The sequence below is a fragment of the Rhinopithecus roxellana genome, chromosome 2 (genome assembly GCF_007565055.1).
Source record: "Rhinopithecus roxellana isolate Shanxi Qingling chromosome 2, ASM756505v1, whole genome shotgun sequence".
Lineage (NCBI taxonomy): Eukaryota > Metazoa > Chordata > Mammalia > Primates > Cercopithecidae > Rhinopithecus > Rhinopithecus roxellana.
The window spans coordinates 62,594,947-62,883,304 of record NC_044550.1 but is presented as its reverse complement, the minus strand read 5'-3'; the positions used below and the strand labels follow the sequence as shown (position 1 = coordinate 62,883,304).

The window sequence follows — 288,358 nt, the reverse complement described above, 5'->3', positions numbered from 1 at the left end:
CTCACTTCTCCTTACAAACCTAAAAATCTCACCATTTCTATTAGCTTGAAAATAACATCCCTCTGTTTTTCTCTTCCTCCTTCTGCACTAAATCTCACTTACACTGGGTTTTATTTAATGATTCTCCTCCTTACACTTTCTGTCTCACCAGTTTCCTCTCACACTGATTTACCTGCTACACAATATTATTCTTATTGGGCTTATGTGCCTTTTCCTCCACTTATTCGACCTCTCACCTGGATGTATGCTCCTGCGTAAATCTACACTAACAATAGTGTGTGGATGCCTGGAGCTACAGATGACCATTGCCCTGCTCAACTAGGAGAAGAAGGCACTGCATTTAATGTTACCATGGGTTATAAATACCCCTCTCTGTGCCTCGGACATGCACCTGGCTGTATCCATCTAGAAACTAAAGTCAGGGCTGCTTATCTTCTGGAGAGATCAGCTACAGAGGAACTGGGGCATTTAGTCTCCGGCCTCTCCCTTTCTCCTTTAAAACAAATGAAAGGGGGAGTAATGGGAGATACCCCATACTGTCAATATAAACCTGCAGGAAAACCATGCCCTAAAAATGTTGAGGGCCCATCTAAAACTTTAATTTGGGAAGACTGCATTAACTCACATGCAGTAATATTAAAAAACGACTCATATGGTTTAGTTATAGACTGAGCACCAAAGAGCTACTTAAAAACAATTGCTCCTCTGACAGAAGGGAATGCCTGGAGTCTACTTATTTTATTTCTTACCTGTAGAACGAGAATCATCATTCTACTTTGCATAGGAGGTTCAGTTCATTCTTTCCCTTAAAATGGGAAGATAAAAGCATTACCCCCCATCCCCGAGGCCTTGCATGATCAATGCCTTGTTGAGAATTCCACATTTGGGTGGAATTGGCTTGCCAATCATTAACAAAATGAACTGTTTGAATAGATTGGTGTAACGCCATTCCGGCAGTGGTGGCCATTGCAGTGAATATAATCAGGCCCATGATCACAGAGATTAAAGTGAAAACAAATCTCTTAGATCCTTTTGGAATTCACTGTAACACTTCATTAATGAAATGTATCAAGGGGGAGAATTCCCAAGGTCTGGACAAAGTTACCAGAATCCAGATTCCTTCTCGAGCTCAAACCAACATAGCACTTTTCTTGGAGTCAAAATGGAAGTTAATGCAAGTGTATAAATGACGATTAATGCATTGGATAGTTTGATTGTTCATCATCACTCCCCATTCTGAGCCCAGAACACCCAGAACTTTGGAAATTGGCTATTGCCATGTCTGGACTGCAAGTATGGGAAGGGAAACTATTCTGTCTGCTGTCTCCCCCTACCATCCCCCTCTCTCAGTATCAGCGTACATCCGGACGTTCTGCTTTGCTTACCTCCAACCTGACTGTTCCCATACAGGGTTGCATTAAGCCTCCTTACATGCTGTTAGTGGGAAATATCAAAATTTGGATGAACAATCAAACTATCCAATGCATTAATCGTCATTTATACACTTGCATTAACTCCCATTTTGACTCCAGGAAAAGTGCTATGTTGGTTTGAGCTCGAGAAGGAATCTGGATTCTGGTAACTTTGTCCAGACCTTGGGAATTCTCCCCCTTGATACATTTCATTAATGAAGTGCTACAGTGAATTCCAAAAGGATCTAAGAGATTTGTTTTCACTTTAATTTCTGTGATCATGGGCCTAATTATATTCACTGCAATGGCCACCACTGCCGGAATGGCGTTACACCAATCTATTCAAACAGTTCATTTTGTTAGTGATTGGCAAGCCAATTCCACCCAAATGTGGAATTCTCAACAAGGCATTGATCAAAAATTGGCTAATCAAATTAATGATTTAAGACAGTCTGTTATTTGGCTTGGAGATCGGGTAGTGAGTCTTGAACATCTCGTGCAAATGCAGTGTGATTGGAATACATTGGATTTCCATATCACCCCGTATTCCTATAATGAGACTGATCATTCATGGGAAATGGTCAAAGGACACCTTCTGGGTGGGGAAGATAATTTATCCTTGGACATAACTAAATTAAAGAAACAAATTTTTGAAGCCTCTCAAGCTCATTTATCCATTGTGCCTGGAGCTGAGGCATTAGATCAGGTGACAGAAAATCTTTCTGAATTAAACCCCACGACTTGGATTAAGTCTATTGAGGGCTCCACTGTAGTAAATTTTGGAATTATGTTTCTCTGTTTAATTGGCTTGTCTTTAGTGTGCTGGACCAGTCAAAGAATCCTGCGTCAAAATCGAGACAATGAACAAGTCCTCATCGCCATTGGCACATTTATATAAAAAGAACGGGAGAGATGTTGCGGGAAGTCAGGGACCCTGAACGGAGGGACCAGCTGAAGCCATGGCAGAAGAACATAAATTGTGAAGATTTCATGGACATTTATTAGTTCCCCAAATTAATACTTTTATAATTTCTTATACCTGTCTATACTGCAATCTCTGAACATAAATCGAGAAGATTTCATGGACATTGATCACTTCCCAATCAATACTCTTGTGATTTCCTATGCCTGTCTTTACTTTAATCTCTTAATCCCATCATCTTCATAAGCTGAGAATGTATGTGACGTCAGGACCCTATGATGATTGCATTAACTGCACACATTAGTTTAAACAATATGAAATCTAGGCACCTTGAAAAAAGAACAGGATAACAGCGATGTTCAGGGAACAAGGGAGATAACCATTAGATCTGGCTGCCTGAGAGCCGGGTGGAACAGAGCCATATTTCTCTTCTTTCAAAAGCAAATAGGAGAAATATCGCCAAATTCTTTTTCTCAGCAAGGAACAGCCCTGAGAAAGAGAATGTGTTCCTAGGGGGAGGTCTCTGAAATGGCCGCTCTGGGAATGTCTGTCTTTTACGGTTATAACTAAGGGATGAAATAAGCCCTGGTCTCCCTTAGCATTTCCAGGCTTATTAGGATGAGGAAATTCCCACCTATTAAATTTTGGTCAGACTGGTTGTCTCCTCTCAAGCCCTGTCTCCTGATAAGATGTTATCAATGACAATGCATGCCCAAAACTTCATCAGCAATTTTAATTTCACCCTGGTCCTGTGATCTCGCCCTGCCTCCATTTGCCTTGTGATATTTTATTACCTTGTGAAGCATGTGATCTCTGTGACCCACACCCTATTTGTACACTCTCTCCCCTTTGAAAATCACTAATAAAAACTTTCTGGTTTTGCGGCTTGTGGGGCATCACGGAACCTGCAGACATTTGATGTCTGCCCCAGATACCCAGCTTTAAAATTTCTCTCTTTTGTACTCTTTCCCTTTATTTCTCAGACCAGCCAACACTTAGGGAAATAGAAAAGAACCTACGTGAAGTAACCTTGAATTATCAGGGGCAGGTTCCCCCGATAATATAGTGATATTCTTTTTTTAAAAAAAAATCCAGGCTAGCAGTAGCCTCAAGTAATCCAATTTATTCAGAGACTACTGACTTATGTTCTTTATTCTAGGACTGTAGTCATACCAAACTTCTTTTTGAGCCAGGTATCTGTCACTAGACTTAATTACAAGTACTTCTTGCTTATCAACGCTCTCAGGGACCAAGTCCTTTGCCACTTTTCCTCAGCCATTTTTTTTTCCAACTGAAAGGAATTACTGGAGGCCACAACCTGAAGTTTTAAAGAAATGTGTGATTGGCACGCACCTTGATTTGTTTTTGCTCTGAGGTTGTGTCTTGAATAGTAATCAATATTTATGGCTCAAGGGATTTCTCAATTTTGTCTTTTATTAACAGAAATGAGAGACTACTTCATTCTTCAGTCCTCCAGGATTGCTTAGACTCTCTATATAACCCTCCATTCTCACAAACAGTATAGTTCATATCTGAGCTTGTCCTTTGTGTATTAGCTTTAGAAATAGAGCAAATGGGCCGGGCGCGGTGGCTCAAGCCTGTAATCCCAGCACTTTGGGAGGCCGAGACGGGTGGATCGCGAGGTCAGGAGATCGAGACCAACCTAGCTAACACGGCGAAACCCCGTCTCTACTAAAAAATACAAAAAACTAGCCAGGCGAGTTGGCGGGCGCCTGTAGTCCCAGCTACTTGGGAGGCTGAGACAGGAGAATGGCGTAAACCCGGGAGGCGGAGCTTGCAGTGAGCTGAGATCCGGCCACTGCACTCCAGCCTGGGTGATAGAGCGAGACTCCGTCTCAAAAAAAAAAAATAAATAAATAAAAAAGAAAAAAGAAAAAAAAGAAAAAAAGAAATACAGCAAATGGCAACAAACGTCAAACACCAAACACATTAACTGCATGCTTAGTCTCTCATATATTCAAAAGCACTTAAAAGTTTAGCCAAATATTTCCTGATCACCTACCATAGGTTGTCATTTTTCCAGATTCCTGTGAGTTTCCTTACTGCACAAACCAGCCCCAATCTAGTACTGGAACATTCAATTTCTTTGTTGTCATTGTGAAAAACATTTCATTTCTAGGTATTGATATTTCTAGTTGTAAATTAGTCTCCATAACAAAAGAAAAATAAGCAATCTCAAAATTTCAGTGGCTTATATTACAATTACTTATGTCTTCTTCATATTGATCATTATTGGCTCTAGCTGTGAGCTGCAGCTGTGCTCTGGCCATGAATTGAATTGGAATCAGATGTGCTCCACAAGATGGTGGGACCTGGTAATGCCTTTTAAAGTTCAGAATTGTCAACGTGCTAGTTCTACCTACATTCTGTTAGCCAAAGCAAGTCATATGATAAAGCCCAACATTGATAGAATAAGAAAGTCCATTGATCTCAGTAGCAAGAGAAGATGGAATATTTGTTGACAGGTGATACAGTTTACCACAGCTGCTAAACGTTTTGGTCTAGCTATGATGTCAATGAAAGGAAATGAAGATATAGACGTATCCATACTATGTCACTAATGATTAGATGCTAAAGTATCTTTTATGTTTCTAGCATTTACATAATATTTGTAATAATAGTTTAAATAACTAGTTATTATTTTGAAATAAAGCTGAAGCCTATCTACTCCTTGCTCTTCAGAAATTTTTTTATTAAAGTACTATCCCGATTTTCTTACTGCTAGCACATATCCTGAAGTAAGTGAGCATACAGTAAGACATTTAGGTCTATATAACACAAGTTATATGTAACTCAGGATAGCAGTGGGAAGTGATAATAATTTCTTTACCTGCAATATCAAAACATATAAAACGGAATCTATCTCACCTTTGAACAAACTTCACCCTTGTCCAGTCTGTACAGTGCTACACTGAAGTATATTTGCCAAATATGTTGCCTTTTAGTACTACTGTAATATTGTCAATCTGCCTATCAGCCAGATTTATCCTGGCTTTTCACTTAAGAAATAAGTTTTTCTATAACATGAACCAGGTATAAAGTAAAATCTCTTCAACTATCAAACCTGCATCCTTTCTTCCCAGTATCATTAGAGGGAAGTTTGGAATTCTTTCGAATTATATAAATTTTTAGCTTTTATCCTTCAGATAATATTTACATACAACAGTCAGACTTAGAGCAGTCATCCCGAAGCCTACTGCTGAAAGGAAAGTGTGAACAAAGGCAGAATGTGCTTCTCTGATGAGGAATTTGGCTTATCCAGTCTCAGCACCTTTAAAAATATCACTCAGCACCTGATAGTCATTTCAGAATGTTAACAGATCTTTGGCACTCTGCAATAAGCAACTATATCAGTGCCATTAGCCTTATACATGTGTCCTATAATTGAGCCATTCTATGACTATTATGCTATCTGTCTGTCAGATTTCATAACTGTAGGGAGAAGGGTAAAAGATTCAATGCTTCTAAAGAAATTTTATACCAGCTGCTCATGTCAGTTTTCTGCCTGTTCATTTTATAACAAGCTTCAATTCATAAGGAGGGGTATAACTACTTTGAAGACAAAAACGGGGGCCATTACAAGGGTTGGGACCATCTCTCATTTCTTCAGAGGCACCACGTCATTTCATTCACTCATCACAGCAGTTGGACTTGCCCTGGGATGTCAGCCAGAAAATGCTACAGAGAGGGAAGATGAAGTAAATTGTACAGAATTCTGATTCTTAGAGGCATATTCTTCATCTGAAATCTCCTCTTGGTGCATAAATCAAAGTGAAGTCTAAGATTCAAGGGTGATCTAAGACTGAAATATATTAGTCTCAGATTCTCCAATGTAAACCTCAATTCTCTACTATTTTCTCCCACTTTTCATAAGTAAGAAGGAGGACCTTTGCCAAAAAAAAAAAAAAAAAAAAATGACAGAATAGAGTACCATGAGATAAATATTTAAGAAAGAGTACCACACATCCCAACAATAAAATGGCTAAAATTGAAAGCACTGACAACACCAAGTGCTGATGTGGAGCAATAGGAACTCTCATTCATTGCTATTGGAAATGCAAAATGAACTCTCGTTCATTGCTATTGGAAACGCAAAATGGACTCTCATTCATTGCTATTGGAAATGCAAAATGGTACAGCCACTTTTGAAATTGGTTTGGGAGTTTCTTCTAAAAGTAAACATATGTATGATCCAAAAATTGCACTCTTTGGTATTTACCCAAATGAATTGATAACTATGTCTATACAAAATCCTGCAATGAATATTTTTAGCAGCTTTAGTCATAAGTACTAAAACACGGAAGCAACCAAGATGTCCTTCAACAGGGGAGTGGATAAATAAATGGTGATGCACCAATTCAATGGACTATTATTCAGCGATAAAAAGAAATGAGCTACTAAGCCGTGAAAAAGCCTGAAAGAACCTGAAATGTATATTGCTAATGAAAGAAGCCAATCTGAAAAGGCTACATATTGTATAAGTCCAACATATGGCATGATAGAAAATGCAAAACTATGGAGACTGTGGTCACCAGAGCTTCACGGAAAAGGAGGGAGGAGTTAATAAATAGGTAGAGCAGTGAGACTATTCTGCATAATTCTGTAATGATGGAAACACGTCATTATACAGTTATGATACAACACATTGAACAACACAAAGAGTGAACCCTAATGTACACTGTGGCCTTTATTTAGTAACAATGGATCAAAAATTGTTCATTAACTGTAACAAATGTCCCACACTAGCAGTACCCAATCTTGCTGACACCAGGGACCAGTTTCATGGAAGACAATCTTTCCATGGACCTGGGGTGGGGTGGGGAGGGAGAGGGTTTTAGGATAAAACTGTTCCACCTCAGATCATCATACATTAGTTAGATTTTCATAAGAAGAAAGTTTACAGAAAGCTTTAAGTTTACTTTCTGCAAACTTAAAACTCAAAAAATTAAAGTCTATTGATGTAAGAAAAAGAATTTAAGACAATAGAGCTGTGAAGTGAATTAATTAGGTTACAACAAATGGCATCATAATTTAAAATTAATTCAACTAATTGCAGAAGTTATGCATGAAAAAAAATTTCATGACACATTACTTTTTATTTCATAACAATTCTGGATTTATTCAAGAAAAAAGTTAAGAAGAAGTTGTGTGAAAACTGACACTATATTTACTATGTATTTAAAAGTCTTGTATTTAAAAATATATAGTTTGTTCTCTAAAAAATATTATCTTAAATACATTTTAAAAGCATTTTATAATTTTAAAAATTGTAAAAAGTAAATATTCTCTTTTAAAATAATTTTTAAGTTGAAGACATCTTTAGTTACCCTTATACTGCCTTCTGATATTGCATTAGTTATAGGTGCTAATTATCTCTTGCCTAGAATACTCATTCATTCATTTGTTCTTCATACACTAAGTACGTACTAAATGCTAAGCATTGTCCTATATTTAATGAAGAAAATGTGATAGAGTTAAATAAAGCAGTACCTCTGACCTGAGGGAGCACACAGAATCTAATGAGACAGAGTGGTAGACTTTTAATCAAAGTAGGTTTAACTCTGTAACAATCAAAATCTCAGCAACTGAACAATATTGAAGTCAACTTCCAATTCATATCACATGCTAATGTGGATTGATTTATATGTGGTAGGGGGTGAAATTTGTTGAAGAGAAGCTTGCCTCCATGTGGTGACTCAGAAATTCAGGTTCTTTCTAGCTAGTATCTCCAGCTTCAGCTTCAACATGTGGTCCTTTGGGAAAAAAAAAAAAAGTCGTGGGGAGAAGGGAGAAAACGAAGATAAAATGTAGAACACGGTATATTGTGTTTTACTTATAGGTACAAGCCTAGTAGCTGTGTATGTTACATGGCCCCAACCTAACCAGAAAGGAGGGTGAGAAATAGAATCTCTCTACATTGCCAGAAGAAAATTAAATGGGTTAGTAAAGAACACAGTGTTTTCCTGTCACACAGACATATAAGAAAATATTTACAATATAATAAAATAGAATTATGCATAGGCAGTCATTTTCTTCAAGGACTGAGTTTCGAAAAACTTCTATATTAAAACGCACGTAATTCACTAATTTTTCTATAAAGATGAATGTATGTTGGAGGATGTTGTTATAACTTTCCACTAATTTTAACACATTTTTGCTTAAAAGTTTCTTTTTATTTTCTCAATCTTTGTCTAATATCTTAAAGTTTGCTCTTCTAAATAAATTCATTCTGGCATTTCTTCACATTTAACCTCCATTTCAAAGTTTAAGGTCCATTTTTCATGTACTGCAGTAATGCCACCACTACAAATGGCCTCCAGGTGACAGTGCTAAAGGATATTTGAAAATCCTGAATTGTAATAACACTGTGTGGTAAAATACAGCCCAATATCTCAAAGTCACCCAAAGACATAAACCCATAAACAAACTCACACGATACTGACTAAACATGGGTGGAAGACATGTCTGTTTGCTAGCCAAATTGGTGCCACTGCGTGACGATAATGCCAACACAGTTTACAATTTCCTCTGCTCATAGCTTTAAACGTATGTAAACTTGATGAATATTTTAAAATTTTATCAGATTCTTAGTATTACCAAGTGAGATATTAATGTTTTCAGTTACTCTTTTTAAAATCACATAATAAACTTAGCATAAAATGTGACCAAATTAGTAAACTGCTTTTTCGCAGCATGATAAGCTACAGAACAATCTGTGATAGATTCTCTGTCTTTAGCCACTTCTACCTCCTTCCCGTTTTCTGTGGGTAACCCATACAGAATTGTAAATAAGAAGCACAAGTCTCATCGTGTTACTTCTTTAAGTAACATGTTCAATACTTCTTCACCCCACCGACTCAATTACCTAAAGGAAAAAGGCCAAACTCTAAAGATTTTAAACACAATTCCATACAACAAACATCCAGTGAAAATCTGCCAGATGCCAAGTGTTTGCAAGAAACAGAACTGAAAAACTCTTTAGTCTTTGCAAACCTTATTCTTCCATACATTTTTTCTACCACTGTCCACCTTTGGCTCTAACATACTTAGCAGTGAGTCATTCCCTGACCACAAGATGTTTTTTATATCTCCTTGCCTTTGAGCATGCCGTATCAGCCAGAGTTTAGCCTAGTAAACAGGCACTGCAAGCAGAAAGGGATCTATCGCAGGAAATGAAATGCTTATAAGATGATTAGAAGGGCGGGTACAGAGGGAGTCACGGGACTGCTATTGGACCAATGAGCTCCGAGACACAACTGATGCTGACAGCTAGAGCCAGATATGCTGACTCTGTCTCCTGCAATTACTATGACTGCCTTTAGCTACAATAGACGCTGGAATATTAAGTCTAGCTACTACTTTAAACTCTAACATCTCTTCAAACTCTAAAATCTCTGTCGCATTATTTGCTAGCTAAAAAACATCCACAACAAGGCTCCTACCACACAGGCCCATTCCAAATTTCACAGGAATGCATCTAGTTAGCATTGCCTACTCTGCATCCAGACTTTGGCTACCAGAAAGTGTAGGAAACATAGTTTTTGACCTCTCTACCTCCCATAGTTCCCGAATGCACACGGAAGTAAGAATGAGTGCCGAGCCATATCCAGAATGCCTTGATTGCTTTCCTTCCTGATACGATACCAGCTTCAACATCCAGCTCTAGTATTGCCTTCTGTGTGATGATTTTCCTGGCTTTAAATCAGGATCACAACATTGCTCAATTCCTAGTAGTACTGTTCTCATAGAAGATATTGCATAAAAGAAATATATAGAATGTCTTGGGTTCTGAGTGAATGGTGCCCCCTAAAATTACTCACCATAACAACCCTGCTGTAGGTTCGACTCCGCTCTACTTCCACAAATTTACTGTGCTGTGATATTTTGTTCTTTTTGACCCCAAATAAAGACTGTGACCTTTCAGAAAGCAAAGCCTATATCTTATTCTTATTTATATATTTATCTTTTCTTTCTGCTATGCCCTAGTGTACAAAAGGCATCTTAAGAAGTGTTTGTTAAATTAGTTAATGAATGTATGTATAAACGAATGAATGAATCAGCCAAGCCCTTAAAATACCTTTTAATTATAGATTTTAAATGTCATTTTTGTTTTGGTATCAAGAGAACAAAAAGACAACTTCTGGAAACTTTTATGTATGTGGAGGAAAAGTTTTGCGGAATTTTAGGTATATAGAAGGTTCTTTTTAATCACTTATTTTAAATGTCTAAGATGATCGTCTGGAACAAAAGCAAAAATACATAATAATTTATATTTGAGAATTACCAGTTGTAAGTCATGTATATTATATTTAGTATTGTTAAAGCAAACTAAATGTGGCCTGAGAAGGACTCTGTACTTCTATATTTGAGTCCTCGTGGACAAACTGTAACCTAGCTTAATAGGTAGACAAGATTGGAAACCTAACTTAGGAGTATGCGCCTGTGACAATAGCTGAGTCTTGGCCAATCCCAGTGGCCATACTTCAACCACTCATAGACTGCTAAGTGTTCAAACGGTATTCAAATAAGGCAAACGCCAACCTGAAACCAATCCAGCTATTTCTGTACCTCACTGCCAATTTCTGTATGCCACTTTCCCTTTTTTTGTCTATAAATTTCTTCTGACCACAAGGCATCCCTGGAGTCTCTGTGTATCTGCTGTGATTCTGGTGGCTGCCTAATTCATGAATCATTCATTGCTCAATTACACTCCTTTAAATTTAACTGGGCTGCAGTTTTTCTTTTAAAAATATATATGTATGATACTTCATAGCCATGTCCATTTTTTTTTTTTTTTTTTTTTTTTTTTTTTTTTCTGTTTAGGATTTAGAATTAAGCTGGGAACAAAGAGTAGCACCTTAGCACGACTGAAAAAGGTATGATCTCTTTAGAGCTTTGTTGTTGCTGAAACTCACTGGGGCCATACAACGAGAAATGGGTTTCACTGTGGGAATTCACACAGACAAGAGCATAAATGGAAGCTGAAAATCAGTCAGTTCAAGCACCTCCAAGGATAGTCATGTCCTGTCTCTCTACCATGGCTTCATCATCTCTCTCTTGCTTTCTGTCCATTTGCACCTTTCTCCTCTTGCCAACTTTTAGACTTTAAAAGATTATAGAGAAGCTCTATTTTTGGCCTATTTACTCACATTCTTCTTCCTCAAAAGTTTGACTTGCCTAAGATCTTCATGGTTCTGACTAGATTTTCATGACACCTCTCTCTTAATCCTTTCAGCTGCTGCTATCTGATTCTGGTTCGCATTCAAAATCTTGAGAGAAAGACTGTGATTGGTCCAGCTTATCTTTTCACACTAGATTACAGCATAGGAAGTTTTCATATCAGAACTGTGTTCTCAGCCACTACGAGTTGGCTTTTCTTTGAGTTGCTGCTGGCAACATTCTAAGGATTCCATGAATGTTGGCCTATCCCAAACCAATGGGAAGATGATTTCTCGTAATTCCTTATGCAGTCAGAAATTCCTTACCACATACCTGTTTACCACAATTATTTGTTCCCAGTTATTTCAGGTGCATAAAAGTGCTTCGTTGTTATGTAGCAGACAGTTTCTAGGTCCTTAAGCAATATGTAATAGAGTCAAAAATTGTGAAAATTTTGAGATTTTATCCTGCTTGCAAGCTACGTTAGGTTGCCATAGTTTCATGGATGTACAGAAGACATAGTCCTTCTTGGTCAGAGAAAAGGAAAGTTTATTACTCACAGCAATAGCAATAGCCTGAGTATCCTCATTTTCCTGCCTCAGTTCCATGAGCCCCAGTTGCCACAGGTCAGTGTGACTAAAGCCAATGGTGACTGCACACATGGTGGGTGGTAGTATAAGAAAAGATTCTCTGGTTTAAGACATTCTAATTACTTGTGAGACTGAAAGCACACCTGCACACAACCTTTGCTTGGGAGAGAGACATTATCTTTACTATTACAGTGGACAACAAACAAACCTGCTCTCCATCCCAGAGGGAGATGCTATCTCTATTTTCCAAGGCCTTTTGCTGTATAAACATCTGTGAAAAAATAATCCAACATAGAAGCTGTCAGAGCCTCAGCTTGGGAGATACTCATGAGACACCAGGAGAGAATTTTCTTACATCAGAGGCTTACTCTTTCGCAGCCAAAGAGGAATGATCATTTATCTTCATAATTTACGTAACCGAATGACAAGTTTAGTTAAGTTTTCTTTTCTTTTTTTTTTTTTTGGTAATAGCAGGCCTTGCTCTCTTTTTCTTTTTAAATTGTTAATCAATTATAATCATAGGCTGACTCTCTTGACATCAAATATTATTTTGTTCACCAATAGAAAACAAATTTGCATCAAAATCTTTATTTGGATAATCTTACAATATTCTTTTCATGAATATCTGCTAAACAATGTATTATATGAATTTTTCTTTTTATTCTAGGATTTTGCTAGACTTCTAGCAATTTATTAAAATAAATGATACTAATATTTAATACTGCTTTAGATGGCTTGTAAAAATAAATTAGCATTCCTAATTTTCTCTAGACTTCTTAGAAATTTATTAAAACACGTGAGACTAATATTTAATACTGATATAAATGGTTCATAAAAGTAAATTTGCATTACTAATTTGTTGCAATGAAGTTTACTCTTTTTATGCAAAAATATCTTATTTTGTAAAATGGCAATAAGTAATAGTTTTATTGGCATCTACTAACAGTTTGTCTATGTAGCTATTTTTCTGTGATTTGCAGTAACATTTTTTTTTTTTTTAAAGAAAACATTTTTGTAGATGGGAGCTTCCTAAAATTAGACTTCTAACTAAAACTATACATTTTTTTCTTCATGTAAAAATGCCTATTTGAAGCAGTGATACAAAAGCTTATATTCTCATTCATGGAATGGAATGAACTAATAAAAATTAATAAATAAAGATCTTTATACTGGGCATTTTTTAGTTAGAGGATAATATTATTCCACAGGCATCATGGCCACTGAAAAGTCACATAGTTTTGGTTTTGGTGGAACACAAAAAAGCAACAAGTCTTGCATTAACGAGTAGAAAAGATCTACACATCAAATTACTAACTCTTAAAAGAGAAATAAGCTATTCATATTTCTGTGAAAATCACATAGGAAAAATTCTATATTAATATACTCCCAATGCTTGAACAAGTTATTTTCTATTACACAGTGCTTTCCTCATCACCTCAATATGAAAAATTATTTATCAAAAGAGATCCAATCTATTAATATTCAGAATAAAAATATTGCATCATTTAAAGAAATAGAAATTTAGAAATAAACAAGTATGCATCTTTATATTATCTTAGGAAAGTGATGTTAGCCAATTTCCTGGTAAAGAGGGAAAGAAAAGTAAAATATATTGAGCCCATATAATAGATACACTAGACCTTTTCATATACATCATCTTAACACAAATACAACCTGTAAAATAAATACTATTATCAGTAGTTTTAAAAACAAGGAATTAATATCCCACTGCAGTTCTCATGGCTTAACTAACACAGCCAAAATTCACACTCAGGCCGTGTCTGCCTCCAAAGCTTGTGAATTCACACAGTGTGCTGAGATTTGTATTTAGGGAAGAGAAAGACAAAACTAATTCACATAGAGAATATCATAATCCTCCCTGCTTCATTTAATTTGTGATGCATGTCCCTGTAATAGAGCAGATCAGTAGAGTAGATCTTATCGTGAGCACATGATAATTCAGAATTTCTCTGCATTAAGAATGTATTCCTGCTGGGTTTCTCTATCTTCTTGCAAGTAATGTGTAGGTAATACAGGCTCCAGAGTAAAGCTAAATTTGAATACTTGCCGCACTGTTTAACAGCTGCGTGCTGCTGGGCACATTAGGAAAACTCTTTATCTCAATTTCTTATTTGTAAAATGGTGGTAATAAGAGTAATTTTTTAATTTTGGCAGTGGCTGTGAGAGTGAAATGAGATGATACATGTGCAGCAATTTTAACGTGCCTGCACGAGGTAAGCATACACACTAGTCTTGTCTTTATTCCACTCTTCTCATATGCATGTGAAATTTGAATGTCACTGGGCCAAACTTGACTGTGCTATGATATTAATAAATAAACAAATATAAGTATATCAAATTCCAAAAGTTCTAATAATTAGATCTTGCTGAAGGGGTGGCCACACGCCATGTAACAAAGCTTCTTAAAAGCAATCTTTCAGCTTCTCTCTTCCCAGGTTCTAAGTAGGCCTTTATCACCCAATTAACTCGGAAAGTCCCCCCTTCTTGATATTGATACATTGCAGATAAAGTTTCAACATGAGTTTCAGAGGGGACAACCATTCACATCATAGCAAGAAGTCTCTAATTTGTCACATATACTGCATCCCAGAGGGTGAAACACCTTCCTTGGAGACTATTGCCTGTAAGCTGACACTTCAGATACACATTCAAAAAGCCATTCCAGTAGTTTATGAGGCCAGCTGCTTCTGGTTGTATGCTATGTGATACAATCAGTGGATTCCATAAAAAATGGGCCTAGTATCAAACTTCCTTTCATTGGTTGGATGATATGTGTTGTGAGATTTACTACCTGTGGATCAAATACTCTGTAAGCCTCCAAATAGTGGTGTTGGCTAAGACTCTGAGGGCAGGAAAGAAAATCTCTACCCAAAATAGGTAGCTATTTCCACAAGGATGAATTCTGGCCCTTCAAAGATGATGGGGCCTTCCACCTATGGTGGAAAATCATCTGCATGTTCTACTTGAGAAATGGTGTCGTATTGGGGGTTCAGCATCAGTCTCCATTGCTGGCAAGTTAGATATTCAGAGGCAGCAGTAGGTTAGTTTTGGTAAGTGAGAATCCGTACAGTTGGGCACATGCATATTTTCCATTTCTGCCGTGATGCTCATCTTATCTATGAGTCCATTGTGCCAGTTCTTGAATGGCTGATGACAAAGTCTGGTCAAGTCACTTGGCTCACATGATTGTTCAATGCCTTTTCTATGGCGGAAGCTTTCTGGTGGGCATAAATGTGTGTTTTTCAAAAATCTCCACACTTCATGCCCATTCCTATATATTCACCTACATGCCTCCATCTCCCATCTCTCTTATCTCTAATTTTTTTAGTACTTTTCTTTCCAGCAGTTTTCTGGCCAGGACATTAGCCACTGCCTGAAAGTTTTCATGCCTTGTTTCTCTAGGGTGCTTCTCTTTCCACAAAAGTGGAGGCCCAGCTTCACCACTCACAGTGCCACACATTGGGAATATTTTCCACATCCGTGTTTACATATACACTACTCCCCCAAATCTTTTAAATGTCAGAATCACCACAATGGCCAGAACATGTCCCATGTCACCTCTGGTGAAATATTCAGATGTTGGGCCACCAACCTGTGCCAATGATTATCTGTAACCCTCATATCACTTGGGGCAGTATCCTTTATGCCAATTAAGCAATGATTGATCAGTCCACAGACCCTCATCCTTCTTCCTGCTCTCTCAGTCCATGTTCAATACTAACTGCATCAGATTAGGTCCTTCAGAAAGCAGACAACAAGTTAGAATTAGAAGTGTAAGAAATTTATTAAAAGAAACATCATGAAAAATAAAGAAAAGAGGAAGCAGGAGTGGGCAGTGAGAGCCTACAGACTACTCTGTTGATCTGACCTCTGTGAAAGGAGATTGGCCAGGAGGATTGGGTAGAAAGAACTTCTGACTGCAGTGCTGCTATGAGAACATCTTGGCCAGGCCAGTGTGGAAACTGCATTGTCTATTAGAAGAGCTTCACGTCAACCAGAAAGTTCTCAACTCCAGTGCCTCTGCCACATTCAGTCACTGACTGAGGGTATCCCAGGGAAAATGTGGTTTTGGTGTGAACACTGCGATAGATCCTAGGTATCTTAATACTTTTTATCCAGAAGGCAGAAGAATTAAAGCAGAGATACAATTGCCTTTGTAAAGAAGCAGCAATCTCTCATGTTAATCAGAAAAGGGGGGTGTTTAGTCCCTTTTATAGTGGCAGAGTGAACTTTTCTTGTCTGAGTATTGTTTATGTGAGTTAGGAACACCATCGATGGTCTGCCAGATCAGCCAGTTTTTCACTTTCTCATGGTCTTAACAGTGCGTTATATTACCTTTTGTTATCTTTGTGATCTACTACCAGGCCATTAGTTACTTAACTTACAGGCAATACAGTCTGTCTACAACTATTTACCATCATTTGATGCTTTGTTCCACCTCTCAATTTGGCTTCAACGCACTTTTCTGATCGAATCACCCAGCGGCACCCGACTCTACACATGTTCTCTTCTAACTGGGTGCCTTACGATTGCCAGACCGTGACTTTGCTAATGCTCTTTCCTTGGCCTAAAATAAGTTTACCCATGTCATAGTCTTATTGCCATGGTCTTATTAATTTCTTGTTGACTTAACATGAAACTCTAAAATTAGTAAAAAAAATATACAACTCACATCATGCAACTACAATAAAAGCGTTGACACTTCGATAAATGACGTTGACATTCTGGTGAAAATAAGTCATGGCCCAAGAAAATTTGAAATGTCCTAAAATCATACAGTTCACATTTGAAATAAACAAGATGGAGGTTTCCTTCAATATTATCACAATCCTAAAAATTTACAACATATTGACAACAACAAGTTGAAAACCTGAAACAATCATTTCTAACCCACCAATAATAAGTAAACTTTGACCCACCATGCTATAGAAAAAATTGAACAATTTCTCTTTTCTCTGTACTATTCTAGCAGGTGTTATCACAAAATTGAGTCACAGAAAGAGGTGAATTCGGCTATACATCAAATTAATGTAGGAGAAATTTAATAGAGGGATGTATCAGATGGTCAATTTATTAAAAGTGTATTATTTTTCTCAATTGTATAATGTTTGTGGAATTTGTCACTTTTTAAAAGTTTATATTTCATGTGATTTCTTTTCTCTTTCTATACAAAAATGGAGTTTATTATCTAGTTTCATTTTTGTAATTTTGTTTTCTTTTAAAGAGAATGCCTCCAAACTATATAAATCCAGGTCTGCACAAAATCTGAATCCACTTCTGATTTCTGCATATATGCTAGAATCATCTAGATGCTCTCTACACTAGCAGAAAAACTTTTAAACATGTTAATATGCAGTGTTATTTGTGTTTTAAGGTCAGTATGAAAGTATAGTTCTGGTGGGAATGTAGATTTATATAAACTTCCAAAAATAGCTGGGTTTGGTGGCTCACGCCTATAATCCCAGCACTTTGGGAGGCTGAGGCAGGCGGATCACCTGAGATCAGGAGTTCAAGACCAACCTGAACAACATGGAGAAACTCTGTCTCTACTAAAAATACAATAATTAGCTGAGTATGATGGTGCATGCCTATAATCCCAGCTACTCAGGAGGCTGAGGCAGGAGAATCACTTGAACCTGGGAGGCAAAGGCTGAGGTGAGCAGAGATCGTACCATTGCACTCCAGTCTGGGCAACAAGAGCCAAAGCCTATCCCCTCCAAAATAATAATAATAACAATAATAATAATAATAATAAATTTTTAAAAATAAACTTCCCAGAATAAAAATTCAAAAATTTTAAATTACTCTGTGTGTTTTTCAAAGGAGAACTGTTTAGGCCTTCAAAATACATACCAGAACAGTATGTGCGGTCAATAAGAGCACTTATACAATTACATTTTGACAAAAGCGAAGACAATTTTGTCCCTTTTGATATACTGGCATTGTAGTAGAATAAAAAGATAATATACCGAAAATCACTACACCTAGTTGCTAGTTTCATTTCTACTATAAATTGGATTTTTATCTTCCTTTGGTCAAGATTTTAATCAGTCTCTTTATCTGAAAAACTAGAGGGTTGGCCAAAACTGCTAACTATCTAAGTCATAGGATGATTATCATCAATTCATCACAATATATTAAAAACTACTCTTACAAAATACACTTTGCTTTGCACTGTGACACAAAACCTAATTAAAAATTTCAAGTATTGTAGCACCTTAGTGAGTGCTTAGCATTGTGAGTCACTATCAGTGTTTGTCAAGCTCCCGCTTAGATGTGTTCCAAAAATTTTTTATTATATTCAAGACAACTTCATTTTTAGAGAGAAAATGAGAAATAACTGTAACTGTCCAGGCCAGTCAGACTCTGTATTTCCTGTAACATAGACTCAAATAACAGGAACTTGAATAAGATGTATATATATTTAAGTAAAATAGATCCAGAGATAAGCAACTCAGAGTTAGCAATGGAAACTTCATGAAGTCCTTGCAGACCTAAGTTCGTTTTACTTTCTTTCTTTTTTTTTTTTTTTTTTTGAGACGGAGTCTTGCTCTGTCGCCCAGGCTGGAGTGCAGTGGCGGATCTCAGCTCACTGCAAGCTCCACCCCCCGGGTTTACGCCATTCTCCTGCCTCAGCCTCCCAAGTAGCTGGGACTAAAGGCGCCCGCCACCTCGCCTGGCTAGTTTTTTGTATTTTTTTTTTTAGTAGAGACGGGGTTTAACCGTATTAGCCAGGATGATCTCGATCTCCTGACCTTGTGATCCGCCCGTCCGGCCTCCCAAAGTGCTGGGATTACAGGCTTGAGCCACCGCGCCCGGCCCGTTTTACTTTCTACTCTGCCTTCTCCAGACCCATGATCTAAAATGGTTGCCGGAGCTTGTCATAGCTATTGTATGTTTTTTTTTTTTTTTGTATTTTTTAAATATTTAAATAATAACCATTTAAATATGAAATTAAAATAAAATTTAAATAAATAAAAATTTAAAATATTTGTTTTATTTTTTCTATTTATTTTGTATTATATTTTGTATTTTATTTTTATTTTGTATTTTGTATTGTAAGGGAATATGTGTGTTTGTGTATGTGCATGTGTGCATATGTGTGTATTGTGTGTACACTGTGTATGTGTTTTTAAAGTCTATTGTCTTCGAAGTTTATATTTTTAAGTATATTTTCTCTAAGTGTCACATAACCATTTTTACTACAGTTTATTGGGCAAAATTTAGTCACTCGGCCTTAACTAGCTACAAGAGAGGATGGGGCATGTCCTCAATTTTTCCTGAACTGCAATATGTTCATCAAGCAGTAAGGTTGTTAATACTAAGGAAGTAAGGATAGTGCTAGCAGTCTCTGCCACAGCACACTTACTTTATCTTCTAAGAAATGATTGCAATTATTACTCTTCATTTACAAGAATTTGTTTGGGACCCAGCATTCATCCTCTCCCTTATGTTTTTCCTGTTTTTTGCTCCATTGCCTTAACCTGATTTCTTTTCGTTTTCAGAGGAGAATGTCTGGTGATTCCTTTAGACATCTGCGTTATTTCTACTTTGGCTTCTTCCCAAGACTGTCATTCAAATCATAGTCCCAACTTGGCTCAGCCACTTAAGCCAACTGTCACCATTCATGTGACCCACATCCCTATTCCCAAATCCAGCTCAGTTATTTACAATGTGAACCTTAACCTAACACTCTCTCTTCAGGGGAGATTATCCACTAACAGCCCAAGCTTTTACAATGAAGACAAGAATTCTAGAGGAAAGCCTTTTCTAAATGTTACTAAAAGACAGATTTTCATTTTCTAGACCTATTTCTCAGTGACTATATTATTTCATCTTTACTTCCTTTATTACCAACAACGTATTGAATACTTACCATGCACTGGGCTTTGAATAGCAGAGGATTCTTTTTCTTTCATATTGACACATTTTTACAAAACACATTCTCAGGACTTAGCAGTAAAAGTGGGTTAGTTGTAGATAACTTTTTTCCTCAACAGAACACTTTGCCACATGAAACAAGGGATCACTGTGTACTTTCACAATGCTCTCCCAGTCTAATATTTCAATATTTCAGGCAGTTATAGCACATTTCCTTATTTATCTCCTTAATTCTTTCAACTCCTAGGCTTCAGTTGTTGGCAGGTATACTTTGGCACTTTCCAGTGGATATTCTTATACACCTTCCAGCAGGAATGGCTTCAAAGAATTAGCCTATTTACTGTTACTGATTATGCAACACATCATTTTTGACAGCCGTAACACTACTTCCTGGAATTATGAGAACACATTGTATTTAACTGGCGATTGACAGAAAAAGTATAAAAACAATTTCTCAAGGAAATAGTCTATGATAAATTAAAAATAATTTAAACTATTTCTTATGTTAAATACTATCAAAATATATTTCAATAATCTAGAGGATAGAGGGGCAGAGAACATTTTTTCAAAGGGTGAAGTGATGTAATGTAGGCTTTTAGTTTCAATGAGATCAAACTCCTGGCTCTAAGGTCAAATTCCTGACAAATCACCAAACATATGAATTTTAATATGAGTCCTGGGAATCAGAAGGTAAAGAGTGACATTATCTGATGAAAAAGGCTTAATTTTATGATCCTAAAAATCTCAAAAGTTAATTCTGAGTGTCTTAGTGCTCTGTCATCCAATTTTTTAAAATTAGATAAAATATGAAAAATGTACTTTTTCTTCTAGAACCTTGAAAACATCTCTCCTTCCCCTCTTTTTCTTTATCATCAAAGTCCTTCAAACAATTGTTTATGATTTTTTTCACCCAGTTTGTTATCATTTCTTCATTTCACTTACAATTTTCTGTATAGTATTACCACAAGTATTAGATAGGATAGGATACAATACAGGAATAAATAAATCCAAAACTCTATTGGATACACACACACACACACACACACACACACACACACACACGAAGGAGTGTATTTCTTGCTTACAGAATGTCAGTTGCAAGTCCACTGGCTCTCCAGGGCAGCTCCCTTCCACATGAGTCAGAGATCTAGACTGGTTTTATCTTGTGGCTCCAGAATCTCCATATATAGCCACCACAGTCTAAGTGGTTGAAAAAGAATGAGGAGGTTCATGCAAAAGATTTTCATTGCCTCTGTCCAGAAGTGACACATGGAAGTTATTTCCACTCACAAGCTATTGTCATAACTAATCACATGGCTTTGCCTGTTTGAAAGAGGACTGGTAAGTATAGTGTTTCACAAATCCACAAAGAAGAGAATTGGCTATCAGGAAGCTTTAGTAATGTCTAGCATAACCCTTCATGGAAACCACCCAGTTTATTTTTAAATAAAACAATATAGTATTTCCTAAAGCCTTATATTTCTTAATTTTATTACCATTTCCTTCTTGGATTTATTATTACTGTTTCAAAATTTGTATACACTTGTAACTCCTTTTTAACCCTTGGCCAAGGTTGCAGACATCTTTTCAATAAAATGAAAGCACAACAAAAATTTATCTTAGGCTCTATGGTCTGCACCTCGAAGAATTCATCTAGATTTTTTTTCTGGCTCCTCATTGCACACCTACCAGCTGTGACTTTGTGTCTCTCTTTCCCATGAGGCCCTGAAGTTGTCTACCTTCACACTCAGAAAGGGCAAAGAGAACAGAAATCACACTTTACTGTTCACAGTAACAGGAGTTTGCTATTACACTGTCTCATTAGCATAATTTTACTTTCCCTGGAGACTGTTGCACAGGTAAATGATCTGCCTGTTAATTCCAAGAACTTTCTGAAAGACCCATCAACTTTTCAATGGAAAATTCAAAATCAATAATTTGAGCCCTAAGATTCTTTAATTTCCTCTCCTCAAAATCCTCAGGTTGATGTTTCCAGCAGTCTTTGACCATTATACGTGATCATTATGCAATCCTAATCAAGTCCTTGCCTTGGAAGATCCAACCAAACTTTTCATTTTCAGTAAATTCCGACCTCACCTTCTCCTGCTTTGAGATACTGCCAAAGCTTTGTGGAGGTGGCATTCCTCCTTACAGAGTAAGCAATCAACTCAGCTTTGCTTTAGCAATGGACTGAGTTGGTAATATCTGGGGATCCAAGATACTTTGTTTCTTACCTGGTATCTGTCTTTTTGCTTCACTAATTCACACCAAAACTTTGTGTAGAATGTCTTCTTTTTCATAATTTAAATTTTACTACTGACTCCGTCTTTTATTATTATTATTATTATTATTATTATTATCTTTGGCTCTGCTTTTAATAGCCAAGAGTTGGTCTACTCCAGCCTTTCTCATTCACAAATCTGGCTCCTTGAACCTTAACCCGAATTTACCTTATCAAATAACTGCTTTTCTAAGAGAACAGAGCAGAACATTTATTAGACGTCATGAAACCATGTTTGTCCAAATTACCCATAGTGGATTGAATTAGTGTCTACCAAAAATTGATGTATACCAAGAACCACAGAAGGTGACATTATTTGGAGACAGTTTTTGCAGATAGTGAAGGATCAAGAGGAACTCAGACTGGATTAGGGCGAGTCTTAAAAATCCAATGACTGGTGTCCTTATAAGAAGTGGATGCACAGAGATACAGAAGAGAAACACAAAGAAGAAGGCCTTGTGAAGATAGAGACAGAGATTGATGTGATGCTGCTACAAACCAAGGGAGCCAAAGATTGCAGGAGTCACCAAGAGCTAGGAAGAGGCTAGTAAATGTTCTTCCCTAGAACTTTCAGAGGAAGCATGTACCTGCTGACACCAGGATTTGGGATTTCTAGACTTCAGATCAGTTAGAGAATAAATTTATGTTGTTTTAGGCTACCAGTTATAGTAATTGGTTATAGCAACCCTAGGAAGCTCATAGAGATTTTTATCTACACTGGAAAAATTGGAATAATCTTTCATTTTTTTCTCTCCCTTCTCTACTCCTATCCCCTCTTGCTCCATAGCCAAAAGAAAAAAACATCTTGTTAAGTTACATAAAGTTTAGTTTCTGGTGGCCTTCTTATCTCAGTCTCTGTGTTTTCCAATCTAACTTTCATAGCTATGTTAAATTGAATCACAAAATTGTTCTTACTATGTAAATAGCATTTTAAAAAAATTTTCTAATAGTTCTGTTTTAAGAATTAAATACAAATTCATTAACTTGACAATTAAGACCCTTGAATTATTCAGGAATATTTCCAATTATTCTAATCTAGGATCAATTTTTTTGTTTCCTTTTCCTTGAGTATTCTGTATCTTGTTATAATTTGTGGAAATTCAATCTTCTCATTAAGTCATTTCTGATTATTCCAACCTAACATATTAACTCATTTAAAAAAATCCAGTAGCTTATCTTTTGCCTTTAAATGAATTATACTTGGCCTTTAATATATTTATATGTATATTCTCCTTGTTCTGTTCAACCAAAATATAATTTATCTACAAAAAACTGTATTTTTACTTATTTTATGTGTTATGCATATAGCAGACTTATGAATTAAGTTGGTATTTTTTTCAATGAACTTGAATTTGCTAGCTAATTTGAAACTGGTAAATCCAGAAACCATGATTGAAAACTTGAGAGAGAAGATACAATTAGCAAACTATTGATCATTTAAGATATGCCACAGAGGGGCGAACTTTCAACACCTACTCTTTTTTACTTAAGACTAACCTCAGTGTTTATTGCCATATTATATTAAACCTTATAATACAAAGAAACGTTTTAAAGCTGTATGACAATTTTACAACTAGCGGGTATTGGGTTCTATATTTATCACTATCCTGTGAATTTTAAAGAATAGTATCTAGAGCAAGGAAGTGTAGGAAAGATATCTGTGCTTCAGTGGAGAACTTTGCATTATCTAGACTCCAGGCACTCTCCTGGTTATCTGACTCCTCCCACCATCATGAAAAACAAAAACAAAACAGCAGTTTTGTCTATACCTGTACCTTCTTTTCAATATTTCTGTTCTATAAATCTATCTCTTCTTTAGATTTTTTTTTGAAACAGTTAAAATGTCTGCCTGATTTCCTTATTGATTATATGAAATCTTTAACATGTATTTATTTTTATATCTACATGAGAGTCATGATTTTACTCTTGTTTTAAAGTTAACTTTTAACAGAAGTGGTTTCCTGTTTCATTCATTCTGGCATTGTTAGGAATCCTGTCTACCATACATACCATACGTAGGACATTGGAAAAACTGGAAAATAATAACAGAGGAGTCACCAAAATAGTAAGAAAACTTCAAAACTGTCATACATTGAAAAATTGAAAAATTTGGGGGAAATTTAGTTTAAAGAAGATTAGTCTAAATGGGAAATGACCATCATTCTCAAAAAACCTACAGGGCTACCATATGGATAACTGAATTTTCTGATTCAATCTTTTATCTGATTTTCAAGAAACTCCAATACTAGACTCTGACACTTCCATGGAAGAGACAATCACCAGTGACTCCACTCATCCCTAAACCCTAAGGAACACAAACTCCCAAGTACTTGGTCCCTGTATTCAGAGAGAAGGTCTGTGTTTCTGCAGCTTAACAAACTCAGGAAAAGCTTTATGACTGCAACTGTTGCTCTGATTTCCAAGCAACTCCGATCCTAGACCCTGACTCTTCTGGAAAGTCAAACCAAGCTCAGGTTAAGTTTTATGAGTTTTTAGATGATAAATTTGAAAACTTTGGTGATATTTACATATGGGTAAATTCTGACTCGATGTAAATTCAAACTTTCCAGCACTTAGAACTATACAGAAATGGTTTGGTCGGCTTTGTGATATAAGGATTTATTTGTCTCGAAGGGGTATTCAAGCCAAGTTGGAAAAAATCTTATTAAAGTTCTTTTACTATTGATTACATTATTGCCTGTAGAATAGGACCGGATGCCCTATGGAGAATTTTAACCCAGAGTTACTAATTTCATGATTAAAGAACACCTTGGTTTTTGTATGTGCATTTAAGCTCTGGGAGCACCAACACCATCCTAAATATGCTCTCCTAAAGTTACTGTAACTCACCTATTGTAAAGTACATGTTAAGGTGAGACTTTTCCCATAGTCTAGGAGTTTTGCCTCAGAATCCAAAGCTGATGACAAGGCATGTTAAGAACCTTTGTGGCACATATACACCATGGAATACTATGCAGCCATAAAAAAGGATGAGTTTGCGTCCTTTGTAGGGACATGGATGCAGCTGGAAACCATCATTCTTAGCAAACTATCACAAGAAGAGAAAACCAAACACCGCATGTTCTCACTCATAGGTGGGAACTGAACAATGAGATCACTTGGACTCCGGAAGGGGAACATCACACACTGGGGCCTATCATGGGGAGGGGGGAGGGGGGAGGGATTGCATTGGGGAGTTATACATGATATAAATGATGAATTGATGGGTGCTGACGAGTTGATGGGTGCAGCAAACCAACATGGCACAAATATACATATGTAACAAACCTGCACGTTATGCACATGTACCCTAGAACTTAAAGTATAATAATAAAAAAAAAAGATAGTCACTTGTAGAAAATGGGATGCTTCTCAGTTTTCCAGAAACATAAAAATGTATCCCCTCATCCAACTGGGTATTTGTTAAGCTGCAGAAATTTAGGTATTTCTGAACACAGGACTAAGTACTTAGTAGTTTCTGATCCTCTGGGTTCATATGGGAGTGATTGGTTGAGACATTCATAATTGATTCTTTCCTAGAAGAGTCTAGGATTGGAGTTACTCAAAATTCAGAGCAAAGATTGCAGCTGCCCAGAGAGAGGCCAGGCCTTAAAGAATTCTGTGAGCAAAAGAAGTGTAATGTTTCCCAAAGCCAGAAGCAATAGTTTGGAAAGTAGCCAGGTGTGAGTCATCAGAAAAGAACGCTACGCTAACGCCTGCTCCTCCGTGAATACCACTGGGGCAAGAGTTGAGTGAAAATTGTAAGGAAAATGTTAGCCAAATACAAATGCATCGCCTGGTTAGGAAACAGTACTGTGTTAGAGAAGGGGGCGGGTGAAGATGGTAATGTGGAATTCTCAACTCCAATGTGAGAAAACTTTATCTGGGCATTTGCCATGGCAGAAGGCCCATATTCCATATTGCAAGAGCACCAGTCCCTTAAGAACTTGTCCTTTCACTCTCATTCCTCCACCCTTTCCTCATCCTAGGGCAGCCAACTGCAGCATGGTGCGATGAGAAGGGGTTGTGGAGGGACAAATTGGGGAAACAGTGAGGCAACCTACTTACTCCCAGGCTCAACTGCAGAATTCATGGCTGCATCAGAGCTGGGACACATTGAGAGACTGGAATTATGACATTCAACTGGAGCAATGTTTAAATAACTAAAAATGAGATTGCGCCAATATTCAAAAGGCACTGGAAGGCTGTGGCCTCTGTCTAATACATTGGTCAGGCACAGGGGATAAGAGCCCAAAACATGGGTTTACAGAGCTGAGGTGAGGGAAAAAAGAAGTGTTCAGCTGTCACTCCACCAAGTACAGCTAATTTGGTAAACCTGCTTCATTTGTCACAGCAAACTTCCCTGTCCAAACATAAGCTAACCTTTGCTGGTGACTCTTCACAGTGAGATGTGGATCTGGTGATAAAATGCCCAATTTCAGAATTTTAATTTCATATTATTCAGTGAACAAAGTTCACAGATTTATACTGCTGGGAAAATTCTTATTTGCATAACGTGGTAAGATATTGAAGTTTTCTTCGTTTTCCACCTTTGGCTTTGAAATAGAAAATGCAACAATAGTACATTTTAGACATTAGTTATTTAAGAGCATTAGTTTAATTCATATGTTGTTGTGTGTCTGGAGGATTTTTTTTCTCCTCAGCTTCACAAATGACATCACACTCTCTATCCATTCTTAGTGTGGACACATGAAGGGGTGGGAAGGAATATTCATTTCATAAAAGGGATATTTTTAAAAAAATTAATTGGAGGTTGATACAGTTTGAATATTTGTCCCTACAAAAACTCATGTTAAATTGTAATCCTCAATGTTGGAGGTGGGGCCTGGTGGAGGTGTTTGTGTCATGGGGGTCATGGAGATCCCTCATAGCTGGGTGCTATGCTCACAATACTAAGTGAGTTCTCACAAGATCTGGTTGCTTAAGTGTGTAGCACCCCCCACGTCACTCTCTCTTGCTCCTGCTTTCATCATGTGACGTGCCTGCTCCTACTTTGCCTTCCACCATGAGTAAAAGTTCAGTAAGACCTCCCCAAAAACCAAGTAGATGCCAGCACCATGATTGTACAGACTGCAGAAGCATGAGCCAATTAAGCCTCTTATATTTATAAATTACCCAGCCTCAGGTATTTAGAGCAAGGCAAAAATGGCCTAACACAGAAAACTGGTACAGAAGAGTTGGTATAAAGAAAACTGAAAATGTAGAAGCAGCTTTGGAACTGGATAAAAGACAGAGGTTGGAAGAGTTTAAAAGGCTCAGAAAAGAGAGAAAGATGAGGGAAAGTTTGGAACTTCTTAGAGGTTCGTTAAATGGTTGTGACCAAAATGCTAATAGTGATAAGGACAGTGAAGGCCAGGCTGATAAGGTCTCGAATGGAAATGAGGAACTTATTGGTAACTACAGCAAAAGTAATGCATATACATTTATATATATATACCTTTAAATATATATATAAAACTCTTAAGTTATAAACCACAGTTCAGCAAAACATTTAAGTGAGAACTAAATTTTGGTTTGTCAATCTTATTATGTGATATTAGCAATAAAAAACTGTCTTTTTATACCTTTATATTGATGGGAAGGGAAAGATGCAAAAAATGTGTTATTAATACCTTTAAAATATTAATTCACTCTTCTAATACTTTTGATCTCTTAATGTATGACTTATAAGAAATAATAATCCCTTAATTAACACCTAAAAGGAAAGCATTTTCAGGTTTTTGTGGGTATATTAGCATATGTTTTTATCAAAAAGTAAATATTGTTTTTCTTACAATGTCATGCAACTGGTAACAGGGAACTTAATGGCTCACTGATACACATTTCTTATTTGAAATTTATTAGATTCTGAATGTACTCACTTGACTGAATGCCATGAGCTTTCAAGAAAACATTTGTTAATCCTCTCCCATTCATCTGAGTAGAGCCTAACTTGTTGAAAAATACTTGTTATTTGATCAAAAACATTCTTAGCAATTTTTACATTGGCTTCATGGGACAAAGGGAATAATGAAACATGAGTGATTTTAATTTGCATAATTGTTACATGTTGTACTTTCAAGAATTGTTTTTCTAATAGTTTCAAGATATAGCAATAATTTATTGGGTTTTTTGTTTGTTTATTTTGTTTTGTTTTTGTTGTTGTTTTACATTTTTTGAGATGCCTTGCTCTGCCACCCAGGTTAGAGTGCAGTGACATAACTCACTGCAACCCCTGCCTCTCAGGTTCAAGCAATTCTCTTGCCTCGACTTCCTGACCAGCTGGGATTATAGGTGTGAAAGCCACCACGCCCGGCTAGTTTTTATATTTTAGTAGAGATGGAGTTTCACCATGTTGGCCAAGCTGGTCTCAAACTCCTGACCTCCCAAAGTGATCCTCCCACCTCGGCCTCCCAAAGTGCTGGGATTACAGGTGTGAGCCATTGTACCCAGCCAATAATTTATGTTTTAATCTATGCTTTCACCACAACTATGTCCACAAATTAATATAGCTAATTCTGTTTTTAACAAACATCTATTCAAAAGTACTTTGGTATGCTCAAAAGGGCCTTTTGGATATCAGTCCTTATACCAACAGGGCTGACATTACTCAAAATACATTTGGGGGCTTCTATATTTTAAAGTATATTGTTTCTTGTGTATTATGGTCACATGTATATGCATTTATTCATTTAGCAAATATTTAATGAATATCTGTCATATGCCTAACTTGGGGATAGAACTTCTATCTCAGGTACCTAGGGAGTGGGGTGGGTGGTAAAGACATGTAAACGGATATTTATACCACAGTGTGGTCAGTGAAATGATGGATATGTTCACAAACTCTTCTGGGATCACATAGGAAGAGTCATCTAACTCAGTATGGGGATTTCCAGCAAGTTTCCAGAGAGAGATGATGGCTAAGTCATGACACTAGCCAGGGAGGAGAAATATGTACATGGACATTAGCCAGGGAGGAGAAAAGGGAGGAGAAAATTATAAATAAAAGTATGAAGACAAGAAAGTACATGATATATGGCAGGAAACATATGCAGTTTGATATTACTGAACCTAAAGACAAAGCGGCAATGTGGAGAGATGAAGGAAAAGAGATAGTCAAATAGATTGTTAAATCATGGCCACATTATTTCGTAGTGATGGAGGGCAGTTGAATAATTTTAACAAGGGGAATTACATGGTCAAATTTGGATAGAAGAAGTGTGAATTTGAGAAAGATAAGACTAGAAACAGCAAGACCAATTAAGAGGCAGCTAAAATAACTCAGGCAAAGATACTGAAAGTCTTAAAGAGTGCAGTATTAGTAGGACCAGTGAATTGAAGAAACATTTAAAAGATAAAATTGACAGCATCTGGGCTATGGGTGAGAGAGATGGAATTGAGGATGAGTTCTTAGACTCTACCTGGGGTGGCTAATCAGCTACAATAATTTATTTTATAAGAGACAGAAAGCTCATTTCAAACTGGCTTTGAAGAAATTCGACTAAAAATCCGGAGGTAGTTCTTGCTTTGGACATACAGGCTCAAGTGCTCTTAGAGTGTCTGCCTCCACCCACTTCTTGCTTCTTTTGCTTTCCCCTCAAGTGCTCTGCTGCTGCCCTGCCTACCTCACTGCTGCCCCAGGAGCCCTGGGCCTGCTCATGATCCACAAAGAAAGATTTACATGTGACCAGCCATGGGAACTCCAAGAATCTTCTCCAGCACTACAGCCAATATGTAGGGGCTGTACAAGTTGTTAAATACCTGAATAGTCCCCACCTAAAATGGGATTCATGGCATGCCCTCAGTTTATGTTAGATGTAGTTAATAAAGAGTACTTTTTTATATTAGATGATGGGGCTGATTACTCATATTTTATGAGCGGGAATTGGAAAGTATTCTGAATACCCCAGTAAGGCGCATGTGTGCCAGTACATAAAACCTAAAAATGTTCAGAGGCCTGGCACATGTGTGAAGTTTTAGGGGTCCAATTATCCAAGGAACACTATGATGGGTTTTCCATTTTGAAAGACATATTGTCATTATTTATATTTTCCTAGAGGCAAGCCTTGAGACAAGGCATAAAATGCAACAAGTTCAACTGGAAAGTGATCGCCAAAAAGCACCAGTAGGGAAATAGGAAACTGAATAAAGATATTTTATCAGCAAATTACCACGGTGTGTAAGTGGAGATTCGTCCTGTGGAAACTCTAGAAGCCAATGATGCTTGATCCACTTGAGGGGCAAGGGAGCTTAAACGTTTATGTGCCAACTCCCACTCGTAATTGGTTAAGAACTGCTCTCGAGCGGAGTCAGTTCCCCGGCACTTCTGGGCTGTCACACAGTTCTGACTACCAAGCAAGTCAAAAAGTTGCATGTGCCGAAAGTTGGAGGTTAATCCTGGAAAGGCGGGATTTTCAACTTGCCGTAGGTTTTTTGGGATATAACCCCATCATCAGTCCAGGGAGGGGTTACAGAGGAGAATAAGTTTAGAATCCAGGAAACAAATAATTCAGAAATAGAACTACATATGTAGGTTCATTTGATTGTCAGTGGAGATGCCAAGGCAATTCAATGGGGAAAGTAAAATCTTTTCTTACGTGGTTTCAGAACAAATAGGTATTCATATAGCAAACAAATAATTTTTAAAACTTTGAACGTATTTAAATGTTAACTTGAAATGGATCATTGACTTAAATATAAAAGCTCATCTATAAAACATTTAGAAGAAAACAGAAGAAAATCTTAACATAAAAACAAAAACTCTGAAATAAAAGCATGATAAATAGAACTTTGTCAAAATGAAAAACATTTTCATTTTGAAAGATACCATTAAGCAACTAAACAGGCTAACCACAGAATGGGAGAAAATATTCTCAACTAAAATTTCTGTCAAGAACTTATATCTAGAATACTTAGAAAACTCTCACAATTTAATAAGACAATGAAGCCCTAAGAGTCAGGGCTGAACCCAAACTGAAAACTACTAAAAAAACAAACAAACAAACAAAAAACTTGTATTAGTTTTCTGTGGCTGGCATAACAAAATAACACAGAGGTTCATTTTCTCAGAGTCTGAAAGGTGAAGCCCGAGGTCAAAGTGTCAGTAGACTTGGTTTCTTCTGTGGTCTCCATCCTTGGATTGCAGATGGCTTCCTTCTCACTGTCTTCCCATGGTCATTCCTCTGTCTGTGTATGTTTCTAGCTTTATCTTCCAGTGTGTCTGTAAGTGTCTTATAAAGGACACCAGATAGACTGGTTTAGGGCACACCCTAAAGACCTTATGTTAACTTAATTACCTTTTGAAGACTTTATCTCCAAATACAGTTATATTCTCAAGTATTGGATTGGGGTTAGGACTTCAATTTATGAATTCTGGCGGGGCACAATTCAGCCCATAATATTTGTACAGACACTTCATGGAAGAGTTATAAATAGTTAATAAGAGCATGAAAAACAAAATTGGGCAGAGCGAAACTCATTACAGAGTCATGGGGCCATGAGTATGTCATGTCACTCCAGCCCCATGTCCCTTGGGAAGATCAGAGACTAGGGTCAGAAGCAGCCTTAACAAGGCTCTCCCTGAGTTCCCAGAAAAAGGAGCTGCTTGAGGGCAGACGGGGCAGGAGATACTGTAGACCCTACCACTGGGGAGGAATTCAGGGGAAGTCTCCTAAGTGCGAGCTTGGAACAGATTCAGTGAAATGAGCTCAACGGCTAAGGTTAGGTACCCCACATGGGGTCCTCATAACCCAGTTCAGACTGCCATCCTCCATCCTCCTTAGAAAGAGACAAGAACAAAGAAAAATGAAAAGACGATCAACACCATCAGTCATTAAAGAGATGCAAATTAAAACCACAATAAAACATCACTATACATTCATATGAATGACTAAAATTAAACTATTGAGAATACCAATTATAAAGCAACTGTAGTTCTCATACATTGCTAATATAATTATAAAATGGTAAATCACTTTGAAAAACGGGCAATTTCTTAAAGTTAAATATACATTTACCAATGAACCTACTAATTCCATTCAAAGCTATTTACCCATTGGAAATGAACATATATGTCCTCCTGAAGATTTTTACATAGCAACTTTATTTATAATAGCAAAAAAACTGAAAACTACTAAAATGTTCATTAATAGATACATGAATAAACATGATGTAATTACATAATATAAAGATAAAACAAAATACCTATTAGTAAAGAAAAATTATTAATAAATTGCTATGCACAGGAACAACGATGAATCATTATGCAGAGTGAAAAAAGCCATAATCAAAAGAATACATATGGTGTGATTCTACTTATATAAAATTCTAGAAAATGTAAACTAATCTATATTGGTAAAAAGCAAATCAGTGGTTGCCTGGGGGTCGGATAAAAGGAGGTAAGGACTACAAAATGACAGAAAGAAATGTTGGGGTGATAGAAATGTTCTGTCATCACTGTATACATCTGACAAAACTCATACAATTATACACTTAAAATGTGTGCATTTAGCTATATATAAATTATAATTCAGGTCTGGTGTGGTGGTTCATGCCTATAATCCCAACACTTTGGAAGGCCAAGGCGGGTGGGTCACCTGAGGTCAGGACTTTGAGACCAGCCTGCCCAACCTGAAGAAACCCCGTCTCTACTAAAAATACAAAAATTAGCCAGGCGTGGTGGCACAGACCTGTAATTCCAGCTACTCGGTAGGCTGAGGCAGAAGAATAGCTTGAACCTGGGAGGCAGAGGTTGCAGTGAGCTGACATCACGCCATCGCATTCCACCCTGGGTGACAAGAGGGAAACTCTATCTCCAAAAAAAATAAAAATTAAAAAATCTCATTGAATTTTATATATATATTTGTTTGTTTGTTTGTTTGAGACAGAGTTTCGCTCTTGTCATCCAGGCTGGAGTGCAATGGCATCATCTTGGCTCACCGCAACCTCCGCCTCCCAGGTTCAAATGATTCTCCTGCCTCAGCCTCCTGAGTAGCTGGATTACAGGCCTGAGCCACCACGCCTGACTAATTTTTGTATTTTTAGTAGAGATGGGGTTTCTCCATGCTGGCCAGACTGGTCTTGAACTCCTGACCTCAGATGATCCACCAGCTTTGGCCTCCCAAAGTGCTGGGATTACAGGCGTGAGCCACCGTGCCCAGCCAAGTCGCTCTTCATTCTCATTTCATTTTAGCTACAATTATTACTTTACCACTAAAACATCTTTTGTCAAGGTCACTAATAACTTCTATGTTTCCAAATCCACTGTATTATTTTTCTGTTTTCACTATTCTCTATTAGATACATTCTACATCTCTGGCTACGGAAAATGCACTTTTTTCTCGCCTTTCACTGTCCTGTTTTTATTATGACAACATATTTCTGTGTTCATTTTACCTCGCAGAGTTGGCTTTTCCTAGTCTCTTCTACTTAATCATTCTTCTTGACCCAAGGTTTGCATATTAGATATTCTCAAGACTATTCCTGGGTCCTTTTTTTTCTCCATCTACTCTTTCTCCATTGTCTCCCAGAACCTAGAACAATGCCTGATACTCATAGTTAATATTTGTTGAAGAAAAGGAGTAAATAAAATAGTAAAAATGCAAGCTCAGAATACATAAGTATCAATACGCTATTGTGATTCATGATGTGAAACGAAATATCCAAGAAGTTAATAATTCTTTAATTCAAGTAGATGCTCCAAAGTAAACTTATTTATCTATCTCTTCATTCTAAAAATAATTTTGGTTAGCATACTCAAACCAAATATATCTCTTATTTAGTCAAATTTCTGTTTATGATTCCTTTTATGTTACAGATTACAATACACATCAAATAAGTGGCAAAGTTAATGATATGAGACAGATGTGGTTATCTCCAGAGCCTACATACAAAATAATAATTTGAATATTTTTAGAGAAAAACAGAGGATGTGATTTACTATCCATAAAAATTCAGTTTATTTGTCTGCATTATTGAAATTAGCTATGTTTTCTTTGAGAAGAAAACAGAAGGAAACAGAAAACATACGACTTCAAAATATATTTTTAATATGATGTCTAATTCTCAACAATTCTAAAGAAGTTGGACAATATTATTTTAAATTTATGCATACACGATGGTTGCACTTCTTTTAAAATTTGCCTAACAGTCACCATAGTAACAGATGCAGAGTCTTCTCTATGTGCCTCCTGGTGTTATCAATGTGAATAACAGCACAATGTTAGAAAGGCAAACAACAAATTCATAGCAGCACATCATGAGATCAGTTTTAATAACTGCAGTGTGTTTAATTTACACTTAAATATAGAAACTATTAATATTTATTATCATATAATGATACAGAAAATATTTTCTTTTATATCTAGAAAATATCAATATTAATGCAAGTATAATTTGCATATGTATAGAAGAATAGACAGATCCATCAATCAATATCCTTTTACACTGCTCCGTGGAGTTCAAACAACATAGTCTTGTTCCTGCAGGACCACCAGAACAGGCCAGAACAAAAATTGGCCACTGACATGACTCATATTTTTGTGAAAAGATAATGACTAGAGACAACATAAAAATCCTAAATTGTTATCCTTGAAGAATAATTGGGATAATAGATTTTTCTTAAAAAGGGCATATTTTGACTAGAAAATCTTTCTTCCTTGAGAGTCTCCTTCTATACTTCTTTCTTAGATTCCACATTATTTTCTCTGTTCCTATATAAGTTTTTGTTCATTTCCTTGTTTTAAATAATTTTTAATATTTTTAGAGTTATCTGTACTCTTTGGCCAGAAATGTCTTCAAGGCTCAACATATGACAATTATCTTTAGCAATTATCTTTCTGCAAAAAAGAATATGAGAGAATATTTTTGTAGAAAACAAATAATTGTACATTGCAGTAGAAGATGCTGGAAATGGAAGGCATCTTGAAATCAACCAGGGTGAATTACATGTTTGCAGTGATAGAAACCAAGGACCAGAAAAATTGTTGCTGTTCTTCTTCTTTGTCTCTTTTCTTCTTTTTGTTAAAGTCACATGTCTAATTGGGATAGAACTCAGAATTTCTGCTTGTGAGCACTTTCCAGGGTACCATGGTGTCCATTGTTTTGAACCAACAATTGATATGTTTTGAAACATTTTTTGAACTTTCAAAATTAAATTACTAATGAAAACTCACTCCCACTTAAAAAATATGTGCTAGCTTTTCCCTATGAAGCTTTTTGTCTGATCAATTCATGAGGGACATTTAAATGGAGTAGTGATGAAAACTCCATACCATATCAGCCTCATATGTGTCATTTCTGCATATAAAATGTATCTGATGAAACTCACTAAGGGATAAGAAAGATATCATCATAAGCAGTATTTTATATCACACTAAATAGAATAAATGTTTATGAGCTTGAAAAATCATTAAGTAGTTATATTTTATCTGAGCTCATTAATGCAGTTTTTACTACTCTGCAATGAATTTATTCATTTATTCAGTAGAATAAAATATCAATATATTAAAGTAATAAATTATTGCCAGATAGGAAAAAAAAAGTGGTGTGTTTGGTTCATCTCATAGCAGTTTTTCTATTTTTTTGACATTAATTCATATCTGAAGTCTAATTTCATAGTAAAAGTAATTTCGTAAAGAACATGAAATGTAAAATAAGCTGTCATTTAACTAATTTACTTTAGATATGAATAGTCATAAAACCGCAACACTTCATATCCCATGTGAGCTTGGTGGCTCTTAAAATTTCTTCTGTCCAGGCAGCCATAGTCAGCAATTATTTAGAGACCATATTCACACACAAATATACATTTTAAACTGTAACATGTAAACTTCAAAAATAATAAAAAAAGAATTATATTTGACATCATATTTTCAAAACATGAAGAAGATACTTTCATAGAAGTTATTCTCCAAAATGATGACATCTTGGATATGACAGATTGCTTACTAAATAGACAGAGACTTGTGAACCATCTGCTATGTAAGATTTCTCTATCAAAAAGAATTAACTCTATTTAAACCAGTCAGACAATATGAGTATGGGCTGTTTGCCAGTCCTGAGAAATAATCTTGTAATATTGGAATGAATGTTAACACAGTATTTATGAAAAGACAAATACAGGATTACTACCATTTTGGAAAGTACCTACTTGTTCCTCTTCCCAATTCACCCCAAAAATAGAGTTATATGCATAATTTTCACTTAGGTGTGAGCTTACAGGTTCAGTACAGCCTGACTGCTGTTTCCTATAATTTAGAGCTTCCTTTTACAAGATCTCCAACTTTGACTGACAGCCAAGCAAGAAAATGAACTCCACATGGCTCCAGTCACCCTAATTATGTCAGATGTAACTGCTCTTCCTTCTATTTTTCTTTCATGAAGATTTAGCATGGGTATATCTGCATTTTGCTGACTTCATATTTTTGTTAATTTCACTCAACAAATAATTAAAGTGCATGTTAAACTTGGAGAACCACATGTACAGTGTTTGACACTGGAGTGAGGTGGAGGAGGAGAGATGGTTAGATTAAAACAAAAAGAGGAAAACAAAATTTCTGCTGTCAAAGATTTTATAATCAATTGCAAGGAGGTATATCAGCAAAACTATGAAATATAACCATAATGTTGGGCAGTGAGGTTAAGGATTGACATACAAAGCTTTAGAAGACTAAGAGGGACTCATCCTGGTATTGTAGTTAGTAATGGCAAAAAATAGGATGGATTATAGAAAAAGGCTTCTTTATTTAGTAAAATTAATTATTTAGTATTATACTGATTTTAAGATATCATTGCTTATAAAATTCCCTATTTAATTAAAATAGCCTTTTGGGATGAAAAAAAGAAATAGTTGTTAAGTTTCTTCTTACATTGAATGTAAGCTATCTGAATTTCAGAAATGTTAAAACAGAAAAAAGTTTATCTCCTAATTAAAAAAATTACAATTACACAATCCATTACATGGTCTTCATGTTTAAAACGTACAGGTCATTGTGTCAAAGGCTTCACACACTTTATCTCATTTGATTCTTGTGATATCTGAAGTGGATTCTGTTATTATCAGTTTATAGTGATGGTGGGTCTCATGCTGGGAGGGTGACTGCCAGTATATGTTTCCTCAGTTTAGGTAAGGGGCTAAGATATTAGCTTATATGTCTGACTGCAGTGCTTGGATCTTGACTGGGAGTTTACACTGCCTCCAAATACTAGTTGAACACCCTCTGTTACATGAGGCAGACTAATGTAATGGTCAAGTGCATGAACTACACAAGCTGAAAACCCAGCTCTGCCACTTACCACTTGCATGGTCTTAAATGAAAGGTTTAGCCCTCAGTATCTCTCTTTCCTCCTCTATAAAACAATTATGATTTTATAATATCTATCTCATGTTTTTTGTGAGAAAAAAGCAGTGAATATACACGAAGTCCTTAGGACAGTACCTGGCACATGGGGAGACTTAGCAATTATTATTTGATAAGTGCAATATGTTAAGTGCTGAGAAAAAGAAGATGAATAAAAAACAAAATAGGGCCAGGTGCAGTGAATCGCGCCTGTAATCCCAGCTCTTAGGGAGGCCAAGGCAGGCGGATCACTTGAAGCCAGAAGTTTGAGACCAGCCTGTCCAACGTAGTGAAACCTCATCTCTGCTAAAAACACAAAAACTGGCCGGGTGTAGTGGCACAGGCCTGTAATCCCAGCTACTCCAGTGACTGAGGCATGAGAAACGCTTGAACCCAGAGGCAGAGGTTGCAGTCTGCAAGCCCAGATCATACCACTGCACTCCAGCTTAGGAAACAGAGTGAAACTCAAAAAAATAAAATAAAAAAAAAGCAAAATAGAATAGACTCATATAATACATTGGGTTATGCATCATTGCGGAAGGAGCATAAGAAAAGATGCAAAAACTAAGTAGGAGCATGTAAGTTGTAGTGTGTCAGGAAACTACAAGACACTCAGAGAGTGTGAGATTTGGGCACTTAAGGAAGAGCAGATCTTTGCTAGGAGTATGGAAAAGGAAGACTGAAAACTTTGGAGCAGGGGATCCTGATCAGGTTTTTGTTTTAACTAGATCAAGCTGATAATCTGATGACAGTTTGGAGAAACATAAAAGTAACCTAGGTAGAAAGCAGTTGAGAGGCCTTTGTGCAAGGAATAGATACATTATGGGAGAAGACAGGGTTTATACTTAACATGGGAAAAAGCAAATGCAGATTGATTGGATGTGCAAAAATAAGCGGGGGAAATGGTGAGGGCAACAATAATGCATTTTTACTTCCATTGTAACTTCCTGGGCTCAAGAGCTTGCATTAATGTTTCTGACAAATAGCTATTTTGATAAAGTCCATGATACTCTCAAGGTTAGTAGTAACAGAACTGGCTCCCCCTTACAATCTCACCTTCACCAAGAAAATAGTCAGTCATCCCACTAACTTTGATTTTTCCTGCTATTGTCCTTCAGAAATGTATTTGAATACACCTTTAGTGTTTCCTTCATCCTAAGTTGTCAGAACCAGCAACACTTTAATGGTGATTCTATGGCAAGGTTTTATTGCTATCAAAGGGCACCATATAATCATTTTTCCCTTACATGGTTTCAGAAGATTAATTTTTCATTTCTAGACCCACTAAAAAGAGTATTCAATCAAGATACAGTATTGTGACATTTTCACTAACCAAACGCCTGTTTTCCGTATGCTTGGGGAATCATTCTTTTGATATCAGACAAAATCACTATGATTTATTTTTTGTGGTTGGCAATAGAATTTTAAGTTACATATTTATGACTAGAATTGTGTGGAGTCATAAAATAAACACCAAATGCTTAATATAAATGTATACTTAGTAAGTTTGAAATGTGTTTTTTAAGGCACGGTATATTTATCATTTGCTAGATGACATGAGGCAATGCAAACATGATGCTTAAAAGTGCCAGTTCTAAAACCAGTTATCTGAACTCCAAGTCTGGCTTCAATACTTAGAAACTGTGTGACCTTGGGCAAGCCACAAAACTTTCTTGTGGCTCAGTTTTTCATGTTAAAAATGGGAAATTCTATTAATACCTACTCAGAGTTTTTGTAGTTAATTTATCAATTGTTTAATACGCAGTACAGGATTTTCTTTCTAGAGTAGTTCATTGTGAACATTTCAGTAAAAGGAGTTAAAAATGTGATAGATCCATAAGATATAAAATGAAAGTAGGAAGGCTACTGTATTCCCAGACCAGGCAATAGTAAATTTGTATACCAGACTAAATAGATTATGAAAAATGAGAAATTTCTTCCCATTAGCAAAGTTAGGCATGCTGGATGTGGGTGTATACAGTGATAATAATCTTCTGATGGAAATCCAGATAGGCAGAAAGAAAGAATATTACGAAGTACACTGACTTCCTAAAGTAGTTTTTACTGATGCATAGTACATAATAATTTACCTCAGTAAAAATGAATAATAGGAGCTACGGCAATTAGCTGTGTCCACATTTTTCTATTTAGTTTTTACGTGTGTTTTAAAAGCCATTTATGAAGGAAAGAAATGTAAAGAATTTTTTCCACTTGCTGTCCAGTGGGACAAAAATGGCACCATAGGGTCTTTTCATATGGTATACTCCTTCGGATACAAATGGAATGTATCTATGGAATTAGAATTTCAATTGAAGACTTTTGCTTGCCTGAGGGCTTAACAAGTCACTAGTCTGTTCATGCAGCAGTCTTTGTGCTCTGAATAACTCCAACTAATCTAAAATACCTTTGTAAAATTATCAATAGAGATGCAAATTTGCCTCACCATGCCACTTAAAAAACTCTTGGACCAAGTATTTTAAATTAGAAACATGTGGAAGGATGTCTATAGGAATTATATATATAAGAGAGGTCTAGATTCTGACATCTATAGCTAATCATAAATTGATTCTTCAAAGGAAGTAACTGGGAAAACAGTGTATTTCTTCCTAGCCATGATGCTTCAATTCAGTAGCAATCATGAGTAGAGAAAGAGGAATGATAATTCATTCCCTTTGTCCTCAAAGACAGGGAGATAGATTCTGTGAAATAACTGCCCACAGATGGTCCAGGCTTAGGCATTGGTTGGATGACTAACGTTGGCCAGGATAAACAGGATACTCCTGCTAGCCCACGCCTTGGGTGGGCTTCAACCCCAAGGCTAGCTGCCCGAGGCCTTAGTCACTATCACTGCCTCGGGTAACCCATATTCATTTTGACTCAAACATTTTATTTAGGCTGTCCAGTCAGATAGCTGTGTAATGTTGTATTAGTATTCTTGAACACCTCAGGTTAAACATAGGGGAAGGCATTTAGTCATTGTGAAGAAAACTTAGAAATGTAAGAAAACTTTAGGTAAGATGTTTTTGTCCAAAATCCAGGGCTTAATGGTGTCAAATTGAAAAGGAGTAAGAGAGGACCTGGAGTTAAATATTAACTCTACCTGTCATTAATATTGTCATTCTGGGAAAATTAATGCCATCTTTAAAGTTCAGTTTATCTGCAGTAGAATGGGAAATCTATGACCTTCCTTAACGGAGAAGTTGGAAACTAGATGAGAAAATATTACTATATCTTAATGAATCTATAGTTTCTGGGACATAGTAGGTGCTTTTAAAAATAAATTTAAGCATAAGTAATTCTCCCCTCATTTTAATTTTCTTTGGTTTGCCTTGGTATAACTATAAATCTTTTTGAGTAGCCTGAAAGAGGAAAACATGACTTTTTCCCCCTCCTGATTTCTTGTAGGACAATTGAAAGATTTAGGTGATGAGAAAGAAGAGAAGGTGGTGCAGAGGATGAGGGAAACACAAAGGGAAATTGTGCTGATAAAAACAAATTTTGGGAAAAGAAAATGATCTCTTAAGAGTGTTGCAAGTCTGCTTTAAAAAGAAAACAAACACATTTATTACTGCAAAGATGATACGGAAAGCAAATAGTAACATTCACAATAGAAAGGGATCTCTTGATCTATCTTGAACTTCAAAATCATTGAGGATACTTTTAATACTAGATTAGTTAAGCCACATTTTCCTTTCTTTTAGCCAGCCAACAATGCGTTTTGATGTTCACTACTAAGTAGTGGGCTGAGACTATCCACCTCTTTTACAAAGGCCAAGGAAAGGACTGCATTTGAAACAATGATCACAAAGTGAAAGGCTCCTTCTCCCATGACCCTTGAAATAAGAAGGTCACTATCTGAGAAAGGAGGGTCTGTAGCTGTGTCTTGGCCTCTTTACTACGATTTGTCACAATGGGGACAACAGCCTTCATATCCTACAAATCATTTCAAGAGAGAGAAAAATGACATCTTATTGACTCTAAGATATGGCCAAGCATAGTGTTGCTGTCCACGTTTTTAGGGGATACCCCTTGCTCTCCAGATTGTTTCACATTCCACCAGTGTGACTCAATAGAACAGTATGAGTTTGGCCATCTGTTCTTGGCTAACAACAATATTATTTCCTTAGTGTTTACAACTCAGTTATGTAGAATAGCTATTTCTTTTTACCTTGACACTCCACTTAGGACTGCACTTGGCCTCTTTTGAGGCTGTTAGCATGATTACAGCCAAATACTGAAAAGTAAAATATGACTACCTGCACCTATTGAAGGCCTGGGGATTTATTTATTTTCCTTGAATTCAATGATATTCCTGTATAATTGCTGTAGCCGGTGATTTCCAAACTCTTTTCCCCTCTTCTTTCTGATTACCATTAGAACTTGTTTTTTCAAACCATGACAATAACAGATACAATAGGACTGCTCTAGTTGAGCAAGTTTAGAAAGAAGCACCTGTTCATCATCTGTTTTGCCAGCTACGAAGACACCTCTGATATGAGGCTAGGAAACTTGTGCTAATAATTTATTATCACAGAGGCACACTGAAGATGAAAAAGTCTTGCCATTATTATCTATAATAGCTCAGAGAATTTCTAAAGCAGTAGGGGGACCAAGACAGAATCCAGTGGCAATTCCTCACGTAAGGAAAAGGAAACTGAGGGGCAGAGAGGATTTCTAGATCAAGGTTGTACTGTTTATTAGTGGTAAAGCCAGACTTAAGTCCCTGACCTCCTATCTCCCAGTGAAATGATCTTTTATTGTGGTGGTTCAAAGGTTACTAGGGCTTCTCTTTCTTTAAGGCTGTTTCTGGCGAGTTACTCCCTCTGAGTTCTGAGTCAGACAAACACTTCTAAGATTTTGGAAAAATCTATGCATACTAAGTCATGATTTCAATAAGGAAATAGCAGCTTTACTTCAAAGGGAAAGGCCACAGAGAGCCAACTGAAGTCCATTTCTGCAGGCCACACTTCTCTTAACTCCCCATCCTCCAAATCCATTCCCCAGGAAAGTCAGAATGACAAAGTGTGTCTTCTTCTAGAGCAGAGCCTCAGCAAAACCCTCTACCCTCAGCCACAGCCCGTAAACCCTTCTCAGATTAGCATTTGATACACTGGGGAGATAAAAGCTACCTGATGCTAGCAGAATAAAATGTAATGAAAAGTGTCTCCTTTCTTGGTTTGAAAAACAGGGTATTGATATATATCCTCGTAATCTAGAGATAGCGAGGTCGTATTTCTCAAGATGAGGTAGTTGGAAAAGTGGAGAGAAAAGAGGATGACTCTAAGACTACTGACTTTATTTATTTATTTATTTACTTCCTAACACAGTCTTTATTCCTGCTGTGGTCTGTGGGCATTTACTTTGCCTACTAATGATATCCCCAGCCCTGCCTTTTATTTATATATATATATATACACACACACACACACATATACACACACACACACATATAAAATTGTTACTTGTCAGCCATTGTCAAAACACAATGAGTATTTAGGTAGAACAAAGCTTTCTGAACTTCAGGAATTCATGCTCAATTTCCTGCCACTAAAATACTGAAAAGTTCTAGGAAAAGTCTTAAAACAACTTTGCACATATGCCTCTCTGTGTGTGTGTGTGCATGCACGTGTGTGTGTCTTAGGATCTAAACAGAAAAATAAAGAGCAAAAAAACGTAGACACGGTTTTTTTGGTGGCAAAAATATGTCCCCATGGTTCCTGCCCCTTTGGGTGTTAAGTGACTAGTTAAAGGAGTAGGTTGCTTTAAAATCTTATTTCACTTAAAAAAATTTAGTAGTGACGCCCCCTCCCCCAAATTATCATTGTTAACCACCAAGCGTATTCTTTAATAAGAATTTGTAGGTAATACTCTTCATGCATGCAGCAGCAATGGGCACTCCTTCTTAAGGTTTAAGAAAACATGAAAACCACAAAGAATGTTTGAGATTATTTTCTCTTGGTTGGTGGAACAGATGCCTTTCATCAAGGAAAATGCTTTGGCCAAAACAAAGCCATATTCATTTAAAATATATTGTTTAGTAATTGCACAGACTCTGGATTACATAAAATTTACTTTCAATGTAAAGATTTCATTTTTCTAGAAAAGGTTAACAAGCAAAATAGAGCAGGAAGACAGGCAGAGGATAATGTGTTAAAAGAATCAACTACGTCAAGGGCAAGAGCAGTTCAAGAAATGACAACGTAAGTACATTGAAAGGAAATTGGCCAATGTGGATGTGATTTTGTCTAGGGGTCATACAGGAACACCTGACTGACTTTATTTATAAGGCAATTGTCAAATCAATCTGTAGAATATGGATGAGGTGAAACACAGAGGTAGAGTATTATTCTAGATCATCTGTAACTTTTCAAATACAACTATTGCGCTGAAATTCCAGGGAGAATGTAAGTGACTCCAATAAAGAAACCTGTCAGTCAGTCATGAGTGTTTATTTATTATCACCCTGTGCCAAGCACTGTTCTAGCTAATATGAAACGATACAAAATAAAGAGTAGTCATCACCCGTCCAATCTCCTGAGAGCAAATGGATTACATTTGCAGACACACACACACACACACACACACACACACACACACACACCCCCTCTATGTGGGTGGTCAGGAAACTCAACTCTATGGACGTATAACAACTTCATTTAGAAAAATGCTGATTAGAAAACCAAACATACAAAATTAGAAAAACTGGAGAATAATGAATTTTATGACAAATAGATTACAATGGATTCATAAGGCATGTCTTTTATTTAAGTCCCATTATGTTGTTAAAATTGGGAATAAAACCTTCACCCTCACAAATTTACAAAATATTTTTGGAATGTATTATGCGAATATGGAGTCACACTAGTGTTGTGGAGCTGCTAACTTGAATAAAATACCATACTTGATTAAAAAAACCTTCTGTCCACTAAACTGTAAATTCCTTAAAGTCAAAGATCAGGCCTTATTTGCCTTTAATGTATATTTAGGACTCTGTAGATAGAAGAGGTAAAGGGATAAGAATGAATGAATGAGACAGGTGGGTGAAATTTTCAAGAATGAGACAGATCGGTGAAGTTTTCAAAGGTTTCAAAAAGGAAAAAAACAAGATGACTAGGATATTTCAAGCAGAAAGGTCTGGTTGGTTGGTCCCAGTCGGTGTCTGAGTATACAAAGAGGGCTTGGCATTTTCATCACCACTGAAGAAGGATCAGTTCCTGCTTTGGTCCAGTAAGAATATGTTCTTGCCCAAATGCCACTCCTTAGTTTCAGGGACATTGCTATTTTGGTTTTCTGTTCCAGCCCAAGTGTCCTTGATGGTCGAATTGTTGCATTGACTTTTTTTTTTTCTCAAGAAGTTGGGTGATATTGCTGATTTGCCTGCCATGGCACTTGCTTGATATATATTGTTTCCATTTTGATTATTACTCAAAAGTAGCTTCATTTTAAAATTCAATTTTCTGACTCTCTGCTTGTGCCTTCAACACATTCACAATGATTTTCTGCTTCTCCACAAGGAAAGCACGTTGGATCCTGTCACAGACACATTTAGGAGACATGGAACCATCATAGGCCCTGCTTGGCATGTGTGTTTCATTTCAGACTACCTCATAAGAACTTTAGGTCTTAAAGCATCAGCCTCTCTCTCCAAGTCAGCCTGAACACAAGCCACATACAGATTTCGGTTATTTCTCGACCTTTTTGGTGTAACTGTAAACAATTCTACCAACAGGGGTTCAGGGCAGCCTAGTTTTGTTAGAGGCTGTATTGTAGGAAAGTCCAAGGTTGCAGAATCATTCTGAGTCCCTTAGATGCCATTCTCAGAAGAGCTTGCTATTAGCTTAATGCTGCCCAACTACTACGTATGCTTCACCAGGGCAGTGACTTTTGTCTGTTTTCATTGCTACAGTTCCCGCCTCTAAACAGTGCCCGACATAATAGGCATTCAGAAAATATAGTACTTGTTAAATGAATATTATTATTTTGGCTGCCTTTACTTTTGCTTTATCTGTCCTGCTTTAGGGAGCTGGAAATTGGAGAAAAACCTTTGAATTCATTTCCCTTCTTTCTGTTCTGAAACTCTGGCCAAGGGTCCTAGCAAAGACCTTAGGGAGTGGGCATCCCTCTTGGAAACTAATGGCAAGTCAGGCGACAGGGGGCGGCAGAAGGAGAGTTGCAAGAAGTTCTTTCCCACTTCTTACTTCTGCAGCACCCTTCGCCACCCATCGTGCTCTGTATTTGGGGTTAGAGGTGTTCCGTGGAAAGGAAAGCAGGGGCCGCCTTGGCCGCGTTCCTCGCCTGGGCCATCGGGGTCTTGCCCACAGAGAGTCCCGCAGCACCCCCTGTCTGCGCAGCACCTGTTGACAGCCAGTGGGCGGCCAAGCCCGCTCGCGCGGACGCGGCCCTGGGCTGCCCCTCCCAGAGGCGCCGACCCCCGCCCGCCCCATCCGCAGCCTGCGGGAGAGCCGCTGAGCCTCCCCCGCTCGCCAGCCGCGCGCTCCGCCCGGACTCGGCCCACGGCCCACGGCCCCCACCTCCTGTCTGCGGCCCGGCGGGGGGAAGGTAGAGAAGGGGAGGGGACAAGCCGGATCCTCCCGGCCGCCCCGGCCTTCCCTCTTCACCCGGTGCGGAGACGCCGCGCCGAGCCCCGAGGTTAGCGCGGAGCCCGAGGCGTGGGGGGAGGGGACGGGTACGACCGGAACCCCGCGGCGACCCCGAGCGGCCGAATTGCCCCAGGCTTTGAGGAGCGGGGGACGCGCCGGAACAAGGTGAACTTTGGTCGCGGAAAACTCAAGCCAGGTGCCGGAATCCGTGCTGCGGCGCTCGGGACGCGGCGCCGACCGCGCGCCGGGCTGCGGAGCAGGAGCCCCGCGGCCTCTCTCCGCCTGCGCCTGGGCCGGCCTCGGCCCGGAGCCCCCCGGCCCAGCTCCGGCGCCCCGGCCCGTGGGACCCGCCGCGGCGCCCTCGCCTTGTTTCTTCCCCCTCCCCCTTCGGGGGTGGGGGGTGGGGCGGGGGAGAGGGGCGCCCGGAGAGCCGCATCTATTGGCAGCTTTGTTATTGATCAGAAACTGCTCGCCGCCGACTTGCCTTCCAGTCTGGCTGCTCGCGACCCTTGAGTTTTCGCCTCTGTCCTGTCCCCCGAACTGACAGGTGCTCCCAGCAACTTGCTGGTGACTTCTCGCCGCTCCCCCGCGTCCCCACCCCCTCATTCCTCCCTCGCCTTCACCCCCACCCCCACCACTTCGCCACAGGATTTGTTTAAACCTTGGGAAACTGGTTCAGGTCCAGGTTTTGCTTTGATCCTTTTCAAAAACTGGAGACACAGAAGAGGGCTCTAGGAAAAAGTTTTGGATGGGATTATGTGGAAACTACCCTGCGATTCTCTGCTGCCAGAGCAGGCTCGGCGCTTCCACCCCAGTGCAGCCTTCCCCTGGCGGTGGTGAAAGAGACTCGGGAGTCGCTGCTTCCAAAGTGCCCGCCGTGAGTGAGCTCTCGTCCCAGTCAGCCAAATGCTCCTCCTCAGGCTTCTCCTGCTGACATCTGCCCTGGCCGGCCAGAGACAGGGGACTCAGGCGGAATCCAACCTGAGTAGTAAATTCCAGTTCTCCAGCAACAAGGAACAGAACGGTGAGTCTTTCCCCCATTCTCCCCCTGCTTGTTTCTCGCTGTGTGTGTTAACGTTGGCATTGTGCGTTGGTATGTGATGTACACCAGACTGCGAAGGTATCTTTGGTCTCTACATGCAAATACGCGCTCCGTTCACTGGCATGGACTGTTGAAGGTTAAGTGTAGTTTGCAACTTTGGGAGCTGCCACAAAGCTCCAAGAGGGCAACGTGAGTGCCACTGCAGCCTCAGTTAGAGTGAGGACATTCTGGGAGCAATTGTGAACGTCAGTTCAAATGCACATTGCAGGTTCGCTCATTGCCAAAGTTAGAAGTTCAAGAACTGCCTCTAAAAACGAATCCAAAATGAATGAGTCTTGGCATGTTTGACTTTACTCAGATTTGGGGAGGGCGAGGGGGGTCCGTCAGGAAATGTATCAGCCTCATTAATTGAAGCACTCTAGGTCGAAGTCATCAATTAATCAATGAGTAGATAGGAAATACAGAGGTCAAGAGGCTGTGTGGTCGTTTTTAGAGGAATTAAAAAGTGTATTTCTCTTGCGCCCTATTTTTTGTTTTTTAAACTTACCTTTGTACTCTGAAGTCCTTACCTTTCTGGTGGTGTGTTTTTGTATGTGTTGGTGAATGACTGCTATTTTGTGTGTGCTGGAAGCGACTTAATCCTGCATAGGAAATGAGAATTACTTTCAGCTTTCAAGTGTACCTGAAATGTTTAGAAAACTCTCAGATGCAAGTTCCCTTGGGCTGGGATTGCACAGAGCTGGAGAAAGGCTCCTTTCATAAAGCCAGGGCAGCTTCAGGGTGTGTAATTTGCTTAGCCTCTGAACCCATATGATTTACATCATTCAATTTCTAAACTCTTTTTCTCTTCATCTACCATTATGAAGTCATTTTTGAGAATACTTTGTAAATAGAAATTTTATACTGCACATGAAACCACAGTGTTCATGTAGGCTGTCTAAAATTGGAATATTTAACGCCCTGTTTACAAGTGGTGGCTCTTACTGTTATTTGAAAAGGAATATACATGTTTTTACTGCTTTGTATATCATCTATTCAGAATGCAAGGATTCTGTCACTTCATTAACCATGCAAAATGAACACAAGTGGCATAACTACAAAATTAAAATGGGGTGTGCTATATAGTTTTAAGTCACAGTGATTTTTTTTCCTTTTCATATTGGGGTGTTTCAAACCTTCAACTTTGAATTTAAACTCTATGAAGTGTTCATGTTTAAGAAAGCACAGAAAGTTTTAGGGTATAAAAATAGATAAAACAAGGATTCTGCGGACTTTTGCAAACATTATTTGTATTTGCTGTTGAGCAGCAAGACATAATATCACATTTATCAGCCAATATTAGTATGGTGCTTCTTACAACTTGCTAATGTGATGGCACATGGCACCTGCAGGCTCCTTGAGCTGCTGATCAAAGGGCAGCCTAAGGATCTATCTCTAATCACAGTAGCTGCAGAGGACTGGGGGAAAGTGATCAAAGGAGCCACAGCACCAGCTGTACCAGTGCAGGAAACAGATCAGACCAACCTTTGTTCTTTCTCATGTAAAATAAATGTCCATTTCAAACTATTGCTTCTTACTAGACAAGCTCCTCCATAATGACAACAATGCACAATATTCCTGGCTTCCTGGCTTCTGTTTTTTACTGTTCCTGTCCCATATCATTTCTTCTATTGCCTTGTCTTATCAAGCCTTTCTTGGCATCTCCCGGAATCTCTTTGCTAACCTGTTCTTCTCTTTGTCCTTTCCTTGCAGTTCTCTCTTGTCTTCCACATGCTATCATCACTTTGTAAGGGGCCCAGAGCTGTCATGAAGCATGTGGTCATAGGCCAAACTTTACCCAAGTAGGTTCACACCTTCAGGAGAGATGAGTTCATTAATCCAGGCCACACACATTCTGTTGCCATCCGAAGCTGGGCCATTTCCATTCTTAAGATGCATGATGCCAAAAATTGCTGCTTGTTTCCTAATCTGTGGGCAGAGTTTTGGACTATGTTTAGGGGTTGGTCTATGTTAAGGATGGCGGCAGGAAGTAACTATAAGTAGAGGAACTACTTGTAGTTTTTTAGCCCAAGGAGAAGTGGCACTGGCCAGCACTAGGGGGCAATATAGAGCTATTTTCTTGCACATACTCAGGTTGATTTTTTGTACGTCAAAGTTTGAAGATGTGAGGATAACAGGTGGGTGCTGAAGAAGATTCCCCTGGAATGTAATCAGATTTGTTAGAGCTACTACCATTACCATTAGTACTACTACTTCTACTTCTTCTTCTGTTTGACTTTCAAATTTTCCATTATGTGGGTAATTTTTTGCCCACATACTGAATTATGATTGATTTTTTTATTGGCCTCTTGCTATCTCAATTTTGACAGTTATACAGTCCTGTAAATATGAACCCTCCTTGAGGATACCACATAGAAGATCCCATTGGCCAGATCCCATTGACCTAGTTCGTGCATTGAATCATTTTGTGAACGGTCTTCTCTATCTCTGAAATGTCCAAATTGATATGACTATAGCAGCTCACTCTTGTCTTCAAGGACCCCTCGTCATGATACTCTCTTTTATTGAGTATTCTAAAGTCCCTAATGGTGTTTATTCAATCAGTATATCTGGCTGCTCAGTTTTAATATTAACTTATTTGTATTTGCTGTTGAGCAGCAAGACATAATATCAAGAGGAAGTAGAATTGGAAATTGATGGTATAGCCAATGCCGCATACATGGATTTAGACTGGATCATGTGGACATGGTTCAGAAGTAACTTTGAAGGGTTAGTGTCATTTACACTATTTAGGTATCTCGTTTTTGACCTACCATTGGGTTGCAGTTCTTGCCACTTTTACTGTACAGTTTTATCCTCTAATATTATAAGTTGACTTCATAAACCATACTTAATTTTTAACCTTACTTCTGACCCTGTCTCATATATGAAAACAAGAGTTTTCACATTTAACTTGAGGAAAGAGATTAAAAGATAACATTGACTTGCTTGGGGGGTGTCTGCTCTGTATACTTGGTATATGATCATGGTGAAAAATACTCATATTTTGTGCACACTGGTTTAGATGAGAATGCATATTGTGGAATGATTTAAGTTCTGGGATGGTGCTTCTGAGTTGTAGCAGAAAGAATCATACATTCAGGAACAAAACAAAACCTACTTTGTCTGTTGCATACAGCACAAAGAGATGTCAATGACAAAGTTGTTGGTGGAGGAATGCCTCTTCTACCTGTGTTGTTGGTGAGTGATTTTTAGTTTACTCATAGATCAAGAGCGTGCGTATTCTTTTTTCTCATTTTCTTTAGCCATTCTGAATTTGGATTTGGAATATGCTGCTATTTGCTTCGATTGGTCTTATGAACATCAGTTATTGTATGTGTTCTTTTTCTCAAGGGCTTTTGTGGTATGTGGGGCAATTTACTTTGGTCTGCTGGTCATGCCCTTTTGCCTGTATCTTGTGTTCATGGATTTTCCATCTCTTTATCAGTGCCAGCTTTCTCTTCCTACTGCTAATGTGCCCGTATCTAACAAAATTTAAGTTAAAAATGGAAAATTAAAAAAGGTGTCCAATCCCCTCACCATCGTTTTTAGGTGGCAACTTCAAATCTCTGTTTTATCAAAAACAGGTAACCACAATATTTAGAACAGTGTCCACGAGTAAGTAGGCTCTAACTGCAGACTAAAGGGACTTTCCTGTAAGTTTCCCTATAAGTTTTATTGCGTGACCTTTGTGACATTTATTTTTGTTGTTTAAAGGCTTTTTTACAAAAAAAAAGAGAAAAAACTTCCTCCTGGTTCTCTGCTGTGTGAGATAGTTGAGGAAGTTGAACAAGTACAGTGCCATTATGTAATGATGAATTTTGTCTTTTCACAGTAGGTGATTAAAAAGCTCTATTATATGGTAATTTATCTTCTGTATCAACTGTAATCATAGATATTGGATGGATGATATATTTTGCTTTTACCACTAAAAGATGTTTAGATTGGTTTGTAGGAAGCCTCAGGGATTAATATATCATTTGTTAAATAGTTGTAAATAGAGGATGGGATTGGACACTAAACTTCCCTCAGTGCTTCCATCTCTTCTACGAGCTGTAGCTCTGCTCAGGGACTGAAACCTTAGCTTTGTCTACTCTTATTTCACCCTTCCTGAAACTTATTTCTTAAATATCTTCTGTATATTAGCTTCTACTTCATGTTTTTTTCAAATTTTAGACTGGTAAGATTCTAAGTTTTATCTATAAACTTTTGCACCTTTTGTAGAAACAAAATTCTAATGATAAGGTGGTATGTTAAATAAGTAATGATGAATCAAGACATTCATAACGTTCATAGTAAAAACAAAAAGTTTCCATGACTGATGAAATTTTCCCCATAGGTTTCTATTTGTGTCAACCAAAATGGCAGAAGTCATAAAGTCCCTTCATTTACTTACTCTGATTTTCGTGTTTCTAATTTGGAAGCATTATACATAATCAGAATATATAACTCTGTGTAACTCTATGTAATCTCTATATAACTCATTTATTAAGCAATCCCTGTTGCTTCTTTATCTTTTGGCTAAGATCAGTTGTAAACAATCTGTATGTTGTATTATTTTTCATCACCACTACCTCTAGCTATGATTTTATTTTTCAAATCTCCCTTTTATTAAGTCTCCTAAGAACACATCTAATATTTGGTAATCATTTAGTATGCACCAGTGTTAGTTACCATACTGATTACCAAAATGTTGCAATGTTGAAATATTTCCAATGAGTTGGGAAGAGACTAGTGCAACTCCTTTAAGACAAATGGACCAACACATCATGAAGCAGAAATTCCAATGCCTGGTACTGCTCAAGGCCTCTAAGATACTTCTGCAACCCTGCTGGCCTCTGTCCTGATGGATCAGTGTTTCTACCATACTGATTGTTAAGCATTTTGACACTTTTAGCTCTGGACAATTTAGTTCCTATTGGGGTTAAAATTTCTATCTTTTTTCCTCTCTGCTTAGCAGCTCATGCCTGACCCATGACTTGGAGGACCTGGAGTAAGGAAGGGGTATGGCTTCTTTCAAGCCCCCTTCCTGCAGCTCTTTTGGTTTTAGCTCCTCAAGGGTTATGGCCTGGGGAGAGATGGGAAGGTGGACATGGCACACTCAGCATGCAATTGCAACCTCCAGTCATTTGCCCCTGCCTCTTTGGCTAACACTAACCAGCTGCTCTTGCATGGGTAACACCTTCCCATCATTTAGATTAAATGATTCACTTTCTCAGAGAGGTCTTTTTTCTGACCACTAAATCTAAATTAACCACCTCTATCTTCTCAAGGTTAATTTATTAATTATGTGGTACTTAATACTCCTTGATATTCTTGTTGTTAATTTATGAATTAATTCATTATCTACCGACATCCCTCACCCCCCCCCCCCCATAAAATCTAAGTCATTGAGAGTGTGGACCTTGTTTGAATTGCTTCCTGTAGGAACTCCAGCACCTTAGACAGGTATGGCAGAGAGTGTGCCCGCTAAGCATCTGTTGAAAGGTTCTGGAGGTAGTTAGTATCTTATTAAAGAAAGGCTATGGTGTTAACTCTTAACAACAGGCCATCTTTTAAGATACTGTTTTGGTCTTGGAAGTTGCACACTGCTTGACTTCTTAAATAGGAAGATATGCTTGTTCATGTATTGGTAGTGATGGGTTGTGCCAATCAGAGTACCACGTTTTACTCTTGATAAAGATAGATGTTACCAAGTGAGCAGGTACCAGGCAAATGGATAGGTTTCCTAGAACTGGTTACTCTTTTAAAAGTGTCATTGCTGTGCATGGGCTTATATTTTCTGAAGATGGGGACTATTGTGTGATGCAGACCAAGGACTCTTGAAAATATTGCATAGATGACAAGCCTCCAAAATCTGTGTGCTTTCTGTATTCTACCCGTGGCTCAAGGATAACTTGCACAGGCTAGAACTCAGCAGCATGTGTGGTATGAGGAATGTTGGAGCTAGAAAGACCCCAGGAGCTTATCCTCCCTGGTGTGAAGATTGAGGCCTAGACAGCGGAAGTTGACTTGACTTTGTCAAGGTCACTTGGGAGCCACTATTAAACTGCTAAAGTGGTGATATATTTTTCCTTATGTGAGAACCAGTTAGGCAAATGGAATCCTAGTTTCAAAATTCAGGTATTTTTATAAAAGCATTTCTTTCTTATGTTAGTGGATTGCGTGCTTTTCAGATCGGAAGATGAGGTGTAGGAATTTGTTGCTTCCGAAATATTTACAGGAACAGTAAGGGAAACAATCTCATACTAATCCCATTAGTCAAATGGAGCAGTATATATATATATAAATATACACACACACACACATATAGTGACACTTCTGTTTGTGTAGGCATCTGACAAATTGGCAAATAACTGGAAATACTACCTTTATAATGGTTACCATTATGTTAGAACCATACTTTAAGCAGGTATATAGATAAAGGACGTTTATTTTGATATTTTGGTTTATTCAGTGATGGTGATGAAGAATATGGCTGACATTGCCATGCTTGGTTCCACAAGGAAACTTTTTGGTAATAATTTTAACGTTTCATTTAGCAGGATGTCTTAATGATAAAAGTGCCCTAAAAATGAATCAATAAGCATGTTTAGTGAGCGCTAGAAAGTATAACCTATTATTTTTGAAATATATTTAATGAGTGGCCTTAACTTTTATTTACACTGTATTCTGTGGGATATTCTATTCAGAAGTTCAAGTTTTTTTTATTTTTTTATTTTTATTTTTATTTTTTTTTAAGGTCAAGACCCTCAGAAAATAAATTCATAGCTATAAACTTGAATGGCTTGCCTAAAATATTTTTAATTTACCTTTTTAAACTTTTTGTTTGCAAAGTTCCCAAATCTGAAAACAAAGGGAGCTAAACATTATAAAGAGGAACTGTAATAACTACATTTATAATTAAAGTCAAGTTGTTATAAGTGATATTTTTGGTAGCATTAGCTAATTTTGTCTTTTACCTCATGGGAATGCATTTTAAATTTAGTTTTGTTAATTTTATTTGTCATCAGATTTCTCGTTAGAATTCATGTGCCATCTTCAAACCACTTTTTGTCATCCCCTGGTGACTGAGTAGCTTCCTCCTGGGACGGTTATTTGCCCTGTTTCCACACCAGACCATCTTTGCCAGGCTGTCTTCTCTAAATTTGCTCCCTTGCTGTTCTGCTTAATTCCTCTTTTATTTTCAAACTATGATTTTTTTTTTTTTTTTGTATTTAGCTTTTCCCCTTTTATATTTGTTTTAGTTTGTTTTGTTTTTGAGACATGATTTCACTCTGTCACCCAAGCTGAAGTGCAGTGGTGTGATCACAGCTCACTGCAGCCTTGATGACCTCCCCAGGCTCAGGTGATGTTCCCTTTTCAGCCTCCCAAGTAGCTGGGATTACAGTGGTGTGCCACCACTCCCTGCTAATATTTGTATTTATTTTTAGAGATGGGGGTCTTATGATGTTGCTCAGGCTGGTCTTGAACTCCTAGGCTCAAGCGATCCTTCTACCTCGGCCTCCCAGTGTGCTGGGATTACAGAGGCGAGCCACTGTGCCCAGCTGGATTTTTTTCTTTAGAATAGTAGTGGGGTTGTTTCTTAGTCCACTGAGATATGTATTGGATTGTTGCTGGGGTTTGTGGGGCGGGGCAGAGACAAAGTAGAGGTCTGATTCCTTAAGGGAAATCAACGTTCTCAAACAGAACAAGGCATTTTAATGGTAAGTGCAAGGGTGTAGCTTTACATTTCTGCTGTATACACTGTGTGCTGATAAACCAGTAAGAACTGCCAGGAAGGATCCGGCAGCAGAAGGATTTAGATGCATTTTAGGGGGTAGTTGCATGAGTCTAAAGGGCTCTGAGTAAGCTTCTAGTTTTGCATTGCTTAATAATGAGTCTCCAGGAGTGACTGTTAGGTGCCACATTTGTCCTCAATGTTTGCAGATAGTATGCAGTTTATAAACTTTCCGTGAGGTATTAGGAAAAACACCAGGGCTTCACTGGCTAAGTAGCTTAGCTAAGGTCCCACAGCTGGTAGATGTTTGGACATTGGTCTGACTCCAAGCCAGGACTCAGAGCCACGTGCCTCCTCCTTCATAAGTTAAATGGTCTAATGTTTTATTAGAACATTGTTTTCATTCAGCAAATGTTTATGAGCGTGTGCTCTTTGCTAAGCTTTGCCCTAGGTGCCGCGTACACAGAGAAGAAGATGCAGACCTGCCTTTGAGAAAGTCGGTCAGAGGATGGCAGATCCTTCTTGTTACTTCATGGTCTATTAGTTTTGTGCTCAAAGTGCTATGAGAACACAGAGTGCTTTATTTCACTTCAAAAATGCTCTATTGATTTACTAAGTGGTTGGTTTTGTCTGGAAGGGAAGTTGAAGGAGAAAAGTTCCCACAGAGGAGGTGATGTGTTTTGAAGCAGGTCTGAGAGGGGAAAAAGAAGAATCCTAGTCTAAGGGAACAGCCTGAGGAAAAGAACAGACACATGAAGAGGTATATCATGGGCGACAGACAAGAAGCATCGTTGTTGAGAGTGAGGAGAGGCTAGAAAAAGTGGAAAGATGTCCTACACTTATGCATTCAAAGGCCCTGATGCTGTGTGTACTTCCTGCAGGGTTGACAGTTAACAAACAGAACAAAAAGAAAAGTCTTCATGTTTAAGATTCCATCAAAACCCTTCCCATTCAGTTCCTTTCTCAGCAGGCAGGCAGTGGCAGAGTTCTGCTTTGGTGTGTGCAGATAACTACTTGTTGCTGGAATGTTTTTCAGTCATCAGGCATGTTTGGAAGTTGTGAACGGGTTAGAAGGGCAGGCTGCGCAGCCTCAGTTCCACTCTCATGAGCTGAGCCTGTGTCCACACTACTCTGTATTACCTGCTTTATGTAAACAAAGAGCTGTTTTCACACTTCATTCACAAAACGGATGGCATGCAGAATGAGGCTGGGTGAAAGATCCGCAATTGGGATAAAAGGGAGGCAGCTTCCAGGACGCTGAATTAAAGTAATGAAGCTGTTACATCACAGGCAAAGAAAACAGTTTTAACAATTTTAGGAGGAAAAGATCTCAAGTTTGTGGAAAATTAATTGCTATGAGGTTACTCTTCATTGAGTATCTGCATCGTTTTTCCACTGACTTTCATTTGGGTCCCGTGTATATAAATGCTGGAAAGATTTTGTGGTATTTAAGGATTTGAAATGACTGAATTCTCTTGGTGGATGTACTTCTTGATGCCATGCCATTTTTTGAAGCTATGCTATTTGCATTCTAGGAAATCCTTGTTCGTGAATGGATACTATTTTAAGCATTTCAGTGTTTGCATGATAGAGATACACTTCTGTGCTTAAATATGCCCAGGTGGCCATTCCACCTACCCTTTGAGTCACTGCAGAGATCAGAAACCATTAACAACGGAAGTTGGACTTACGTGGTACTTATCTCCTGTTGTTTCTGGCAGTTATTTTGCTGCGTATTTATAAGGACATCTGTCTTTTAAGTAGTCATAATTATTTATCTTTTTTTTTTTTTTTCTGCTGAGGAATAAATCACAGCTTGTTTCCCATAATGCCATATATATTCATAGTCTAGGGTGATTAGAAATGCAAATTGAGAGTCATTAAAGCTTTATAATTTATTTTGCTATGGTAGCAGATGATATTTAAAATCAGTGTGGTAAGAAGAAACATTTGCTTAAAATGTAAGATGTGAACAAATTAGAAGAAAGAAGTATTCATTTCTATTACTGGAAATTTCTTGCTGGGTCTGGGAAAAGGGGGAAACCTGCAGTGTTCATTTCTGATTTACTGTACTTTAAACCTGAGATCTAATGACAGGCAGGGTACAAATTGGAAAGAACATAGGAAAAACACAGTAATGAAAAGTATTTTCAGATTGTTCTATGCAAGCATACTAAAGACTCTCTCTTACTAGAGTGCGATTTGCCTTTGGATTACCCATTAAAAGGATGAGTACATTTTATAGTAGTTGGTGGTTTTATGAGTACTATAAAAACAAGGGAAAAAGTTGGATAATGCTGGTATGAAAAGTATAGATCTGTACATCCATAACCTGAGGTGGGGTGTCCTGGAGGCAGATCTCTGCTGGAAATATGTTAATTTTGTAGATAATAAAAGGCATTAGAGGATTCTTTGTTTTCAATAGACTGTGACATCTCTACAACTATGTATTTTATTATTGACTTTACTTTTATTTCTAAACAAAAGCTCACTATTTCTGGAGCTATAAATGAAAAAGAACATATATACACACACGTATATATGTGTGTGTGTGTATATATATCTGCATCTAAAGTTATAAAAACACTAGTATGCTATGAAGTCTGGTCTGTTGTATTGTAGAGACAATACATTTTCATGTAGACCTCCAGAAATAATGTACTTTTTTTTAGAAATAAAAGTAAAGTCAGTAACAAAATGCACAGTTGTAGAATTATCCCAAATTTATAGTTATATATATGTGTGTGTGTGTATATATATATACACATATATAACAGTTTTATATATATAAAATGGGTTCCACTGTATCGTTGCATTGTGTTAGTCACTGTGGTCAAAACTGTCTGTTTCTAGAAAAAGCTGCAATCTGAAAATAGCAGGCAATTTCCCAGGTCACAATCTTGCTAGGATACTGAGAGATACTGAGTTGAGATACCTAACTGATAAATATTAACCCTTTAAAAAGTAGTTTTATCTGTGTTTTCTTTAGAATATTAGCAGTCTTGAGGTTATAAGCCATGATAACAAAGAAAAAATTAGTAATTAAATCATCTCTATTCTTATTTTTAAAAAGTTTTTGCTTCATGGTGGAAAATTTATCTTTAATCTGTACTGATAACTTTTAATAGGCATCAGTTGGCCACCCCATTAAACTAACAGCTTTAAAATGGTTTCCTTTTAGAACTAACATTTACATCCTAGGAAATCAATTAGGGTGTCTGGATTTTACATTTCCCTTGCAATCTTTGTTTGCAGTCATTTCTGAGTGGCCAACCTACTGTAGCAAAAACTCAGAGGTGCAAATCTTCTGGAAGAAGTGTAAATGCCACAAGTTTACTTGGAAAAATGGAAAAATAGGACTTATTTAATATATCTGCCGAACATTTAAGACTGCATAAAGCACTGGAAATACTTTTGGTGTGTAGGAATGTGTGGTGTTTCAAAACTACAAACATTGTTCTGAAAATTTCCCCGGTAGTGGTGAATTATATGAGACCACGTCCATCTAAGGAAGGCTTGTTTAACTAGCCTGTGGTTCTGGGGCTCATTCAAACACTCTTAAACAAAATAAAGGGAATGGATGTAATAACTTCTTTATGGAAAGGCCATAAAAAGCTACAGGGCCATGTAAACAAATTGGGTCATTTACTAGATGTTTAAGTGATAGATTTGCAGTCCAAATTTAGGGGTGTGTTTTATGTTTTATAGGATGGTGACCGTGTTCTACCTTGAGAATGAGGTTGCAAGCTTATTTTTTGTTTGTTTGTTTTCGTCTAGTGCATGGAAATCCATTACTGCTATTTTGTATTGCAGTTGGAAAGCATAACTAAAATTCTGAGCAATTGCATTTATAAATCTTTTCAACTTTGAAAAATGGCTAGAAACTCATGTGTGAAGATTGAATTGATCTGATTTCTGGTGTCATTAGGTTCTTTTCAAGGAAAATAAGATGATTGAAATAGAAATTTTCCTTCTGGGCTCAGACATGTCTAAACTAATTGTAAAATAATTGTTCTGGCTTACAAGAGTAGACTTATAACTACAACTAGGTAAAGTAAAAAAATCTAACAGTTAGGATTTATAGTTACTGTCATTCTGCCAGTCTTGTAATAAAACTGCTATTATAACCACCCTAGTGTGAGATTCATTTGTCTTGAGAAGTGAGCAATAAGTCCTATCCAAGTTATCTTGTTTTTAGCAGAGCCACTTTATTGCGTTAGGATACTAATTTATCTTCTCTGAAATTGGGTATGATGATTGTGCCAAAATGGTTCAATAAAGGGGAGTTGGGTGGGTGGATGTATAAAAATATGTCGTGCTGCGCATTAATGGTGATGACTAGTGGCAATGGGAGCTAGAAATAAACTTGGAAATTGAAGTAAGCACAGGAAACTGAAATAATTTTTATGTCGATACCATAACATTTATTCATTCTGTAACTTCTGTCAGTCGTGGTTGGCTCATTTGGCCTTAAAGGAAGTGATTGTGTAAGAAATCCTTAGTAAAAATCAATGAGCCTTTCTAAGTTTTGAAAACTGATGGCATCATACCACACTGGCAACTTTTAAGTGTTACTGCTGGAAGTTTGGCAGCAGAAATAACTGCTTCAGCCTCACAGGCTTAAAAAACAACGGACAATGGTGGATATTATAGTTTCTGTGTAATGTGTGACTTGCTATTTCCTTTTTTTTTTTTTTTTAAATGAGTAACTTGATGGCCTTAAGTCTATGAAGAAACCTAAGATCTACATTTAAACTGGATTTTCTGTGATCCTGAAAACAGTTCACACCTTTCTGCCTTAGGTATCTGTCTGAAGCTGAGGCATTGTGGAAAATACAAAGGGAAATTAGGCTTAGTCACTGCCTTCAAGTAGTTTATAGTCAAAGGGAAAGAAAAGACACAGGTATATTAGAGAAAAAGTAGCGATAGTATCATGTTTGGTGGGAATTCAGAGAAAGACAAGATTATTTAGCTGAGCCATTAGAAAAGGCTGAGAAAAGTTGTTAGGGGAGATATATATATATATATATTGAACAAAGGGGCCAGGAAAGATGAGCATCATTTGCATGTGCAGAATCAGAGGTGGGATAGGATTTTGGCAGCTGGAAACCTGGTGAAGTAGGTATTCATAGTAAGGAAGTGTGGGAAATTCATGCAATCAAAAGTGTAGTTTGTTTTGAGGCAGACCTCAGAAGTAGGTTCAGTGGGAAGGTCATTGGAAATAGGAAGCACAAAGGGAGGAACTTTGATGTGTGACTTGGGCTTGAGTAAATAGAAGAGTGATTCTTCATGCTTTATTGTGAACTCCTTTATTGGCCCTCCCATCCCAGCTATGTGGGCAGCCAAATTATGAATTAAATCTGATTCTGGATGGTACGTACAAGAGAGAAACAGAATGAAGGTTGCTCGACATTGAAGAATAAGGTCAGAAGGAAAAGGAAATCTCACAGGAAGAAATTCCCTGAAGAGGAAGCCATGAAGGAAAAAAAAGTCAGTGCAGTCACAAGGCAGGTAGTGAAGGATGCCAGGGAAGGAGAGAGAGAAAAATCACAGAAATTGGCCTATATGATAAAATACAGCAGAGACTGAAAAAAATGAAGACCAATGAGCGGTCTCTGATTTTTCCAGGTTGACACAAAGAAAAAATCTTCCGTATAATAAGTGGTGTAGAAGAATGGACGTGGAGTAAAGTGAGGAAGTGAGACATCAAGGTTTTAAGAGAGAAGGAGATAGTGGTTCCAGGATGGAAGGAAACATGTTTTGTTTCTTTGCTTGTTTTGGAGGTTTGGGAGAGAGCCAGAGGAGTGGAAAAGATTAAATGTGTAGCAAGAGATAAGCCTTCTATTTTAGAAAGTTCCTGTACAGTTGATATTGGAACACAGGTAAAGTAACTGTAGAGCATTAAGCCACATACCAAATAATCACAGTAAGAACTGAGCCTATTTGGTAGGGAAGTAGGTATTAAGTTTTGGAGGAAGTGATCCTTGAGATAATTTTTGATAAAGTGAGGGATTCAGCATGCATAGAACAGCTTCTTGCCATTTTTCTTGAAAATCCGTCTTATTGCCACTTGGATGTCCTGGTCCCTTTCTTGTGGAAACCTCAGTTCCGCTGGAACATCCATTTAACATGTATATTTAGAGGACTTACTATTTCTCATAATCTGCGTTGCTCTTAGCACTCCCAAGTCTGAGAAAGCAACTTAAAACTAATAGATTTTGTCCTACTTAAATATTATTCCTCCACAATATTTCAAAATATATAATATAGTATGTTAAGTAAGCATGGAATTATTGTCAAGCTAATAAGGACATAATAACATTGCTATTTTTAGGTAAAATAATTATCTTTACATTTGTAAATTTCTACATTCTCACTATCATCCCAAACCAGGTGCTGATTACCTATGACCTAAACTGTGACAAAGTGTTCTTATTCTTCCTTCTGTGACTCAGGCTTTTCCCATGCCCTGTCACCCGCTATCAATAATTTGCAGGAGGTTAATGTCAGATAAATCTTATAATAGAGTTCTGGTTGTGTCTACTCTAGTCAAGCTTGGATTGGTGCTTTGCAAACTCTTAATATACGTACAAATCACCGTATTAACATTCAGATTCTAATTTAGTAGGTCTTGAGTGAAACCTAAAAGTTTGCATTGTAACCATCTCACAGGTGATGCTAATGCCATTGGACTGAGGACCACACTGTGAGTAAGGAGTCTACGTTGTTGTTCTCCATGACTACTGTGCTGTCACCCCAGTCTTCTAATACAAAGATTACACAAAACTGACCTCTGCTCACCCCAGAGATCTGTACTTTCCTGACCCCATGTATTGCTCTGCCAGCTCTCAAACAATAAATTAATTTAAGCCAATACACAAAAGTATTTGTTGTGCTGATTACTGTGTCACATCCTGAAAACAGGTAAACAAAATGTCCTTTGTGTGCTGGATATTCATAATCAGTGTTGTTCATGTTGCACTAGACATATGCTTAGAATGCCCACGGACCCAGGGATGTTCTGCTTTGGGGTCAAGTAGGGCTTCTCATGGGGCTATCATTGAGTAGGGTCTTGAAGGATAAATAATTCCCCAGAAAAGGAAGAGAGAGTTCTAATCAGAAGGTGCAGACTTGTGAGAGGGCACAAAGCCTATTCAAAAATGAACTGCTTTTGGTGAGAAGATTGAAAAATTATTCATGAATTTTGAGGGCTCTGTCTGACATACTAAGAGCATGTTTAGATGCAGACTCATGAGATGATAGGGCACCATCAAAAGACCTTGGCTGATGGGTAATGATTATAGCCTTCTGCGTCAATTCCTAATAATAAGGGTGTGTCTTTTTGTTTATGTGTATATTCTTACACCTATAACAGATCATTAAATATTCATAAATTAATCAGGTTTGATTTTTTGTTTTTTTAAACACATTTTGCATTTTTCGTATTATTATTTTATCAGCAAATAGTGTTTTTCCCAACTTTATTGAGTATAGCTGACAATTAAAAACTGCGTATGTTTACCATATTAAAAGGAATGTTTTGATATATGTATACATTGCAAAAGGATTACCACAAAGCAGCTAAATTAATTTATCCATCACCTCACATAGTTATCCTTTTATTTTTTTTGGGGTGAAAATATTTAAGACCTACTCTCTATACAAATTTCAAATATGTAATTGTTTTCTTTCCAAAAAACAGGTACTTCAGGGTGATTGTAAAGGACAGAGAAACTAGAGGCTGGGACAGCAGTTTGAAGGCATTTACAGCCTTTCAAATGCCAGATAGTGGGAAAATAGCCGAGTGAGTTAGTGCCTGGGGTGTGGAATGGAAGGGAACCATCATCTCTCCTTCATGCTGCGTGTTCAAAGCCAAGATGGATTTAAGGCCTTGTCTGACTGGTCCCCTCTCCACCGTATAAAGCCTTCCCTCTTTCTTTCAGTCTGGTATGTCTGCCTTCAGAATAGTGCAGAGTTGACCACTTTCTACCTTGAATTCTAATTATATATGCGTTTTAATCTTCCATAATTTTCAAGTGTCAGAGAATAAAATGTTGAATAATCTCTAGCCTAGTGCCCCACTGGATGGTAGATCTTTTAAGTGAAGTGAAAACAGCCCACTTAGACCCAACACAGCTTGTTCTGCTGCAGTGTTGGCATCTGGTGTCATAAATCATCATTGATGGGTTCTAAACGAGTCATATGCCTTATTTCACAGCTGGGGGATGCGCCTAACGTCTGGCTTCATTTTGAGGAACTACAAGGGGCTAACTGGAGAGCCTCAATCTTTTTGCTTAGACTGAGTAAAATGAATGCACAAATAACATGATTGGCAAAATTATAATGATGACTGCTTAGAATGTTATTTCCTCAATAAGAAAAAGAAATGTATCATTTCCAGGAAACTTATTTTTAAACAGGGAACTTTAGGATAAAGTTTTATTGCAATCAATTTATTATAGAGAAGAGCATGACCATTGAACGTTCATTTTCAGTAACTTTGACGTATTTTTTGTTTTGAATTATTTCCCCTTTTGCTCTTTCTAGTTAAGATAAGATATAACTCATGTGCTTTCTTATTTTTAGTTTGTTTTTCTTTTTTGCTTTGAGGTTTTGAGATTGACAACTGTGATTTATCCCAGGGAAGGCAAAGATCTTGAAAAAGTTAGTCTTTTAAAAAATCACTCAAAGAATATAGTTTTTTTCCCCTTGGAAATAAAGTTGATTTTCTCAGCTCTGATCCTATGAGATTATGGGCAGAACTAAGTAGTCCTTAGTTCTGGCATGTGGACAAAACAGAAGCAGACCCTGGAGAGAGAGTTCAAAATTCATGGCAGTAAGCACATGTTCGGTATGCCAATATTTATGGTGTCACAACCAAATTGAAACCGTAACCCTCTGCTATTTACGTAAGTATGGTGCCCAGACTGCACAAGTTTATGCCTATGTTTCCCAGTAAATTTAAGACAATAAAAATATTCAGTACCCCTAGACACCAGACTATTTATTTTCTTGTTCATTTTGTTTCTCTCTATGAGGCAGAGTGAATTGTCTTAATTTATATTCATATTTGAAGTCAGCCAGCATGAGAAGGAATGGCATTTAGTGGGGATAGAGACTGCTTTTGTGCTTTCATATGTAATGTATCCAGGCCATTGTGTCCTGGTATCCTTAGTTCCTGAGCTGGGGTGAGTTGGGGGTATTGATTATTGATAGTGAACATAGACTGCTTCTTAGATGGGTAAAGTTCAGCCTTCATGTCTTATGTCTTATGCTCTTAGAGAACCTGGGTTTCACCACTTTCGTCAAAAACAGACACACATACTGTTGGTAGGAAGTCATGTTTTATGTCTTTTTCTGGCAACTTTTAAAGTATTATAATTCTAAAGTATTTATCATCTGGTAAAAGTTTAAAAACAATGAAGTTTCGGAACCACTCTTGAGAGTACATCTTTTTTTCTCTGCTTTTTCAAGACAAAGATATCTAGTAATTTAAATTGTAATAGCATTGTCATGCACTTGTACAGCAATATAATTGAGAAAGATAATAGAAAAACCAAATAGCATATCACATTTGCTGAATGTGAATGCATTCTTAATGAACCTTTTTAGAATCCCAGACTCCTTCTGATCCTTTTACCATTAGTTGACTTTAGTCTAGAAAACAATTTGGACAGTAACCAGATTGCTAGGTGTCTTTTAGTAGGTTGGCTGTTTGATTTGGCTCTTTGAGAGATGATCCTATATCTCTGTCAAGGGAAAGTTTTTCCAAACAATTGATGACTGGAAAGTGAGGAATGTTTTGTGCAAGAAGGGAGGCTTTCTCGTTTACAGTATAAAAGACATTTTGGAAGAGTAACTCCCAAGTAAGCAAATGAAGCTTGACTATGTAAATCCTTTTACTTAAGGGATAGAATCCAAGATATTTAAGAAATCATTTTATTTTTTGAGTTCAGTAATTTAAATATTGTGCTTAGGCTTTTTGTTGGCACTGCAAACATTTTATTAAGATTTCGCTTGGTGTTTCCATAAAAAGACAAATTTCATTATGGTTTATTTGTAAATAATTGTCTTAAACTTAGATAAAAGAGAAAACAAACTTTTCTGTACCATATTCTTTCAGACTAATTATTCAGTGTTTTTTTGTGCCCCAAATTTGAAAATGATCACAGATTTTTCACTGACCTTTTTATGTCTAATTTTGGTGCTGGAAAAATAAAAACAGATTACTTAGGGTGTTTAAATCCTGTACAGATTAGTAAACAATACCAAGGAAATTTACTTGGTGTTAATAGAAGGTTGAGGAAGATTACTGGCTTTTGCAGTCCATTAGTAGATCAATTTGTTAAACGTTTAGTGCTAGGAATCTCATTTATCAGGAAATATCTTAGGCACTGGGGAGAATTGGCCTGTGCTATTTACATTCTAGTCTAGTTGCCAAAATTGATTTTCACATTTTGTATGTGACTTAGCTCTTTGTACTGCAGTAGATACCAGGTTAAAGCGTAGTTCATATCTTAAAACATTAATAGATTTTGTTTCAATGCTGCCAATAATTTCAGTGAGTAACAAAAAAATATACTTTCATTAAAATGTTCTTAATGATTTCTATTTGATTTTCTATGTAATTATAAATGTTGCCATTTACCCCAGTGGCTTAATGACAACAAATAAGTATTACATTTTGAGCAAACTTGGCAGTATCATTGTATGTCAGTGTGTAATAGCTAACCTGTAATTTAGGTTAATTCCATCATTAGTTTATGACTTGAAATTCTTTGTTTCTGGCTGCTTCATGACTTCTTTAAGCACAAAGAGGATATTGGTAGAATCAGGCATGTAGGAAAAGGTCTAGAAATACAGTTTTGATTATTTGAAACTCTAGTGTTTTAAAATCCAGCAGATGCATTCCTTTGCCTAAATATATTATGTCTTATGCTATAAAGAGGACATATTTTATTTCATTTCAGTGTACATATTAAAACAGGTTATACCCCAAATAAGATAATATGACTAATGGTTGTCAGTGCTCTAATTTGGGGGAAGACAGTTTGAATCAGAAAAATATTCTTGGAGGAAGAATATTCTTTTTTCCTATCTATTTAGGCATTCACTGGAACTTTCTTTACTCCTAAAATTTATGCTTGAAATGGCTCAGAGTTTGTATATGTGGAGCATATTGGAGGCTGATTGTATCTGAGTTTAGGAAAGACTTGATCCCTTGTGCAATGAAGTCTTTCAAAGAAAGCCAGGATTTTTTTTTTTTTTTTCCCCTATAAGATAGATTGGGTATTCAGGCTCAGATTTTAGCTAGATTAAGAGGGAGCTTTCTCTGTCCAGAATAGTATCACAAAATTAAGACTGGCTCTGGAAGAGAGGCAGGGAATGCCCTCTTTTCAATGTCACACACCATTTGAATTGTGTTTGATAAATTTGTATCATGACCTTGAACATGAAACCACTCAGAAATCCTGGTTAATTTCTGCCCCGTGCACCAGTCTCCAAGGGGAGACCTGCCTTTGCCAACAGTCCATTCAGTAAGAAACAAAAATATTAAAACTCCACAATCACAGCTTGTATGGTCAATAAGGGTTGCAAAAAGTAAAAATAATTGATCCTGGCATGTTTATAAGCAATTATATATAAATACAGGAACATGTATAGTACGCATTTTCTTTAAACTATTTGCCTACTTTGATTACAGAGAGAAGGAAACCTCACGATGAAACTGACTGAATAAATTTAAACACTGTTGTGAGAACATTGTTTTATTAAGTCACTGGAATGTAAGATATATGAAGCCTGAAATTTTAGTTGTTGTTATTGGAGGTTTATTTATTTTATCCTACTGCTTTGTCTTCAGGATCTAGAACCTTGCCTGGCAGGCAGTACTCTAACATTATTTGTTTAGTGAATGAAGAGAAGGGTGTAAGAAGCATCTACCTCTGGAGATAAAATACAATGAGATGAAAGAGAAGTATATACGATATTTTCCCTTCTGCCTGTTTTGATTATAAACCGTCATATCCATAGGGCCTAGATCAGGGCTTGGTAGTTACTCTGAAATTGAAAGATTCAATAAGTGAATTTTTACATGTATAAAAATGTGAACTGCTGTTTTTTTTTGTTATATCAATTGTCATTTTAATTTTGCTCTTTTTGCCAACTTCTAGAATTTTTTTCTTATTTATTTCACAAATTTGTAGTCATATAGTAATTCAACAGTTATAAACATTTTGAAGTTCTGTGTATTTGTGGGTATAAATAGATTTTTTTCAATTTAACACTGGTTTCAAGTTGCTTATTGGACTATAGTGGAGAGGGAAAAAACAACTTTTCTTCTACCTCTTAGGTTTAGAAGTTGCGGCCTACAAATTAAACTGACAAAAGACAGAGTAACAGGAGAAAAGGCATATTAGTTTTATTAATATTTTAAAATTTGTTTGCATAAGGACTTCAAAGTAAGGATGTGAAAATCTTAAAAAGCAGTTAGACTTGGAATTTTCTATACCATTTTAACAAATGATGATAAATTATGGAGAAGTGACTAGACAGTAGAAAGGGGATTTGAGCTGCTAGCACCAATGAAGTTTGGGAAAGTGACTAAAAACATGGGGAAACTAATATTATTATCTAATCATAACAGATAATATTATTTTAGTAAGTTTATTTTAGTTAAGTCTGCATATACAGTCTCATTCCAGCACCAGCTTTGTCTCTGCTAAGGGGTCACTTTCCTCATCCTGGAATGGAGGGGAAAGGGGCATTTATGTCATCTTCAAAAAGGAAAATTTATGTACTACTTTTAGGCAGATAACTGGAGAACAGAGAACTTTTCCCAGATCTGTTTATTCTTACTTGTCTTCAGCTCAAAATAATGCTTATGCCAAAAAGGCATATTTTAGGGTGTCATACTCAAGAACCCTTCATAATCATTGATTAAAACAATTGACTGTTTCTGATACATATATAGCCTAGGAAAATTGTCGTAGGTATTGCTGGTGGTTTTTGGCCATGCTGGTGCTTTTGTACCTTTGAGTGACGTTATTTTTATTTCCTGTTATGCTTATTGCTAATTTTCCTGAAGGTAAAGCTGTAAGTTACAAATACATGTGATCCAATTCTTAACAACTTCTGCCGGGACTGACCCTATGTCATCTCAGGTATGACTTCAAGGGGACATAGGGGAAGGGGAAACAGGTCTATTTTCTCATTTGTGCCATCCTTGATTTCCATAGAAAGTCAAAAGTCATTCTAGTAATACACACTTAGGAAATGTGAAACTTTATGACTCATTTTATTTTGGCTTTGCACAGTGTAGAAAATTTCTTGGCTAGGAAGAAATTCCTTTTCAAACTACCGGTCCTCCCCAAACAATTCTCCTCCCTTCTGAATAGGTAGTTCTCTCTTTGCACAGACATTCTTCTGGGCTTAGCTGCTGTGTAACCTCCTAACCCTTCATTAATAATTTCCTGAAGCCAGTTTGTTATAAAGAAATATTGCAGCACAGTGTGTGAGCAAGAGAGAGAGAGAGACAGACAGACAGACAGACAGACACACACACCCACTACTTTTTAGTGACCAACTAGAATGGGATTAATGCTGTGAAAGAAATGAAAAAAAAACTGCACATTAGACTTTTTCCCCATTGGTTTGCATGGTAATCAAGGAGATCACCCCCTTAGGCAGAAGGTAATAAATGGTTTTCAACTTCTCTCCATTATTCAGAATAAATGGCTCATTTCTATATTGTAGACATATTTAATAATGCTTTGAGTATTTAAAAGAATAATCATGAATCTTTCACAGATTTCTTAATAGTAGGAGATCATTGGTGAGTAAATTTCTCTCTTTTTGGCTCTTAACAAAAGAGGTGGTCTCTCTTTTCTTGAAGAAATCACCAAGGAACTGGGTGGGTTCAGAGATGGAAATTTGGGCTTCCACTCTCCTGCACTATAATCCTTTCTCACCTTTCTCATATTTCAGCAGCACAGGACCCCGGTGAATTTCACACTGGTCCTGTGGCTAGCCAGTAGAGCAATATACCTCCCACAAGAAATGCTGTGAATTATACAGAGCTGTCATTACTCGGGATACGGGGCAATGATCAAAATGCTGTTTCCACAGAAAAATGCTTACACTCTAATGTTAAGTGAAAAAGCAGAGTGAGAATAAGATTTTAAATATTTTTATATATGTCCCCATAAATATTTCTAGGTATGTAGAGGAGCTAGAATGAAACACACTAAAATGTTGTAAGTATTTCATCTATAAAGGCTGTAGGGCAGCAGTGGGGGTGTTGATATTTTCTAAAATACATAGTATTTTCCAAGTTTCCTATCATAAGCTTATATTACTACTATATTAGAAACGATGCTGTTTAAACAGAGAGTTTAGGGAAGGAAAATACAAATAACATTTTCTCCTCTTCTAATGGAAAGCACTTTAATATGCCAAGACGTTTTTTAGAAGCCTAGGAGGTGGCATTCCTAATGGTGACCCTTCAGGCTTAAAATTTAAAATTGGCTCCTAATTTTATCCCAGAGCTTGATGTGGATATAGTCAAAACGGCCGCAGCAGTCGGCGCAGGAGAGCCATCACAACAATTATCTATGTTGTTTTTGGCAGTTTATAAGAAATGTTGTTTTCACAAGACCTAAGAGTTTTGTCTGGGAAGAAAGAAGATAGCTGCCAACATTTGGCACCATATGGGGTTTTCATCTTTTCCTTTTTTTTTTTTTTTTTTAGCTTAATGTGTAGTCTGTACATCCACTCTTAAGCCTTGAAGATCAAGACAATATTGTGGGAGGTTTTTTTTTTTTTTTTTTTTAAGTACACTTGTTGGAAACATCTGGAAAATGCCATTAGGTTGCACACCATGGACTTCATTTATAGACAAGTAGGTAAGTAGGTGAGATAAAAAACATGGAAAAAAAATCCCTGCTTTGCAACTGTGTTCTGTGGCACACCATCCACAGTGTGTATAGACTGTTTAGAGTATAGACTCTTGCTATTCATATTTATTGAGACTAGCAGATTGAGAAACTGTAAATTAATTTCCTTTTCTAGGCATAGAATATCCATCACCCATACCAGAACCTGTCCCCTATTGAAGTCAGGCAGTTTCTGATTTCGTTGCTACTTTGCTTTTACCCTAAGGCTGCACATTCGTACTCTCTACAGTATATGGACATCATATTCATTGTAAAATATTTTGTCCTAGGAAATATTATTTTGTTTTTGGAAGAAACACTGCAGTTTGTGCTTATGAAACTAAAGTGAATCAAAGGTTCAGTTTAAAGGGTTGAGGGAAAAAGGCTGACAGTGACAGTCTCATTTCTTAGACCTCTTTTTGCTGTTATACCTCAACTAAGGTGATGATTTTGTGATATCACCTCTCATTAATTTGTCTACACGTAAATAAAGAAATAAGCAGCAAAATAACAAGGTAACACAACCACACAGTTTTATGTCCTGAATTTCATTTTTCTTGTTGCCCTGTCTTTCATTGTCATCTTTCATTTTGATGTTTACTTAGTTTAATTCCATGTTTCAAATGGAAACTACTGTCTGCAGAGTCTAGAACCACTGAAAGTGCATTAACTAGGCCATAGCAGGGGAGAACTTTAAATTAAAAGAAGTTTTGAGTAGGAAAATAAATGTGGAGTCTTTTGAGTAGGGAAATAAGTGCCAAAGTAACCCTCTGTATAACCTGCAGCTGGTCCATCCATAGCAGAGGGTTACAGAACCACAGCTGTTCATACAGAGAGATCCTGAATAAGAGATGGTTGGGCAGGGGGCTTGTATGTGTTCCTGCTTTTACCCCTTTTGGTCTTTTATCTTGTTTACTTCTTAGGAGCTAGAATCCCAGGAGATGAGAGGGCGATCTCTTTGGTCCATTCTGCTGACCTCCCTTCTTTATGTCATTTGAGGTTTGTAATGTTGACTCATTAACACTGCTCTACTCGGCTGGCTGAGCAGAGATACCCATTTCTGCTTCCAGCCTTCTTAACACTGAAACTGAGATTTCTGTGCTCCTCCATCTTTTTCACTGAAGTAACATTAAAAATTATTTCAAGCATTCCTAAATAAACTGGATGATGTCTTCTTACTGCTTGTGGTCTGGAAATTTTCAAGGATAAGAAAGTCTTTACATATACAAAAACATGAACTGGGAGTGATTGAGATACTGTGCTGCCTAGCCCTCTCCTTCTGGTCTAAGTGAGGTCATTTTCTAGGAGGTGAAGTCATTATCTTAGTCATGTATGTTGTTGGCAGCAAGATTAGAACACAAGTCCAACTCTCAGTCCTGGGCCCTGTCTCATCATGACGATGTGTCTTTCTGCTCTTGTGGTCTTGATGATAAATAGATGAACTCTGGAGAAAAGACGGTAGCTCTTCCTTTGAGGACCCTGACAAATTTGAGCTCACTGTTACCTCAGAAAAGGGGTTGTTGTTTAAAATCATGTGTAATTTCTAATGCCATGCTCATGAATTGAAATAATACTGAGGCCATTTTTCATCACAGAGGTGGAAACCTCACTATAGCATGCTTGTTTACATTTGTTATTGATAAAGGAAATTGTCTTGGATGAAATGATGTATAGTGTACATTAAACTGGGTTGGTTGCCTTTCCTAAATTATACTTTTTATATTTCTTTTTACAATGTGCTGTGAAACCAAAGCTATTATTTTTGCCTCAATCTGATAACATAGTCCACATTCAAGGTGGTAGATAAATAAATATTTCAACATTTACCTTGAAATTCTTGAGTTTTTAAAGTTGTTTCCTTCTCTTTCAGATGTGAATAATGCTAACAACTAGTACTTTCTGTAGAATTCACAGTTCTTTCTGCATATTCCATAGGCTGTTTTCAATAGGCAGGACGTAACTTACTTTAATTCAGTTTTTTCCTAAATGTAACAAATGTTACATAGTTTACAAGAGGAAATATCAAGGCTGAAGCCTCTTGTTGGCGTGATAGCTATTGCCAAATCAGCTATGGGAAGAGGATAGAATATGAATTCTAATTTCTTAGTTCCAGTAGTTGATTTGGATCAGATGCGATCAGCTCCTGGCAGCCAAGGGCTGAAATCCTTCTGATAATGAGCCTGCTGATTTAGGAGTCAGATTGGGCTCATGAGTGAATATTATAACAGAAGGAGAGAGTGGTACAATGTTGGATATTTTTCAGAGAGAATTGAAACTAAACTGCTGAGTCTCTATGGTCATTAAAATTCCCAAGGTGCTTTTTGCAACATTATGAGTTTTTAGCCAGCATCCTGACCAAAAGAGTAATTGCTCTGCCAATCGCTCCTGCAATTTCATTTGTACAAGGTCATTTCATCCACTTCCTGAGCTAAGCTGTCACATTCAGGGAGAGTAGCCTCTTTGAGAGAGAGTGATCTCTTTAATTAAGAAACTCATGTGCCCCCCTGCTTTTGGAAAAGAGACAGTAGTTGCTTAGCATCTATAAATAGGAGCTATATTTTTCCTATGTTTTTTCTTTTTTCTTATAAATCTTTGGTTTTTGGTTTATACTTCTGTCTAGAAGAAAGCATATTACTGTTGTGAATTTTCCTTACTGATTTTATATATATATATGTGGGTATATATATAGGCATGTTTATATGCATACACACATATATAATTTAAAATATTAAGAGATGTCTATAGCATCTATTTATTATTCATTTAACAACTATTTATTTAGCATTTATGACATACGCAGCAAGATACTAGTCACAGATGAAAAATCAGTGAGCAGAATGTACAAAACTTGTGGTCTCCTGGAGTTTACATTTCTATTGAGGGGAGAAAAAAGGACAAATGACATAAATAAGTAAACTACTGGTATGATAGAAAATGGTCAGTGCTGTGTTTTGGAGTTAGAGAGTTTGGGAATAGGGCAGGTTGTTGCAGTTTGAAATAAGTCACCGAGGGCCAACTGAGAAGGTGACTTTAAGCACAGATCTTGCAGAGATGGCGGAGAAGGCCTTCACAGACAGGGCCAAGGGGAGAGGCAAAGGCCCTGGGTCAGAATGTGCCTAGCAGGGTTGAGGATCAGCAAGGGGGATTGTGTTCTGGAGAGGGGCAAGCAAATGAGTGATGATTTTTGTATAGAGATGATTATTTCTGCCGAGCAAGAATACACTGTAGGGGAGCAAGGGAGCAAATGCTGTGATGGTGACTTAGGCCAGAGCAAAGTGGTAAGTGGTCAGGTTTTGGATTTATTCTGAAATGAGAGCTGTTGGCATTTGCTGGCAGACTGGAGATTGGGGAGTTGAGATGGATTTTCAGGTACCAGCCTGAAGGTGCTGCCTGTGGGCCTTGGCAGGCATTTTTGTCTTCACATGCAGTTTTTGTCTTGAAAGTCTTCAAGCTACTTGTTAATTGCCCTAGCCTGCTAACAGTGGACACATGAATTGATTGTGACAGTGAAAGTATATAGGAGACACACATTGGTGATGGATTTTATTTTTCATTTTTAATCATGATAAGAAGTCAGTGCATGTGAGTAGATCAATAGAAGAGAAAGAAGCAAACATTGCATTGATTTGGAAAGATATAACTAATGCCTAGTGGAAGACAGGCCTTTTTTTTTTTTTATATACAGAGAAAGATGTACCAGAATAAAGAATTCCATTTAATAATAAATATAGCTAACACATACTGAGTGCTTACCATCTACTAGACATGCATGTAAACCCTTAACATATATTAATACCTTTAATGCTCACAGAAAACATTTGAGTGAAATTGCTAACATTAATCTCAATCTAAGAAGAATTTAAGCCACAAGGCCAAGGTCATGTGGTTTTCAACAAGGGCAGTCTGGCTCTGTGGCACATGCCCTTAAATCGTTACAATGCCTCTAATAGCCACTTTAATTTGTTAGAACTAAAGCTCGAATTTGGCTAGGTGCTAAGCAGACTTGCTCAATTTACAGTTTCATTTCTTAAATGTAGACAGGTCAACGAGAGTTCTTAAATACCTTGGAGTTTATTCTTACTAAACACAACATATTTGCTTTAAGGGAAAGCCTGGACGTTTGGGGTGAGGAAAATCCATAGTGGAAGAAAAGGCAGAGTGTGAAAATATGGCTTAGTGAAATTGGGTTTAAATCCTGGTTTATTCACTTTTTAGTTACATGGTCTTGACTTCACCACTTAACCCTTCTGAGCACTTAATACTATAATTTGTAAAATGTTAACATTAAGAACTACTTCACAGGGACTTCTGGCAACATGCTTGGTCTGCTTTTGTTTTTTTTTTTGAGACAAAGTCTCGCTGTGTCGCCCAGGCTGGAGTCCAGTGGCCGGAACTTGGCTTACTGCAAGCTCTGCCTCCCGGGTTCATGCCATTCTCCTGCCTCAGCCTCCCGAGTAGCTGGGACTACAGGCGCCTGCTGCCATGCCCGGCTAATTTTTTGTATTTTTAGTAGAGACGCGGTTTCACCGTGTTAGCTAGGATGGTAGCGATCTCCTCATCTCGTGACCCACCTGCCTCGGCCTCCCAAAGTGCTGCGATTACAGGTGTGAGCCACCGCACCCGGCCGCTTGGTCTGCTTAATAGATTTTAGTTTCTCTGGCCATCTTCTTGGCTCGATAGACTGAAAATGAATATAGGGGTTTCTGAAAACAAATTGGATCGAGTGAAAAAAAAAAAAAGGTTTGATACAGGGAGGCCAATAAAACACTCCAGTGTAGCTCCACAGGAGAACATTTAAAGAGAGAGTTTTTGTGCCCTTATATTGGTGCTTGTCAGAGTTGAAAGTGCATTTGAATCCTGGATCTTGTTAAAATGCAGATTCTGCATCAGTGGGCTTGGGGGTGGGTCCTGAGATTCTGCATTTCTAATAATTTGATGTGGTGCTGATCCTGCTGGTCTGTGGACCACACTTTGACTAGCAAGGACATATCAATAGATTTATGAAGAAGTACCATGGGAATTTAGAGTGAATAATATCAAGGTTGATACCAGTAAAACGGTTTAACAGAGCTTCTCAGAGATGACATGAGCTACATCATAGGTATTAATTCCCTGCCCAAGGCTGTATTTGCGTCATTTCAGATCTGTGCTGTTGATATATTGATATACTGGGGGTTGAGCCAGACTTGAATTTTCTGTTACTCATTGGTAGGGGTTATCCTTAAATAGAAATGAGTAGAGCATTTAAGCATTATTAGTTACATAGGTTCCTGGGCTATAGGGCACCAAGCACAGGTGTTTTCAAGGGAATTCACTCAGTGAAAAGATAATCAGATTAAATGACTACTAATGCTCATTTTAACCTTGTGATAGGACTTTAAGTCACACATACTCTAACCGAGAGGGATAATCTGAGATCTGTATGATATCTGTCTAACACATACTACTAAGCAGAAATCTTAAGAATTCCTTAAGGATTTTAAGTGGAGATTATTCATTGTATTCATAATCATTCATATCCATTTGGTTGCTCTCTAATCACAATATTGCAATTATACATAATTATATATTGTAATTATACATGTAATTGCAATATAATTATAATTATGCATATATAATTACAATATAATAGTATTGTATATAATAATATAATAATATTGTAATTATATAATATTATACATGTATATTCTATACATATATTCCTTTAATGTGTGTTAGGTCTCGGTGATTTGTGCACTTACTGTTTCTCAGAATTTTTCAAAATTTAGCCTATAAGTTACGAAGAAATGTAAATGGATAGGGCATGGTTATTGACACAAATACATTCTTCTTTTCCCTTCAATTTTCACACAGCTGTAGTGTTACTAGAAAAAAGTATCTATTTATGGGAAGTGTTTTTTTCTTCTCCTGTGGAATCTTAAAGGCTTATTTTCAAGTATTTCTAGAGCTGCCACCTGTTAAATTATAGTGATTTTATGCTTTGTAGTTTTTTTTTTTTTTTTATCATGAAGGAAGATAAGCTAGAAAAATAAAGTACATTCGATGTTGGAAAAATGTTACAGACTTTTTGAATCCTGTTTGCGTTGAGCTCTTGGACCCTCCTCCCCCGGCCAGCCTTCTGGAGCGCCTGTGAGCACAAAGGAATGGCATGTATTTATACTTGTGTAAATAGGATCCTGTATGCTCTCCACTGAGAACATGCAGGCGGCCCTTTTATGGTCAGCAAGGGGTTTTCCCTCTCATCTTTAGGCAGACCACAGGGCTGCGTGCTCAAGAGTGTATTTTTGATACCATCCATCAGAATGCTTTCATAATCTGCCTCCCTTTTATAAAATCTTGGAAATGACTTTGTTATACTTGCCTTTGTTCACTAATAGGTCATCCAGGAACTTATGAAGACTTTCATGTAAAACGTCAAAGTTCTTTTTTTTTTTTTCTAAGCCACCTCTGTTCCTGTTCAATTTTTAATTTATTAACAGACTCTTCTTGCAAAATAGACCATGCCACCTTATTATTTTGATTGCATATCTCAGTACACTCAGAATTGCTGGTATTCCTTCAAGGAGTGTATGATATCTTATTTTATCACGTAAGTAACTTCAAATTTTGTCTTTGATGAAGTCTCACATATTCATATACCAAAAAGAAATTGTTAACCGGCCCAAAAGTTGAAAGGAGGATAATGAGTGGGTAGTGCTGGGAAACAGCATTGAGCAAACACATTTTTTGGTATTTTCTTTTGTCTTGGCATTTTAAAAATAGCAAATAATAGTAACATTGATTACAATAACATTATTTTAAAACTGATGCATTCTAGAAAATGATAAAGCTAATGATAAACCACCTTCTTGCTCTCAGCACAATATTCCTGTGAAAGCTGTTTGGATGTCCAGCTCTAAAATAAATATTCTTTCTAAAATTACAGAATAAAGTTTGTTGAGAGGCAGTAACCTTTCATGGCTGTTGCCCCTGATCCCGTGCAGTTTCTCATTGTAAGGGAGTATTTCATTTTCAATTATTTTCTGTAGATTGCTCAATTGCATGGGAAAGAATGTTAAATAGCATTACTTTTAAACTGTATACATTATGGAAGAACACCCTCATTATCTTTCACTTACCTCACAGATCTCTATCTGTCCCTTCAGATTTCAGCTCAGTAATCACTGCGTATGATCTTTATTATTAATTCACAATTTAGTTTACAAATACTTATTGAACACTAACTATGTGCTAAGCCTTTGGTCTTTTGGGTCTTAAGAGTCCCTTACACCTGCGAAGACTGTTGAAGATGCCAAAGAGCTTTTGTTTGCATACATTGTATCTATTGATAGTTACCACATTAGACATTAGAGTCGAGAAAGTTCAAACATATTTATTTGTTACTCATTTAGAAATGGCAAGGATAAACACATTAACATATTTTATGAAAAAATATTTTCCAAAGTAAAAACAGTTAGTGAGGAGTGTGGTATTGTTTTATAGTTTTGAAATCTGCTTATGTCTGGCTTACTTGAAGACAACTGAATGCTCTTATCTGTCTCTGCATTCAGTGATATCACACATTAGGTAGCCCCAGACAAAACTTGACTGTACACTTATAAGAAAATGGGAGTGGAAAAGGCAAAACAAAACCCACCCCTTATTATTATTGTGAAAATACTTTAGATCTTATGGACCCACAAAAGGGTATTCTGAATAGACACCCAGGGATTCCCAGACTACACTTTGAGATCCTTAGACATTGGGTATCGATCAGTGTACAAAAAGGCACAGATCTCTTCTTTGAGGGCTTCTGTGTATTCTAATAGTACTAGGCAATTTCCCTTTTTAATAGTTTAATTTTCCCATGACAATGTAGTCTCCAAAAATGTCAGGGGCTTGTTTTTGAATCTCACTCATTGCTTTACATTTCTGATCTCCATTATTAAACATTTATTGAGTAAATAGATAAAATCAACTGTTCAGAGTGTTGAATATATATTTTATAACCTATATTTAGGGCATTTACTTTACTGTTTAATAATATAGACAAGATTCCAAAATTTTAGAAAAGACTGGCTTAACTCTCTTTATTAAGTACTGTAATTTTTGAACTTTTTCAGGAGACTTGGAAATATGCAGGTACGTAGGAAGGAAAGGCTGATCTTGAAATTGGAAAACAGTTGATTTGATGTAATAACTAGGTAGATTTCAATACGGTTCTTTGACTTCAAACCAGTAGTTTGATTCTTTAAATGTGTATTTTTAGTAATTCACATTGTTGAGCAATTAAAGCCTTTCATATGTGCGTAATCTATTTGAATTATTGTTGATTGCTTCAGATATTCTGAGGAAATGAGAAAATCGGCTTTTTCCTTTGCATGTCTTTCTATGTAGGGAACAGTGCTTCTTAGAAACTAGTGTTGCAGAGCAACTGCAATTGTTTACCAATTTCAGTGACTTTCTTTCCAGTAAGCTTCTGTTAACTTTATATACTGTAATCCCAAGTAGTTACGTTTCCATTTTTATGTTGCATTATGTCAACATGAGGCTGGTAGCAGTTTTTAAAGTTTTGTATTATTTGGGTAATATTTAAGGTGTAAGGCTTATAGAGGAAGGATCAGAGTTAGGAATAAATTAATACTTCTTAGGAGGGGGTGTTAATGTAATTTCTACTGAGGACACGTTGATGTCAACTTGATTTTGAAGGACATTTTATGTAACAAGCCACAATTTAAATATAAAACGATAAAACATTTTGTGCATATATTTCATTTGGCTAATAATACAAGTCTGATGTGAATTCCACATTGTCATTGAAGTGAAAAATGTATTTTCTTATATATAAGATTTGTATAGACTCATCTCTTCAAACCCACTTTTATGAGCCTAATTTTGTTTTTTAGGTTTATGAGAGAAAATCCACTAAGTGAGAATAAGGCCTTGCTGATGATAGGATTTTCTTTCATGTAAGGTTGAAATTGCCTGTTATTTCTTGTTTCTATATCTGACTCACCAAGTTATTTTTCTAGTGAATTCACATTGTTCATGATGTTAGTATTACAAGTTTATGCACATATTATTGTATAATACAATGTAAGATAATACTTGGAACCAGAAAAAGATATAACTTTAAAGTGGTGATCTAGTAACTACAGTAGAGCTTCAGGGTAGAGCTTGTCATACCATTAAGTCTAAAAAATGATATGTAAATTAAATAACCAAAGTTCTTTTGTTAATTAGTAATACAGGCCCAGCCTTTTTTCATCTAAATGCTGAGAGAGAAGCCATTGTATTGTTTGGGTGAATTTATGGTCAATGCTGAATCACAAATTCCAGACCCAGGGAGGGCTGTATTCTGTACTGGTTTTGACATCCTGTTAATAGGAATTCTGATATTTGATGGGAATATGGTTTTTACTCCAAGTGAATTTGGTTTTAAAATTTAAAAGTACTATACCAATTTTAGTACTTAGATTATTTTTCTAAGGATTGAACAATATAAAATAAATTGTATTTATATTACTAATAGTTTACTTATTTATAATTTTGTTGTGCTATCATATAATAGCATGTTCATTAAGAAAATATTAAATATACAGATCATAAATAACTTTTTGATTTTTTCTTTTGAATAAAGTACCTAAAATTCACTTTCAAATAACCACTTTTAATATTTTCTTACACAGCTTTTATAACTTTTTACATATGAATACTTATGTCTTTATTTTTTACAAACATGAAATTTTATATGTATGTTATTAAGTGTGCTTTTTAAACTCTTTGAGTTTTGTCAATTTTTGAATATAAATATTAACTTGTTATTGCCATGGTTCTTACAGTCTTTTAGATCATTTGATTTTATAAAGAAATCTATGGAATGTTTCCTTCCCTCAAAAAATGTATCTGCAAGAAAATACATAAAGTTTTACGGGTCCCAGGACCATGAATCTCTGATTAAGAGCCATTGGTCATGTCATCAGTTCTTAATTTCTTCATGGATTCCAACTTAAGTTACACTACTTAAGTTTTATTTAATCAGCACCTTATGATTAGATTCTAGGATTTTTTTTTTTAATTTAGCTCTTAGGATCTGCTCTATAGTGAATACCTTGATATATACTTATCTTTTACATATCTTTATATTTCTTTCATTAGAGTGATTTCCTAGAAGTTCAATGATTGGATCAAAATTTTACCTCTTTTTCCTAGTGTTTTACATATATGTGTGTGTGTGTGTGTGTGTGTGTATTTTAATATAACGATCTACTTAAAATTGTAAAAATGTGTCCTTTCATAAGAAATATGTATGTAAAAGTACTATTTCACCTAATTTGGCATAATTCTCCCAATCTTTGCCAAGCTGATCCTACACAAATTTAATATATTAATTTAAATATATATATATAATTTAATAGGTTGCAAATGTGTCATATTAATATTAAGCACATTATTAAAAATGAGAAGAATTTTTAGTCCTTGGTTTTGTTTCTCTGTAATTTCTTCATTATTCTCTAAAGAACTTTATCTTAAAGTGTTTTTTTTTTTTCCACCATGAATCAAGTTGCTGCTGAAATACGTTTACCTTTCAACCAGTATTAGGGTTGTATTGTGTTGTGTAAACACAGGAAATAGTTATTTCAGACACTTTAGAAAATATGTGTCCACCGTGTTTGAATAGGTGAATATGGCCTTTCTTATTTATTTATTTTTTTATTGAGAAAGGTTTGGTTTTGTTACCCAGGTTAGAGTGCAGTAGCACAATCACAGCTTACTGCAGTGCCAACCTCCTGGTGCTCACGTGATCCTCCTACCTCAAGCCTCCTGAGTAGCTGGGACTACAAACTGCCACTATGCCCAGCTGATTTTTTGTTTTCTTTGTAGAGATGGGGTTTCACTATTTTGCCCGGACTGGTCTTGAACTCCTGGGCCCAAGCCATTTGCCCTCCTCTGCCTCCCAAATTGCTGGGGTTACCAGTGAACCACCGCGCCTGACCACCTTTCTTATTAATTATTCAAGTAATTTCTTTGAATCTTCACTTAGGGTTTCATTGTGGGGGTCTGAAGAAGAAATACCTCATATTGGGTTTGCAGTGGAAAGATAACAGGATTTTATCCAGCTCTAGACATAATTTTGTGCATTCAGATTATTGAGAAACAAGAGTCGATGCTTTAAATGATGATGTTTCCAAGATTGCATCCTTGACCCGTTCTCTTAGTATATCCTTTTCTTCAGAAATGCCTTCTATGACTATGGCTTCAATAACCATGTATTTATTGATAATTTCAAATCTCTCTTTTCAGCACACACATCGCTTTTGTCATTCAGACTCATCTGTCCATATGCCTGCGGTGCTGTCTATGTGGATGTTCCCTTAGTGCTTCAAGTTTGACATGTTCAAAACTGATCTTATTTCTCAACTCTTAAATTTGGTTCTGGTCATGAATTCCATTGCATAGAGCATAATGTTTTTCATCAAATTGTTTACATCAGAAACCTGAGTCCCTCTTCTTTGTTCCTATTTTCAAGTGTTTTCCAAGGTCTGTTTTTGCTACTTCCTTGACATATCTTAAGCATTCCTTTCAGTCCCCTCTGCTGCTTAAGGGCAATATGATAGTGTTCCCAATTACTGCAGTAACCTCTAATTTGTCATTCTTCTTCCATTCATCTACTCCATCCCATCCATCAACAATGCTGTCAGACATGTCAGTCTTTTAAAATTCCTTCACAGTTCTGCTTTGCATTTGCATAAAAGTCAAGTTCCTTTGCATGACTTTCAAATATTTCCTCTTTTTCCAGTTGCCTTTTCCTGATTCTTCTCTAGTGTTTTTTCTATCCTCCACTCTTCATCTACCTCCTGATCTAAATACATGGAGAAGAACAGAAAACTGAGTGCTGGGATTGCTGGTTCCAGAGAAAGAGTGAAAACTGTTGTTGTTGTTGTATTTTTTAAGACAAAGCAATCATTTATTAAACTAACTAATTGTATTTTTCCTCCCTCTCCCTTGGTTAGGAATGAGTTGGGAAGTGGAGGCCAAAGGGGAGAGAGATCTGAAGTGTGGTAGAAATTTTCCTCTAAGAGTTTCCATTTCTCCCAATTGTGACCCATTCTTGAGATGCAGTCAAGGTTTGAAGTTTGAATACTCTCTGGGGAACAAGGTCTACCTCATAGTACCTGAAGAAAGATACTTTTTGAAACTTATTATATTACGACTTTGGGCAGATACTGATTTCACTAAAAGATCCAACTGTGATAGGAAGTCATAGAACTAGCAAGGAGCAAGGCATTTTTAATATTATCTGACACCAACCAAAAAGAAGGCTTATTTATATTTTAATATTAATCTCCAATGACCATAATAGGAAGAGGAAAGATAATGATTTGTAATTACACCTTCACATGTATTTTCATTCTAGCAATTGTCAGCTTTTTTCCTCTCATGTCTATGACTCCTGAATAGTCAGTATATAGATTTTATAAAATGTGTACTTGACATTTTAATTTCCTTGAGGGCAAGGACCTTGTATAGTTTTGTATTCATGTTGTTTAACATAAGATCTAGGATATACAGTGTAGTCTCATTTTTCAGGGTATTTATAGTCTGTAAAGCCATTGCAAACACTGAATTAATGAACGATGAATTGTTGCTGCTATGGCTCTTGTAAGATTAGGTTCCTGCGAGTTCCTGTTCACAACATGTTCGTCAGCTGATCAATACAATCCTCATTTTATGTGTGTTTCTGTATAAAGACATCTTATTTAATATATAGTCATGTGCTGCATAACCTGTTTTGGTCAGTGATGGACCACATATATGACAATGGTCTCATCAGATTTTAATGGAGCTGAAAAATTCCTATTCCCTAGTGAGATTGTAGCTGTTGTAATGTTGTAATGCACTGTATTACTCACATGTTTGTGGTGATGCTGGTGGAAACAAACCTCCTGCACTGCCAGCCTTATAAAAGTATAGGACATAACATTATGTATACTGCATAATACTTGATAAAGATAAGGAATGACTGTGTTACTGATTTTTGTATTTGCTATATAATTTATTGTTACTTTAGAGTATATTCCTACTACTTATATTTAAAAAGTTAGCTGTAGGTCAGGCATGGTGGCTCACGCCTGTAATGGCAGCACTTAGGGAGGCCGAGGCGGGCAGATCACGAGGTCAAGAGATCGAGACCATTCTGGCCAACATGGTGAAACCCTGTCTCTACTAAAAATGCAAAAATTAGCTGGGTGTGGAGGTGCGCACCTGTAGTCCCAGCCACTCAGGAGGCTGAGGCAGGAGAGAATCACTTGAACCCAGGAAGCAGAGGTTGCAGTGAGCCGAGATCGTGCCACTGCACTCCAGCCTGGTGACAGAGCGAGACTCTTTCTGAAACAAACAAACAAACAAAAACAAAAAGAAATGGTAACTGTAAGACCGCCTCAGGTATGTTTTTAGGAGGGATTCCAGAATAAGGAATCTTCTGGAATTATTATCATAGGAGATGACAGCTCCAAGCCTTTTATTGCCCCTGAAAACTTTCCAGTGGGATAAGATGTGGAGGTGGAAGACAGTGGTATTGATGGTCCTGACCCTGTGAAGGCCTAGGCTAATGGGTATGTTTGTGTCTTCTGTTTTTCATTAACAAAGTTTAAAGGTAAAAGAAAATAAAAAATTTTAAAATTAGAAATAAGCGTATAGAATATGGATATAAAGAAATGAAATACTTTTGTGTAGTTGTGCAATGTGTATTTTAAACTAAATGTTATTGCAAAAGAGTCAAAAAGTTAAAAAACTTAAAAAGTTTATAAAGTAAAAAGTTACAGTAAGCGAAGGCTAATATATTATGGAAGAAAGTAAAATATTTAACAAATAAATTTAGCTTTTAACTTTTACAGATTCTACAGAAGTTTACAGTAACGTGCTAGTCCTTCACATTCACTCACCACTCACTCACTGACTCACTCACAGCAACCCCCAGTCCTGTAAACTCTGTTCATGGTAGAAACTCTGTACAGGTGTACCATTTTAAATCTTTTATATTGTATTTTTGCTGTACCTTTTCTGTGTTTAGATATATAATACTTACCGTTTGTATTATAATTGCCTACAGTTTTCAGTACAGTAACATGCTTGACAGGTTTGTAGCCTGGGAGCAGTATGCTATACTACGTGGTCTATGTGCGCAATAGGCCGTACCATTTAGGTTTGTTTAAGCATGCTCTGTGATGTTAGCACAATGACAAAATTGCCGAAAGACACATATCTCAGAATATATCCCAGTTGTTAAGTGACTCATGACTGTATATTGGTGATTCATTAACATTAAGCACAAGGCACTATAATTCATGCCTGAAGGAAGCTTATCTAACACACATATTTTCTCTGTAAAGTCATGTGTTAGTTCATTTTCACACTGCTATTAAGACAAAGAACTACCTGAGACTGGGTAATTTATAAAGGAGAGAGATTTAATTGACTCACTGTTCCACATGGCTGGGGAAGCCTCAGGAAACTTAACAATTATGGTGGAAGACAAAAGGTGAAAGGCGAAGAGGAAGCAAGGCACGTCTTACTTGGTGGTAGGAGAGAGAGAGGTGGGGGAAGTACTATACTTTTAAACCATCAGGTCTTGTGAGAACTCATTCTCAATCACAAGAATAGCATGAGGGAAACTGCTCTTATGATCCAATCACCTCCCACTGGATCCCTCCCTTCATACCTGGGAATTAGAATTTGAGATAAGATTAGGGTTGGGACACAGAGCCAAACCATATTAAGGCACATCATAGCCTGTGTCAAAGAACATTAGACAACACTTCAGCACTATGCTTTGGGAAATTTTAAACAGCAAAATTACCGAATAATAGCAAAAAATTGAGAACAACCTAGCACTAAATATGCTGCAGAAAAGATGCTTGTTTACAGCTTGTTTGGGAGTTGGAACAAGAAGGCAGAGCATATCTTTGCTCCACCTCAGCTGTGAACAGCATCATCTTGGGTGACTCAAAGTTTTGTGCTGCTCTGTGTCTGTGCATGTCTGCCAGTGACCACAAAAGATGCAGTGTATTGATTTTGGGGTTGCAAATTAATTGTAGCCAGTAGGTGAATTCACCAATATGGAATCCACGAATAATAAGGATCTATTGTAGTAAATTTGGATATTTTATTAAATATGTGAGCAGCATTTCATTTCACTTTATGACAAGAATATACAGCTAATAGCTAGTGAAATCTACTGTGGGACCGCATTTCATTAGGTTTCCTTCATTTAGGTCTTTAAAGAACCCTGTGAATTAGCTGACTTTCTTGTACAGGTGAGGCAACCCAGATTCAGAGAAGGCGTGAAATTTGCCCAAGGTCTGGCAGGTAGGGAGCAGCAGAGACTAGATTCTCAACGGGCAAGCCTGCCTCTACCATGTGATGATTATTAACCTTCATCCTATACTTTTTTTTTTTCTTACTTCACTCTGTGAACACAAATAGAGTGTGTTGTTCCTGAGTTTATACTTCCTTTAACTACATAAAGTAAATATTATGCTTGCTTTGATTGCTGAAAGGTAAACTCAAGTGTATTCATTTAGAAAGTTAAAAAAATCCCTTGAAAGTGTAAATTATAGGAAATGTGAAGATGAATTAGACTCATGATCAAAACAGAGCACATTAAATGTTCTTAATAATAGATTAAATTGGCATTACATTAGTAAGTAAATATCCATCTCTTACCTCTTTTGTTTATATATTTTCTAAATCTTTGAGCTATTTTTACCTCTAATCATATACTATAAATGTCAGGGTTAGTATTGCAGATGCTTTTTAAATGTTGCTGTAATATATTTCTTATGAGTAATGTATAGAACAATTTTCAAAAGAAAGAAGGCTTTAAAATAAAAAAAGATAAAAGTACATTTCACTACCTAAGTTTTCTGTTCAACACATGTAGTTTAACAACAACAACAACAACAACAACAACAAAAAAGAAAAAAAAAAAAAAAAAAAACTCCTGTAAATGAAGTGTTTAAAATCCGTGGAAAGATATGTTCCACTGTAAGTATAAACCATAATTCTGAATAAATATCTCCACTTCAGTTTAAGAGGATAGTTAACATAGCAAATGTCTGGGTGGTCCAAAGTTTCATGAAACTGGAGCATTCTAGGGAGTAGGGGCCAGTAAACTTCATTTCTAATATTAACAGCCTTGCTTTTGTCTATTGTCTTGGCCTTAGTTGTCCCGGCTTTAATAAACAGCTAAGGTGTGATGCTCTTGAAGATTACTGCGGGTCGTTTTTCTTGGATAGTTATGAAAGAGAATCACTATTGACTCACCTCACCCATAGGCCAGCCCTGTGGTTGTCAAGTGTTCCAAAGCACATGCAATAACCAAAGACGTGAATGCGATCCTGGGTGACTTAAGCCTTCATGGATCTTTGACTATAATTTAAGTTTCCTTCCCAGTAGAAATATAAACTCTTTGTCCTGTAGCTTGGAGGCATTCTTAACAATCTTTTTATTGTCGCTGTTATCTTTTCAGAAGCTCTACATTAGCCTTCTGAAGGTAAGCCAAAAAAGTTATAATAACAGGAAATACCTACCATTTTACCCCTAATACAAAAGAATTCATGTTTATCGGTTTCAAATTCTGGAAGGTCAGGATTCTGAGGCTGTCACATCTTCTGCTTTCACAATTTTTTTGTCAATTTTATCTATTCAGAATGATTTTGCTGCATTCCACACTTGGCTGACTACCCCATCCCCTCGGCCCCTACCTCCAACAATAGGTAGCAGGAAAAAGAAGCTAAAATACAGTTATGGGATTACTGGGCAGGGAAATTAAAACCAATAATAAGATGATAAGGAAAAGCAAGTGAGGCTGAATTTCATATATAAACCTAGATTTATACATTTTAAACCTAAATTCTTTTTCTTTTTATTTTTTTTCGAGACAGAGTTTCACTCTGCCACCCAGGCTGGAGTGCAATGGCGTGATCTTGGCTCACTGCAACCTCCGCCTTTCTGCTTCAAGTGACCCTCCTGCCTCAGCCTCCTGAGTAGCTGGGATTACAGATGTGCACCACCATGCCCAGCTAATTGTTGTTTTTTTAGTAGAGATGGGGTTTCACCGTGTTAGCCAGGCTGGTCTTGAACTCCTGACCTCAGGTTATCTGCCCACTTTGGCCTCTCAAAGTGCTGGGATTACAGGAATGAGCCACTGTGCCTGGCCTAAACCTAGATTCTTAATAATTGTCTTGAGTATAAGGAGTCTCAGCTTTATAATGGGATTTCATTTCTGTTTTCAATTACATAGTTGTTGTGGAAATGCCTTATTTAATAAAATGTCTTTTAAGATAGTGTAAACAATTCATTCTCCACATTGGTCCCCACCAAAAAATGCGATACTAGGATTTGCTAGCCTACAGATCCTACAGATTGATTAAGCTCAAAAATCTTATTGCAGTCTTTGGATATGCTTTCAGTTCCTCAGATTTGATGATGTTTGCCTGATTTTGCACATGCTCTTCCCACTGCCTGAAATTATTTCTACACAGGTCTGCCTGGAAAAATCATATAACAATAAGGACAAACTATATAGGAGTTTGTGAATTAAATCTACTTTTGAACAAAATTATTTCTTAAATGCGGATTTCTTAACATCTGTGTACAGTGTATGCAAGTTACCCGGTATTCACACAATGACATATAAGGGAGATGAAAATTAAAGTATGCTTTTAAGAAGTTAGAAACATGTGAGTCTAATGACAAATCAATCCAGTTAGTCAACCAGTTCATTTAGTTTAAATCCAGAATTGAATGGCAATCCATTTGGTGGTGTAACATCTGGCATATCACCATGTGTGACCCAAAGATTTTTTTTTTTTTTTTTTTTTTTTAACATTTCTACTTGTGTGGGCCTTTGAGCAGGGCCGCAAACTTCTCAGGACACTACAAGTTCTGGCCTGTCAACACAGGCATCTTGAAAGGACCATTTGAAAGTAGGAGAGGTAACTTGTGAAATCAAATATTTAAGAATGTTATCAACTATTTCTAATATCCCTAAGTCACTAAAGGATAAATAGCCAGAGAATATTTTCCACTCTATTCTGCATATAGATTGAGTGCTATATCCCTCTTTTCTTATTAGCTGACCTGAGTTAACCCTTACTGAACAGTAAATCATTCACTGAAGGAAGAAGAGAGGAAGAGGAAAGATTTTGTCTCTTTGGATAACTCTTTTGTGTTTTGGTATATTCCGGAAGGCTGTAAGAAGAGAGATTTCATGTGCAGATTCCATGAGTAAAACGAGTTTTGTTTTTTTAAACAGAGAGTAGTTCTGTTATTTTATTGGCCTTTTTTTTTTTTTTTTTTTTTTGCTATGAATGTTGATTTTATGAACTATGAAAATGGTCATTGTAAGATATGGCACTTTTCTCTCTTTCATTTCCTTTCTTTTTTCTTCCCAACTAATATCTCACATAGATAGTTTGGGATATAGAATGCATTTTTTTTCCTGTAATTTCTAAGGTTTGAACACATGCTGATAAAGTTTCTTTACAAGTATGTAGATACTTGAATATTTGATTAAGACATTGTAGTACTTTTATTATTGTTGAGTCATTTCCCAAAAAGTTGACTGATTTATATATTCTATCTTTTTGCTGGTTGCCATTTTGCACAATTTTTCTTGTAAAACTGTTTCCAAATTGAGGTCTCAGCCTATTTCAGAGTATTTAAATAGCAAGGGTGTTACTGCTTCTTTGACTGTTTCTCCCAGCTGACCCTCCTACATTGCCCCTTATGGATTCATGTATAGCAGTTGTTTCTAAGTATTCCTTCTATTTGGAAGAGTTCGTGCATACTCTTTATCATTTCTTTGACCGTTGTATTTTATTATTTTGCTTGGCTCCCATGTGAGTACAATCATGTATTGTTAACAGACAGTTCTCTTAAGAACCACTATCATAGAGATAAACAGTCCTTCAGTAACTATAAACTTTATTCTTAGGATAACCAATATGAGAAAAAGTGGAATCTCTTGTAAGCAATGTTTTCCGAAAGTCTATTATGGCTAAATGCTGTTATTCAGGAGCTGTATACTAAACAGTCTTTAACACCATAAAAGGATGTTTCTCATAGTCTCTTAAAAATGGTAAAAAGAAACAAGCAATGGATTTAAATTCAGGAATTTCTAGAGACAAGTCTGGAGCATGGACTGGGGTGCGATATCTCTTTATGATTGATGCATCTGCCAATTCCCTCCATTTGCCATTCAGGCCTCAGCCATTCTTCCTAGCAGCAGATACCCTGGTATTTTACTGTTCATCCAGCTATTCTGAGCCTGTGTTTCATCTATGCCTTACCCAGCTCAGGTCTTTTTCATTTCTTTTATCCTGATGCAGTAACTAGTAATCCTACAGTTGCAGATCCAAGTGCAATGCATGAATTTTCAATCTTTAAGGTTAAAATCAGGTGGAGCTACAGTCCCAGCTACTTGCAAAGCTCGGGTGGGAGGATCTCTTGAGCCCAGGAGTTGAAGACCAGCGTGAGCAACATAGCAAGACCCATCTCTTAAAAAAATCATTTAGATGGATAGATGAATGAGTTCTCTTAAATGACCTACTGATATGGTTTAGCTCTGTGTCCACACCCACATCTCATCTTGAATGGTATTCCCATAATTCCCATGTGTTGTGGGAGGGGCCTGGTAGGAGATAATTTAAATCATGGGGGTGGTTTCCCCCATACTGTTCTCATGGTAGTGAGTAAGTCTCATGAGATCTGATGGTTTTATCAGGGTTTCTGCTTTTGCATCTTTCTGATTTTTCTCTTGCTGCCACCATGTAAGAAGTGCCTTTCACCTCCCACCATGATTCTGAGGCCTCCGGAGCCATGTGGAACTGTAAGTCCAGTTAAACCTCTTTTTCTTCCCAGTGTCGGGTATGTCTTCATCAACCGCATTAAAATGGATTAATACAGTAAATGGTACCAGTAGAGTGGGGCATTGCTGAAAAGATACCCAAAAATGTGGAAGTGACTTTGGAACTGGGTAACAGGCAGAGATTGGAACAGTTTGGAGGGCTCAGAAGAAGGTAGGAAAATGTGGGTAAGTTTGGGACTCCCTAGAGACTCATTGAATGGTTTGGCCAAAATGCTGATAATGATAGGGACAATGAAATCCAGGCTGAGGTGGTCTCAGATGGAGATGAGGAACTTGTTGAGAACAGGAGCAAAGATGACTCTTTTTATGTTTTAGCAAAGAGACTGCAGCGTTTTGCCCCTGCCTTAGAGATTTGGGCAACTTTGAACTTGAGAGAGATGATTCAGGGTATCTTGCGGAAGAAATTTCTAAGCTGCAAAGCATTCAAGAGGTGACTTCGGTGCTGTTAAAAGCATTCCATTTTAAAAGGAAAACAGCATAAAAGTTCTGAAAATTTGCAGCCTGACAATGCAGTAGAAAAGAAAAACCCATTTTTTGAGGAGGAGTTCAAGCTGACTGCAGAAATTTACATGAGTAATGAGGAACCCGATGTTAACCTTAAGACAATGGAAAAATGTCTCCAGGGCATGTCATAGGTCTTCATCTCAGCCTCTCCCATCAGAGACCTGGAAACTTAGGAGGAAAAAATGGTTTCCTGGGCCAGACCCAGTGTTCCCGTGCTGTGTGCAGCCTAGGGGCTTGGTGCCCTGCTTCCCAGCCACTCTGGCCACTGCTAAAAGGGGCCAAGGTATAGCTCATCCCATGGTTTCAGAAGGTACAAGCCCCAAACGTTACAGCTTCCACATAGATTTGTGCCTGCAGGTGCGCAGAAGTCAAAACTTGAGGTTTGGGAACCTACACCTAGATTTCAGAAGATGTATGGAAACACCTGGGTATCTAGGCAGAAGTTTGCTGCAGGGGCAGGGCTCTCATGGAGAACCTCTGCTAGGGCAGTGTGGAAGAGAAATGTGGGGTCAGAGCCCCCACACAGAGTCCGTACTGGGACACAACCTAGTGGAGCTATGAGAAGAGGCCACTGTCCTCCAGACCCTGGAATGCTAGATTCTCTGACAGCTTGCACCGGGTGCCTGGAAAAGCCACAGGCACTCAATGCCAGCCCACAAAGGCAGCCAGGAAGGAGGCTGTACCCTGCAAAACACAGGGACGGAGCTGCACAAGACCAGGGGAACCTATCTCTTGCATCAATGTGACCTGTATGTGAGATATGGAGTCAAAGGAGATCATTTTGTAGCTTTAAAATTTGACTACCCAGTGGATTTTGGACATGTATGGGGCTGGTAGCCTCTTTGTTTTGGCCAATTTCCCCCATTTGGAATTTTGTTCCAAATGTTGCTGGAAGGCAACATTCATTGAAAATAGGAGTGCCTGTCCTCACATAAGTCTGAGGAAAGAGGTCCGAGGGAAGAGGCTAGAGAGTGGAGCCCTTGCCAGGGACCCTGCCCTTCTCTACTCAGTACTTCCCTGCTCCCCTCCTGTATCACTTTTATGGTTTTGTCAAGTGAAAATTATCTTTTTCCTGAGTTTTCTTGGTGCTATGATGGTCAGTCTTTAACCTTTAAGGGTCATTAAGATCCTAAGCACTTAGGAATGAGGATTCATATATGATAGGTCATTAATATCCCAGTTTCCAGCATAATGCAATAAATGGAATTGATATTCAATCAGTAGTCATTGAATGAACAAACAAAAGAATGAATTAGCTGTAGTGATTACTGGCATACAACAAAAGATTATTGACATTAGTCAATAGTGTACTGTAGTGGATCTCTGTCTCTCTCTCTCTCTTTTTTTTTTTTTTTGAGACAGATCTTACTTTCACCCAGACTGGAGTGCAGAGGTATGGTCATGGCTCTCTGCTGCCTTGACCTTCCCAGACTCAGGTGATCCTCCCACCTCAACCTTCCGAGCAGCTGAGATTACAGGCATGTGCTACCACATCTGGCTAATTTTTTTTGTATTTTCTGTAGAGACGGAGTTTCACCCTGTTGCCCAGGCTGGTCTCAAACTACTGAGCTCAGGCAATCTACCCTCCTCGACCTCCCGAAGCATTGGAGTTATAGACATGAGCCCTCATGCCCAGCCCCCGTCTCTTTATATATATATATAAATACTGCCTCTAGGACACTGCATCTAATCTCTTGCCTTCACATACTGTATATATGTAGATGACCTCCGTGTATCTATATCTAGAGTTCTGATGTTTCTCTCTAATTCCAAACCTGTGTAATTATCTATCTGCTGAGATCTCATAGGCATCTTAATTTCAACATGACCAAAACAAACTCTTCATTTTCTTTTCTCAAATGTGCTTTTCCCCTATACTTCTGCCTTCTTAGAGGTACCCGCCAGTACCATGTGCAGAGTTGCTAATGAAGAAAGTCTCAGTGGTTCTGTATCTGCCCTGATTGCATCCCAGTTCATCAACAAGCCAGTGAGCTTCCTTCACGTTGACTGCCACCACCACCACTCCACCACAGTAGCATCCTGAGCATCCTGGATTGCTTGCTTCCACTCGTGATTGCCACTCTTCACTTGGACCAGAGTAGTCTTTAAAAAAATGCATGTAAGAGCCTGTCCAGCCTTTCTTACCCTGGTTTCTGAAGCCTTTTGTGATCTGGCCTTTACCTGCTTTACTGACAAGATTATTTACTAGTTTTTGCCTTTGCCCATACAGTTCTGTCCAACTAGCTTTTCCTCCCTGTAAGTACATGGAGCTCCACCTTGTGTGGCATTTTTTTTCAGTCCATCCTGTTCCGAACAGTTTCTTTAGCCTGGAAACTTTTATCCCTGATTCTTCTTTCCATTTAGATTCCAGCATAAAGTTCTCCTCTTTCCTGAAGCCTCCTGCAGACCCAGCCCTATATGCTGCCCCGAGTCTTTCACAGTGTGAGGACAGCTGCCAGCACCTATATTTCTTTGCCTGCATCCTGTCTCTTCCTGGCTTGAGGCTCTTTTTGCTGCCAGCAGAGCAGACTTTACTGGGGAATCCTTCTCCCCTTTTAGTTCTGAACTAGTGACCAGTAGTATTTGCTGTGTAACTATCCCAGAGCTTCCCCACCCCTTAGGTCCGTAGCTCAGAAGTGTGTCCGAGACTTCTCAGTGGGATTTACTGAAGTTGGTCACAGTGGTAGTTGTTCATAATAAGGGACCTTTCACGGGTTACTTCATTTCATTGCCCTATTTTTACTGACTGATGTTTCTTCCACCTCCCTAATAAACTTTTTGCATTTTAATCTCGTCGCAAGATCTACTTCTAGGGGAATCAAAATTAAAACACCTTCTGTGACCACTAAAGGAGCTACCTTGTCTTTTTCACATCACACCATTTTAATTCTCTGCATTTTCCACCAACATTTTCCTTGTTACTTTAGATCCAATTTATTTAAAAACATTTTTCCCACCGCATCTTAAGAACTAGGAAAACAGGGTATTTTTTCTTACTTTAGTATGTCCAATAACTAAAAGAGTGCCTTATATATTACAGGTGTTCAAGAAATGATTGATGAATAAGTAGGTAAATGATTTTACACAGATTAAAAGGACCTGATTTCAAGAATATCAATTGTAGGTTGAAACCATTCAGCTACTCACGAATAAACTTGACTGTGTGCTAAAGAAATTTTGATTTTTATATGGAGCGCTTTGCAGAGAGCAAAAATTGTTAGCTATTCATTTGGCCAACATATATTGAGTGGTTCCTCTGTGGATTTTAGGCTGGGCTGCTTTGCTGGGGTGGTATATTAAGCAGGGATTTAAATGAATTAAGAATAATATTTGAACTGATGTAGCTTGTCAGAAGAGGGGCCATTTCTTTTCAGGAATAGACATCAGCAATTCCTGTTGGCAGTCTTTTTTACTATTTCCTTCCCCACCACACACAGCTGTCTTCCCCCTGCTGGCTGTGATTCCCCCAAACCCCAGTATCCCTGTTTACTGCTCTTCTGTCTTCTTTTTCAGCACTATGAGCTGCATAAGTGCAAGAATGGATTTTTTTTATTTTTTATTTTTTGGCCATCTCTTTGTCGCCAGTTCTTTACGTGTATTAGTAAATGATGAATAGATATTTTCTGACTGATATGATGTTATGTCTCTTGGAGCGTGGGTTTACGTGTTGCGTTATTCAGTTTTGGGAATTTTATAGGTTAGTTTTATGAGCAACTAGTAACAAATGTTTGTCACTCTAATGATTCTGAATGGGATTTAGAAAAATAATCTTTGCTTTTATATTTCATTTTAAAAGATGGCTTGATGAAAATGGCTTTTGAGTTTTCTTTGAAACTGCCTCTTTCTTTACAAATTAATTGCCTTCTACAGATTTCCTTTAGTTTTACTAATTAGAATTGTTTTGAAGTAATTAGTAACCACAACCAGTCCTGGTTTTCTATATCTATTCATTGACTACAATTGAATAGTGTGGCTGTTTTCTCTTTATTGTTTTTGAGCTAGTTCTCTTAAGCTATTTCTTTTAAGGCTGAAAGCCTGGAGATGTGAATGATGAAAAAGAAGTAGCTATGCCAGGACCGGAGGCAGGCACATCTAGGCAGAGGGGATAGGAAGCACCAAGGCCCTGAGTGAGGACCAGGTCCGCCTGGTGAAGGAGCAGCAAGAACACCTGGGTGACTGCAAAGGGATCCAGTAGGAAAGAGTGGATCAACTGGAGAAGATAGCAAGGGGCCTGATTCCACAGCACAGCTTTGCAGGTCATGAAGAGCAGTTTGGACTATATGCTGAGAAGACTCTGGAAGATTCTGCAGGGAAATAAAATAATCTGATTTATTTAAAAATATAATCTGAGTTTTGTGGAGAGACTATATAACATGTGGGCAGTCATAAGAATCTAGAGTAAAAGGGGTCAATTAGGAAGTTATTAAGTAATTTAGGAAGAGAAGGTGATGGCTTGTATCAGGGCAGTAGTGCTCAGGTGAATGGAATTGCTTGGCACTTTTCTTACTGTCAGAGTAACTACAATGTATCCTTTTTCACAGTGTCATCCATTCTTTGTTTTTCTTCTTTTTTGACCCAACTTCCTAGTACTCCTCTGCTTCCCCGATCTCTTCACTGGCTCATGTGGAACACCCGCTGACCCCCAACCCAAGAGCATCCCATGAAGATTTAAGCTGTGTTCACCATTATCTCCTATGAATATTGCCTCCACCTTCTTGTATTAATTGGCTCACTTCTATTGCAGTTCATTCTGTCACCTCTCTGCAGGTAAACTTACAGTCACAGTCATAAATGCCCAAGGATACTTCCTACCTTCCTGAAAACCATGAGCCTTTTGAGGTCTGTGCCATTTTGTCATACTAGCGGGCACTCTGCCCTTGCTCTTGATGTCATTGTAAGACTTATCACACTGTATGTTAATTGTATGCTACTTTGTAATATTTATAGTATATTAAAGCTTGTAAACTGGAGCTGGGTACATTTTGTCCGGGGTTGTATTCTCAATGCCTGCTATAGTACTTAGCATATGTTAGCCATTGAATAAATAAATGAATGAATGTTTCCATGTTTGGGCAGAGGAGGTTATAAAACAGAAAATTATGTCCATCCCAATTCAGTACAGATGAACAGTGTTTAGCTGAATGCATACTTTGTGCAGGAACTGAATTAGGAACCGGATATACATACACACGCACACTATGAATCCCTGTGAAATAGTTACAACACTACAGGCCCCTGTCTTCTTTGCTCCTTACAATATATTTGTAAATATCCCTCATTGTAATGATTTTCATCTTCTGATTTCTCACTAGGCTAAAGCTCCCTGAGCAGGTGGGGTTTGGGCCATGTTCATCACAGTTGTCTCCCTACCTAATATTTGTGCAATTAAGCAGTTTATTGCATCGATCACTGCACTGGGACTATAAGGAACTACTAGTGTGTGTGTGGTCAGTGTGAATGAGAAGTGTGTGGGAATAGTTGCTGAGGAGGGAAGATATTGACAAGGCAGCTTATATGTGGGGGAAATAGCAACCAAGGAAATGCAAATCAGTAGAAACAGTTATCTGTGTTTGTTTGGACGTCGCTTTTCTTCCTTTGTACAATGGAGGGGATTGAACTAGATGAACTCAAAAGACTCTTCAGTTTTAATAGACCATGATTTTTGCTCAGAGTGGTAATATTACTCAGCTAAGAGCTTCGTTGTAAAGGTGTCACAGTGAAAACATATGTCTGTGTCTTGCCTTGATCACCCAGGGGGAAAAAAAAACCCATTCAGCATTTGTCTTTCTTATCAACCCTCTCTCTTCTCTTTCTACTTTTCTTTTGTTTCCTTTCTTTTCTCCTTCTCCTCCTCCTTTTAGTAAACTTACAGTCACCAAATTTTCTGAATGTCTGAAATCACATTCTCTTAATAACCAAATACATCCCAACTCATTTGTTATGGGAAGTTCAGCACCATTCTCAGTATTTTTGAGGCTGGGGTGTGGGTACTTTTTCTCTGATTATCTGTTGTTCTGAATACATGATTATACCTTGATTAGATTCTGATCACCACCACTTCTCTCCCTGCCACCCTTAATTCTGTAGCGTTGTTTCACGCATGCGGCAGTTCCTTTCTTTTCTACTGGCACAAAGCATTTATAGATCTTAATTGCAGTCTTAGGGATACATAAGGAGAAGACTTAGCACAGCATGGGAAGAAAACAGCTTAAAATTGCTTAGGAATCTTAAAATTTTTTGACTGCTCCCTTATAGAGACCATCTTATTGGTTGTCTTATTCTTTTGGTCCAGCTTCTAGTCATATTCGAGAGATTCATTCTCAGTTACAATCCATTTTTCATCTCCACTTCTACCTGTCTCCTCAGAGTTGCAAATTTTTGTTACTTTATTATGCAGTGAAATTTAACTTTTGATCTGTAACAACTAGGCTCCACCTACCTTGGCATATTCAAAACTGTTCATTATGTTTCCCAAACAAAAGAACCGTCTACCAAACCATGCACTTTTAGAACGAGAGAAAAGTAGAAAGGTTGGCAATTACAGTTTTTATTTAGGCTGGGCCAGAGCAAATTCTTAGGCGTAACTATTCCCAACCCACAGGACAAACTACTGTGTGTGTGTGTGTGTGTGTATGTGTGTGTTTGTGTGTGTTTTCTTTTCCTGTTAAGCTTTTCTAAACCAGAATTTGTATGTTCTCAAAGTATACTTTCTTAGATTTTTTTTTTCTTTTAATTGGGGACATCTGCTATTTTGGTTATTTAAAAAATTATCTTGAAACTGAAGACATTTTATTGAGGCAGTGCAGAGGTTGAGAGAGAGGATTGACTTTGGAGGCAGACTCATCTTTGTTCACATCCCCATGTACCATTTGTAGTATTTGGTCTGTAGTGTCAGTGGCTTTCATCTGTAGAAATGGTGGTATTAATGGCTACCTCACAGAGCTGTTAAATGGAGAAAATAAGACAATGTTTATAGGCTGGGGCCATTTTTCTATGTAATGCATTTCTTAGATGTATTAACAATTCAAAACAACTAGTTGATGATAGGCTTTGTGTTGGTATGTTTTGTGTTGCTATAAAGGAATACTTGAGACTGAGTAATTTAGAAAGAAAAGGGGTTTATTTGGCTTATAGTTGTACAGGCTGCACAAGCATAGTGCTGGTATCTGCTCAGTTTCTGGTGAGGACTTCAGGAAACTTAAAATCATGAATTATGGCGAAAGGATAAGGGGGAGCAGGCATGTCACAGGGGAGAGGGGAGCAAGATGGATGGGAGCAATGTGGAGTGGGGGAGGTGCCAGGCTCTTTTTGATCTGACATGAGCTATAGAGTGAGGACTCACTCATTACTGGAGGGAGGGCACCAATCCATTCATGAGGGACCGACCCTCATGACCCAAACCCCTCCCACTAGATCACACTTCCAACATTGGGGATCACGTTTCAACATGGGATTTAGAGGGGACAGATATACAAACTGTATCAGGCTTGTATGTTAATAAGGACAGCTCTGTTCCTAGAAAGCTAAAATATTTTGAAATTCCGATTATGTTTCATACAGGTAACTGTCCAAATTATTACTCTCTTGTCACTATCAAAATGACTACAGGAAGTCATAGTGGATGTGAGTTACTTCAGGGGCAAGCAGCTTTTCTGTGTCCATATCCCCAGAGATGCTAAGGACATCTAGGCGAGCCTTCTGTCTGGTCCTCAGCTTCTTGTATCCTCTGTGCTGGTCAAAGCCCAGTTAGGCAATTGCTTGAAGAGTATAGAAAAATTTGATAAGCAGGTCTGATAAACGGGATAATGAAGATAAAGGAGCATGTGAGGAAATTGAACCAGACTGTGACTTGGGCTGTCTGGTTTCTTTCTCTGGAGTAACTCTCCTTCTTCAGTTGGGAGTATCAGAAGACTTTCAGATAAGTACTTTGTACTGCCCCATTTCTGTATCACCAAATTCTCTACTCAGATTAAGATTATGAAGCTGAGGGTCATTTAGGAAAGTTGGGGATCACCTGTGTGTAAAGTGCATGCATTTTCCTGTATTCAGTTGTCAGTTTTTCTTTTAAATTTATAATAAGATTAGTGAGAAAAGATGATTTTTAAGCCCAGCCTGCTTTAAAGATAATGCTTTGCTTCACTTTATTCAGATATCCTTCTATAAATAGCTATCAACTACAATACGCTACCAACTTGTATTGCTTATATCAGATGGAATATGTATTTGGAAAGAAGTAAACTAAACATTGTCAACATTTTTATAGATCTGAAAAGAGGACATTTAATAGTGTTGGCAGCCTGTTCATGCTTGGTAAATTGTGTTGTAAAATCACTGACTTTTTGGCGTTAGCTTTATTATAGTACAATATAATTAAATACAATACCAAAAACCATTAGCAACTGTACATTCAAAGCAAGTTCTTTTTGGGAAATTGGGTGATACCATTTTTGAGAACTTATTTTACCTTTCAAGGAAGTACAGTCTAATAAATTAGTGTACAAATATTGAAAAACCTTTAAGGAAGCAGTCCCTGACCTTTTAGGCACCAGGGACCAGTTTCACAGAAGACAGTTGTCCTTCAGACCAGGGGTGGGGAGAATGGTTTTGGAATGAAACTGTTCCACTTCAGATCATCAGGCATTAGAGTCTCATAAGGAGCACACAACCTATGTCCCTCACATGTGCAGTTTACAATAAGGTCATGTTCCTATGAGAATCTAATGCTGCCACTGATCTGACTGGAGGCAGAGCTCAGGCAGTAATGCTCACTGACCTGCTGCTCACCTCCTGCTGGGTGGCCGGGTTCCTAACAGGCCAAGGACTGGTACCAGTCTGCAGCCAGTGGCTGGGGACCCCTGATTTAAGGAACATGGTCTATAGCTATAACCTTTCTAATTTCCCCATTTCACCATTATTTCTTCTAAAGAGATAGTGGAAGCTTTTCACATCCTATTTGTTGCCTATCTTTAGTGTTAAAATAATTGACTTCTTACAGTAAATCTCTCAAGAATAGTTACTTGTTTTTTATGGGAGTATGGGGGAAAATTATACTGAGTGAGAATTTAATTTAAAACTTTTTTGAAATTTGTGAGACAAGAAATAATTATTTTTAAAGAGGTATATAAGAACAACCAAATTTGAAGAGTGTTCCTGAGATGAAAATATAATGACATGTATTTAATTATGATTTGAAAATGGTGTGGTAGAAGCGTTTGATTTAAGCAGTGTCAGCTTTGTAAAGTATTAGGTTGGTGCAAAAGGAGTTGCACCAAGTAATTTCTTTTTGTGCCAACCTAAATAGATCAAGATCCAGAACAAAATGCACTTAAGTATGCATCAAAAATTCAAAAAAAGCATTTTTACTCATTAGTGTAATTTAATTTGATCTGAAAAAGTTAAAAAGTCTTCTGAATGTTGAAACAGATAAGTGGTTTAGAGTATGAATCTATGTGAACAACTAATGAAAATAAAATATTATTATTTATAGTTTGTACAAAGTTGTCCTTTAGCATCCTAGAAGTTTGAAAGCTTAAAAACTTTGCATATTAGCAAATTATTCTGTTGACTATAACTCATGTATATTAAGTATGTTAAAATTGGATTACATTAATTTGTTAAAGAATTTGCAAAATAAACATTTCACTAACCCAGAAGACAATGGATGGTAGGCACAATGAAAATGTATAATAGGCCAAATTTAACATACCGATCCTATAATCTGCCCAATAAAATGAGTGTCTCAGTCACTGTTCATTTCCAAGGATAAGTCCCATGTGGGGATTATTTTTCTGTAACAAGATTTTACTTACTGGTAAGGCTGTTGCTTGTGAAGGGAAAGGCTTTATCACAGTGGGAAATCATACAAATCATAACCAAGACAAATTTGTTTCCTTGAGATGGTGGTAGCTGGATAAAGCCCATCTGCCGTATCTCAAAAGTTCATGAAGGCAAAGGAAAATGTCCCGTAGAATTATGAATACGTTTTCTAGGGCTGTGTTGGGGATAGACTTGCCATATGTGATAAAATGTGAAGAGTGACCTTTGGGACAGTTTCTAGTAATATTTTTTCCCCAAGGAATCATTTAATCAGTTCCCCAGGGGGTTGAGTGATGAATAAATGGTATTTAAAGATCGATCTTGAAGGCCATCTGTCAAGATCTCTTATTGGGCCCATACCATAGGTTGGTTTTAGGGTCATGAAAATTTCCTGGAGTTTTCCTTTTTTATTTCTAATTTGGGAGGGTATCTGTTGCACATTGAGGATGCAGTTTTTCATTTTATCAAATTGGTCATTAGAGGGCTTAAGGGGATATTGAGCTAAGGGTAGCTGGTTCACAGAAGCTGTGGCTTTTGCAGTTAAGTCAGCCAAGTAATTTACCTTCTTTAGTATCAGTTTTTGAGTGTCCTGGGATTTTAATTATTGCAAAAGACTAGAGTTTTGGATAGTTTTTAGTAATTTAGGACATAGTAGCTGTTTTTTTTATCTTTTGGCCAGTAGCGGTTAGAAAACCTTTTAGTTTCCAGAGTGAACCAAAATAATGTGCCACCCCAAAGGCTCAGCAGCTATAAGTGTAGCTAAGTGCAGTCCTATTAATGGACAGTATAGGTGTTCAGAGAGAGTGGCAAGTTCTACTTGTTGGGCAGAAGTGGCCTTGGTTAGGGAACCACTTTTGGTCGTTTCAGACAGTGAGACAACAGCATAGAGAGCTTGATATTTCCTTGAGTTATTTTGAAGGTAGGATCCATCAGTAAACTGGATAAGCTCAGCATTTGGAGTGGGGGTTTTCTATAGATCCTATCTAGGGGCTAGTAAGGTATGTGACATCTTGTCAGAAGGAAGAAATAAGGTCTGGATTTATAGAGTTGTGGAAAGCAATAGTTACCTTGGAAGGTCTTGTTAGAAGTGAGTCTGCTAGCAGAGAGATGCTGAGTATGAAGAGAGTTGAGTAAGGCCTTAATAGGGTGAGGGACATAAACAACTAATGGATAGCCCATAATTAACTCTTCAATTGCCTTTAAGAAATTTGCATGGCTGTGATGGCTTGCATACAGGGTGAGAGGCCCTTTTGCAACAGGGTCTGTTTGGCTGTAAATATCTTAAAGGCCTCTGATGGTCCCTCTGCCTTGGGGTAAGAACCCCTAAGATCTTAGAATTTTGTTCATGAATGAAAGAGGAGAAGGAAGATTGTAATCAGGACTCCCTAATTATATGAGCAGTGGGCTCAAGAAGATTCTTCTTAATATTCCCGAAAGAGGAGGAGGTTTCTTTTAGCCATTGTAGAGACTTGGGGTGGTCAGCTTTTTAGAAGGGAATATAGAGTTAGAGCTATCACAGAGAAATTTGGAATTCATTGTGTACAGTATCCTGCTAATCCCAGGAACCCACAGAGTTTTCTTTTGATCGTGGGGGCAGGAAAAGCCGTTGCTTCTATTATTTGGGAATCAAGCAAAAAACTGTCATGAAATTAGCTGTCTTAAATACTTGTGAGAGAGTTGGTAGCTTTTGTTATGAAACTTTGTGATTTTTTTTTTCTTTTTAAATTAAAGCAGAGTCTCTGTTGCCTAGGCTGGAGTTTATTGGCCTGATCTCTGCTCACTACAACCTCTGCCTCCTGGGTTCAAGGGATTCTCCTGCCTCAACTTCCTGAGTAGCTGGGATTACAAGCACGTACCACCACTCCCAGCTAAGTTTTGTATTTTTAGTAGAAATGAGTTTTCATAGTGTTGGCCAGGCTGATCTCAAGCTACTGACCTCAGGTGATGAGCCTGCCTTGGCCTCCCAAAATCCTGGGATCACCGCGCCCTGCCCTGCACCTTGTTTTCAAGAACTGAAAATATAGGCACAGAGTTCAGTGGGTTCCTTGAGGATTCCCTCTTTAGTAGTTTTTTCCAATGCTGATTGCATTTCACCCTTTTGAGAGAAAGACACATGAGCTTTGTGGGCTTCCAGAAAATTTCAGCCAATTAAGTGAATGGGAGCTCAAGAAACTAATAGAAACTGATGAGCACCTTAGAGTTTCCCAAGTTTAAAGGCTATGAGGAGAGATTGTAAATTGTCATTGGCTGATTTGAAACCCTAACCCTTTGTATTTTGTTGTTACTCCAAGGAAGAGGAATAGAAAGCATGGTTGGAAGAAGGTTTAGATTTATAAAGTTTTGGGGATTCATGTAATGCTAGTGCTGCATTTGGTAGTTCACAACTTTTGCAGTTTGGATCTGAAAAACTAGGACGTTAGCAGCATTTTTTTGGCCAGTTTTTTTGGTGGTTTTGGAGAATTGTCCCACCACATTCAGGAGGTTGGAGGTTTCCATAGTCACCCACTTTAATTGCTTATTTTTTATTAGGATGCTAATTTATTCCTCTAAACCATTAACAAAGATAGAAATAAACAGAAGGGAAGTTTGATAGTCAATTTTATCCAATCCTGCGTATTGTAAAGAGACTTTCCCCAATCTATCATAGTATTTATAGACTGGTTTCTCAGGTTTTTAGCGCATTGTTGAATCTTTTTCCAGTCTGTAGTTTTGGAAATACTTCAGCAATTTGAGCATGTAATTCTCTGGCTAATTTTGAGCCTTTTAGAAATCTCCACGTTTTGTTTTCATTTCTTCCCCCTGGGTCATGTAAAGGATGATGCCAGCTTGCTTTACTTAACTGTGTTTGAACATGGCTTTCGGCTACCAACACATGGATCAACTGGTAAAGATTAGAGTAACCTGGCGGATAGGATTTAGTAAGGAGGTTGAATTGTTTGGTGAATCTGACAGGATCAGTTAATGGATCAGTGATAACTTTGGTAATAGCCCTGAGTTCTGTTATAGTTCAGTGAGTATAAGTAACAGAATATTCAGAACCACTTTCATTCAGTTTACCTTTTTTTTTTTTTTTTTTTGAGACGGAGTCTCGCTCCGTAGCCCAGGCTGGAGTGCAGTGGCCAGATCCCAGCTCACTGCAAGCTCCGCCTCCCGGGTTTACGCCTTTCTCCTGCCTCAGCCTCCTGAGTAGCTGGGACTACAGGCGCCCGCCACCATGCCCGGCTAGTTTTTTGTATTTTTTTAGTAGAAATGGGGTTTCACCATGTTAGCCAGGATGGTCTCGATCTCCTGACCTCCTGATCCACCCGCCTCGGCCTCCCAAAGTGTCAGTTTACTTTTAATAAGGGCTTGATGACTAGAGGAGATTCACTAAGGGGTTGATCAAAAAATGGAAGTTCAGATCCAGAAGCCTATACAGGCAGTTAGCAAGAGGGTGCCCAGTATGGCAGTGGGATGGAAGGAGTAGGGATAGAAGAAGGAGGCAACACAGAACAAGGACGAGCAGATAGAAGCACACTTGTTCTAGTTTTGATTTTAGAAGCTTCTGAGATCTCCCTGCCCACAATTTAGAGAGTCTTTGAGCTAATTTGGCATTGTTATCCCTTAGATTCCCAGAATAGTCACTCAGACTGTTTAATCTTTCTTTTTAGTTCTTCTGATTTTGCAGAGGAAAACACATTTTGGAAGATCAAAAATCCTCAATTAATTGGTCATTGTAATTTCCGATCAATTGTAATGATGGTTTTTCCATCAAGAAAGAAATTCACAGGATAACCGACCGTAATTTTTGTGCATAAAACCAGCAGGGATTCTGTAAAAGGATGACTCAGCACCTAATACCCTTAGAAGTCCGCATCAGTTTTCACCGAAAAGGGAAAAATCCCTTTATCAGCAGACAGCAGCAAAGGACACCTGATAAAAGCCTGAAACTCAACTAAGGTGAGAGGTTTTGGGGGAGAGAACTCACCAACAGGGTCCGTGGCCATTAAAGAGGTGATGGAACATGAGGGGTTCCTGCAGGTACCTTTCCTAAATCTGCTATCTCTGTAATGCAGAGGAGAGGCACTTCATATCCCACTCTGACACCACTTAATGTCAACTAAGAAAAAGCAAGAGACCAGACTGGAAAGTAGTCAGACAAGGCATTTATTGGGGTCTTAGGAATTCTAATTCAGGAGACAGATTTGGCGAAAAGCCTCAAGAGAGGGAGGGAAATAGGGGCTTTTGAAAGGAAGCTAAAGGTGAATGCACAAGTTGTTTTGAAAGAATTATTTTTGGTAGAAGCAACTGGCTTAGTACATGATTCCGTAGTTCATTCGTTGTCACTGTTCAAGTTGCATCACTTGCAAAATTCAGCTGTTTTTCAGGATATTGTGGTCATTGCAGTGTGGCCTGGTACAAAGGTTCAGGTCCTATTTTTTCTTTTTTTTTTCTTTTTAAAATATTTGTTGCAAGCTTGTAGGTCATATAGGCAGTCCTTGTTAGAAGGGCTTCCCAACTCCATTGCAGAGCTCTGTACCACCGTGATACCATTTTATATATCACATTTCACAAGATACAGAAAATGTTATTAGAAATAGCTTGCTATTTAACTGAAGGATGGAGGTAAGGACGGTCCTGGAGAATTTTTTTTTTTTTTTTTTTTTATGTATTTGTGATAGTTGATGCCCAGGGTATGTATATCTTTCAGGATGTCATTCACTCCTTGAAGAAGAAGGGGGCAAAAAGAGACCAGCTTTTAAGAGCCAAACATTTTTAGCCTAAACATTACATCTGGGTTTTCCTGTTAGTGGGTCATGAGAGACATCCTCTCAACTGGAAGCTTATGTCCAAAATGTAAGAATGGATGTGGGTTATGTCTTAAAAGACTATAATCATAAGAATGAAGGGAAAGATGCCTCTTAAAAGATTTTTTTAACCCCTCCAGCTATTTTAGCAGCATTCCTTTTATTTGATAGTCTATAATTTAAAAAATTCTGGGTAGGCTGTGTTGCATCCTCCCCTGAAGGACATCCAGAACCTAACTACTTGTGATGTAGAGAAAAATGTACATATTTATATAATATTTAAAGTATACTTACATATTTCTTGTGTTCCCATTTTCTCCCTTAAGATTATGATGATTCATTTTATTTAAATTGTATTATCTCAAGTAGACGTAGGAAACCCGCTTAATTCGTGGTGGACTTCTAGAATCCTGTCAGTTTCAGAACTCAAGAATATTTTTATGGTTTTGCCCTTCACATACATTTCTCCGTGTTATTTTGCTGCCCACCTGAAAGAAAGAAAGGAAGAAAGGAAGGAGGAAGTAGGAGGCAGGGAAGCAAGCAGTTAGGGAATTTTTCTAAGGACATGTGCCTGGAGTACCCTGACCACTTCCAAATAATCAAAGGTTAAGGACTAATAAGCATTTGAGCATTTGAGCATGTAATGTACCAGGAACTGAGTTCTTAGACATAATAGATGCAGTGTTTGTTGAAAAACACAAGATTTCTGGCCATGAGTTTACCAGCTTATTTCTAGATGGTCGTCTCAGCCAAATGAAATATATGAGGTGTCTAGCTACTTTCTATTTTGAATATATTTTTTAGGGTTTCCCTTGTTCAATCTTGATTTCCTAACCTCTAAGATTTCTAGCCCTCTAAGAAGTGAATACCCTGGTTTTTGTACTAGAATATTTTTTCCTGACCTCCAGAAAAAAAATCATTGTCTAAATTCTAAACTAAATTTGCTCCAGTTTCCTTTATTCTTTGTCTAAGTCCTAACAAAACTTTCCTTGGTCTCTCAGATTCATACTCTAGTTTCTCTTTTTCAAATATTGAAACCTTGACCAAAGCCACTTAACTTCTGCCAAAAACTTTAGACATTCGTTGTTTAACAATAATTAGTTAGCTCTCTAGTCATCATACTATCATATATAAATCGTAAACATATCTCCACATAGGACATATAACTTCTGCTTACCAATGCATGTGCATTAATTATGTAGACTTATTTTTAATATTTCATCTGCCTTATCACTCCACTATTTAGATGTCTTTCTAGATTAATTTGGTTTGTTGTGCTTCAGGGATTAATTCTGGAACCAAACAAATGGATTTATGTCTTATCTCTACCAGTTACTAGCTCTGTCACTTGACCAAGTTATTTAACTTCTCAGAATTTTCATGTATGAAATGAGAATAATAATATAACACTTAGCGGCTTTTTCTCCACTTAAGATTTCATAAATGAATACAAATAATATATATATATGGCATAAAATCTAGTATATATAATAAGCCCTGCACAACCTTTTACTGTTATTACTGTTAATACTAGTATCATTATCTACAGCACTCATCATAAGACCTCAAAATACAGTATTAATTTTATGACTCTATTTCTTTTCGAAAGAGAAGAGAAATAGTTCACTGTACTCAAGGAATAGGGGGAATTTGTTTCTATTTCACAATAAAAGAAAAACTAAGCATATGATATCTGCTATATGAGACTTTTATATGTATAACGTGTATGTTTAAATGGATGTAAGAGATTTTCAAATAAAGCATATTACTTAAGTGAGATGTAATACATTTAAGGTTCTTTAAAAATGCAATTCTTCCTTGAATGTCACTCATTAACATGCAACTTCAATTTTTCTCATGAAACCTTCTCATAAAAATTTAGAAAATGTCTAGGATTAGGCAAACAGTACTTAGATATGATCCCAAAAGCACACCCTACAAAAGGAATGAATGGTAAATTTGGCATCATGAAAGTAAAACTTTTGCTCTGTAAAACACCTCGTTAAGAGGATGAAAGGATGAGCTATGGATTTAGAGAAAATATTTACAAACTACATATCTGACAAAGGATTTGTGTATCTGATATATAAAGGACTCTCAAAACTCAACTGTAAAAGCTTGAACAACCTAATTCAAAAATGGATAAAAGACATGAACAGACATTACACAGAAAAGGGATCTACAGATGTCAAATAAGCCTATGAAAATATGGTGAGCATCGCTTGCTATTAGGTAAATGCAAGTTAAAAACCACAATGAGATAGCACCACACCCTATTAGAATGGCTGGAACAAAGAAAAATGTTGGTGATGCCAAATACTCATGAGGATGTGGAGAAAATGGATCTCCCATATGTCGCTGGTGGATGTAAATGCTACAGCCATCTCAAGAAGTAAGTTGGCAATTTTTTTATAAAGGTCAATATGCATTTATCATATGATTCAGAAATTACACTCTTGGGCATTTATTTCAGATAAGTGAAAGCTATGCTCTCACAAAATCTATATATGAATTTTCATAGCAGCTTTATTTGTAAAAGCTACAAACTGGAAAATAGCCTAAATGACTTTCAAGAAGTGGACTGTTAAATAAACTGGTACATCTGTACAGTGGAGTATTGCTCAACAATAAAAAAGAGCAGTTATTGATAAATGCGGCATGGTATTTGCTACAGTAATGTAATGATATTGTACCACAATCATGAAACATGTCAACATTAGCAGAAGAGAGTGAAGGGTTTAAGGGACATTGTGCACTATTTTTGCAACTTTATGAGTCTACAATCATTTCGGAATTTTAAAAAGTTAAAAACCATGAAATATAACTATTTTCTCGGGCTGTGGCAACAAACTGCCCCAAGCAGGGAGGCTACAAACAATAAAAATCAGTTCACATTTCAGAATGCCAGAAATCTGAAATCTAGGTGTCTGCAGTATGGGTTCCGTCTGCACAGTTTGAGGAAAAATTTGTTCCTAACTATCTCTAAGCTTTTGGAGGCTACGATAATATTTGACATTCCCCACTGGTGGTTTGATCATTCCAATTTCTACCTTTGTTTCATCATGATTTTCCCCCTGTGGCTCTGTTGTCAAACTTCCTTCTCCTTTCTCTTACAAGGGCACCAGATACTGGATTTAGGGAGCAATGTAAATCCAAGATGCTCTTATCTCAAGATTTAAGAATCTGAAAAGATATTATTTCCAAATAAGTGCATTTTCACAGGTTCAAGGAGTAAGGACTTCGAAGTATATCTTTGAGGGAATACTGTTCAGCCCACTACAGTAACCGAGAACATAGTAAAAGAAAATCAGTGGTAATTCTGTTGTTCAAAGGCAACCCACTGTTAACATTGGAATATATTTGTATGTGGATATTTGTGGAAATACGTGTGTGTATACATGAGATCATATTATATCTAATGTTTTGTATCTTTCCTATTTACCTTTGTTTCATAAACAGTTTTCCAGGAAAATATAGTAGTGGTTCACTGAGTGACATGTACTTGTAATTATACAGATGTAAATTACACTCTCCCAAATGTGTTTGTATTTCTGGCTCACTTGATTGGTTCCTTTCTTCTCTGAAATTTATTTTCTGGCCATAATATTTGCAATGATAAGGGAGAATTCTGTTTGTTCCAACTTTGGAAAAGTTTAGGTAGATGAACTTGTGGAATTGCTTTTTATAAAAAGCAAATTTCACTTTGCTTTAGGAATTTCTCATCTTAATAATAGCTTTATTGAGATATAATTCACATACCATAAAATTACCCATTTAAAGTATCCAATTACATTGTTTTTAGTATATTCACCGTTGTACAACTTCAGAAAATTTTTCTCTTCTCAAACTCAGGATATTTTCATTACCTCAAAAAATAATACTCATTAGCTGTCACCTCCTTCATCTCTCAGACACTGACATTTATTCCTCCATATGCCTTATTCTCTAAGCAAATACAGATTTACTTTAGAAATTACCTATTCTGTATGTTTTACAAACATGAAATTGTATATGTGTGGTCTTTTGTGACTTCTCCTTTCCTTTACCATAATGTTTTCCAAGTTCATCATTTGTTGCATATGTCTGTTTTCTTCCTTGTTATGGCTGAATAATATTTTCTTGTATACATATACCACACTGTGTTCAATCATTCATTAGTTGGACATTGGATTATTTCCAACTTTTTGATTATTATGAATAATACTCTTGTACTTGTCTTATTGTTACATAAGTCTATTGAGCTATAATTTCAAGCACAAGTCCTATTAAGAGATAACTGGCTTGGATGGGAATAATTAAATATCTGGTAGATTTAGGTAACCAGAAGTCAATATAGAATTACTGGATGGGAAAGAGGTCATCGAAAGGATTGGGTGTTTGCAGAAGCAGAGGTAAGATATCATCACAGTTCTACTAACATTTTGCCACAAAGGTTATTTTGTCCAATGTTGTGATGACAATTTCCTGGTGCCAATCAATTTTGTTCTTTGTATTTCTTAGAATAAGGAAAGATGCCATGCCATACTTCTGTTTTACTAATTGGCAGCTATTGTCATTTATATAAATATTCTAATTCTAATTTGGCATTTCTAGATTGGAATAAATATTTATTTACACAAAGGAGGATAAATAAAGGAGGTAAATTATCTAGTAAATTGCCTTTGACAAAGTATTATATATTGATACCAACTATTCTAGGTAATTAGAATAATGTGATAATGCACCATGAATCTCTTAATATTTTATTATTGATCTATTAATATTTTATTATTGCCTTAAAGCTAAGCTTTGTTTTGTTAAATGAGATATAAAGGAAAGCTGCCGCATTTTTTTTTTTTTTTTTGGGAATGGAGTCTCACTCTGTCGTCCAGGCTGGAGTGCAGTGGCACCATCTTGGCTCACTGCAACCTCCGCTTCCCGGGTTCAAGCGATTCTTCTGCCTCAGCCTCCCAAGTAACTGGGACTACAGATGCACGCCACCATGCCCAGCTAATTTTTGTATTTTTTGTAGAGACAGGGTTTCACCTTATTGGCCAGGCTGGTCTCTAACTCCTGAATTTGTGATTCTCCCGCTTCGGCCTCCCAAAGTGCTGGGATTACAGGTGTGAGTCACCGTACCCAGCCAAGCTGCTGCTTTTATATAACACTGGAGGAGACAGTAGGAAGGACTAGACATGTTTGGTGACCTGGAGTGTGCAGGCATCTGCTTCAGGACACAGAAGCCCCAGCCAGCATGGAGGCTCACTCCAAGAGGTTAGGGCCACTTGAGCCCAGGTTAAGGACCCCCAGTCACGGCCAGGAATGCCTAGCACATGCCTTCTTATAGATAACCACCACATCCGTCTTGAGATGCCCACACCCAAAGAGGCCTGGCAAGAGCTCCACCCACTGACTGAGATTCCACACACAGGTCTGAAGGTCCCAGCTCCCTCGAAGATTATTTTCAACCATGAGGAGTAGTGAGTGGGGGACCCTCAATGTCTTTAGACATTGAGGCGAATTAAAAGATGCAAATTGAGATGAAAAAATCTTTGTCTCGTTCATCTTAAGAGATGAAACCCCTAAACCTTTATGTTCCCTTTCTCCAGGTGTAGATTGCTAAAGTAAACTTTATGTATCCTTGGATTTTCTTGTGTTTGCATTTTTGGCATGCATTTTATATTATGTAATCTCATTTATTAGCAAATGTGTGTTTTATGATTAGAATTAGGTGCTAATGTAAGAAAATCTGGTGAAAAGATCAACATGCATAAAAACAGTGTTTTTTTTTTTTTTTTTTTTACATTGCAAATATATTAAAGACAGGTGTTACTTAACAAGGCATGCATTTTAAACATCTCTTTAAAAGTATATTAGTGATCTCTTTTTGGTCCATTTTTATTTTTAAGTCATGGTGGTGGTTTATTCTCCTAATCTGAGATACTAGGCTCCAAGTATTTACATGTTCTGAGTAAAATAAATGCAGTTCATAAACAGTAGATTGTTATTTGTTTATTAGACAAAAATAGATTTTTTTTTTCTGCAGTAAAGCCTTAATTTATGTTATAAAACATGTTTTGGCTGCATCCATGTTAGTTCGTCAGTGTATCCATGCAAGGTGAAATGGAAGGGGCAGAGCTGAGATCCCAGCATGAGCCAGGCTTTCTATTACCAGTGAGGCCTTTTTTGAAAGTGAGTGTAAAATTAAAGAATATCAGATATTATTCTAGAAATTAAGGGAAAAGTGTGATTAACTTTTAACTTTTATTAATTTTTGTTCTGACTCCCTCAGAACAATGACTAGAGTAGCCGGAAACCTCAGTCTGCAAAGAAGAAGTGCTCTTGTAAGAGCAATATGAACCAGAAGTCTATTTACACTGTAATTATATCCCAAAACTTCAAAGATAAACCTTTGTCCATGCTCAAGATTTTTAAAAGTACATCATAAATCTTTTTTAAAACTGTCCCCCTAAGCTACCTTCCAAGAATTCTTAATTACAATGTAGTGAAAAACCAGGAAGTCAACTCCTATTACTCATCTGTCTACTCTTAAAATTATGGTTTTACATCCCATTGTATCACATTTTACAAGTGATTTTAAAAAAATATAGTAAAACAAAGGGAGAAAGTGATTATTCCTACTTTACACTACATAAAAGAATAAGCCAAACCACTCCTCACCATAAGCCATAAACGTTCAAGAGTTTTAAACAATGAAATAGAAATTGAATTTACTATATTTAACAATGGATATAATTGAAATGGAAAAAAGGGTAGAGAAAGCTTAAATTTGTCATATTCGAAATTTATGACATTAAGAAACCTGAGCAAGCAGTATTTTTAAGTGATTTGTATTTAATTGGGTACACCGAACTTATGAAATATTATTGTTTTTAAAATACTCTTATTTGTTTTGAAAATTTCTGATAACTTAAGAAGTGCTAGTATGTTAAATGTGTTATAGGTATATAACATACATACATAAACATGCATATGTACAGATTATAAATGTATGTTTCTGTGTATTCTTACACAAGTATCTGATGAAGCATCTTTTAATTCTGGGTTTCAAGTGTTACTTTTGGTCACTGACACTTTATATAACAGGCTTGTAAGCAGAGCTAGGATGTGTTTTTGAGATGATATATCTACTGTATATTAAATGTGATATAGTACATGGCAATTATGTTCCTTTATTGTTTCAGATGTAGAATGTAGGTCTGGCATGTAGATGTAAGCCCTTGGGTAATACAGCATAATCTAATCTTTCTAATGTAATTAAAATAAAGCTGAGCTCTTCAAACTCTAGATGGACTTACTTTGGTATCCAGGCAAGTGGTATTTCTTTGAGAATGAAGCAGAGATTGGATGCAGATACTCTGAATGGTTGACAGGAGAGAGAACTAGATACATATTTTCTACTCCAGGTTGAAGTGCTTGACAGTTTGGAAAATGTTGATCAGAAATGTATTTTAGACAGAATGTGAAGCTTTCAAATCACAGGCTTGGGTATGCATCCTGGCTCTAACACTTCAATCTCTGTGTTATTTGGGTAAATTTTATTCATCTCTTTGAGTCATGATTTCAGTTTACACATTGCACATTATGGGCAACTATCTCATCTTTGAGAAAAAATGAATATAAATGATTATGTGAAATACCTTAGCAAATTGGCACATAGAATACAAAAGTGATATTGTGGTCACCGTGAGGCTTTTATTGAAGAGTCGATAAAGTCATGAATATAAAACATCAAAAACAGTGTCTGTCGTATAATGGACATTAAAAATATGGAGTCATTATTCAGTAGGTGCTCTCAGATTGCTGAGCTTTTATTTGCTAAGAAATTATGATTAATTCATTCACTAGAGCTTGAAGATTACATTTGAAATTGGTATTTATTTCTCAGTCTAAGCCTATCCCAAGATGATGCCAACTCCAGCGTCTTGATCATTTTTGTATGTACAAAAGAGGCACAGAATCTGTTTTTTCTAATCCCATAGTGTCCATTGTAATGCTAAGATATGGGAATTTAAGCAAGTGTTCCATTAGCTCAAAAGATAATTTTCTTTTCAAGAGATGATCTCCGGGTAATTTTATTTTTAGCGTGTGCTTGTATTGAGCAAATATTTATTGGGCAAATAGTATATGCCAGCAATTCAGCAGCAAGCAACATATCAATTCTCTGCTCTCATTGAACCTTACTTTGCAGTGGGAATAAGCAATCAGTAAACATTTAAGTGTAGATATGTCAGTTGACAATGAATGCCAAAAACAAAAATACAGCAAGAATAAAGGGTTAGTGAACCTAGATGCACTGGTTGGCAGGTACTATTTTACCAGCCTGGGAAGGCTTTTCTGAGGAGGTACATTTGAGCTTCAGGTGAGAGTAGCTAGTTGGAATAACTAATACACATGCACAAATATACACTTGGTGGTGAAATTCTCTTAAATGTCTTTGTATCTACTAAGATATGCCACACAAGAATGTTACGAGATTATTCATTCTTATTTGGATCTTGTAAATGAGGGAACTAGTGTTTCGAGCAATAGAGAAATGAAGGCTATTTTATTACGTAAAAGATAAATTTCTATAGACAAGAGAAATAAATGCAGGACACATCCCGGGTGTTATTTTATTTAATGTTCACGATGGTTTTAGAGTGTGTTTAGTTATAATTAGGCCTATTTTAGCACTGTTAGAAGCACAGTAAAATTAAGTAATTTGCCTGAAGTCAGTATTAATGGCTGACCATAAAAGACTTCTAACTATGATCTCTTTCCTTTTTCCAGCTTTTATCCATGAATTTGCATGGTAAATTAGGGCTCCAAAGAGATGAAAATCCTAGTCAGTTGATAAGGAACTCTGTTTTCTGTCTAATTAAAGATTCATTGATATTGCCTTATTTCACTCATCCCATTTTAATCCCAATTTAATCCAATTTTTCTGTAAATTGCATGCTGTAATATCATTGCAAGAATATGGCACTTAGGCCCACTTTCATTTACAAAATCAATTATTGTATTTTTTGTAGTTGTTTTAAATTTACAGGTAACCTGGTTTTGGATACTAACAAGGCATTATTGAGTCAGCATTCCAAAAGGCAGATATTACTTTGAACATTAAATCACACAAGTGATATTAAAATTGGCCTTTAATACAGCTCTGTCATGATTGTTGGGTTTAGAGTCTTGCTTGCTTTCCTCTTCCTGCCAAACTATAGGTAATGGTTTGTCTTCCTATAGTTTGCTACATTTCAAAATTAAGCTTGAAATTATATCAAGAGATTCTACAGAATTACTCATTTTACAGAAATGGATTGTTGGCTGGTATTTGGGAAGACACACTGTGTGCCCGCCTGGATTTATTTTTGTTTCTGATTATTTCATTGACAGGTATGTTTTCTTGGATTGCCATGTTTGTCTTATTTTAGTTTCATTAGTCAGGATTCATTCTTTAATTATTGGATCTCTTTTATTCTTAATATCTATTCTGAACTTGCTATGTGTTATTTTTTAGTTTTAAATTTTAAATAATTCTTTCTAATTTTTATAGGGAAAGCCATCTGCTATGTTATTTGCTCCTGTGTAATATTTGTAATACATCTAAATGGGGAGAAGCACTTAATTTTACAATCTTGGAACATTGTAAATCTTTGTGGTCAGCTCTTTCTTCTATCACCTTTGCTTAATTTGGTTTTCTAGTTGTTGTTTTCATTAAGTGCATGTTTTCCCATTAGGACTTAAATGTATACACGCATATTTTATTAATTTGTTCATTTTATTATAAAATGTTGTTTAATTTGTTCTATAAATTATTTCATAATCATATTCTCTGTAGTCATATGAAAATTTAGTATTTCATATCACTACAGAATTAAGGTTTCTTTGAGTAACTGACCTTTTCACATTGCAATATATTATGATCTAGTTTACACACACACACACACACACACACACACACACCCTTTTTTGTCCTTATTGGTTTTGATATTCTCTTTCTTCATTATTAGTGTCATGAGGGTGGGATTTATTTGACACGGCTTTTATGTTACTCTAAAAACTGAAATGTAGTAGGGGCTCTATCAATTAATTTTCAGGAGCTAGACACTTTATTTATCCAATAAATAATTATCAAGTTCCTATTTTTTTGCTCTGCCTAGTTGAAGATCAAGAATTTTACAGGGACCCAAAAAAGAAAGAAATACTGAGTGCTAATGTGCTAATGCTAGGAAAAATATCTCAGGCAGAGCAATCAAATGAACCAAAGCTAAACATCTGTGCCACATGAATATTTGGGTTCCACACGTGGTTGGTTTGGCTGGAGTATAGAATTCAATGGGTTGTTAACCACCTGTTCATCAATAGGAAATTGTATGAGTAAACTGTGGTAAATTTGTACAAAATATTATTCAGCAATGATAAAAATATTTTACTTTTTACATGAAGTAAACATAATATTAAAATTATTAAAAGTAAATTGCATATGATTCTTATAGTTTCATAGAATTTATGTAATGTGTGGAAACATGGAAAGCACTAAGGTATATTGTTTGTGGATGTACACGTTAGGGTTAATATAAAAAGATGCAATAAATGATTAAAACCAGATTCAAGAAAAAAGTTACCTCTGAGGAGGTAAGGAGGGATACAGGATTGTGAAAGGAAACAGGGTCTTCAACTGTGACTTTATGTTAATTTTATTTTAAAATTCTGAAGCAAATTTGACAGAATATTAAGATTCATTAAATCTGGGTAGTAGCTGCCAGTGTTTATTAGAATCTTTTCTGAACTTTTCTATTTGTTTGAAATATTTAATGACAGAAATCACAAATATATTTTATAAAAAGATATGTAGAAGACAGCAGTTAAAAATAAGCTCAAGAAGTAGTCAGGAGTCCGATTACAAAGTATTTTCTGTGTAGCATGGTAGGATTTTGGATTTCCAGTGTAAGCATGTTGACTATTATGGTCTTCGTTACTCATCTTTATGTTGAGGACTCCAAAATCATTCAGCTCAACCCAACCCATCCTGCTCCTCTGAATGTAAGATTTCTGTGTCCTACTTCCCTTATCCTGCATCACTGTCAATGTAGCCTGCTCAAAGCTAGACATGTTTTACCTTATCCTACACACCTGGCCAGGCTCCATGGCTCACGCCTATAATACCAGAACTTTGGGAGGCTGAGGCGGGCAGATCACTTGAGGCAAGGAGTTCGAGACCAGCCTGCCCAACATGGGAAAACCCCGTCTCTACTGAAAATGAGAAAATTAGCCCAGGGTGGTGGTGCACCCAGCTCCTCAGGAGGCTGAGGCACAAGAATCACTTGACCCCAGGAGGCAGAGTTTGCAGTGAGCCGAGATCGTGCCATCTGGCACTCCAGCATGGACAACGGAGCGGGACACTGTCTCAGAAAAATAAAAAGTGTAATAATAATAATAATAATAATAATAATAATAATAATAATAATGAAATAGACACCTGGCCATTGTCCTGCTCTCTCTCTCGCTACCAATATGTAAGAAATAGGTAGGAGTTGTTCTCCAACTTCTTCTTATTTCATTTCCCATTGATGTATGTCATGTACTCTGTGACCATCCTTGCTGGCATTACTTGAGTCAGTCATTCTTTCCTGGTCTCCCTCTGTGTCCCTGCTGGTATCCCTGACTTGGACTTACCCTCTTCATATGAATCCTGCACATGCTTTCTAGGGAGCTTCGTTAAAAGCCAATCTGATGTTTACATGTGCTTGCTCCTTGCCAAGAAACTTCTCATGACTCCCCATTATCTCTAGGAGCATTTTATAGAATTTATGGTTGTGCCAATATCAAAACCACCCATGGTCAATGTAAAAGATGTGGATTCCCTGGTATGGATACTGATCTGATGAGGTGGAATCTCTATGGGTGGGTCTCATATCAGTATTTTTAAGAAACACACCAAATGACTTATGTGCATGATACAATTTGAGAACCATCAATCTAGTAGAGAAAATAGATTGCTGGGTATGGAAAGCTTAATCTTCACTTTTCAGTTTCATCTTTTGCATTCTCTTTTTTGTACGCTCACTTTGCTACCCTCTTCTCTTTTCCTCCCTCCCTCCCTCCCTCCCTCCCTCCCTTCCTTCCTTCCTTCCTTCCTTCCTTCCTTCCTTCCTTCTTTCCATTCCTTTTTGAGACAGGGTCTCTGTCGCTCAGGCTGGAGTGCAGTGGCAGGATCTCTGCTCACTGCAGCCTCAACCTCCCAAGCTGAAGCCATCCTCCCACCTCAGCCTTCTGAGTATCTGGGACTACAGGCATGTGCCACCATGCCCAGCTTTTTTTTTTTTTTTTTTTTTTTTTTTTTTTTTTTTTTTTTTTTTTTTTTTTTTTTGAGATGGTGTTTCACTCTAGCTGCCCAGGCTGGAGTGCAATGGTGCAATTTCAGCTCACCGCAACCTCCACCTCCTGGGTTCAAATGATTCTCCTGCCTCAGCCTCCTGAGTAGCTAGGAATACAGCATGTGCCACCATACCCAGCTAATTTTTTTATTTTTAGTAGAGATGGGGGTTTCTCCATGTTGGTCAGTCTGGTCTCGAACTTGCGACCTCAGGTGATCTGCTTGCCTCCGCCTCCCAAAGTGCTGGGATTACAGGCGTGAGCCACCGTGCCCGGCCATGCCCAGCTAATTTTTAAAATATTTTTTGTAGGGATGATGTTGTGCTATGTTGCCCATGCTGGTCTCGAACTCCTGGGCTCAAGCAATCCACCTAACTCAGCCTGCTGAAGTGCTGGGATTACAGGTGTGAGCCACCACACCTGCTTCCTACCCTCTTCTTTAACAGGTTCATTCTTGCTCATCATTTAAGACTGAATACAGCAGCATTTAATCTCAGAGTCTTACCTCTTTAATCTCAAAGTCTTACCTATTACTTCTCTGACTCCACCCACTATGTCTGTTACTGTACCTGTCCTAGTTTTGCTGCCCATTCCTTCATTTAAATGATCATGATTCCCAGGTTAGGAGATTCTTGTTTATACAACATGTATCAAAGTAACTGGCATGTGATGGACCTTTTTAAAAAGTTCATTAAATGCATGGCATTGCTCTTTAGAGGACAGGGAACCAACTAAGGATTTTGAGCCTGGATTTTAGGTATGACATTCAGGAATTTTGGGGAAAAGAGAAAATCAAAACTGGAGGTGGTGATTTATAGTAAGAATTTATAAAATTAGATATTTAGGAGATCAAGATTGGAGATTGGGATCAGTTGAAAGTAGAGGTGATTGGTATCTCAAGGCAGTAGCCAGGTAGATGAGGAGGATGAGACTTTTAAGTTTCACATATCTTTGATTCAAGTTTTCTGTTTATTACTTTAATATAAATGAATAATATTTATTTAGAGATGCAGGTCATGATCTTAGTTTATAAATGAATTATGATAAGTCAGATTACCGGAAGAGTAGAGGGTTTAGGAGGGAGAGAGTGCTCAGCTGTGCCTTTCAATCCTTATTTTACGTGATCTTTCTGCCTATCTGCAGAAACGTCAAGTAAAATAAGGATTGAAAATTACCTTTTGGATTTTGCAATTAAGGTGTCAGTAGGTACCATAAGAAAAATGATTTTAATTAATTAATTAATCTTTTTGAGATGGAGTCTCACTTTGTCACCCAGGCTGGAGTGCAATGGTACAGTCTCGGCTCACTGTAACCTCCACCTGCTGGGCTCAAGCAGTCCTCCTGCGTCAACCTCCCTAGTAGCTTGGATTACAGGTGTATGCCACCACCCCCAGCTAATTTTTGTGTTTTTAGTAGAGACAAGGTTTCACCATGTTGGCCAGGCTGGTCTCAAACTCCTGACCTCAAGTGATCCACCTGCCTTGGCCTCCCGAAGTGCTGGGATTACAGGTTTGAGTTACCACGCCCAGCCTAATTTTAATTTATTAAATAAAAACTAAGAATAGAAATCATTGGAGTTAGTAAATGAATGGTCCATGAAGACATATTCACAATGAGAAGCAACTCTGTGTTTTTAAGAAGCTTGAAACAAGAACAGCAGGACAGTAAGGCAATATCATCATCCCTTAGGATCTGTGACTCCCACGGATACCAAAATCCAAGGATGCTCAAGCCCTGCTATAAAATGATCTAATATTTTAATCTAACCTACACAGATTATCCTGTATACTTTACATGATTACCTGTATACTTTACATGATGACACAACATTTTGTGGATTCAGTATAGTACTCGGTACAAGGCAAATTCAAGTTTTGCATTTTGGAACTTTATGGGAATTTTTAATTTTTCTGAATATTTTCAATCTGTGGTTGGTTGAATCCACAAATGTGGAACCCATGGATACGGAGGGCCAATTATACTATATTTTACTGGTTTTGTTTTGTTTTAATTACATGTGTAATGTGAACATGTGTAAATGCCAAAGAGATGGAAAACCTGGAAAAAGAAAGTTCCTTAAGAACATTGGTACATTTTTTGGTATTAAGAAGAATGGGGCTGGGCTCAGTGGCTCATGCCTGTAATCCGAGCACATTGGGAGACCAAGGCAGGTGGATCGCTTGAGCTCAGGTGATCAAGACCAGCTTGGACAACATGGTGAAACCCCATCTCTACAAAAAATAGAAAAATTAGCCAGGCGTGGTAATGCACACCTGTAGTCCTAGCTACTCTCGGGGCAGAGGCAGAGGATTCCTTCAGCCCAAGAGAAGTTGAGGCTGCAGTGACCTGTGTTCATGTCAGTGCACTCCAGCCTGGGTGACAGAGCTAGACCCTGTCTGAAAAAAAAAGAGAAAAAGAAAAGAAAAAAGAAAAGAATGGAAGCTTGTATGATCCTGAGCATAATAAGAGGAAATTTAAGTTGAGTAAGAGGACAAATCCCTCTTCCTCTGGAACAAAAATGATAGAGCAAACACAAGTTGCAGTTGTAAATTGTACTTGTGAAGAAGTGAAAGTGAGAGGGCTGGGAGGACAGATCTGGAAGGCTTGTCCATACCAAACTCATTTATTTTATTCCCATTTATAGGCATTTGTCAATACCTATCACTCCAGTAGTTATCATTTGTCACTTCCAAAAGTGTATTTAACTTGTTTTTTTCCTTAGTCCGTTCGAGGTGCTATAACAAACTACCATAGAAAGGGTGGCTTGTATACAACAGATTTATATTTCTCACAGTTCTGGAGGCTGGGAAGTCCAAGGTCCAGGTGCTGGCAGATTCGGTGTCTGGTGAGGACCCGCTTCTCAGTGCACAGATGACCATCTTCTCGCTGTGTCCTCACATAATGGAAGAGGCGAGTGAGCTCTCTGGGGTTTCTTTTATTGACACATTAATTGCCTTCATGAGGCCTCCACCTTCATGACCTAATCATTCCCAAAGGCCTCCAAATGCCATCACATTGGGGATTAGGTCTCAAGATATACGTGTTGGGAGGACACAGCGTTCCTTTATAGAATTCTGCCTCTACTATCCAATTCATCTTCTTACATACAAAATACATGGTTTTTAAGAGTCCACGGAGCTTGGTGTCATCCATTTCATGCAGACGGACAGTTTCATGGTGTGAAGCTCATGATTTTGTTTTGTTGTAAAGCCACTACGATCCTGAAGTTACTTAAGTTCTTAATTACAATGAAGAGTTAAAGGGACTGTCTTCAGAATGTAACTTTTTATCTGTTTTATTCATTAGACAGTATGTTCCGTTTGTTGATTGAGTTGCTCATATCAATCTCTAAAACTGGAAATAATGTCGATTATCAGTAACATTTAGACAAAAATGCTAATGTCTATTAATGTAGATACTGATTACAAACTTTCTCAAAGTCTATGTGGGTTTAACATTTAGTTGACTCATTTTCTCCTATTTCAATTCATTTTTAATGTAGAAAAAAAAAGATATAATTTTGCACCAGCCTCTCTCCTGATAGGAAAGGTGGGCTCAATCAGTCAGTTTAATATGGGTGGAGAATCACAGATTTCAGGGCTGGAAAGTATATGTGTAGGGAGAGGGAGGGCAGAATGAACATTTAAAAATGGTTAACCTAAAGTATGTTGAGTTCGAAATAATGTTTTTGACACACACACACACTCTCATATTCTCTCTCTCTCTCTGCCTGCCTCTGTGTGTGTATTTATTTTTTATATAGTTAATTCAAGCAAATTCCTTTGGTGAATTATTAAAGAAAACACAACTTTAAAATTACTAAAAAAGTGAGACTTATTTATTTTTTAGTTAAATGTCTTTCTGTTTACCTTAATAATACCTGAAGAATTAACCTCACTGCCTCTCCATCCCCAAATAAGTTTTCTCTCCTACTTCCTATTTTACATAGAAGTATGTACATTTTAAGATTTCTTTATTACTGCAAAGAGGTATCGACTGGGCTTCTTTAATGTACATATTAAATTATTATTCTCATAAAGTGAGTGAGATCATTTCTGCCAAAAGTGATGCCATCATTTTAACAGATAGTCAGTAGAAACATTGTTAGTCCCTTTTTGGATCAATTTCAAATCTTGAGAGAATTCTTGCTTCTAAAACAAAAAGGGCCTAGTTCTAGATGTGGTACTTGGTGATATTTAGCTTCCATGGTTTTCACATGAAGTGTCTTTTAGTGGCCACCTATGTTTTCGTGGGTTCCTGTGCCTGAATGGCTGAATAACTTCCTACCCTCTATCCCCTTTAGTGCCATAGTAACTTGTTGTTCAAATAGCACAGTGGTATCTGCACAGTTCTCTCTGTATTTTCACCTCTTAATGTACTTCTAATGTGTTATGTATGACTTTTCTAAATATGTGACTGAAATTTTGATTGTCCATCTTAAATATTGCATCAACTGTTTAATTAAAATTTGCCCCATTTAAATTGTGATTAAAGGTGTTCTGGGTATGTTGAAAGTCATACCTGTGACACAGGGCTGGAGGAATCCTTGTCAGGTGAAATTTCTCTTTTCAGTCTAACCTTTAAAGCTGTGTCATGACCAGGAGCATGTAAAACTCCTAGATTCCTAGGTTTTTCAGCTGTAAAGTCAAGATACCACATACTTCTCAGGGTTGCTTCGGAGAATAAATGAGAATGGACTTACGAAAGCATCTAGCACTCTTCCAGTCATAGGCCAGATACTCATAAACATTGGTGGAGAGTCGTTAATCCTCAAAAACTTCCTCAAAACAATAGTGATTTTTATATCTAACCTTTAGGCATTATAATTATTAATTTATTTTGAATTATCCTAATAAGGATTAAATTATACTCTATATGTTTCTGAATTATGTATTTGGTAAAGAGGTACATTATGTTTGATGTGTTCATCACTTTAATTAATATTTAATTAAGCAGAATTCTTTAATCCTGATATCATTTTTATTATTCATTTTCTTTGTGGTCTGTAATTAAAATGATACAATCATTTCCAGTCTTACTTAATTTTTGTAGAAATTTAACTAAATTACCTTCTTTTGATTCATTCAAATGAAAGTGGCTGAAGTATTTTTTAGCACCCATTAATGTTAAATATGTTAATCATGTTTGCTTTTCCAGTAAATCAACACTCAGCTACTCTCATTGTAACTTTCCTGTTTTGGTATTTCATTCTTAACTGTTCACTTACTCTGGCGCTTTCCTGTGTGACCCGTGTCTCATGTTTTTGTTTAAAACCACTTATGTATTTTATGTGTATGTTATATATAGGTATACTCACATGTACATAGATTTTTTCATCTCTTTGAGGAATAAAGGTAGAATTTGTTACTTTCAGCAACTCTGATGACACCCACTTTTTTTTTTTTCTGAGACAGAATCTTGCTGTGTCACCCAGACTGGTGTGCAGTGGCACGATCTTGGCTCACTACAACCTCCGCCTCCTGGGTTCAAGCAATATTCCTGCCTCAGTCTCCTGAGTAGCAGGGATTACAGGCACCCACCACAACACCCGGCTAATTTTTGTATTTTCAGTAGAGACGGGATTTCACCATGTTGGCCAGGCTGGTCTTGAGCTCCTTACCTAGTGATCCGCCCGCCTCATTCTCCCTAAGTATTGGGCTTACAGGTGTGAGCCACCACGCCCGGCCCACACCCACTTTTTTTCTATTGATTTGCTATCTCAGCTTTTGTATAAAAGTATTTAACTACTTTTATATTTAAGTATTTAAATTTTTGTGTATCCTATAGAATTTGTGTGTTATCATTATGATTTTATTTAGAAATAGAAGATCTTGAAAACTAAGTGAACAGTCCATGCTGTTTGGTCTGTCTTTGCCCCTTATTAATAGTAGAGCTCCCGTTTATTATCAAAAGGATGTCTGGACAGTAACTTACATAGTCATCCTGTGGGCCTCCCCTTTAGGATGCATATAGTAGCTTCTGTGAGAGGAACAGGAGAAGTGTGATATGTTATCTGAACTCAAATAATTTTTACTGTCTTACAAACCTGAGAGTAACAAATATAAAATGGACGTTTCATAGTTGGATATAATTATATACTCGTTTGCATGCAGAATTAGTAAAATGCATATCCAGGGGCTATGAAAATCCTGAGGGTCATAATAACTAGAGATTCTTCAAAGAATGTGGGAATGGATCCAAATCTACAGAAAATTGATAGAACCTAAATCTGAATCAAATGGACTAAAATGAGTGATGAGCCTTTTGTTTGGTTTTTGTTCATTTTGTTGTTACCATTTTTAGAGAAATTTTGTCTTCTGACTTATTAACCACAGAGTTCTTTCAATTTCCTATGCAGTGGAATCACAATTATTCTGCAGCCTCATGCTGTCAATTTTATCTTCTATTTAATGTATTTCCTGTTGTGCTATCTGCCTCTGAACTAGAGGATTAATTAGTTTTGAAGACATAATTTTTGAGTTTGAAATATTGCTATATATTTTGCTCAGATTAACTGCTTTATTGCTGAATATTTTAATTGTATTATAAACACCTATTGTATGCATTATAGTAGTGATGGTACTAACCTTGCTGTAATGGATTATTCATAGTGAACAATACTATGATATAATGCTGAAATGGTATATGACATGTTAATGAAGAGAGACTTAAATACCAGGCAATAGCATGAATCTGGGGGAGAATTGGATAATAAAATTGCCCAGTTAGGAAGTTAGAATGACCATCTAGATGATAGAATCCTACATTATGTATTTAGACTGTAATTAGGCTATTTGTTTCTCGAAAGGTTTTGAACTGTCCAATAAAAAGTCAAGATTACTAAAATAAAATATAGTTGATCAAAATTCTAAAGGAGGATAGTTAATACACTTAAATGGTTGCCGATATACTTACAGCGATGAAGTAATACATTTCGGCATGGATGTATTTTTAGCCATGGGATAATGAATGTGAATAGCTGATCAATTAGTATAACCATTATTTTGAGGCACCTGATACATATCAATCTCCTTGGAAGATGTCGAGATGAAAGGTGAGTGATACGTGGTTATGAACTACAGAAACACACCATCTAAGGAGAGGCTTCAAATTCTAGTTGTGTGAGAGAAGAAAACTAATAAAGAGAAAAAAATTATGTAATCTTTGGCATGCTTTTTGTGGATGGCTTTAACGTATAATGTGTGTTTATATATAATATGTCTATAAAATTAATATTTTCTAAGATAAAGATTTGAATTTCTAAATTATAATTATTTTGATTGCCCCTTCAATTTCTTAGTGTGCACCATTGCTGGTCAATGAAGCATACTAACAGACCAGTCCGAGCAGTAATTGTCCTTGCTTAAGCAAGAATTTTTTTTTTTTTGATGGTAATGAATGATTTCAAAAATACATCTAGGCTGGGTGTGGTGGCTCTTGCCTGTAATCCCAGCACTTTGGGAGGCCGAGGTAGGAGGATCCTCAAGGCCAGGAGTTCATGATCATCCTGGTCAACAGAGTAAGGCCTCATCTCTGCAAAATAAAAGAAAAACAATAAAAAGCTTAAAAAGTCGTGCATCTGTAGTCCCAACTACTCAAGAGGTTGAAGTGAGAAGATTGCTTGAGCCCAGGAGTTAGAAGTTGCAGTGAGCCCTGATTGCTCACTGCGTTCCAGCCTAGGTGACAAAGCAAGACCCTGTCTTAAAAAAAAAAAAAAAAAAAAAAATCTAGTTAGAACCTTTTTTACTTGGGTCTGTATGGTCTATCTTACCATAGGTAACCTGAATGAATTTAAAATATATATTGCTACTGCTTAATGTAATAAAGAGGATAGCTCCTCGTACATTAACAAAACTAGACTCTCTTCATACCTTAAGGTTCCTTTTTGCATTAAAATTCTCTTGGTGACTCACAGAAAATTTAAAAAGAATTATGACAAATACGGTTAGTCTGTTTCCAAATAGAGGATATTGCAATGCAAACTATAAAGGGTAGATCATTGGGAGGGGATTTTATAGGGTCCTGGTTAGGATTTGTCTGGTGGTATGTAATAAATCTGTGTAGTAGGGATGGGTAGCGAGGACCTTGTCAGGCATCTGCCAGTTACCTACATAGTTTCACTCCAGTGCGGTTAGTAGGAAGGTCAAGTCCTCTAAAATATCAGCAAGTACCCAGATGTTAGAGTCTAGAATCTTGCCTTGGACATCTGATGTAAGAAGTATAACAGCTTTAGTGATAACTATTGAGTGCTTTAACTGCAGCAAATGATACTGTGGTTCAACATGCTTATGCAGTTCAATTTATGTCATTGGCTGTAGAGAAATTATAAATCCACCCAAAATCTTTTGCCTGAATGGTTCTTTTATGGAATTCCTCTAGTAAGGCATGTCTACGTTTCTGTTTATTTTTAATTTATTATATGTTTATAGTTTTCTCTAACTTTTCCCACCATAATAATCCTTTGGAATTTTTATATCCTTTTTTTTGGATTTCCGTTTCACCATTCATCAAAGATTAGGACAGCATTCTGTTATGATTGTGTTTCATTTCTATTTGAGAGTTGTGGTAAAAGAAATGGTGGTACCATCAGGAAATGAAAAAAAATTAACAATCTCAACAACAAAAATAAACAATAAATCTTAACTCAGAATGTTTCTGGGGAAGAAACCATTAATTCTGCTTTTGATGTATTGAGTTTTAGTTGCTATCAGGATTTCCAAGCTGAGTAGAGAAGCATATATCAGTTTTGTTAATTATGCTTTAATTAATATATAACCTACTGAAGAAAACTGACTGTGATTATTGCAACAATATCTGACACTATTGGTTCCCAGCATTTACTGGTGCTTTATTTTTTATTTTTATTTTTTTTGTCTTATGAGGTAGGTGTTATTTTCCCTCATTTTATAAAAATTAGGTATTTTAATTGATTCAGATTACATAGCTGGTAGAGCTAGCCTTTGAACCTAATCAGGACTATGTTTAGAGCTTATACAAGGCTTCTCCTTAACCTGAATCCTGTGGCTCAGTAAATGCTGGTTTGATACACAACCAGCGAGTACTTCATGTCTAGAATACTCTATTCATTGTTATCATGACATTTTGAATAAGAGTACTAGTTTGGGTTTATGTTCCAGTTATGCAGTTATAAAACTCTTTAATGTACATTGACACCCATGGAAAGTTTCTTTTTGGGGGAATGATCACTTTTAATCAAAGCTTTACCCTTTGGTATTATGAGTGGTGAATTCTTCTGCTGTGAAGCCAGCTACCTTTAATCACCACTATGTCTTAGGACACATATTAAAGCGAGGAGAAAGGTTTATATTGCTCAGCTGAATCTGTACTTAATGTTATTTATCTGAATGCAGTAAAAGTTTGCTGAAAGGTTAATCTGAGGTTATTTCAATTTGTCTTTTCTTACTGGCAGGGTGGAAAACACTGTTTCTCAAAGCACTTCTTAAGACTTTCAGGACAATGTCCTCAGCGATGCCAAACCTCATGGAAAAGGATTTGAATGTAAACTCCAATAAAGAATCGTGCTAGTCTTAAAAATTTTACCCTGTTCTTATAATCTCCTGAAACACTTTACAAATTAAATTTAGTTTATATTTTTACCAAAAAACTTCTGCGTGTAGAGTCACATACTGCAAAACAACATTTTGGTCAACAACAAACTGCATATACATATGAAGGTGGTCCCATAGGATAATAACACTGTATTTTTCCTTTATTTTTTCTATGTTTAGACATGTTTAATTACACAAATACTTACCTTTGTATTACAGTTGCCTACAGTATTCAGTTTAGTAACATGCTGTACAGGATTTTAGCCAACAAGCAATAGGCTGTACCATAACAGTGCAGGTGTGTAGCAGGCTATTACATAAAGGTTTTGTGGCCTCTATGATGTTCAGACAACAACAAAATTGCCTAGTGATGCATTTACTATAACATATCCCATCCTTAAGGGACACATGAATGTATATATACACACACGCACACATACACATATTACCAAATGGATACGTAACAGGGTTACCTAGCATTTTAGCCAGCACATTTATTATCTATTTACCTTGTGTTGTGAGTTAGGTAAAAAGAGATCTTCTTCCTGCTTTAAAGAGACCTCAGTTTAGTGACAGATAAGTAAACCAGCCAAAGAGGATGCAGGTACCCTGGTAGCCTGGGTAGGAAGAAGCCTTCACTCTCAGTAGTTAAGGTGATAATGGGATGGAGGACTGTTCAGGAAAGACTGGTCAGAAAAGCTCAGACTTGTCTAGGTCTGAAAAGGAGGGAAGAATGAGTTAGGTGGGAAAGGGCATTCGAAACAGAGACAGCAGCACATGCCAAGTGTTGAAGCAGCATAGCCTGGCATGAGGAGGTACACAGTGATTTGACTCAGCTGGAATGATGGGTGCAGGGGGCAGATCCTCATTTTCAGACTCACAAGACCTCAAAGCTAAAGAAAGAACATGCTGGTTTTTTTGCAGTGGACAAATCCCTGCCATTCTGTTTGTCACTTTCTGGATGAATGCCCAGGCATCTCTTCCTTTCTGATTACATCCCTGGCTGCTTTTCTATGCCACTCCATGGATTACTGCTTCAAGTTTACACCCCCTTCCCATATGATACAGTCACCTCACTTGACACATGTAGGTTCCAGACCAGTGCCCTCCCTTTCTGTAACCTCATGAACTAACAAGGTGTAGACATTTAATACATATTAACCCAGATGATAGCATGTGTTAACTCAGAGGAGCTGCTTACTTATAAGTAAGTAAAAGAGTTAAAAAATAATCATCAATGAATCCATCAAATAAGTTACCACATAGCTTTCCCCCTGATAAACCAGCACTTGGACAATTCAACTTTTTTTTTTTATTCGCTATGCATGCAGCTTTAGCTATGACTAAACTTTTACAAATAAGACTTGCAAGGTTACCAATTAGATGTAACATGCACTAGATTCCATTCATGGAGAAAGCCAGTTGGCTGCTGTTGAAAATTGGGCAACTGACAAAATTAGAAAAAAACCAAAACCAAAACAATGCCTGTTAGTTTCAGATCTCCTTTTAGTATTGAAGTTTACTGTATTAAACTGTTCCATTACACTTTGTAGAATTGTGTGGAGTGGAGTTCTGTTGATCTAAGAGCTTAATACCCATGACAAAAAGGTTCAAGTTTTGTATGTGAACTCCTACTTACAGTATTGTCATCATAGACATGAAGAATGTTAAAAAAAGGCAGTATGGCAGTTAAGAGCACTAGCTTTGAAGGTGACCCAAATTGGAATCCCAGTTTTAATTCTTGGCCAAGTATTTTAACTGTACTAATTCAAAGTTTTCTTGCATGTGTGATGGCAATAATTTCTGTTCTTTTTCATTAACTTTAGAAAATTATTTATATGAAGATTATCTGACATCTTATTTTTGTATATATCCTAGAAAGTATAAAATGTGATACGAATTAAGTTGGTATTAATAGAAAGGTATAATGTTTAGGGAAAATATCAAACCTGTATGTGAGATTTTGTTATCACCACTGGTTATCTGAGTAGAAGAAAACATGAGAAAAAATAATAATTGTGAATAGTGTTAAGAAATCATGGCTGAGAAGAGGGCAGGCCTCTGGGCAAGAAAACTAGATTTTTGAAGATAACAGCTTTGAGTGAAAAATAAGAGGTTTGTAATCATCCAGAATAATGGTGTCTGAATTCTTCAGCACTCAGTAGTAGACACACGACATGTTTGTTGTCTCAGAATTCTGAGGGCAATTCACAAAGAAATTTTTACAAACCATGAATCATTACACAACATTGCAATACCTCAAAAGAGTGAGTAAGTCAAAGCACTTAACAGATCTTGAGAAACTTGAAATAACAGGCATGTTGTTCTTGGGTGAGCAATCTCTCTAATTATGTGAGAGTTGTGTGTGCCTTTTCCTCCTCCACCATATTATGAGTGTTTAATGTAGAGAGAATTACTGAAGGTTTGCACACCAATTGGTAAACAATGCCAAAATTACCAGTAATAAATATACAAGATTGTGTGGGTAGGGGCAGGGACATTGGAGGCGAAATGAAAGACTAAGAAAAAAGTGATGTGAGTTTTAGAAAAACACAAAGATTAGGCAAGGTTGAATGTTTTGAGGGGAAATCAAAGCAACACATAAAAGAAACTAATAACACAGATGACTTTTTTAAAGTTAAGAGATTTCTCAAGAACGATTTCTTAATAATAGAGTAAAAACAAAATCCTGTGATGGGGATGTTCTTTATAGAATATTGTGATCTCCAATTTAATTTTATGTCTGAATTTATAATCAGAAAAGGTTTTGTTTCCTTATGGTTTCATCAAACTAAATTAAATTGTAATTGCTTAGATGGTATAAATATGTGCACAAAGTTGAATTCTTGAACACTGTATAGTGGCCAGTTGGCTAATTGTAACTCTAAATGACTTATCACAGTATGAAGTTTTGTTTTTTTTTAATATTGTTCCGTAATACCAACGTGAGTATGATGTTTCTGATAAGTACATAAAGAAAACATGAACTTACAACTGGAGCAGTAGGGCAAGGCTGCACCTTTATTATTTAACTCTTCCAGAAACTGCTACTATTGACAACTCAGACACCTCTCCATGGGTACCTCCATAATTTTGTCATAAATTTAAATTTATTATAATGTTTTTAGACCTGTTTGAACTATAGTACACAGCCCATTATAACCACGTTTGAATTATATTTATCAATCTTTTTTTTTTTTTTTTTTTTTAAGACGGGGTTTCACTCTGTTGCCCAGGCTGGAGTGCAGTGGCAGGATCGCAGCTTACTGCAACCTCAACCTCCTGGGCTCTAGCGATTCTCCCACCTCAGCCTCCCAAGTAACTGGGACTGCAGGCATGGACCACTACTCCTGGCTAGTATTTTTTGTATTTTTTCACAGAGACAGGTTTTCACTATGTTGCCCAGGCTGGTCTCAAACTCTTGAGCTCAAGCGATCGGCACACCTCAGCCTCCCAAAGTGAGGGGTTATAGGTGTGTGGCACTACACCCAGAAGACAATAAAGTATTTTTTAAAAGTGAATTATTTGTAAGAGAGATATCTATTAGTAAGCTTTTTGAACTATTCACGGAATAAGTTTCAATTTTCTATTTTTTCCAACTAGTTTATTACTGAATAAAAATGTATGTATTCTTCTTCTCCTGGTGTCAACCTGAACTCCTACATTTTCTTTACTAACGATTGATTTCTTTTTTGGAATGATGTGATTACTTTTGTGACATTGTCACTTAAACAATTACTAAGAAAGAGTTAAAATATGTGACCTCAGGCAGACTCTTAATGTTCATATTTAATGAAAACATACATTCTTACTCCCACAAACTATGTAAAATTACAAATGAAAATGACATGATGACATTAAAATGAGCAGCTCTGTATATTTTCTGCCTTGTTACTAAACAGCAGAGGTAAAGGAAGTCTCCTTCTTATCAAGTTAACAGAATTTAAATAAATAATCTTTATCAATAATTATTATAAATTACTTGTAAATCTAAATCAGACTTTTACACCTATAGTAAACTGTGATGCTAAGTAACATCCTGCATGATGTTATTCATTTTTACATCTTAATGAAGTATCATTTTCATTAGAATATTTGAATCTAGAAATGTTTCTTTTTTATTTTTAGAAATAATAGTGGCTCATGTGGCTTTGTCTTAGGATGCGTATTATGTGTGAATACATACAAAACTTCGAATAAAATATGCTAACATCAGTTAGGATACTTCTAGCCACAGGAAATAAAAGACCCAAATCATAGCTTAAATATTGTTTATTATCTCACATAATAAGATGTCCATAGTTAGCACAGATCCAGGTTAATTCAAGGGCTCAGTGGCATCATCACCAGGTTGGTTAAATCGTTTATATTTTCCTGTCAACCTCAGCCTGTAAACTTTAGACACTTGGCCTGTTCCAGCATCACCTCCTCACACAGTTGTATCCAGATATGGAAGCTTCTCCACAACCATCTCTTTGTAAGTGCAACTTCTTCATTATTGGTCAGCGTCAGATCTTATGATTCTGTTTAGAACAGTCACTAGCCTAGGGGAAATGAGATAACCATAAATTAAATTCAACTATGATTCAGAGCTGGGGACGTGCTCGACCTTCATGAAGGTCATGGTCAGTTTAAGGTGAGAGAATAAAATCAAGATTTTGCTAAAAGAGTATGCTAAATGTAGGATGATAGTTTGGTAATAAAAGTGTGTCTGCCAAAAAGCAATTCAGAATATTTTCTGAATCTATTAAACAAAAACTTTACTTTGTTTTAAGCACACAGTTAAAAAATACTAGTCTCAACTGGAAGTACAAGTCTCACGGGTAAAATCTTTTGGGATGAAGTAGCAGTTAACTTTCTGGTCTTTCATGAATACTCCACTTATTGCAAGAGAGTTGTAGTACATTGGCATTTTACTAACAGAAAACCAAAGTCTCTAAACAATTGCCCTTCCCACAATGTTATTGCACCAATAATTTAGATATTATGTATAAGAATTTGCCAGAACTTTCACATTTTATCTTCCAGTACCTCCTTCTCTTATTATTCCCCACTGTGTTCCATTTCTGCCCTCTCTCAAGTGTTATTTCCTGCTAAGCCTTTTATATTTTGACTTTTTAAATGCAATATTTTAATAATTTAACAAGCATTTTAGCTGATAACTTTCACCACAGGAGTTGTGAACTGTAATGCAAGACTAAATATTAGTCTAAGAGCTAGGATACCTAAGAAGTGCCAAAATTATTTTGTTGTATTGGAAATTGTAAATAGGGAGTATAGAGGCCTGAATTTTATTTATTTATTTATTTATTTATTTATTTATTTATTTATTTATTTAGACAAGGTCTTGCCCTGTCTCCAGACTAGAGTGCAGTGGCAATTATATCTCACTGCCACCTCCAAATCCTGGGCATAGGCAGTTCTCCCACCTCAGCCTCCTGAGTAGTACAGGCACATACCACCATGCCTGGCTAATTTTTTGTGATTTTTGTAGGGGTGGAGTCTCTCAGTGTTGCCCAGGCTAGCCTTGAATTCCTGGCCTCAAGTAGTCCTCCCACCTCAGCCTCCCAAAGTTATGGGATTACAGATGTGAACCACTTAGCTTGACCATGGCCAAAATCTTATTACACAAAATGAAATGTCAGCAATTTGACAATAATAAGAACATGCTCTAAATAATTGCTGAAGTTTATATTGTTATGGACATTCATATTTAAATTCTTAGAAATTAAAGGCATAAAGCCATATATGCTGCTTTTAAAGGATGCACAAATATTCTAAGCCTCCTTTTAAGGAATTATTATAATCTACAAAATTTGTAAACTTTCATTTTCATTGATCAGTGTATTAAACATAATGCCAATTATTTATTTTAGGCCATTGATGTAATGCAATGCAGTTACATTGATGTAATTCACTGTATCTTAGTAAAATGGAAGAGACAAGATGAAATAAGCACACATATATTTTCTATTATGGAGCAGAACTGAGGCTAAACTGTGTAGTGTTTGGGTATTACTAAATGCTTAGGTAAAGTGTGTGTGTCTGTGTGTGTTCACATACATGCACAAGTATATTTTTCTCCCCATATTCTATTTCTGCCTAGGTTACGACATTCATTCTGAAATGTCTAACACCAGAAACATTATTTTTATGATCTCTCCAAATGTGAAAAAGAAGTAAAAGAAGCTAAAGAGCAGAAGTGGGGAATTTACTTATATAATAATTGAGTTTATATTAAGAGTTGATTTTCTGAAATTAGAAATAAGTCTGTGATACACTGGATGCCGTTATATATGTGTCTTGTTAAAACTTGTTTGTAAGCAGGTTTGAAACTTGATCATGCAGTAGAGTCACGTATTCATTTATCTTTTTGCATGTTCAGTGGAATGCTTTCTATTGAAGTAGTTTCCTATTATGTATATGTGGTATTGGTGTATTTGGATATAGACAAACTGAATTTCACAATGTGTTTTAAATATTTAAATTCTCCTTTTTACTTTTGAAAACAATTAGCAAATCAGTACACAAATACAAGTAAAATGTGTTCAAAGATAATGTGGACAAATAAAAATATTGAAATTTTTCATTACTTGTATTTCTGCATCTTTTGCGTAGGAAGTATGAAAAGGCAGTATCTACTGGTTGTTTCACTTCTTTGGATCTAGGTACTAAACTGTTTAAGATATTGAACCGTTAGCTATATGGCTGGAAACTCTTATCTGTGAGTCAGAGTTTTCTTCAAGCTGGTAAAATGTAACTGTCTTCCATGCTAGGTTCGGCATGATCTGGAAGAAGGTGCATTCTTTATTGCCAGCCCACTGAATTTTTGAATGATGACCCTGCAACCCATGCAAAGTCCTTCATGCAAGCCTAGACTGGCTGGTTATGGGGTCTATTTCTTGTCTCTTTTACCTTGGAATCAGCCCTGAGGGTTGACCTTACACATTTTTATCATTCTAACTGAGAAAGAAAGAAGTCAGGTAAGAAGATAGGAAGTGCCCTTCCCAAATAGACAAAAAAGGCACCAACTCTCTTTGCTGTGTTTGCATTTCCCTAGCTTTCCTCCTCATCTTGTTTAGCTTTCCTTCTTGGAGGCATTCTTTAAGTAGGACATGAGTTCCTTGAGGATCCAGAGAAGAAGAGTTGCTTTTAGTTCTTTTACTAAAAATCAAGAGTGGATTAATTCTAAGTGGCCCATTTTGATAGAGATCCTTAATTTCCTTCTCAAGATTTGTGTGAGCATTGTTTGTGACCAGAGACCCTTATCTTGAGGATATACATGGATTCAGCGTAGATAGTCTTAACATAAGCGAATGACAGTTGAAAAGTAGCATAGAATCCCTAAATGACCCCCCCTCAGGTATAATAATATTGTTAATTAAATTTTCAGTCAATTGAAATAACAGTTGAGAAAATAATGGTTTAGATAAACTCCTATCCAGGTTTTCTTTAAGGTACAATGAGAGAAAGAGAAAGAAATCTCAGATCATCAAAGATATCCTTAAGAAAGTTAAGAAAACACACTAAGACTGCTGGAATTCAATGATGTATAGTAGTAAGTGGTCACTGGTGGTATTCTAGTTAATTTGTTTTCTTCTACGTATTGTAAGTGGGCAGTGTAATTAATCAAAGCAATCAATCAGTGCCAGCATAATTTGCATTTTTTAGGTATTTCCAAAACAATCTAACATAAACCTTGCCTCAAATTTATTATTCTTGGGGTAAAGTAAGTATGAAAGAGAATGTAATGTAGCAGGCTGCGATGAGACGTACACTAACAAACAGTCTAAATATCACCTGGGTTCATTTTTAGTTTCAGTACCCAAAACCCAATTACTTTAATCCAATGACTTTAATACAGTTATTCCCTTGAGTATAATCAAATATGTTTCATATGTAAACAGAATTGGACCTAGTGATTTCTAAGGAATTCTTAAGTGTACAATATTATGAAATAATAGAAAAATATAACACTATAGAAAAGCATTCAGTTTAGATTAATGTAAAGACAGAATCAGAAAAGTGCTTAGAAATGGTACTACAGCTAGAGCAGTGTTGACTTCAAGTGAGAGTTATTGAGTGGCATTTTCTTTCTTTCTTTTTTTGAAACGGAGTCTCGCTAACACCCAGGCTGGAGTGCAGTGGTGCAATCTTGGCTCACTCCAAGCTCTGCCTTCTGGGTTCACGCCATTCTCCTGCCTCAACCTCCCGAGTAACTGGGACTACCATGCCTGGCTAATTTTTTGTAGTTTTAGTAGAGACGGGGTTTCACCGTGTTGGCCAGGATGGTCTCGATCTCCTGACCTCATGATCCACTGGCCTTGACCTCCCAAAGTGCTGGGATTACAGGCATGAGCCACTGCACCCAGCCTGAGTGACATTTTCTAAGTTACATTTTTGAACCTGAAAGGTGCAGGTGTCAAATAATACAGTCACAACTCATTTAAACTTGTGCTTAAAATTGTTTTAGAGAAATATATTTCAAAATTTGCTCTCACTTTTAGTCAAAAGATTGACATAGATTACAATGACATAGAATACAATTGACATAGAATAAAATGTAAACATTTTATTTTATTATTTTTTTTATTGCTGCATTGGAAATTTTATTTCTTCATTCATCTTTTTAAAAATTTATTATTATTATTATTATTATTATTATACTTTAAGTTCTAGGGTGCATGTGCATAACGTGCAGGTTTGTTACATATGTATACTTGTGCCATGTTGGTGTGCTGCACCCATCAACTCGTCAGCACCCATCAACTTGTCATTTACATCAGGTATAACTCCCAATGCAATCCCTCCCCCCTCCTCCTTCCCCCCTCCCCGTGATAGACCCCGGTGGGGGAAAGGATTCCCTATTTAATAAATGGTGCTGGGAAAATTGGCTAGCCATAAGTAGAAAGCTGAAACTGGATCCTTTCCTTACTCCTTATACAAAAATTAATTCAAGATGGATTAGAGACTTAAATGTTAGACCTAATACCATAAAAACTCTAGAAGAAAACCTAGGTAGTACCATTCAGGACATAGGCATGGGCAAGGACTTCATGTCTAAAACACCAAAAGCAACGGCAGCAAAAGCCAAAATTGACAAATGGGATCTAATTAAACTAAAGAGCTTCTGCACAGCCAAAGAAACTACCATCAGAGTGAACAGGCAACCTACAGAATGGGAGAAAATTTTTGCAATCTACTCATCTGGCAAAGGGCTAATATCCAGAACCTATAAAGAACTCAAACAAATCAACAAGAAAAAAACAAACAACCCCATCAAAAAGTGGGGAAAGGATATGAACAGACATTTCTCAAAAGAAGACATTCATACAGCCAACAGACACATGAAAAAATGCTCATCATCACTGGCCATCAGAGAAATGCAAATCAAAACCACAATGAGATACCGTCTCACACCAGTTAGAATGGCAATCATTAAAAAGTCAGGAAACAACAGGTGCTGGAGAGGATGTGGAGAAATAGGAACACTTTTACACTGTTGGTGGGATTGTAAACTAGTTCAACCATTATGGAAAACAGTATGGCTATTCCTCAAGGATCTAGAACTAGATGTACCATATGACCCAGCCATCCCACTACTGGGTATATACCCAAAGGATTATAAATCATGCTGCTATAAAGACACATGCACACGTATGTTTATTGTGGCACTATTCACAATAGCAAAGACTTGGAATCAACCCAAATGTCCATCAGTGACAGACTGGATTAAGAAAATGTGGCACATATACACCATGGAATACTATGCAGCCATAAAAAAGGATGAGTTGGTGTCCTTTGTAGGGACATGGATGTAGCTGGAAACCATCATTCTTAGCAAACTATCCCAAGAACAGAAAACCAAACACCACATGTTCTCACTCATAGGTGGGAACTGAACAATGAGATCACTTGGACTTGGGAAGGGGAACATCAAACATTTTAAAGAAAGGCCAACAATCCTTATCAACTTAGTTTTCTATAATTACTTTATAAGTGTTATGAGTGATACATATTAACCTTCTATACCCTGTAGGTTTATATATTAAGGACAGTAATCTTAACTATTTCGAAATACGTTTTTGAAATCTTTCTTAGGTTGTCTTATGACTTATAACATTAAATGTAAGTTTAAGAATAATTACCTAAATATTGTACTTTTTCTTCACATAAGGTAGATTCTGTTTTGAGCTGTATTTTTGTTATTTTTACTTTTTGGCACTAGGGAGAGAGTTGTCTTAAGATTTTTAAGTCCTGGAGAAATTTATTTATCTTAAAATACTTTGGACAGAGCATTCTGTGATTAGAATTATGAATAACTACACAAAATTTAAAGTTAGATAATGAATACCAAGCTTAGTGGACTCAGTTTTCAACTGAAAGAATTGGTTTCCTTAACAATGTATTGTTTTAGTTGCAGAATAATGGAATAGCAGGATATTTAGGACTTGGATATTGCCAGTTTGGATCCAGAGATAGTAATAAAACAGGTGTTCAATAAAGGGATTGCATTAGTCCATTTTCGTGCTGCTGATAAAGACATACCTGAGACTGGGAAGAAAAAAGACGTTTAATGGACTTACAGTTTCACATGGCTGGGGAGGCCTCACTATCATGGCAGAAGGCAAGCTGGAGCAAGTCACATCTTACATGGATGGCAGCAGGCAAAGAGACAGAGAGAGCTTATGTAGGGAAACTCATGTTTTATTTATTTATTTATTTATTTTTGAGACTGAGGCTCACTGGGTCACCCTGACTGGGGTGCAGTTGTGCGATCTTGGTTCACTGCAACCTCTGCCTCCTGAGTTCAAGCAATTCTCCTTTCTCAGCCTCCCAAGTAGTTGAGATTAGAGGCACATGCCAGCATGCCCAGCTAATTTTGTATTTTTAGTAGAGATAGAGTTTCACTATGTTGGCCAGGCTGGTCTTGAACTCCTGACTCCAGGCAATCCACCACCTCAGCCTCCCAACATAATTCCCATTTTTAAAACCATCAGATCTTGTGAGACTTATTCACTATCATGAGAACACCACAGGGAAGACCCACCTCCATGATTCAATTATCTTCCACTGAGTCCCTCCCATAACACGTGGGAATTATGAGAGGTAAAAGATGAGATTTGAGCGGGGTCACAGAGCCAAACCATATCAGGGAGTCACACAGATGTTTTGATTTTCCACTACAGATAAAAGTTTGTTTGCACCATACCATAGTCTATTAAGTATACAGTAGCATTATATCTAAACAACAATGTACATACTTTAAGTAAAAAAATATTTATTGCAAAAAATCTTAAAAGTCATCTAAGCCTTTAACAAGTAGTAATCTTTTTGCTGTTAGAGGGTTTTGCCTCCGTGTTAATGGCTGCTGACTGATCAAAATGTTGGTTGCAGAAATTTGGGTTGGCTGTGGCAGTTTCCTAAACTAACACAACAGTAATGTTTGCTGCATCAATTGACTCTTCCTTTCACAAAACATTTCTCTGTAGCATGTCATGCCGTTTTATAACATTTCACCTATAGTAAAACTTCTTTCAAAATTGGAATCAGCCCTCTCCATACCTGTTCTTGCTTTATCAACTAACTTTATGTAATATTCAAATCCCGTGTTGTCATTTTAACAGTGTAACAGTACATCTTCATCAGGAGCAGATTCCTTCTCAAGAAATCACTTTCTTTGCTCATCCATAAAAACAACTCCTCATCCATTCAGGTTTTTTTATAATTTTGCAGCAGTTCGCTCACATCTTCAGTCTCCTCTTCTAAATTTCTTTCTCTTGCTATTTTCACATCTCTTGCTATTTCCACTACATCTTCTTCCACTGCACTGTTGAACCCCTCAGAGCCATCCATGAGAGTGGAAACAACATCTTTTGAGATCCATCCAAGGAATCACTATCTCTGGGCAGCCATAGCCTAATGAAATGGATTTCTTAAATAACGAGACTTGAAACTTCAAATTACTCCTTGATTCATGGGCTTCAGAATGGTTATTGTGTTAGCAGGCATGAAAACAGCATTAATATCCTTGTACATCTGCATCAGAACTTTTGGGTGACCAGGTGCATTATCAATGAGCAGTAATATTTTGAAAGGGATCTTTTTTTTCTTTCTGAGTAGTGGATTTAAAATCTTCAGTAAACCATGCTGTGAAATAGATATACTGTCACCCAGGCTTTGTTATTCTATTTCTGGAACACAAGCAGTGATTTAACATAATTCTGAAAGGATCTAGTATTTTCAGAATGGTAAATGAGCGTTGAATTTAACTTAAATTCACCAGTGGTATTAGTCCCTAACAAGAGAGTCTACTTGTCCTCTGAATCTTTGAAGCTAGGCTTTGACTCTTCTTCTCTAGCTATGAAAGTTCTAGAAGACACTTTCTTCCAATTGAAGACTGTTTCACCTACATGGATGATCTGTTGTTTAGTGTAGCCACCTTCATCTGTCATCTTAGCTTATCTTCTGGATAGCTTGCCGCAGCTTCACCTTGTACTTTTTTCTTATGGAGACAGCTTCTTTTCTTGAACCTCATGAACCAACCTCTCCTTGCTTCCAGCTTTTCTGCAGCTTAGTCACCTCTCTCACCCTTCATAGAATTGAAAAAAAAGGGCTTTCTTCTGGATTAGATTTTGGCTTAAGAGAATGTTGTGGTTGGTCTGATTTTCTGTCCAGAGCACTAAAACTTTATTTTGCTCAGCAATGGAAAGTTGGATCCTTGAAAGTCAGCCTGGTAATTAATATATGATCACAAAAGCAATTGACAATTTTACTTTGTAGTTTCCTGGGGGCTTTGAAAGAACTATGTTTGTTTCAGGAAAGGAACAATAGTGTATTATTTGAAACGAAGACAGTAAAAACCTGCACTTTTTATTTAGTGGCCAGAAAATGTCCATAAATCATGTTTTAGGGCATGGAATTTGGAGTGAATGACCCATTGTTTGTATAAAGATTTAAACAAATACTGATCAGCAGCTTTATTCTTTATTATTAATGTCCTGTGCTTGTTAGTAAAACCCAATTGCTTGGGGTTTTGTATCCCTGGAGAATTTATTTTTGTTATCTTTGTCACTGTTAGGCTTCTTACTAAAGAGGCATTCAAGTAAGTAAACAACGTTAGGAGAAGCAGCAAGAATTGAAATCTATAAAGCTTTGTTTTCTCAACTTGGCACTATTGCTTCTGCCTTTGCAGTCTGGGATTGGATGATTGATTTTATATCTTGGAAGCTCATTTTTATATGAGTGTGGAATGAATCTTTCAAAATGTACTTTGTGAAGATAACATAATTAGTTACTCTCATCAACCAACAGGGACAAACCTCTCCTTTTTGTGATTTCTACAGGAGGATTGATTTAACTCTTAAATTTTGTCGTGTTTTTCAAAGAGCAGTAAAGAATCCTCCAGTAGGAAGAATGAGAAAAGAAGCAGCTCATTTTTGAGGATATGCTATGTACAAAACACCTTATAAGGCAACTGATAGTACCTTTCAGACAAATTATGTGAGTCACAGAGAAGTTACCTAAATAATTTAGTCGTTACCACGTAGCAAATGGTTGAGAAGATTTAAAGTCAAACACGTTTCCATTATTTAGGACCTATAAAGTGTGAAGCATCATGGTAGTCTTTGGACACGTAAAGTTGACACAGGGCTACATTGTAGGAGTTAGTTCTAGGTAAAAGTCATTGTTCTCTAATTCTAAAACTCTAGCTCTATTAGTGTATTATAGACTGGTATTGGAAATGGAGCTTAGAGATTATGTAAAGAATCTATAACAGAGGACATAGAAGCAGGGAAGTTTTTTTTAATGTTAGACCAATGATTTGTATTACATCTGAAATGCTCCAAAATCTGAAACTCAAAGGAAATTCTCATTGGAATATTTTTCATTTTGCATTTTCTGATTAGGGATGCTCAACTGGTAAGTATATATAATGCAAATATTAAAAATCGGAAAAAATTCAGAATGTAAAATACTTCTCGTCCCAAACATTTTGGATAAGGGCCATTCAGCCTATATCACTCTGTCAGTTCTGTATTGGGAAGCCATACGTGTTTTTGAACAAAGGAATTATGTTATTTAGATTGAATTTGTTAATTTTAATTTTTAATAAAAAATTTACAATTTTCTGGTAAATTTTATCCCTAGTAAAATTTAGTCTGTGATATTTTGCTTGCATTCTACTTTGCTAAACCATTTCATTATTCCTAATCACAAAATGATTGGATCTGAAGACTGGACTTTGCTGCTGCTTGCTCTCACCCTCCTCAGCAAATTTCAGTTTTACCCCATCTCCTCTCACAGTTTTAGTTCCTAGATCTAAATTACAGATAGCCATCTGTCTACCCCACCACTCATGCACCCATTTACTAATTTCACAAATATTTTTAAGCACTTTCTATGTGCCAGGCCCTGAGTGCACAAATATTCGTTAAGTGCTTTCCATGTGCCATGACTTGGGGCATGATGGTAAATAAGGCAAACCTAGTCTTATACCTGGGGGACTTACCTTCTAATTGACGAGGCAAACAAGAAACAGCTAATTAGTCTAATTGCTTTATTATATGTGCTATGAGAGACAAGTATAGCATGTTTGGAGAGCATATTACAAACGAGGTGAGAATAGGGAATTATCCTAGCAGGGTAGATCAGGGAGATGTCATTTGTGCTGAGACCTAAGGAATGAATAGAGTTAACCAAGCAAAAAAATGTGGGATGCAATTGCCGGGGAGAAGTTGGGTGTCAGCTGGGGTCACCAAAGGGGTGAACTCAGAAGAGGAAGTATATTTTACTTTATTTCCCATCTGAATTTTCTAGCACCTCGTAGTGTCTGCACATTTAGATTTTATTAAATAAAAATGTAAAGTAGTATATTATATTTTGCTTCACTTCCTGATTGTACATTCCTAGGATATTGGAATTTATATTTTAACTACCACAGTGCCTGTAATATTTTCTCGACTGATACTTGATTTAATATACTAACATTTTTTGCTAGATTTGGAATGGAGTCGAAGAAGAATCTTTTTATAAAAATAGCTTACATAGTCATTACTTACCCTATTATAATTTCATGATTGACTTAGAATTATTTAGTTATGGTCATTTGAATGTGCTACTTAAAATTTGTCATGAGTAATTTTTAGATTAAAGAAGAGCAGTGTTGAAAATGAAACTACTTGTATACTTAGAAAGGTGATTACAGTTGACAGTAATTTATTGTACATTTTAAAATAACTAAGAGTAAAATTGGATTGTTTGTGTAACACTGAGAAAGGATAAATGCTTGAGGTAATGGAAACTCCATTTTCTCTAATGTGATTGTTAAACATTGTATGCCTGTGTCAAAATATCTCACGTACCTCATAAAGATATACACTTATTATGTACCCACAAAATTAAAAATTAAAAAAAGGAAAAGGAAAACAGACAGATGTGTAGAAGCTATATCATTTCATGGCGTTGAAATTTTTAATTTGAGATGTTTAGATAAATGGACCACTCTTTTTCAGGCTGTATTGTTTTTGACTGTTGAAAAGCAGAATGCAGATAGATTTGTTGTATTAATTGTAGAGTTCTTGTACTTTTGAAAGAGAACAAGTTATTGTGCTTTAGAATTGTACTGACTTTTTTTTTTGTTTTGATGGCATCTTAATGAATAAAAATAATCTTATTAACAACAAGAAAAACTCCTAGCTTTAGTAAAAGATAACTCTTATCTCACCAGGTAATATGTTTTAAGATTCCGAAGTTCTCACCAGAAGTTCTATGTTATAAAGAAGAGACTGCTGTTATAATTTTGTATATAAAGAAGAATCAGACAGGGAAATTAAGGAGAAATCCAAATAACCAAGACCTTTAACAATATACACAATGACTGAACTTTTTATAGGCTTTCTCAAACTTTCTCATTTTAATACAATATAGAAACCCTGCCTCTGTAGTCATGTGTATTTCCCTATGACTTAATTTTCTCAACTGTCAAATGGGGTACTAAATAGTACCTGTTTCAGAGATGTATTGGAAGATTAAGAAATCTGAAGTTTAGAAGATGTCTGATACTCAGTGAGTAAACAATATTAGCTATTCTTTGCTCACTGGCACAAATAAGTAACTTTTTTTCAATAAGGAAACACATATTTTTGAACCTTTCATGAAAAAAAGTTCTTTAGTTGTTTTTACATAACGAAACAAACACTTATTTGGGTTAATTTGGTTTCTTTAAGGAGAACCTTGAAGAACTTTTCCCCAAAGTTTTATGATTTAAAATATTGTGAGAAAGTGACTAGAAATAGATATTTTTTCATTAAGTTTATAGAGGATATAGGGAAACTTTATCTGCACACTCAGGTCATTGTTTTGTTTGTGGTTTCTCAATACAAGAAAGTATTTGCTTTTGACTCTTTTTCTGTTCTAACTCATGTTTTCTTCCTTGGGAGCAGCTGTCATTCTTAGTCAGAATCTCCTTTCTTTGTGTTCTCTCTTCTCTTCCATCTCAGAGTAATTGGTTCCTCAGCATTTTATTGATGATATGGAACAGATTTTGAAATAATTTCTTCAAGTTTCTGTGCAAAATCACTTTTTTTTTTTTTTTTTTTTTTTTTTTTTTGAGACAGGATTTTGCTCTGTCACCCAGACTGGAGTGCAGTGGCACAATCTAGGTTCACTGCATTCTCCGCCTCCCAGGTTCCGATTACAGGTATGCAGCACCACACCTGGTTAATTTTTATATTTTTATTAGAGACGGGGTTTCACCATGTTGGCCAGGCTAGTCTCAAACTCCTGACCTCAAGTGATCCTCCTGCCTCAGCCTCCCAAAGTACTGGGATTACAGATGTGAGCCACCATGCCTGGGCTTAAATCACTTTTGAGGTAGATGTTTTTCTTTCTGATATGTCAGGACAAAATTACCTTTTCTCGTGTTGCAGCATTTTTTTTTACAGTCTTCATATATTTATTTTACTATTTACCTTGCTTGAATGAAGAGACATCTGGTGAGACTAGGTTTTTACTGGCAGATAAGATGTGTGGACTTTCTTCCAATGGCTCAACTTCCACATGAGTGATGGTCATATTCCCTTTCCATCTCTGTAACTAGAAGGAAGATTGATAAGCTTAGATTCAGCCCAGTTCTCAGTGGCTAGCATCATATGATGTGAAGTCAGGGTGTCTTTAACTTCTATTGCCTCTGATTGTTATTGTGTTCCACATGGTGACATCATAGACATCTACAAATTCCACCATAGGCAGTTACCAGGATCATCCCTGAATACACCCTGTTCATAATAGTTAACTTGCGGTGTACCTCCAGCACTGCAGGCTTAACAGCTGCCATCTCCCTTTCTTTCTTCTTTCACTCATCAATTGTTTTTGCTTTTTTTCCCCTGTTAACTGCAATATCTGAATGGCCATACACATAAGAGGTTGTGAATAGTACTCTGGCCATTTAAAACTATTGTTTCAAATAGGGAAATAGGCCAGATCTGGTGGCTTGTGCTTGTAATCCCAGGACTTTGGGAAGCCCGAGTGGGCAGACTGCTTGAGCTCAGGAGTTACAGACCAGCCTGGACACCATGACAAAAACCCTTTTCTACAAAAAAATACAAAAATTACCTGGGCATCATGAGGTGAGCCTGTAGTCCTAGCTACTCAAGAGGCTGAGGTGGGAGGATGGCTTGAGCCCCATAGGTAGAGGTTGCAGTGAGCTGAGATTGTGCCAGTGCACACAAACCCAGGCAACAGAGCGAGACCCTGTATTAAAAAATTGTTTTAAAAAGACAAAATTTATTTAGCTTTTATAAATCTAGTGTTTTTGTCTAAGAGACAAGGGAAGATGTCAAACATCTTCCTTCCTTTTTCTCAGGTGTGTTGGCTTGTTTCTTGAACTAAATCATAGGTAGGCTACTGATTCATTTTTTAAATTTCAATTTCATTGACTTTGTTATTTGTAGAAATTCTGGGCAGAGCGTATAAGGACTGTTTTGCTGGTAATAGGTTTCAGTTATATTTGAGTTTTCATCATTTTCAGGGACTATCTTAGAAACCACTTTATACTTAAGGCTCTCAAAGGAAAGGCTTGAGTTGGAGTCCTCAAAACTAGCTATTTAATAAATGGTTAAACTATTCAAATAAATGTTACAGAGATACTGATCTATAATTTTTTTCTTTCTTAATTCTTTGAAAAAGGTAATTTTATAGTGTCTGTTAATTTTTTCCTTTTGTATTATGGTTAAGACAATTTATTAACTGTATAATACACAACTATACTTTATCATCTGTAACATTTTGTGAACATCCCATAAGTTAATGTCACATATCAGAGATAATGTTCAAAGCTGTTTATTTTCTAGAAAATACTTTATGTCTAGTATTTGACCATGCCACACTGCCATCAGTATTATAAGTCTCCTGAGACCTACTGCTGCACATGATGATATATGCATATGACACAGTAAACAGCAGATCATAGTTGTAATTCATGAATGAGGTTGGGCTTTCAGTGTTTTGACCAGGAAAGACTTGATAGTTTCAGACAATTTAGTGAGTAAGGGGAATATGTTTTGAAGCACTGGGATGTGAGTAGTATTTGAATTACTTTGCATAGAAGACTATCATTTACTCAAAGCTGATATTTTTCATTTCTTTTAAGAGGCAGGGCCTGTCAATTAAATGCTTTCAGCAAATGTCACAAATTGCAACGTAAGTCCAAGGACTGTCTGGCAGGGACCTTGGGATTAAAACAGTGAACACATTAGCCCTGGTGCCATGTTCATGGACCTTTGAGCCATTATTTTACATTTAAGAGATTGCATTACGTAGTGTTGCAACTTTTACCAAACCATATCCTTTTGTGCTATTATTCACTAAATAGTTTTTCTTACATTGCGCAAGGAATTTTTTCTTAAATGAATAGATTTCAAAAAGAAGTTATAGGAAATGTCTATGGAAATAAAATGTGATTTATATATACTGAATATTTGTTAATTATCCACTATTAAGATGAAGAACATGCCCTTTTATGTAGTTCTTGAAATCATGAATGGTACAACAACCACACCTTCAGAAACAGTGGTTCAGAATCATTCTGGAACCAAATACCTGGAAGGAGATTGTCTATCACCATCACTTCAGGAATTTGGGAGTAAGGGGTGGGCACTATTCTCAAACTGTTCTTCTTGACACCTGTCCCTAGTGAGCTCCTAAGGCTGATGAGTAAAAAGGAATTGAAAATCACTAGTCTTGCAAGTGGAGTTTGTAATAAATAATCTATCTTTTATGTCTTTTGTAATCTCATTATACATTTAGCATTATATATGAACATTCTTTTTTTTTTTTTTTTTTAGTTTGAGACAGGGTCTTTCTCTGTAGTCCCAGCAGTGGTCTACATTTTAGGCTACGGTCATAGCATACTGCAGCCTAAAATATCTGGGCTCAGGCAATCCTCCTGCCTCAGCCTCCGAGTAGTTGGGACTACAGATGTGCATCACCACACCTAGATTTTTTATTTACTTAAAGTAGAGATTAGGTCTCGCTGTGTTGCCCGGGCTGGTCTTGAACTCATGGGCTCGAGTGATCCTCCCACCTTGGCCTCCCAAGGGGTGGGATTACAGGCATGAGCCATCACACCTGACTGACAGTCTTACAATGTAAAAACTTTTAACCAGAGATGATGGATAAAAATCAATGTTTAATTTCCTAGCACTCCTAGAACAGTTGTGTACTTAAATGTTTGTTTGGTACAGAAGCATTTCTTGTCAAAGGTCAAGTCATTTGAGATTATTCAGTAAAATTAGCGTGGAGTGTTGGAATATGTAATAAGACATAGTTTGTGAGCCTAAGTAATTTCCAGTCTAGTTAAAGAGATGAAACTTAAAAACATACTTTAATTAAAGAACGATGAAGGCCTATAAGCCTAAGTTGCCAAGTGTATAAGTCTGAAGGATGTGCCTCAGGCATTCACATGGGATGACAGGAGTGTGTCCTAATGGTCCGGGGCCCTTGGGCAAGAAGTCAGACTCTGGCACTTTGAAGCCTTGAGTCAACAGCGTATTCCAATTGGAGTGCATCAAAGCAGTACCACCAATAATACTTGCTAATGTATGTGCTAGAAAAAATAAATTCTTAATCAGTTTTTTTTAGATTTGAAGATTTTGTCTTGTTTGCCTGTCTTCTGTGTCATAGCTTCATTGCTTGGATTTCTCAGAAATCCGTATCTTTGCCATATTATTTGAAATTGGGCTTATGTACACATACACACATACATTTAAATATATTATATTAGCATATATTAAATGACAAGCACACCAAATGACAGCAGCTGTGACTGTCATGGTTTAATCAGAGTGTGCAAAGCTGTTATTTTTAATCCATCATGGTAAATAAGAGTTTTAGTCATCTTCTATTTTATATAGTCTTTTATCAAGAGGTTTCTTTTGTTGTTGTTTGTTCTTTAGTTTATTTTTTTTTCTTTAAAATTTGCCATTGATTTATTGGGAATCAATAAAACCATAGATTTATTAGGAAAGCCATTTGAGAAATAGCCTTTAGAGTTATATAGTAAGCAGTAGTACAGAAGTATAAGCATGCTGTCAATACATCTTTAGGTTCACTTTTATCTTTCTGTGTGCAAAACATGACTGGGATTCTAATGTTTGTTTACAAGAATACTTAAATATGATACACTGTCCTGTAACACTTATAAATCATCCATAGACTCAATTTAATCTGAATAATATTTTTAAAATAATTTTTATTTAAGCTCAATAAAGTGGGTATATAGTATATTCTAAGCAATATAGTTTTCTTAATACATTATATTCCTAGGTGTGTCTTGGCTAATTTGCATTTGAATTAAAGTATTTTAGACACATTTTTCTATTTAGTTTACATATAAAATATGTACATATTGAGCAAAAATTGTTGAAGGCTTGAAAATAGCCAAGATTGCTAATAGATAAGGTCTTTTACACATGGCCTATTTATGCCTAGTGTATTTCTTCACTCATTTTAACTTTTTGATTGTATGTGCATCATTTCTTATCTTTAGTCAAATTTGTAAATCAAAATTTAAGAATAATGCATTAATTTTTTGGTTAGACTCACTGGGTCCTTGTAATTGCTAGTTTTCTCGATCTGCAGTCTTTGCCAGGGAGTGGGGGAATAAATCTAATCCCTTTTAGGCCTGTTTATCTATAAATTCTCTAGTTTTGTTCCAGTTCCTGCCATTTATTTCTGTTTTAGTGCTAATATTTTCAAGGAGTTTCTTGCGCACTTCCCATCATAAGCTGATTAAAACCCCTGTCTTGGCATCTACCAATAGAAGTTGCAGCTGCTCATAAACGGAGCAGTTAATACGAAGGAATACGAAGGATTATAGCCTTTTCCTTTTCACATTGTTTTTCTTGCACCAGACTCTACACAAAAAGCTCCTGCTTGTGAATAATCATTTTGTTTGCCTATAGGATTTTCTCTCTGCATTAACTTTTAGTATTTTGAACCACTCAGCATTCAATGTTTTTTACTATCTTTTAAACTTTAAGTTTTCCTTTGTGCAATTTCTTTAATGAAGCTTTCCAATAGCTTTACCAAGGATAGCTTTTCTTGGTCCTCTAACTTTAGCAAGACATAGTATACAAATAAATTACACTATAACTGATTTCAACTTTGGAAAACTGTGTGGACGTGTCTCAGTGAGAAAGTCACTTAGTTACTTTTAGGAAATGACTGTGTGTTAAAAGGACTTTTAATCTTCTGTGGTGTTTATGCATCAATTGCTAAGCGTTGAACATTCTTTTGAAGCACTCATCCTGTATTTCGTATTAAATACATTTGGATTAATAAGCCTTGTGGAAGTATCTTTGTAATATTAATTTATTTATAAGTGAGGAGGAGAAGATCCATTTAAATACAACAGGAATAATACTTTGTTCAGGAACTATAGAGAAGATTTAATTCCATAGAAACAGAATAAAGGAAACCCTCTATGAAGTAGAAGATAATAATATATCAGGTCCTCATCTTTTCATTCAAGACTTAAGACAAAAATGTCTCCTTAAATTCACTGCGGCTTTGTGGTTTTCTAACGTTATGAAATATGTTCTGTTTTGAAACACTTTAAGGTTTATTTTCTGATGAAATTCCTTTGGAGGCAATACAAGGGTAAGAAGTGGAAGGAAGGAAAAAATATCCTATTAAGCTAATAAGAGAAAAACACTTTTTAAAGTGTTATAATTATATAGAAAGATTTGAAAGGAAGAAGACATGATAGAGAGATGAAGTGGGGAAGTAAATGAATCACTTTGGTTAAGTGGATTCCTAATTTATTGCTGGCTACTAACCATGATCTTCGTTTTCTTAGTTTTCATTGTGATACGTGAACCAGAGAATGGGGAAACTCTGAACCTTATAGTAAGGGATATTTAGAATCTTAGCCATCAGTATAGGAAAATACATGTACTATGAACAAAAGCTGTTTTTTTAAAGTTTGGAAGTTAAATGTACAAGAATATCTTTTTGACATTATGAAAGTTATATTTCCTTAAATTATATATGAAAGATTCAGAATTTGTATTAAAATTAAAATGTTTATTTGTGTATGTGTGTGTGACAAAAACCATAACAATGCTTAAAGAATAAAGTCAAATCAGAATCAGTGTTATTCTCAGTCTTGTTCACTGAAAAGTTTAATTTAAAAAGACATGAATAGGCATATTTGGTGGAATATTTTTATTTCCACAGCTGATTCTTTAAGAAAGTATGAAATTATCACTATTCATTTTATTATAGAAAATTTGTTTCAATTTTAGATATATCCAAGTGGTACACAAATGTAGTATTGATCAAAAATTACAAAACTCTTGCATCGAAGGGCTTAAATTACAAAACTCTTGCATCGAAGGGCTGGAAAACTAAAGTTTTCTTAGAGAAGAGGAAGATTTCTGTATGAGAAAGCTAAATAATCCATATTGAAGACAATTGCAAAAACAACAGTTGCTATGTGATACGCATTATTCATAGGCTAGGATCTTTTTTATTTATTTTTTTATTTTGAGACGGAGTCTTGCTCTGTCACCCAGGCTGGAGTGCAGTTGCACAATCTCGACTCAATGCAAGCTGTGCCTCCCGGGTTCAGGCCATTCTCCTGCTTCAGCCTCCCGAGTAACTGGGACTACAGGTGCCTGCCACCACGTCTGGCTAATTTTTTTGTATTTTTAGTAGAGACTGGGTTTCACCCTGTTAGCCAGGCTGGTCTCAATCTCCTGACCTGGTGATCCGCCTGCCTCAGCCTCCCAAAGTGCTGGGATTACAGGCGTGAGCCACCGCGCGCGGCCGATCATTTCTATTGAGAATCTAAATGTAGTAAATTGAAGATCCTTTTCATCAACAGAAGTTCAAGTAGAAAAATTATCAGATTTTGAGGCTTACTGGCAGTGAAATAGCTATTCCGTTAACTGAAATTAGAAACTAATGTAGAGTTCCTAAACTGACCGTGAGTTTGGAGTAGGATATATCGAGTTTGGGACATTTTGGAATATGATTTTGTGGTTTGAAAAAGAGTTCTGAGATATTGCTATAGATTTAAAGAGCGTATGTTTATGAAAGTACTTGAGAACACCAAGGATTTATGATTATAGAAAGAAGACTGAGGATAGAATCTTGAAGAAGAACCAACTGCAGGTATAAAAGTATACAATTCTATAGACTATCTAGGGTAGTAAAGGAAGTAAGAAGTGGTGCCAATAACAATAAAATATAGCTATTAAAAGATCAATTAAGAACTAGCAGGTGGTTCACTGATAGAAAACAGTTATAAGAGTTTTCTGTTGTAATAGAAAACAGTTGAAAATCTCTGTATTGCTTACTTTTTAAGTGGTGCTAAAAAATAGTATGCTTCGAATTTTGGGAGAGTTGCTTTTACATATCCTCTGGGTTTTCCTAGGATGTTTCTGTTCATAGTAAAGCACCACTACGTTAATCTTCTACCATATGTACTGAGCCTTTCTTTGCTGTTTTAAATGTTGGTGACAGCTAATCCTTAAAGGGCTGTGTTTACACGAGACTCTTTCAGAACAATTTATTTTTCCAACACTAAACTTTTATTTGACTTTAAAGTGACCTGTGAAAGATTTAGTTTCCAACTTGACAATTTTTGCATTACATAAATATTTTATTTGAAAATTCAAAATGCTCCCCTTTATTTTTGGTGACAGGTATGATTGTCACTAAAACTTTCAGATTTGTGGCATTCATAGGATTTAATATACTGCATTTTTGTCAAAAAATTATTTAATTTCCTTATATCACATTATTTTTGTCAGTGAATCAAGTGATTTGGTCTTGGCTGGATGTGGTGGCTTACACTTATATTCCCAGCACTTTGGGAGGCCAAGGTGGGTGGTTCACTTGAGGCCAGGAGTTTGAGATGAGCCTGGCCAACATGGTAAAACCCGTCTCTACTAAAAATACAAAAATTATCTGGGTGTGGTGGTGCACAATCTGTAATCCCAGCTACTGGGGAGGCTGAAGCATAAGAATCACTTGAACCTGAGAAGCAGAGTTTGCAGTGAGCCTCCATGGGCCCCTGTACTACATGCCGGGCAACAGAGCAAGACTCTGTCTCAAAAAAAAAAAAAAAAAAAAAAAAAAAAAAATTGATTTGGTCTTTTTTTTTTTTTTTTTTTTGAGACGGGGTCTCGCTCTGTTGCCCAGGCTGGAGTACAGTGGCGTGATCTCCACTCACTGCAAGCTCTGCCTCCCGGGTTCACGCCATTCTTCTGCCTCGGCCTCCCGAGTAACTGGGACTACAGGCGCCCGCCACCACGCCCGGCTAATTATTTTTGTATTTTTAGTAGAGACAGGGTTTCACCGCATTAGCCAGGATGGTCTCGATCTTCTGATCTCGTGATCCGCCCGTCTCGGCCTCCCAAAGTGCTGGGATTACAGGCGTGAGCCATGGCGCCCGGCCAATTTGGTCTTTTTAAATTTGAATCTAACTTCCACATTTTTTCTTTTACACTTACATACATTCTTAGCACTCCCATCAATTCCTTTGTTTTGGGGTTTATATTTTCAGTTTTATGAGCTTCGTTTAATATGAAAACAGTGTGAAACCTAGTGGTTATCACAAGTTTGTGAACAGCAGGAACGGTAAGTCACTGAAAATATGAACTTCATGAGGTTCTGTTGATTATTTTTCAATTCTCTAATCTTTTTCTAGATGGTCTGCTGCCCTTCTTAAGGTAACAGCAGGGTGTGGGAGAATTGATAAATAAATACACTTGAATTGACAGATAAGTATACTTGACTTTGGTGGTGATGTTAACATAGCTCTGTGTGCACCCCTTTCACTACCATGACCATCACCCATTAGCACCATCTCCTGAAGCAAAAACAAATCTTGAAGATTGTGAATGTGAAGACATTGCATGCTTTTCAAAGTCACTTAGTTTAAGAGAAAGAAGTATCACCTGGCATTATTGCCTAGCGCTCTGTGGTTCACGTAGGTTGCAATGGTACGTGTAGAGCAAAGGACTGGGGCTTCAATGCAGCAGGCTGGCTGCAGGTTGTATGCCCTGTCAATGAGTATTTGTTGATTGTTGACTGCATTATTTACATGTAATTCTAAAATCTAGATCTACTTAGAATATGATCCATACATAATTTATTATAAATTTCAGCTTAATATGCATGCTAATGTATTTTATTATTGATTAAAGATTTAAAATGAAATATTTAAAAAAATTACAGTTTAACCCCTTTTAAGGATGCTTATTATACTGCACTTTTTTTATAATGTACTCCATTGTTATGTTATACTTTTTTATGGAAAAGAGTAAGGGAAAGTAAGGCCATCCCTGTTATTAACTGTCTTCTCCATTCCGCTTACAACGCTCAGTAGCAGGTACAGAAGTGATGATGATTCGAGAGCATTATATGAGCCTGACTCCAAGGAAGATTAGGGATGTTTTCACTGTGCACCATTTTACCATATATTTACCATACTGTGCTCACTAATGGATTAAAGGAGAGAACCTATTTACAATACTATTGTCAAGAAAAACTGTTTTAATTAATATTAAGCAAAAAATTAGATTACCTATATAATATTTAAATATAGATAGTACTGGTTGTTTCTTTAAACTTTCTTTAATATCCTTTATGGAACAGAAAGTCTGATGGTATTGGTCAAATGGTACAAAGTTTCAGGATAAAATGAGACCTAATGTACCACATGGGGACAATAGTTACAATAATGTAATGTATGCATGAAATTGGCTAAGAGGATAGATCTTACACACACACACACACACACACACACACACACACACACACCCCACTGCACATGGTAACTGTGTAGAGGTGAGAGATACGTTAATTAAAATAAAGTATGTCTGTTGAAAGATTTTAATTATGTCATTTCAGCAATTCCTTAGGAACCAAAAAATGCAACATATGCAATCCTTGTGTTTGCTGCTACGTTTCAGTCTGACCAAACGGGCTTTTTGTTTGTTTGTTTTTTGCTGTTAAAAAGAAAAAGAGTAGAGGAAAACTTTTTATGGTGTTTTGTTAAATGAAACACTATCAATTTAATAAAAAAAAAACTAGGATCAAATTAAATCTGTTTTATGCTACCTGACTCACCTACATGGCTCAAGAGAACCACTGCTCATTTTAAAATACATGAACTCCTGCTACAACTCACCCCAAGGGTACTGTTTACAGTTGCCAGAGAAGGAAGCAGCTTTGTCATCAATCTATGCTTACGGTTTGGACCTTCCTCTCTGGTGGAGTTCACGATTTTTATTACTTTTTTTTCTCTTTGTTCATGATGTCTTAATCTAGTTAGAAGTTTTCTCATTGGTAGAGTGGTGATGGTAGTGTCTTTTACAGTATAGCTTTAAGATAATTCCCATGAGTACCTAACTAGTTCATTCTAGATGCCCCCAAATTGTTAACAGCTTTTGTCATTTGCCCTTAAAAACTATTGGAGTAAATTCATCCTTTTAAGGATGTGCAATTGAGTTATCTAGTATATTCTTTTCTATATACATTTTCTGATAAAAAGTTTTTAAAATTTCTCCAGAAAAGTTAATATTTTTTAAAATTATGTAATTTAAAGAATTCCTAGATTGTTCTAAATTACACATTGGAGATACATTTTTCCTGACAGTGTATCAACTAGTTTTATAGAGTTGCATTGGAAGTATGTGAAATGATGTCCCTGTATTCATGCTGGACCACTTGGTGTATGTGTTTGTATCTGTGTGTGTGTGTGTTTGTGTATGCACAAATGTATCTTCTAATCCTAAAGTGAAAAATTTATCAGTTGTTTTGCTTCATAATGAAAAAGTTATTTTTGGAAAAAGGGTTCTTAACTTTGATTTCATAGATAAAGTGGTTCATAGATGGCTTCTAAGGGCCTGGTGAATATTTCGAAATTATATTCTATTGTGTGAACTCTGAGAGTGTATATAATTTTAGATTGTATAGATATATAATTTTCTGATTTGACCATTCATACCTTTCATCAGATTCTCAAAACTTTCTCAAGCCATTGGTTTAAAAGGATCAAACATAACTTTGGTTTTTAAGTAGCTGGTTCAGAAGTTTAACATACTTGAGGCATTTTGAAGGCTAGTTTTATAATTGGAGCAATTATAAAGGAACAGAGTATTATAGACATTATTTAGCAAATCATGTTAAGGTTTGTTTTTGTCTCAAAACTTTCTTCATCATTATATTCTTCTGTCCAGGTCATCCTTACTGGCATGCTCTTTATCATAATGTCATAATTGATAAAGTTGTCTCCTACTTCATTGGTAATATTAGAAACACCCCACAAATAACCCATTGAAAAGCAGTAAAACCATTATTAGGATCATATTAGTTATTAGTTAAAGTTATTAGCATTGTTACTGTTTTTGTTGTTTTACCTATCTTGAGATAAAGTACTGTAAATATAACAGCTATTGCCAAGTTTATGAAAACAAAGAAAAAGTTACACTCAGTGGGCTGAGTTGAATAAAGAGGAAAATATACACTTGTGAATTAATCACACAAACATCCAGGTTGAAAAATTTCCTGGAATAGTGTAATGTAGTGAAAAGAAAATAGTATTTAGACTCAAAAGATTTGTATTGAAGGTTTATGTTGTCATTAGGAAAAATATGGTGTCCAATTTTCTGAGGATACTCACAGTTTATGTCTGTTACCCTGACATAGTTAATAACATCAGTCTCTTTTATTCTCAAGAATGTATTGGTTTAGACAAGATATTGTAGGATGACCCCTATTTATTGTGACAACTAATTCTGTTTTCATAAGAATTAAGTGTGCATGATACAGTTAGTTTTTCTTTGTTGTTTTAGCTGGTAAAAACTTATGTATGAGAAGGTTTTTTGTAATCGAAAAATCATTGTAAGAACTGTAAAGAGATATATAGGCTGGGCACAGTGACTCACGCCTGTAATCCAAGTACTTTGGGAGGCTGAGGTGGATGAATCATGAGGTCAGGAGTTCAAGACCAGCCTGGCCAAGATGGTGAAACCCCGTCTCTACTAAAACTACAAAAATTAGCCTGCACCATGGTGGCAAGTGCCTGTAATCCCAGCTACTCTGGAGGGTGAGGCAGGAGAATCGCTTGAACCTGGGCGGCAGAGGTTGCAGTGAGCAGAGATTGTGCCACTGTACTCCAGCCTGGGCAACCAAAAAATAAAAATAAAAAAAAGAGAGATATAAATATGTTTGTATTCATTTGGGCAAAGTGAATAAGGTGACTCTATAAAATAGAGTAGTTTTATTTTTATCATATCACTCTTAAAGAAATTAGCATTAGTGTTTTATGGATTACTTGTGTAATGTTCATTTTTCCAAAGTGTGTTGTGCGGAAATCAACTCACAGACCATGACAACGAGCAATAAACTTTGACTTTGCCTGTGATAAGGATAAGAGATAGATTTCATTGAATTAAAATTCAATGGGTTTACTAAACTGAGTGAGAAAATGGAAGAATTATTTTGTAGTTTCATCAATGTTCAATTCAGTTTTGAATGTTCTTCAGTTTATTCTCTTTATCATCTTTGAGGTACCTCATGCCTTTCTATTAGCTTTGAAAATGAAAATAATTTATTATTTCTGTAAGTCATTATCAGCAATCACAATTTTAATGTTCTTCCCTATTAATTTGATCTTAAGTGTGCAATTCTCAAACACTTCTGTGCGGCTCTATTCATGAATCCTGTTTTATTTCAGAAGATTTATTTTATTTCTATAAAATGGTTGCACCTTTGCTTTTAAAATTTCTTCCTGGACAGCTACTGGAGGACTTGTATTAATTTGAAACAAAAGAAAACAAAACTGGCGGGGCGCGGTGGCTCAAGCCTTTAATCCCAGCACTTTGGGAGGCCGAGAGGGGCGGATCACGAGATCAGGAGATCGAGACCATCCTGGCTAACATGGTGAAACCCAGTCTCTACTAAGAAATACAAAAAACTAGGCATGCGAGGTGGCAGGCGCCTGTATTCCCAGCTACTCGGGAGGCTGAGGCAGGAGAATGGCATAAACCCAGGAGGCGGAGCTTGCATTGAGCTGAGATCTGGCCACTGCACTCCAGCCTGGGCAACAGAGTGAGACTCCATCTCAAAAAAGAGAAAAAAAGAAAAGAAAACCAATTTTTACAGTAGCCAATGAGTTTCTAACCGCAGGGTCCCTTTATCAATAGCGAGAAGAAACTTATTCTGCCTAAATCTGAGAAGTCTTTAACTCACCATCAGGAGGACTACAAAACCTTGGCAAGCAAGAGTCACCTTACCATATGGAACTTTTAAATATGTAGTTTCTGGGACAAGATGTTAAGGGATAATAATTGCTACTTTGCGGGGTTATTAAAATCATTAAAAGATAATGTATATGAAAGTATCTGGCTAGTAACCTGCAATTTTGAGTAGATACTCAATAGCTATTAGTTGAGTTAATGAGCAAGATCTGGGAAGAATGAAGAGTCAAGGGAATAAATCCTACCAAATAATGCTCTTTCTTTTATTTTTTTCTATGCCAGCCAAGACCCACTCCCTTAAAGATTAGTACAAATGTCCATGAATAAAAGTTCATTTGACTGACTCGGATAGTCATTTTTACAAGCTTATGTGTCTTTCCAATCATTCAAATTTTTTTAACTTCCAAAATCTGAAATTGAAGATTCTGAACCACCTAGATTAGGATTTGAGGTCACCAAAAGACTCAATTTTACTATCTCCATCTACTGGCAGGGAGGAACTATATCCAAGCATCTGGACTGGCATAGAAAAGAGGAGAAAGAACATTTAAAAGGTAAGCGAAACGTATATTTTTATTTACTCTGAATTTTTAAGCTTTGCTTATCAGAAACTCTGTTGTACTTTCATGTAATTAAGGTTGATACACTGAACCATATTAGAGCAAGAGAATTTGTTTAGGAAGTATAATGCTCTTATCTGATTCTTCAACATCAGCAAGTGTGGATGTGAATGCCTTCCTCTCATAATGAGAGTACTTTCTGTCTTTGCACTTAATAAGTTTCCATGTAGTCATTCCAATGCCCTCTTACTGTATATTCCTAATAATTTTTAAACTGCAAAAATGTCTACATTCCCACTTCTGTATATTCTCTGACATGTTAGAGATAATTTTTCCTGGCAAATTATTTTTATTACCATGATTTGGAAAGAGTAGAAGTATGTTTCTCAAAGTTGAATTTATTATTCTGTTGTTTCTTATATTTTTTCATTGTCTGTTTATAATTATTTCAATTGGGCAGAAAGAACTAAATAAGTTTCTTCTTAATTGACCAGTAATAATTATATCAGTTCTTTTTAAAATTGGTATTTTGCTTCTCCCTCAAAAATCTTGAAATTGCCTTGGTTTACTTTTCACTATGATCAAATGTTGCAGTATGATAACTGCTATAAAAGAAATGCTTTGATGGTTTATGTGGTTGTGCAGTAATGGATCTTTACATTTAAATCATGTATTTTAAATAGTTTCATATTTTAAGTCTTACATTATGCATTATGCATATCTCTCTTTAAAAAGCCATATCTACACTTGAGAAAAGAAGTAAAAGACATTTGTCAAGATAATTAGTACTATTCCTATTGCTGCAATTAAATAAGTATGATTTGTGCATTTTTTTTCCAATTAGTTTTCTCCTCTGCACCCCGTGTCAGGTGTTTGTCCATACCTTTGCTTGCTTTCTTTAGGTAGTGGTACAATTCTTTTAGAGGGATGGATGGATTTATAAGGAACATAGTGGAGAGTTTTCAGCTACAGAATTAGATTTCATGGAAAAGAATTGTCAAGGAAATGGTTTTCCAACATGTCAGTTCATTTGCTCAAAGGTCGTGAATGCAGCCGCTCCATTTGCTGGGTAGGGGATTACACTCACATAAACAGTGCAAATGCCATAAAGGAGGACACTCAAATCTTCTTGTGGCATCTGACAATGTCCAGTGTGACAGATAACTCTTGAAAGTTGGTCCTGAGATCAGAAGTCAAGGAAGTAGGTATTTTTCAATAATGTTGAAGGACCTAGTGATAATGGGGTGTTAGAGAATAATCTCACCTTGCTAATAGAACTTCTGATGAACCTCATAAAGTCAGTTCAGTCCCTATTTTGAATAAAAGCATATGCCTTCTCGAATCTATTCCATTCTGTTTCAACTCCTCTTTTAGTCCCCTGTCCCTTGATCTTCAGATCAATTTTAAAGCTGTTGTCATAAAGCTAGCTGTTGCTGAAGAATACTGCTAGTTGTTATAATCAAGCCCATTCTAGAATAAAGGATACTTAAAATCTTCATGTTTAAGCTTTTCACTCTTTTTTTTTTTATAGATCAGCTAGATGATAAAAATAATGTGCACTGCAGTGGAATAACAGCACAATTGGGTATTCTCATTGGTATTAAAAATGTCTTTGCTTTGAAAAATAAAATTTAAGCAACGCTTCTTCCCACAAACTAGCCAAGCTTTCTTACTACTTTATGGTTTTAATTTCTTTAAAAACCTGATGTTTATATTTTTTGTATTTTTACATCACTTTAAGATTGACAGAAATTGTTCCTGACTTGACAAAAATTGTTCCAGGTCGAGATTGTGGGGTAGGGGGGAATTTTTCTAGCAGGGCTGAATGAATAGGGTGTTCATGAGCATATTTTGTTTAAACTTAGCCTATGAGGGGCTAAGTATCATGTCCCAGGATAATTGCCCTTTATTTATACCTGATAGAGTTATGTGGAATTGCTGCTGAAACCAAACATCTTGCAACAAATATAACTTCTAAATTTCAAATATCATGTATGGAATTGTAAACACTTTATCACTTATTGACATTATTTAATCACATAAGGTAGAAGGACATGATTTGTATAGAAGTGACCTAATTTAGTATTTTTCTTGCCTTCTATTAGCATTCGTAAGAAAATCGTAAGTTCATCAGATATATGTTATATACATTCACTTTTGAAGCTAAAATGCTAAATGTAATGGGAAGCAGTAAAGTCTCATTTTCAGCATTAATATATTAATCTGAATATAGTAAGACTAAAGCGAATATGTTTCTATTTTCTTATTTTTAAAAATTCATTTGTTTTGCTCAATTCAGAGCTTAAGAGAATTTTTGAAGTATCTTTTAAATATTCATTGAAAGCATAAACTGATGGGCTTATTTGAATTTTTTCTATGAAATAGTAAATTTTTTGGGTTATCTTTTTGTTGTTACTTTCATTGGTAAATTTTAAACATCCTTTTGTCAGAATGTCAGTAGTTTATCTAGGTGTTGTATGCTCACAAAGTAATAGGTAGCTACTTTCCATATTTTAAATTGCTTGTAAATTCTGCTCTGAATATTGTAAATTATATGTCCAACACAGGTAGAAAATTAACAGATGCTTAGTCTCCAAAACATGTGAAATTCTTTATTGAAAATATTTTCCTTAAAGTTGTTTGTTTAAAGGATATATAATGTGAATTTGTGGTTAACCACATTAGCCAGTTTTTGCCACAACAGTATTATTAGATGTAAATGCATTATTCTGTTTCAGATATTTTAGGGTGCCTAGTATTTTATGTGAACTTTCTATATTGAATAATAATTTTAATTCAGTAAGAGAGTTGATTACATATTTTAAAAATCGATAATGAACCTTTAAGGTGAATGCTTCTTTTGTAATATGAATTACTCCTAATTTTTTTCTCCCACATTCTGGTTTTGGCCTCTTTAATGTACAGTTTAACAGAATAAAAAAATTGTAGTATTGCCTAAACATGTTTCACTAAGTGGGGTGTGTAATTGTGTGTGTATGCAATTATATTATTACTAATTGGTATGTAATAAAGGCTTTGAGGAGATTCTGTGTTTATATACTTGGCCATTTATCCTGTTTCATAATAAGTAAGAAGATTATTGCTTATTTTTCTTCCATAATTGAGCCTTCATTTTAAAATGTCATATCCCATTGTATAGAACAAAAATAAGATTATTTTTACCATTACCTTAAGGCAAAAATACCATGTTGTCAAATCATTAACATTTCTATGTCACATGCTTCAGTGCCAGAAAAATTTTATAGATCCTCTCTGCTGAGCCTTTTATGATGCAAACTGGGATATTTTCAAGGACAGAAATAGTGGCACTCGTAATAATAATCGCAGCAGCATAACAGACTTAAATAAGTCTATTCCAGGTAAACCCAAACATATATTCACTATATAATTATTTTGGCTGTAAGTATAGAATGTTCTAACTCTTACTGGCTTAATAATAAAAGTTGTTTATGTATTCACAACACTGAGAAACCTAGAGTTGCAGTGATTTTATTGTGTGATTTGAGATGGGATCTAGCTCCATTTTTCAGTACTACCGCATATCTGCCCACTTTTGTGCATCAACTTTTTCATTAGGCTAGACTCCATTATGATGACTAAATGGCTGCAGAAGTTCAAAATCTCACTTCTATACCCGAAATTGTCTTGTCCCCAACTTTTGGAAAAAAGCCATTGTATTTACTCTGATCGGCCTATCTGAGTGAGTCACACAGTGAGGGAAATGGGCTTATATTGATTTTCCAGGAATACTTCTGGCTAGTGTCAGTTCAACCTTTATTCAGTGGCTACTTCATAGTGGTGTTGAGGGATAGTGAGAAGATGCTGGCTATATTAACATTCCTTCATTGCATATGGAAGCTTTGCTGTGTACTTCCTGAACACAGGCCACCATTTCTTACCAGAGTTCATAGACAACAGACTAATGGTCGAGTTCCTGTACTTCTTAGTAGATTCATGAGAACCTCAAAGTGTTTTTTAAAGACAGCATCAAGTCAAAGAAATGACAAAATTTCCACTAAGTTGCTACTTTTCCTCCTTCTTTAATTAAGTTGTAGAAGGAAATCAGAAATTTGAAATCACTGTCTAAAAACCACTGCTTCTTGCTTAATCAATTTGATGTTTGTAAAATCAGAAGGTTTATACAGATGACCAATGATGTGTTATATCTTACATATATCTTCTTTCTCATGACATCAGAAAATCTAGTATTTTGGGTAAATTTTCTCTCTCATTCCATTTGAATTAAACAGAATATGATGGCCAGTGTTTTTCCATTTACTTATATACTGATTTGTAATTATTTTATACAAATATCATTTCATTTGAACTTTAAATCAACCTGTGATTATCTCCAGTTTATCAAAAAAAAAAAAAAACCCTCAGATATCAAGTGGCTTGCCTAAAATAACAGATTTTATTATCAAATGGATCATATTTTACAGTTTAGATAAAATAATGACTATAACTGTGGCATTCGCAAGGTGTGGTACATTATAAAATGTGTTATATTTTCAAAATAAGTAGGTATATGAAGAAAATAGCAAATCTCAATAATGCATACTCTAAGTCCTACCACTTTCTGCTGAAATATGTTTGTAGGTTATTACGGATGAGCTTTGAGTAACACATCAAATGTAGACTAAGGGACTTTATTAGGGTCTATAAATTGTAAATCATATTATCTTTATCATATACAGTGTCTGGAAGTTCAGGAGTAAAGGATGAATTGTTGAAGTAATACGTAAAATTGTTTTCTGCCACATTTGTATAATGTCAAGTTTCTCTAGAGTATCAATAGGTATTAGGTGGTGCCATGTGCCAAGAACAAGTTATGGGCTTCAGTAAATACAGCTGACCTTTTAGGAATTGTAGTGTGGTAGAAAAGTGAATCCATACATTATGATTAAAATATTCACTCCAAAAGGGAATGTACACCGGGGATCAACTGTTGCCTTCCAAAAGAGGTAACATCTGAAACTGGCTCGTTTACTAGTATAGCTGGTCTAGGAATGAAATCAAATTACAACCCTAGAGGTTATCGCATGAAGAGGACAGGGCTTCGTTTTTAAGCACCTGTGGAAGTACTTGAAACATAATAGGTTCACAATATATAATTTTTGGTTATTTCTTTCCTTCAGGAATAAAATGGTAACTGTCTTCTGGGATAAGCTCAGAAGCCTCAGCTGGACATATTCTAAATAACTGGAATAGTCCCGTGATTTACTGAATATAGCAATCACTTTCTTTTACTTTTCCTTAAGGAACATTTGTTTGTGTGAGTGGTAAATAGTCGGAGGTAAGCAACACTAGCTTTGTTGCTTGTTCTACTTTGCTATTGTCTTAAAGATACAGGAAATGATGATAAAGCAGAAACTAAAGTCGGTTTTCCCTCTAGCCCATCATCATACTTTTACATTAATAGAATTTGAAATATTAAGCTTGCAAATGGAATAAATCTATATAGTTTGAAATTGATGGAGAGAGATTTGTTTGCTTTGTGGACCTCAAGTATACCTTATCTCTACAAAATCAAATAAGATTAGGATGAAATTACTCTGGATTTCCTAGGCAAAAACACACCAGCTCATGGAGTCAGTGAAACTATATATATATATATATATATATATATATATATATATATATATATATATATATATATTTATATATATGTCAATGATTTTAACTAACAGTTGTTAAAAATGAATTTTGTTAGTTGAGAATTAAGAAGATTGAAAGCAGATGCAGAAATAGCTATATCCACAAACTAGCAACATTAGGATATAGAAAAGTTATCACAGGTGAAAAAAACAGTGAGCACAGCAAAACACAAATTAAATGGGTGAATGTGTGTATTATCAGTTTATAGAGTAAGAATGGGAAATACATGCATCTCACTCTAAGAGAAATGCATTTTTACATAGTTTGAAAATAACACATATTCGCAAGCAAATACATCCAAAATGTCGCAGGACATTTGTGAGGCAGATCTGTTTACTGGTGACACGTTGATACAGTCTTGCCTACGTGAAACAGAGGAGCAGAATCTACAACTGCCAAACTAAACCAAGATTAGAGACCTAATTCTTTTTACCTAATTTTAATCTGATATTTCTTTTCTGCTAAAATCAATGTAAAACATTAACATAAAGACATACATGATTTTTTAGGCATTGTATATTATACAGAAACTTCCTCATTAGTGTTATCTTTATTAATAATGTAGCATTTTGAAGGATTATAATTTGAATTGCATTTTATGATTCTCTCACTACCACCTTTGTTCACCCATAATAAATATTTCTTTAAAGAAATCACGAGTATGTAATGCATGGTAAACACTATAGAATTGCATTGATTTTAAGTGCTAAAATGACTACTTACAGATGCATAGTGATTCTATGTGACTGAATTGTATATTTACATATATAGTCAACAAGTTTACAGTATTTATGTTGTTATTCTCTCTTTTCCTTTTTTAAATTTTTTATTCATTTTAGTTTTCAGTACCTCTACCTTAAGAGTGGTTGTGTATAGTAATCTGAATTTGTCTATAATTATAATTTTTAAAATGTAGCCTTTATACATATTTTCATTTTTCTTGTCAAGCTCATTATCTAAGATGTACAAGATTGATTCTTGTTAAAGTATACAAGTATGCAAGGATCATATGATAAATATTTTAGTGATTTGACTATAAACATTTGTGGGGTTTTTTTGGTAATTTGAGTATACTGTCTTGGATATAGGAAAAGCAAATGTTCAATAAAATATTCTCAAGTGGGTACTTTTCTCATCCCTAAAATACTAGTAAAGTTATATGTTCAAAAAATGACTGTTAAAACAACAGAATATAAGCACAGAGTTTTAATTTGGTAAACTTAATGTTTGTTGCTTTTTCTTTCTTCTTCTGATTATAGGCCTAGTTGCTTAAGTGAGATTTACATAAAACTTTGACAGTCATCTGCAAATCATAAGTGTTTGGTGGCAAACCTCCTTGCATTTCAAGGTGATTTTTTTGGGAGCAGCAATTTAACTTAAAAGAAAATTTACATTTTTTTTAACCACAAATAAGGCCCAGATTTTCAGTCTTTAAATTATGTTTAATTATAGTCTAATTGAATAGTGAATTATAAAGGGAAAAAAAAAGATGTAAACACAAACTTAAGTATATATATTTTAGCCATGCACTTTATGACTGAAGATATAAAAATAGAATTCAGATCTTTTAATAGCCATGTAGTTTTCTCAATTATATGCCAAACACTGTAATGAGTGCCTTGGATAAAAGGCATTTGTTTTGAAGCAAAATAAGGTAGAGGCTAGATTTTAATAAATCTGATTGGAAAAAAATAATTCATCGAAAATACTAGTTGCCAAGATGAGAAGGACTATTGATATAAATTACTATAAGTACCTCTGAAATATGTACATTATTGGAAGAAACTTCGGACAGTAGGGAGAAACTCATTTTTAAAAGAAATATTTGAAAATAGTTAATGAATTTAAGTTTCAAGAGTTTATGATCATTACTTTCTTTTTAATTTTTTTTTTTTTTAATTTTTGAGGCAAGGTCTTGCTCTGTCATCAAGGCTGTAGTGCAGTGGTGCCATTACAGCTCACTGCAGCCTCAACCTCCTAGGCTTAATAGGCTTAAGTGATCCTTCCACTTCAGCTTCCCAAGTAGCTGGGACTGAAGGCACATGCTGCCATGTCCAGCTAATTTTTGTATTTTTTTCTAGTGACAAGGTTTCACCATGTTGCCCAGGCTGGTCTCAAACTCCTAAGCTTAAGGGATCCATCTACCTCTATCTCCCAAAATGCTGGGATTACAGACAGGAGCCACAGTGTCTGGGCCGAGCATTATTTTCTTTTTCTGTTTTTTTTTTTTTTTTTTTTTTTTTTTTTTTTTTTGAGACGGAGTTTCGCTCTGTCGCCCAGGCTGGAGTGCAGTGGCCTGCTCTCCGCTCACTGCAAGCTCCGCCTCCTGGGTTCACGCCATTCTCCTGCCTCAGCCTCCCGTGTAGCTGGGATTACAGGCGCCCGCCACCGGGCCCGGCTAATTTTTGTATTTTTAGTAGAGACGGGGTTTCACCGTGTTAGCCAGGGTGGTCTCAATCTCCTGACCTCGGGATCCGCCCGTCTTGGCTTCCCAAAGTGCTGGGATTACAGGCGTGAGCCGCCACGCCTGGCCTATTTTCTTAATAAAATTTGTCTATGTGGAGAATTCCTCTCACTTTATAATTCCTTCTATATTCTTAGGAGATACACTGGTGCTAAATAATATGCATAGAAAAGGTGTTGATTATTTTATATATATTATTACAGCCAATATCAGTATAAATATTAGCATCTATTAAGAGGAAACATGTTCTGTATAGGGTGCTTACTGCTGAGGAAAAATTTAAGCACTGAGAAGAATGTAGGCATTCAGTTATTTAATTATATCTCATAAATAAAACGTTACAATTATTTGGGGTAATTTAGGATTAAAGAGGTTGTTCTTTAACCTTAATCATAGTCTAACTAATACATGACCCTTGACATTGTGTCTTTCAGGAAGTTTCTTAGAGCAATGTTCTTAAATTGTATCTTATTAATGTGAAATAATGTTAACATATTTTGATTAACATAAATACTAAATGAAAAGTAGCTGCAGTTACTGTAATTAGTGCTGACAATTGTGAGCAAAAAGAAATACCCATAATTCAAACAGCTTTGTGTGCAATAGAAGGTGTATTAGTTTTCTAATATTATGTAAGAAATTTCTACACATTTAGCAGTTTAAAGTATCCTTTATCAACTTCAGTTCTGTCAGTTACAATTCCAGGCATCGTGTGACTGGATTCTTGTTCAGAGTCTTAAAAAGTTCAGATAAAGGTGTCCGCCAGACTAGACTCCTTTCTGGAGGCTGTGGAGAACAGTCTGCTTCCATGCTGACCAGGGTCCTCAATCTTTTAGAACTGAGGTGTTCATTTCCTTGCTGGTTGTCATCCTTAGACTGTTCTCAGCTTCTAGAGGCTTCCCACATCCACTGGCACATGGCTTTCTGCATTTTTCAAAGCCGGCAATAAATAATCACCCTCCTGTTGAAGTGTCTCTCACAGTTTGAAATTTCTTTGGGTTTAGGAAGGACCCAGTTTAACTTGTGGGCTCTAACTTGATAAAGTTAGACCCACCCAGATATGATAACTTGAAGTCATCTAACCTAATCATGGGAGTAATATCCCATTAGATTTCACACACTCAAGGAGAGAATTATGAAAGGATGAGGGACAGGGGGAGATCATTTTAGAATTCTGCCATAGTATCATAAAGGAAGTGAGATCACTGGTGCGAAGATAAAAGAAGACACAGAATTTTAAGATACTGAGTAGAGAGAGAATAGGTTGGTGGAAAGGGACTTAGGTTTTTGGAAGTGAAATAAATGGAGAAGAGGAAACGGCAGAAAACTGTAATACAAAGACAAAAGGAAGAAAGAAGAAAAATGTAGGGTTTAATCTAAAATGTCATGATTTCATAGGGCTTAGTAAACTCCATTACACAGCTTGATGGCACATATCCAAAGGCAGTGAATACAATATCTTATTTTGGAGAGTAATTAAGTGTATGTAAGCGAGTGGATGTTGAGGGACAAATTAATGAAAAATGGTGCTTATAAAGTAATGGTAATCTCTCCATGATCTTACTGCAAATACAGTGTTCAGTGTTGTGCAGCATATCTCCAAATTATGAAAACCAATGAGGCACTGCGAAAGACTGTTGTGATATTATGAGTATATAAAAGTTGCACTAAAAAATTGTCAGATATCCTACCATGCACATCACTTCATGTGTTCAAGGTCCAGTCTAAGGCTTTTACTTTTTTAAAAATAAAATAATGTTAGAAATTCAATATGGGATATTTAAAAGTTTTTTCTTTCTCATTGGAAGTTAGCATCCTTAAATGGATTTTTATGGCCTGGAGCCTATAACTAGCCTAGTTCTTACATTTTTTTGTAGTGGTTTAATGACTGCTTATTTTATAACTTATCAGTTGTGGGTTTCATCTCATTATTAAACTTAACTGGTTGAGTATAGGAATACTTCTTTTCTCAGCAGTGCCAGCTTGCCCTTTCCCTCAATTCTCTCCCCAACATTTCAATAAAAAGGATGGAGAGATATTATTAACAGTATGTTTTATGCATTTCATAAATGTGAAAAAATACCTTGCCTAGTAAACTTGGCAGCCATTTTGTACTATACTCTGCTCTTGGAGATTTAAAATTCATATTTGTGTATTCATGCATTGAGAAGTCCTGCAACATTTTTCGGATTTTAATATTTTCATGTACTGCTAATAGATCCCTTATAACAAGAAGCTGAGACCATTATTTTGATCTTGCTTTACTTTTCAGAGTCATTCAAGATTTGAGGTTATTTAGTGATTCCAGTTCATGTGAAGCTCTGAGCTTGTATTGCATGCCATTATTTTCCCCCCAGAAGTTATGGGTCCAAATAATGAGTTGTTATTAAGAACCTTTTGCCAGCTCAGTTTCTAAAGCAATGGTAATAAAAAGAGGTTAGAAGCTATAAATGGTGTGTGGTATGGTATGCTAATTGACATTTCAAAGATCAGTGAGAAAAGCTGAAAACAGTCTTTTCTACTAATCCACTTCTGCCTCTTTTATCCTCACATTTCATTTTCCTCAACTGTCTTAATACCCTTCTTATTTTTCCATATATAAAATTAATGCAAATCTTTGAATAATTAGTTGACTGTAGCTCTGCAGCTCTTATTTTTAAGTTAGGGAATTAAAATCATTATTTGTGTTTTTTAGAATAGAATTATATCTAGTTTATTTTTATTCTAAAATGTCTCATATTTGATAACTTCTCAGAAATTTGAATCTTAACTCAGCTTTATTGTGATTTTAGGACTCCAAAAGAGTGTATAGTTGACATTTCAGTAATTAAATTCCTTGAAAGAGTAATTTGCTATGTTCTTTCAAGTATAAATATGAAACAGGTTTTTATTCAATAATGATAAAATAATCTTTTTTCTGGATCAGTTCTGGTAAGATTGGTATTTGGCGTATATCATATAAAACACACTCAGCACTTATCTGAGGTAAAGTGCAAATAATAAACATTTGTTTTAATAACTATAATTTTAGAAATCTGTGCTCTAAATGTATGCCCGTGTCTATGTTTTTGCTTTAGGAGTACAAGATCCTCAGCATGAGAGAATTATTACTGTGTCCACTAATGGAAGTATTCACAGCCCAAGGTTTCCTCATACTTACCCAAGAAATACGGTCTTGGTATGGAGATTAGTAGCAGTAGAGGAAAATGTATGGATACAACTTACGTTTGATGAAAGATTTGGGCTTGAAGACCCAGAAGATGACATATGCAAGTAAGTTATCATACTTGAAATTCCAACAATGTAACAACTGTTAAAGTCTTTCAAATTGCTTAATTTTGATGATCTGATTTTAAGTGACATCTTTTGTTTTATTTTTCTGATGATCTAAGAGATTTCCAGCCTCGTTGAAACTATGTTTTATTTGAAGTCTTAATTTAAAATCAGAAGACACATTGTGCGTACATAGTCATTATTTTCTACCTACTCTAAAATGATTTAATATAATTTGTGGTAAAAAAGCATATATGGAATAAAACCATTTAAAATAGGGAATAGAGAATACAAAGCTGTATAAAGGAATATAGTTGTGCTAGAAAACCTAAGTTGCGGTTAGTGCTGAAAATCTTATATTTGACCTTCCTCATAGTCAAATCAATAAAATAAATGATAAGCTACTAAAAGAAAAAGCTCTATCCACGGGTACATATTACCTGGATACATACACATGCACAGGACTAAGAAGTTTGAATATTACATCACAAAGAAGACATACAGTTCAGAAAGCAGCATTAGATATTTAGGCTAACGTTATGCCTTGCTAGGTAGGAATTCATCATAATTATCCTAGAAGCATTCATGAACCAAAGTCAGCTGGAGTATTTCACCCACGCAAAAGACCACCTACTGTATGTCATACAAATATTCCTCTGTAAATCCCATATGAATACACTTGTCAAGGTTGGGTGGTCTTACTGAAGATTTTTTACTTCAATGACATTTGTATAACATGAAAATATTTTACTTGAACTTCTTCACTGGATTTTTTATTTTCTCTTTGATATACAAGTTAAAAGAGAATTTTCATCTCATGGTATATTACAAATAAATATTTCAGTACAAATGAAATAAACTTTGTACTTGCTTTCATCACAGTTTTTATCTTTAACATTTACATGGTTACATATTCTTCACATTTGTTCTTTCTGTGACTGTACATTTCATGTTGTTTTTTTCCTTACATCTATAATTGTAGACTTTGAGAACTAGAAGCTACCCTGATTATATTTAGAAGACAACCAGAGGAATAAAGCAGATGCCCTAGATCTCATTCAGATTTTGTACCTAAACAAATGCTAAACCCATTTTTCCTAACACCTATTTAGTCAGGTTTTCATCATGCTGTACTGCACCTCTTGTCTTTTTTTAATGTAAACATAATCTTGTCAAAAATTACAAGGGGTGTAAGATTTTGCCCTACTTGCAAAGTAGTAAGTAATCCTATCCCTTTTGTGGATGCTAATGGAAGACAGGAGACTTCTGGGTCAGAGACAAAGGACTTCATTACAAAAGTAGCAGTCACTGGAGTATTATTAGCACTTTCTTGTGCTTTTTCCTAGAGTTCCAATTCCCACAGGTCAACACCAAGAGAGCCATGTGACACCCACTACCCATATTCTTCCCTGATTACACCTTCTCGTCACTACAAATATAATCATTGTCCTAAATTTCGTTACTCATTCTCCTAATTTTCTCTGTAATTTTGTAAGAAGTACATATTTCTCTATGTGTGATCTTACAAAGATAGTTAATTCCTTGGCTGTTCTGAAATAGGTATCAATGGAGTAATACTGTGTGCTTTCTTTTATGATTTAACGTATGTTTCAGAACAAGCAAAACTAAAAAAAAATATGCTTTTAAAATTAGTTCATATTGAGGCAGATAGCTTATTAGATCATTTGTTGTCTTTGATGTATAATATTTCATCATAGAAATAACCTTTTTTGTGTCTTCTGCTTTGATGAACATTTGACTTGTTTCCAGTTCTCCTTATGCAAAAGAGGAAGAAAACTTTGAGACTTTCTGAGAATGGTTTCAGTGTTTTAAGACAGTTATATTTTCAGCTTTACTGGGTAGAGTTAAATTGTTTTTTTCAAAGTGATCAGTTTGTACATTTCCCAACAATACACGCAAATTTTTGTTGCACAGCATTTTCACCAACTTCTGATCTGTCTTTTAAAAAAATTGTAATATGGGTAAGTGTGAAATTGTGCCTTCTCATTGGTTTTATTTTGTTTTTCTGATTACTAATAAGGTTGAGAGATTTTTATATTTATCACTGGCCATTCATATTACCTTTTTATCATGCCCGCTCATGTCTTTTGCTCCTTTTTATTGATCTGTTTGTCTATTTAAATTTTGCCTTTAATTTTTCATTATTTATCTGGAATCTATTTATGTTTGTGGTATGAGGTTTTCCAGGAGGGTATCCAATAGTATGCCAACATCATTTATTGAATAGTCATTCTTTTCCCCAATGAAGTGCAAAGCCAGCTAGCTTGCAGATTGGGTTTCTATATGTAGTCTGCTCTGTTTCTTCTGTTACTCAGTTTTGTTTTTCTTAATTGAATGACACCGTCTTAACTGCTGTAGCATTCTAGAAGCTTTGTGATGAGCAAATCTCACCTTATTTTATTCCCATTTTGAAGCATTCTGGCTGTTTTGCTTTTTAGTATAAAAATAGATTGTAGAGTTCATTGAAAGCTACTGGTTTCAACCTTTTCAACCTTGAGAAATAGGTTGTAAAGTTCATTGAAAACTACTATTGTCATTTTTATTGTAAGAACATTGAATGTATAGATCATTTTGCAGAGAACTGACATCACAGTAATAATGACTCTGTCCTTGAGAGCTTTATTTACATTGCTCCATTTATTGGAGTCTTCTTTAATGTTTACATGCTTTTAAAACTTTATTCATAATGATGTTATTATGAATAATCCATTATTTAGAGTTAGTTCTAGATTCCTTATAGGCTATTGCTAAAATCTTTCTTTGACACTACATTTCTAACTGTATATTGCTGGTGTTTAGAAATGTAATTGATTTTTTGGTATTGATCTTATGTCTAGAAATCTTATTAAGCTTTTTCATTTATTTTGACAGTTGTAGAAATTATATTTTATTATGCAAAAGATGATATTGTTTGTGAGAAGAAATATTTTTGTCTTTTGAGTCTTTCACTGTTCTTTTTCTGTCTCTTATTAGGTTGTTGATTGAATCAGTATATACCTTTGTCTTCTTCCTGCTTTTATTCTTTGTTTTAACTTAAACTTTAAGATTTGGAATAACTTCAGATTTACAAGATGTTGTAAAGATAGTACAGAGAGTTTTGTATACTTTTAACTCAGGTTCCTCCAGTGTTAGCATCCTACATAACTTTGGCATATTTGCATAGCTAAGAATCAACATTCATACAGTATTATTAACTAAACTACAGGTCTTATTTGGATGTCAGCAGTCTTTCCAGTTTATCACCCTTTTTTGTTTCAGGATCTTTTTCAGATTAAACTCATTGCATTTAGTTGTAATGTCTCATTAGTCACCTAGAATCTGTGACTGTTTCTCTTTCCCTGTGTCTCGTGACTAGACAGTTTTGAATAGTACTGGTCAGGTATTTTGTAGAAAATCCCCCCAGTTTATATTGTTCACACGTTTTGTCATGCTTACACTGAGATTATAAGTTTTGGGGAAGAATTCCAAATAGGTGATTTGCTGTTATCATATCAGGAGGTACATACAACCAGCCTTACTTATTAGTGGTAATGTTAGCTTTGATCACTTACGTATGGTGGTGTCTGCTGGGTTTCTGCTCTGGTAAGGTAATATATTTTCCTTTAATATTTTATTATTTGTAAATATGTAGCTAACTCTAGCCCACACTCAAGGAGATACTGATTACGCTCCACCTTCTAAAGGGTATATGCATATATTATTTGGAATTCTTCAGCAAAGACGGTTTGTCTGTCCTTCCTTTTTTCATTTCTTCCTTCTGTCATTTGTATTAGTAAAAATTAATAATATTTATTTTGTTCTTTGTGTTATAACCAAAATCTATCATTATTAACTTTCTTGCTGAAATTGTTCCGCCTGCAGCCATTGAGACTAAAGAGTTTGCTGTTAACATGTCAATATTGAGTATGATGGTTGATGAAGGTTTATGTTTTGTTTTTCTTCAATTTACTTTATCATTTGAAGTACTTTCCTTCATTTTTATTTTGCTAAGAGGCATTTTCCCTTTAGGGAAAATGTCTTTGTTATTCTCTTCTTTTGGATTTAAAAGTAAGCTGCCAACATTATGACACTTTGTACCCACTGTGTGTTGTTTAAGAACAAGGATATTTCCCATGGAACATCAGTACCACTATCATATGAAATGAATTGAACATTAATATGAAACTCTTACCCAGTGTTTCCCATCATCCCCAAATGTTTTTAAATCATGTTTTCATCTTTTTGACCTAATAAAAAATTATAAATTTTATATTGCTTTTGATTATTGTAACTCTTTCGTCTTCTTTAGTGTGGAAGAGTCTCCTTGTCTTTTCTTACCTTTCATGACGTTGATATTTTGAACAATTCCTGACCATTCTACAGACTGTCTCTCAATATTAATTCATCTTAATATTTCTTCATAATTAGGTCCTGCTTAAATATATTGTCCGGAATGCTTTTGTGATAAGTATTTCTGATTGCTTATAATGCCACTTTCTTACATTATCCATGACATGAGTTTGATGACTATCCACCAGATTTCTCTGTTGTGAATGTGCTTTGTTTTTCTACACTGTAATCAATGTGATTTTGGGGGATATACTTTAAAAACATGCAAATCTTGTCCTGTGACAGTCTATCACCCAATTTTTTTAACATCCATTTATGAGTCCACTTTTAAAGACAATTATTCATTTTATGTTTTCTAGGCATTTTTTTGAAGTTTTCAGTTTTATTGTCATTAGTGTTTTCACGATGTGTCCTTAATAGGTTTTAATTTCTGCTGCATCTTTATGTCTTTTGTCTCATTGTTAATATTGTTTTGTGCTCACTCCTCTTCATTTTGCTTTGCTTTTCTGTTTTCTCAGTCTTGTCTATAGTTTGGTTTATTCATTGTTCTTTTAAAGAAACTCTGGCTCTGTTATGACTGTTAAAGAGTAATGTTTTTAAAAGGTAAAATTATGACTTCTCTGCAAATGTTAAGTAAACACGTATTAAATGTTTTATTTAACTTATTAATAAAGGGGTCAATCAGATGTTATAACCAGTTTAATAACAATTCAAAGAACAGACACAGTTATAGATTGGGAATATAGAAATAAATATGCAAATAGAGGCAAAAATGGCCTCTTCCACAGTGAGGGAGAGAAGTCAATTAAACTTCCACTGGACATTATTTATATGTCTATAGACAATAATTATTTTTATTTGATATAAATCATTTATGCCTTACTGAGTTGTAAAATAGTTCAAAGGCAATGAAAGGTGCTGAGCTTCGATAGAATTGGAATTAAATAGACAGGAGGGAATTATTCAAAGCAGAAATTATGAATAATTTTCCACAAAGCACAACTCATTCTCCACATGGCTAGCTTCTCTCTCTCTATATATGTATTTTTAAATTTATTTTGTTACATTCATTATGTCCTTTGTTCTCTTCTGTTATGAAGTACTTTCTAACTTCTGAAATTGAATGTTATTTTAATTGTTTTATTTTTAAATTGTTCATATAAACTTAATAATTTCTTTATAGATATTCTGTTTTAGATGTGCCCTGCCAGTTTTGACATTGTGGTATTTTATTTTTTGTCCAGTTTAAGATTTTTACAATATCTATTGTTTTCTTCTTTTAAAGCATAGATTATATAGAAGCAATTTTTAAATTTTCATATATATATATGAGTTTTTAAAATGCAGTTATAGATTTGTAAGTTAATTGTGTTTTGAATAAAGAATGAGACTGTTGGAAATTTAATAATTGCTTCATATGCTTCAGATATTTAGTTTTTTCAAATATTCTTTATTCAAAGAGTGCATGTTCTTGCAGTAGTGTATTTATGTTCCTATTACATCAACTTTTGCAGTTGTGTACAGCATCTGTATCTTGTCTGATATTTTCTTTGTGATATATCAATTTCTGAGACAGTTGCATTAAATTATTTTAAAAGAGGATACATATATTTGCAAATTTCACCTTGTTGGTCTGTTGAAAGCTTTATGTCATTTAAAATCATGTTAGTTGATGCAAACAATTTCAGAAATGTAATATTCTTTATTGTTACTAATCTTTTGTTTTAGCCTCAAAGTATATTATGCCTAGTGTTAATGTAGCAACATCAAGTAATTTTGGTTTTGTCTGGCTTTCTTTCCATTCTTTTACTTTCAACTTTCTTATGTCCTTGTTTGATGTTAGTATGTGTGTCTGTGTATGTTATAGTTGTCTCTCTAGAAAGGAACATGAGTAGCATTTTAAAAATTCCAAAGAAATTATTGTATTTTCACTGTGGAATTTAATCTAGTACATTGATTGTTTGTACGGATATTTTGGATTCTATTCTGTTACATGTTTTGTACTCATTTTCCTGTTGCTTTGGTTTCCTTTCTTGCATTCATTTAGCTTGTCTTCTTATTCCATTTTTCTTTTCTACTAATTTAGACTGTACATCAATTTCTGTTTTTAATGACTACTTTAGAAGTGCACTGAACTTAAAAATATCTAAAGCCAATCAACATTTGCCCTATCCCAAATACATAACTGAGAACAATTTAACTAACTAAATGCTAGCTTCTAAGACACCATGACACTATGTTGAGAAAACAGAGCTGAGTTTATTTGCTTTCTGTGGTGATGGAAAATTTTACCTTGACAGATTTAATAGTGAATTGGAGGAAGAAAAGCTACACCAGATTTTGTTAATTTGGAGTTTGGTCTAAGATGAATTTTTCAGTTTGGGGACTTGATTAGGACTGGGCAAGAATCAGGATATAATAGTTTGGAAGAGGCAGAAATACCAAGGCAAGGATTTTGAGGACAGGAGTTCAGTAGTATTAGGTAGTAAACTGTTGATGCTTCAGTTGAACAAGTTAACAGTTCTTTTGGGAAGTTCCTATAATGAACAGTAAAGTTACTGTCCTTGGCAAGAATCTCCGGACTCTACTGAAGACAGTAAAACAGATAAATCATGTTACTGTAAACAGTGAATTGGGTAGGGTAGGTGGTTTTGGTCCTTATTGTCCAAGCTGGTTTTGGTTCTCACCGTAGTTACTACCACTCCTGATTTGTATGTGATGGTTATTGAGATAAGTGTTTCATATATTTTACTCCACAAATTAGACATTGTTTTTTATTATTTTGTGTAATCACTTTTATTTATCTTTACGGGTATGTCTACATTTGGTGCTCCTCGTTTCTTCTTGATTTTCAGAATGTTTTCTCTTGTAGGATTATTTTACTTCTTCCTTAAATACAGTCTTTAAACATTTATTAAGTGAAAGCCTATTGGTAATAAATACACAGTTATCATTTAGTTAAAATTTTCATTCTTAGAAGTTAGTTAGATTGGATATATAGTTTTAGGTTGTGTGTTTTTTTAAAATTTTTCTCAGTGTCTTGAAGATACCATTCCATTGTCCTATGGCTATTGAGAAGTCAGTCGTCAGACTGATTACTGATATGTCCCTATACTCTCTCACTGTGTGGTCCATTTTACAGAGACAAATGTTAGAGAAAGCATGAACAGGGTTATATCCATCCCTGGCTTCTTCTGTGCCTCCTGTGGCCCATTAAACTCTACTCCTTGCATACCAGCTTTCAGTAGATAACCACCATGTTCCAGGACATATTTACCTTATTGAAATTTTGATTTCTCATAATCCCCAAAGAATTATCTAACTTTCCTGACAGTTCAGTATTGCATTAAAAACCACAATTTTCTTTCTATCATTAATCCTAACATTTTAGTTGCAATGAACCAAGAGGAGTTTTTCTGCATAACTTTGTCTATCATGCAACTAACATGTAGACTGTTGTCAAGCAAAATAAAGTTTTCCTTCACAGTGACTGGTACCCTTAAGTTCAAATTTAAACTTCGCTTTGATAAGATGGTAATATCAGCTATTTTCCATGGCAGTGCTATGGAAATAAAATACAAATGTGTCTCCCTTAAATACATTGTAAGAATTTAAACGGCCATGTTTTTAATATTTTCTTGATTGCTAAACATAGGCAAGTCTAAAAACTCTGGATCAGTATTTGTAGCTGTGTTTTTAAAAGAGGATATAATCAAGTAAGATGTTTGACTTATGTCCTCATATCCCTGTTGCCCTTCTTTAATAATCTTTTATAAAGAAAAAGATAGGATGAACAAAGTGTTTATGCTATTGAAAATTTCTATTATTACAATATACTAAGTAAGTTGGATACAAATTAGGTTTTATTAGTTTTACAGCCTGACCAGGATATGCAAACAATGTGGTGCAGGGTGTTCAGGTTGGGCAGGCAGAAAGGGGAAAAATGAAAATTACATATACATATACATATATTGCTAGGACTATCTTTGTGTAAAAAATACTGAAATATGACTTTCATTTCAGTGTTGTCTGTGTGAGTGTTTTATGAAAGTTTCTGGTCCCTGGTGGAAGACCTGAGAGGTAGAGGCTATCTGAGGAGGGAGAAAGACAGAGAGAGAGAGAGAGAGAGAGAGAGGGAGGGAGGGAGGGAGGGAGGAAGGGAGGGGGAGAGAGAGAGAGAGAGAGAGAGAGAGAGAGAGAGAGAGAGAGAGAGACAGACAGTAAATAGATGGCTAAACATAGAAATAGAAATGTCATGGATGAGTTATCAGTGGGCTTCTAGTCCTCTGCTTTACAGTCATAGGTTATTGTTTACTGATTATGTCTCCTTCAAGGATTCCAATGTCAGTGATATGGTATCCCTGGGACGACACTTTTTGTAGAGGCACGGTCTTGCTCTGTTGGCCAGACTGGAGTACAGTAATGTGATCTTGACTCACTGCAGCTTCAAGTCCTGGGCTCAGGTGATCCTCCTACCTAAGCCTCTTGATTAACTTGAGTACAGGTACACACCATGCCTGGCTATTTTTATTTTTATTTTTATTTTTGTAGAAACAGAGTCTTGCTATATGGTCCAGACTGATCTTGCTCTTGGCCTCAGATGATCCTGCTGCCTCAGCCTCTTGAAGTGCACGGGTTACACTTGTGAGCCACTGCACCCAGCCCAGAGGGACATATTTTTAGTAGAAATCTTATTATTTTTTTTTTCTGTTTGTTCCTCTTCTGAAGTAAATAATACACATATTGTATGTAAGATTTTACGAAATGAAAGATGACGAGAGACAGCATTTGAAAAAGGATGGATTAATCAGTGGGTCCAATTTAAAATAGTCCTTCATCTTCACCAAAACACCTGAGTTTCTTTTAGAACAAATACTATAACTGGTCCAATCAGGAAAAAGTTTAATGAGTTATAGGAATGCTACATCTGCTAAATGAAATAAACAGATTTTTAAAATATTTAGAATGTCAGATGATCAAAATTACAGTTTTTCTTTAAAATGAAAAAAGTTTAGACATTTTTTGATCTTCCTTCTGTTTATAATAAAATAAATGTGACCTTATTATTTGCTCATTTATTTACTCTTATAATTCAACAAACATTTATTGTCTTCTAATTACCTACCACAGTAAGGGATTAGGATTTCACATATGAGTTTTGCAAGGATGCAAATATTCCAACCACAGTTAAGTGTGGTAGATAATTAGAAGACAGCAGTAAGTAGGAGATTGCTCATGTCCTCAAGTAGCTTATAGTCTGGGTCAAGAGGGAGGCAAATATGTAGACAATTAAGATAAAATGCCGCCAATCCTAATATGCAATAGAGTACAGTTATTACTCTTACTGATTATGTTTAGGCTACTTTTTGTTCATTTTCTAATTTATACCATAACTGTGTATCTTTACCATCAACAGTCTCTAAGTAATTGTTATTAATTTATTATGGAGAGACAAGAGTGGATAGATTAACCCTTCCATGCAGATCTCAAAAATTCAAACACTCATTTTCTGTGTTTCACTCTAGTAGATACAGTTTTCAAGGATAGTATAGATTTCTTATATCACTGTTACAGTCACCCAGTGAAAGTTGTGGGTGATGAAATTTTAAGGAAATGTTATTTTATGAAAACAATAAAAAATATTCCTTAGTTGCATGACCCTCCAAATGAAATCAAGGCAATATTGTTTATTTGGTGATGATGACTTTAATGACCAGTAAGTGCATCATAAGAATTTATTTTCTAAGCAGAAGGTCTTCATGAGCCCCTTAAAAGGACTGAGGAAAAGGAAAGGAACTACTACTCCACATTTAGCATAAGCAATCTTAAATTTTAGCCCTGAGAGCTACAAAGGCATCACTCTCCCCATCCTGAATCTGCAACACAGACCTGAGAATATGTAACTGGGTTTTGAACTGTAATTCACAATTTCAGTCTTGTTCATGATTGCAAGAAAAAGGATAAACAAACAATTCAGTACCTCTTTAAGATATGTTGTGGGAACCCTACTATAAGGTCAGCAAAGAACATTTGCCTGGTGTTGTGGATGATGATATAGTTCTTTTCTGTGTTATGCCTACCTCAGCCACTGGCAAGGGGCAGGGAAGCAGATTGGCTTAGAGTGTTCATTACATATCCCCAAGACTTGCTTTAGGAGCCTATCTCCATTTCTGTTTTTAATGACTACCTTAGAAGTGCATACTGAACTGAAAAATATCTAAAGTCGATCAATGTTTGCCCTATCCCAAATACATAACTGAGAACAATTTAACTATTTAACAATTTAACTAACTACATGCTAGCTTCTAAGTCATGCATGTGCTGGAGCATGGTGGTTACTGCCTCATCCTGTTTGGACTGCTGTAACAAACCATAAACTAGGTGGATTATAAAGCACAGAATTTTATTTCTCACAGTTCTGCATGCTGGGAAGGCCAAGATCAAGGCACCAGCAGATTTCTGTATCTAGCAAGGGAGGGCTGGCTTCCTGGCTCAAAGATGTGATAACAAAGAAAAAAGTAGTGGTCATTCAAAGATGACTGTCTTCTCTCTGTGTCTTCTCATTGTTTTTGTTTGTTTGTTTTTATTATTATTATACTTTAAGTTCTAGGGTACATGTACACAACGTGCAGGTTTGTTACATATGTATACATACATTAGGAGATATACCTAATGTAAATGACGAGTTAATGGGTGCAACACACCAACATGGCACATGTGTACATATGTCTTCCCATTGTTAAATGGGCGAGGGATCTCTCATGGGCCTCTTCTATAAGAGTGCTGATCCCGTTCATGACGTAGTCACCTCCCAACCTTCAAATACCATCACCTTAGGGGTTAGGATTTCACATATGAATTTTGCAAGGACACAAACATTCAAACCATACCAGTGACCTAAACAACTCACCAAGCATTAAGGAAGAAGAGGAGGGTGTATTGTAGTTGTGTAGGCAAACATAGTGTCTGCTACAATGCTGTGGCTTTAAGTAAGAAGTAATCTAAGTATTGAAGCATAGAAAGATTAGTCATAGTGAGGAGATATATGGGAATGTAATGTATATTGGGCCTTGAAGAATAGGCAAGATGTCAGTAGCTGACTAGTACCTAATGGATACTCAGGAACAGTTACTGAAAATAAAATAACAGATAGGTTACACAGAAATAAGAACTACAAATCGTGTTAGATTGGAGATAGAGAAAATAATTTGAGAAAAATGTGTTTCTCTGGAGCCTGAGATGCCTTGGAGGTATGGTAAGTGGTGGGTGTGTAATGGTAGAGAGGATCAAATTGTGAAGAACTTTGAATACTAAGCTGAGAGATTTGAACTTCCCTTTTTAGGCTATCAGAAGAAATGTTTTTGTTGCAGAACACGGTCATGTACTGGTCCATATTTTAGGAAGAGAATGCTCATAGAAGCATGCACAGTATGTTGAAAGAGAGATTGAAGGCAGTCCCTCCTTGGAGGAATTTTGTTATTTTTTAGTTGGAGATATTTTGTTATTTCTCAAACACAAAACTTTAGAGGTATGTATTTTCTCAGACTTAGAGATTGCCTAATTTTTTTTTCTGCTTGATGGATTAATAGAAAGCACGTTGCTCTCTTACCACTACTTTTTTCTTTGTTATCACTCTGGGTAGGAGTGGGAATAGGGTAACCTGTGCACTTGTGTGCAAAGAAAACCTTTAAATCATCCCAATGCTTTTTATTTGAAAGATATATTATCGTTTGCCCCCGAGCACAAGCTGTGGGAGAAACAAAATGACCAATTTCAATATTGCTGAATTATAGACATTTATATTGAACAAACCAAAGAATAACTTAAAGTGTTAAGTGTCCATTCTGTTAAGAAGAGATGGCCTTTCTCTTTTTTTCTTCGTGTTGAACAGGGAAGTTTTACATGTGACCTGAGAAGAGGAGAGACCAATATTGCATCAGATCTAGAAATAATCATACCATTCTGCTAGAGATATGCCATAATAAAATAACTTTCCTGAATAGATAAAGGCTTACATTGAAACATATAGGGATTCATACAAGGAAGTGTTAATTTAAGACTCTTCTATCAAGTGACCACAGATAGTTAGCTAATGTATTAGTCCGTTCTCATGGTGCTATAAAGAACTGCCTGAGGCCAGATGTTGTGGCTCATGCCTGTAATCCTAGCACTTTGGCAGACCAAGATGGGCAGATCACCAGAGGTCAGCAGATCGAGACCCGCTTGGCCAGTCTGGTAAAAACCCATCCCTACCAAAAAAGAAAATGATCTGGGCATAGTGGCATGTGCTTGTAATCTCAGTTACTTTGGAGGCTGAAGTGGGAGAATTTCTTGAACCTGGGTGATGGAGGTTGCAGTGAGCCAAGATTGTGCCACTGCACTCCAGCCTGGGTGACTGACAGAGTTTGACCCTGTCTGAAAAAAAAGAACTGCCTGAGACTGAGTAATTTATAAAGGAAAGAAGTTTAATTTACTCAGTTCCACAGAGCTGGAGAGGCCTCAGGAAACTTACAGTCATGGCGGAAGGGGAAGCAAACACATCCTTCACATGTCAGCAGGAAGGTGAAGTGCTGAACAAAAGAAAGAGAAGCCCCTTATAAAACCATCAGGTCTTGTGAGAACCCACTCACTATCATGAGAACAGCATGAGGGCACCCACCCCCATGATCCAATTACCTCCCATCTGGTCCCTCCGATGACATGTGAGGATTAGGGGAACTATAATTCAAAATGTGATTTGGGTGGGGACACAGCCAAATTATATCATTCTGCCCCTGGCCCCCCTCCAAATCTCATGTCCTCACATTTCAAAACACAGTCATCACTTTCCAACAGTCCCCCAAAATCTTAACTCATTGAAGCATTAACCCAAAAGTCCAAATCCAAAGTCTCATCTGAGACAAGGCAAGTCCCTTCTGACTATGAGCCTGTAAAATCAAAAGCAAGTTAGTTACTTCCTAGATACAATGGGGGTACGGGCATTGATTAAATACAAATGGAGAAATTGGCTTAAATATATGGGCTATAGGACCCATGTAAGTCCAAAATCCAGTGGGGCAGTCAAATCGTAAAGTTCTGAAATAAACCCCTTTGACTCCATGTCTCACTTTCTGATCATGCTGATGCAAGAGGTGGGCTCCTGTGGCTTTGGGCAGCTCTGCCCCTGTGGCTTTACAGGGTACAGCCCCACTGTCAGCTGCTTTCAAAGGCTAGCATTGAGTTTCTGTGGCTTTTCCAGGTGCACAGTGCAAGCTGTCGATGGACCTACAATTCTGGGGTCTGGAGGACAGTGACCCTCTTCTCACAGCTCCACTAGGGAGTGCCCCAGTGGGGACCCTCTGCAGGGGATTCAACTCCACATTTCCCTTCTGCATTGCCGTAGCAGAGGTTCTCCATGAGGGCTCCACCTGTACGGCAGACTTCTGCCTGGAGATACAAGCGTTTCCATAGATCCTCTAAAATCTAAGTGGAGATTCCCAGACCTCAATTCTTGTCTTCTGTGCATCCACAGGGCCAACACCACATGGAAGCCACCAAGGCTTGGAGCTTACATTCTCTGATGCAACAGCCTGAGCTGCACCTTTACCCCTTTTAGCCACAGCTGGAGCTGCTGGGATGCAGGGCACTAAGTACCTAGGCTGGACACAGCATGGAGACCCTGGGCTGGGCCCATAAAACCATTTTTCCCTCCTAGGCCTCCATGCCTGTGATGGGAGGGCTGCTGTAAAGGTCTCTGACATTCCCTGGAGACATTTTTCCTATTGTCTTGGTGATTAGCATTTGCCTCCTTGTTACTTATGCAAATTGCTGTAGCTGGCTTGAATTTCACTTCAGAAAGTAGGGTTTTCTTTTCTGCTGCATTATCAGGCTGCAAATTTTCCAAACTCTTATGCCCTGTCACCTCTTGAATGCTTTGCCACTTAGAAATGTCTTCCACCAGATACTCTAAATAATCTCTCTCAAGTTCAGAGTTCCACAGATCTCTAGGGCAAGAGCAAAAAGCCTCCAGTCTCTTTCCTAGCGTATAGCAAGAGTGACCTTTAATCCAGTTCCCAACAAGTTCCTTATCTCCATCTGAGACCACTTCAGTGTGGACTTCATTATCCATGTCAATATCAGCATTTTGGTCAAAGCCATTCAACAAGTCTCTAAGAATTTCCACACTTTCCCAAATCTTCCTGTCCTCTGAACTCTCTGTGTCTCTAGGACGTTTCAAACTTTCCCACATTTTCCTGTCTTCTTCTGAGCCCTCCAAATGGTTCCTACCTCTGCCTGTTACCCAGTTCCGAAATTGGTCCCACATTTTTGGGTATCTTTACAGCAGCACCCCACTACTCCCAGTACCAATTTGCTGTGTTAGTCCAATCTCACGCTTCTATAATATGGAACTGCCCAAGACTGGGTAATTTATAAAGGAAATAAGTTTAATTGACTCACAATTCTGCAGGGCTGGGGAAGACTCAGGAAACTTACAATCATGGTAGAAGGGGAAGCAAACACATCCTTCTTCACATGGGGGCTGAAAGAAGTGCCTAGCAAAAGGGGAAAGAGCCCCTTATAAAACCATCACATCTCTTGAGAACTCACTATCACAAGAAGAATCAAATAGATGCAATAAGAAATGATAAAGGAGAAATCACCACTGATCCCACAGAAATACAAACTACCATCAGAGAATACTATAAACACCTCAATGCAAATAAACTAGAAAATCTAGAAGAAGTGGATAAATTCCTGGACACATATACTCTCCCAAGACCAACCCAGGAAGAAGGTGAATCCCTGAATAGACCAATAACAAGTTCTGAAATTGAGGCAATAATTAATAGCCTACCAACCAAAAAAAGTGCAGGACCAGACAGATTCAAAGCCGAATTCTACCAGAGGTACAAAAAGGAGCTGGTACCATTCCTTCTGAAACTATTCCCATCAATAGAAAAAGAGGGTATCCTCCCTAATTCATTCTGTGAGGCCAACATCATCCTGATACCAAAGCCTGGCAGAGACACAACAAAAAAAGAATTTTAGATCAATATCCCTGATGAACATCAATGCAAAAATCCTCAGTAAAATACTGTCAAACCGAATCCAGCAGCACATCGAAAAGCTTATCCACCACGATCAAGTTGGCTTCATCCCTGGGATGCAAGGGTGGTTCAACATACGCAAATCAATAGACGTAATCCATCACTTAAACAGTACCAAAGACAAAAATCACATGAAATCTCAATAGAGGCAGAAAAGGACTTCAACAGAATTCAACAGCCCTTCATGCTAAAAACTCTCAATGAACTAGGTATTGATGGGATATATCTCAAAATAATAGCTATTTATGACAAACCTGCAGCCAATATCGTACTGAATGGGCAAAAACTGGAAGCATTCCCTTTGAAAACTGGCACAAGACAGGGATGCCCTCTGTCACCACTCCTATTCAACATAGTGTTGGAAGTTCTGACCTGGGCAATCAGGCAAGAGAAAGAAATAAAGGGTATTCGGTTAGGAAAAGAGGAAGTCAAATTGTCCCTGTTTGCAGATGACATGATTGTACATTTAGAAAACCCCATCGTCTCAGCCCAAAATCTCCTTACACGGATAAGCAACTTCAGCAAACTCTCAGGATACAAAATCAATGTTCCAAAATCACAAGCGTTCCTATACACCAATAACAGACAAACAGAGAGCCAAATCATGAGTGAACTCCCATTCACAATTGCTTCAAAGAGAATAAAGTACCTAGGAATCCAGCTTACAAGGGATGCAAAGGACCTCTTCAAGGAGAACTACAAACCACTGCACAATGAAATGAAAGAGGACACAAACAAATGGAAGCACATTCCATGCCCATGGATAGAAAGAATCAATATTGTGAAAATGGCTATACAGACCAAGGTAATTTATAGATTCAATGCCATCCCCATCAAGCTACCAAGAACTTTCTTCACAGAATTGGAAAAAACTACTATAAAGTTGATATGGAACCAAAAAAAGAGCCCACATTGCCAAGACAATCCTAAACAAAAAGAACAAAGCTGGAGGCATCACGCTACCAGACTTCAAACGATACTACAAGGCTACAGTAACCAAAACAGCATGGTACTGGTACCAAAACAGAGATACAAACCAATGGAACTGAATAGAGCCCCCAGAAATAATACCACACATTTACAACCATCTGATCTTTGACAAACCTGACAAAAACAAGAAATGGGGAAAGGATTCCCTATTTAATAAATGGTGCTGTGAAAACTGGCTAGCCATATGTAGAAAGGTGAAACTGGATCCCTTCCTTACACCTTATACAAAAATTAATTCAAGATGGGTTAAAGACTTAAAACCATAAAAATCCTAGAAGAAAACCTAGGTAGTACCATTCAGGCCATAGGCATGGGCAAGGACTTCATGACTAAAACTCCAAAAACAATGGCAACAAAAGCCAAAATTGGCAAATGGGATCTAATTAAACTAAAGAGCTTCTGCACAGCAAAAGAAGCTACCATCAGAGTGAACAGGCAACCTACAGAATGGGAGAAAATTTTTACAATCTACCTATCTGACAAAAGGCTAATGTCCAGAATCTACAAAGAACTTAAACAAATTTACAGGAAAAAATCAAACAACCCCATCAAAAAGTGGGCAAAGAATATGAACAGACACTTCTCAAAAGAAAACCTTTACGCAGCCAACAGACACGTAAAAAAATGCTCATCATCACTGGCCATCAGAGAAATGCAAATCAAAACCACAATGAGATACCATATCACACCAGTTAGAATGGCAGTCATTAAAAAGTCAGGAAACAACAGGTGCTGGAGAGGATGTGGAGAAATAGGAATGCTTTTACGCTGTTGGTGGGGCTGTAAACTAGTTCAACCATTGTGGAAGACACTGTGGCGATTCCTCAAGTATCTAGAACTAGAAATACCATTTGACCCAGCCATCCCATTACTGGGCATATTCCCAGAGGGTTATAAATCATGCTGCCATGAAGACACATGCACATGTATGTTTATTGCAGCACTATTTACAATAGCAAAAACTTGAAACCAACCCAAATGTCCATCAATGATAGACTGGATTAAGAAAATCTGGCACATACACACCATGGAATACTATGCAGCCATAAGAAAGGATGAGTTCATGTCCTTTGTAGGGACATGGATGAAGCTGGAAACCATCATTCTGAGCAAACTATTGCAAGGACGAAAAACCAAACACCACATGTTCTCACTCATAGGTAGGAATTGAACAGTGAGAACACTTGGACACAGGGTGGGGGACATCACACACCGGGGCCTGTCGTGGGGTGGGGGGAAGGTGGAGGGATAGCATTAGGAGATATACCTAATGTAAATAATGGGTTAAGGTGTGCAGCACACCAACATGGCACATGTATACATATGTAATAAACCTGCATGTTGTGCACATGTACCCTAGAACTTAAAGTATTAAAAAAAAAAAAAAAAACAGCATGAGAGTAACTGCCCCATGTTGGGAGAAAAGCTGAGTGTTGGGAGAGAAACTGAGGCAGAGCTTGCATGTCTGACATAATGCATGTCTTGGAACATGTCCAGGGTCCAGGGTCTGAAATCCCCATGGCCTTTGGAATGTGTCTAGACTTGCTGGCTCCTTGCTTGTAGCACTCCCATTATCTCAAGTAGCGTATGTTTCAAAGAAAATGCTAAACCATCAAAGCTGTAGCTCATTCGCTTCATACACGACTTCCTTTCAACCCCCACGGCCTTACCATCTGTTTCTTTGTTTGATCACCAGTAAATAGTGTGGGCTTCCATAGCTCGGGGCCTTTGTAGCCTCCATACTAGCATTGGCCCCCTGGTCCCCCTTTATCTCTTAACTTGTCTTTTCTCATTCCTTTGACTCCTCTGGACTTCATAGCCCCCATGACCTGGTGTTGGGTCTGATCACCCCTATACCCCCGATGATTCAATTACTTTCCACCCATTCCCTCTCACAACACATAGGGATATGGAAACTAAATTCAAGATGATATTTGGGTGAGAACACAGCCAAATCATATCAGCAAGTGACTGTAACTAGTAAAAAAAGAAAGAAAAAGGAAATGTTTAGATTATGATAGTGAAGATTTTAGGCATAGACTTTATTTAGTATCTGAAATGATGCCGTCAAATCTCTGTTGGCATTTTTCTCTACCTCTGTCGATTTCTCTGTTGATTTTTCTGCTTCTGTTGATTTGCTTGCTACTGGTTGACTTCATTCTCTATCCGGCTGTCCTCGTAAGATAGCAGAGAAAGTCATGGAAGTGTCATGATATTTAGCACTTAAATGATCTTTGAAAGAGACAAAAACTTTTCTGCAGAACCTCTGGCAAGAATTGTTATTGGCCTGGTTTGGACCAAGTATCCATACGCGAGCCAATTGCCATAGCAGGAACTAGGAATACGTGTTACTCTGATTGGCAAGATTTGGGTTACCTGCCCATCCTGAGAGCCAGCTGTTGTCCTGTGATTGGTGGAGAAATGGCCCCTGAAAGCAAAACATTCTTTTTTCTTTAGGAGAGGGAAGAGGTACTGCTGGTACAGAAATAACCATCTCTACTGTTAGTGTTTAGGAGAGATAAGCATTGACAGGCAGCTTTCAAATTTAGTTACTGTTTTTACTACATGCACTTCTGGCCACAGAATAAAGTTCTCTTTAGAGTGAAGATTTTGCCAGTGCCCTTTCCAGCAACTCTTTTGAATGTAGTTCGTCCAGTGGCATAATTTATAGCTTTGTTGTCCTTTGCAGTCTGTAGCAATTACTTTTGTAACTTAAAAAAAAAAAAAAATCATTCCCAAGAGAGCTTAAAATAGAGGGTGGGGATCTGACCAAGTCTGAGATCAAGGGATTCTACTCTTGGCTAATGAGATGTTTTGGTTTTATATTTTGAAATGTTCAAAATCAACATTCCAAGTAGAGGAAGAATGTGTCCTGTAACTCCCAAACTCCTGTCTGGCTCAACCACTGTCTCACCAACCCTTTACCTATTTTCCTGCATTTTATCCTCTCCTCTTCTACTGACAGCACCTCTCTCTCTTCTCTAGCTTTAATTCTCTAGCTTGTCTGTTTGATATTGCACAAAGATCACTTTCCTGCATCAATTAGAAGAGTTTATGCTCTATGAGGACTTGGGGGATTTTGGAATGCCATTCTTTGTGTCATGCCCTTACTTTCCATAATTGCCTTGATGCCCCTGAAGTAATGATGCAATCTTTTATTTGAGTCTTCCAGTTGGCCAATGACTTAAATATGGACAATTTCTAGAAACAAAGAAATATTGGGTTACTATCTGGCTAGCTAACTAGTTACCTATTGTAGCATTTACCAGGAAAAAAAAAAAAAAAAAACAGCAATGGCAATAGAACACTAATTATTATTATCAAGACAGAGTCTCATTCTGTCACCAGGCTGGCGTGCAGTGGCGCGATCTCAGCTCACTGCAGCCTCCAACTCCCTGGTTCAAGGGATTCTTCTGCCTCAGCCTCCCAAGTAGCTTGGATAACAGTTATGCGCCACCACACCCAGCCTAGAACACTAATTATTAAAAATGAAGGACTTCTAACTGTATAAATTTAAAAATACACTGTAATAATTCTGTGTTGGCCTTTCTTGTTTCAACTTCATCAATGTTTTGTTTAGATATACCTCTAATATTAAAGTATTAATATCATATTGCTATATGAGCTTTCAAATAACATTTTCTGAAATTCACCTGACCTTGTTAATTCTTGACCCTTGGAGTACTAGATTCTGCTCAGGTTCCAGCTGTCTTTATGGAACAACCTCACTCCTAAAGAAGCCAGTCTTTAAATAGGCTATCTCTTCAGGCTTTTATAATACAGGCAGATTCTGACTTAAAATTTATTCCTAACTGACTGATTGTTTTCATTGTTATTTTATTTCCCCTCTAAGGTTTTTGTCACAATGACTAAAAAAGAAAATCTTTTACAAACAAAATTCATTGTTTTCCTACACAGTTAAGAGAGGTTAAATTAACATTTAACAAAGTCCTTCCAAGTTAAATGTAAAGAGATTTCATTGCATTTGATTCACATGTGAAAGTACAGAATGGAAGTAAGGACTACCTTCCCAATTACATGTAGGTCATACTTACACCTTCATTTTCAGCAGAATATATGAATATTGTGTCCTAGTCAGTGTTTACAGTAGGTAAGGCAGCATAACTGTGAGTCTCAGGAGGATGGTTCTGTGAAGGCAGAAGCAAGTATATCATTTCTGAAACTTTTGGAAAGAAAAAGAATAAGGATTTTCAGTTGGCATATAGACTATTACTTAGAAAACAAGAAGAAAGTTATTAGATTGAAATATGTAAAGAAAAATGTTATGAAAAGATCCTCGTTTAAATGTAACATGTTATTAATTTAAATCCAGGGGAAAACCGTACCTTAATCTAGTACAGTGCTCTAAAGCAGGGTTTATGTAGTTGTGACTTGCCTGCAGATTCACTGAAACTGATTGTTGGTCATGGCGGATGTTCATATAAGCCATCCCCTGGCTTAAGAACAATTGATGAGACCTCTTTGTATTCAGTATTCGTGCAAAGGTGAGAAATGAAGGAGGAGGCCAGAGGTTCCTGCTCCTGTGGAGTAAGCTTGTCCTCTGTGAACTCTGTTTCAGAGCACTAGATTGTGTCATACTTCTTTTTATGTAGATATAGAAATACGTTCTTGCCTAGAATATTGTATACCTTCCTTGATTTTTGTCAACATGTTTAGGTTATTAGTACACAGAGGTTTATGTTCCTGTTCCCAGTAATTAAAATCCCACAGGAGACTCTGAGGGAAAGAGATTGTTCTTCATGCATCAAGGTAGAATCCTGAATGCATTTTTCAGTACACAAAGTATTGGGATTACTAGTTTGGAAAATGAAGAGATGTTCTCCAGGTACCATACTGATCACTTAGATTTTGTGGTAGGACAAGTTGGCAGCGTATTTACATGAGAGAGTTAAACTGACTGGGCAAAAACACTGGTTTGTGATGTTTCCAGTTCAGTTCTATCACTTACTACTAGGAATATGGCCCTGGTTAAATTACTTTGCTATTTTATCATTGTGTGCTTAAAATATATTAGGATTTTAAAAATATAATAGGATTGGGTTATTCTTAAAATACAGTGGGATTGGGTTATTGGGTTAAAATAAAGGGGTTAAGTTCCAGATGAAGATTCAGATCCCTTCCAGCACTAAAAGATCTGGTTCCCACGATTATCCACAAATACATAGAGACATTAACTTTTTTTTTGCCTTCATCCAAGCATATGTTTATAGAAGTTCTTTTTAAAATATTAAAGTTTAAATAATAAGATTCAGATTTCTTAAAATGTTGACTTATGTATGATCCCTTGGATTAAAATTCATTTTTAACTTGGCCGAACTAATTGACATTCCTAGCAACATTGAATAGGAGTTCCCTTTTCTCTGCAGCATCTATTATTTTGTACTTTTTAATAATAGCCAGTCTGACCGATGTGAGATGATTTTCATTATCTCATGGTTTTCATTTGCATTTCTCAGATGATTAGTGATGACTTTAGTTTTAAATGGTAAGTGATTAAACTGCTGATAAACTCCATTTGTAATCAGTTTAAGAAAATCAATTTTCTGGAAGTGCCACTTCTGTAGCAGCCCTTTCCGACCCCATCTCACACCTCTTCTAAATGAGTAATGTAACATTTTACCTAGTCCCATTCCTTCATATTTTTGAGCTTTGAGAATCTTTTTAAAAATTAAATTTAATATGACAAAAATTTTACTGCTTAAAAATCTATCAAGCTGTTCAGTTGTGGGTGTTTTTTTTTTTTTTTTTTTTTTTTTGCCGTTTTCAGACTCTTAACTATATGACTCAAGACCATGAAAAATTGCTTATTGCAGTGGAACCCAGTATTCTTTTGATTCGACATACTACTGACAGTTATGAAGTAGTAAAGGACTTTCTATTACCCATAATGCATTTTGAAACTTCAGTGCCCAAAGATTTTTTTCCCCCAAAACAGTTATTCCTCTTGACTGTTTCAAGGACTTTGAAATGTTTGAATAAATTTTCAAATCTCAAGTAAGCTTTTCTTTCTCTCTGCTGAGAGACATAGATCGCTTCCCCATATGGCAGCTGATTTAACCCCCTACTTCTTTCTCACCAGAAATCTCACCAGAAACCCCACGCACTAACTTCAAAAACATTGTCTACTTCTTGACCTTTCTATCTGTAGCTCTCCATCTCAGTCTGTCAGTTTGAATAAGCAAGCTAGTTCATGATATCAAAATATTTGTGTAAATGGAACCAGTCATAATTTATTGCTTCTAAAATTATTTCATGGGATTGTGGTAGGCACTGTTTTTGCTGAGGTATTGGGGTTAATCTCAGTGGAAATGAGGCCTGCACTGTATGTTATCTTAGCGTATTTTGAGAAAAAAACTCAAATTGCAGTTTACCTACTATTTATCTGGATTAAGAACATCCAAAAAAGTGACTATAATAGTTTGATATGCTGCAAAGTCTTCTCTTTAAAGCTTAACAATATTCAGATACTTGTTTATATGTCTCAAGATCTGTAATATGAGGACTTTCCCAAGAGATAAAAATGAAGGTTCAAAATTACATTCCAAGTTTTCTGTGTAGTATACAAAGAAAGAAAAAGAGAAGGTATGAAATGAAGGAGGGAAGTAGTGAGTAAGGAAGGAAGAAAGAAGGGAGGGAAGAAGATACTTCTCAATGTTTCAGGCTATTTGCACTGCGTTCATTTTCTGATGCTCTCAAGTTATCGAGAGCCTGGGTAGAGAACCCAAGCAAATAGTTGCTATGTAATAAATGCTACAATATGTTGACTCTTACTATTTGCCAAACCTTGAACTAGGTTGGTTTTCCACAACTCTAATTTTTACAGCAGTCCTTCAAAGAGTGGGTATCATTATTCAGTATTTTACAAGGAAGCTTACAGGCTGAAAGAGGATATAAAAATTATCTAAGTTTAAAGAGCAAGTACATGATAGAGATGGTATTCACACCTTTGCTCATAAGATATGCTATTATATAAGAATAAAATTATCACCAAATTATTTGCTAGGCAAAACAAAAACATTACCATCTTCCCTGTTCATCATAAAACTAAATAAAAACAACACCTTGTTAAAGAGTATAAATTATTAAGTAATATAAGTATAATCACATGCATAATTTACTTTTATTTGATGATTTTGACAATAAGTATGTGGTTTATGGCAAATGACTCCATCCCAAACCTTTGCAAACAGGAATTTATGGTCCTCAAATATTTTAAGATTGGTGCAAAGTTAACGTTTATTCTCTCTGTTTCATTGTGCAGCAGTTAGATTGTGTGAGCATTTACTCTCCTGTAGTCACAGATTTAATATGTGCTTATTGAATATCCACTACTAAAAGAAGCCCGAGTTACACAGTAGAAGCGTTAACATAGTCTCTGCCTCAGCGAACCTTTTAACTAGCCGGAGATAGCTATGCTTGTGAAACAAGAAACAAAATCTTATTAAATCGAATGCTGTGTTGTGAAGAATTAAACATATTTGCAAAAGGTAGAAGTCTGAACAGAAATGCACAGCCTCGTGGATGCTATCACCAGATCTGCTGCCAAGAAACTTCAAAAGTTGATGTTTGCCTTCAGGAATTCACCACTTGAATATGGCCCTTTGCTGGAATGACTCAAAATCTGATTTGAACAGTACATTAAACAGTGATCAGTTTCTCAATGACAGATCCACATGAACCAAACTCTCAAAATACCAACCTGTAAGCCAGAATTAAATGGATTACATTTAACTGAAAAGTATAAGTCATCCCCCAGGGGACAGCCAGTCAGAGAATTGGTTGCAGGACCGCCCACATACACCCAAATCCTCATACACTGTAGTCCAGCAGCAGGTCCTGCAGACCGACATACAGGAAAAGTCGGCCCTCTATATACATGGGTTTTGCATTCCTGAAATACTGTATTTTGCAAGTTTGGTTGAAAAGAATTCCACATAATGCTGGACCCATGCAGTTCAAATGCCTGTTGTTCAGGGGTCAACCATATACTACTAAAAATCCTGATTAAAGAAAATAATGGCCATTGATGGTTTTGTATGTGGTATATGTGGCTTATATACCACTTGTGTTTTAAGAAAGTGGCATGGGCCTGGCATGGTGGCTAAAGTCTATAATCCCAGCACTTTGGGTGGCCGAGGTGGGCGGTTCACAAGGTCAGGAGTTCAAGGCCAACCTGGCCAACAGGGTGAAACTCTGTCTCTACTAAAAATACAAAAATTAGCCAGGCATAGTGGCAGGTGCCTGTAATCCCAGCTACTCGGGAGGCTGAGGCAGGAGAATTGCTTGAACCCGGGAGGCGGAGGTTGTGGTGAGCTGAGATCGTGCCATTGCACTCCAGCCTGGGCGACAAGAGCAAGACTCCATCTCAAAAAAAAAAAAAAAAAAAAAAAAAGTGGCATGTAAAATGAGGCCTGTTTTTAAGGAAGATAAACCTTGAAGTGGTGTGGAGAAATAGCTCGTGGATGGAGGAGAAGAAAGAGTATTGGCTGTAGACGCCTTATGGGAGACAACTGGAATAATTTCTAGTATTAAGTTAATGAGGACTAGTGATAATGGCATTTCCATATTAAGAGAGAAAATAGAAAAAAAATTTAAAAAGACAATACTATTTGAAGTAGCAGTTTATAGGATGGGGTGTGTGTAATAACTAGACCATGGAATTAAAACCCAGCAAGTTGCATAACCTGTGTGAACTAGTGTGCCAAATGTATACAGCAAATCAGAGTGCTCACTATGGGAATGGTGAGCATGTGAGAAGATGAAGGATTGACATTATAATAAGGTTTGAAAAATTGTGTCTAATTTATTACTTGAAATACAGTCTAGTGTCTTTGTTTTTAAAAAGCCAGTTGCATTCTTTTTTTTCTTTTTTCAAGAGACAGGGTCGGCCAGGTGTGGTAGCTCACACCTGTGATCCCAGCACACTGGGAGGCCGGGGGCGGGTGGATCACTTGGTCAGGAGTTGGAGACAGCCTGACCAAAATAGTGAAACCCCGTCTCTACTAAAAATACAAAAATTAGCTGGGTGTGGTGGCACATCCCCTGTGGTCCCAGCTGTTCAGGAGGCTGAGGCAGGAAAGTTGCTCAACCTCAGGAGGTGGAGGTTGCAGTGAGTCGAGATCACACCACTATACTCCAGCCTGCGCGATAGAGCAAGACTCCATCTCAAAAAAAAAAAAAAAAAAAAAGACAGGGTCTCATTATGTTGGCTAGGCTGGCCTCAAACTCTTGAGCTCAAGGGATCCTCTGCCTCAGCCTCCCAACTAGCTGGGAATACCGGCATGTACCACTGCACCCAGCTAAATTTTTAGAAAATTAGGTAAACTTGTATTTAATGTGAATAGCCTCAATTAGAGAAAAAAATGAAAAAATGTTCAAGAGTACAAATATTGGTTATATAGGGATATTTCAACAGCACAAGTGTAATTTTGACTAGTTGATTGCCTACTCTGTGCATATTTGTATATGAATATGTATGTTACTCTATTACGTATGTGTGAATTCACTCCTCTGTCTATCCTTCCATTACTCAATGGTCATATAGTCCTCTCTATGTATGGAGGAAATACATGCTAAATATTGGGTATACAAAGATTATTAGATGGGCCCCTGGCCTCTGGAAAGCATTGAGTAGTAAAGGGATAGGTATACAAAAAATAGAATTCTACACAGTCATGGGTGTGGTAGGGACCATGCTGCAAACACATTGCAGTCTCCATCTGTAGGACTCACAGAAGGCATCTCTGAGGAGTAATATGTAGCTGAAATCTGAAGGAGAAGTGGAAGTGGGCCAAGTGAAGTGGAGAAGGTTATAGTATTGGTAGTAAATAACTTAATTCATCACATTTTTCTATACTGAGCATGGAATTTTTGTTTTAAAGAATTGCATGCTCAATATTTTCAAAGCCACCATTAGATAGTTTTTAAGAATATCCAATGAAATGTCCCACCGTATGTGCTTGGAACCCATTAGTCATAACTTGGTGATATAAAGTACGTTCTTGACCTATGACAGGACTATTATTGCTGGAGCTGCTGTACCAAAAAATGTGATCATATTTGCCATCTGGTGAAATATACTGTCTCGCCCAGGTTGAGCTCCACAAATGACTAAATGACCAAAATGACTAAAGCTCTAAGCAGCCCACAATTACTCAGTTGCCCGAAGGTCCACATGTAGAATGGAAAGTTGTATTTCATCAGATAGCTTAACTGAGGTTTGTGGTGGGGGGCAGGGAAAGGATGCACATTGCTTTATCTTTTATTTTCCTTTGTAGTTTGAGGTACGTAAGTTCTCATATCAACCAAATGAAACAGTTTAATACTAATGCCATAGTGTCACCCAGTTGATAAGGTCTGAGGGCATGAAGGTTGTTTTTTTTGTTTTGTTTTGGTTTAATGCAGTTCCTGTCTTCAAAAAGCTTATTTTTAGAATTGTATTTGCTGTATATTTTAAGACATTTAATTATGTACTTTTTGTATTTTAATTCTACTTTATCTAAAAATACAAACAGCATAGTAATTGAAATCATAGTCAGTAAATTGCTACAAACGGCCAGTTGTTGGATCTCAGTTTTGCCTGTATTTGTAACAATTAACACAGCTTTTCAGATACATTTTTCATGTCGTGGGCCCTAATTTCTATTTGGGTCTATTAAATTACTGAAGTAATGCTAGTGGGAAGGTTCTCACACTGCCAAGTGGTTTGAGACTCTTGTACTTAATTTGTATTTTTGTTGTCTGTAAGATTAATAAAATTGAGAAGTGATGCATGATTGATTCTTGGTGTTTGCAGAGAGGGATATTGAGTCTCAGTGAAATTAATGGGTAGATAAAAATTCTGAATATGTGAATATAACTCACGGGATAATAATAGTTTTTATTTAAAAGCTATCCTACCCCTCTGTCAAAGAGAGAAAAATCTAAGAAATAACATATGGAACAAAAGAGGAAATAAAGTGAGTGATATATTTGAAACTGTTAAAAACTGCCAAATTTTCTGGTGACATAAGAGCCTATCAAAGGATATGGTAGGAATCCTAGATATTAAAGCACTTTGAAGGGGTAATTTTAACAGGATAAAGAAATAAATAAATAGAGAGCAAGAGGAAAATTTTAAAGTGAGAAAAAGAAAATAAAATAAACCTAAGGCCAAAAAATCCCTGCCTAGGGATATTGCCCAGGAAGGTAGATTTAGCCAAGTGGGCACTCAGCCTAGAATTTCTTATTTCCCTTTTCATGCTACAAAATATGAAGTAATCGCCTTAGCAGGACTTATTACAATGATGAAATCACCTAACAATCTGAAATGCTTCCCTTTATATGAAGATATTTGTTTTGTTTTGCTTCTTGAGAAATGGCAGTCTTTTTTTTTTTTTTAATTCCTCGTTCAGCAATCCATTTCTGTGAAAAATATAATCCTGTGTATTCCATAAACCCCTTGGCATTGGAAATGAGAGTGATGATCCTAGTAGATCGTAAGAATTAGAAAGTTGTTTTCCTGCTTTTAACAATGATAGGAATAAGATGACTTCTATTTCTAATTTCTCAAATTCTAAATTTCTCATAATAGAAGTTAAATTATTTTTCCTTTGTTCAATATCTGAAGTCTCAGAAAATATTAATGTCTATACTTCACTAGATTTCCATTAAATAGTTTGTTTTAGTTTCCACAGAATCCCATTCTCTAGTGAAGATTGATTTTCTTAAAATTGCTAAATAAATTTTATTTTTAAAAAATGTATATACCCACGTTAGCTAACTCTGCCTCTGGAGTCTGCATTTTTTCTGGATATTTTTATATTGTTTAGAGTATTCCAAGAGATTAATTTTATAGATTGATCATGAATATTCTTAAAGTAGATACAGGCTTACTTAGGAAGTAATATATAAATGAAAGTGATATAAGTAGAATTTTACCTGTTCTATCTGTGCGTTAAATATACCACAAATGCACACACGTTAATTATATTTTCAGAATATAATTATATATACACACATATATATACACACATACATAATTACATATATACATATATATATACACACGTTATTTTTATAATGATCACTGAAGAAAAGGTAGAAAAAGCGAAACAGCAGTCAAAATTTCTGATAACTCTTTGAGTCATTCTTGTAACTTAAATTAGAAAACACGGTAAATTTCTTTCCTAGAAAATCTAGAACACTAATGGAGTTTTCATTAGCTAATTAAAACCTCTTCCACTTATTAAGCATGGTCTTGAGGCTGAATCTCATCTGTCATTACTTCTTGAAACTGTTCTGATTGGCACTGTATCTGATAAGAAGTAAAGGACTTAATTCATATCAGAAGAGTGAGATGGGGCACATGTCAAATGTATCCCAAAGTGTGCTTTTGTGTTCTAAATGGTGACCTTTTAAAGTGTGATTTGCGCTGCAAAATATGTAAGAAAAAGGATTTTGTCCTGTTAGAAGGCGCTTGTGGCCTGCAGTAGTCAGAGATCTCCAGAGCCAGAGTGCTCCCTCACCCATCAGCACTTTGAAAGAGTTTTGTGAAAGTGACAGAATGAGGAAGAGGTGTTATATTATATAACATTTCCAGTGGAAGTAGCTTCATTTGCCTCAATGGGACGAGGCCTTCTCCTGATCTTTGGCTTGCATGTTCAGAGGAGAAGACTTGCAAAGTCCAGGACTCCACTGTGTTACACATTTGCTGTGCCTCTCAACACTCCCATATGTATACGTGTGTACTCTCATTTCCTAATAGCAAATCTTTAAGGACCTGATCATACACTGGTGTTTATAAAATTGGTTCCCATGGATTGAATGTTACTGGTAGAAACTTACTGTCTTTGGTGATAACAGTGCTGTATTGACCTTGGAAAATAATAAAATCTTCTGGCAGTTGTAATAATGGGTATGTGTGTGTATGTGTATACATATGTGTGTATTACATAAGCATGTAGTCTAAGTTGCGTATTTTTTGACATAACAGCACACATCAAAGTAAATATGATTTTGTTCTTAAACCAGAAAAAAAAAAAAAAGTAAGATTTTAAAAAATGGTCTTCTAGACCATTGGATTTAGTTTTTTATTTTGCTGAAGTGGAACCTGAAATCTAAGTCATTTTTATATTGAACACCTACTTCCTTTGAATCATCAGTCAGCCGTCAGCATTTAAATGCTTTGCTCATTTGTTTGCATTTGGCAAAGTACAAGTCTACCAATCTGTTCTTTTTTTATTTTTTTTGAGATGGAATCTCACTCTTTCACCCAGGTTGGAGTACAGTGTGGTGTGATCTTGGCTCACTGCAACCTCCCCCTCCCAGGTTCAAGCGATTCTCCTGCCTCAGCCTCCTGAGTAGCTGGGACTACAGGCGCATGCCACCATACCTGGCTAATTTTTTATATTTTTAGTAGAGAGGGGGTTTCACCATATTAGCAGGATGGTCTTGATCTCCTGACCTCGTGACCCACCCGCCTCGGCCTCCCAAAGTGCTGGGATTACAGGCGTGAGCCACCGCGCCCAGCCAATCTGTTCTTACTAAAGGCAAATTTTGAATAATGAATTATGTTGAATAAACAGAATTTTTCTTAAACTTCAGAAAGTATTTCTTCAGATGCATTTGTAGGAAACCATTTCATTATAGAATAGATACTAAGCATAAATGCTTAAAATACTTTAAAAATGCTCATATTTGGGAACTGTACCTGAAATTCTCTAATATCCTAAAAGGAACAATATTTTTATTTCACTTTGGTATATTCTAAAACAAATTCATTTTTTTCATTTTCACAGATATCACCAAGAGGTAAATTTATATATATAAATGGAGAATTAAAATGGCTTATGCCGCTGGTCAGCTATTTAAATATTTTCCTTTAAAATCAGGCTTGAAGTCATGGTATTGCTTTGATAAGCCTTTAATACATCCTTTTCAAATGTTATTATCATGCTACTTAAATGTTTCTCTCAGCTTTTTATAAATCCACATCTGAAGTCCACTACCTTTTGTAAATGTAGCAATAATAAGTGTAGATAAAAGTTGAAAGAACCTAACCTATAGTAAATCCTTTAAAGGTGCCTTGATTAATTGTAAAATGATAAAAATTTGACTCATTTTCACCTTAAACAGAAAATAATTTCCTTTACAGTCACCAAAAATTGCAGCGGCACGGTGGCTCATGCCTGTAACCCCAGCACTTTGAGAGGCCAAGCCGGGTGGATCACCTGAGGTCAGGAGTTCAAGATCAACCTGGCCAACAGGGTGAAACCCTGTCTGTACTGAAAATACAAAAATTAGTCGAGCGAGATGGCAGTTGCCTGTCATCCCAGCTACTCAGGAGGCTGAGGCAGGAGAATCTCTTGAACCTGGGAAGCAGAGGTTGCAGTGAGCCGAGATCATACCACTGCACTCCAGCCTAGGCAACAAGAGTGAAACTCCATGTTAAAAACTATATATATATATATATATATATACACACACACACATACACAACTCAAAGCTGGATATGGTGGCTCCTGACTGTAATCCCAGCCCTTTGGAAGACCAAGGTGAGAGGATTGCTTAAGCCAGGGGTTTGAACAGCAGCCTGGGCAATAAAGACCCCTTCTCTAAAAAAATTTGAAAAATTAACCGGGCCTGGTAGTGTGTTCCTGTAGTCCCACCTACTTGGGAGGCTGAGGCAGGAGGATCCCTTGGGGCTAGGAGTTAAAGGTTGCAATGAACTATGATTGTACCACTGCACTCCAGTCTAGGTGACAGAGTGAGACTGTCTTTAAAGAAAAAAAAAGGGGGGGGGGAATTACATAATCGTACTAACATGGTCATGACTTTTTATAGATATGTTTAAGCAACACTATTCAACTATTCAAAGAACATAATTTGGTTGGTAGGAAAACAGTGGTCCAAGAAGCAGCAACCTATAGAGTCTCTTCCAATAGAGTGTAAACTACGAATTTCTTATACCTGGAACACTGTTGCCATTGGGTAGGTGAGAGAATATATTTATACCCCTTCTTTCTTATATTATTATCATTACTATTATTATTATTATTATTATTATTATTATTATTATTATTGGAGACAGGGTGTTGCTCTGTCAGAAAGTCTATAGTGCAGTGGTGAGATCATGGCTCACTGCAGCCTCAACCTCCCATTCTCAAGTGATCCTCCCACCTCAGCCTCCCCAGTAGCTGGGACTACAGGCAGGCATCACCAGCCTGGAATTTTTTTTTGTATTTTTTGATAGAAACGTGGTTTCACTATCTTTCCCAGGCTATTCTTGGAACTCCTGAGCTTAAGCAGTCTTCCCACCTTGGCTTCCCAAAGTACTGGGATTACAGATGTGAGTCACCACACCTGGCCTTAAATTTTTGTGCCCTTAAAGTAAGCCTTGATGTGGACATTCCCATCTCTATATTCCTAGATACCCTAAACTCAGTAGTTGGAATGCATTTGAGGAGGACCTACCCTTTTCCTGCATCTGCCTACCTCTACTGTTTTCCAAGTAGAAGGGGAAATGGCAAAATGATAACCTATGAGGTAGAAATCTTACTTAAATCTAAATATGTTAATTTTATTTCTTAAATTTAGTTTCTCAAATTTCTTTCAATAATGCAGTGATTCAGTTGTTGGCACACGTATTAAGGCATTATGACTATGAACTGTTATTTAATTCTGACTAATTTAATAGTGACTCACTCTATATATGCTCTGTAGATAGCCACATACCACAAGGCATCACACCCAGTAGGCCTAAATATTAATGAGGTTTTTATAAAACTTAATTACAAGAAAGTCTGTCATGAAGAGTACAGAAAGTGGTCCTTAGAAGAGAGAGGACCATGAATAGTGTCCTTTGTCATGGAAGCCATCTCTCAGTTACCATAGTAGTATTCGATGCCTAAATCTTGGCATTATTTCAGTAACAGTACATTGGTATGAGGTGATGTTTCCATAAAAGTGCATATCTACACACAGGTGGTAGCTGACTGAAGATAGGTAATCCCATATTTCAGGACTGATCAGTCATAGGAAAGAAACGCTGAGCCAGGTAGGTGAACACTTTTTATACATCAATGTACTTAATCCTATGGGTTACAAAATGCAGAAACAAAAATTAAGTACTCAATATTTTTGCTAGTTGTTGATGAATCTGTCTTCTACAATGAAGAGAACGAGTGTTAAAGCAAACGTGTATGCGTGTGTGTGTGTGTGTGTGTGTGTGTGTATTTACATTGTTCTAGACGGGTTAAATTCAGGACAGTTACTCCTACAGATACAAAGGGTAAAAACCTGGTTTCGGAGCCTCTTTTGTTGAAATTAGTGATCTTTGCTCACCATGTAGCACAACAGGTTACTAAAATTTACTCCTACAGTCTAACAAAAACTTCGTACCCTTTGATCAGCATCTTCTCTTTCCCCATCCATTCCAGCTCCCTTTAGCATCTGGTAACCACCTTTCTAATCTCTGTTACTATGAGAGCAACTTTTTTAGATTCCACATACAAGTGAGATCATTTAGTATTTGTCTTTGGCTGGCTTATTGCACCTTGCATAATGTCCTGTTCCGTTCATGTTGTCATGAATGAAAAATTTTCTTCTTTCTGAAGGCTGTATAGTATTCCAATGTTTATATATACTACACTTTCTTTATCCATTTATTCGTTGATGGACACTTAGGTTACTTTAATATCTTGGTTACTGTGAATACTGCTGAAACAAACAAGGAAGTGTAGATATCTCTTCAACATATTGATTGCAGTGGATATATACTGAGTAGTGGTATTGCTGGGTCATTTGGTAGTTCTATTTTTAATCTTTTGAGGAGCCATCACGGTATTTTCCATAATGGCTGCACTAGTTTACATTTCCACCAACAGTGTTCACAACATAACATTGTACCCCATAAATTCACACTATTGTATTTTTCAATTAAAATTATTTTTTTTTTAAGAAGTAGTGATCTGTGCATGAGGAGCTTTGTGATCTGCTCTGCCACAGAGGTGAAGTCTTCCATAGGTTGCATGTATTGTTGCAATAATAGCAATAATCAGAATGGAACAAAACAAAACTATCACTTATTGAGTAACTTATTATTAGGCACTATGCTAAACACTTTATATACATTCTCCCTCTTTTGAATCTTCTTAACAATCTTGTGAGTTAATGAATATTTTCCTCATTTTGCAGATAAGGGTCTGGATAGTTTAAATTAGAATTTTCAGAAGTGGATAATGAATAGTCACATTTTATTTTATTTTTATTTTTAAACTTAGAGACAGAGTCTTGCTATGTTGTCCAGGTGGGTCTTGAACTCCTGACTTCAGGTGATCCTCTCACCTCCCTCTCCCAAAGTGCTAGGATTACAGGCATGAGCCACCCTGTGCCTGGCCGGTAGTGACATTTTTAAACTGGGTGATTCTTTGTTCTGTCCTGTTTAGCTAGAGAAGTAACATGTAATGGCTAAGAATATGAGCTCTGGGTAGGGCGCTGTGGCTCACACCTATAATCTGAGCACTTTGGGGAGACAAGGCAGGCAGAACACTTGAGGTCAGGAGTTTGAGACCAGCCTGACCAACACAGAGAAACCTTGTCTCTGTGCCTGTAATCCCAGCTATTCGGGAGGCTGAGGCAGGAGAATCTCTTGAACCTGGGAGGCGAAGGTTGCACTGAGCCACGATTGCACCATGGCACTCCAGCCTGGGCAACAAGAACAAAACTCCATCTCAAAAAAAAAAAAAAGAAGAAGAATATGAGCTCTGAAACTTAGAGTAAGGTTTCTTCTCCGTGTCTGTTACTCTTACCTATATGAATTTTCCCTTGTTACATAATTTCTGTGTATGTCTAAGGTGAGTATAATAACAGTAACCAGATGGGGTTGTGTTTAAAGATTGGATGAGTTGATATTTGTGAAGTTTCTGGTTAATTTTATGCATCACGTGTTGATTTTTATGTTAATGAATATTTTAGAAGGCTTATTGTGATTTTGATAAAAATAAATTCATGCCTTTTTGTCATTCAGTAATATTGTATGTGCTTCCTCATATAGTATTCACACTTTATTGGTTAAGTTTATAACTATGCACTTTTTTTTTTTTTTGAGATGGAGTCTCTCTCTGTCGCCCAGGCTGGAGTATAGTGGCATGAACTCAGCTCACTGCAAGCTCCGCCTCCTGGGTTCATGCTGTTCTCCTGCCTCAGCCCCCTGAGCATCTGGGACTACAGGCACCCACCATCACACCTGGCTAATTTTTTGTAATTTTAGTAGAGACGGGGTTTCACCGTGTTAGCTAGTATGGTCTCGATCTCCTGACCTTGTGATCTGCCCGCCTCGGTCTCCCAAACCGCTGGGTTTACAGGCTACTTTTTAAATTTCACTGTGAAAGACATTGTTTTCCCTATTCAAATGGTTTTGTTTTTCTCTGTCATAAAGAAAAAATTTTGATATTTGTGTATTGGTGCTATATTCAGTCACTTTACTGAATTCCCTTATTAGTTCCAGATAGAGTATAAAAGCCAGAAATTTTGGAATCATTTTTGACTCCTGTCATTCTCTCATACCCCACAGTAAGTTCTGTCAAATCTACCTTAAAAGTATATCCACAGTGGCAGCCAGGCATGGTGGTTCAAGCCTATAATCGCAGCACTTTGGGAGGCCAAGGCAGGGAGATCAGTTAGCTCGAGACCAGCCTGACGAACATAGGGAAACCCTGTCTCTGCTAAAAATACAAAAAATTAACCAGGCCATGGTGGTGCACACCTGTAATCTCGGCTACGCCAGAGGCTGAGGAACAGGAATCGCTTGAAGCCAGGAGGCAGAGGTTGCAATGAGCCAAGATCATGCCACTGTACTCCAACCTGGGTGACAGAGCAAGACCCTGTCTCAAAAAGATAACATAAAATAAATATACATACAGAGTGGTGGTTCACATCTGTAATTCCAGCACGTTGGGTGGCTGAGGTGGGTATATCATCTGAATCCAGGAGTTTGAAACCAGCCTGTGCAATATAGTGAGACCCCTATCTCTACAAAAAGTTACAAAAAAAAAAAAAAAATTCAAGTGTGATGCCTCACACCTGTAGTCCCAGCTACTTGGGGGGCTGGGATGGGAAGAATTGCTTAAGCCCAAGAGATCAAAGCTGCAGTGAGCTATAATTGCACCACTGCACTCCAGCCTGTATGACAGAGTGAGACTGTTTCAAAAAAATTGTATACTCACACTCTCACACACATTCACACACACACAGCATGCAACATTCCTTGGGATGTCTCAACTTTCATACTATATATACTCCAAGCCATCTTGTCCCACTCCTGAATTATTGCCAGGCTCTTCTAGCCTCTGTGCTTACTCAACCACAATCTGTTCTCATGGGAATCTATTATTAACTAAGGATCGTTTGTCCCTTCTGTATCTATTACAACTTTTTATCTTATTCTGTTACTAAAACAGCTAGAGCCTTTTTCCAAAATATTGGAAACTAATGGTGAGAATGGCCAGCCCTATCTTTGTTCTAACTTTAATGAGAATGACCTTTAATTTGATCCAATATAATGCCTGTAGTTTCTGTTAAATAATGTTTTTACCTTGATTTGAAATTTTATGCTATTCACAGTTTACCCATTTTTATCTAAGTTGTTGATTTTATTATATTGTTTCAGTGTTTATGAGTATGATCATACAGTTTTTCTCCTCTTACTATTCTGAAGGGTCGTTCTTAGTTCATCTTCATATTCGTGAACTAAAGCCATACTCAGTCATAAAGTATTACAGGCATACCTTGGAGATATTGTTGGTTAGGTACCAGATCACTGCAATAAAGCAAATATCACAATTAAAGTCACATGAATATTTTGGTTTCTCAGTACTTATAAAACTTACATTTACACAATACTGTAGTCTATTAAGTATGCAGTAGCGTTAGATCAGAAATTTGAGTTGTCATCTTTTTGCTCACATCCTGCCTCAATGTGGTGGCTGCTGACTGATCATGGTGGTGCTTATTGAAAGCTGGAGTGGCTGTGGCAATTTATTAAAATAAGACAACAATGCACTTTGACATGTTGATTGATTCTTACTTCCATGAAATATTTCTCTGTAGCATTCAGTGCTATTTGCTAGCCTTTTACCCACAGTAGAACTTCTTTCGCAATTGTAGGTCAGTTCTCTCAGACCCTGCTGCTGCTCTGTCAGCTAAGTTTATGGAATATTCTAAATCCCTTGTTGTCATTTCAACAGTGTTCATGGCATCCTCACCAGGAAAAATTTCAACCTTGAGAAAACAATTTGTTTGCCCATCCATAAGAAGCAACTCCTCATTCATTCAATGTTTATCATGAAATTGCAGCAATTCATTTATCTCTTCAGGTTCCACTTCCAATTCTAGTTCTCTTACTATTTCCACCACCTGTGCAGTTACTTCCTTCACCAAAGTCTTGAACCTCTCAGATTTATCCATGAAGATTGGAACCAGTGTATTCCAAATTTCTGTTAATGTTGATATGTTGACCTCCTCCTATCAGTCACAAATGTTAATGGCATCCAGAATGGTGAATCCTGTCCAGATTTTCAGTTTACTCTGCTCAGATTCACCAGAGGAATTACTATCCATGGCAGCTATTACCTTATGAAATATGTTTCTTACATAATAAGACTTAAAAGTCAGAATTACTCCTTGGCCCATGGACTGCAGAATAGATGTTGAGTTAGCAGGCATGAAAACATAAATCTCCTTGTATGTACATCTCCATCAGAGCTCTTGGGTGACCAGGTGTATTGTCAATGAGCAGTAATATATTGAAAGAATCTTTTTTTTTCTGAGCAGTAGTAAGTTTAAAATATTTAGTAAACCATGCTGTAAACAAATGTGCCATCATCCAGGCTTTGTTGTTCCATTGATACAGCATAGGCTGAGTAGACTTAGCATAATTCTTAATGGCCCTAGCATTTTTGGAATAGTAAATGAGCATTAGCTTCAACATAAAGTCACCAGATGCATTAGCCCCTAACAAGGGAGTCAGCCTGTCCTTTGAAACTTTGAAGCCAGGCAGACTTTTCTTCTCTAGCTATCGAAGTACTAGATGTTGTCTTCTTCCAATAGAAGACTGTTTCATCTACACTGAAAATCTGTGTTTTAGCATATCCACCTTTATCAGTTATCTTAGCTAGATCTTCTGGGTAACCTGCTACAGCTTCTTCATCAGTACTTGCTGCTTCACCTTGCACTTTTATGTTATGAAAATGGCTTATTTCATTCAACCTCATGAAGCAACCTCTCTTAGCTTCCAACTTTTCTTCTGTAGCTTCCTTACCCTTCTCACCTTCATAGAATTGAAGAGAGTTAGGACTTTGCTCTGGAATAGGCTTTGGCTTAGGAATGCTCTGGCTGGTTTGATTTTTCTATCCAGGCCACTCATACTTTCTCCAACTCAGCAATGGAGCTGTTTTCCGTTCTTATCATTAGTGTCCTCACTGGAGTAGTCCTCATCATTTCCTTCAAGAACTTTTCTTTTGCAGTCACAACTTGTCTAACTGGTGCAAGAGACCAGGCGTTCATCCTGTCTTGGCTTTCAACATGCCTGCCTCAGTAAGCGACATTCTTTCTAGTTTTTGATTTAAAGTCAGACAGTGACTCTTTCACTTGAACTCTTAGAGACCGTTTTAGGGTTATTAATTGGCCTTATTCCAATATTCTTGTATCTCAGGGAATAAGGAGGCTCAAGGAGAGGGAGAGGGAAGGGGAACATCTGGTCTCTGGAGCAGTCAGAACACATCCATTTATTAAGTTCACCATCTTATATAAATTCAGTCTGTGGCACCCCAAAACAATTAGTAACATCAAAGATCACTGATTGTAAATCACCATAACAGATATAGTAATAATGAAAAAGCTTAAAATAATTGCGCATATTACCAAAATGTGACACAGGGACACAAAGTTAGCACATGCTGTTAGAAAAAAAATGGCTTCAGTAAGACAACTTTTGATGACACAGGGTTGCCATAAACTTTCAATCTGTAAAAAATGCAGTATCTGTGAAGTGCAAGAAAACAAGTTATGCCTGTATATCTTTTAATCAAATCATATTTGATTAAATTTTACTTGGGAATTTTTGCATTTTATTCTATTTAAGAGTGAAATTAGTCTTAATTTTTAATATCTAGTATTGCCATATCAAAGAACCCTGATGCAAGATTTAGCCTAGGTTTGTTTGTTTGTTTGTTTGTTTGTTTGTTTGTTTTGAGATGGAACCTTGCTCTTGTTGCCCAGGCTGAAGTGCAGTGGTGTGATCTCAGCTCACTGCAACCTCTGCTTTCTGGGTTCAAGCAATTCTCCTGCCTCAGCCTCCCAAATAGCTGTGATTACAGGCACCCGCCACCACGGCCGGCTAATTTTTGTACTTTTAGTAGAGATGGGGTTTCGCCATGTAGGCTAGGCTGGTCTGGAACTCCTGACCTCAGGTGATCCACCCACCTCAGCTTCCCAAAGTGCTGGGATTACAGGCGTGAGCCACCGCGCCCAGCCCTAGCCTAGCATTTTAAAAAGTAATGGGGAGGATAGCTGTGCTCATCAGCTTTTTTTAATTGTTTATATAAAATTGTAATGATATGTTCTTTTAGAGTTAAATAGCACTCTTCTGTGAAACTCCATGTTACTGCATCTTTTTTCTTAAGAGAGAGGGAGACAGAATCTTTCCATGTTGCTCAAGCTAGTCTTGCACTCCTGACCTCCCAAGCAATCCTTGATAGTCCTTTTCATTTCTTCTACAGTTATTAGTCTCTTAACTTTTTCTTTTTCAGGAAACATTGATAATTTACATATTCTTAGTCATCCATTTTATCTACTTTTTTAGGTTTAATTAGCATAAAGTTACGTAAAACATACTTATACTTTTAAAATATATTCTTATCTGTGATTATATCTTCTTCCTCATTGCTAACTTGGTAAACTCTCGATTTTTTCTCTCTCTCTAACCCTTGTTGAGAATCAGCTTTTTGTTTTAATTCTGAATTTTAACTTTAATTTTGATTATATCTCTTACAGCTTTTGTCTTTATTAATTTTCACCTGATATTTTCTTTGGATTTGCTTAATTTTTCTAGCTTTGTAAGTTGACCTCATGGTTTATGTGTTTGTAGTTTTTTTTTTAGTAATAACATAATTTTAAATGATTAGTTTCTCTCCACGTAACATTTGTAAGCATTTCTCACAAGTAGAACTCTTCATGGTTTCATGAGAATTACCCATTCATGTGTTGTGAGTCCTGTGAAGCATGCCTGTTTGTTTTACTTACACATTTCCATGTGGGTTTAAAACTCTTTATAAAGAATTTAGAGTGGCTGTTAATAAATATTACCAAATTAATTAAAATAAATATCTATAAAATTTACAGGCCCAGATTACCAAGTTGACTACTCAGTTTTATCTGTACGGCCCTAATATTTCTCCAGTCGCTGAACAAGACCATTTGGCCAATCCAAATAGAGATACAGAAATTCTCTGCAGTTATGCCTTAAAATAAAGCAGATATAATTATGTAGGCATATTTTAAATATAATAAGCAGTATGGCTTAGCACTTAAGAGCATGGGCTTTAAGATTTGATTCCTGAAAGTGAAGCCTTTGCTTAACAGTTAGTTGCTGGTGTGACCTTGGCCAAGTTACTTTGCTTTTCTATATTTTGTAACTAATAGACTGGATGGAGGAAAAGTGTTAATTTTTATGATTGTTGTGAGGATTAAATGAGTTACTATATAAAAAGTACATTAGAAAAAAACAGTATCTGCCACATAGGAATCACTTAATAAATGTAATTATTACTATTTTTAAAATTACTTTTATTGTAATTTAAAGCATAAACAATTTGCTGTCGAAGTGGGAATCTAAAACTTTTATTTTTGTGTACCAGTTGCATTCTGCTAAATTAAAATATAAGCCAATGCCCACTGTAGAATGTTTGTCATCTTCTTAATTTTATTACCTTTCTCAACAGGCTCAGACTCCAGTTGACATTTGCAGGGCTGGGCCTTTTTAAAATCCACATTCATTTGCTGGCAGGGTTTCACACTACCGACAGGTTTGATAATTCATGGGGTAGATTTAATTGACAGGGTTTTAGTTAGCATGAACTAGAAACAGCCTGTTTCGCAGGCTTGGTTTATTTTTGCTGAAAGAAGCTGAGTGTCTGACAATTATGTTTACTAATGAATTCATTTCTTTGGTATACTCCTTAAAATTCTCAGGAGTAAGAAAGACGTCCTCATGGCCTCACAGTTTTTTAATTCCCACATGAGAAGGAAAATTTTGTCTACAACACCAGACTTGTTTGTTAAACATAAAAGAACATAAATCCTCCACAGATCCCCAGGGTGTGTTAGAGAAAGGGAGTGATCATTATAAACCACTTAGCCCTGTATGCTCTGTATCATGTTGCCATGAGAAAGTGATGTTTGATTGGCTCATAAAATAGGTTTAGTAAATCCTTTAAATACTGACGTGGGCAATTGTGCACACTGGAAATTAATACCTGAGAGTGTATTATAAGGATTACCATGTCTCCAGAACAGTCACCTGGGCTTGTGTAGATTTCTGAATTTAAGGATGACTGTGTTTTGTGATTTCACTTTTATGTGTCAGTATTGCTCAGTTTGATCATCCCCCTTTCATTCTGGCTATGGCCCACAGATATGTTTTTCATCATTGTTTTCTCTCTTCATTCTCTTCTTGATGTTTGAGCTGTTAGCGTATATCAGCCAACCAACCTTTGCTATGAATCCTATATTCTGCCAATGGTGTTGTGTCAGAAAATAAGAGAAATACCAAGTTGTTAAAGCAGACGACTTGATTTAATGCATTATTATTTTTCTGACCTCACTTTGCATTCCCAAACAAGTTGAAAGGAATTATGGAATCAAGTGGCAATGATGTGTGTGTGTGTGTGTGTGTAAATAATTATTTCATTAATAACTTTAAATTCCATAGACATCTTAATAGTTATTGTGTATGACCATAAAAATTAATGGTAGAATAATTGCATGAATTTTAGAATTATATATTTTTGTGTGACACGAGTTCTGAGAAAAATCTCGAAATGCCTAATTTACTATGAAACACTTAGTAGCATATGCTAAGTTCTACTGTTTTATAGACAAAGAACACAGTACCTTATTAGATGTGAATTTCATTTAAACTTTATGGAATACAAAACTATATAGATTTTTCAAGGCACTGTCATAAATATATGCACTAGACTTGCATGAGCATGTAAGAATTAGTTGCCAGCTGTCTCGCTGCAAATCCAGAAATTTTCCTAAGGATTATTTTCTAAATGGTATCAAATTCAGTTGGAAATCTTCATGAAATAAGTAATAATATGCTCATCACCCTTCTCCTGTTGACAGTACAGTGGATTTTGTATCGACATCAATTAGATAAGGCACAAGTTAAGATATTTTTGTTCTTAATGAAGTGTTATTAATCTAGATATTTCTGTGTCCTTAAAACCCTTTTAAAAATACTTTTAAAGAAGTTACAGATCATATAACATATGAGGTAGTTTATCTTTAAACAAATAAAAAGAAAATTATATATAGCAAAGTAGCTATGTGAGATGTTAATTTTAGACTTCCTGAAGAGAATATTATTTTCTCTTTAGATAAATGCTTTTTATATTAGAAAAATTAAAATGGTTATTTTGAAAAATGGTCTCAAGAAAATTTTGTACACAGTGTGTTCTGCTGAAGCAGTTTATTGAAATAGCTTAATCCTGGCCAAATCCAATGATACTTTTTAGTTTTCACCTCTTTGGTCTTTCTTTGGCACTTGGCATTATTGACCACTCCTGCTTCAGGTGAAATTCTCTCTTCTCTCTTACCTTACTTAACCTCTGCACCCTCCCTCACAGTGGCTTCCCTCTTATTTCCCTGACTGCTCCTTCTCAGGATGCTTTTGTTAAAGGATCTTTTCTTTTGACCCACACTTGAAATGTTACTGTTTCCTCAAATTCCTCAAACATGTGGTGATTACATGTCTGTGTTACTCCCCTCTATGAAACCTCCAGCGGCTCTGCCTCTTAAGTGCAAGGGTGGCCAACTCAGATGCCAAAGGGCAAATATAAGTAAATGAAGATAATCTGGATTTTTTTAAATCATAGAAAGTAGATAGGGATTTTTAAAAACTAGAAAGAACACGCCTCGTGTAAAGCTTTTTTCGTTTAGTCCCAGCCTCAGTTGCTGTGAGGCCAAGTATTCATTCCTTCACTTACCAAATACTGACACAGGGTTTACTATGTGCCTGGGATGTAGGTGCTCAGGATAAGACAGTAAAGTAAACAAAGATATCTACTTTGCTGGAGCTGACACGAATTCTGGAGAGGAGCCCTCGTGGAGTCACACAAAGCTAATGGCATTTATTATTACCAGATCCTCATTTTTTTTAAAGCCAAACATCCAAGTTTTCTATGAAATTCCATTTTTTAAAATGTTGGCAAAATTTTTAAAGAGACATCAAGCCCATTGGAATTGTGCCTACATGTTTTCAACATTGGCCTACCAAATAACAATTTAACGTCTTATTACCGTGCAATACCAAGACCTTCTCACCTGCATCTATGTATCCACCTTGATCTCCATCTGATTTTTGTTTCCCACCCTCAATTCACAATTGACCATGCTCAGCCCTTTCTTTCTTCTATTACATCGTATGTATTGTACCTATTGCTAGATTGCATTTTCATCCCCCACCCTATTCACCCCTTGTCAATCAATACTCATTGAAAGCCCAAATGTGAAGTCCTTTGTAAGCTGACCTTCATCTCACTGTATAAAATTACTCCCTTTCTTCTACTATTCCACAGTATTTCTTACATACTCTAATTAGAGCACTTACCAATGTGTTTTATGGACCCAGAACCCAAAAAAGCTATAGTTTTATGTTTGTATCCTGAGAATCTAGCAGAGCAGTTTGCGCCAAATGAGTGCTTCATAAATCCCTGTCGAATGAGTGGTGGTAGCCTGCATCACATAGGCTCACCTCCCAAGCACAGAACAAACAGAACAAATGAATAGAAGCTTTGTTTCACGTGTAGACAACCCTGATATAAAAATTACCATTTGATAAAAATGATAATTATCAACTTTTCTACCAGATAAATCTGAAATATCTACGTACGTCTGCTATACCCAGCGTCCCCGAACCACACACACACCGTCCAACCCTTCCACATCCCGCACACACATACACTAAACTCCTGGAATGGTTATACTGTCTGTAATATGTAATATGTAATGTGTAACCCTGGACTTCTCATGTGATGTAGCAAAATGATATCTTCTCTTTGTCTTTGTGTTTTCTTATTCACTGCTTTTAAACTTCCAAGGTTATGTTAAAAGGTAGGTGTGCAGAGGTGGGAGGGGTGCAGGACAGAGATGGGAGACAAACTTTCTTGAGTGGCAACTCTGTGCAAACAGTGTTTTAAGTGCTGCACATGTGCTGTCCCATTTTTCCTTTCTTCAAATATCTCTGAGTTAGGTAGCAGTTTTCCCAGTTTACCAGTGAGGAAAATGGAGCTGAAGTAGTTTAAGTTCCATGCCATAAGAGAGTTTTGGATACTTCAGATTTATAAGTATAATTGTTTCATTATACACTTTGTCTTTTTTCAGCAACTTTTTCTTTTCTATGTTTAATACTACATAAAATGTAGTATTTTTGGTAGTCTGGTGTCTACTGAACTTAAAATTTTGAAAAAAATGTATCGGTGGTTTACAACCATGTCAGACTTCCTTTTAACAAAAGTTTTGCAATGCCCTGTTTAGTATTCTGAAGTGCAGTTCATAAAAGCAATTATCTATCTATATGCGAAATTGTTTTAAAAATAAATATATTGCCTGCATGTTATATAAATCTATAATAACAAAGTAATTTATTTCAAAATAACGTGTTTCAGTATATAAATGAACAGTAACAATTACCCTAGAAAAATAAAGGAAGATGTCAGCATCTTTTAAGTAGATTCATTGTGAATAACAGCTATAAATATAGACTAATCTGAATATGTTTGTTTTAGTTGGAATGAAAATAGTATAACCAGCATTCCTGTTAGTGACATGTTTTTCCAAGCGAGTAACTCTTAGTAAAGTTATAAACAAAATACAGAAAATTCCCTCAACTTACTCTATAGTTGACTTCCTTGAAAATTTACCTTACCTAAATAGTGCAAAATATATATGCGTTTATACGTGAGATGATGTAAGGTTCCAGACTTAGATGACCCGTAGTAGGAATTGCACCTGCATGAATTGCCCAGTGAAATATTTGAAAGGCACGGAGGACATGGGGCAAATACTCATTTTCAGAACTTTCCAGTGTTGAGCTTTTGTGGACCTTGCCTGCTACATTTCAATCACGCCCTTCTCACCCCCAATCACTGAGACAACCTAAAATGTTTCTACAGATTTCCGAAACACTCTGTCATGGGGCAGCACTGGTCTCAGTGAGCACCATGGATCCAAACCTTCCAAACCAAAAGTTGACACGTGTTTAAAACAATCACTTATTCCTCTGTTTAAGATACTGTGTGTAGGGAAATATAAAATAGAAATACGTAAGAACTGGTTCCTTTCTTCAAGGATTAACAGCCTAAGAAGATGGATCACTTATACACATATGTGGTTAGTTAGAAATATGTGTTTATCAAAAAGAGAAAGATGACAGTAAGCTGAGAACACCCAGGAAGGTCACAGAAAGGAAGAACAGTACCAAGTGAGGTACGAAAGATACGTGTACAATGAAGTAGCTCTAGGAAAGCTTGCATCACAGATGAGGAAAGAGAGCCAAGGCTCCTGGCTGGATGAAAGAGTTACTCTCAGAAAATAAAGTAATAATAGGAATTAAGGGTGGAGTCACAGTGTCATGTCCAAATTCAATAATTCATGAATTGAATGTCAGATATGGTTGCTTCTTACAAAATGTTTAAGTTTTAGGATAGTTATTTAGTGAATTTGGAATTCATAAATAGAAAAACTAAGGACTCCAAATAGACTCATATTTCTTTAACTTGGGACTCATTTTCAGTTGTGTCTCTTCTTTAGAATACTTAATTATAGGCTCCCAGTTTAATTTTGGATTAACTCATTGCCGTGGTCCATGAAGTCATAGCATTCACAGACAGGAAACTTGTAATTGCCAGAATAACAGATTATGAAATGATGTCTCTTCCCCTTTGTCTTTTTGCAGGTATGATTTTGTAGAAGTTGAGGAACCCAGTGATGGAACTATATTAGGGCGCTGGTGTGGTTCTGGTACTGTACCAGGAAAACAGATTTCTAAAGGAAATCAAATTAGGATAAGATTTGTATCTGATGAATATTTTCCTTCTGAACCAGGGTTCTGCATCCACTACAACATTGTCATGCCAGTAAGTACCACTTTGAGATCCCTTATTTAACTGGATCAGCTCTTTGTTTATTTTTATTTTTCCCCTTTTACACATGAGAATCAGAAAAAAATCAGAAAACAAACCTAGCTGGGATTTCTTTTTTATGTAAATAAAAACTCTGTACATGCCAAGCCAGCAATTGATTAGGCAAATTAGAAAATATGAAATCAATATTTACCATTTTATATTATATTTATATTGTATTGTTAAGCAGAAATTTCCCTTTTTGATTGCTCAGGAGTCTATGAAATATCTACGCAACTGATTAAATAAAGAATATTTAAGTATTAGTTAAGGGTATAGCTAAAAAGAAACAATAAAATGCAAACTGAATTTTGAAAATAATTTATTCATTTAGTAATAATAGAATCATTTATCATGTATTGTTGAAGTTAAAGGAGAAATCTCTGAAGTATGTTATAAATGTCATAACTTGTGTATGTTATAAGTCGTGAATTTTGGTCAGTTTTCTTATGTAGATTATTTAAGATATCCCAAACTGTATTCCATTCTGAAATACTTTTTGCCAGTATATATTCTGTACCGTTTTCTTTGTTACTTTCCAATTTTTTTTTTTTTTTTTTTGAGATGGAGTCTCGCTGTGTTGCCCAGGCTGGAGTGCAGTGGCCGGATCTCAGCTCACTGCAAGCTCCACCTCCCAGGTTCATGCCATTCTCCTGCCTCAGCCTCCCGAGTAGCTGGGACTACAGGCACCCGCCCCCTCGCCTGGCTAGTTTTTTGTATTTTTTAGTAGAGACAGGGTTTCACCATGTTAGCCAGGATGGTCTCGATCTCCTGACCTCGTGATCCTCATGACCTCAGCCTCCCAAAGTGCTGCGATTACAGGCTTTCCAAACTTTTTTAAAGTTCAATATAATACTTTAATATTTTTAAATTTAAATTTAATAAAATGTAACAAACAATTCTACCTATAAATAAAAAATGTTAGTGGTAGACAAAAATGTATGTTTTTATTAGATAATAGTTTAATACTGATTATTTGCTTAATTAAAGCCACTAAGAATCTATTTAATATACTTTTATAGTATCTTGTTTCACAGACCTTAGTGAATTTAATATTTTTTAGGCTAGGGTGGCCTTGAGGGCTAAGGGTACACTTTCACAAAGTGAAATATTTCTCAAATATTTAAATATGGAATATATTAAATTGTAGTAAAAAACACACTAGCAAGTCTTTGTGAGAGCAAAGGTTTTATTCATCCCAAACATGTGACAAAATAACTTTAAATTAAGGATATTATTTCTATTTTAAATGAACTTCTCTCCATATTATATTAATTTAAATGTGTATAAATAGCAATCTACTGTCCTCCTATGGAATAAAACACAAAAGCTAAAATGTATAAATATCACCACTGAAGGTTTTTTTTTCTGGTTTTATGACTACATAGATTTTCTGGTTTTGTAACCCAACGAGTTATATGCATTAAATCAAATATGTAAAGATAAATGCATACTATATGTATGTACTACACATATACATAGTGGACATAGTGTATGTATGGTATTTATAGTAGCTAGCTCAGTTCTGAGCACATAATAGTCTCTCAATAAATACTTGAATGCTGAGTTGATCATGCAATTCAGTCACCCAGCTTAACTAATAGAGGATTTACTCTATGTGTGTGAATGTTGTCAGATTCATGAGCCTTGTGATGAAGTAAGAACCCAACAGTTGATTGAAAGTGCCATCCATCCTCTTGGCTAAGAAAGGCCTTGTCACCAGGGTTGACCTATTATCAGAGATTCTCTGTGACTGAGACCAGGCACCACATCTGGGAGACTTTAGGCCAAATGTGTGTCATTGGTTCCATTGTTGGAATTGAATTCACCACATTTTTAAATGATTGTTGAAATGGATTGGTAAATTGTCAGTATGGACCTCAGTGGGCTATTGTCGACTCTCCTGGCCTCTATTGAACCAGGCTTTGTGTGGCAACTACGTTGACCTATACTGGGCCGTAGATAATGGAGATATGTGGGGAGAAAAGGCATAGGAGTTCTTGTAGTTAAACTATGTTTAGGAAAACAATAGGCTTTTGGACTGGAAGAAATAGGAGAGCATGAAGGTAGGGCCCTACAGTGCCTAATAAGTATAACTTGGTGATTTTAATTTTTAAGATTGCTTTCTGGAGAAATTGTATGAATTTTATAATCTCACAAGCTTTGGTTTTTCTGTGTTTAAATTTACTTTGACAATTAACCTGCCATTTCTTCACCTGTCCTTTGCCTTGGTTCCATATATCCATTCATCTCTCTACTTACAGCCACATTCATTATACTCTTTTTTTTTTTTTTTTTTTTTTTTTTTTTTTTTGAGGCAGAGTGTTGCTCTGTCGCCCAGGCTGGAGTGCAGTGGCCGGATCTCAGCTCACTGCAAGCTCCGCCTCCCGGGTTCACGCCATTCTCCTGCCTCAGCCTCCCGAGTAGCTGGGACTACAGGCGCCTGCCACCTCGCCCGGCTAGTGTTTTGTATTTTTTTTTTTTTTTTTTTTTTTTTTTTTTTTTTTTTTTTTTTTTGAGACGGAGTCTTGCTCTGTCACCCAGGCTGGAGTGCAGTGGCCGGATCCCAGCTCACTGCAAGCTCCGCCTCCCAGGTTTACGCCATTCTCCTGCCTCAGCCTCCCGAGCAGCTGGGACTACAGGCGCCCGCCACCTCGCCCGGCTAGTTTTTTGTATTTTTTTAGTAGAGACGGGGCTTCACGGTGTTAGCCAGGATGGTCTCGATCTCCTGACCTCGTGATCCGCCCGTCTCGGCCTCCCAAAGTGCTGGGATTACAGGCTTGCGCTACCGCGCCCGGCCCATTATACTCTTAATAAACTGCCTGCAGAAGGGTGAGATCTGATTTAGAATTTGACAAGTGGTTATGCTATGGAGCCTTGCAGAATGTTTTGAATTATCATTGTGTACTCCTAAATTACACTCCTCCCTCCATGCACCCCCTCCACTACCCACACTTTACTAACAGGGTGCAATCCATCAATCTTATCTATGTATCAGATTAATGAAAGCCTAAAGCAAGAAAGTGTGCCTCTTGTACCGCTGACTTAAAAGTTCTTGAGGCATTTGCTCGGGTCCCTCCAAGCTCCTGGATCATCTCTGATGCTTTTATTTTTCTTTTTGCTTTGGATAAACTTCGTATCAGCACACTCAGTTCCCCAGAGGCAATGGTCTCATTGATTAGAAACCTACCTCTGCAAAATTCCACTTTAGGTTCCGCTGGCCACAATGATTTCTTTGTAATAATAAAAATAATATTAACTACTAGTTTATAATAGACAATTAACTTTCTGCATTGAGGTTTGTCAGGAGTGCCTAGCACAATGCCATTCACATTGTGGCTGCTTATTAAGATTTCATAGAAATTCAGTCATTTCATCTTAGAGTTGTCTGAAACCAACAGGGAACTATAGTACCTTCCTATTTATTATAGACAATTCATAAACTGAAAAGCAGTAGACTCACAGTAATGACACCAGATATTCTGCTGTCCTAATATATTAGGCTATATTACCAAAGACACATTCTTGCATTAGTTAAAGAATTGCCCTGGTTTTCTTTTTAGGGGAGGCAGCGAGGAGTGGGAATTAGTGGGACATCCACTGAAGTTGAAGAATTTAGTGCATGCTAATGATTTTATAAACTTTAGTATATACAGTTAACATCTGCTTTTTATAATCAACCCAATGAATATTTTGCATGCATTAATATACAGAAAAAATTTTAAGTGAGTTTAATCACATTTTTTTCTAGGACAAATTATGGGTAAAGTTTATTTTAAAATTCTTTGTATTTCACAGGTAAAGAGGTAGCCCTGTAGCCTTCTTTGGGAATATAAATGGATATCTGGTTCTGGTCAACATTTAAGATTCCTTGGTTCTGATTACGATGTGTCTTAGAGGCACAGTTTTAATAGATTAGTTAGAATTTTCAGAAACAGTTTTTGCCACACAGGTTGTCATTAAAAATTATGTTCACCCTTGTAAGATGATTTACCCACTCTTCTTTTCCTCAATTTGTGAACAATAGAGCATATAGTTAAATAAGAGATGACTTGTTCGTTTGAATAAAGTGATGCTGTTCTAATATTTAAAGATTTTACATATTTATTATAAATATCAGTACTTTCTTTTTGTTAGGATTTCCATATCATTTTCTTGATTCACAGGTACTTTACAATAACACATAAATAAAATTTTTCTCTCCATTTTTTCATTTGGTATTATAAACTAAACATAGTTTTAGAAATAACTTTAACATACAGTATTTACTTGAGGCTATAGCTAGTTGTAGCTTTTCAAAACAGTAGTACTAGAATGTCTACATAATTTTAAAATTATAGTATTTCAATGATATTTTAGAGAATTATTTATGGAAATATTATTCTCCAATCATGCTCCATTAATAACTAATAAAAAATAAATCCATGCAAATTGATGCAAATGATACATACAGTGTTCAACTTTTATAGTTGTGCCTAAGGAGTTAATGTCTTTGATTTTTTTTTCCCTTTCTGCTAAAAGAGAGAAAAAAAAAAAGACCTGGTAGATTAGCAGTGAGAGATTGTTTGGGAAGAAATGAAGCAAAACTGAAATAAAACAGTGCAAGCTTGTTTCTGTTTGGAGGCCACACACAGTGAGAGCCCAGAACACATTTCAGATCTTTTAGAAAGAAAGGAAAATTTCTTGTTTAATTTTGGAGTAATTTATAATAGATTATATATGTTTTACTCTGTGTACTATAGCATAAGCACCATTATTTAAAATGTTAAGAAACCTAAAATGGCTGAAATAATAACTTTTCCTCCAGAATCAAAAGACCTTATTAAAAGTTTCATCTCTCAGTTCTAAAAGTAAAAAGTACTGCATATTGTTTTGGTCAGAAAACTGCTTCAATTAAACCATACCTATTTTTAAGTGAAATATACAAACCTAATTCTGAATTTTTAGTTATTTTAGTCTTATACTTAGAACTATTCTTCTTGAGTACAATGCTATTTGTTGTTTTTTTAATGTCTATGAGATTTGAGGATTTTCTTATTCTCCCTCCAATTTGGTTAACATTATGAAAAATGATTACCACTGATTTTTCTTAAATGGTTTTATTGAATATTATTTTTTTCAGTCTCTTAGTCTAAGGTTTCTGATCCAAAGTAATGATAATGTTTACAATAATTTATTTACTTGTTTCCATTTAATGAATATATCAGTTTAGATTAAGAGAAATGGAAGTTATAGCCACCATACAAATTGAGTCCATGTATATTTACCCTCCTTTTCTTTGCCTGATAAGATGGGCAGGGGATGGATGAACTGAAGAGTACTTTAACTCAAGCACTTCAGTGAACCTCATCTTCCTTTAAGTTGCCTCCTAATTTGTTCTGTCACTTGTATGATTTTACATTTTAAAAAGCAATGTATAATCAATGATACTTGTTTGGATATTGAATCTTGTTTATTCTTGTTATTAAATTATATACAAAGATTAAATGATAATATAGAATAGTATGTAAGTATTATAGCCACATTATGACCACAACTGTGTGTTTTTCTTAATGGTGATTTTGTAAATGACTTATCCAGAGTTCAGTGGGCGTACTGGCCAGCATGCCCTGTAGAAGGGTGTAGGGTTTCTGTGGGGAGGGATTAGAAGGACACTTGATGCCTGAGGTGCTATTAAGGAATGCATGACTGATTGCCAAAGTGGTTATTAATTATGCAGGATATGGTGAACAAAGCGGCACAGTGAATGTTGAAGTGAGAGGGGGAGAAGAGGAGGGAGGATTTTTTTTTTTCATCCCTTCTGACATATGCCAGTAGGTTATTTCACTGTTAATATCATGTCAAGAAAAGTCTTAACTGAAAGCCAAATTTGCTTTTATGTTCAGGTTAAGAAAAAATCTAACCAACTCTCAAACAAGGCTTCAAATATATTAATTCATTTTCTTTCCTGGGGAAAAAAGCAGCATGCCTGGAATAAAAATACTTAGAGCAATATAATAACACCAGTCCTACAGAAAAAAAATTAGCGGCAGGATGTGCTCAAGATTTTTTTAAATGTTAAATTTTCATAACTTATTGCATTTCATTCCCCTATTGTTAAACCAATGCTAATAAGTCAACCTTTATTTGAAAACTCACTTAAAAATAGATTCGTATTTACCTCAAGGAGAATTAAGAGAAAATTTGGATTCTTAGAATTGGTTTGTGTTTAGAGACTGGAAGAGGTATTTCAAGTGCTGTTTATCTATACTGTAGTCTGAAGCACTTGTTGAATGATTAGATTTTTATTAAAATATACAATATACTTGTGTATTTGTGCAAGGAGTCTTGAGATGACAGTATTTTATTGCATCTAGGAAATTATATAATTGCTGTAGAGACTAAACTCCTACTTGGCTAAGAATTGCTTAATATATTTTTCAATTCCACTTCTACTCCATGGGCACAATGCTCTCTTTCATGTGATGATCATGGTGTCTCTGTTTCATTTCTACTGATTCCTTTTGTTCCAGTTAATTTCTTGCTGTCTAAGAAAGAATTTCACAGATGCTATGATTTGTAGTTAGAAAGAAAAAGGCAGTCAGCACTATGTAGGAATGGTAAATGGCAGACAGATTATTGTAAGTCATTTTATAAGAGGGTTGTAAATAAAATCGTAGACTAATTGAAAGCTTGAGGTTTGATTGATTCATATTTTATAGCTAAAGCCACAAAGATTTAAAAGCTTGGAGTTAAAATGGCAACCTCACTACTCTTTCCATCTAAACCTGATGGAAAGAGTTGTTTTCTAGAAGTAAGTATGGTGCAAGTTAAAATTATAAATAAATAGTTTTTCTTCAATATCCCCACCTATTTAACACCCTAAATCCCTTAATTGATCAGATATTTGTTGAGAAAATTCAAAGATGTATATAATATCACCCTTGGTCTCTGATAACTTACCTCGTTTTGGAGGAAAAAAAAATACATATCTGTCAAAATACAGTGTGTGAGTGTCATGTTGAGTGGTTAGGAAAGATTTTGAGAAGGAAGATGGGAATGTGGAGAGCAGAGGGATGTCATAACCCTTAGAGTAAAGAAAAAAATCAATAAGCAATCAAACAAAAACTCCAGGAGCTATTCAGTATAAATTTTTTCTCAAATGCATTATAAAAATCTCTCAAGAGCTTATTAAAAATGCTTGTTATCAGATTAGTCAGAGATCCTCATTTTCTTGGTCTGGGGTGATGCTCAGTTATCTGTATTTTCATCAGATATGCTTGGAGATTCAGTTGCTCTAAACTATAGTTTGATCAGAATGCAATTACTTTTTTTTCAACTTGCCAACATTAACGGACTTTGTTTATTTATTTATTTATTTATTTATTACAATTACTTTTATTTCAAGATTTTGGTGACTTTTTTTATATTCAAACAAATGAATTTTATATGAATAGATTGGAAACTCTGCACACATATTTAATACATGTGTTCTCTTTATTTTTCAGGGTTGCAAAAATAGTGGGACTTTCCCATAAAATTAGGTAGATATATTTCAGTTTTTAGCACTTGTATGTATTGTACCAGCTCTTCCAAGCAATATGTTAAAGATTATCAATTTTGTCAACTGTCAGTGGCTGTTACCCACGGAACTATGCAAGATTGTCCTCTGCCTTCTTTTCTGTTCAACACTAAACTTGTTTGGTAAATCACAGATGGCATAGTTCCAGCATTGAAACACAATTCTAGAATAGATATTCATTTATTCTACAATGTTAGACACTGTTAGTAAAATAAGACATTTCCAGTTGTCAAGAAATATTCTTCCATTTTCTATATTTTTTTACATTTAATTTCGTCATTAATTTTGCACCTATTTCTAAATGGCAAATATTTCTCTTACATTTATTACAAAAATAGCAGTTCATACCACTTTCCCCTTCCTAAATGACTTTTCTGCCTTTTGTAGGCAGGCGCTTCCAATTTTTTGAACTGACTTTTTAGAATTTACCTCTACGACTCTATTTAACATGCTTTTGTATCTACGTCTTCACTCTTTTACAAATTACCTATCGATTTCTCACTGGAAGATGAAGCCATCTTTCAGTTTCTTTCACCCTCCTGCCTTTACCACACATACAGATACTTCCCAGCATCCCATCCTCTATTATATCTTGATTATATCAAATCCAGATTCATTGTGTACATTATGGTGGCTCTGTAGTCATTTTTCACAGCTGAGCCATGAACTGTATACCATGACTACATTTCTGTTTCTGTTCTTCTTGTGTTTCCCTTGGAACTATTTTTTGGTTTGTATAGCTTTTATATTCATCACTGATTCATCCTGAAACTGTTCCTCAGATTGTGTAAATCTCTTCTCAGTACAATCAGACACATTTGGTTTTCTAACAATTTCATCTTCTTGAAGAAATCTTTGCTGCAACCATCTGGCCTGCTCCAATGTGGACTGCTCTCCCTTTAGAATGGCTGGACAGTGTCATCCTTGCAATCTCCTTCTGCCATCATCCTGACTATTCCTTTTGACATTTCTTGCATTAGATCCTCTGTTTGGTGGATCTTTTGTCTTCCTGTGTCTCAATTTACTTCCTTGTTTGTGAACAGAGTAAAACTTCCATGAATATACTGAGAAAATGGAGCATCAGAGATAAAATTTTGCAGTCTTGCATAACTTAAAATGCTCTAAGTATTAACCCTCAAACTTAAATGAATACTGATTAAGTCTAGAATTTAAGCTGGCCACTTAAAAGTTGATTGGACATTCTGTGCATGTGGATGGGCTTGCCCACTATTGTTTTTACTGTATTGCATGCTGGCTCAGTCAGTTTCTTGAAAACACTCTGATTCCTCTGATCTCTTTTCTAAGACTATAAATACTGGTTACCAGTTTTCTGAACTAGGAGCTGAGTTGATTAACAACCAGATATTCGGCATTATATACATCTAATATATATAAGGTGCTGCTGACTGGCTGTGGATGCAGTCATAGGGGCATGGAAAACGGTCCTTTTACTCTGACTCTGCTTCTGGTTGGGGGCCACAGGACCCGTTAAGAGTCTGGGTGGAGCTATTGGTCATCAGAAATGCGAACGTCTGGAAAGACATCTAAAAGACCAATCTTAAGTTCTACAATAATGATGCTATCTGCAAGAGTAACTGAGAAAGTTGCAAATATCTTGTCCTTGGAAATAGTGGCTCATAATCCTTTACTTCTACACCTTAACAAAGTTCAGGCTTCTCTCATCCTCCTAACCTTTTAGTGTTTCGTTCTTTGTACAATGACAGTTGAGTTTGGGGAAAGGTGTATTAAAACTTAAGCTATAAACTAAATTTCTCCCAAAGTTAGCTTGGTCTAGGAATGACTAAGGGCAGTTTGGAAGTTAAAGGCAAGATGAGGATTGGTTAAATCAGAGCCCTTTCACTGTCGTAATCTTCTCACAGTTACAATTTTTGCAAAGGCAGTTTCATTATTGATGAGCTATTTAGCATATCTTGAACTCTGTTGTAACATTAATATAATGTCTAATTGTATCCACTAGAATGCCAACCCTGCTTCATTCATAATAACATGGCAGGTGTCTCCAAACAACTTACCATATGATCCACACATTTGAGAAAATGCTACTCTCGTCAGTAATCTCATAAATAATCAACAATTGTTTACCTATTTTAGTAATGCTATTAATATATTTAAATGCTTTGAACATTAAAATTAGAGCTTTTAAAATTTTGCATATCTCTCTAATTCAGATGACGTAATTGTATTTTTATTTATTTAATATTACTTTGAAATCACATGACTCTGATTTTATATATAACTTTCCATTTTTATGTCCTCTGATAATCTTAGAACAAAGCTAAATGATAAGTATGATTAGTGTTATATACTTCTAAAGATGTTAATTTTGAAAGGCATATATATTTTAAGCTTTTGGAAAGAAACTGTTTATTGGTATCAATTTGAAAATATTTGTGTCAGGCAGAAGAGAATGAACATAGTTTAAAATAAGTGTGCCTTATGATGGTTTTTAAAAATATATTATTTAATCCCCATATTGCAATATTACTACCATTTTGCAGATTAAAACTCACGTATATAGAGTGAAGAGAGTTCTCTTTAAAGCCAGACTGCCTCTTGATTGGTTTGGAAAATAGGAGAAAGATCATTGAGAAAGAAACAGAAAATTTAAGGTCTCTTCCAACCATCTTTGTTTTCCTATTAAAACACCTGCATACTATTCCTGTTGATTATGATGTCACAGATACTTTAGTAACTTTGAAAAAATGGTGAACTAATTAGAATTTACCAATTTTTTTTAGTAGTGACAATGGTGATGAATATTGAGGGTTAAACTGTAGTGTCTCCACACAGTAATCTTAAAATTCAAATCCAAATAAGAAGCTTTTTTAAAACACCTGGAGTCTAAGAAAAAGTAAAAATGCGAATGCAGTCAATAGTTTTCTTATCTGTCATATTTCATCGGTATTAGCGAAATTATGCAGTTCCATGATGTATCTTAGCATTCTTGTCAGTGCCAAATTTTTCAGAATCGTATTCTTATGGAAACTTGTAAGGCTAAAATTTATGCTAAGAAATAGGAGAATAAAATTGGAAAGCAAGTATTTCTAGTGAATAGGCTGTCTTCTATTAAACACCTACAGAATGTGTCACTCTGGAATGCAAAAGACTTACAGCACTTTTAGTTTGAAATCATGCCATCTGTGCACAATATTTGAAATATCATAGGCATTCCTACAGTAAGTTTGGAGGAGAAAACACCTCCAAATAATCTAAGGACTAATACTTTTTTTTTTTTTTCCGGCTTTTTGCAATGTGACCACATGTAGGCCACCAAAGGCCTCAGAAAACTGAGGGGGAGAATTCCAAGATGTCTTTGTGTCTTGGCCGCAGGGCAAAGGTCCTGTCTCTGCATAGATGTCACCACTCTAGTTAAGTCAGGTTTTGTGTAAGTGTGAATAAAAGCCATTATGGAAATACCTGGCTGATACCTTTCCTTGTGCTTCTTCACCATAAGTAATTATTTCAGGCAAGAGATCAAGGCTGTCATCTCTTGCTTTAAAGGAGTACATGAATTATCTTAGGTTCTTCCAAGGCAGGTTGCTTAAGAAAGCTAAGGTTTATACTAAAAACTTTGTTTTATGGAAAAATAATAGGAAAGACATTGAGATAGCAATTATCTAAGATTCCAACATAAAATCTGCGGTAGGAATTGGGCATAAATGTAGAAAGCTCCAAATCAGCCCAGACAACTTTCAATACCTCCTCTGAAATTGGGTTTTTAAATTTGTGTAGCATTGCTAAAGAGGAAGTGCCTTTTTTCCCGGTGGGATAACATTCTGATAGGGTTGAATTTTAAAAGGGCACTTTTCTGCTGGGTACAAATTAATGAAATAGCATTAAGTGTAATTAGTTTTTTTAGAGAAAGAAATATGCAAGCACTGAAGTGTTAGAGAGACAGAGAAACACTGCATGCCAAAACTTGACTTTCAGTACCTGAGTGAGGAGGTATTAAAATATTTGACACATCCTTTGGATGAGATTCTTTAGAAGCCATCTCAAGCATTCTGACACAAATATTTTCCTTTCTTTTTGGAATATGACGAGTGATGTTTTGTGGTATCCTGATCCCATTACTGATAAAAGTGATATGAAGAACTCTCACTTCTACCCAGGCATACAGTGTTTTGTTTTGTGTTAAAGCCAGGGGAATTCTAATAGGATTCCCAATTACGTAAAAGCGGTTCACTTGCCATCCAGTGTTGCCTCTGCCTTGCTACAGTCTTTATTTGGCATTAAGAGCATGGCATAATTTTATGTCACTAAGCAATTTACAAATTTTAACTCTCTAAAAGGTCATAGAGGCTTTTGGTGTGGTCTTAGACCTTGCTGTTGTAATGCCCTTTGTATCTGATTTTTACTTCTCTTAAATGAAGTTTAGCCTAAAGCTACCTCTTTAAGGTTTTTGTTGGTGTTTTGTTTTGTTTTGTTTTGTTTTTGTTTTGTTTTTGTGACAGAGTCTGGCTCTGTTGCCCAAGCTGGAGTGCAGTGGTGCAATCTCGACTCACTGCAACTTTTGCCTCCCGTGTTAAAGTGATTCTCCTGCCTCGGCCTCCCTAGTAGCCGGAATTACAGGCGCCCACCACCATGCCTGGCTAATTTTTTTGTATTTTTAGTAGAGGCAGGGTTTTACCATGTTGACCAGGCTAATCTCGAACTCCTGATCTCAAGTGATCCACCCACCTTGGCCTCCCTACGTGCTGGGCTTACTGGTGTGAGCACTGTGCCTGGCCTCCTTAAGTATTTTAATGTCGGCCTAAAGGTTTCTTCTTACATAATGAACTGTAACCTAACTGGATGTGTAAACAGACTGTAATCTACTCCTGTAAGCAGTAGCCAAGTCTCAGCCAATCACAGCAGCCATACTAGACCACTCACAGGTGACCAACTCCAAGCTTGTCCAACCCGCAGCTCACAGGCCCCATGTGGCCCAGGACAACTTTGAATACAGTCTAACACAAATTCGGAAACTTCCTTAAAACACTGAGTTTTTTTGTAATTTTACTTTATTTCATTTTTTTTAGCGCATCAGCTCTTGTTGGTGTTAGTATGTTGAATGTGTGGCCCAAGACAGTTCTTCCAATGTGGGACAGGGAAGCCGAAAGAGTAGACATGCCGAAAGAGTAGACATCCCTGGAACTTTAAACCGTGTTCAAATGCAGAGCTGTGACCAATCTGGCTGTTTCTGTACCTCACTTCTGTTTTTTGTGTATCACTTTCCTTTTTCTGTCTTTAAATTCTGTCAGACCACCTGACAGGGCTGGAGTTGCCCTGAAACTATTCTGATTGAAGTGGGGTGTGGGCAAGGGGTGAGCGTGCTCCCCAATTCACAAGTATTTTTTTGCATAATTAAACTCTGTTAAATTTAATTGTCTGAAGTTTTTCTTTTCCTTTTCCTTTTTTTTTTTGAGACGGAGTCTGGCTCTGTCGCCCAGGCTGGAGTGCAGTGGCATGATCTCGGCTCACTGCAAGCTCCACCTCCCGGGTTCACGCCATTCTCCTGCCTCAGCCTCATGAGTAGCTGGGACTACAGGGGCCCACCACCACGCTTGCCTAATCTTTTTGTATTTTTAATAGAGACAGGGTTTCACCATGTTAGCCAGGATGGTCTCGATCTCCTGACCTCCTGATCCGCCCACCTCAGCCTCCCAAAGTGCTGAGATTACAGACATGAGCCACTTCACCTGGCATTTTTCTTTTAATGCTTTCTTCTTCATCTTGCAAGGTAGTAGCAAATTGTGACTTTGCTTACAGTAAGCATTCATATGACTTAGAGTTACATGTAATTTTCTATAAGTTTATATTAAGTTGATTTAAAAAACCCACAGCCTGTCCATAGTAATAATGATAGTATACACCATTTCTCGAAAACTTACTATTATATTGGGTTACTGCTGTAAGTCATCTCATTTAGTCTTTTCAGTAACTCTATGCTAAATCGTCACTACTTTGCCTAAGATGAAATACACTCAGAGAATACAGCTTGAATGAGGTTCAGAGCAAATAAATGGGAAAAATTATAGTGAAATCCGTAATTTCAACTACAACACAATGTCTCCCAACCAATATTGCTCGAAAAGAACTTAATTTAAGTTTTATTTTGAGATAATTGTAAATTAGTACCTTTTGTGTAAAAAAAAAAATTACAGAGAAGTCCTATATACTGTCCACCTAATTTTCCCCAATGATAACATCTTGCATGAATATATAATAGTATATCACAACCTGGAAACAGACATTGACTATTGATACAATTCACCAAACTCAATAGGAAATTATGAATAAATTAAAATATAAAACACTATAGGGGGTACTAAATAAAAGTGTTGTATAAAAAGATTTCATTGAAAAGTTAAAAAATATTTGATTAGTACATAGTTTTAAAAATGGCTCAATCAAGAATAACAAGAAGGAGGATATAATTTTGTATCACTAAATGGCTTTAGAATATTTACTTAGGTCAGGAGGAAAACTTTTTTTCTGAAGTAGGTGATCTCATAATCTTCTTCATCTAAAACTGCAGTGTGGTGCAGAACCATCATCGCAGCTTAGAGCACAACATCTATCATAGATTAAAGATTACAAAGTCAAAAATAATACCACAAATCACTCCTCTTGATGTGGGATTCAGAGTGAACGTGTGAAATATAAATAGTCACTATAAATAAATCCATAAATGAGGCTTTGCTCCCTCCATGACAGAGATTAATGAAGTTTTAGGATGCTAAGAGCTCAAGATATAATCTATAGCTTTAAACTGATGTCAAGATTCAGAACTGATTGCTTTAAAAGCCCTTCATTTTTCTAGAAGAGATTGATGACTATTGTGCAGCGAAATCTCTTCCCATGCAAAATTTATAGAATTTGGTTCCAACAGGTATCTTATGTGTTAGTTTTATATGTTAAATTTAACTATATAATATGTAAAAGTTAAACTGTTTTCAAAGCAATCCACATTAATACTTGGTATTTTCAAAGTATTGCTTAATTTTAGAATTCAATGGAAGCCTGCTTATGAACATATCTGGGGGTTTGTAGCTGGGCTATTAGTTACCTTGAGTAGTTCAGGTGGACAATCATAAAAATTATATATATATTGGTAAACATTTAATTTTAATTTTACCACTATCATTTAGGGCCTGTTCTTTAAAAAAAAAAAAAAAAAAAAAAAAAAAAAAAAAAAAAAAAACCAGGGATTTGCCAGCTGGAGTTTTGTTGTATTTCTTTCAAAAATTATAGCCACAATGCCTCAATTATGACTTTCAGTTTGGTTTTCTTTGAGTTAAATTGAGAACTTAAAGATACCTTTTAAAGCAATCTATGTGCAGAAATCCTTCATGATTTTCTGAGGTTTTCCTTCCTGTATTTCACAGTTATCTCTCTCATACCTGACTTAACAGCAGTTTTTTTATAGTAACATTTTATATGGAGTCCTTCCAAGGTATTCGTCTAGATTTTCAAAGAAGCAATAACTCATATTTAATTGGGTTACATAATATTTGAATAAGTTAGTAATTAAAATAACAGGTGCTACTGATATAAATACTTTTGGGAACAAATACAAGTGCCTCTTGGTAAGTGTAAGATTTAACTGGTGGAAACAGAAAGGATGCCAGTAAGCAGTAGTATTCAGTGAGTTGTCAGTGTCATCAGTCAGTATACTTCACATGCATGGGAGAAGTGGTTAAACCAGGTCAGCGATGGCAATAGCTGCTGTCCTTTGTCCTTCGTTCAGTTTCCATCTTGATACTGCATGATATGTCATTGGAAAATCATAAATTAAATGCATGTGGTCAATAGAGAGGTGACTGGTAACGTGTTTTGGTGTATGTGTGTGTGTATATATATATATCTCCAAGTAGCTAATAATATGCTTGACAAAATGTTGACATTTAATATATTTTTGTTCTCTTCCATGATTTTTTTCTATAATTAGCTTCACTAGTTTTCAAGCTATTTTTCTATGTAGTTGCAGACTACTTTGAGTTTGAAGGAGTGAGTGTTCCACTAGAATGATACTCTTTAATAGAATTCCAGATGAAGATATATAAATGGATATTTTTATCTTATTAATAAAAAGCAAAATGTTTTGTAAAAAATATTACTCACCAAAGTAAAGAAAAAGCAGAGTTTCCTTTTCTTCCTCTCTTCCTTCCTCCCTCCCTTCTTTTTTTCTTCCTTTCTCCCTTTCTTTATTTTTCTTTCTCTTCTTAAATGCTTCTCTATCTTAAACTACATCTTGGTTTGTGTTATTTTGAAAGCTAGTATTTCAAAATTTTGTCTAGACTTCCCTATTCTAATGCTTCTTTAGGAAAGAGGCAAACTTGTTTTTTAATTCTTCTGTAGTTAAAACAACTCCTTAAAATCACACATTCTATTTTCTAATATACACCATGCTCTTCTAATATAGAGCATGTCCTGATTTAAGGAGAAAGATGGTTGAATGTGTAAGCTGTAAGCAGTTAAGCTGCTTCTGCTTTCCCAATGTGTTAGCAACCCCAGGGCTATGAAAAGATCTAGCTGAAGAAACACAGTTTAAAGTAATCTCAGGTTTATTTTCCTTACAAGCTGCCATAATCCACACATAATGCACAGTCAAAGGTGCTTGAATAGGACAATGTTTTATGATACAAATGACATCATCCATGTTAACAGTAGTACTTACTCTTCTAAGACCTTGGATGCTACTAAGGTGTTAGTAGCTCCTCAGTTACTGAGCTTAACCAAGATCCTTTACTGAATCTCACTGCAAGGCTGTTGTGTTCTTGTAACCTTGACTGCTTCACATTTGGCTTGAATTCCCATCCTACCATGAATCTACATGTATAAACCTGGGCAAGTTTTATTTTTACTCTAAAAATGTGAATAACAAAAATTTCTGCCATATATTATTATGAAGAATAACAAAAATGTCTGCCATATATTATTATGAGGATGACTATGAAATGCTTAACTCAATGTTTAGCATGTAGTAGTCAATAAATATGTGTTACCTTTATTTTAAGGTCAGGTTTATTGACATGTTCTGATTCCAGGCCACTGCCCCCCTGATTGGTATTTAAAAAAATTTTTTTTGCCCAAGACCCCACTATAAGGACAAATTTTAAAGTGTGATCATGTTTACACACATATATAACATTTTAAAGTGTGTGTGTGTATGTGTGTGTGTATATATATATGAACATAATTCATATGTATTGTAACAGAATGCTTAACCTTACTGTATGAAATTGTTGTGTGTTTTTTTTTTTTCTCAAGAATGCGTCACGATGCACTAAGTTGGTTTCACAACTTCACTAAACCTGTCACAACATGAGTGTGAAAAATCTTAGATTGTAAAAGATGTGTCATATGTACATGAAAGAGTATGCTCTTTGGTCATTTAAGTCCCTTTCTGGAACAATATCATATACTAACACTAAAATATGTAATGATTAATTCTTATAGTCCCCAAAATTGATATTAAAAATAGTTTCCATTATAACCTGCTACATCTAAAATGGATTTTAGAAAAATCTAGATTTAAAGTCTTCCATCAACATCTGACTGCTTTTCAGAATTTGTGCTTGATGATAGCTTTTTAGAATTTTACTGTTTAAGGAAGATAGGAACTATATATTGGATGTCTACTTGTATTCTATGATATTAAAATAGACAGCTTGTTGAAATTGTGCCCTGTGGTTGAGTTTGCTTCCCCCTTATTTGAAGAACTCTTCAATCTTCTAGTACAGGAATTTCGGGTTCAATTAGTGGTTTCTGACTCAACACTCCAGAGTCCATCTGTCCCCTATAACTGTTTCGTGCCAATGGCAATATGCAGAGGTGAAGGTGAGGGTTTCCTTCATACCCTCTGGATATCTTTTAAGTTTTCAGGAAAACAAAAGAAGAGGCAAGAATGATGACTTATGGATGGCTGTCTCATTGTAGTGCTTATAAAATGCAGGAGTGTGAAATTTGTTCTCTGTGTTATAATTGGGAATGCAGATTAAAGGTTTTGGAAACCACAGTTATTCATTGTTTAGACAGGTCTGTAGACTTCCTGAACTGTGCACACTACATGGAATTGGCCTTTAGTGGTATTTGCTTTGTGTATTAATGGCATTTCTGCCTGAAGATAATGTATTTTTGGTAGAAATAACTTGTCATTCAATTGAAACATTTTGCTTCTGAGATGCTGGAGTTTCAAAATATTTCTCTGCTCATGTATGCACACCTGTTTCCCTGCTTTTCTGTTTTCTGATCTTGATGTTTGTTTTTGTTTTTAAAAACGTGCTCTTGTGATTTTTTATGGAATGTGACTTTTACATTCTAAATCAATTCCAAATCGGCTCAAGTGTCCACCACCAATACACTGCTTGTTTAATTCGTATTATCAATAAATTATATTGTCTTTTCCTTCATATATTTGGATTGTAGCTCCAGTGAAACCTGTATTTTTGACGCTTTTATCCAAATTGTATATTATATAGATATTAGTATTTAATCACTTTGCTAAACACCCACCCACCCAGCTTCAGTGTGCTACTTTTGAATTTAGAACATTAAGAATTTCAGTTTACTGGTCATATTTGTTTTAAGCATAGACAAAGATCCTAGGCCTTTTCCTTGGACCTTGGAATTGACAGAAATTTTTTCCAGATGTTAACGATGGTGAAACTGCTTTTAAAATATCCCCATTGATCTCTTTGAATAATAAACAGGGAGGATTTCATTAGGTATATCAAGGTTTCCAGGCTTTCCCAAAATATATTTGAAAGTTCATGGCCAAATGGAGATTAGGCTTTTAGACCCATCCTAGACAAGGTATTAACATCGCTGCTACCACACTCATATGTATTACTCAGTGAAGACATGTTTTTAATATGTTTTAAGACTTGCTTTTGTAATGCGTCTTTGTAAGGTTACCACAACTCATGTATTTTATTACTCTTAGGGCAATTTCAGTGTGGTACATGGGATGCTAAATAATTAAAGCTAAATAATTAACATGTAGGAAACAAAATAAATACATAGAATTTTAAGATTAAATGTGTAAAATCTGTGTTTGCACTACTTTGTATTTAGCAGATTTTTCCCCCAGTTAATATGTGAATCAGTTTTTGGAATTCAAGCTGTATTTTAAATAATTCTTTATTAGGTCATTTTAGTACATTCTTTACATTATTTCCTCTTTTGTTTTTAATTTCCTAAAGCTGTTGTTACTATATGCTTGATTAAAAGAAAATTTATTTTTAAAGTCTCTGAGCTTGGATATTTTGAAGCATGTCAGACTCAACACAATCATTTCTGAGTTTCCAGGTTAGTAATAAATACATGATAAGTTGGATGTCAACAAATATAATTGTACTCATTTATAGGAATGATGGTAATTCATCCAAATGTGTTGAGATCAGAGCCTGTCTTAACCTTTGTATTTTCACTTTATAGCAGGGTACCTAGGACATAGTAAGCACTCTTAAAATTTTAAGTGAATGAATGGATGATAGATACATCTTTCGTTGTTGTTCTGGTGGCAGAGACAAATGTTCCTGTGACAGTGAGCAACACAAGGTCATTAAGTAGTACTGGCTGGGGAAATGCCAGGCTTTGCATTTTATTGTGGTAAACCAAATTCCTGAAGCCCAAAGCCAGAGAGCCGCAGCCCTAAGCTCCATATGAATGTTGATCCTAGGAAAAATCCCTGGTGGTTTGCCTGAGGAATCATTGGCACCTTCAAGATGTGAAATTGATGCCTATGTAGGATGTAAAATGCAAAAGCCAGGCAGGAAAAAAGATTCAGATTATATGGAGTAATAAAAAACATCCAAGTTCCTACCCTGTGCCAGAGGAACTTAATTTATTGGCTTGCCCAGTGTTCTCAGTATGGCATCATAATAGCTATACCTAATTTGTATCGTGCCTTTCACATTACAGAATATTTCACAGGCATGAACATGTTTAGTAAATAATTGTGATGAAAAAATCTCAATAAATAATTGGTATAAATTTTGGAGTTCACATCTTGAGGTTAATATTTTTGTTGAGAAAAATTGGGGTGGGTAGAATTTGCAATAGACATACATTGGTTGCTGATGACCAATTTAGGGGAAAGATTGTCTTTGTATTGCTGATATTTAAATATTTTTATTCTATCCAAATTCATAAAGTTTCAACATTTGAAGAAAGCTTTACATTGTTTTTACTTATCTTCCATCTGATTCACAATCTCCTTTCCTCCCAAACAAAATGACTTTATGACTATGGCATAAAATTTAAGAATTCATTGTCTCTTAGCTCTTACATCCATTCCATTCTTAACTAATACTGTTTTTAGAAAGTTCTTTCCTGTATTAAACAAAAATCTTTCTTCTTTCAACTTCCTCTCACAGGTCCTTATCTTTCCTTTGAAGTTACTTGCAATAATTTCATGACCCTCACCATTGCTAATAATGAATGCTTGTTTATTATGTTTTAAGATACAATTATGTGCATTATTTTATTTGAGCTGCAAAATAACCCATTAAATTAGGTAGCTTATGTGTTATTATCTGTCTTACAGATGCATACACTAAAACACAGAGAAAATAAATAATTGGTCAGTGTTCATTCACACTCATAAATGATAAATGGTGAATCCAGGGTCTATACCCAGGTCTTCTGATTTAAAATTCCATGTTTTTCCCATGATACTATGTTGCCTCAAAGTAGTCTTTCTTTTTTTTTTTTTTTTTTATTTGAGACAGAGTCTTGCTCTGTCGCCCAGGATGGAGTACAGTGGCACAATCTCAGCTCACTGCAAGCTCTGCCTCCTGAGTTCATGCCATTCTCCTGCCTCAGCCTCCTGAGTAGCTGGGATTGCAGGCACCCACCACCACACCTAGCTAATTTTTTTGTATTTTTAGTAGAGATGGGGTGTCACCATGTTAGCCAGGATGGTCTCCATCTCCTGACCTCGTGATCCACCTGCTTCGGCCTCCCAAAGTGCTGGGATTACAGGCTTGAGCCACCACGCCCAGCCAGTATTCTTTCTAATTTTTAGTGATATCTCATAAAGTCTTTACTTCTTCAGACTGTATATCCTCAGCTTCTTTAGTTTCTCGATTTTGTCAGCCACTTCTCAAGTGACCTGATTTTCAATAAGAGCAGCTAGATGATGAGTGCTAGCTGGTGTGTGTGTGCATGTGTGTGCACATGTGCAGATCTTGAGAAAAGTTCATAGACTACTGGATGGTATTTATAAAGTATTTTGTAGTTACACCCAGTTTTTGAAAGCCCCTGTACACACAGTTATTTTTTGTTTAGCTGAGTCTCTCAAGTAAAATTTTATGTAAGTATTTTCGTAAACAAATGTGTACATCATGTGCCATCTCAGAGGCAAAGAATTTTCAAGTGAAGAATTATAGGCCTCACTCTTTATTTTCTATATTACTATTTTGTCAAACCAGAAAAATTTATTTTTTCTGGGCCGCTGTTTAAGAATCAGAAGTTTTTCTGTCTGCACTCTGTATTTCATTAGAGGGAAAACCTCACATCTTACCAACTTCATTCATTCTGGCTAGCACAGAAAATAAATGTTTTCAGATCGTAGCCCTGGATTCAATAAAGCGAAAGTATTTCCAGTGTTCACTTAGAAACTGCTTTGCCCAGTAGATACAGGATTATACCAGGCTCTAAATATCAAAGGAAGAGGTTACCCCTGTGTCAACAATTGTATAGTTCTATACTCAAAACCCAAAACATACTAACCACTTCCTAAATTATGAATAGCAGTAGCACAAGCTGAAACCACAGTTGATCAGTGTATATAAAACCACAGTATATAATTATTTTCGTAATATTTTGCATAACATAATCAGAAGCCAGAAAATATTTCTGCATCAGTGAATAAGGAAGACATTTAGAAAGATAAATTCTTTTAAAGTAACCATTTCTGAAAAATGGTTTTAAAAATAACATTATATTTGTTGCATGAGCACTCATATTAACCAACTTAAATAGTCCTCTTTAAAACTGATTTCTCAGAAACTCTACTGCTTGTACTGAATGTTTCCAATCCCCTGAAGCTAATACTTTGAACCAAATACCCTTTATTTGAGTCTAATTGGTTAGAAGATGATTAAAATTCGGTTTTGAATTTCACCAGTTTTCCACATTGAATAAGAAGCAGCATTGAATTCATTGTGAAGACAGCCAATTGCTCAGTTCAAGTAAGGATTTTTGGCCCTGCTAAGTTTCTTATACGAAATTTAACTTTTTAATTATTATGAACTTGTATCCACTTGTCTTTAAAAATCTCTAAAATACAGACTCATAAATTTAATCTCTCCTAGCCAAGTTCTTAAAGGGCCTCAGTAACAAAAGTTGCTGTTAATTTTGGTAGCTTTTTGAGGTTCTGGAGATTCTCTGTTAACACCCAGGCATTCTTCCTTCAACTGTCCCGTGTATTTGTCTTTCTCTGCTCTCAATGTGTTCTGTGTGTGTTTTTTTCCTCCTATCACTGCAGCATTTGCTTAGTTTGACTCCTCATCAGTGAGACTCCTTGTCCGAGATTATTGGCCAGCACACTTGATTTAAGAATGCTCTGGAAATACTCAACCACAGAATTATGCCCCCACACCATGAATGTGGTCCATAAATGAAATCCTGTTGCCATTCTCTAGACCTGCTTTAGAGTCATATGTTCTGCAGTGCTGCTGGGCAGACATTTTGGTATCTTCTTTGTGTATCTTCTCTACTCCTCTCCTAGACTGTTACCTTACATTTTCCCTCTCTTCAAGCATCTGGCATTATTTATTCCATCCTGTCTTAGATGATAATTTTTTTTCTCTGTCACAAGAAGATGACAAGCAATCAGAAAAGGACTTCTGAACACTTTCCTGACGCTGTTTACCTGCATGTCTCGTTGTCCCTGAGCAACTGACTTTCCTCCCTGTGACCCTAGGTGAACACTGTGTGCCTTCCTTACTCCATCTCATTCATCTCTTGACCACTCAGGTGTGCCTCCTGCACTCTTCTCTCTCTCTCCTCTTCCTCCTCCTTTTTTTCCATTGGCCATTCTATGGGTTCATTACCCTCAGCATATCAATAAGGCTATTACTTCTTCCATCTTTAAAGAAATATTTACTTCTCCTGGTCCCACATCATCATCCAGCTACCACCCATGTTGTCTGCTTCCTTCTCAGCAACTGCTCAGGACAGTTATGTTGCATTCACTGCCCTCATTTTATTATCTTCTAAACTCATGTTCATCATGTTTTTGCCTCATCATTTGTCATAATCGTACTTGGTACTCCATGATGACATATTGCTAAATTCAGTGGAAAATCCTCAATCCTCCTCTTATCAGACCTATTATCAGCGGTGGACACAAGTGATTCTTCACTTCTTTCCACTGAACACTTTGACACTGGTATCCAGATTAGCACACTCTCCCTGTTTTAAACCTATCTTTCTGGCCACTCCTCAGTCCTTTCCCTGGTTCCTCCTTCTCTCTCTCTGAACTGGAATTATGACAATGTTTCTAGGTTCAGTCCCTTTTTTAACAGAGATCACATTATAACCATGGCATCTCTTCCTAATAACATTCATTTGACAATCTCGTCCAAGCTCATGACTTTTAGTAATATCCATAAACCTCTGGCTCTCAAATTTATGTGTCTAGCCCGTCTAAGCTAGAATCTTCTCTTAAATATCCACACACCTCTCAATCTTTCCATTTGGATTATTGAAACTACTTCTAAGTGGCCTCCCTGTTGCTACCATTGCCTTCCTGCATTCTATTTTCAGCACAGTAGTGAGTATGATCCTTTTAAACATAAGGCAGATGATATACTTCCTTTCCTTGAAACTTTCCAATAGTTCCCAACTACAGTTCCCAAAGTGAACAAATGAAAACACAGGATTGCCTCGTTTTATATGTGAATTTCAGCTAAACAATGAATGATTTTATAATTTTGGGGCCATACTTATACTAAAAGATTATTCATTGTTTATTTGAAATTCAGCTGTCACTGGGCATTCTCTGTTTTATCTGGCAGCTCTACTCAGTCACCCAGAGTAAATTGCTAATTCTCACCGTGACCTACAGTGTCCCCTTGTAGTCCTTCTATCTCCAGCCTTCGGTCCAGCCACAGTGTCCCCTCCTTGCCATTCCTTGAGTTGAATTTACCTGACATACTTCCAAACATATTATTTGCCCTGCTATTCCATATTCGTGGAATGATCTTCCTGACATAGCCCCACGACTTCAAGCCTCAACTCCTTAAGGTTTTGCTTGCACATCAGCTTCTCACAGAGGCCAGTGCCTGTCATTCTTGTCTCCTTCCTGTTTTACTTTTTTCCTGTAATACACTTTACCATCTAACATTGTATATGCTTTATGTATTTTGTGTATGGTCTGTTTTTCTCCAATAGAATATGTATTTCACAAAGGCAGAGATACTTACTTATTTTGTTCACTGCTTGATCCTCAGCACTTAGAAGAGTGTCTGGTTCATATTTGTTGCTCAGTATGTATTTATTGCAAATGAATAATATTACATAAATGGTGACAAGATAATCAGTAGCCTATTAGTGTGATTATGAATGATCATATTATGTTGATTAGGGTAATGGTGATTAGTTTCACAGTACCCTATCTGAAATCTGCTGAAGCAATGAAGGTGTTAGGGAAATAAACATGATTCCAGAGCATTGTATACTTAGGGCAAAGCAATACAGAATAGAGGTGCAGGGTGAAGAACAAGGCAAAGAAAAGAATGTAGGAAGATATTTATCAATTGACCTTGAACTTTGTGGGAAGATATTGATCTTTATGAAATCTCACCGTGACTTTGCACCTCCTGAGTATTCTAGCCCTACCCAATGTAGACATTAGATTCTACGTGGAAAAAATATGCATTATTTTAATAGTCCCGTAAGTTGATCCTAGTTGATAGAATTTTACCTTTTGTAACTGCATAAATGTTACACTTTCAAGAGTCTGTCATCTCTCACCTGTACTGACAGTGCTGTTCAATCATCCCTTTACCTGATGCTGGCTGCTCCCTTTCCAGACTCTTGTGCACCCAGCGGATTCCTGGAATATCAGATTGAGAACTGGTGGATCTACTTTTAGAAGTTGATTAAATTTAGGGCCGGGCACAGTGACTCACATCTGTAATCCCAGCACTTTGGGAGGCCGAGGCGGGCAGATCACCTGAGGTCAGGAGCTCGAGACTAGCCTGGCCAACATGGTGAAACCCCATCTTTAAAAATACAAAATACAAAATGCAAAAATTAGCCAGGTGTGGTGGTGGGCACCTGTAATCACAGCTACTTTGGAGTCTGAGGCAGAAGAATCACTTGAAAACCCAGGAGGCAGAGATTGCAGTGAGCCGAGATTGTGCTGCTGTACTCCACACTCCAGCCTGAATGACAGAGTGAGACTCCATCTCAAAAAAAAATTCAGAGCGATAAGATCTTAGCCTGGTTGTCCTTAGTCTCTGCCTATGCAGAATGTGAGTCATCCTGTTTGCTCTATAGTTTAGATCACAGTGGCAATCATATCCCTGAGCTGTTAGGGATCAAAGTTTCTACATTGTTCTCAGTGTACACTAAAAATTATTGAGAGTAAAATGGACCACTGTACATACATAAAGTATAATCATTTATTTAACAGTCTTCCAATTATGAACATTTAAGTTTTAAATTTTATTTTTAATTTTCTCTATTAATGCTACAATGACTATCCTTGGATTATACTTCTGGTTATTTCCTTAAGATAAAAATTCTGAATATGGAATTATAGGATCTGAAAAAAATGGACATTTTTAAGGCTGGTGGAAAATATTGTTGAATTGTCTTTCAGAAATACTTTGACATCTTACTCTTCTTTACAGTTCATGAGAAGAAAATATTTTTGCCCTGTCTTGATCTACAATTGACATTAACTCTCCTCTGTTTTCTGATTTCTTGTTTTCATTGGCCTTCTTTTCTGATTGCAAAATACACATAGTTCTGTACTTATTAAGCTTTTTTCTAATCTTTCTTCTCATAAATCCATTATTCTTTCTTATTTTTTTCTCCCTGCCAAACTTAATGAAAAAGTTCTACTTTCTCAATTTCACTGCTTTTTCTTTAAGGGCCGCCTTTCTTCCATTCTTACTTCAGTGAAACTTCTCTGTTCTTAAGGTCACAGAACACCACCTGTGGAATAGCTGCAGTGGCCTACTTTTACTCCTCTTTCTTGCTGATCTTTCCATCACTTTGATGTTACTGTCCCTCTCCAATCCTCAAAACTCTCTTCTCCTTGGGAGGAAAAATCACTAACACCTCTAGGCTCTCTTCCCGATCCTTAGATTGATCTATTTTGAAACACCAGTGCTGGTTGATCCTGTGCCTTGAGCTTTGGTCTAAGTATGAGGAAATCTCATTTTCCTGTCTTCTGTCCTCTTCTCTTTTCATGTGCGCCCTTAGCCCATGGCTTTAACATTTGACATTTGTATATGTTAATGACTATCATTCTCTATTCCAAACAAGTCCTCTATATTTAATGCCACAAAAAATGTTTGCAGTTGTCTGCTGGATGTATGCATGTCAATATACCTCCACTGATTATAAATTGACCCAACCTGAACTTTTCCTTCTTTCTTATCAGTTTTGCCTGTATTAGATAGTTATGTCGCTGTTAACACATTCTCTCAAGCTAGAATCACTTAAAATTAAGCATATCTCTTCTCTCTCTGATTCCCCATCCCATCAGCTACCAATTCCTGTTGGTTCTACCATGGTCATGTACTTTGCCACCCTTCTTTCATTTGTTTTCCTCAGTGGTGGTAATCAATCAGGTCATAAAGCATACATTTTTATAGCATTTCATTAGTATTATTCTGTCAGATCCTGAATACTATTGGAGATCAAAATATCCAAAAGACATTAAGATTTGGCTGCACCATGAAAGAACTTCGAGGCAAGTAGGGGGGAGTTGTACAATAATTTCAATTTGATGTCGTGCTAGAGATATAAACAGAATGATACAGGATCACAAAGGTGGACCAGCTTAGAGGTAGTCATGTATATACAGAGAGAGGTCTCATTAAGGAAGCCTGCTGGAGAAGCTGAGTCTTTATTAGTGAGTAGTGATTAGCCATATGACAAGGCGATAAAAGCAGTTATTAACAAAGGGCAACATCAGGAACAAAGGTTCAGATACCAAAGCCTTGTTCATGGCTCCCACCAGTCTACACACCCACTTATCCCAATCCAAGGTACCTCCTCACCTAAAATAGTAGAAAGCCAGAAAAATTAAACTTGTATGTATCCCACCTTCCTTAAAATCTCTTTTGACTCTTGCACTGCCTTGTGATTAAGTCCAGATTCCATAACATGGCACACACAAAGCCTTCCCAATCAGACCCCAATTCATTCCTGCAGCCTCACCTCCCGCCATCTACTCTCCGCCTAATAGCAATGTTTTCTCGCAGTCTTCATCTTTTTCTTCACCCAACACCATTTTTTTCAACTCAGTTCCCTTGTAAATATCTAAAGTGCTTCTGCCTTCTAATCTATATAATTACTTTCTAATTCTCTAAGCTCTAGATTAACTTTGATCTATTCTTTGTATCCCCTCCTTAATTTTCCAGGCAGAATTAATCGCTCTCACAGCACTTGGGTTTTCATGTTATAGTCATGACCTAAAGGACACAGCTTTCTGCATCAAGAGATACGAACTTCACAATGGCTATATTACTCATCTTCTTCACTTGGTGTGAGCACATGAGAGGAATATAATATAGTCTACTGAATGATTTAACTTTTTTTTTTTTTTTTTTTTTGAGACGGAGTCTCGCTCTGTCCCGGCCCAGTCTGGAGTGCAGTGGCCGGATCTCAGCTCACTGCAAGCTCCGCCTCCCGGGTTTACGCCATTCTCCTGCCTCAGCCTCCCGAGTAGCTGGGACTACAGGCGCCCGCCACCTCGCCCGGCTAGTTTTTGTATTTTTTTTAGTAGAGACGAGGTTTCACCGAGTTAGCCAGGATGCTCTCGATCTCTTGATCTCATGATCCGCCCGTCTCAGCCTCCCAAAGTGCTGGGATTACATACAGGCTTGAGCCACCCCGCCCGGCCTGATTTAACTTTTTAATCTAACCCTGTTTTCAGAGCCGTATCTTGCTTATAGCAATAGAAGCCTTCTCAGGTGTGTTTGAGGTGACCGTACCAACTTTTCACAAAAATATTCTATGTTCTCTGTTGCTCCGGGTGATTCTTTTGACCTGCCTGGAATTCTGACCGTGAGACACAATCTCGTTTTAGTGTGATGGCCACCATGTAAAAACATGACCAAAGAACATATAACTGTTTATGCTTTTATTTTTTGGAAGTGTTCAGATCTGTGCATGAGTACTAAAGATTTTATGGCAGAATAGGGATGTCATAGAGTGATTTAAAAATGTAAAAAAAAAAATCCCAAACATTTCATAAAATAATTATTATTTACATTTTTCTCCATTGTTGAAATAGGAATGGAGTGCTGACTAGTCACTTTATAGAAGTTTCTTTTAATATAATACTGTACACTGTAATTAAGATAACAGTGACACAGCGGGCCTCAACATTGAAATCCTGCATTTTGCGTAGGATTTTTTGTTGGTTTCATTTCATATAAGGATTTTACAGGCAAAGAATATGAATTCAGAAAAGTAACATAGGAGAAGTGAGCTAAGGATATTATTATGCTTATTTTTTAAGTTCTTTAGCACAGAGGTCTTCATGGCCATAAAGATTAATTTGCTGATGTGTAATGCCCATTTCTCCCTCCAGAACAGCTACTGAATATAAATCTGTTTTAGAAGAGAAAAAAGTTTGTTTCAGAATTTTCCTTGTAGGGCTGGACAAGCTCTGATTTGCCACATCAATCTAGAAAGAATGTTGGGCGGAGATGTCATTGAACGCTGCCTACTGAGGCCATGCCACTCCATGTAACACAGACCAACATCAATCATGAGCTATTTTTTTAAATAATAATTTATCTAATCTTGGTACAACTTGGATAATTAAATATACAATAAAATGTGTATGGTCATCCCTAAATATGTATAGTGCTGAATTGTTTATTAAGATTTTAAAATATGCTATTTTGCTTAATCCTTATAAACAGTTTCCTAGGTAGGTGGAATCATCCCTCCTTTGAATATCTGTTCCTACAGACACACACATAAATGAGGCGTTCACCATGTAATTTTGACAAATGCCCCATTTTCTGTGGCTGATAGGTATGCCTCCCCTACACTGAAGAAGAGAGTATTATTTGCATTGTCAGCAGTAGGAGGGTGAGCGAGTGCCTTCTGACCAGATAAAATGTACCTGGGAGGGATGAATGGTGGGTTTCAGGAGGCATACTGCATTAACCAAGGCTTATGAAATCTGTACAAAGCCCTTCCATTGAGTTCCACTGTGAATAATCTATAGAATGTTTAAAATAAAGGCCATTTTTACGTTTAAAATTTAAAAGCAGATACATTTTTCTAGAAAAGTAATTGGTATTTGTACTAGTACCCTATCTACCCTTTGTTGTAGAATGTTGAAATTTCTGTTATTTAATTCAGACAACAATGGCAAAGGCAAAAACAGGGAGACCAGTTAGAAGACTGTTTCACATGTTGGCCTGAATTGTAAAGTGACAGCAATAGAAGTAGGGAAAATGGTCAGATTCTAGACATAGTATGAAGATTGAGCCAAGATAACTTGATGTGGGATATGGAGTGTAGCACAGAAAAAGGGAGGAGCAAAGTACGACTGCAAATTACGGAGTTGGCATTTACTGAGATGGTAATAATGTGTTGGTAAGAAATAGGAATTTTCTGGTAGTCAGCGTATAAATTATATGTAATGCTTTGAAACTATAGAAGATCACCAAGGGGAAGAATGAGACAGAAACTAGAAAAGGTCCAAGCAGAGATCCTTGGGACACTCCATCATGTAAAAGGAAAGTGGTAAGGAGGAACCAGCACTCAGAGCTAAGGAGAAGCATCTTCTCAGGTAGGAAGAAAATCTGCAGAGCACACAGTGTGTGAAAAGCCACTTACTGCTGATTGGTTAGTTAGACTGAAAAAACAGACCATTGGATTCAGCCATGTGGGGGTCATTGCTGACCTTTGCATGCATTCTAATGGCTTCCACTGAATTATCTCACTTTTCCCCTCAAAGCAGTTCACTGGGGGATTTTTCTGTTGCCCCCTCAGTTTCAGCTACTTAGCACTCTTTTTATACTGTCAAGCCATTTTAAAGTAAATAACTCAGTACCTTTGTTTCTTACTCAAAATAAGGCCTTCCACTCAAGGCACATACAAAACTAGAATGAAGTTGAGCATATTATCCAACTATTTAACTTATTGAACATATAATTGACAATGTCTGCCAATATAGCCACTATTCCTAAGCTAGATTTCCATAAAACATTCCATGATTTCCCTTAATGGTGGTTGAGTGATACATTGAATAAATATTGTGTATGCTGTAGGATAAATTTCTGTAAGAAAGTGTCTTCAGAGATTCTAGGTTTGAGGTACATATTCTTTCATGTTTTGCAGTGAAGGTGTGTTTGTTCTTCCGATAGTTCTTAGTTTACATTTTCTTTCATTGGAAATCCATCACTGTTAGGTGTTTCTTGAGTATTATAACAAAGCAAATCCACAAGCATTCAATATTAGATTAGGAAAAAAAGTCCTGCAATACTTTGTTGTCAAACACTTGCCACTGATAGATGTTATTTTAGCTGTTAAGGCCTGTCACACTGTTTATTCAAAGGAATCAGTTTTTCAGATTTTAGTTTAAAAAAAAAAAAAAAAAAAAAAAACACCCTAATTTTGGCTTCCCACAGATGTCATTGTGGAAAGCATTCTTAGTACTATGTTATTTAGTCATCCCATGGAATTCCAGTTTTCAACATTGATTATTACTTATAACCCACAGTTTGACCTAGGAAGTGGGAAACTCTGTGTATTGACTCTGACTCACCAGCCAACAATGAGCCTGCTCTGTGGTGGAGTTGACTTCTATGGAGACCTTCAAATCTAAGGTGCTATCACTAGGGTGAAATTTTTTCTTTAGCTTGTAAACCACTAATGCTTTAGGTGAGAAGATGTTGAGAGTAACAGTGTTTTAGTTCGTACATCTGGTTAGATGGTAATGGTTTTCCAGTTTCATGATGACGGGAAAAGTGAGTCCATAGCAGTTGTTTCATCCATCAAGTTGGTAAGAAGGTCTACTTAGTACATAAACATTACTTTTATTTAAGACAACACTTTTGGCAAAATTAGCCATTTCTTTTTTCATATATCTAATCTTCTCAGGAAGACTTTTGCTCTCCAGGGTTTTTCTGAAACCATGAAACTCATGGCCTTTTAAGGCCAGTTGCAGGTTTGAGCCTTAAAAAAGTATTGTTTTTAAATGCTGGCTCATACACTTTTCATACTGGACTGTTGCTGTGATGAGTTATATAGATATGTCAAGTTTTATTCAATTGTCATGCTCTTTTAATAAGAACCCCTCAATTTTAAGCCTTGATGTGAATACAATTGGCCACCTTCCCTAGGATTTCTCACTTAAATATATAATCTGCGTTACCTACACAGTATTAAGACATCTGTTCTTGAGTAGGAATGCAAGCATTTGCTTTTCATTGCCGGCTTAAAAATAATTTAAAAACATGACCCAGATAACTTTTGGATGAATTCGGATAAGCACATAGGGAAAGGCAAAGAAGCGTGTTTAAATGAATTGTTTCAGGACATTCTTGTGTCTTTACAGAACCTCCCATGAGTTGTTCCTGGCAGGCATTTGTGTCTGCATGCCCTGTTGGCTGCTTAGGCTCTTTAAAAGTAAGATCTCTGTACAATATATCAGTTTGACACTACACAAATGAGATTGGAGACACCTTTAAGAAGTGATGTTACACAAGGCTGAACATTTATTGTCTTCTCTTAAACACCTGATCATTTTATAGTATTGTTTTGTTTTTAACTCTGACAATAAAACTTAATGTGCATTCCTAACTCTCTGTTAGGTATGAATGAATTGAAAGCTTTCTTATCAGTTTGAAGGATACTATATGCTGTTGACTAGGAAAGTTGCAACATAAATCTTCTTTGTAGGCCCTAATAGTTTTGCAACAGTTGCTATGCTACTCAAGGTAAACATTTATATGTGTGTATTTGTCCAAGGAAGATTCATTTTAAGTGTGTTTCTAAAATTGCACTGGCCACAAAATTCCTAATAAAATGACAAGCTATGGTATTTTAGAGGTAAGTAACGACTTATTTTGAAATTATAAGTAGTTCAGATAGTACTATTCCAAACAGGAAGTCAGCTTTTCTTTTTTCTAAGAAAGGGGAAAGATGTTAACAAGTGCAGAAAATATTTAAGGTAGCCATAATAAAATAAAAAACAGTAAAACACTGATTTTTGAAAAGAACAATGGAAAAGTCAATAAGAAAACTTAACTGTTGCAGCCAAACTTGCTGTCTTTTTTTTTTTTTTTTTTTTTTTTTTTTGAGACGGAGTCTCTCTCTGTCGCCTAGACTGGAGTGCAGTGGCCGCATCTCAGCTCACTGCAAGCTCCGCCTCCCGGGTTTACGCCGTTCTCCTGCCTCAGCCTCCCGAGCAGCTGGGACTACAGGCACCGCCACCTCGCCCGGCTAGTTTTTTGTATTTTTAGTAGAGACGGGGCAAACTTGCTGTCTTGAGCTTGTTCCTATGGCTGTTATTTTGTCTGAACTCCTGGGCTGCCAGTTATTTTTCATTAATAAAAATAGAAATATATTTGTTTTTCGGTAATTCTTACATACTGAGTTCACTCTTTTATAGTCCACATTCACCAGGATTTGTGTGATACTTGTTTGGTTACTTGTGTGATTCACAATAGCAGATTCTCATTTTAGCTTTGTTTTGGCAAGATAAAACTCTCTTCTATGATGCAGTAGACTTGGCTTCCATAGAATAAGCTTCACAAAGACAAGAATTTTCTCTTGTTTTGTTTATAGTGCTCACCTCACAGGTTTTTCCTTTTGTTCATTTGTTTTATTTTTATTTTTATTTGTTTATTTGTTTATTTTATTTATTTATTTATTTTTGAGGCAGAGTCTCACTTTATCACCCAGGCTGGAGTGCAGTGACCCGATCTTGGCTCACTGCAACCTCCACCTCCTGGGTTCAAGTGATTCTCGTCCCTCAGCCTCCTAAGTAACTGGGATTACAAGCGTGGCCAACATGCCTGGCTAATTTTTTGTATTTTTAGTAGAGATGGGGTTTCACTATGTTGGCCAGGCTGGTCTCGAACTTCTGAACCTCAAGTGATCCACCCGCCTTGGCTTCAGGAAGTGCTGGGACTACAGGTGTGAGCCACTGCACCTGTGTGAACCCTTACAAGTTTTTAAATAAATACTTGTTGAATGATTTAATGGACATGGTGTATGTAATATTATCCTTTGTTTGCTCCTATATAGATATAGAGAAGTTGATGGCATGTATTAGCATTCAAGGGCTGCCTTAACAAAATACCACAGACTTAAACAGTGGTGCCTTAAACAATGGAAACGTGTTTTCTCAAAATTTTGGTTGCTAGAAATTGAGGTCAAGGTGTCAGCAGATTTGGTTTCTTCGGACATCTCTCTCCTTGACTTGTAGATGTTCATTTTCTTCCTGTGTCTTCAGATGGACTTCCCTCTCTACTATGTCTGTGTTAAAATTTTCTCTTACGATAAGACCACCAGTCATATTAGATTAGGGTCCACCCTAATTACCTTATTTTACTGATCTCTTTAGAGACCCTGTCTCCAAATACAGACATTCGGAGATACTGTGAGTAGGACTTTAGTAGAATAGAAATTTTGGGTGAACTCTAATTCAGCCCATAACACAACATGTATCTATATTCATTTAAACATTTTGGTATCAGTTTTCTAAGCATGGACCTGTTTCCTTCAGATTTTTAGGACCATACTGCTTCTATTTATAAGCCAGACATGCCTTTCTAGGATATTTGATTTCTTAAAGAGCAGGATAAACTTCATGTACTCTCAAAATTTTATATATTTATATAAATGTAGAATGATACCACAGTTGTACCACAGGGCAGTGTTTCCCAAAACTGATAAGCTAAAACAACAGGGAGAGTTCATAGAAAAAAAAAAATAGAGTTCAGTCCCATTATAGACTTACTAAGTGGTTTATTGTATTTTTGAAGCTCTCTAAATAATTTTGCTGAAGCTGTATTGGACCCTCTTGTATCTGACAAGTAAATAGAATTTGTAAATATAAAAGCTGGCAAGAAACTTGAAGGTCATTGACTTTTAGCTACCATATTTTGTAGTGGAGAAAACTGAGGCACAGATAGATTATGCAATTTACTCAAACTCTCTTCCCTACATGTGAGTTTCTCTGGGATTTAGAGTCCAGTTCCTTGACTCCTGATCATAGTTCTCTCCTTATCATGTTGTCATTCAGGGTAACTTTCATCAGAGAATTTTAAAGACCCGATTTTGTAACAGATCCTTATCTCATAGAGCTGACATTTTAGAAATGTACTGTTTGGCAGGACACTTCGTCACATAGATTTTAGATGCCTTTTCTCCTCTCTGATAACCTGTCCTTACAAAGTAATAGACCTGAAAGGGTCTAGGCTAGGGCCACACCATCACCAAGGCTGTCATTACTGCCCTGCAGGTGATAACACAGAAGCCTTTCTCTGGCTGAATAAGGGTTGTGGTTTAGTTGTCTACATTACAGAACACCAAGAAACTCTGCTTCTCGTTTGTATCCATTGCTATGCCCTAAATTGTCTTAGCACAATCTATAGCTTAAAAGTACACCATCATATTTTTATAAAGAATAAAAGACATAAGAAACAGAGAATGTGAAAATCCAATTCAAGTCAAGGCATATTTTGCATATTCTAACCAGTTTATCAGCCCAATCATAAGTGTTTTTAAGTATCAAAGGTATTGTTAGAATTTTCTGGATACTAATTATGGGAGAAAATGCTATTAGTCTGTAATGAACCGTAGTACTTTGTTAGAGAGAAAAGGAAAACTTAAAAATTCAAAGACTTTTTTTTTTTGTAACTTCTTTTTTTCATTGCTCCCCCTTTCTCTCTGAGAGTCCCTTTAAACCACTTAGAAAAGCGGAACCTTGAAACCGAACAACTCGGCTGTTCCTTGAACCAGTGGGTGGAGGGACAGTCATGAGAAGGCCCTTAAATAGAAGCACCACTTCCCCTGTTCTGTCCAGGGACGATTCTTTGAATCCCAGGAACTTATGTTCATTCTTCTTTCCTGTTTTTTGGGTGGGGACCACTGTGTGTGGGGTGTGGTGGGGAAACAGTTGTCTTTCTAAATTTATCAAATTTTAATTTAAATATTTAGAAGCTTAGCGATTTATAACACCAACTGATCTATACATACAGTAACAGAAGATGCTTTTCTCCCAACCTTTAACATTTGAGGGGATGGGTGTGCAGATTGTAGACACTCACTGGACCCAAGGTGTGCATCTTTTGTTTGCCCAGTATTACAAGCTTATCTTGTTTTGCCTTCTTTTGTATTAATATTTTGAACTTCATCTCAGCAATATTAATTTCAGTTAGAACTTTGTATTACTTCAAAAGAAATGCTCTATTCAGAGAATCACCAACAAATTGGAAGCAAAATAAGCCAAATCATTCTTGGATTACTGTCTAATTGAAATTAGCCTACATAACAATTATATTTTATGTTTAAAATACACATCTGCACCCTGACAATTTAATAATGTACACTTTTTGTATTAACTTGCTAGCAGCCACTTATTTTATCTGTAGAGATTTTGAAACTTTCCATTTGTAATAATACTTATTCTTTGACTATTACTGACCCCTTAACTTTTACTTTATAAAACATTTATATACATATATAGGCTTATATTTTTGAAATATGCAAAAATTTGCTTTAAATTTTTACACTATAAATTTAATCAATAGTAACTAAATTGGCTAAATTAAAATTAAAACCTTTTTCAGATCAGTGTTCTCTATATCTCTAATAGAGTTTTCAGTCATAGTTCTGTCAAAGCAATTTTATGTTCTTTTGGCAATTATAGAAAACACTGAGTAACAAAAACATACTAGATTTAGTGTCTACTCTCAAAGTTTAACAGTCTAATGGATAGCGCAAAAACATCATAAAATAATTAGAAAATATCTTAGTCCTAATATTTTAGCCAGATCCTTGACATTACTGAAATTGTCTTTAATAGTAACCATTGTACTATATATATATATATGTATGTATGTACTTATACATTTCCATGTATCTTTGCTTATCTTTGTGTATCCTGTAACGTCATGTCATAAACCTCAAATATACAAAATAAAATTTATTTAACAAAAAAAAAAGATGAAAGGGGTAACAGCTGAATGGAGACTTGGAAAGTACACATGAGTAATCCAGGCAAGGAAGGAGGCCAGACGTTGTCATCACTGTGCCTTTCTCACAATGCACACAAAGGCCCTGGAACACTGTAGTTACTCAATAAATGTTTGTTAAAAAAAAAAAGAAAGAAAGAAAAAGGATGAAATCATTGTTGGCCCAAAGCTGCCACGTTCATTTCTGCCGACTGTACTCTGTAAGAATGTTCCCCTGTGGGCAGCGGGGCACCCACAAAGCCAGGAGCCCCATGAGGGTTGTGCCTTGTCCGGAGAAAGGTACTCCTTTTCCTAGTTTACAGGGCAGCTTCTGCTCTTCAAGCCAAGCGCTCACAGAGCAGCCCACAGAAGGAGTCTCTTTCCAGTTGACCCAGTGGAGATAATATGGGACAGTGATGACCCTGTTGTGCCAGGTTTCATGGATGAATTGGATTTTTGAAAGGGTCATTGTAATGGTAAAGATTTATGATGTAGATCAACGGGGGGAGAGTTTTTGCATGTGGGGTATGGGGGCAGATTTAGCATAAGTTAAGGTACAAAGTCTGAGATGATATTATATGTGCAGTAGTCAGCGAAGAGACTAGATTGATTGGAACAAAATGGGCATGTCTCTGATGAGTGGCGGATTAGAGGGGAAGGTGAGCAGAGGTCAGTTGTTGAGGACTGTGAATGCTGTGTAAGGAATTTGGATTTTATCCTCCAGATGAGAAATCACCTAGGCATTTGTCCAAATTCATCATAGGATCAGTGATATCTTATTTAGTAGATTAACCCAGGATTATGCAGCATAGAACAAAGGAGAGAGAAATGATTAAGGGTAAGGAGATAAGGTTAGAAGCTGCTATTTATAGTACATGTTTTTAGTATCTAGCCCAGGATGGAAGTAATGAGAATGAAAAGGAAGAGCCGATGTGTTAGTGTTTCCCTATACATGGACATTTAGATTGCTTCCAGTCTTTCTAATCACTGAACATATTTCCATGTGCATAAGTGAAAGAATATTCAGTGCTTATCAGTTACATCAGCTAAAGTGTTGTGCCTGTGTACACTAACTTCTGCAGGCAGAGCAGAGGAATTCCAATTGAATCACATCCTCAGTAATCCCTTTTAAAACTCTTGCCAGTCTCATCTGTGTGAAATAGTATCCCTTTTTCCTGTGTGAAATAATACCTCTCTTTGGATTTCTCTGATAATGAAGTTTAGCATATTTTCATATGTTTATAGACCATTCAAGCTTCTTGTCTGGAATATGCCCATTTTTCTTCCATTGCATTTGTCCTTATTTTTGTATATTCTGGATACTAATCTTGTGATAGTCACATAGTTTGTCAGGGTATTCTCCCAACGTCTCTCTGATCTCTTAATCTTGTTTATTAGACATTTTATATTAAAATATATTGTAGACAATTTATTAAGCTGATCTTTTATGATTTAGGCATTTTCTATCTTGATTACTAAGTTATTTAATGTCAAATGATTTCTACCTGTATTTTGTTCTAGATCTCTGGGTTAATTATTTCTTATTCAATTTTTAATTTATGTGACACTAATTTGCATAACAACAAGGTAATTTTTCAGATTAAGGAAAATGAAAAGTGGAAAAGAAAAGGAAAATTTGGTAAACTGTATTATAGTTTTCATTCTAAGTCTGTAATTGAACCATGAAGATATTTTTAATTTTTTTATATGACCAAAAGATACCCACATCCATCACGGTTTGTGGTAATGAAAATTAATGCCTTTCTCATTGATTTTCCAGGAAATCTATCAGAGTTCATCTTCGTGAAGTCTTTGCAGAGTAGTTATTTCAAGTTGAATTGAATACAGTTTTCCTTCGCACATATTTCCAGCCTTAGTCTTTATAACTTCTTGCATATGTCCAGAAGGAATACATTGTCATTTTTAAAACAGTTAACACATGATTCATTTTACTTTCAGCAATTCACAGAAGCTGTGAGTCCTTCAGTGTTACCCCCTTCAGCTTTGCCACTGGACCTGCTTAATAATGCTATAACCGCCTTTAGTACCTTGGAAGACCTTATTCGATATCTTGAACCAGATAGATGGCAGTTGGACTTAGAAGATCTATATAGGCCAACTTGGCAACTTCTTGGCAAGGCTTTTGTTTTTGGAAGAAAATCCAGAGGTAAGCTCCCTCTTCAGATTAGAACCTTGTTTAATTTTCTTAGCAGCTAATGTTTCAGATTCTTCTGCCACAGCTTCTAAAGGGTAGAGTTTAAAATTCATCAGTGATGTATTCAATACATTTTCTTATCATTTGAGCACATTTATATATTGAATAATAATGTATACAAAAGGAGGAACTCATTTATAACCCAACAGGTATGGAAAATTGAAAGAGATACTTCTGAAAATTCCAGTTATATATTATCTTCAAAAATATCATTTTGATGAAGGCCTTCATTGCATTTTACAAAAATCATTGCTTACTCAAACCTAATACTTGGAACATGTGGATTTCGGGACTCAAGAGAAATTATCATAGCTGCAAAACCAGGTTAGGGCTGGAAAAAGGGGATGCTCTACAAAAATGTTTGTCTGCAGTGTCTCCCATGGGTCAGTATTATATCACTTTGCATTTTCTAAGTCTAGACACTTCTAAAAACTATGAGAAATGGCAACGACCCAACATAAAATAGAATTCATAGTTTTCAAGGCAGGGTTTATAGCAAGAAAACAAGAACCTAAAAGAACCCATACCGTAATAATTTTTAACTATGTAAATTTGCTGTTGAAACAATCACTTTTGCCCATATAGGTGTATCTTTCTCTAAGAGTGAAAGTGCTGTTAATTAAACCTAACTGTACATGGCCAAGAAATTGGAAATAATCTTAACTGAGTTTTCTGTAAGATTACCTAATTTTTTTTAGTAACATTGGAATTGGAAAGCATCCATATCAGACACAAATGAAAATGTATAGAAATAACTGTTTAATTACAGTGCACTCAAAATATCTGTTTTAGTCTGTCAGAAATATTGAAATCTATAGCTTTGGAGAGTGCAGTGACAGCCTAGAGAATTTATATGTAAGGAACAACGTTCAGTTAATTTGAGCCATTCGCAAGGGCAGATTGCACCAGACATGCTCTTCTAAAACTTGTCAGAAGGAAACCCAATTCCTGCCCTTTCCTGCTCTTAAGAGTTGCAGCTTTTTTGGATCATGAGCTTTAATCTCAGCAGGTCATGTTCAGACTTGCCCAGCCCTGGTATTTCACTATGCCAACAGATGTGGTTTCCTTTTGGCAATATTTGAAATCAGTGTTCAAGTGCATGGGCAGCCGAGTCCTGTCCAGATGCTGAAAGCTGTTACATATTTATAAGATTTGATCTTGATGAATAACTTGATGAATAACTTACGAGCAACACTTCCCTTTCCTCCCACTTAGGAACAGGAAGATGAAGATCTGCAAGACTAGCTGAAACATCCATGAATAGAGCCCTTGTTAGCAAATTTGAAGTTGATTATCTTGTTGATCTGTGAGAAGCAGGGGCAGTGAATCAGGTTCTAAACTGAGATCTAGTTTTTTGACAGCTGATTTCTGGATTTGAGCCTAAAAACCTCCCTTCTAGCCAAGCCTTTATGCCTGAAAATATACGCCTGGTGCTCAAAGATTTGGCCGGAGGCTAGCTTGCATTCGAAAGCATCGGAAACTGAACCAGATCTTTCAGCTATTCATTTAACACTTTCAAAATTGAAGCCCTTTGCAGTTTGCCAAATTTATTAACTTTTTAAGCATGCAGTACGTGTGAGAAAAGCAGTGTATATTTTTGGAACTTCACATAAACTAAAATACAGGTGTGGGATAACATCTATATAGACAAAACTAACTCCCCTCCTGAGAGTATCTCTACAAAAGAACAAGGAGTAAAACTTTTAAAAGCTTCTAATTAGACATTGAAATAGATTTTCCACAGAATAAACATCACAGTGTTACCACATTCATCTTAGAAAGACCACCCTCAGATTACTTTATAGTACTAGACTATCTTTGGACTGAATATCTTAAAAGAATGAACAACTAACAAAGAAAAATATGACTGTTTTTGTAGCAAAACTTATTAATGACATTTGCATTTAAAAATAATGATTTTGGTTGGTGATGTGCTCAAAATCTGCATTCTTTAGAAAAATTAATTAATACCTATATTTGTTTTCTTAGGAGATAATTATAAAAGGAAAAATGTCTGAAGACCAGCTTTTACAAATATTTGGCAGACGAAAACTTCTTTAATATTATAGTTAAGCTATTCAGAAAGTATGCTTTGGTATATTATCTTTCTTTTTTTCTTTTCCTTTTTCTCTTTATTTTCTTTGCCTTTTCCCAGCTAAAAGTACTATACAATGTTTCAGGAATATATGACATATGACTTATTTTAACGAAGCTTATATGCATTTGAAGGCTTAGCAATAGGCAGCATAAATTTCAAATATGAAATGCCAAATTTAAAATCCTTAATTATATTTTTAGAAAACCGTGGACTGCATTAATGCTTTCCTTTTTTTTTTTTTTCTTCCACTAGTTCAGGGTTTTCATTCATACCTTGCTACTGCTACAAAAAAAATACTGTATTTTCTAAGTCAAGCTTAACTAGTACTTAAAAAGGGCTTTTGACTTTTGTGTCAAACATGATAAATGAGTGGAAGCTAAGTTAAAAGTGTGTTTAAATTTTCACATTGTAGCAGGTATCACAACTTAGTTCACTTGGGAAATCTGTCTAACCTTTTATTGTGGTTAAGTAAACATTTTAAAGGGAACATATACAATCTCATTTTCTGTTGTCATGAAATAACATATTTAAAACTGCTTGACATAGATGAATATGCTTTGAGAACTGAGAGCTTCTTCACTCACATTCTAAAGTATAATTCTTAAATAAGCATTGAAAACTTTGGCAACCAGATTTTGTGTTTGTGCATATTTTAAGTCTTCTTCCTCCTTGCCCAGGCATTAAATACTAGAGAAAAGATTCAAATAAGCCTATATATAGTTTTAACAACAAAAGAGGAATGTGTACATATATATACTATTAGAGCAGCAAAATGAAACCAGGTAAAATATGTTAACACAATTTAGCATAATGAGCTCATTACTTTTATTAGGGATAAGCTGGCCTATTCAGGGCATTTGAAAGAAGGATTTGCTCTTAAATATTGAAAAGTTTTGCTTTCACAGGATCATTTTCAGATTAAAAAGAAATCTTTCAGTAGCCAAAATAAACAATGACTTTCCCTTGAGTTAGAAAAATAATTTTTTAACTGAATAAGGTGTTGAAATGAACTCATTGAATTAGGATTTCTTTGGTACTTTCCTATACTTGACTCAGGTTTTGGTCTATCATATAGTTTACATACATTTATAATTTACAACTACCTATGCATAAGTTTATAATACATTTCTTAAACTACTTAAATTATCAAACACAATTAAGACAATTTAAGTATCAAAAACACCTTGTCACATGTATAACAAATCCAAGAAAATAAGCATTTGATTCTTAATTATCTTGTCACTTAAAAATTAATAAAAATTAGCTTTTAATTTAAAAAAGTGGATTACATCATGATTATTTCTACTTGAAGCCATCTTTAACCAGAAAATAGTTTTCTTCTTTTTCATTCATGTATATGTTATCCATATTAGTTGAAAGGGTAGATTTATTATATTTTAGATAATGTTTCTAAATTTTTAAAATTTAGGAGAAAAAAACCTGAAGGAATATGTTATCTGAAAGTATTCAATGCCATTTGAATTGCTTTATTTGAATATTTCTAGGGAAAAAAAAATAGGCAGAGATATAAGGCAGAAAATAAATTATATTAGAAGTGTTTATCCTAATAGTAATTACCTACTATTCATGTGATATGTATAAATTCACGTTGAACATGACATGTTATTTTGATATAATTTTCCTGAGGCAGAATCATTTTGTAGTTAAAAATGATGGTTCTTTGAGGATTTACTGCAACAATCTCATGAAAGAATATTTTGCTTGGTCCTCAAAATAGGTATTCTTTCATAGAATAAAGCACAAACAGCATAGTTAACCAGCTTGCTAATGGAGTAGAGGCAGGGGTTATAAATTAGATAAATTAAACATTTCTTCCACACATTAGCAGGGGAGGGATAGATATCTGAAGGAGTTTAGTTTAGTCTAAATTTCCAAGATGGGAAATCATTCAATGCATTTGAAGCATTGCCTTCCTACAACTTCTGCTCTTATAAAGTATGTCCTTTTTATTCACTCGTGGTCTACACAGCTGTCTTCAAATGTGCATTTTCTTCATGTTTTTTTATATTTTATGATTCTTATTGCCATAGAGATTATAGAAAGTGCTGTTGACACATTTCAATAAATTGTTCTTCACTAATTGTATCAGCCTAAAGTCCTTTTAAGAATTATATTTGTTTTTTAATCAAACATTCATCATTTTGCATTTTATTCTTCTCTCCAGTGTTCTCCATGTCAATTTTTTTTTTTTTTTTTTTTTTTTTTACTAAGGTTAAAACGTGTGGCCCTTTTTGTCTCTATAAAGTTTCCTATTTATAGCTTTCAACTATTTTGTTGGCTCTGTTCTTAATATTACACAATGGCATCTCTTTACTGGTCGCTAAGTCATAATGAAGCTTTGTTTACTATGAACTAGAAAGTCCAATTTGCAGTTGTATGTCTCTAAAATCTACTTACAATAAGAGGCGATATTGTTATGGATATTGTTCATGAAATAACGTAAGATTTCTTTATGAAAAGAGCTTAATGAAATACATTCAGGCTGAAAGCATCAGCATCTATTTTTCTTTGCTTTCTTTTATGCCATATAGTGGTGGATCTGAACCTTCTAACAGAGGAGGTAAGATTATACAGCTGCACACCTCGTAACTTCTCAGTATCCATAAGGGAAGAACTAAAGAGAACCGATACCATTTTCTGGCCAGGTTGTCTCCTGGTTAAACGCTGTGGTGGGAACTGTGCCTGTTGTCTCCACAATTGCAATGAATGTCAATGTGTCCCAAGCAAAGTTACTAAAAAATACCACGAGGTAGGTATACAATTTTCTTTTTTGATTTCCTTTGGATATTTTATGTCTTTGAACAAAACAGTGAATCTGAAATACATTTATGTTTGGAAAAAAGATGTAGTATCCATGGGGGAAAAAACAAGGTTTACAAATAGTTTATGCCTTTATTTTTTAAAATTAGCACCTTTAATTAAAATTCCAGATATTAGGGATTTAGAAAGATTTTTCTCTGGTAGTATAACATGGGTGGTCAGTGAAGTTGTTGCCTCTCATACCAAAAAAAGTGTTTTCTGAGGGAAAAAAAAAATGAGTAAAGTTTTTCAACTTTTAAACTTTTCAAAATATGAAGGAAAAATATTTCAAAGACAAGCTCAGAGATAAATTATTGTCTACTTTGGAGAAAGGAGAGCTTTGATATTTATTTTTCTACTTGGGGCAACAGAGACTCCTAAGATGACATATTCATAATTATAGTAAACTTTGTATTATTCATGTTGCTTCAAATAACATGTTAAACTTTGTATGGATTTTTTAACCTTTCATCTCTTTATTCTCTGGAATGAAAGAAAATATAATATGGCATGTTAGTAATTATTGTTTTTTAGGACCCTTGGAACCTTAGAACTTGTACTCTTAATGTTTTTGTTAGTGACGGAGTCTCCCAGTTATATCCCAAAACCTCCCCCACCAGCATCATATACCATCATTCTATCAGCAAGCCATCCTTCCTGATGAGTCAACTTTTTCTATAAAACATTTACATTAGACCAAGTCAAAATCTGCCTTTCTGACATCATTTCAGTATGACTACCTTTCCTTTCATTTTTTCCATTAAATAAGAATACAGAATAAATATCTACCTAATAAATAAAATGATTTTTCATATACATCAAGATTTCAGTGAAATCCTAGCTCTAGAGTGGAAACAGGGTCCCTTGTCTTCACGAATCCAGTGCTTTTTTTTCCTCTTTATCAAATGCCAACACAATATTGGTGAAGGGCAGGAAAATCATGTCATAGGAAGTGTAGTTTATGAAACCTTACATGTTTAGGTTACCTAACAGATGAGGGTTTCACTGAAGACTTTATGCATATGAAAAATCATTTTATTTATAAAGTATATATTTATTTCATGTTATTTTATTTAGTGGAAAAAATTAAAAGTCATGAAGTAATTTTTAAATAAAGCCAGAAGGGCAGATTTTTATTGGTGTAATTTAAGGGCTTTGTAAAATTTAAAGTTGACTCTTCAAGAAGGATGGTTTCCAGATACATGTATGGTACCTGATGCTGCTGGAGGAGGAGATGGGATATAATAATTGAGGAAAACTAAAAGATACGGTAGCATGATAATGTTATTAATAAGATTCTTCCTTTTTGTACCAATCACCGGATCTCTTTGGGGGAGGACATTTTAGCCAAATAAATATATTTTCTTAATGATTTTTCTAAGTCCCACGTAAGAATTTTCAGAAAAGCAAGTCAGGAACTTTATATATATATAGTTATGTACTTTATATATATATATTTTATATATATATATATTTATATATAAAGTGTATATATATATTTATTTATATATAAAGTATATATATAAAGTATATATATATATAAAGTGTATATATATAATATACACACACACACACACACACACTTAGATCTTCCTTGAAATGCTGGTGTCCTATCAGTCCTAGCATGACTAATTCATCCTCAGCGCATCTGTAGGGCTTCAAAGATACTCTATTAGAGAACTTTTATTATTTCAAAATTATTGTCTATTTTTCTTCGTTTCTATTGAATTGAGAGCTGAGGAAATCAAAAGTCACATTACAATGTAATGCTTGAGAACACATACTCCATAGCTAGACATCCCAGTTTTGAACCTAACATTTGTTTGCTGTGTGACTTTGAACAAATTGCTTAGCCCTCGTGCCTCAATTCCTCATCTGTAAGGTGAGTCTCCAACCCTCATACTTTATTGTGAGGATTTAGTGAGTTGATATTTACAAAACACTTAGAATTAAGCCTGGCAATTGTCATGCCCTTAATATATATTAGCTGCTCTCTCACTCATCTTTGCTTTTTCACCGTGCCTAGTCTTATTCTTTGGTTATGGTAAATGATCAATAAAGATTTAATGAATTTTGTCCTGAAGCAGGAGAGGTATTCTGGCCAAAAGATTTACAGGATACTCTGACAATAGTAAACTATTTGTTCCTTTTTCTCTGTTCTTACTTGGCTTAATAATTTTCATCTTGTTTATATTTTTACATATTTAATAATTTTTTTAGGAAAAATAGTCTTATGTTCTTACATTAGGTCTGTTTGTTTTGCACAAACGAACCTAAAAAAGTATACCATTCAATTGCCTGATTCTAGTACTGAATCCCTGTTCCCAGTGCTCTATGGTTCTCAAAAGTTCAAGGTCATTTTGTTTGAACGTGTTGAGCAGTGGTCCATGAGCATTTGTTCCTTGCTGGTTCTCTCTGTGTCTTATCTACTATCTTCCAAAATCTCTGGCTCAGCTACTTCCTGGACATTCCTTTTTGTGAACTCACCATTTTAATTTCAACCTCTCTGTCTAAATTTTCTGAGATGAACTTTAGCCCTCTTTCTTTTCTGGTGGCATAATCTATGTCCTTTTCCTCTTTAATATTGTCTGGGACCTGCTGACCATTTTCCAAGTCTACTTTTCTCTTCCAAAGTCAAAACTTTCAAAACGAATTTAAAAGAACACTAATTGTGTCCTCCACCATTAGAATTTCTTATACAGGACTTACATTTCTAGAACATTAAGAGATTCTTCTGCTATTTGTAAATCTCCATGAGCATCAGCAGACAAAGACAGGGGACTTTGATTCAGCAAATGCATCTTGGCATATGCATGCTAGAGGAAGCAAGGATTACAGCCTGGCCTGACTCTTAGGACCGTGTATGGTGGCCTCTCTAACCTTTTACCTTACATAGTAAATTTTTGTCCTTGCTGAATGGGAAAATGCATACACGTGGACATAGGAATTGAAGACGTTGGCTATGCCAATATTGCAATTTACCTTACCCCCCCACCCTACCTCATTCCAGGAACAATTTGTAGCAAGAGTGTGATAAGGAATAATGCCAATATCTGAAATGTAGTTAGTCTGACACCCTAAATTGTTCAAAAATAATAAATCAGTACTAACATAAAATAATATTCAGTAGCCATTGAGTTAAATTTCACATTAAAGAAATAAAGTCTAAGTAATTTTTATTCTAGAATTGCGAAATAGATGAGAAAACTACTTTAAAAGTTTATAATTTCTAATAGTTATTACAAGACTTTGAAGTTTTTCTCTTCAGGAAGAAAGATACTAAATAAATAGAATGTATGAACAGTGACATTCTGAGTTTATAAAATTATCATCTATCACTCTAACTTTAATAATTCATCTCTGGCCTAGGGGTACAAATAAAGGCTGTGTCACTTATTCTATCTAAGCCTCTGTTCACTCATGTGTAAAATAGGGACAATAATTATAAATTACTTCATAGAATTCTTGTGAGTTAAAGTATGTAAAAACATTATTATTGTGCCTGGCACCCAGTAAGCATTCAAAAAATGTTAGCTAATTAACCTCTGATATTACCACATACTCCAGTGAGGTACGCATTCTCTGTTTTTCTTTTAAGTCTTTAAATAGAACAGTCATAAGACTTGACTTGTGCCTTTTTGGATTAATGAACATTTTTAGGAATGGTAGCTTTTAGAAGTTGCTTTATGAGGTTATCTATGTCATATCCAAAAAGCAGAGATGCTAGAAAATTTCATATTATTTTGTGTTCTGGCCTTTGTTCATAATCCAAACAAGATACAATTTCCTAAACTTTATTGTTTCTATCATAAGAAATAAAATGTAATACACTTAAATAGGTAGCAACATCAAATACTTTAAGTAATATTTTATAGAATTACACAACTATATCTTGTTATAGTATTAAGAGGAAATACGTGTAGTATAAGTGTCAATCTTGCTGTATTTTTATTAAAACCTTGACAATCCAAACTGCAAATAACTTTATGTAATAGAAGCATCATTGTTATTATTGCCAAACCTCTTCTCACTGCACAGTAGGATCCAGCTGCAGGAAGTTAGCTGTGACTGGGGCTGATGGCTATGAAGTACATCTAATCCATCTCATCAAGTTTATAGAGGACTTGAAGTGTAGCCAAGAAAATTAATGAGTGGCATAATTGAGCAGACTCAGCTGTGGAGTGATCATGTTTCTTTCCACAGTATTTCTTCACTTGAGTGTATTGCATCAAGTATAAATATTTGTTAAATGTGTGAATAAATGAATGAGTGAAAGAAAGCAACAAACAGAAAAACGAATTGTGTATTGGTAGTTCCAAAATACTTAAGGTGAAATTCTAAAATAGTCAGATAAATAAAATAACGATTGCGTGGTGAGTCTTTCCATTTAAGTACAGTTCCTTATTCGGAGACAGAATGGTTCCAAATTGTTGGCATTAAAATGTCTGCCCTTTCATGAAACGATGATGATTTTTTTTTCTTTTTTTTTTTTTTTTTTTTTTGGTGAGAGAGTGTTTTCATAATGCCTGCTCTAGGAAAAATTAAAATGTGTGTCTTTCTTGGGCCCCAAGATTCTTTTCTAAAACGTTACTTGTTTATAAAAGCAAGTCATAGACATCTGTTGATTTTTAAAGGTGGCTTACTATTGTTCCCTTTCAGGTCCTTCAGTTGAGACCAAAGACTGGTGTCAGAGGATTGCATAAATCACTCACTGATGTGGCCCTAGAGCACCATGAGGAGTGTGACTGTGTGTGCAGAGGGAGCACAGGAGGATAACCGCATCACCAGCAGCAGCTCTTGCCCAGAGCTGTGCAGTGCAGTGGCTGATTCTGTTAGAGAACTTATGCGTTATCTCCATCCTTAATCTCAGTTGTTTGCTTCAAGGACCTTTCATCTTCAGGATTTACAGTGCCTTCTGAAAGAGGAGACATCAAACAGAATTAGGAGTTGTGCAACAGCTCTTTTGGGAAGAGGCCCAAAGGACAGGAGAAAAGGTCTTCAATTGTGGAAAGAAAATTAAATGCTGTATTAAATGCATCACCAGCTAGTTGCAGAGTTACCATGTACCTATTCCACTAGCTGGGTTCTGTATTTCAGTTGTTTTGATATGGCTTAGGGTAATGTCAATACAGGAAAAAACTGTGCAAGTGAACACCTGATTCTGTTGCCTTGCTTAACTCTAAAGCTCCATGTCCTGGGCCTCGAATCATATAAAATCTGGATTTTTTTTTTTTTTTGCTCATATTCATATATGTAAACCAGAACATTCTATGTACTACAAACCTGGTTTTTAAAAAGGAACTATGTTGCTATGAATTAAACTTGTGTCATGCTGATAGGACAGACTGGATTTTTCATACTTCTTATTAAAATTTCTGCCATTTAGAAGAAGAGAACTACATTCATGGTTTGGAAGAGACAAACCTGAAAAGAAGAGTGGCCTTATCTTCACTTTATCTATAAGTCAGTTTATTTGTTTCATTGTGTACATTTTTATATTCTCCTTTTGACATTATAACTGTTGGCTTTTCTAATCTTGTTAAATATATCTATTTTTACCAAAGGTATTTAATATTCTTTTTTATGACAACTTAGATCAACTATTTTTAGCTTGGTAAATTTTTCTAAACAGAATTGTTATAGCCAGAGGAACAAAGATGATATAAAATATTGTTGCTCTGACAAAAATACATGTATTTCATTCTCGTATGGTGCTAGAGTTAGATTAATCTGCATTTTAAAAAACTGAATTGGAAATCAATAGAATTGGTAAGTTGCAAAGACTTTTTGAAATAATTAAATTATCATATCTTCCATTCCTGTTATTGGAGATGAAAATAAAAAAACAACTTGTGAAAGTAGACGTTCACATCCAGCCATTACTAATCGATTCCTTTTTTGGGGAAATCTGAGCCTAGCTCAGAAAAACATAAAGCACCTTGAAAAAGACTTGGCAGCTTCCTGACAATGCATGCTGTGCTGTGCTGGGCAGTAGGAACACATCCTATTTATTGTGATGTTACGGTTTTATTATCTTAAACTCTGTTCCATACACATGTATAAATACATGGATATTTTTATGTACAGAAGTATATCCCTTAACCAGTTCACTTATTGTACTCTGGCAATTGAAAAGAAAATCAGTAAAATATTTTGCTTGTAAAATGCTTAATATTGTGCCTAGGTTATGTGGTGACTATTTGAATTAAAAATGTATTGAATCATCAAATAAAAGAATGTGGCTATTTTGGGGAGAAAATTATGTGTGTGTGTGTCCTCAAGACTTATCTCTTGGACTCTGAGAAAATGAAACATAAAATTTTGTGTTATGATTTTCATTATGCAAAAGTATACGTCAATTCAAAAGACAAAAAAGGGAAGATCCCTGTGAGCCTTCTCTGCCTCTTGTTTCCAATGCCTTTGAGCAGTGGTTTTATTTTTTCTTACTGGTCTTAACACAGATTTCTGGTAATTTGTTTCACCTGACTGGAAAGTGGTTGTATGGTTTAAGAAATGCTTAGTGATAGGTTGTATGGTAGTATGAAACTGGAAAAAAACTTGCAGGTTTCCGATCATGTCTTCATTGTCATTGGCAACTACAAAATGGGGTGAGCATAAATTGATTTGGTGTATGGATTATTTTACATTGCACACTTCAAGATGTGGTTCCTCAATTCCAGACATAGATTCCTATTCAGGGCTGGTATCTTCAGCATCCTTTCCTCAGCCTTTCAACTTGACAGAGATGTCTAGTGCCCAGGGCCTTCTGTCTTCAGACTACTCTTCAGGCAAGCACCCTTTTCCTGTGCTTTGACACCTGCAGTTCTGCCCTGCCCGCAACTATGTGGAATACAAGGAAACAAAATGAGCCTGTGTGTTCTGTCTTACTTCCTTACCTTTTCCTAGTTTTGTCCTATCCATATAGAGGAACACTAGATATATAGCTCCGTGGAATATGCAAAGTAGTTGGCAATTTACAACTTTCATTAGTAAAGACTACTAAGTCTTAGTAAATGGCCTGTTTAACTGTGTTTAATCCATTGTTTCCAATCTTTGAACGAAATATATTTTTCCCTTTTTTAATATTTTTTTGTTTACTTATAAAATGTTGAGAACCAGAATTGATTATAAAGGTAGCAGTCCTCAGTTGCCAGTTGGTGAGTGGTTACAATGTGAGGACTAACCACTTTATAATCAGTTACTTATAGATCATCCTGTGTATTTTACCAGACACCCACACACACACACACACATAAATAACACGTGTGACCCTAATTTCTGAGAAGCCCAGTAAGTATTGACTGTATTGACCACACACTGTTTTGTGTATGATATCTGTGTTTCATGCCTTTGTCCTTGAGCCATGGGCTGTTTTGCCTAGTGATGTTTATTAAAAAGCAAGGTTTAAGTGTCATGAGGCAAGTGTTCATATCTACATTTTTCATTTCTGCATTCCCTCCCTCCTCTAATAATTCTCATGTGCACTTGGAAAAGATGCAAAGACCAAAGTAATGAGAAGCTACACTGTAAGAAACATCCTGGCTATGACTTGGTTACCCTCGGTGCATCTCTGTCTCCAGGTGCATTGACTGTGGTTTGGTTACCCTCGGTGCATCCCTGGCTCCAGGTGCACTGACTGTGGTTTGGTTACCCTCGGTGCATCCCTGGCTCCAGGTGCATTGACTACGGTTTGGTTACCCTCGGTGCATCCCTGGCTTCAGGTGCATTGACTACGGTTTGGTTACCCTCGGTGCATCCCTGGCTCCAGGTGCATTGACTACGGTTTGGTTACCCTCGGTGCATCCCTGGCTCCAGGTGCATTGACTACGGTTTGGTTACCCTTGGTGCATCCCTGGCTCCAGGTGCATTGACTTCTGCTTGTGATTTGGTTTAAGAAAAGGCAGAAAATGCAAGTTTTACACTTAATATAATATCCTTAATCTCTAAAAGGATAACTTCTGATATTTTGGACTGTTTCAATTATGTATTATAAACACAGTTAAAAATTATAACATCTTTTACCTTCACAAGAAGGAGTAGGAAAATTGAAAATACAGCAGAACTCTTAGTTCAGATGCTATAACAAAATACTATAGCCTGGGAAGCTTTTAAACAACAGAAATTTATTTCTCACCATTGGAGGTTGGAAGTCTACGATCAGGGTACCAGTATGGTCTGGTTCTGTTAAAGGCCATCTTCTGAATTGCAGACTGTCATCTCTGTGATGTCCTCACTTTGCGGAAAAGATGGTGAGAGAACTCTCTGTGGACCCTTTTGTACGGGCACAATCCTGTTCATTCACAATCCTCCACCCTCATGACCTGATTACCTCCCAAAGATTTTACCTTCTAATACCATCCCATTGGGGGTTAGGGCTTCAAATATGACTTTGCAGGGACACAAACATTTAATCCATTGTAATATATCACTTCCTTTACATACTGTTTTCCCTATATGCCCCATATGTAATCCATCAGGAAGTCTCACTGACTTTGACTTTTTGGTCTTTCTTGTATTTGTCTCTCCCTCTCCATTTCTGTAGCTCCTACCCTAATACAAACCCTCATCATGTCTCACCACCTTTATCCTGCAACAACTCCATGTTTTGACTCCCTCTCTCCCTGTCTCTGTTCTCCCTCTCCTCTGACCCATCCTTTACTCCACTAACAGGTGTCTTTTCAGACAAATCTGATTGTCACTTGGGTGGAAATTTTATGATGCAACTCCACATGATTAAATTTTAATCTTTGTATAGTGGGCAGAATCCTTCGTAATGTCATTGTTTACTAATTTCTGCTCATTTCGTACCATTAAACATAATACAACTCTAGTGAATACTTGTGATTTCCTGAAAATACCAGTATCCCCTCAAATTTCTGGGCTGGCCCATGCTGTGTTTTCTTTGGAGCATTTTCAGAGTGCTGTTCCTACACTTACTTATCTCTGTCACTTCTTCTCAAGTCTCAGCTCAACGCCACTTCTCAGTGAAGCTTTCCTTCCCACCTTCTTTCCCACTGGCACCATTTCCATTATGCTTCCAGGGAGATTCAATTACAAATATTGTCATATATTATAATGACTTGCTCCCATTTTGATTTCTCATTAGACCCCTAGTCTATTTGCACTTCTAGCAAGAATTATCTCATTCTTCTTTCCCTCAATGCCTAGTTAGGAATTTAATCAAATTGGGGGGTCAGAAACAATTTACATTGATGAGTAAGTAAATATACAAATGAATCAATGTGTGTTTTTCACTGAATATGAAGGAACTCTAGAGTTCCTAAATATCTCTAAACTTCAGCTACCTAATCTATGAAATGAAGTTAGTAGATGGGAACAGGGTGTTTTTTAGTGGTAAACAGTCCATTCTACTAGTACTGTTGGGGCATCTACCAAAAGGAGTAACCCTAACCCTAAAAGGAGCAAGCCAAAAAGTCTTGCTCCTTTTGGTGCAAGGTGATACAATTATTTTTTGTTTAACGGTGTTTTGAGACTATGTTTCGTTTTCCAGTGAACGACTTTCCTGCCAGTCCTATCTCAGGTACCATGACAGATATCTCAGATAACTCATTTAAAAAGTTGTAGAGATTAATACATTTATGTATTCTTCTTATCTTAGACATTTGTTCTATACTATGATTAAATATTGTCAGAATTTAAAACTATATTTAAAATATGAACATATGTATATATCCATGATTGATTATTTATAGTTTCCTTATGAATAATCCTGATTGATTGAAAAATTGCTGATTGATTTTGCATCATCAAACCTAACATACACCTGTAGTGAACACTCAGTTTCCTGAAAATACCGATGTCTCCATATATCTCCATGCTAATACACACTGTGTTCTCTTTTTGGGGCACTGTTCCTGCACTTACCTAGCTCAATAATTTCCTCTCACTTTACTAAAATACTAATTATATCTCTTTATTCTCTGCCTCAGAAAGCATTTGTGCACCGCCTATACCAGATCCAGTTTCTTCCAAAACTGCTAACCTATTACAGTAAATCTTTTTTATTTTTTATTTTTGAGACAGAGTCTCGCTCTGTCCCCCAGGCTGGAGTGCAGTGGCATGATCTCGGCTCACTGCAAACTCCGCTTCCCGGGTTCACGCCATTCTCCTGCCTCAGCCTCCCGAGTAGCTGGGACTACAGGCGCCCACCACCACACCCGGCTAATTGTTTGTATTTTTAGTAGAGACGGGTTTTCACCATGTTAGTCAGGATAGTCTTGATCTCCTGACCTCCTGATCTGCCCACCTCGGCCTCCCAAAGTGCTGGGATTACAGGTGTGAGCTACCACACCTGGCCTATTACAGTAAATCTTATCCAATATAAATTTATATGCAATTTAAAGAAGAATTTAACCATTTCCATAGAAAGTATGTATTTTCGGATTAATAACTATATTTTTTTTAAATTACGTATGCAATCCCAGCTGGCTTTTTTACAGAAATTGACAAGCTGATCCTAATATTCATATGGAAGTGCAAGACTCCCAAAACAAAATCTCGAAGAAGTGCAAAGTAACACTACTCGATTTCAAAACTTACCACAAAGCTACAGAAAGAGTGTGGTAAAGTTAATAAAGTGAGACACAGAGATCAATGGAATAGAATTGAGAATCCAGAAATAAATCCTGAAATGTATAGTCAATTGATTTTTGACAAGAATTACAAGAAAATTCAATGATTAAAGAATAGGGTTTTGACAAATGGTGTGAAGACAACAGCACATGAACATGTAAAGGATTAAGTTTGGAACCTTTCCTCATACCATGTGTAAAAATTAACCCAAAATGAATCAACAACCTAAATGTAAGAGATAAAACCTTACACTTAGAAGAAAATTTGTGTGTCTTTGGATCAGGCAATGGTTCTCAGGACACTAAAACCACAAACTACAAAAAAAAAAAAAAAAGGGATGAGCAAGATATCATCAGAATTAAAAGTATTTGTGCTTCAAGGACACCACCACAGAATGAAAGTGTTGGTGAGGATGTGGAGAAACTGGAACTGGTATATTGTCAGTGAGATTATAAAATGTTTCAACCACTTTGGGAAATGTGCAGTTGTTACAAATGTTAAACACAAACTAAATATGACTCAGCAATTTCATTCCTAGGCATATACCCAAAAGAACTGAAAATTCTGCACAGAAATATTCATCACATTTTTTACAATAGCCAAAAAATGGAAATCACTGACACATCAGTCAACTGATAAATGGATGAACAAAGTATGGTATATCTAAACAATGGAAAATTATTAGGCAATTAAAAGGAATGAAGTACTTATGCACTCTACAGTATGGATTAACCCAGAAAACATTATGCTAGGTGAAAGAAGCCATTCATATTGTATGATTCCATTTATATGAAATATTCAGCATCAACAGGTCAATAGACACAGAAACTAGATTAGTGCTGCCAAGGGCTAGGGAAAGGGGATAAATGGGGAAAGACTGCTAATGGGCTCAGGTTTTCTCAGAGTAATGAAAATACTCTGAAATTAGATAGTAGTGATAGTTGTAAAAACGTGAGTATACCAAAAACCAATGATTTATACACTTTAAAAGGGTGAATTTTTCAATATGTGAATTGTATCTCAATAAAGCCGTTTCCTTTTAAAAATTATAGTTGTATTTAATGTAGTGTTTAAGAAATTAAAGCTTTTTCTACCCCTGCCCCCAAATGAGGAATAAAGTAAAAGAAAAATCCCCTGAATTCTGTCACCTCAGTGTACATCATTTCAAGCTACTATCTATGAATAGAAGTATGTAGGTAAAAAAATATGGATGGTATGATAGAATCATTGGTCTCGGTTCTGTCTCATATAGTAACATTTGACATCGGTACTTTTGCCATGGCCTAATGGTGATGGGAGTGTATTTTCCCACTTGTTGAATTTGGTCTTTGTCATATGTCTTGCTTGAACAAAAGGCGAAAAAAGTGCCTGTAATGTGTGTTAAGGCTTCAGATGTGCTTGCACAGATGGGTTTGATTTCTTTGACTCCTGCTATCACAAGGGGAAAACATGTGGCAGATTTGAATCCAATCCATGCTGTGATGTCAACTCCAACTGAGTCCAGACAATCCACAGATCCTTGAGTGAGAAATTAATGCTTCTCTTTGGAAGCTACTTATATTAATTCTCACGGTGCTATAAAGAAGTACCTGAGACTGGGTAATTTATAAAGAAAAGAGGTTTAATTGACTCACAGTTCTGCATGACTGGGGAGGCCTCAGGAAACTTACAATCATGGCAGAAGGGGAAGCAAACACTTTCTCGTCACATGGTGGCAGGAGAAGAAAGTGCAGAACGAAGCGGGGAAGAAACCCTTATAAAACCATCAGATGTCATGAGAACTCACTATCATGAAAACAGCATGGAGAAACTGCCCCCAAGATCTAATCACCTCCCAGGAGGCCCCTCACTCAATACATGGGGATTATAATTTGGATTACAATCAAGATGAGATTTTGGGTGGTGACACAGCCAAACCGTATCACTAATAAATGTTGAGAGTGTTGTTATGCAGCGTTATTTGGCAATGATTGACTAATAAGATACTATTTCTTTTAACATGGGGTCATATCAGACATGCTATTTTTTAGTGAAACTTGAAACTTATAAACAAAAAATTGAAATGAAGCAGGAAAAACATACATTTTGGAAAATGTTTTATCAACATGAAATAACTTTCTAAACAATCACTAAAGCTGCAAAAATTATTGAAAACATTACAAGCATGGAATTATTTGCTAAGCATCTGCTTTTATTTCAGTCAGTATTTGTTCATTTGCTGTTAAAGAAGAGGAAATAAGTCCTCTGACTAACTTAATTGTACATTTTAAATAATTAAAAGAGAGTAATTGGATTGTTTGTAACACAAACGATAATTGCTATAGGGGAAGAATAGCCCATTATCTATGATGTGATTATTATAGATTGTATGCCTATATAAAAATACCTCATGTATTTCATAAATATATAAACCTACTATGTATCTACAAAAATTAAATATATAATTTTTTAAAAGTTGCAAAAAATAATCCCTCTGACAGCCCACCTCTTCAACAACCGTCTTCATTTCTGTTTATCATACTGTTTATTATTTAATAAACATTGAATAACAATATACATTTAATATAAAAAAGTAAAAACATTTAGTAAACATTTAATTTATGTTTATGTCTTAATAAACACTTGTATAACGTGAAACATTTGGGGAAATTTTCCTGTCTTTTAGATTGTTTTTCTTTCCAAACTTGTTTATTACCTCTGTAATAACAATTACAATACTGTAATTGTTACAGTATAATTACAATACTGTAATTACAATACTCTGTAATACCTCTGTATTACCTCTGTAATAAACTTGTTTATTACCTCTGTCTGTGTCTCTCTGTCTCTGTTTCTGTCTCTCTCTTCCTCCTCCCTTCCTCTCCCCCTTCCTTTCTTCTTCCTTTTCTTAACATAAGATATTTGCTTAATTCCCATGCCTTTAATTTTTTTTCTGATTATTTACATAGTTCATAGTTTATATTCTGGTTACTATTTACTCTGTTGTGGGAAGAGTGAATTCTTGATTCCATTTTCACTTTTCTAAAACGGATTTGCCAAACTGAGCTATAATTGAATGATTAGGTACAATCTGCTTAATCTTCTATTTCATTTGGAAAAAGGAGGTTAAGAACAATTGGAGGAAAATGCAACCTCTTGATGAAGGAATTCTGCTCAGCTCTATCATGGTATATTTTGCTGGGCTTAACTCTGGTAGAGGCTTGTATCCACTCCTCATGCAGTGCACCAAGGGGACAGTTGAAATAGGCTTTAGATCTTATTTATCACTCAGCGTGAAGACGTTGAGGCAATACTTTCATCGAGGACATCAGTCCCAACTTTTCAATATCCATGTTTCAATATCCATGTTCAAAACCATGTTTTCTTCCCCTCTACTCACAGTAGAGAAAAGAGAATGTTACCTCCTCAGACAGCTTCTCTTCAAGCTTGGCTGTCTTAGTGAGGATGCTTAGAATTTTATCTCAGGACTATGAGGTTAGAATGAGACTTATCCTAAGTCTCACCATCAGCATAAGCTACTCCTTCATTTCTAAATGATCATGCTCTGAAATGTACAGCATGAAGTGTGTCTCTTCCATTGAATTATATTAGTAAATTAACTCTTTGTTGGAATTTTGTTTCTGTGATTCAGCTCCCTTTCACTATTAATATCCTGATGTTAGAAAACATTTTAAGATCATAAAGTGTTATAATTTACCAATACTTTTATTGTTGCTTGAATGCTTTTTTTGTTATTGAGATAAGTTATTTTCGTTTTATGATTATAACCTAAATAGTATATGACTCTGTACAAACATATGCAGTCTATATTTCAATCTTGCTATAGATTCAATTAAAAATGTTATTAACACTACTTCATACTAGGAACGTTATGGATATTCTGCCCATCATAGAGAACATTGGGATATCACCCTAATCTCATTTGTGACGTAGGCTCTTCCACAGAACTCAGATAGGAAATGCAATAATTTCCTAAGCTAAATTTAAGATATTATCTACAAGTGTTTTTCATCTGTTTAGGAAAAATCAAATTAGTATAAATTTTGTAATGATCTTCAATCCAATATATAAGTAAATATTTTACTAAGTTCAACTTTTAACTCTGTTTCAAGATCTCAGTATTACTCCCTTAAATGATATCTTCAACATAAGTCTAATTCATGACAGCCCACTAAATATTATTCAAGTTCTTATTAACCAAGGGATTGTAGGGGGCAAAAATCATTTTTATATAGTTATTCTAAGAAGTAGCTGTCTGGACTTACCAATAGACAACCAGTTCCAATGACATCCCTAGGCAGACAGATGTATATAAAATACAGTTTGTATGAAATAACCTGGTTTCTAACATAACTAAAATGTCTATATATTTAATAATAATAAGCAATAGACAATTTTTGGGAGGAATCTTCTTTAAAATCTGAAAAATAAGATGTATTATTGTTGTTTCATGTTTACTTTGAACAAGAAAATTAATGTATCCTAACCTTTAACTTTTTAAAATAATAGTACCTATGTTAGTGGTTGTCTTCCAAATTTCCAGATTGATAATCTTAATTTCAAATGTGTTCATAGATCAACAACTAAACCATGTCATATATATTGAGGGAAAAATCTATTACAAGGAAAGTAGAAATTACATGAATAATTCATTGACAAGAGTTTGATCTGCTTTGTTTTCAGTCCTAAAGCAGTGATCTGAAAACTTGATTTTGCCAGCAATCGAAGTATAATAGTGGTGGGGTGGGGAAGAGGAAGAGGACTGAATGTGCTTCTTCTGGCCTAGCTCATCAAAGAACTAGAGCTCAAGAGACTATTGTACTTTTCCAGTGTGATAAGTAAGAAACTGACCTTAAGCACAAAGTATAACATGAAAAGGCTTAAGCTTATCAATTTTACTTTGAGTATCTTTAGATGTTTTCTGGAAGGCACAATAATTCATCCAAGGAATTTTGATTATCATTATATATTTTGGTGGCTTATTGTGCACGATTTGTTAAATCAAAGCCCTACTGTATTACATAAAGTTTTTCTGTTTTGACAATATATTTTGTCATCATTGTGGAAAGAAAGCATACAAATTGTTGTTAGCAAGACGTAAGTCTTATTGCAATCTTAACTGGCATGGTCATAAATCACAGTGATTTGTTTTTTAAACTGTCTTTCATCCAAAGATGCTTAAATACTTCATAATGATTTCTTTTGTGGAAAGTTTTTCATTTTAATTTTTGCAGCTGGAGATTGAGTCGGGAAGTGGGAATGTGACATGACTGAATAATTGGTCAACATCACACACAATCTTGTAAAACTACTTGAAGAAAAGTATGAGGTTCATATTTGGTTTCTATTTATAGGAGAAGGCATGCTATTTTGCACAGACATACATCTGCTTTTAAATTTAGCTATAAGGTTCCCTGAGTAAACAAAACCTATGTCCTCCTTCTATGAAAACAAGCTACATTTTTAGTTTGGAGCTGTATTAAAGGTGTTTCCCAATATCTATTTAGGAAAACCTCTGTCCTAGCTGCCCAGATAATCCTGGGATCAAAACAAGTCACGAAATCCTCTACCCTTTATCTACAGACTATAACTACTTCCATCAGGCATGATGAGGGATACATAAAGTCACGAATGAGCCACCTCACCACCCTGCAGTTACAGCTGATCGACTTTTGGTTCAAAGACACTTAAATACTTTGACAAGGAATGGCTTCAAACTTTCAGCCCAGCTCTTCCCTTCCAAATTTTGTGGGCAGCCCTAGGACATCAGTCATCCCACAGAAGTAAATTCATCACACCATGCTCAAAAAGCAGCCTAAGATTTCATACCTAGTAACTGCTCAATTAATTTTGAATTAATACATGTAGAAATAAATATCCAAATTAATTTTCTCAGGACTTTAATATTTTCAGTTGGTCAATGAGATAATTTACAGTGACTTAATCACGTGTAACCATGGTTAAATGCCTCCATAGTGTTTTGATGTAATTATAGATGCAAATTCCTGATATTTCTCAGAAACTCTCCTTCCCATGCCCCTCCCTCCAAAAAACTAAATTTCCCTTTTTGTTTGCTTAATGAGTTGAACATTTGTCTGTAGAAATGTACATAATTTCTCCAATTTAAGAATGTAAGCGATAGAGTTAAAATTACCTTTTAGGTCATCAAGTCTTCAATGCAGTAACTAGTTTCACAACATAATCTAAGTGCTACATACAGTCTGCCTCCAACTCTCCTCTTACAGATCTTACAGATCTGTTAGATATGTAAGTAGTTTGAACCAGGTAATCTCAGAGATTTCTTCCAGCACTTAAATTTAAAGCTTTGTTAGAAAACCTTTGCAGAAAGGGAAGACATTATTCATTCGGCTGGCATTCTGTTGGACAATCCACAAACAACAAATCAGCCTCCCTAGAATTTTCATTTATCAGTCTAGGTCCTAACCTTTTTAACAATTAAGACTATCTACTTCAAATAAAAAAACAACTTCCAAATTCTTCCCATGTTTCATTTTCCACAAGTAAAGCTTACTAGTGCTTGTAACCAGACTTCAGATACTATGGCTTGATTATTTTGTTCTATGTGTTCCCTGCTTATCTTAAAATTGGTTTGCAAGTTACAAAGAACACTGAAACTAGAACCTCCTTTGATGTGGACATAGTGATCCTGTTAAAGCAACCTACACTTACATTAGCTGATCTAGCACTTTGCTACTAAAAGTGGACTTCACCCACTAGCAGCATCAGTAGTACCCGGAGTTTGTTAAGAACTCAGAATTTGGGGTCCTACCACAGTCTTACTGAATTGGAGTCTGTATTTAACAAGTCTCTCAATGATTTCTATCTACTGTAAAATTTGAGAAGCACTGAATTAGTAGAGTTATACAAGTGTTGATGTGCCTCAAGCTTGTAGTCAATGACAACCACCAGTTATTTTGCAAGTCAGAATTCTGGAACCTGATGCTGATGCAACTGACTTTTACAAAAGAAATGCTTGACTTTATATTGTAAGGCTGTCAGTGAATATGTGTGACACTACTGTATTTTGAAACTCTCTTTTCTTGTTTCACAGTATACCCTTATTCTTACTTCTCTTTCATGACCTTAGCTGTCAGCACATGACCAGACTGTCAGTCAATATGTGTGATCCTACTCTTTTTTGAAACTCCCTTATCCTGTTTCACAGTATACCCTTATTCTTGCTTCTCTTTCATGACCTTAACATTGCATTCCATCTCCTATGCTGATTGCCATCTATACACTCTTTTTTCTTCATATGCTTTTTCCTAACTCCACCCTTGCACTTTCATGACTTCAACTACCAGCGATACGCTGGTCAATTCATACTGTGTACCTCTAGCTCTGCTCTTGTCTCAGAGCTCCAGCTCACTTCAATGGAATCACCCACCTGACGGTTCTCTACCACTTGAATGGAATTCACACTTATCCATTTCCTTTCTCACACCTGCTCCTACTCTTTGGTTTCTCAATTAGTGAGTTACTGGCATCCACCTTATCTCCTAAGTTTAATAACTTAGGGAGCATCCTGAGCGCCCCCCCACCATGCCCACTGTGCATCTTGTCAGCTACCTCAGTTCCACTGTTGCGTTGGCCCTTTCTGTACCCTCTGCTTCAGCTTAGGCCACTATTGTTTTCCAAGCTTCATTATGAATTTCTTTTCTTCCCCTTCCCCTTCCCCTTCCCCTTCCCCTTCCCCTTCCCTTCCCTTCCCTTCCCTTCCCTTTCCTTCCACTATTGTTTTCCAAGCTTCATTATCAATTTCTTTCCTTCCCCTTCCCCTTCCCCTTCCCCTTCCCCTTCCCCTTCCCTTCCCTTCCCTTTCCTTCCCTTTCCTTTTCTTTCTTTTGAGACAGAGTCACTCTGTTGCCCAGGCTGGAGTGCTGCAGTGGCACAATCTCTGCTCACTGCAACCTCCACCTCTCGGGTTCAAGTGATTCTCATGCTTCAGTCTCCAGAGTAGCTGGGATTGCAGGCATGCGCCATCACGCCCAGCTAATATTTATATTTTTAGTAAAGATAGGGTTTTGCCATGTTGACCGGCTGGTCTCGACCTCCTCACCTCTGGTGATCTGCTTGCCTCGGCCTCCCAAAGTGCTGGAATTACCAGTGTGAGCCATTGTGCCCGGCCTATTATAAATTTCTTAATTGATATTTCTTCTTGCCAATGATTACTCTTTCTGCACTACCTCTGCCCCTTCTCCAGCACCTCAGTCCCACAAAGACACAAAACACTATTGCTGCAAAGATGCATTTAAAACACAGATCCCTCCTTTCCTCAAAAACCTCCTATGTCACATCATGCAGTAAAACTCACACGGCTTTATGCTACTCTGAGTCCTGACACTTTACTAACCCTACTCATCAGTCATTTCTTCCACCATGCCTTGTCTCGCCGCAGTATCTTCACAGGTGCTACTTATTCTGCCTTAAATGTCTTTCCCTTTTTCTCTTACTGCAAAACCTATGCTTTTTCTAGACCTAGCTCAAATGTTGTATGTATTCTTCATAGATTACCTTAAACAACAGTTACCTTGTGCTGTTTTGCAGGGGATTTGGAGTCATCTCTCAGTCCTGGCAGTAAGTACATGATTTGGGGCCATTTGTTAATCTCTTTTGATTTATCACATTGCTCATGTGTAGAGCAGAGATCAGAGTTATCTCTCCTGATAATTAGATTATGAAAATGAAGTATTAGGTAAAGTGGGTATTACATACTAGATGTTAGTAATCACTTGTGCCTTATAGGCACCTGCAACCATGGTATTTGATTTCTTCCCTCAGTAGATTGTGAACAACGACCTCAAGAAGACACAGGTCTTACTCAACTCACATCTTCAGTTTATCCTAGAACAGACATTCTGAAAATGTTTGCTAAATCAAGACCTTCTTCAAATATGATGTTTGCCTCAGTGTCCGTTTAGTAATTACAATATACAAAAAAAAAAAAATGTTCTCAAACCCTTAGTTCTCAACGGTGCTGTACATGGCATGGTAATCTGTGGCATAATCCAGCAACATTCCCCTTTTGATTATTTTTTTTTAACTCCAATACACCTCCTTTTCTGCTTTCTTCAACAGAGAATATTCTTACATTTCCACACTCCTCTCATTAATTTCATTGTACCCATTTTTGACATAGCCATAACATATGTTTTATAATCCTTTACTATTTCTACCCACTTTTTTTTTTTTTTTTTCTTTTTTTTGAGACGGAGTCTCGATCTGTCACCCAGGCTGGAGTGCAGTGGCGTGATCTTGGCTCACTGCAAGCTCTGCCTCCCGGGTTCACACCATTCTCCTGCCTCAGCCTCCAGAGTAGTTGGGACTACAGGCGCCCACCACCACATCCGGCTCATTTTTTTGTATTTTTAGTAGAGACGGGATTTCACCATGTTAGCCAAGATGGTCTCAATCTACTGACCTCGTGATCCGCCCGCCTCGGCCTCCCAAAGTGCTGGGATTACAGGCATGAGCCACCGCGCCCCGCCTCAACCCACATTTTGCTTATTGGACAAACAAAATTATTCTTTGGATTCCTCTACAAATATTTTAGTCAAAAAACCACTCTTACCTCTGTTTCTTATACACTCACTTCACTGAGGTTCTTTCTAGGAGATATTTGCACTTTTCAAAGTATTTTATTTAATCTCCTGCCATCTTGAGTTGCAAACTCATTCAATCATGTTGCCAGCTCACGGGCCAGAGACGTATTTTGACAGAGATTGCCTAAGAAAGTATAGAGGTGAAGGATAAACATAACTTTTGTTTGAAAAGAATACTTGCAGAATTTTTCCACGAAGATACATTACCCCATCCTGCATCTCAGTGGGTTGGCTTAGTATTTTCTTCAGGTTTAAAAATGTGTTGCTCATTAAAAATGTGTTTCAGGAATGTTACTGTGTTTCAGGGATTCTTCTTTCTAAGTATAATTTTATTACATCTTTAGATAAAACAAGTTATTTAGCTATGAATCTCTAAAATTGCAATATAAATCAATGGGAAAGCAGGATTCCATTATAGAATTTTCTCAGGAATTCAGCATCACTTTCAAGTAGAACATTTCCCTTTTCTCAAGTTCTACTACAGAAATCCATTTACAGGTTTTAGTACCTAGAGCAAGTGCTCTTAGTCTGAGGCCAATGGTTGTGCTTGGAATTACCTGTGAACTTCAGAATGCGGTACATAACTATTTTGTAAAAACTAGTTTTCTAACACTGTTAAAAGGCTTCTTGACTAAAAAAGGCTACAAATCAGTGACGTAACAAATCAGAGTTAGAAGACAATGCGGTAATGATTTTTTAAATTCTGAATTTCTGAATAAGAGTAATAGGAATAAGCCTGAATTTGTAATGAAAGTATACAGAAGACTGGATCTATTAGAAGAGGCCACACAGCAGGAAGCAGTATGTTTCACTTACAGATGATCTCTTTTATCAACACTGCAGTTGTTAACTTGTATGTTAGTCCCAATGAAAGCAGACCCTGCAAATCTAAGTGCCTGTGGGAATCGGGCTCGCAGCCTCACTACATTTAAAATGTAAAGTTCAAGGATATTTTCATGCACCAACCTACAGCAAGGTGAATTTCACTTCCTTGCAGAGCTACAGGAAGATTCTCATGGATTAAGTTGCCAGATGTATGTCAGTGATAATTACTAAGAAAGAAAACAGAACCTTCTTTGGTGAAATTATGGGAGAGATGACAGAGAGTGTAACAAAAGCTCAAGCACATTAACCTCCGGTCAATTTTAAAATCACCTCCAACATTGCGACCACCTAATTTTCACATGTTCAGATTTTGAGGCCCTCCCTTCCCCAACTTCCCAGTCCTCTAAGAAAGCAAACCTCACCACGTGTGTAGAGGAAAACCATATGGCTCAGGCAATATAGTCCCAGTTTAGATGGGATAAAATAGGAAAAGAATTCTTGCTGGAACATGCCTCCAACAGGTTTCTAACTTCTCAGAAAGCTGTGTCCCTGTTGTGAATTTTTTCCATTTAAAATTTGGCTTCATATTTGTTTCAAAATATACACACATCCTTCAAAGAATTCAAAAATGAAATTTACATGTTATATTTCATTTCTCAACAAATGATAACAGCAGAAAGAGCATCCCCTTGATAAAGCCTATCACTGAATGCAATTTTTTTGTTTTGTTTTGTTTTGAGACAGAGTCATGCTCTGTCACCCAGGCTGGAATGCAGTGGTGCCATCTCAGCTCACTGCAACCTCTGCCTCCCAGGTTCAAGGGATTCTCATGCCTCAGCCACCTGAGTAGCTGGTATTACAAGCACCCATGACCATGTCTGGCTAATTTTTATATTTTTAGTAGAGATGGGGTTTTGCCATATTGGCCAGGCTGGTCTCGAACTCCTGACCTCAAGTGATCTGCCCACATCGGCCTCTCGAAGTTCTGGGATTACAGGTGTGAGCCACCATGCCTGGCTGCAAATTTTAGAAGGGTATTTTGTTTAGACTTCTTTTAATAAAATATTTCCTCATATGAACTCTTGGTACAATTCTTTCCCATTACCTTTTATAAACTTGGTATCATAATGTCAGTACTTCCTGCTTTTTGCTATTAATATAATATAATAAACATTTTCCTTGTCATTCAAGTTGAATAATTTAGTTGAATGGTTTCATAACATTTCATTCCATGAATACATAATCATTTATTTAGATCTTCTCTGTTAACATTTTATTTATGATTTTTTGTTGTTAGATTAACATCTTTAAGTCTACTAACAAGTGGACTCCCAAGATAAGTATGACGGTAGTTGGCTAACATTTAACATTTATTTTGAATAAGTTATAGCAAAATGAATGATGATACAAATAAACTCTTTTTTTTGAGGGGGTGTCTCTTCTCTTACATGAGTGTTTTATCAGCCCAAGATATCTTCTTCATGGCTGAAACCATTTTCCACAGCTTGAATTATGTACAACATTAGGACATTATCAAGGAGGCAATAAAATAAAGTTGTTTGATCTCTTTTGGGGGTCTCCACTGCACAAAAATTTCATCTGCATTGGAAGTTACTTTAAAAAATTTCAAATATGTGCATAGTCCACATGCTTCTTTTCTTGTATGTGGAACGTTTGTCTGGATAAATAATTCTCCCTTTTTGTCTCTTAGAAAATGCTTTAGTCAAGTATAGAGCCCATTAAGTTTAAAGTTTATTTTGCTATCTATTTAATTTTTATAAAATCAAATAAAATAAATTTCAATTATTTATGGAGAATGTCTGACCATATGGTTCACCTTTGTCAAATCTTTATAGTTTGATGCTTCCCATTAATGCAGTAGTAAGATTACCTATATTTTCCCTATAGTCAGTTGAGGATTTTTTCTCCTTATTTGTCACTTAAGAAATTATTTCTATATTTGTGTAGCTTTTTTGCAATCAGTAGACATAACCTAGCCAGTAATACTAAAAGACCCACAATATAAATGTTAAAGCACTATCAAGCTTAACAGAGAAGAGTTGTAAAACTTCAAAAAGAATGAGGAACATGATGATTGAAACCCCAATAAGAAGTAGGTACTAGCTGTGAAAAATTGTCTTCAAAAATCTTGCCAATTTTACGTTAATATAAAATTGAGTTTTTAATGCCAAGGAAATCTCAGTGTTTTCCATGAGAAGTAGCAAGAAATAAACACTGCTTTATGATTTCACGAATTTACTAATATTCTATTCATAGAATCTGACCACACACACACATAGTTATACACGCACAAACATACACACATACTCTCTCATATACACAGCATGCACACCCATGCATGTACATGTGTACCTAACCAAAATATGTACAATGTGGAGTTTAGAAGCAGATTCAATACAGAATATAGTTTTTCTAAAAGTGCTGAAAACAGTTGATTCTTGCACAGCACAGGTTTGAACTGCATGGGTATGCTTATACATAGATATTTTTCAGTGCGTATATTGGAAAAATTTTGGAGATTTGTGACAGTTTGAAAAAACTCACAGACAAAATTCATAGCCTAGAAATATATTTTAAATTGTGAAAAATTTAGATATATCATGAATGCATAAAACATATGTAGATACTAGTCTATATTATGATTTACTACCATAAAATATAGACATATCTATCATAAAAAGTTAAAATTTGTCAAAACTTATGCACACACACGCAGATTATACACGATGCCATTCATAGTTGAGAGAAATGTAAACAAGTGTAAAGAGGCAGTATTAAGTCATAACTGCATAAAATTAACTGTTGTGCATACTGTACTTCTGTAATAATTTCATAGCCACCTCCTGTTGCTATTGCTGTGAGCTCAAGTGTTCTGAGTATCCACTTAAGAAGCTGCGTGACACTAATCATCTCTGTGTGAGCAGTTCCTCTCTCCACCAAATTGCTTATCACATTGAAAAGTGATCTCTTGCAGTTCTTCTGTATTTTTCATCATGTTTAGTGCAATACTGTAAATCTTGAATAACATCATGGAACCCATAGCAAGTGCCACTATTGATACTAGGAATGCTCCCAAGAAGCAGAGAAAGTAATGACATTATAAGAAAAAGTTGAATTGCTTGATATGAACTAGAGATTAAGGTCTACAGTTACTGTCGTTCACCATTTCAAGATAAATACATCTAGCGTGAAGACCATTGTCAGAAAAAAGGAAATTTGTGAAGCTGTCACTGCAGCTATGCCAGCAGGCATGAAAATCTTGTACTTTTTGTGAAATGCCTTTTTATCTCATATTGAAAATGCAGCTTTTATGTGGGTGGAGGATTGCAATAAGAGAGTCATACCTGTAGACTCTGATATGATTCCAGAAAAAGTGAAGTTATTATATGCCAACTTAAAGAGAAAGGAAGGGAAAGATCTAAAGCTGGAGAATTTAATGCCAGCAAAGGATGGTTTGATAATTTTTAACAGAGGTTTGGCTTTAGAAATGTAAAGATAACATGAGAAGCAGCTTTTACCAACCAAGAGGCAGCAGGTGAGTTCCCATTAAGAAATCCATTGAGGAAGAAGGATATCTGCCTAAACAGACTTTTAATATTTTTATCAGGCACAATTTATTTTGAAATCAGTAAAAATTCTGTGTTGGGGGGAATCAGTGATCCTAAACCCTGTCCTGATCAAAGGTCAACTGTGTTTTGGAACTGCGCCTGATGCTTAATGAATACTCTAGGAGGAGTTGCTGTTGACTGGTTGAATAAGTAGCTGAGTAAATGAATGAAAATACTAATATAAATCAAGAATATTATGAGGGCTAAAAATGTAAATGTCCAGAGTAAATAAATTAATGCTCTGAAACATTCACATTTAATTTACTTCATATACCTCCCTAGAATCTGTTTTATCTTATGTGATTCAATCTTGCCTTGAATCGAACACACAGATCAAGCATTTAAGATATTCTTTGCATCCAAGATTTATCTATTTGACATTTTTTCATATTTCTTTCTCCTATTCTAGCTAATATTCTTTCCTGTGAGATATTTATACCATACCTTACATCCTACAGGCACATTCTAATACTTTAAAAGCTACTTTAAACATTTTGGAACCATTTAGCTTTTCTTGTTTTCTCTCAGTGCTACAGGATGAAAAGGGACCCTTTCTAATTAGAAACAAATAATATTCTTTCCATATACAGCAGTTCATCATTGTACATTACCATATGGAGCTAAATCATTAATATTGTATTTCTAAGAGAATTTCCTTTTCCCTTTTTACCTAAATGAGAGGTGAGATTGCTTCATTTCCCTTGACAAATGTTTGAAAACCAGAAAGAGCCTCTGCTAAATAGTTTTCAACTATCTGAAATCTGCGTTTCATACATTAAGCTACCTTCTTAATGTACTTTCATGATTGAATTGAGCTCACTGTCATGCTCACTTCTGTCTGATGGTGAATGATTTGACGTTTAGCATCTGTCTATACTTTACCACTATCTCATTGTAGTAGGACTGATAATATATTTCTTATAGTAATTTCAGCACCCCAAGAAGGTATTTCCTGTGATAGTATTTGGAGGCATCATGAAAGATAATAAAGCATAAAGTTCATCGTTAGGGCTCCAGGGTCAGAGAGAATGTGGCTGAAATTCCAGCCATATCAATCATTAGCCATGTTACCTTGGGAAAGTCACTCAACTACATTGTATGTCTCAGAGTCCTCAACTAAAAAGAAAAGGCATGATAAAAATACCAACCTGATCAGGTTTTTAAAGATTATGCAAGAAAATTCATGAGGAATTCATTTAGCTCAGTGCCTGGAACCCTGTACGTGTACCGTAAACATTAGCTATAAAATGTTCATTATTAATTGAATTCAAACTGCTGTCTATCCTAATACCTAATTTTGTATTTCTTTAGTGCATTGTCCTTAAAGTAATAGGTTCTTGTGACTGATTGCTTAATTTCTTGCTCTGTTCCCTATGAACTGCAGAGTATTCTCATTGAGTTCTTGGCTCCTGGTGCATATAATACCTATGTCTTTCCTGCTTTCTTAGACACGACCACAAATTGTGAGCCACCATGCAGGCTATCTACCCATGCATGCAGCTCTTTATGGATTATAAGACAGTATAAGGTCACAATAATGAAGTCTTCATTTTAGTATATTTTAGAGGCCTTTTCCTCATCCTGGTGTATAATCAATTGCACTTCAAATAATCATAGGACTCTTTGGTCCTGCCACAGAGATAATTGAAGGGAGAAATGAGGCCTGACAGTCCATGAGGTGTGGACATTAGCATATTTCTTGGGAAGGAAGAAAAAAGGAGAGGGTAGGTGAGCCCTTGAGAACTCTTGGGAATTGTTTCAAGACTACTAAATGGGTAGAGCAGATCTGGCTTTGGTCTAAGGGAGAAGGATGGGGAAATGTGAGAGGCTAGAAAACAAGGGATTTGCAATATTACCAGGCATGCAATGGTTGGCTTTCTACATTACATGCTCAAAAACCATTTTAAAATTCACTGCTATTAACATTACACCTTAGTATTCAACATAGAAGTTCTCTGGAGCAGGTCATTTCTTTAACTAGGATACATAAAAGAAAATGTCAAAAGGTTTTTTTTTTTTTCAAAAATAAGAAATGATTCAAATTGAAAAGAAGCAATTTACACTGTTCTAAATGAGAATCATGTGAACGTGTTGTTTCTGTTGTTGTTCTGTATTTCGGGGATTTTTTTTTCTCTCCCTAGGAATGGGGTGTTGCTTGATTACAGGTTATTGCAGCCCCGAATTCCTGGCCTCTAGTAGTCCTCACACCTCATTCTCCTGAGTAGCTGAGACTACAGTCCCCAGGCCATGAAACATAGCAGAAAATTGGTAAATACTGAAAAATAACATAAATCATGCTTTGAGGTTTACTTATTAAATTATGGAAAAGGTACCTTCATAATTTATGTTATTGATACAGTCAACAATTTAGTTATAGCCATTGTTACATCTTTTGAATATGTCTCATTATAGTCAATTATTGAGTAGCTATGTTCAAGATAATAAGTACTCTAAATATTCTCCGCTAAAATTATAAATTTAGCATTAAGTTTAGGATCACCTCTTCTTAGTAAACCTATACCTGGAGTTTGAGGCTCCAATAGCAATATTTACACCTGCTTATAGTGGCACGAATCTGTAATTTCTTTTCTGAAATACAGGGAGCCCATTATGTTTTGGAATTTATAATATTTTAAACCTTAAGAAGACAAGAAAGTGGGACATATTCTGGATATGGCTTGAATCTGGGGCGGCACTCCAGATTCAAGCAGTTCAATACTTTTGAAGCAAAATGCACAAATAAGCACTTAAATAAATAATCAAAGCAATCAATAAATACTATAAATAACCTCAATAGTTCAAGTTGTATATTTTTCTAAGCTAAATTTACATCAGGTTTTATGGCCAAGTGAATTTAGAAAGGCTTTTGAGTTTCAGATTTGCTTGGATTTAGGAATTGAAGATGAGTGACTTATAAACAGCATGTTTGCATAGACCTTCCTTGTTTTTCAATTATCTTTTTTTCAGAATTAGTGTTTCTCAATATATCAGGTCCAGTGTCTCTTTTCTAGTGGAAATAATTCATTACAATCTCTTTTTGTTGCTGACATAAAGCACAGAGATAATATAACCTAAAACCTAAATACAATAGTATATTTTTTAAAGATCAATGTAATAACCTACGTAAAGCATAAATAAAAGGAAAGAAATGAATAAAAAATTAACATATGTGACAACATGTAAGTCCAGTCTAAAATACACTAAAGTATTCCAATGTCTGCAGCTATGGTTACAATCACTGACTGCCAGCTATGAATGTAGACTGGTAAGGTTTGCTTTATCATCTGTGCCCATACCTAGAGTGGCGTACCAGGCATGATTTTCAAAATGCTCAACAACTCTTGGTAAAGTTCATTTTTTAAAGGAATGTAATTTTATGTTTCATGGTAGTTGCTTTTCTGAAAAATTCAGTATTTCATAAAATAGTGCTTTTCTTGAAAAAAAAAAATTTGGAATTGTATGTAGAATGTATAATATTCTAAGGTCAGATGATTTCAAGCTGGACTTCCCCGCTCCATGAATGAGTGGCAGGACACTGGAAATCCAGGCACTTGTGCATCATGCAGTACTGTCCTGCCATGCACACTGCTGAACATCTCTCCTCCACAGTCCTTCCCACTAAATGTCAGCAGTGCTCCCTTAATCATGTTTACACCAAAAACTGCCACTATACATTGGCTGAATGCCCTGAGCCTCCCGTGAGAATCACTGACCCATCTAATCCTCACAACTACCTAATAAGCTCATTTTCTTACTGTTGGTTTATAGAGGAGGTCATCGAAGAAAAAGAAGAAAGGAATTACCATTATTGAGTGGCAAAGCTGCATTTTACCTACCACAGGACATTTTAACTCCTAGTCCAATTCTTTTCACTATATAGGCTAATACTTATAAATCTGTAATACTTACTTTTTCTTTCTCATTTTTAAATGCTTATGAGGCAACTCTGTCACCTTGTACTTTCTATCCCCTCCCTGAAACTGCTTAATACATAATGTTATCCACTCCAGATTTTTTGAGTAGTGGAGAAATTGGTACTTGATAGTCAACTACTGGGAGAACAAGAGTTATTTGCATAGGAGGATTCAGCCTATTTTTGAAGCTGCCCTGCATTCTATTTGAAGATAAATGACCTAGTGAGTGATTTGCCACCTAAAAGAAAGCCAGGCCTCCAAAACACTGGGTGATTGTATTCATTATCTATTCCTGTATAATAAATTACTACCCACATTAGCAGCTTAAAACAACAAATATTGTTATTTCAGAAAGCTTCTGGGGGTTACGAATCTAGGACTGGCTTAGCTATATAGCTCTGGCTCTGGCTCAGAGTCTCTCTTAAGGTTTCATTCAGAACATAGGCTGTGGCTGCTTCATCTGAAGGCTTGACTGGGGCTGGGGGATTCACTTCTAAGCTCATTCACATGCTGTTGGCAGGAGTCCTCAGTTCTTTGCTGTTGATCCCAGGTTCTTAGCATGTGAGTGTCCCCTGACCATGACATAATCGCTAGCTTCCCCAAAGAAAACCACCCTAGAAAGAGAGGGGAGAAGAGAGAAAACCTTTTCTCCATTCTTGCCTTTTATGACTTAGCCCTCAAGTTACAAACCATAACTTCAGCCTTATTGTATTTGTTAGAATAGAGTTACTTCTTCCAGCCTGTACTCAGAAGAGAGGAATTTGGTTCCACATCCTGAGAGAAGGAATAACAAATTGTAGACATATTTTGTTTTAACCACTATAATGATAAATTCAGTTCTGAGAATCTTTTCTGATACTTAGTTTCAGTAGAAAAACTAATTCCAGTCTTACTGCTCTACCCAGATCCCTTCAGATGTCTTTCACATTTTTGTTTGTTTATTTATTTCTGCACCTGCCATCCAGCTTCTGCTTTGCTGCTAAAGGCTGGCGCTTGCCAAATTTAGAGGCTTGTTGTTGGCCACCGCAGAGCCTCACATATCTAAAAAGTCAGAACACTGGACTTTTGGATGAAGCTCTCCATGCCCCAAACACACACACACACAGACACACACGTGCACACACACACACACACACACATACCAACAATCTGTAGCCAGTGACTGACTGCTATAAAAGTTTTTTTAAGAAGCCCGCCTCTTTGCCCTGGGGTGGAATAGACTCTAAGGTGTGTTTTCCTTTTCACAACTCCCTTTGAAATCAGGCTAAATCTGGGCTTCATCCAAAATTGTATTTTTGGTTGGCTTTTCTCTTTTTTCTTTCTTGCATCCTCCTTAACTGGTTCCTCCTGAGATGATGTTCTTCATAAATTATGTGCACATGAATCCTTAATTCAGACTCTATATATGTCATATTTTCTTTCTTTTTTTTTTTATTATACTTTAAGTTCTAGGGTACATGTGCATAACGTGCAGGTTTGTTACATATGTATACTTATGCCATGTTGGTGTGCTGCACCCATCAACTCGTCACCACCCATCAATTCATCATTTATATCATGTATAACTCCCCAATGCAATCCCTCCCTCCTCCCCCCTCCCCATGATAGGCCCCAGTGTGTGATGTTCCCCTTCCTGAGTCCAAGTGATCTCATTGTTCAGTTCCCACCTATGAGTGAGAACATGCGGTGTTTGGTTTTCTCTTCTTGTGATAGTTTGCTAAGAATGATGGTTTCCAGCTGCATCCATGTCCCTACAAAGGATGCAAACTCATCCTTTTTTATGGCTGCATAGTATTCCATGGTGTATATGTGCCACATTTTCTTAATCCAGTCTGTCACAGATGGACATTTGGGTTGATTCCAAGTCTTTGCTATTGTAAATAGTGCCGCAATAAACATACGTGTGCATGTGTCTTTGTAGTAGAATAATTTATAATCCTTTGGGTATATACCCAGTAGTGGGATGGCTGGGTCATATGGTACATCTAGTTCTAGATCCTTGAGGAATTGCCATACTATTTTCCATAATGGTTGAACTAGTTTACAATCCCACCAACAGTGTTAAAGTGTTCCTATTTCTCCACATCCTCTCCAACACCTGTTGTTTCCTGACTTCTTAATG

At 36.3% G+C, this 288,358-nt stretch overlaps 1 protein-coding gene across 2 annotated transcripts; it reads left to right on the top strand.

Annotated features, from left to right (window-relative positions):
• The first annotated feature begins 46,113 nt into the window (after window positions 1-46,113).
• Window positions 46,114-263,914, top strand: PDGFC (platelet derived growth factor C). 2 transcript variants are annotated; one of them, XM_010358040.2, is made up of 7 exons: window positions 46,114-46,274; window positions 47,016-47,249; window positions 168,462-168,657; window positions 214,324-214,504; window positions 252,479-252,686; window positions 257,385-257,602; window positions 262,312-263,914. In XM_010358040.2, exons 2-7 carry the CDS (start codon window positions 47,132-47,134, stop codon window positions 262,426-262,428), a joined length of 1,038 nt encoding a protein of 345 aa, XP_010356342.1. In that variant the 5' UTR covers window positions 46,114-46,274; window positions 47,016-47,131; the 3' UTR covers window positions 262,429-263,914. The 2 variants fall into 2 exon arrangements, with proteins under 2 accessions (XP_010356342.1, XP_030781488.1); XM_030925628.1 differs by lacking the exon at window positions 46,114-46,274 and having other exon boundaries at window positions 46,909-47,249; window positions 257,385-257,413.
• Window positions 263,915-288,358: the final 24,444 nt, after the last annotated feature.

Excerpts from the sequence above, each read along its gene's own strand:
- PDGFC (XM_010358040.2), top strand. The coding sequence starts at position 47,132 with ATGCTCCTCCTCAGGCTTCTCCTGCTGACATCTGCCCTGGCCGGCCAG. Across the intron at positions 47,250-168,461 it reads CAGCAACAAGGAACAGAACG|GAGTACAAGATCCTCAGCAT; the intron begins GTGAGTCTTTCC and ends TTTTTGCTTTAG. Across the intron at positions 214,505-252,478 it reads ACTACAACATTGTCATGCCA|CAATTCACAGAAGCTGTGAG; the intron begins GTAAGTACCACT and ends TTTTACTTTCAG.